Source organism: Sturnus vulgaris, chromosome 20 (genome assembly GCF_052056855.1).
Source record: "Sturnus vulgaris isolate bStuVul1 chromosome 20, bStuVul1.hap1, whole genome shotgun sequence".
NCBI lineage: Eukaryota > Metazoa > Chordata > Aves > Passeriformes > Sturnidae > Sturnus > Sturnus vulgaris.
The window spans coordinates 10,357,531-10,643,161 of NC_142262.1; the positions used below are offsets into that span (position 1 = coordinate 10,357,531).

Sequence of the window (285,631 nt, forward strand, 5' to 3'; positions counted from 1 at the left end):
CTCTGTGTGACATTTGCTGTTCCTCTCCTCACCCACCACAGCCCTGGCTTGTCACCTGTGAGCTGGTGGCAGGTGCCAGGGAGCCTGGCAGGACCAGGGGTGCAGAGGGCTTGGCTCAGTGATATCAGCACCAATGAGCACCCCCAAACCCTCCCACCCTGACCCAGTGCCAGGGTACAATCCCATGGGCAGATTTGGGTCCCTCCTTTGGGGACACTACAAACCCACTCATCTGGAGAGCTCTGGCCCTGAATGGGCTCAGGGGTTCAGCATGAGAGAATCACCAAATCACCAGCCAGTGCTGCCCCAACTGTTCCCATGGTGGCATTGGGACTGACATCTGGCAGACAGAAATCCAGGAAGCAGCAGTGCCAGTGCCCCTGTCCCATGAGCTCTGTCCTGCTCATGCCTTGCAGCATCTGGAAGCACCATTCACCCATGGCTTTGCCTATCAAGCTGCCTTTACCTCAATGCAGGAGTTTTCACATTTTACCCTCTGGGAGGGAGGGAGCTGAGGGTGTGGGGGCTTGGCTGCTCTGGGATTAAAGCAGGAGAGCATTTCTGTGGGCTGTGTTTGGTTTCTCAGAGCCTCATGTCAGACTGAGTGGTTTTATGGGTGCCTTTGGTACATGGTGAACTCCCTGCCAGTCCAGGGGATCAACTTTGCTGCCACTGAAAGTCACCCAGGAGGGTGAAGTGCTCAGGAGATCCTCAGGAACTCTCCTGCCTGAGCAGCACAGCAGATCTCTTCCTGCAGGGATGAGAACATCCACAGTCCTTGTCCTTGCATTCCTGGAGAACAACAAAATTCTGGATGAAGGTAAGGAGGGAAAACTCTCTGGTAAGAACTTTGTTTAATTGCTAGGCACTGTCTCCAAGGCACAGCCCCAAAATATTAATGATGAAGGAGCTAGTTATGGCTTAGCAAAAGACATCTGCAAATATCTAATGGAAGGGAGAGAGCTTTCTTAAGATGGCTTTTTTAAATTGCCTCTAACCCATAAATGAGGTAACAGAGACTGTAGAGTATCCCACATAATGAGCACTTGCTAGAAGAGGTCTGTTAGCTGGGGAAAGCTTTGCTATTAAATTAAATCCCTCCCAATTTAAATTAAAACCTACCAATTAGATATGAAATGTAAACTGGTCACTTCCCACAGCTTTGCAAAGTTGGGCACATTAAATTCTCTGTGTATTTCAGCATGAAGGAGGTTTAGATGCATAAACAGAGCACTGGTAAATTAAACACAAAAGAGAAGGACCAGAAGTAAGTTCCTGTGTTCCAGATAATCCATCATGCTGGATTAGTCCTTCACTGGATATCAGCAAGGCTTCTTTTACCAGAGGGGACCTTGTGGCTCTGCACAAGTCCCTGACAGGAGGGGACAGCCGGGGGGGTCGGGCTGTGCTCCAGGGAACAGGGACAGGAGGAGAGGGAACGGCCTCAGGCTGGGCCAGGGCAGGCTCAGGGGGGACAGCAGCAGGAATTTCCCCATGGAAAGGGAGGTCAGGGATTGGAAATGCCCAGGGAGGTCTGGAGTGCCCATCCCTGGAGGTGCCCAAGGAATTCCTGGATGTGGCACTCAGAGCTCTGGGCTGGGGACAAGGTGGGGATGGGGAGCAGCTTGGACTCGATGGTCTGTGAGATATTTTCCAGCCTCAGTGGTGCTGTTTGTGATTCCATGTGATTCTCAGTGCTCTGGATGTGGGATTTCCTGCCGTTCTGGAGACTTTTCTGTCCTCCATTCTTCTCTTTTAAAACCTTTCCTCCTTTTCCCAGCACACCAGAGCCTCTCCCCTCTCAGTGTTGCCCTCCAAGATGCCCCTGTACAGCCAGGAAAGGAGAAGCTCAGGAAGTCCCCAGGCACTGTCTGCTCTTTGCAGAGCCACAGCCTGAGCTGTTCTCCTGTCAGCTGAAGAAGAATGGTCTGTTGACAACAAAATGGATCCGATTGTTTTATTATATATATCTCCCTGCATAATTCACCAGTTGGGCAGGCAGGGTACTGGGGAGATATTTATAGATACTAGAAATGTCACCAGGGTGCTCATTCTTCATCCTTTGAAAATCATCACAGGAAAGAGTTGGCTGCAAAATGCTACAAGAGGACAGTGAATAATTTGATGCTTTAGGGGGTGGAAAAATATTTGACAGGCATGAGATTTTCCAGTCATATCTGCCCAAACCAGGCAATTAAATCCAGCTGGACAGGCTTTTCATTAGTCAAAGGTCAACATTTTCTGTCCATGAGCTCTTGGAGACAGCTGCCCACTCATCACTGCCATGTTCACCTTCCTCTGCTTTCCTGGGCTGGGGTGGAGGATCCCAGCACAGCAGGGACCTGGAGCTGCTGGAGAGATGCAGAGGAGGCTCCAGGATGAGCAGAGGATGGAGCAGCTCTGCTGGGAGGAAAGGCTGGCACAGCTGGGATTGTTCACCTGGACAGGAGAAGCTTTGGGGTGAGCTCAGTGTGACCTTGCAGGACCTGAAGGAGCTGCAGGAAAGATGGAGAGAGAGACAATTGCCAAGGGATGGAGGGACAGGACACAGGGAATGGCTTCAGACTGACACAGGGCAGGGCTGGATGGGATATTGGGCAGGAATTGTTCCCTGTGAGGGTGGGCAGGGCTGGCACAGGGTGCCCAGAGCAGCTGTGGCTCCCCCTGGATCCCTGGCAGTGCCCAAGGCCAGGTTGGACACTGGGGCTGGGAGCAGCCTGGGACAGTGGGAGGTGTCCCTGCCATGGCAGGGGTGGAATGGGCTTAAAGGTCCCTTCTAACCCAAACCATCCTGGGATTCTGTAATTTTCAGGCAGTTTGACAACAGGGAACCTGTGGCTGCTCACTTTTACATAGAGCTGGAGACCCTGGGAAGGGACTTTGCCATCACTGGGACAATTCTCACCAGGCCATTGTCCAGACCCATCCCTGAAGGTGCTCTGCCCTACAGCCCCCTCCATCCTAACCTCTCTTCTTCACTCAGCTTCACCACTGAGCTCCCCAGGCCTGCTGAACCCCAACCCTTCCCTCAGCACCCCCAGCACTGGCCCAGCTGGGCAAACAAATTTTTAAACAATCAGGTTGGTGTTTCTGGATGCCCAGGGCATCCCAGCCTGGCTCTTTCTCTGCATCCCTGGGGCTGCTTTGGGCCTGACTCCTCAAAAGGTCTGTGGTCAATTGGTTAACTCCAGTTTGGTGACATTTTCCAAAGAGATGAAAGCAAGAGAAAGAAAATTGTGCTATTGAAGACTTAATGTCAGGTAAAATTGACTGAACTCTCCCAGGACAGAAAAATGGTTTTTCCACAGCCTGAGAATGTTAAATTATAATTGGCAGAAGATCACAGTTCAGAGTAGAATCTTCACAAATGCTTTGTAGTGATGTCCCATATTTTGGGGTTAACCAGCTCCATTTCAGTGCAACTGATGCTCACAGAGCAAAGGAAAACGAGGAGCAGGCACATAAAGAGGAGCCTGGTGGCTGGGCAGGAGATTGGCTCCACTGGGGCAAATTAATTGCAGCTATTCCTGGGCACTGGCAATGCCCAGGGATGCAAATTCTGCCCATGTCACTGCTCCAGTGTTTACAGCATCAAAGTAGCTGTAACATATCAGCAAGATGTGTTCCTTTTATAACGTGGCATTTATACATTTAATTAGCAATGGCTTATTAGATTCATGTCTGTTATTATGCATTGTTTTTTAAATGACTGTAATTGCCCAAACAAATCTACAAATGTGTTTACCTTGTTCATGGCTGTGAGCCTCATTTAAAAAGCTTTTAGGCTGCACAAGACGTTCCTGGAGTTTTAAGCAGCCCCTCTAATGGGAGTGCTGGTGTTGCTGGTAGTGGAGAGGGGGATTTGAGGCTGGAAAAACCTTGTCTAAAAGCCTCAAACCCCACTTATGTGTGCAAACTTTTGGGTTCACTTCTAGGAAACTCCTAAAACATTCATTTTGATTAGTGCCAGAAGCCATTCAGTGACACCCTGAATTTGGTATTTTGGTTCAGTGTTCCTGAGAATCCACTGGGATGAGGGAGCTGCCAGCTGTGACAGTGCCTGAACCCCTCTGGTTCCTGGGAAGGGCTGGTTCAGTGCTCCAGCCTCGCTGTGGAAAACGCTCCCTTGGAAAAAACAGAATATTTGAAGGGCTGTGGGAGGTTTGATGAAAGCCACACGAGGAAAAGTGACTCATGTCCATGAGGGAAGTTTTGTCCAGGTCAGCAAGCCTAGAGACCCCAGCACATTCAGGGCATTTTCAGGACAATCACACAGAACCACAGAATTCCAGAATGCCTGAGGTTGGAAAAGATCTCCCAGCCCATCCAGTCCAAGCTGTGCCTGATCCCCACCTTGTCCCCAGCCCAGAGCTCTGAGTGTCCCATCCAGGAATTCCTGAGACACCTCCAGGGATGGGCTCCAAACCTCCCTGGGCATTTCCAAGGCCTGACCTCCCTTTCCATGGGGAAATTCCTGCTGCTGTCCCCCCTGAGCCTGCCCTGGCCCAGCCTGAGGCCACATCCTCAATCTGTCCCAAAGCTTTGCCTGTCCCAGCTGTGCCACCCTCCTGCTCCCCCTGTGACCAGGGCTGCCCTGGGCAGAGTGAGGGGCTGAGCAGGGAGAGAATTCCCTGGCACAGCTCAGCTCTTGGAGGAGCTGGGGACCCCTGAGGCTCGGGGCTGAGGAGGTTTATTTCCTCCAGGCTCGTTTCTGGGGAGGAACTGAGGACATTCCCTCTGTGCCTTCCTTTACCCACTCTGTGACAGTGGGATAAGTAACCTGTGGCTGCTTTGGATCCATTCAAAGCTTCATCTCATAGAATCAGAGAGTTCAAAGGTGGGAAAAGACCTCTGAGATCATCAAATCCAACCTTAGTCTGGTCCATGCTTGGATCACACCAAGAGCTTGAAATCTATCAACTCCTCACCCATAAATGAGCTTCTTGTTCACATTTTTTCCTTCCATTTTTTGCCAAAACTGGGAGGCTCCAGCCCCCCTCCTGCCACTCCTGCCCCCTAATCTCACACTGTGCTCTTCCCTGTGAGCTCCTCCCTTGCAGGGAACATTTCCCACTGCATAAATCCCGGGGAGAGGAGAGGAGCTGGCACAGCACCAGGGCCAGGAGACGTGCTGGAGGCCACGAGCTGGGAGCTGAGAGCCTCATGAGATCAGCCCTCACTTCCCAGCACAAAAAGGCAGCACACAGGGCACGAGGGAACGAGGATGTGGATCTGATTACAGTGGAGAAAGATGTCAGCCCTGGAAATTAATTATCTGCTCTTCAAAAGGAGCAAGTTCTCCAAGTTAATGATAATTAGGAACAGAAAATTGTAGAGGGGGAAACGAAACTGAGCAAAAGTGAAACATTCTCTAAAGAAAGGTATTGGGATATAAAAAAGCCACAAGCAGAGAGGCAGTTCTGACAAAAAGCCTGGAGGGTGGATGGTGTTAACAACTGCAAATAAAATTGAATGGAGAACAACTGCAAAGGGGGAAAAAAAAGAATTCTTCACAAAGAGCAAAAAGCAGAGCTGGAAGATGTGGGAAATTGCTAAAGGAAGCTGAGAGCAGTGGGAGAGAGTCTGTAACAGGCAAAATTACAGTCCTGGGATTCCTTCCCAGTGGGTCAGGTCCCACCATGGCATGTGCTCAGCTCTAACCCCTGCTTTGGACAGATGGGCAACAGAGTCTGGTGGATCTGAGCTAAACTTCACCTGTTGGGAGATGTTCAGCTCTGATCCCTAAAGGAGGGGAATGAATCCTCCCTCTGCAGCCACACCAGGGTGTTGTCACCTCCTGGCCTCAATGCTGGTGTCCCCATGGCTCCCAGAGAGATCCCCTTGAATCCCTGGGAGTTTCCAGTGCCCCCTTGAACACCTGGGAATTTCCAAAGCCCCCAGATGAAAAGGCCACAAGGGCTGATCAAACATGATGAGGAGAACATGAATGAAAGGCCACGTGGAGTCCCTCTAATGCAGGGGAAGGGGATCTGACTGGTGTTACCTGGCAGAGCTGGGGACTGCTCTTTCTATGGATGGGATTCCTGAGAGCCCAGCCCTGCTGCAGCCCCGTGTTCAGTTAATGGCTCAGAGCAGAGCTGAGAGCTCCCCACCCCTGCAGGCACAGGGAGAGCTGAGACATTGTCTTTGCCTCGGCTTCTAAATTTGAAATAAGTCATCATTGTAGGGCAGTTTCCAGAGACAAACCTCATCCAGAGACAGCCCTTGGGGCTGAGAGTGCTTCCCTCAGTGCTCTGCCCCTCTGCTGCAGCCCAGGCATGAATCAGCTCCTCAGGGAAGGTGCTTTGGGGGCTGATGCCTGGAGAGTTTCCTGGAGCAGAGGCTGGGCAGTGCTGAAGGAATAAAGCAGGGATTTATTCCAAGCCCTTCCAAGGATTCACCTTGGGCACTGCAAGAGCCCGGCCGTGGCTCCAGCCAAGATGGAGCCAAGATGGATCCGAGTCACGAGTTCTCACACTTGGATCACTTTGGCTCCATTTCCATCTTGGCCTTCATTGTCCAATTGCAGCTCCAGCTTCTGCAGTGCCATCCTCCCACATTCTCTCCTCCAGTCGCTGCTCTTTGCACTTTTTGGGGCTGAAGCTGCAGCGCTGTCCTTGGTTGTGGGGCTGGCAAAGGATTGTTTTGTGTGCCTGAGCTGGGAGGAGAACTTGCTGACACTTTGGATGGAGTTCAGAGTCACACACCAATGCAGTGCAGAGTCTGGAAATAGGAAAGCTCAAACTTAAAGCATCAGGGCTAATTAGAGGAACCAATTGTGGTTCCACTCAGAGCTCACAGTGGAGCCAGCATGCCCTGGTGCTCAGCAAGCCCAGCTGCCAGCTTTGCCTGCCCACAGGTCCCTGCTCCTGTCCCTGTTTGCATCATCCAGGCCCCTTTTCCTCATCTGTCCCCTCTTGGGAGTCATTTGTCCCCAGCTTGTTTGGTGTAGGAACATCTGGGCTGAGCATCTGCTGCTGAGCCAGGCTGGGCTGGAGGGACAGGACAGACAGGAGGGACAGAAGGGAAAGGAGGGACAGGGACCTGTGGCACGTGCCAGAGCCAAAAGTCAGCCCCACTGCTGGGTGTGAGGGCAGTAAAAGCACCATCTCTGCAAATAAATGAGATATTGGACACTGGACTGCCAGCTGGGATCTCCTCCACTTCAGATGACCTCTGCATCTGGGAGCAGTGCCAGGAGGCAGGAGGATGGAGCAATTGATGCAGATAAACATAAAATACCTCTATTAGCACTGACAAAGGATGAGAGTGAAGAAGTGCTTTGTCAGGAGCCATCTCTTCTCCCTCCAGGAGCACACAGTGCTTTGTCTGGTTTAATGTTAAGCTGTGTCTAAAGAGTAGGCTGAGATTGTGAGTGAGAGCTTCCCCCCAGGCTGGCCATCACCTTTGCTGCTTCATCCATGCCCTTGTGATGAGCTGATCACAGCATGACAAACACGAGGGTTCCTCCAAACATTCCTTGTGGCCCCATCCTCAAATCCACGCTGAGCCCTCCCAGCTCTCCATTGTGTTACACACGGTGCATGCATAAGAAATATTCATAATTATTTTAATAATGTATGATCTCCAAGACATCATGGCAACCAAAAGGGTTGCACTGGGAAATCAAGATGCATCCAGTTCTTCCCTGGAAAAGAGAACAGCCTGAGGCATTCCATTGCCCACATCAATCTTCAAACAAGCCAGCAAGCAAATGCTTTCAGCCTTGCTGGAAAATTGTCCTGTTGGTTAAACATGCAGCAGAAGAACCTGGATTTCAGGGAGGTGGGTCAGCAAGACACCAGAAAAAGGACAGCCCACAGAGAGATCTTCCAAAGGCCCATTTGAACTGGGAAGGAGCAGGATGTGTGCTGGCAGGTCTGGCTCACATGGAGGTGCAGAGCTGCCAGGAAATGGGGACAGAACTCGTGTAAAGCCCCAGAGAGGATTTTGGTGCTTCCTTAGGTTGTTGCAGCACTTGGTTACCCGATATTTTAGATCCCACAGGAAATCTCCCCTTGGGAAGAGTGGCCAGGACAATGTGTGAGGGGACTCCTGGAGCATGTGGGGGTCAGCTGGAGCTGAAGCCAGAACATTTCTCTCTGCAAGAGCTGCTGGGGAACTGAGGATGCTCTGGCAGAGCTCTGGAGCTGCTCCAGGGAGCAGAGTGGTGGATGAACCATGTTGGACCAAGGACACAACTTACACAAAAGAGATACCTTTAAATAATTAAGAGTGGGAGAGTTTATTAGTTCTATGGGTATCTCTATCTTCCTTCCTGGGAAAGATCTGCACATTTTTTCCCCACTCTGAATATGCCTGGCTTTGGCTCCCAGGCCCTGCTCCTATTGCTTTTCCCAGTTTATTGAGGAGCCTTTTAGAACTTGGTGTTTTTCCACATTAAGCTGCTCTGTGTTGTGAGCACATTGTCTTTCAAGTGTCTCCTCAATTAGCTAAACAGGTTGAGGTTTTAAATCCTTCACTTCAAAGTGTTCTCTTCCACCCTCAAATCATTTTTATGGCTCTTTTCTGCACTCACTCCCTTTTTATCATCCCTCTAATGTGTGTGGATGGCCTCAGCCTGCCATCCCCAGGGGCTGGAGTCACCTCCCTGCCCTGGGCCTCTCCTCTCCTGGAACATCTCAGAGCAGAGCTGGCTTCCTCACTGCTGACTCACATTGGGCTCTGACCCCTAAATCCAGGTCAGTGCTGGCACTTTGGGATCAACTGTGCTCAGGGCTGGGTCAGGAACACCAGGGAGCACAAGTGCAACTGGGAAAACCTGTATGAGATGGAATTTGGGTCTTGCCCGTGCTCAGCATCTGGAAGAACAGCTGCTCTGGGTTTGCCCTGTGTGCTGTTACCCCTCTGCTTTGCAGAGCAGGTGTCCCACAGCTCCTGAGGTCACTGCCATCCTCAATGGGGCACTGTCACATGCAGGTAGAGATGTTATAAAAAAAATACTGTATAAAATCAGGACTTGCTTTAATGAATTACCAGCTAGCCTCTAAGTTCCCAGAATAAAGAATCAAAGAATGAAAAGTCAGTTAACACAACAACCTGTTCTTGGAGAGAAAAATAAGTTTGCACCTGCATAAACAATAGGGTTGACCCATGATAGTCCACAAAGGAAAAATATAAACAGCTAAATGAAAGAGAGTCTTAGCACATACACACAAAACACCTTTTAACCAATGAATTAAGTAGCAAAAAACCTACTAGCCAATTAGAGTTGCACACAAAATCTGTGAAAACTATAAAAATGAGCTATGTAAATAAAAAATTAGTTTTTCCTGCATGAAGACACTGAGCCCTGTCTGTTTATTATTGCAACAGGGCAGAGCAGTCACCACCCCCAGAGCACCCTCCAGGCTCCTGCAGGACACAAACCCCCAGACCACCCCAAAGAGCCCCCTACAAACCCCTGCAGTGCCCAGTGATGTGCTGCTCACAGCAGGGATCTCCTCAGCCCAGCTCAGCTCAGCCCAGCCCAGCCCAGCTCAGCCCAGCCCAGCCCAGCTCAGCCCAGCTCAGCTCAGCCCAGCCCAGCCCAGCCCAGCCCAGCCCAGCTCAGCTCAGCCCAGCCCAGCCCAGCCCAGCCCAGCCCAGCCCAGCCCAGCCCAGCTCACCCAGCTCAGCCCAGCCCAGCTGTGCTGCAGGGGCAGGACAGAGGCCAGGGCACAGCCTGTACCATCCTTCCCTGGCTGCTCTTCCCAGGTGGATTTACTGGACCCTCCCTGGGCAGGGATGTGGCTCTGCAAGGAGAGCAGAGGGGGAGGGGAGGACAGAAGGTGCCTTCCCCATGGTTTTGCCCTCCCCACTCAAACATTTCACACGGGATGATGAACTTCCTTCTAAAAGGAGCCTCAGAGCAGCTGGGCTTTGGAGTGCTCCTGGAAATTTGATTCATAGCTTGGGATAATTACCCAGAAGAAAAACTTGGCTTCATCCACTTCATCTGGGGACAACTTCAGCTGTGCCTGGGCTTGGGATGGTGTCCTGTCTGTGTCAGCACCAGCCTGAGCTTCCAGGGCTGATGTGACCATTGCCACATCGTCACCAGTGCCTGGGGATGCCCTGCCAAAACCCTTCACCAGCTGGTTTAGGGCTGCTCTGCCTCAAACAGCCCCTCTGTGACCCCACAAACCAGCCCATAGTGCAGCTGAGGGGAGGATGCAGCCACTGTGTCCTGGAGGGCAGGGCAGGATGCTCAGACTTGGGGACACATCTGGATGTGGGCACACATCTGGATGTGGTGGCTGCCTGTTTTGGCCATGCAGGTTTTTTTTAATTACAAAGCAAGGAGGTGGCTGCCAGCTGAAACAATGAGAAATGTTCCTGTTTTACATGGAGAGCCTTTGGATTCCAGCACAGAAAACCTTGAAATTCCAATGCACCAGAGCTCAGACAGTGAGTAATAGGCTCTTCAACAGGTGCTAACTTGAATTTACCTTGGGAAAACTACGTGCAGTGGAAGGCAATTAATCAGATAATCCAACATTTGACTAAATCTGTTTCTTGAACTCTTTGATCTCCTCAATTAGCTGCTACCAGGCTGCCTCAGAAAAATACCTTCAAACATAACAGGGGTGGGTGAAAACCATGAATTAGCAGCCCCAGTGCTCAGAGTGGGCCAGGAAGGGGGGCAGCAGGTCAGACACAGCCTGGCCTGGCTGGGGGAGATGAGAGATTGCTGCTGCTGGAGCTCTGGGGAGCAGCCCAGCCTGCAGGGACGGGGAGAGCTGGTGGGTGATTGTTGCATACAGGTAGAGATATTATAAAAGAAAGGCCTTATAAAATCAGGCCTTGCTCTGCTGAATTACCAGCTGGCCTGTAAGTTCCCATAAAGAAGAATTAGAGGAATGAGAAGCAGTGAGCACAACAAACTATTCTTGTAAAGAAAAACAGTCTGCACCTGTAAAAAACAAGAAGTCTGTCCCATGAGAATCAGTGAAGAAGGATGTGTAAACAATCCAGGAATAGAGACATTTGATAGACATGCAAAATGCCATTTACCAGCCAAGGAACTGAGTGTCAGTGCATTGTCAGCCAGTTAGATCTAACACGGTGCCTTCTGATAATCCTATAAAATATGACCAATGCAATAAAAATTTGGCTTTTTCCTTAAAAAGAAACTGAGTCCTGGCTGCTTATTACTGCAACAGGTAATATTGACCTCACTGCAGTGAGCTGACTCCAGCATGTAAACAGCCTGAGGGGGCTGTGGTAGTGCAGGAGATTAACCCAAAACCCAAGCCAGGTTCCCTGGTGGTAAAGCTTGTCCATCATGGTTGGCTGGCTGTATTCAAAGCCAGCTCTGCATGTCCCCAGCCCAACCTCACTCAAACACGGGCAGAACAGGGAGACCACCCCATCACCATCCCCATTCCCAGGCATCCTCATTTACCCACTCCATCCTCGGAGACTCAGCTAAAAGCAGCTCTCCAGCCCCATGGAGGGGATGTTTCTGTGCAAACACAACCTCCAAGCAAGCCTGGGTAAATGCCTCTTTATTCTGCTCACAGCAGGCAGTACAATTTGTCTCTAATGAGCACTAACACGCTCTCTGCTCTCACTTGGAGCAATTATTCTGGACTCACTGGTGGCATGCAGAGCTCGGATATCCAGCCTGTGCCAGGCCCTGCCTCAGTGGCAGCTCCTGCTGGACGCTGTGACCAGGTCACCCTGCAGGAAGAGTCGGCTCAGTGTGACACAGAACCAGGCACAGGGACATTGTCTCTCCTCGGGTGAGCAGCTTCCACCTTCTTGCAGCACCGGGCACTGGTTTGGCTGCTCCAGCCCCAGCTGTGGGTGGGCACAGGCTGCCAGACAGAGGAGAGGCCAGCTGGGACCCTGCACTGGCCAATGGTCCCTGCACGGTGGCTTGCACAGATGGACAGTGGCTTTTGGGGTGTGGCAGGGGACATCAGTGGTCCTGCAGGCTGAGGGACAGGCAGGCTGCCCTGTGGTTACTGCACTGAAAAGAGAGAGAAAAGACAGCAACACACACGGAGCTCTTTGGGAAAAAAGGCCAATTTATTGTACAGACAGCCTGGATTTAAAGTGTGTCAGTGCAGCCAGGACAGGACAGGAGCTCATTGGACAATTGGGAAAAACATCCTTGGGACAGCACCTCAGGATGTGTCCCACGGGAAAGACACCAGGGGTTAATGTTGGTGATGAATTCCACTCTGTTTGTCACCGTGTTCTCACCCTGGGAGACTCCTCCCTAACTGAAGCTGCAGTCAGCTTGTCAGTCTGGGAATGGAGCTGAGAGTCAGGAGAAATCCAGGCCTGGAGAGAATTTCCAAGCTGTAATTCCCCAGCTCTCTAAATGTGTGTGTCCACAGCTGCCCTCCTCACTTAAGAATTCCTCCTCTAAGATTTTCCTCCTCCTCCTTCTTGTGTTTCTCAGCCTATGTAAAGAATTTCTGTGGATCCCCCAGGGCTGCAGAGGAGCAGAATTGGCAAACACGAGCTGGGGGCTCATCTTCAGCAAGGAATATTGAGACCCCTTCCTGCTCAAAAGGCAAAATTTCCTGTGAATTCTCCTTGTGCCTGAAGGTGAGGCAGGACCTGGACCTGGAAAGGAAGATCCTGCTGCCTGTGGCCAGGTGTGTTTCTTCCCCTCCAGTCCATGCTCTGTGAGAGATGAAGAACATCTGTGGTGTCCCCCTGTCACTGTAGAGACAGACAAGACACCTTTTCTTCTTGCACAATAGCCAATCTTTATTCTTCACAGCTCATATTTATATGATTTTCTAAAGGCTTTCTAATTGTGTTTAATTCTAATTGGTTTGTAACTTCTGGCAGTTCAGTTCATTGGTTAATAGTTGCTGGTGTACGTGTCTGTCAAAAGCTCTCCTCTCAAACAATGTTTACATTCTTGTCTCCTGAAGAGCTTTCACATGGGTAGAAGTCTTTATTTTTACAGGTGCAAATTCCTTTCTCAGGGGAACTCTTCAGGCCAGCTGTTAGCTTTACTTAGCTGAAGTAGCAGGCCTGAACCATGATTTTACAAGGGTAACAAGGCTCTTATTTTATAATGATTTACCTGGATGCCACATCCCATGCTGTATATCTGTACAAAGGCACAGAAGTGCCTGGCTGCAGGGGAGAGCTGTCCCTGCTCCAGCTCAAAGGGACAGAGCTGAGAACACATCCCTGAGGGCTTGAACAGCTTCACAGCCTCTGTGCCTGTCCAAAATCACAGGCTTTGGGACAAATCCCTGCAGGAACACTGCCTGGAGGCTCCTGGCGAGCTGCTAATGAATATTTGAGGAACAAATCCAGGACAGCATCCTGTCATTAACCCCACAGGCACAGCCACAGGGTGAGTGTGAGCTCAGCAAGGCTTTCAGCCATTCAAACCATCAGGAAAGGGCTCAGAACCCAGCTCGAGGTGCATTTCAGAGGTGTTTCTGTTGGGTGGTCTAAAGATCAGTTCCATTTGAGTAAAAACAGTATTGGTTGGTCCAAAACCTGCTTAAAACGTAAAAACAAAGGCTTGTAAATAAGAAAACAGTTGGAGTTCTCTCCTGAGCTGCTGTCCTGCCCCATGTCACAAGTATGGCATATAAATCTTCACACATCCTCTTCCACAGACCAGGCAAGGGCTTTCACTGGCAACCCCTCTGTTCTAGGCAGCCCACTGGTTCTTCTGCCTCCCTCTACACTCCCCAGAGGGCACATCTAAAACTTGGTGAGAACTTCATTTCCTGCAGCTCTTGGTTGTATTGTAGAGAGGAATGAATACAGGAAGGAAGTTGCCTCCTGCCCTGACCTGAGCAAAGCACAACAGGTTGACACCAGCCTTCCTACCTGAGGTTTTTCCTGTCAGAGAACTGCAGACAGGGATCCAAAGAATCCTAAATTAATCTTAATATTTATAATGGGCCTCAAAGGAGATGGAGCAGAGCAGCCCCATATCAAAGGAGGCTGCTTTAACAAGAAGGTTCCTTGTAGAAGATCCCAGAATTGAGTGCACAGTAATTAGAACAGAGTGATGGCTCCTGGACAGCAGTGCCTGGGTGAGTAGTCTGGGGGTTTTGTCACTAATGAGGTGCTGGTTTATAGCAGGGATATCCCAGGATTTAAAGTTCCTTCCATTTCTTTCTGTGCTGCTTTGCCTGCATTGAGCTCAGGTGGTGCCAGGGCAGGCAGGGCTGGGGCAGGTGTGGGATCCTGGCATTCCTAATGCAGATTCTCTGCCATATGTTTCCCAAACTTCACTCAGAGCAGTTCTCAGGAAAGATTCTGCATCAAACTGAAAAATTGGGAGCTGATGTAAGAAAAATAGGGGATGATTGGGAGATGAAGCTGGGATTGCACTTAAGGAGTATTTATTAAAAAGAATGAAACTGTCACTACACACAGCTCCAAAACATTTAGGGAACACCAGCACAGGAGCAGTGGTGCAGCCAGAGGATCCATCTCTGACTGCAGCTCACATTTGTTTGTTCCCATCTCATTCCCTGCACAACCAGGCTCCTCCAGGGCAGCCCTGGGCTGGGTGCTGAAGGGATTCTGCTGCCTGTAGAGCCCCACCCCAAGTTCAGGAGCAGTTTTGGGCATGGAGAAGGGAAGAGCTGCTGGCTGATGTGTTTTGGGGTTGTCTTAAGTTACAATGTAAAGATGTGCCCAAAAGTATGGATCCTGTCACCAGCTGTTAACCCATGTTGGGCAGTGATCCTGATCTCTGGGGGAGATATCCTCTGTTAATGGGCCATGTGTTAACCCAGCTGTTGCAGTGTTCTTTATCTTCCCCACAGCCCATCCTCCCTCCAGGAGATCTCTCCTGTTCATGGCCATGCAGTCCCAGGGCAGGGCTGATAAAATTCCATCATCCCATGGGAGATGCTCCAGCCAGGGGAGGAGCCAAGCATTTCCTACCCAGATAAAATCTGAGATCTGGAACACCAAGGCAGCCCTTACCCACTGGTTTCCAGGGGACAAGAGCTACCAGACCTTTCTACAGGATCACTGCTTCAACAAGATCACTTCATCACCACCCTAACCAGCGGGGTGTCAGTTGTATTCTGACACTGGCAGTGCTTTTCTTTTGTACCATTGCCTGTATTTTATTTTTCTCCCTTTTTTTCCCTATTAAATTGTATTTTTAACTTCGAGCCTCTCACTGGTTTTGCTTTCAAACCATTACAGGGGTGGTGGGCAGCAGCTGCCTGGGAGCTCAGCTGAGTCTCCATGCCATGACTGGATATTCACACACAAATGATGGTGTTGATTCAGCCCCATTCTCTGCTGAAGGTCATTTCCAGCAATACTCCTAATTCAGAGCTGCAGATGAGGCTTTTCCTGTAAGCCCAAAGGTGCTGTGTGATGGTAAATCTTCTAAAATTCTGTTCCTTTCATAAACCCAGCCCTCAGAAAGCACCAACACTTTTCCTCCTGCCTCGCCAAGCCTCAGATCTTTGTACAATGAGGATAACAGGGGCCCTTCATCTGGGTGTCTGGAGATAAACCTGCCTTTGCACAGCCCCATCCCTGCCCCTGATGAATGGCACAGAAAAGGCCTCTGCAAATGAGTCATCATGAAATGTGGACAGCTGAAAAAGCATCCTCCCTCGGGACCAGGGCTGGGAATGTGTGTCTCATCTGCTGTGAATACCGAGGGAGAACAACAATGGCTGGGATGTGCTCCCCCAGAGAGCCCTCAGTCCCTGACAGACAGACAGACAGTGACAGACAGTGACAGAGAGTGGTTCTGGGCCTGGCCATGGAGCTGAGCTGCAGGGAGGGGCATCCAAGGTTCTCCTTGCCAGGGCTGCAGATGCAGAAGGAGCATCTGCCCAGGGACCTGGACCCAGAAAAGATAAGCCCCAGCCTTTGAGAGAAAAGGGGTTCCCAGCAGCATTTCTGGGTGCCAGGATGTGCCTCTGCCCCACGGACACAGCAGAGCACTCAGAGGGGCACAGGAACAGCTCAGGCACCAGGGATTGTACCCAACAGGTGACAGAGGCTGGACACTAGCCAGGTGTGTCCAGGTGGGCAAGAGGCCAGTGGCACCTGGGCTGTGGCAGCAGGGCCAGGGCAGTGCCCATCCCCTGTGCTGGCACTGCTGGGGCACCTCCAGTGCTGGGGACAGCTCTGGGACACTCGGGACAGGAGGGACATGGAGGGGCTGGAGCGTGTCCAGGGCAGGGAATGGAGCTGGGAAGGGTCTGGAGCAGCTGAGGGAGCTGGGAAGGGGCTCAGCCTGGAGAAAAGGAGGCTCAGGGGGAACTTGTGGCTCTGCACAAGTCCCTGACAGGAGGGGACAGCCGGGGGGATCGGGCTGTGCTCCAGGGAACAGGGACAGGAGGAGAGGGAACGGCCTCAGGCTGCATTAGATTTAGGTTGGGTATTGGGAAGAAATTATTCAGGGAATGAGTGGTCAGCTCCTGAGCACTGCCATAAAACCCTGCACAGCCCCTGAGCAGACCCAGCTCCTGAGGAGCTCTGAGGCAGCAGAGTGACCCTAAATCCTCTGCAATGCCCTGAGTCAGCCCTGAGCTGATTTCTGACCTGATGTTGTCTTGTGCCAAGCAAGGAGAGGCAGCCAGAAACAGCAGAGAAGCCTTGCCGGCCATGTTGGGGTGACAGGGACACACACTGCAGCTCACCTGTGTGACAGGGACACACACTGCAGCTCACCTGTGAGCTTTGTCCCCTGTCCCCCCGTGGTCACTGTGGAGCCGAAGCTCTTTTGGCAGCGGCTGAGCTTTGTCGGCAACCCTGAAGCTCAAATTAAAATAAATAAAAAAGCACTTCCCAAAGCTGGAGACAGAACAGAAGAGCTGCTGCCTGGCATTTGGACAAGGAAAGAGGATGGGAACTGCATCGAATTCCCAGTGTGCTCCTGACTCACTCTGTGCCTGGCGTGAGTCACTTCCTCAGGTCTCTCCTTCCAAAGTCCTCTCTGCTCTGCGGGGAATGGAAGTGCTCCTGAAAGCTCTTCCAAGCCCCATTCATTATTAAATGCCTTTAAGTGTGTGACTGCGGGGGAGAAACACCTTGTGGGCACAAATTTCTCCTCCTTGTGGGCACAAATCTCTCCTCCGTGGGCAGAAAACACTCCCAGGTGTGGAGGGAGCTTCAGGTCACAGAAGGACTGGCTGAGCTGTGGGCTCTGGCTGGGAAAAGAGCTGAGAGAAACGTGGGTTCCTGCTCAGAGCATTCCTGTGGCAATAAGGCAGTGCTTAAATTACCCAGCATTTATTGAGGGGGACGAATCCCCCATTCTGTGTCTCCTTGGCATTTTTTATTTCCATGGCAGTGCATCTGGCCCCAGCTTTCAGCAGCTGCTCCTTCTGAGCCTAGATTAAAGAGCTGTTTAATATCCTACACTTTTCACCCCCTAAAAGTGCTTATATGCAGTGACCCTGTCACCTCAGCATCTCACTTTGAATTAAAATGCTGAGCTTTGTAAAAACCTCACTGAAAAGCATTTCCCCAACTCTGTTTTGAGCTGGAATACTTTTCCACTCGGGCATCCACATCTACCCCAGCAGCCCTGCTCTGGTTCCTGCAGGTCTGAGAGAATTGGTGGCATTAGGACACCTCTTCATCAAAGTACTCAGCCCAGCCCTGACTCAGAATTTCTCTTTTTTGTTCCTCTTTGCATCCCAAACTCTTTGCGTCTGCAGAAACTTACAGCAGTGACAATTTCATTCTATATCTGGATTGCTGAGCTCAGTGTTGTAAAGTGTGTGTGGCCTCGCCCTGAGCTCTGCCAAGCACCACTTGAGGTGGCCCTTCAGAGGTGAAACCCCTCTGTGAGCTCCTCCAGCCCTTTGACAGCAGCTCCCTCGAGGATGTGCAGTGATAAAATTCTCCCTCAGATGATCCAGCAGCACAGGATCCAGTGCTGTGGGAAAGGTGAAACTCATTGCACCTCCCCACCATCCTGCCAGCCCCAGTTGTAACAACGGCAGAGAATTGATTGGAGTTTGTTTGACAAGAGCTGCTTTTTTTAAACCCACGCTGGCAGGTGTTAATTATCCCATAGCCCTTAATTTCCTCATCATTTTCCAGCATCTTTCCAAGGCAATTGGAAGCAGAGCTAATCCTGGTTTGGGAAACATTCCCGTGTGTTTTGCTGGGGCCCAGGAAGAGTGGGAGAGCTGCTGGGATGTTGGACTGATGGAGTGGCCACTCTCACTTCAACAGCACCTTTGGGGCCTCCCAGCAGTTTTCCTGGATTCTGTCTTTCAAGGAATGGGCACAGTCCTCTCTTTTTTCACGTGTGAGCATCCCAAGCCTTCCCAGGCAGAGGAATTTCTGCTTTGCTAAGGGAATGGCTCTGTGACCAGGTGACACCTGGGCCCTGCTGTAGGAGTGACCTGTGACTGAGGAAAATGGATAAAAATCCAGTTTTATTGTTCCTCAGGTGACTCCACACCCATCCCATCATTCCCATCCTTCCAGGTACATTTCCATCAGCTGCTCCTGCTCTCTGCTGCCTCTGGGCCCCAGGGAGGTTCCTGCTGGGTCACAGGGACCTGCTCAGCCTGTCCCTCTGCCCTGTGCCCCATTCCCAGGGAGGGGACGTGAGATCTCCCCCCTGGGAGCAGCAGGGATCACAGAACCACCGAATGAACCAGGCTGGAAAAGACCTTGGAGATCCTCGAGTTCCACCTCTGTGCAAGCCCCTCCTGAGCTAAAGCACAGCCCTGGGGAGATCCCAGCACACCTCCAGGGCTCTGGTGCTGGCAGAGCTGCCTGGTGCTGCCCAGGGGCTTCTCCTGTCCTAGGACAGCCACCAAAGTGTCCCTCTGGTCACACTCAGGACATCTCCTATCCTCATCAGGGGTGGGGCCAGGCTGCCCAGGCCACCGGGGCCACTTTGGGCCACCAGCAGAGAAGCTGAGAAGGTGACCCAGTGAGGCCAGCGAGGGAGGGTGGAGTGAAGGCTGCTCAGCAAACACTGAGCCCTCACCTGAGTGCTGCCATCAGTTAACATGGGGCTGGGAGCAGTGGGATTTACTGGCTTTGGAGAGAAGAATTAATCCCAGCTTCATCTCTGTCACCACTGGCTCTCAACACCACAAATCCTGACGTTCTCCTCAATAAGTTTTATGGGAAGTGGAGAAATTAGCTAATTCCCCATTGCTCCATCCCCACTTATTAGTGCTACATAGAATTGGGTCATTATGAGTAGAACTGCCAGGCAAAATGAAACTTCTCCCTTAAAAATGCATTTTAATTAACTCTGCTGGGTTCACGTGCTCCTTAGGAAGTGCTGATTGTGCCTCACTGACTGAGCTCTGCTCACACAGGAGACCACAAGCTTGGCCAAAGGGCTACCAAAGGGCCTTGTCTTCCCTTGGACCCACCCTGGACGATGATGGTGGGGTGCTGCTCCTCAAAGCTTGTTTGATCTATTAAACTTTGATCTACTAAAGCTGAGCAACAAAGTAACAGAAGGATACAGAATCACTGAATTACAGACTGGGTTGGGTTAGAGGGGACATGAAAGCTCACCCAGTGCCACCCCTGCCATGGCAGGGACACTTCCCACTGTCCCAGGCTGCTCCAAGCCCCAGTGTCCAACCTGGCCTTGGGCACTGCCAGGGATCCAGGGGCAGCCACAGCTGCTCTGGGCACCCTGTGCCAGCCCTGCCCACCCTCCCAGGGAAGGATTTCCTTCCAATATCCAATCCAAACCTGCTCTGTCTGTGTGAAGCCATTCCCTGTGTCCTGTCACTCCATCCCTTGTCTCTCTTCACCTTTCTCATTGGCTCCACTCAGGCACTGAAAGGCCCCAGTCAGGTCATCCTGGACCCTTTTTATTTTCCAGGCTGAACAATCCCAAAGTGACAGAACAAAGACTGAAAGCAGAGCTTGGGCTTGGTGAGTGAGTGCTGGAGAGGTGACAACCTCTGTCCCATACAGGGCAGCACTGGGAAGGATCCCTGCAGCACCAGCAATGTGAAAGATGAAATTTTGCATTTCCTTCACAAAAGGCAAGGAAAAAAATCCCTGCCACATTTCCCAGCTGGACAGAGGGTAAGGAAGGCCGGGTTCAGAGCTGGCAGAAATGAAAATGCAGTTTGAGCCCTCTGGGGTGGCAGTGGGGGCTGCTCAGTCACTCACCCTGTCCTTGTTGGCACTTTCACATCCAGGAAGGTGATGGATTAAATCCTGTGTGTGCTCCACTGCCAAGGGCAAAAGCAAAGCCCCTGTGGAAGCCTCACCACCGTGGGACATTCCACAAGTTCCAACTTTGCAACTCAAGGCTTTCTAGATGGAGACACTATCATGGATTATGGAGGCAAACTTAAGGAAGGGCGGCTTTAAAATAAAATCTTCTGGGCTCGTGAGACAAAATTTTACAGCAAATGCTAATGTCTCTCTGCTCCCCCTGCTTTTTCCTGGCAAGATGATGAAATGCAGTAAATAAATACATAAAAATAATGAGTCTTCCAGACCTTGCAGCATTCATTTTAATAGATGCTATTTAACTACACACAGAATCACAGATATCTACCTTTCAAACGCTGGTTACAAAGATTGGGAAGGCTGCCAAGAAAATGGCTTTTATTTCCCCCCAATAGATATCAAAAAGAAACAATTTATATGTTGAAATTGCCTTTATTTTTTAATCCATAAATAGTTGTTACTGACAAAAGTGGAAAAATCCTTAAGACTCTAAATTTTACTAAACTGATAATATTTTTGTTTACAGTACATACAGAATGTGCTTTTACAGGTAAGTATAACAACAAGAATAATACAGAGAAAAACAGTCAAATACTGCTCATCTTGAAGCTTGTTTAATGGTTAACCAAGAGTCTGTGCAAAGTTACAGATACAAATGTACTTCCTCTTCAGTACTACTGTATAATAAACATGGAATCCATAAACTGGGCTAAAGCACAAAAATATCCACTTAACCCCTCTTAGGAAATATTGTCCCCCAAACTAAAAATATTACAGTAAGAAGTGTCTTTCTCAGAGCCAAGAAATTCTTGCTACAAAATTGTCTCAGGGGTTTGCAGGCGGGCAGGAACGGCGGCAGAGCAGAGGGTCAGGGGGAGCAGCTCCTCCTGACAGAGGGGTGGGATGGAGAGAGAGATTCTGGGATGGGGAGAGAGATTCTGGGATGGAGAGAGAGATTCTGGGATGGGGAGAGAGATTCTGGGATGGAGAGAGATCTCCTGGGATGGAGAGAGAGCTCCTCGGATGGGGAGAGAGCTCCTGGGATGGAGAGAGAGCTCCCGGGATGGGGAGAGAGCTCCCGGGATGGAGAGAGAGCTCCTGGCATGGAGACCTCTTGGAATGGGGAGAGAGCTCCCGGGATCGAGAGGTATCTCATGGGATGGAAAGGGACCTCCTGAGGAGGAGAGGGATCTCCAAAGATGGAGCTCTCCTGGCATGGAGGTCTCCTGGGATGGTGTGGCCGCGGTGGAGGCCCGGGGTGCTGGAGCAGAGATCTCTTTCCTTCACACTGACACGCTCAGACAGCCCTGTCCAACTCTCCCCTGGCCCTTGGGTGAAGCACGGTTGGCTTTTCCCAGCTGGGATTTGGGCTCGGGGAGGGCACCTCGGAGCACTGAGAGGGCTGGGAATGATCCCTTCTCCCACCTGCCTGTGGACTCACAGCACACAAGTGGCTGTTCCCCAGGGAGCAGCCCCAACAAAGGCTTATTGCTAACAACACTCACTAGGAAAATATTGAAGCCCCTTTCTCACACATTTCCCTTCTTTCACTCCGCTGAAATACACCTGAACACAAAATCTGCTCGTGCTAAAGGTATTTCAGCAGAGTCCCTCCTTCCAGATGAAACACTAAATCTGAAACTAAACTAAGATGAGCTATTTCTGCATGAGCTGAAGATGGCAAATAGATCCCAAACAGAATTCATATTTCAAACACAACTAAAGTTACCCTGCTTCATGGCGATTTTGTTTGTGTGGTGGAAGAAGATGAGGATGTCTTCCCAGCTACCAGGAACTAAACATCTCTTACAAAAAGCTGATGCCAAGCTCCTGCAGATTCCTGGTGGGAATGCTTCTGATGGAACAGAAATGTGCATGTGGGAAGCTCAGGTTCCTGGGAGCAGCTTTGCAGCCAGCCAGGCTCAGCAGACAGAAATTAATTCCAGGCCAGGGAAGGAGGGCTTACTCCTAGACAACTGTCTGTGTCTCTTCCCACCCATCCCCATCCCCAAGTAACAGATCATCATTTATAAAAGGAACATTAAAACATTGAAAAATATTTCTTCTTTTTTTTTTTTTTTTTTTCCTTAAAACACGATTCACTGGCATTAGAAGGCTTTTTATGACAAAGTTCCTGTTCTGTGTGGTGCTGTGTGTGGTTCATTAAAAATAGTTTTCCACGTTTCAAAGAATGATTCAACACAGTTTGGAAGCTTCTGTTGGTACAGGGTCAGTCAGAACGTGTTGATTGCATTTTGCAATATGTATGTGTATGTATATATATATATATATATATATTTGTATCTATATACACATACACAGAGAATTGTAAAAAACCCAGTGCAGCCATCCAGGATGTGTTGCTGCTCAGGGAATGCAAATAATTATCAGCTTGTAGGAAATAATATAAACTTTTCTACATCCCCCTCCCCCAGTCCCTGCACATGCACTCTGGGAACTGGACACTCCCCAGGTGTTTGTTCGCACCTGTGGGTGGAGAAAATACAGATCAATTCTTCAGAGTATATGAGATTAATCAAGGCAGGTTCTATTTTACTGTACAGAGGAATGTGGCTGCTTCCCTCTTTTCTCCTGAGTGCAGGGTGTTGTGGTGACTCAGACATGAGGAGAGGGAAGCAGGAAGGTCCCAGTGCAGGGAACAGCATCCCTTGGAGCTGCTGCCTGCCAGGACCCCGGCCAGGAGGAGAGCAGTGGGAATCTGGGCAATCCCAGCCCGGCTCTCTCCCGGGCAGACACCAGACTGTGACACATCACACACCATGTGTCGGGACAATGACAAACAATTAACAAAAACACTTTGCTGCTCTACAGTTTCTGTTGTGAGAGGGTCCCAGAGCCCTTCACAGATGTTATGGTCTGATCCCTCCACAGAGCAGGAAATTCCCATTTTCATCACATGAGGACCATGGGGAACTGAAGTGCTGGAGACCAGGCTGTGGGTCATGGCACTCGGTCCCAGACCAAGTGTTCTTCCAGTGACAAATTCTCATGAGGAGGAATAAGGGGAAAAAATGACCTAAGGACACCAGTGTGTGCTGAAATGCCACTGCCCCACCCACCAAGGCATTCCAGCACAGAGAGAGCTGTGGGAACACATGGTGCCCAGGTGCTATCCAGGGCACGCTTCCTTCCCAAGGAAATTTGCTGAAAATTTTCTGTAGTGGTGGCAGAGTCCCTGAAGAGATTTGGCCTAAAAAAGCTCCTTGTGGGACACATCTGCTTGAAACAGTTGAGTAGGTGGAAAAAAAAGAAGGAAATGAGGTTAAGATTTCTCTGGAGGATTCTTGCCCAGGTAGGACACGTCAGCACAGGGCCTGTGAAATTTGTTGGACAGAACAGGAGAAGACACAGAGGTCAAATGGCCCAGACACAGCTCAGCATCAGCATGGGCTACTCAAAACAAAAAATTTCCAAATTTTCATGTGGTCCAGCAACTTCTTAGTTCACAAATGGAACACTGAGATGAGGACTAGAGCTTGAGGCACACAGCTATGGACATGGAAAGAGAGGAGTGTTCACCTACCCACAGCCTCCCACCGTCACCTCTTGTCCAGCTCTGCCACCACAGCTCCTGGAGACTCTAGAGTGGACTCTGCTCTCCCCAGTGTTCACATCTCCCTGGCTGTGCTTGGGCCAAGAGAGAATGGAAGAGCCCCAGAAGCTCAGGCTGCCTCCCCATCAGCTGTCAGAGTTCCTCTTCTCTTCACACGAGTCCCACACTTTGGCCTGTGGAAAGGTCAGCAAGGGCAATGTTCTCACAGGGATTGTCTTCTGGGAGGAAAAATCCAGGGGCTGAGCCGAGGAGCGTGGAGGTAGTCAGGGGAGAGTAGTGTCCATCAAGGGAGGGGCAGGAGATGAGGTGTGAGCCTGTTCTCTCTCATCCCTCCCGTGCCATGAACTGCCACTCTGATCCACAGACAGTTCTGGTTGTTGCCCAGAGTGATTTTGCCCAAAGCTGCAGGATCTGACCCTGGAGACTGTTATTTGTTTATTCCCTCCCAGCTCAGTTTCCGTCAAACAAAGCCCCAGTAACCTCTCACTGATGGAGTCCTTCCCAACACAGCCTCCATCAGATGGGGCAGCATAAAGCTCTGGAAATAGGACCAGCTCCAGGACAGCCTGGGAAAGAGAAAGGCCACCTGGACACCCCACTGAGCCCACCTGTAAGTCCCACTGGGGCAAGGACACGAGCTCCTCCTGCCTACCCTGCACCAAAGCCTCCGCAGGAGACTCACGCTCACGCCCTGCCAGCAGTGTTTGCTACAGGACTTGACAGAGCTGGGCTGGGAATGTCATTAAGGCCAGGAGGTATCTGAGGGCAGGGACGAGGGCAGAGCAGAGTTCAGTGAAGCCTAGTGAAGAGCCATGCACGAAAAGTCAGCGTGGGAATGTGGGACATGAAGAGAAGGGATGTGCTCACAGCCTGAAGTCAGTCGTCATCTCACCGGGGGTGTGTGTGTGTGCTGGGGCCTCGAGGGCACACCAGGGACAGTGTCCAGCACCCACAGCTCCAGCACCGGGTCTGCCTTGCCTTCAAACCCCCTGAGACCCTTTCCTGGATGCAGAAGTGTGTTCCAGTGGGAGTCAGTTCTACAGAATTTGGTAGGAGCACAAATCAAAGGGGGAAAAAAAAAAAGAAAAGAAAACCCAAATCTAACAAAAAACCAAAGCAAAGCCCAATCTGTCTGGAAAGCCAAAGGTAAAACCCTCACAAATTCTGGACCCACGAGTCTATGTTTTAAAGATTTTACAAATATACAGTATCTAATTAGCATTATATCAGATATACAACATGCCCATTAATTATAATTATGCTGGATATATAATTTATATGCATGAAATGTAACTGTCTTCATGGTTAGGATTGGGACTCAGTGGAATTGGAATTTGGAAGGTTTTCTTGGGAGGCCATTGCAGGAAGAGAAAACCACGGAAAGTTACCGACCTGCTTTTCGGTAAACAGACACCCTCAGCTTTGTGCCTCTGCTGAGGGCTGGAAAAAGATTTGCTACATATGGAGCTCTAGGCTGTGAATGGGAGGAGAAAACGTTCAGAAACAGGGGAACTGGACCATGGAAAATGCTATCAGGAAAAGAAACTTCTGGGGAGAAATCCAGGCTTGCTGGGGTCTCGGTGGGGTCAGGACCTCCCCCAGCACAGGCCAGCAGTGTGGAGCTGAAATGGGTTCTGCTGCTTTAGGTTCAGCAGTGGCAAGAAGCTAGAGGAAGAGAAACCCTCTTCCTCTTTCCTATTTACATGTTGGAGACACCAAGATACTAGAATGAGTGGAGAAAAGGGTCTAACAAGCATTTCAGCATATTTGTGCTTATTGAACACATCAACCCCACTACTTCCTACACTGAGAGAGCAGGCGATTTGTAGGCACTAGTATGTTTTTATCTTATGAGTATATTTAGTATAAACTAAAACTTTATTTCTCAGCCAGGCTATTCTTGTCCCTAGATCTGCCAGTCCCGTAGGAAAGTCTGCCCTTGAATTTGCTCCAAGGGTGACAAAGAACAGATGTGTGGGGGCTGATGGGTGTCAAGCAGCCTGGGGGTGAACCCCCAGAACCTCCCTACTTGCTACAGAAAGGCCAAACATGAGGACCAAGAACGAGGCCCCTTCCTGCCAGGATGGGGGGCTGCATTTCCTCCTCCCTGTCTCAGGCTGCTTCTCCTTGGAGCAACTGAAAGTCCTGAATTCATGGAAACTATGGGATAATGCAGGTGAGCCCTTGGAAGGAGCCATCGATTACTATGGCTTTCTTTGACAGAAACTGATGCACATCAGGAAATTTCCTCTGCTATCCCTCACCAGTGTCTGACTGCTGCTTCAGTTCTTCCTGTGTCGCTGATGAAGGGGTGGCTTTAAAAACAACGTGGGTGGGACTGCCAGAGAAGTCTTTGCAGACACTGAGTTAGTAGAGGTTATCTTGGCCTATAAGGCCACTGCAGAAGGGGGTGCTGTGGCCACCCCAGTCCTTAAGGAGTATCTACAATGCACTGGGTCGTGTCAAACAGTCACCTCGGTTTTGCTGGCGGTGCGGTAGTGGTGGTGGTGCCCGGGGATGTAATGCAGCTGCTCCACCGTGTTGTGCCGGCGCGAGGCGAACGCTTGGCGCTTGGCCGAGGTCGGGTTCATACTCAAGGTATTGTACAAGTTATTTGAGGCACTGGGATGGGAGTGCAGTTTTGACATCCTGTAGCGATCCAAGACCGGTGTTGACACAAAGACATCCGTGTGTGACAATGCCCTGGACATGGACTGCTCGGGGTAGCCCGAGCGCTCCGGGGACAGCAGCGGGTCCTGGGAGTGCAGGCGCTCTGCTGACAGGAGCTGCTCGTCTGACAGAATCCGTTCGTAGGACATGCTGAACTCCTCGGGCATGATCCTCTCAGGGGACAGCACCCTGTCCTGGGACATGGCCCTGATGGGGCGGCGGGGCCTGTCCCGGTGGTTGCCCTGCTGGGACATTTTGATGACGTTGATGGGCAGCGTGCCCCGGGCTGCCAGGTCGGGCAGGTGTCTCCTCCTCATGTAGTACTCGTCAGCCTCTTTGTCAGCTGTGGGAAGGGAAAGGGAGGGGTTAGAAATGTCAGAGTGCTGTCCCAGGGGTGCAAAGGGGCTGTGCTCAGCACACAGCCCCAGAGCTGCCTCCTGGTGACACCCCAGGGACCATCTGCCACAGGCAGGGACAGCCCTGGGTGGGTGGTGTCACCAAGGGCTCGTGGCAGACAGGAGTGTGGAGTGCATGGGGACGGTGCCAGTCCCTGGGCAGTGCATCCCACACCCCTCCACGTGCTGTGGAGGCCAGGCCGTGGTACCACACGATTTACGTGAGAGTTCTGGAGAAATTCCCAAATGTCACCTTCACAGGAAAGAACAGGGCAGGTGACATGAGCAGGCAAGGTCCCCATGTCACCTCTGGCCTCAGACATGGGTATTCCCTGGAGCCCACAGATGACCTCATCACATTTTAATTACCAACATTTAAATATTTGCACATGTGATCACAATACAGGTTTGGTGGTCATGGGATGGTCTCTGAGACATTGAATCACCTGCCTAAGGTTTCATTTCCTGTTTTTATAATCAACCTTGGTTGATATAATAGCATTTATCCCATGGAACATTTCTTGCTCAGTCTGTTCCTGCATATGAAATGATCTCTCTGCTGCTCTGAAATGCAGCACACACTCCCCACACACTCACCCTCCTTTTTTTGGCTTTGAGAGAAATGCTGCAGTCTCAGAGAGGATGTTGGCTACTGCAGCTGTATCGTGATAGATCACTGGAATCCTACAGCAGCTGCAATGACCTGATTCAACCAACTGGTAAGTCGAAGAACAACTCCACAGTTGTTTCAGATTTTTTTTTTTTTAAATGCAGCAACAGAAACACAAAAACTTTCTGGTTAATCCCTCTGATGTTCTTATGCTGTGAACTAGGGAACTGGGATCACTTACCTGGAAGGAGGCTTGGCAGTCCTTGGGCAGCCTGAGGTGCCCCGATGTGTCTGTGGCTGCAAAGCCCAGAATGCCCATCCCTCCCCAAAATTCCACTGTCACAAGTGGGAGAGCACAGCTCTGCCTCTGTGGGTCAGGGGATGGAGTCTGTCTTAGGCTGCAGTACAGGCTGTGCCCAGCAGTGTGTGTTCTATCCCAGCTGTTAACCCAGCTGTTGCAGTGTTCTTTATCTTTCCCACAGCCCATCCTCCCTCCAGGAGATCTCTCCTGTTCATGGCCATGCAGTCCCAGGGCAGGGCTGATCAAATTCCATCATCCCATTGGGAGATGCTCCAGCCAGGGCAGGAGCCAAGCATTTCCTACCCAGATCAAAGGTGAGATTTGGAACAGCAGAGCAGCCTTTTCCCACTGGATCCCAGAGGAAAACCAGAGCCTTGCACATCATCCCTGCAGCTTTGGAGGAAAACTGCACCTTGTGCAGGAGCCCTGCTCCAGCAGAACCACATCTGTCACTGCAGGAGGATGCAGCCACCATGGAATGGGACTGCACCAACCCTGACTGACTGACGGGGTGAGCTTGGATTCTGACTGTCAGTGGTTTTGGGTTTATTCTCTGTAATACTGTATTTCTATTTTAATTTTCCTAGTAAAGAACTGTTATTGCTATTCCCATATCTTTGCCTGAGAGACCCTTAATTTCAAAATCATAATAATTTGGGGGGGACTTGCCTTTCAAACCAAGGCAGAGTCACATTTAATGCTCCACACTGATCATCCCTGTGTGCCTTCTGTCTCATCTCTCTGTCTGAGAGGTTCTCCCTCTCCCTTTCTGGCTCATCAGTGACCTCAGAGCCCCTCAGAGTGAGACTCATCCCAGACACCATGCAGGACCCTCTTCTTGGAGAAGACAGCAGTGGGGTGCAGGAAGGGGATTCCTCATACAAAAGTAAAGGAAATTTCTCCACCTTACAGAAGAAATGAGGTTTGTTGCAAAGTGACCTCATAAGAAGAGCTTGGCACGGGTCCCCAGAGCTGTGCACACACAGGACCCAGCAGGGACTGTCCCTGCCAGGCTTGAGCCAAGTGCTGATGGGCAAACACATCCTGTCCTACCCATCCTCAGCCAGCTCCTGGGACTGACATAAAATTCCTCTGGAAAGTCATTTGCTTCTAAAACAAATATGATGAAGATATGTGATAATAAAGAGGAACCTTGTTTATTTTCTCAGCTCCAGTATTTTTGTCTGTGGCAAGTGATGTAAGATAGAAAAGGATGAGATGGTGGAAGAGGAAAATTTTCCATGTGTGGAGATTCTGAGGATGTTAGAGTGACAAAAAGAGCAAAGCTCTGCTGCAGGATGGTCGGGGTGATCATGGGGCAGGGAAGGTGGTGGTGCCTCTTCCTGTAGAACTTCAACAGGCCTGGCAGTTAAATAATGGTTGAAATTCCCTCTTTCTTCTGACTTAGCCATCAGTGTGTAGGCTTTATGCACCTCACTGTCTGGGAGTTGAAGACTCCTGTGAGTGGGTGCTGACAGCATCCCAGAGCTTTGCTCACAAGGCACCAGCTCAGCCAAACCCTGGTGACAGGGCTGTCACCACCCTGTGCTGGGCCACATCCCTCACTTCTGTCCTCATCCCCTCTCCCACACCTTCCCTTCCCTGCTCCCTGTGCACAGCCCAGATCCGTGGGGAGGTGGGGTTGGTTCCTGTCTCACATCCAGCAGTAGGAGCTGAGAACATCTGTGCCACCAGGGCTGCTGGCAGCCCCTTCCTCCCAGCCCACAGCCCCGGGCACGAGGTCACCCACGGCTTCCTGCTCGTGGGATTTGCTCTCCAGAGCAAATTCTGCAGGAATGACTCTTTATTTTTTGCCATCCAACACTTCTTGGAAGGATGTCTCACTGCAAATGTCAGGCAGCAGCTCTCCTGGCCTGTCTTTAAAATCACCTTCTAGGAAGCCTGAGGGCGGGGGAAATTCCATATGGCCCCAGGAAGTGTAGGCATTTCTATTCTATGTTCTGGCCGTAGTTAGAAATGCCACGCTGGTGTGCACAGGCTCAGGCTGGCTGCAGAGTGGGAATGAAGCAATTAGCACTCTGGCACTTGGCCTCTGCTCTGGATGAGAGGAGTTCCACCGGATTTGCCCATGTGACTCTAAATAGATGTAATTAAAGCACAGAACATCCCAAATGGAGATGTGCTTGGATGCTCACACCTGGCTCTGGTAATTGCCAGCAGGAGCTAAACCAGCTTATGTGAGGTTTACAGCTCTGAGGCTGCTAGAGAGGTGGCACAATCAGCTGATTGGAAATGGTTTGAAGCTGTTCCTTGGATTAAAAATGCAGCATGCTCTACACTTTAAAATGTTTTGTCCATTAGGAGCATAAAAAATACTTTTTCCTTCCCTCTCCCACCCTGTGACCTTGGTACAGGTCTGTGCAGCCTTTTGCTGACCTTTCAGGGCGCTGATTTAATTTCAAAGATGCTTCAAAGCTCTCTCAGGCCGTGTCCCCCGTGATGCTGAAGAGGAGGAACATTTCCAGGTGTGGGAAAACTTCTCATCTCCAGCTCAGAGCAGTCGGAGCAGCCGAGTGTCACACCCAACAAGCTGCTCGAGGCAGCCCCAGCCAGACATTTTCCAGGCTGCTGGCTCTGAGAGGGGTGTCAGCCTGAGCCAGGGATGGGGAACGGAGCCTGACAGGAATGTGCTGCATCAGACACGTGCCTGTGCCAAGGGAGAGCTCAGCACAGCGCTGGAAACACCAATTCCTGCACCAGGGACAGCAGAGAAACAAATCCAGTTCCAGGCTGGTGAGGGAGCAGCTCCAGCAGCTTTGCCCACTGAGTGCAGGTGGGAAATGAGGAGCTCTGCTTGCACACTTGGACAAAACCAAAGTTTCTTGAATCTTGGGATCACAAAATGGTTTGGGTGTGGGACACATATTGAGAAAGTAAGAAAATTACAGCCTGAAAAATATTCCAGGAAATTCTCAGCTCTGTTCCCAGCCCATGAGCTGGTCCAGCTCAAGGCTAGGGAGAATTTCTCCCAGGGTGATAATTTGGTCAAAATAAAAAGGAATTAATAACAAGATAGAAGCCCTGTTGTTGTGTGTGACCAGGCCCTGGGAATGGGGTGTCTTCTCTCTGAACCAATCACCTTTTCTCTACTCTTGGAGTTGCAGTCATGCTATAAAACCAAGTGTGTTTCTGAATAAACTTGGCTCTTTCTTCCTGTCATGAAAGATGACCGTGTGCTGTGCATCTTATTTCTGCCACACTTAAAGGGTTAAAACCCCTTTCCACAGCTACATTTGGATTGGAAGAAATTTTAAAGATGATCCAGTTCCAAGCCCCTGCCATGCACAGGGACACCTCCCAGGCTGGCTCGGGTCACCCTGATGAGAGCAGCCCAGTCCCTGGGACAGCTGGGATAACTCTGCCTCGTGTCTTGTCACTGAGGCTCGCGTGAGAACGGACTCTCACAATTTAACCAAAATAAAACTACAATTCAGTGTGCTTCTCCATCAAGGACGTGCTTAAAAATTTCAAAAAGTGTCCTAAGAGGTTTCCAAAAATGCAGAAATTGTGAACAGACAAAAAAGAATCACTGATGTATTGCTTGACAGGATTTTTTCTATTTTTGAATCAATCCTATACTTCTGAGTCTTTCCTTGTGTTTTTTTAAACATTTGGAACTGGAATTACTGGAAATTATTCTTTCTGCACACTTTCTGGGCTTTTTTTTTCTGGATTTGTTTCGGCTGGGATTTTTCTGCCCTTTCTTTTCTCCTTTGGCAGTTTCTAGAATATCAGTCAGGGCTGGTCTCACCAAACTTCAGGAGTGTTTGAATGCTTCAACTGCCTTGGCTTCAAGCTAAGCTGTTCTGCCCTCAGACAGCTTTTTTTGTTGTTGTTGTTGCTTTTTTTTGGTGTTTTTTTGTGTTTTTTCCCCCTCATTTCGAGGGAGATCCCCAAATAAATGCTCTTACACATTCCACCTCAACCTGAGATGCCATTGCAGAAAGGCAGGGCAGAGCTCCTCTGGCACTGGAATTCCAGAAATTCCAGAAAAAAAAGGGGTTTGTGGTGCTCTGGGAAAGGAATGTGAAGCAGAACAGCCAAGGTCAGTTTTTCTTCCTGTTCTTATACATTACCATAGTGAGAGCAGATGCTCGTGTGTGTGCATGTGAGGCCATCACAAGAATTCCTCTCCTTTTCCTAAAGGTAATTTTTTCCCCAGCTTTCTTCCTCTGCAGCTCCAGCAGGTTTCCTCTCTGGGCTTGTCTCTCCTTGTTTTAATTGGCTTTAACATTTCCAAGCTGCCCAGTCACTTGTGATGATTCTCCAGCCAGCACCAAGTGGTTTAATATGCCTGAAAATAGGAGCTTCCTTCCTGACTGACCTTTCTCACTTCGCTGGGAGAGCAATTCCCTGGAGCACCAGGCAGGATGGAATTAATCCAGCTGCTCTTGCTCAGCCACTTTCTCACTGCTCCTATCACTGCTCTTCCCCCTGCCAGGGCACAGGGGGTGCCCAGCCCCTCAGAGACCCCCCAAAACAACCCAGGTGGGCTCCTCTTGTCTGTGCCCTGGTCTTTCACCATCTGTCTCTGCTAACTGGAGGAAAATAATTCACCTTTCCCTGCCTGGTAAGCCTGAGGAAACCTAGACAAGCACCTGAAACATAGATTTAAAAAAAAATCTGTAATTATTTTTATCGTGCTCAAATACAAGTATTTGTTAATGATTTCTTCATAACTTATTTTATTTTTTCCTAACCATGAAAGGGAGTCCATTGGAAAGAAAGAATTTTAAATAAGAAAAACAAAGGCCCAATAAATAATTTTCGAATTCCAGCTTTTAGATCTCACACTTTTTTTGTGTTGCTTTCAGCTCCTTCATACGGAATAAGAAAATTATTTTTCTGGCATATTGCAAGGGGAGGTTTGGGAGCTGGGAGCCTCTTTTCCTTTGGCTCTGGAGTAGAGCAGCTGCAAGAAAGTGATTCAGTGATTCTGGAGGTGCTGAGTGTATTCAGCCCCAGTGGGAGCAGGGAGGGCTTGGCACTTGCAGGGCTGCTCAGAAATGCAGAGTTGGTTTGGCATTTACCAGTGCTGTGCAAGAGGCTGTGCTGGTGTCCTGCAGAGAGCACTGCAGCCTGTCCACACCTGCCCTGGAGGCCTCACTGGGTGGGCTTTGCCCTGCAGTGAGCTGGCATTCCCTGTGGGGATATTAAAGGTTTTGACTGAACCCCTCTCCAGCCAAGGGCCAAAGACAAGCTCAGGGTCCTTGGTCACTGCCAGGGACGTCCCAGAGGGGCAGGGAAGGCTCCAGGAGCACTGACTGCACTCAGAACATTTAGCCTGGGCACCCTAACACAAACCTATTTTTGTCATTTTAGACAAAGATCTAGGAAATCATGGGATCACAAGGCAGAATCCCAGACTGGTTTGGCTTGGGAGAGACCTTAAAGATCATCCAGTTCCACCCCTGCCATGGCAGGGACACTTTCCACTATCCCAGGGTGCTCCATCCTGGCTTTGGACCTTCCAGGGATCAACCACAGCCTCTGTGGGCAGCTGTGCCAGGGCCTCCAGGGGTGCATTTTGTGTGCAGAGAAATTCTCATTTTGGTCACCTCGAAATAGGGACAATTTAAAGCAGAAATATCACAATGACCTGATTTCAAGGGGTTTCCAATACCAGACATTATCATCCAAGCTACTCATGAACATGAACTGCTCAGCATTGGGATCTTTTGGTTGGGAATGTGAGATCCAAGTGTTCCCAGGGAACAAAGCTCATGGCAGAAGCAGAGCTGGGCACAGGGCACAGGGAGCAGGGAGGAGGGCAGGCTCCAATCCCTAAATACCTCAGCTCTGGTCTCCAACATAGTTCAGTACATTCTTGCTTTTAAGCACATCAAATGAATTTCCTTAATATTAAACAGGTACTTAAGTCCCACATTAAAGAGCCAAGGAGTGGACTGAGATGTTTTCTTTTTTTTTTTTCTTTTTTTTTTTTTTTTTGTGCTGCATTTTCATTTTGTTGTCTCTTGTGAAAAATCTTCTAAAGATATTCTTTATGGATAGTCCAAAGTCTTCCCTGTCACTAAATTTGGTGTGTCTCCCTTAGCTGGGAATGCAGATTTTCCACAGACCAAGTCAGATCTGCTTCTCCTCCTCCCCTGCCCTCAGTGATCCATTGTGGGTGTAAAGATCTAAGCAATTTCTCTAAGTTTGTCACCCAGAAACTGCTCATGGAAACTACAGACCCAGGGTGAATCTGCAGAGAGCATTTCCTGCACAAAAATCACTTGTTTCAGAATCCCACTGAAGCTGAAGGGTTTGAGATCAGCAAAGGGGATGAACTGGAGCACTGCCACTGGCAGAACACTGCAATCCATAAAACTGCAGGAAAGGAGAGATGCTAATGACTGTGACAGAGCAAAGCTGCTGGAACACCCAAAACACCCCGTGGGTCTGAGCATGGAACAGGTCTGGACACACAGCATGGAATAGGAAATGGATCTGAGCATGGAACAGTTCTGGACACACAGCATGGAATAGGAAATGGATCTGAGCATGGAACAGTTCTGGACACACACAGAGCATGGGACAGAGAGTGGATCTGAGCATGGAACAGGTCAGGAGCAGCTCTGACACACCTTGGAGCACGTGGGTTGCAGCACTGCCCAAGGCAGGCAGGGCTTCTCCTGGAAAAGATCTTCCCAACCACCTTAGCATCTTCCTGTTGGCATTCCCAGCTGCCCATGGCTGGTGAAATCCCTGGCCTGGCTGTGCCAAGGGCAGCTCTGAGCACCCAGACATGAACTGAATCTCCACACTGATCCCTGATGGGAAGTGACAGCCACAGGAATCAGAGCTGGAGATGCCAAGCCGGGAGTGGCCCAGCAGAGGGAAGGGTTATTCCTGAACGCCCAGAACAAAGCAGACACAGGGGGAACGAAAGGAACTGACACCTACTGAGTCTCTTCAGAGATGAATATTTACTGGGGTTGGTCTTGACAGCAGACTCGTAGGACGGCGGGAGGTGGGAGAGGTTCTGGAAGGAGCGGGAGAAGGACAGGTCGTAGGGCTCGGTGGCTGAAGTGAGGATGTTGTTCATTCGTGGCTTGTCTGCAAAAAACCAGCAGAGAAAGGCAGGTTTAGAGCATGCACTGAGGTGATGAGAGAGGCAGGGAGCCCCACAGGCTCCAGCAGGGAGCAGAGCTGGACCCCGGCCAGCCTCAGTGATGGGCTCTTGGACATGATTCAGGCTGGCACCAGCAGATCGTGAGAAATGGATCCTGTGGTGCTGTTTCCTTGTCCCCAGCGATCACAGGGAGAGCAAAGTGCTGCCTCAGTGCCTGGGGCTGTCCCACAGGGATGGGGCTGGGCTGGCTCTCACCCCTGGGCTGTGCCAGGTGCTCAGGCTGCATCACTCACCTTCACCCCCACACTGCTCTCGCCACCCTCAGGGACACAAACCAGTCTGGGGGGGTTCTTTTAACTGGGGCTGATGGTCCAGCTGCCCTCTCCGTGTGCCAGATTTCTCATTAATGCTCTGAATGAACCTGGAGGCTCTGGGGCAATGCTGGTCCATGGCATTGGGGCTCTGGGGCTCTGGAAACCTCCCTGCACTCAGGAGAGGGAAGTGGAGCTCTGGGGGCACATCTGGGGGCACTCAGAGGGCAAGGCAAGGTGTTGGAGAGGTTCCTGAGGTAGGAGATCCCTGTCCCTGGAGGGTGGAGGATGCCCCTCTAGTGATGTTCATTTTGTTGGTCACTGAGGGGGTCCCCAGGCAGGGTCTCAGTCCCCTCTGTCACAATTCTAATGCTGAGGGCACTGCCAGTAAAGATTTGCACTGAGCCCAGATGTAAAATTGAAGTCCAGACAATCTACAGGGTTTTGAAACCTCGTTCCTTTGCTGAAAGCTGGAAATTGTTTTTTCATCAGCCCAGCCAAGGGACAGGGACCTGTTGGACTTGTTGGACTGCAGTTATAACTCCCAGGTGTTCAGATATTAAAATGAGCAGATATGAAAGTATTTAACAAAGCCAGAACTTCAATTATTGGAAGCAAAGCCAGAACAGACACGAATTGTCTGTCAGACCCCACAGCAGTGATGGGGCTCTGTAGCTGAGGCAAAAGACCAAGGAGATGGTCACTTCAGGTATGGTCTGAAAATGAAATCAGGTGAGTAAATTCTCTGGTAGAGCAGCAGAATATCCAAGTCTTGCCTTCACACATTCCTGCTGCACATCCCTGAAGTGTCCCATGAAAAGCAATGCATGATCAGTGTGTACTCACCTGCCCCAAGCCCTCTTGCCTCCTCTGCACCATGGGCTGGTTGAGATAAAAGCAGAGATTGTGCCCAGAAGTAACAGAGCAGCAAGGGAATTTCACTTTGGCTTTGTGCAGTGTCCATACACTTGCTAACTTCTCCCATTTCCCAGAAAAAAAAATTCATAACAAAATCCACCCAAGTAGAGTGCAGACATTTCACAGACATTTTTCTACACCTGAGTCATAAGTGAATCTGTTTTCTCCAAAAAACATCCATAAGAGTGAGGCCATCTCCTCCCCTGCTGCCTTTAGGCCGTGTGGAGCCCTGGTTGTTGGGCAGCAGAATGTTTTCCTCTGAATTTTTCATTTCATGGTGTCCCCGGTGCCCCTGCTGCCTGGAAATGAACCCAGCAGTTCTGGGTGTCTGTGCACAGGGATCCAGAGCTGCTTCCACAGCTTTTCTCCCACTGTGACTTCCCCTGGATATTTTAAACCTCCTGTTACCCACCCTCAGCACTGCAGTGTCAAAGACAGGCTGAAGCAGTCCTGACATTCTTACAGAATTCAGCACTGGTGAAAAACTCCTCCTAACAATGCAATAACCACTCGGCTCATAAATCTCCTCTCCTGTTTCTTCTGCTCCTCTCTGCTCCTCTGGAGCAGGGCTCTGGTGTGGCAGAAAGGGCCCAGACCCGAGGGAGCTGGAGTGCCACCTCCCAGAGAGCATCATTTCCTTGCTGATGGCTTCAATCCATGTCTAACAGACTGGCTGCAGGATCGGGGAGTGCACCCTGCTCATCAGGGGGCTGGAAACAATTGATTCCATGGTACCCACTAAACAGAGACTGCATCAGCATTGAAACCATGTCCCCACTCCTCCTCGTGCTTGTGTGGCAAGGACCCTGGGGTGACATCTCTTTGCAAATTCCTCAGCCAGAACCTGTAGCTAATCTCCATTTTCATGGGGGTTTGGACATGCTGCAATGAGCCCAGCCATAGGCACGGAGCCTGTGCTCGGTGCCAGAGCAGGAGCATTAATTGACTGTTTGCAGGAGGTGTGTGAAATTAAATGCCACACGTTCATCTGATGGGCTGCTGCAGGATCACTTCATCTTCTCCCATCCAGGCAGTCAGGAATGATTCTGGCAAACGAGAAGTCACCTTGAAATCCACTGCCCGTCACTCAGCAAAATAAGGGATAAACTGAAATGACCAAAGCTAATTTCAGATGTCTTTTGCATAATGTAGTCTGAGGGGGAGATCAGAGAACTGAGGCCCTCTAGTAAAGAGAAATATCTCGTGCAATTTATATTCTGAGGCCAGTTCAGCACGAGTTTCTCAGCAGTTTTTCACTCTGTAATATATTTGAGTCATGATTGTCATTGGTCTCTCTCTTTGTTTGTGGTGTTTGTGGGCTCCTATGGAAGCTGCAGGTCATAATCAATAATCAGGATGCAAATGAAAAGGTCTCCCAGTTCCCTGCAAGGCAGCTGAGGTTGTACACTGTGCTCCCCAGCATTCCCACTCATCCCAGTCCAGCTCTGCACTCTGGGCACTGGAAAACGAGCTCTGTCCCATGGCTACTGGGATTAACTATGGAAGTCAGGTTTAGTCCCCATTTTCCTCAGCACCCACCTGCATCTCTGTGCCATTTTGTGCCCATTTTCTGACACCCCATCCATCCTGGCACAGGAATTGGCAGAGGAGCAGGCAGGAGATGAACTCACCCAGCACAGAGGACACACAGCAGCCACAGGAACCTCACCAGCCATTTCTCTTGGGTTCTAAACTCTCTTTGCTACAAACCTCAGAACAGCCCCACCTTGGTACAGTCAATGCAAGGCTTTAAAATTCTGCTGATGTCTCTGATTAATTCAGCAGGAATTGAGCTCTGCAGCATTCCTCACCCTCCAGGCAGCAGTGGTTGCACAGTGCCCTGAGCAGGGATGCTCCAGGCCTGGTACTGGGCACAGCCCAGCCCAGAACTCAGCAGGCTGGCACAAGGAGCTCAGGAGGGGAGCAGGGAGCTCTCTGGAGCTCTCATCTCTCCTCCTGGAGCCCTGCCAAGCAAGGTGGGTGCGTTTCTTCTGCTTCACGAGCCAGAATTGCCAGGCCAGTCTGAACCCTGCTGTATTTTATAGGAACCAGAGCATCCCTGGGCCAGGCTCTGAGAGGCTCCTGCTCTGCTCACAGGGCTGGGGAAGGGGCTGCCCATGCTCCTGCTACATCCTGATGATGCCTTAGGATTTTAGCTTTTATATTTTTCAAATTCTACACTGCTTTTCTGCATAGCCCTGAACTCCATATAAAGTGTAGTTAACTGTCTTCACATTTTGGTCAGACAAAACAATTCCTCTGGGCTGGGATCCAAGGACACACCACAGCCTCAGGCCCCAAAAAGTATAAACAAAAATGAATTGGGAGGGAGAAAAATGGGGGAATATAACTTCATTACCTGAAGCTGTAATTGGTGGATTAATCCCTGATATGCAAATAGACCAAACTTCTAATTGTCTGAAAAACCCATGACCATTGTCCATTCTGGGTGTAGCCTCTGGGAGGCTTTGGCTGCCCAAGGTGTATCTATTGAAAGCCTTTAACAAATCCCCATTTTATTCCCTTAATCTTGTCCAGCCTCTGTTCTAGGTGGGCACTCCAAGGCATCACTGATCCAAACAGGAAAAGGGGCTGGGGCTGGCAGGGGTGTGGGTCCTGCAGCCCTGCTGTGCCTGGGGATTGCACTGAAGGGGGACACACAAATTCACTGCTCTGCTGGACTCATGCACTCGGCTGCTGTGGCATCTAAGAGGGACACAAAGCCCCTCTGAGCTGAGGCACAGCCTCATTTCTCTGCCAGTGCTTAGCAAGCTTGGGGCTCAGAGAAGTTTATGATTTCCAGAGCTGTGCAGATTGGACCTGAAGTCTTCTTGTCACATCTTGCTCTGCCCCTCTTGTTGAAGACACTTTCAAAGTTGTTTACACGAGGCACAAAACCTTTCATGTTCAAGGACGGGAGCAGATGATACCCAAAACAAAAAAGTGAATTGATGGCAAAGTTTTAAACAAAGCTCAAGTGGCAAAAGGGATGTGCTGCAGATTTGCATTTGAGTCTGCACATATGTTGTGCGAATTCTGCAAGACATTTCAACAGATGCCTTTTAAAACATTCACCCAGAGAAAGCAAACAATGTCACCTAGGAGAAGCTGCTACAACCCAGCCTTCTGCTGCTCAGCTCCAGCTCAGCAGAGCTCCAGCCCCCTGTCAAAGCTCCCCCTGCTCCCCCAGCTCTGCCTTCTGCTCAGCCCTTTGAAGGCTCAGACGCAAAGTCTCGGATTCTGACGCAAGTTCTTACAAAGGGCCCCATTCCTGAGGAAAATCTGCTGGCACTGATGACGTTCTGGAGCCTTCTGTGCCAGGCCTCAGAGCTCCCAGGCCATGCTGAAGTGACACGCTGTCAGAGCAGGCAAATAAACTGATGTTCACAGGCTCAAATTAAATTTATAACATATATCTTCAGTGTTTGTGTTTTCACACGTCTGCTTTCTCGTGTTACAAACACTGTTATTAATAGTGCTTTGCATTTCTCATGACTAATCTCCAGGAAGTTTCTACATTTCCAGGTCAGATCCTCTGTGGTGTAAATCAGAGCTCTCCTGTGAGTAGCTGCCCTCATTTATAAGAGCTGGAGAGGGAGGATTTGAAATCCAGCCCAGTGCTAAAACCCCAGTGTCTATCAGGATGGCTCTAGGATTGGGTCTTGCAGGGCTCCTGGCTGAGAACTGAGCAGCAGCCTGGAGGAGGAAGGTGCAGAGGGAAGGGATGCAGCACACGCTGCAGGGTGACACCTTGGGATGTGACAATGACATCCCTGAGTGCTGTCAGCCTGGGGGACCAGCACAGAAAGGGCCCTGAGCACACAGAGTGCTTCACCAAATACTGTACCCCACAACTGGGCTGAGAGGAGCAATGCTGCCAATTAAAATGGAAGGGAGAGCTGCAGAAATTAAAACTGCACAGAGCAACCAGAGCAGAGGAGCTGCCCTTGCTGAAGGTTGCTGCCCTTGCAGGGGGTGCAGAACAAAACTCCTGGCCCTGGTACCTGGTGCCAGCACCCAGGGCTGTGCAGAGCTGGGCTGGGCTTGAGACCATTGCAAAGCAGTACCTGCCCCCAGCTCTGCCAGGGCCTCGTGCCCAGAGCTCCTCAGAGCAGGGAGAGGAGCTGATTCCAAAGGGAAAGTCACACAGGCATGGAATGGTTTGGTTTGGTTTGCTTTGGATCACTTGATTCCACCCCTGCCACGGCAGGGACACCTCCCACTGTCCCAGGCTGCTCCAAGCCCCAGTGTCCAACCTGGCCTTGGGCACTGCCAGGGATCCAGGGGCAGCCACACCCTGTGCTCTGCCTGGGGCTGGGTGACCCCTGCACCATCGGGGTTTCTGTGGCTGTGACTGGGGGAGGGACAGCACACACCTCAGCACGGTGAGTCCAGCCCCCCTCAGTCCAAGCACATCCCCAAAAACCAGCCCAGCCCAGCCCAGCCCAGAGGGTGGCTGTGCACGGGGGACAGGGCCAGCAGCTCTCAGGGCACACAGGGGGATGTGGCTCTGGCTCTCCAGTGAGCTCTGATCCCAGAAGTGAGGCTGGAGTCCAGCACAGCCATCTGGGTGCTCTGTGAGCAGAGCAGGAGGCAGTTCCTGCACCCCAAAGGCAGCGTGGATGCAGCAGGAGCTGGGGCTGAGCTCCTGCCCTGCCACAGCTGGATCACAGCTGGATCCTCCCTCCCACTGCCATTCCTGCCCTGCACAAGGTCAGGACATCAGGGCCTGTCTGTTCTGTGGGTTATTGCTGCACATCTGATTAGCTTCTCATTTCCCCCCCTATATTTCTGCTGGGGATAAAGCTAATTTAAACAGTCCCTAATTGTTGTGATTTTGTAAACAGTGTCTTAAACACAATAGACACAAAACTCTCAACAAATTGCTGGAGGAGATGTGACAGAATAGGGAATCATTTTCATGTCTTCTGGGATTGCCCCAAATTGAAGCTTCTGGTCTGATGTTAGAAAATTGATGCAAGGATTTTTTCAGCAATATATCCCCCAAAGCCCTATTAGTGTGTAGGAAGGAAAATGCCCTGGATTTTTGAAATGAAGAAAAGAGAAAGAAGGAGGAAAAGAAGGAAAGAAAAGAAAGAAAAGAGAGAAGAGGAAAAAAAGAGGGAATAAAGAGAAGGAAGGAAGGAAGGAAGGAAGGAAGGAAGGAAGGAAGGAAGGAAGGAAGGAAGGAAGGAAGGAAGGAAGGAAGGAAGGAAGGAAGGAAGGAAGGAAGGAAGGAAGGAAGGAAGGAAGGAAGGAAGGAAGGAAGGAAGGAAGGAAGGAAGGAAGGAAGGAAGAAAGAAAGAAAGAAAGAAAGAAAGAAAGAAAGAAAGAAAGAAAGAAAGAAAGAAAGAAAGAAAGAAAGAAAGAAAGAAAGAAAGAAAGAACCATACTCATACATGAGTACATATAGAGGAAACTGATAAAAGCTCACACAAGTACAGCTATAAAATGAAAAAATGAAATTTGCCTCCATCAGAGCAATCCCAGGCATCATCCATGGAAAAACACTTGGCCAAATTAAAACCTTGAAGTAATTGGCTGCTCATGGTGATTTACCAAGTACTTTTGGAGATGATTGTCAAATGCAATTAACTGACATAAAAGTCGTGATATGAACTTCCTTCTAACCATATTATTTGGAAATGCGCTTGGTATTTATAAAGATGTGAAAAAAAAATGTTTATTAGGTGCTCTTTAGGTTAGGATAATTATATATGCACTAAATATAATGAGATGAAACTTCAGTAGCAGTAAAAAATAAAGCAATAAGCTGTACAGAAACTGAGCCCAGGCAGTCAATGTGTATTTCTGTTATAGCTGATACTCAGTTCTCTTTTGTGCCCCCAGCTCGGTTTTTTCCTTCATATTTTAATGTTTTTATGGGGAAAATCATTTTATGTGCTTATTTTGTGTGAAGGCTGAATATCTAAGCAAGATAAATTAATGTATCAAAAGATTTAGCTGCATTTCATATGTAAAACTTGGTTGTGCTTAGAGCCTAATACTTGCTCCCTCCCACTCACATTTTACATACAAATCACTACATTTCCTAAAACTGCTGTAGAGTTCTTCATTTGCAGCTCAAATCTGCAGCTAAGGTAGAAATAAAGTCTAGAGTTAAGGAAATCCACATGAAAATTCAGATATTTCAGTGGAATTGGGGTCTAAAATCTGTCACTGAAAGCAGAATTTCAGCTGAGGTTTCCAAAGGGCTGTAGGTACCTCTGGAATGGGACATTTGGTGTCCTGGGAGGGAATTTGGGGCAGGAATAATCCAGCAGCAGAAAAAATCCTAAGAGATTTCTGGGAGATGTGGGATGCTCAGAGTCACTGTGGTTAACTCAGAGCCCTCAACAAGAGAGAATTGAAATCCTGGGGTTGCAGCCCCTGGGCTGGGAGAGCCATGGGAGTGCCAGGATGGGCTGGGCTGGGCTGGACCTTAAAGCTGATCCAGTGCCAGCCCTGCCATGGGCAGGGACCTTCCAGGGGCTCCAAGCCCTGTCCAGCCTGGCCTTGGACATTTCCTGTGACTCACCTGCCTGTGGCCACTTCTGATCCCGCTGGGAATTGTCTTCCCCAGCTATCCCATTTTCCAGCCCACATTCCATTCTGTGCCAGCCAGGAGGGAGGGAAGGGAGATTTCCCCTCTCAGCTCTGTGCTAACGAGATGGGAGCAGCCTGGCAGAAGAGATTCACTGGGACCCCACCATTAATTAGTGATTATTCCTTCTGGTAAGGAAGAGCTCAGGGGAGTCCCAACTCTGTGGTGGCAGCCCCTTTGCACTGAGAAGTTGTGCCCCAAAAGTGGCACCCCCTGCCAGGTTAAACCAGAGCCCTCAGGGGTTTAACCCTGGGAACCTGCAGCTGGAGCAGAACAGCTCCAAGACCTAAGGTCAAACCTGCTTTTTCTTTGTTCTCCTCGTTCCTTGTGAGCATGGTTTGCTCTCATCCCCCGGGATTTGTTTTTTTGTGGCAGCTGAAGGTAGCAGGGCATGAGGAGCTGGAGAGTATCTGCTGTGGAAACAGATGTTGGCCTTCCTCAGCTGGACATTGGCCCTGTCAGGGATGCAGAGAGGTGTTCCCAGAACACTGCTTGGTGGGGCAGCGGCCCCACTGCACATCTGGATCACTCCTGCACACCAAAATCCAGTTATGATTCCCCAAAGAGCAGAACAGCTGCCCCACTGCACATCTGGATCACTCCTAGATGCTGAGATCCTGCTGTGATTCCCAAGACCTTTGGGAGAACACCTGGCTGGGTGCATTTGGCTGCACTTTTCTGCAGGCCCAGCCAGTGCAGGAGGGGGAGAGGAGCCTTGGCTTTCCTCCCTTGCCCACAAGGAATCTCCTGCAGAGCCCCGGGCTCAGGGTCTGCACAGCTGGCTGTGGCATCCTCTGCTGCCCAGGCCCAGGATGGAGGGAGATTCAGGGAATTACAGGTGAAGGCAAAGACCTGTGAAGAGACCAGCCCAGAGCAGCTGAGCTCCCATCCTGACAGGAATTCCAGGATTCAGCTCACCCTGCACACGCAGGGGTGTGACCTTAGGGAGCTGCTCCAGGCACAGCAGAGATTTTTGGCTTCTTGTCACCTCCAGCCACTGCCCTGCTGGCTCAGGCTGGCACCCTGAGGACCTTCAGCTGCACCAAGGAGGACTCCAGGCCACCTGCAAGCCCCTCCCTCTGCTCCCTGCAGAGTTGTCACTGCACAGAGGGTGCCAGGGACCAGCTGCTGAACACAGGACAGCTCCTGTCCATCTCCACATCTGCATGACCCCACAGCAGAGGTGCCCCATGCCAGGGAGGGAATGACATTCAGCCTTGATCACAATCTCAGCAGTAATTCTGAATCCTGCAAGCTCTTCTGATATCTTACTTGAAAAGCCCAAATGTAGTTTCAGACTCGCCAAGCAATGGCTCAGCAGCTTCAGCACACATGAACATGAGGAACAAAAGCACCCATGGCCATCTGGAAAACTCAGGGGAAGATGCACCTCTGAATCACACACTGATTTGTAGTCAGCTCATCCGAGTCACTCACCACCACCAAATTATTAAGGCACAGGAAGCACAAGGAATCCAAGACCACGAGTGTGTTCTTTGTCTCTTAAGTGCATAAAAAAGCAAAGCATCTGTTAGGAGCAGAGGGAAGCTGAATTGTTTTAGCACATTCCCTGGAGTTCTTGGCTGCAGTGGGACCCTGATGCTGGAGTTGCATTCAAGCTCCTGGGCAGACACAGAACCCAGCAAGGCTGGATTTTAAATCAACTACCAAGACCAAAGAGAAGACAACACAGTTTCAACCCTATTTCCCCAATTTCTTCTTTCTTTTTTTCCCTCAGGAAGGTAAAAAAGTAAACAGAGTGAGTAGTTAGGAACATTGGAGGCTGTCAGTTCAGGCTCAATAAATACTGCTGTGGCACTGATGAGTTTAAAGCTGACACTCTTCCTCCTGGAGTGTTTGGAAGACACAAAATGAAGCCCTAATAAACACAGTCTTACCATGGCAGCAATTTGCAGGCTGAAGAGATGCTGCCTCCTCTGGCAAGAAGAAACCCCCAAGGTTTTAGGTGATCTTTCCAAGGGACATTGTTCTCCCACCCTCCTTAGCAGCAGGGAGATTTTCTATATGTGAACATAACTTGCAATAAATCAGCTCTAGAATAGTCAGGACGAGGTTTCAGAATTCAAAACAAATGTCAGGACAAAAAGAGTGACAAATACAGAGATTCAGCACTGCCAGAGGTGACTGAGGTGAGATTTACCGAGTGCTTACAGCAGGAGGATCACATCCCAAAGGCAAAGGGGGCAGGGAGGAACACGGACAGGACCAAGACAAGGCAGCAGCAGAAGAGGGAAGAAAGCAGAGGGGACCTGAGGGATCCACCAGAAATGGGTGTGATTGCACAGAGACTGGGGAACAGGGATTTGGGGGGCAGGGACTGGCCTGGGGGTGGATGGAGCCAGGAGCTGCCAGGGTTTGGCTGGTCCGTGGTGGCTCCCAGGGAGGGGGGACACAGCCCAGGCTCCACTGCTGCTCAGGAAACCCAGAGGAGGGCACAGAAGGGCTGGGGGACAGGGCTGAGCAGAGAGAGGCAGGTTCTGGCCATGGAGGAAGCAAAGAAACATCTCCAGGCTGGGACGAGGGGGAGGAAACCAAGTGAGAAACAAAGGAGTATCTTGGAATTAGACACAAGGCTGATCAGCACAGTTAGAAAAGACTGGGCCATATTTCCCTGTGCACACTCTTGAAAATATGGTCCTGTGTTTAATATTAATGGGAACCATCGGCCATGCAGCATTGCCAGAGGAATATTTCCATTAACATTAAACACACTTTGATGCCAGTAAATGTTACTGGCTGGCAGAGGAAAGTTACAACGTGTGTAATTTTGCTCTTTGCTTTCTCTTACCATGTGTAGGTGTCTGGGTGGCACTGTCTAGTATCAGGTGATTATAATTTTGTTCTTGGTCATCTGAAATTCACAGAAAAAAAAAATCCCTTTAAGAACCAGCTTAGCATCACCACTGATCTGCAGATGATAATTACAGCTCACAGTATCACAGGAAATCTCAGCATGATTAAAGAAAGGAGAAGGAAATGCTTAAGAAAGCAGAAGATTCTGTTATGCAGTTCACTTAAAATTCCAGATGCAAGGAGAACACGATAATGGGAATCTGCTCCCCTTCTGCTGAGCCTGCAAATGAAGGTTCTGTGCAAAGGTGAGAAACACACCCAGCTGTATCCACAGGGTGAGGAGTTTCTGGGGCCCCATTCCACTGCTCCAGCTCCATCCAGCACAGGCCTTTGGAACTTTGGAGGTTTTCAGGATGTGAACCCCAACCACCCAAACACAGAGTCCCACTGTGAGCACAGAGAGGAGTCAAAGGTGTGGCCTCGTGGAGTTAAACTGAGGCCTTGAGTTTGAGCTTTCCTATTTCCAGACTCTGCACTGCATTGGTGTGTGACTCTGAACTCCATCCAAAGTGTCAGCAAGTTCTCCTCCCAGCTCAGGCACACAAAACAATCCTTTGCCAGCCCCACAACCAAGGACAGCGCTGCAGCTTCAGCCCCAAAAAGTGCAAAGAGCAGCGACTGGAGGAGAGAATGTGGGAGGATGGCACTGCAGAAGCTGGAGCTGCAATTGGACAATGAAGGCCAAGATGGAAATGGAGCCAAAGTGATCCAAGTGTGAGAACTCGTGACTCGGATCCATCTTGGCTCCATCTTGGCTGGAGCCACGGCCGGGCTCTTGCAGTGCCCAAGGTGAATCCTTGGAAGGGCTTGGAATAAATCCCTGCTTTATTCCTTCAGCACTGCCCAGCCTCTGCTCCAGGAAACTCTCCAGGTATCAAAACAGCTGCACATGAACTCTGGATCCCTCCCCAGGAAATGGGAATCCTATGAGACTGAGGCACCCAGGGAGGGGGAAACAATCCATGGCAGAGGCACTGCTGGAACTGGGGCTGGCAACTGTCCCTTGGGGTGGAAAACAGCTCTGCCTCTTCCATGTAATAAAATAATCAGATTAGGGACTCCTGATAAATCCACGAGCTTTAGTTTTGCAACAAGGAATGAGTTCTTTGCCCAGACCTTTCCAGCATGGATGGAGCTGTAGCAGTGCAGGATGAGAGGAGATCTTTTGGGATCCCTCATGTCCTGCTCTGCTGGTGCAGGGGGTTACTCCAGTGGCTACTCTGCTTTTCCCAAATCTATCATAGATATTTTACTTTCTCTCCAGAAGATCTGTGTCACTGATTCTTCCTTTCTGCTTTTCAGACCAATTCCTTCTTTTCTGTCTGCAGGGACGTGGAAAGAATCCCCCTTAATTCTGTCACAGCTCTTTGTGACCACAGTTACTGTGTGCTCCTTTATCCTCCATGCTGACACCATTCCTTTCCTGTTTCCCTGTAAAACCTGCTCTGCCTTGGGTCTCTGTCACTCCAGCACCCTCTGCTCCCACGGACCCACTTGAGATCCTCCTCAGTCTGGGATGTGTTTGTGAGAGAGCCCTAACCAGGACAGAGAGGAATGCCTGGATTGTGCCCAGTCAGCTTCTCTTGTTCACACAAATGTGATATTTTTCTTTTCCTGGTTTGTGTAAAGTCTGTGATCCTTTATTGTTCCTTACTGCTTTCCCAAGGAACTCTCAAATTGTTCTCTAACACAGAAAAGGCTTTTTAGCATTCTTGCTTCAGCCTGAAGCATCTCATTTTTCTCCATTTAATCAATTTATTTTCAGGCTATTTATCCAATTTGTCAAGAACATTTTAAATTCTAATCCTGTTCTCTAATAGACTTACGGTCATCCAAGCTTCATACCACCTGCAAATTTAATAAGCAAATTCCTTTTCCACCAGAAACAAAGAGAACAAATCCAGAACCACATCAGGCCATCCTTCCCCTGATGTTTAGTCCCTGCATGGTCACTCAGCCATGATGGTCTCTACCCCAGGCAGGTTCATTAACAACCTGCTTCTCTAATTAATCTGGAATCTGCTGGAAATCTTGCTAAGGTCATGATCCTTGATATGAATTATTTCTCTCTGGCCATAAAACACAGAAAAAAATAATAAAAATAAGGTTAAGTTGCCATGATTTGTTTCTTAGTGTTGACTGCTTGTTTATTTCTCTCCCTCACTATGGCGAGTGTCTGGGTGCAACCAGGATTAAAATCAGAGTTTGTTTATTCAGGTGACAACAGATTGGGCATCTTCACCTGCTTCCTGCTGCTCCAGAATCCAGGCACTCCTTGTATCCCAGACAGATGGAAAAATGGAAGGGTTTTAGCCTGGCTGTGAGCATGAGATGAGCAAATCCTGGGAGGAGCCCAGGTCCACAGGGCACCTCAAGTGCCCTTAGATAAATGCCTTGCAGGTTTCCCTCGTTTGAATTTTCCTTTGAATCCTCTGCTGTTCATTGCTTTCAGCAAGGAAAAATTCTGCAGAAACTCATTTTGTGACTTTGTTTCAGTTTCTGTTCCTCCAGTAGTCAAATTTCAATTGAATGTGAAAACCAGACCAGAGGAAGGGGGACAAATAAGAAACTGGATATTTCTGGAATCCTGTAACTGTCTGGAGGGATTTTCAGAGCCATGGGATCAGATGGGTTAAATTTTACCTGGTTCCCAGCATGCATGGTATGGATTCCTGCTCATTCCTGGAAGTGGTCAAAAACACATGGATGTGGCACTGGGGGACATGATTTAGTGACCACAGAGGTGCTGCTGGGTTGGTGGCAGGGCTGGATGACCTTAAAGGTCTTTTCCAAGCTGAGCAATCCCAGCTGTGACCCCGTGGACTGAGGATGGACACTGTGTCCTCTCTCACGGTGTCCAGCCACCCTCACAGTGAGGGAGGTTTTCCCGACGTTTGGGTGGAATTTTGTGTGTTAGGGTTTGTTCCCTTTGCCCTGGCACTGGGCACCGCTGGGAAGGGACCGGCTCCACCTTCTTAGTTCACCCCTCAGTTCATCTCAGATCCCCCTGAGCCTTCTCCTCTCCGGGCTGGGGATCCCCAGCTCAGCCCCTTCAGCATCCTCGGGCCTTTGCTGGACCCGCCCCAGTCCAGCCGTGGCTCTGCAGTGCTGGGAGCCTGTCACTGGTGCCAGCACTGCTGCTCCTCCCCACTGTCCCCTGCATCCCGGGATGCTGCTGCCTCCTCTGCCACAAGGGCGCATCGCTCCCTCATCCTCCTCTTGCGCCCAGTGCCGATTCCAGCGCTCATTTCCCCCCGATATTGTCATATTTATGTGTTACTCGATCCATTTCTGAGCATGCGAAGCAGGGAGTGAGGAATGAGCCCGGTGTATTTCTCCATGACCTCTCCCTGACATTTACAGCTGATAAGTTCATCGAGCATGACTGGATCGCTCCACTGACACTTCTGTCCTGTGAGCCTTGGAAGATGAATTTCCCCAGATGAATTTCTCCATCCTTCCAGAAGCTTTCAGAGGAGCCGGGGGCTCCTGTGCCCGTCCCTTGGGCCCCAGCCAGACGTGGGCTGCAGTCATGCCAAGGAGGGCAAGGACTTCCAGCCTGGCTCCAGCAAAGCTTATTTACAAATCAAGCAGCAGCAAACACCAAACCCCAAATTCTGTGTGTGCTGGTCCCTACTGGTGCTGCCGGGTGAGAGGGGACACAGAGACGGGGACACTCGAGGTGTGAAATGCTGGTTTTGAGAACAGGAACAGACACAACCTGAACACACCAATTGTTCCAGAAAGGAACCAGCAGAGGTTTCACTCTCCTCTCACAGGTCACTTATTCCCACAAGCTGGGAGAAATTGGCCCTTCACTGAAGACAGCTGCACCTGAATAGGAACCATCATCTTCTGAGTATGAGCAACTTTTCATTTCACTCCAATTCCTTTTTCCTTCCTTTCCTTTCCTTTCCTTTCCTTTCCTTTCCTTTCCTTTCCTTTCCTTTCCTTTCCTTTCCTTTCCTTTCCTTTCCTTTCCTTTCCTTTCCTTTCCTTTCCTTTCCTTTCCTTTCCTTTCCTTTCCTTTCCTTTCCTTTCCTTTCCTTTCCTTTCCTTTCCTTTCCTTTCCTTTCCTTTCCTTTCCTCTCTCTAAAAACCTCAGGTGTTTTGAGGCTGCTGCTTCAGCAATATCATCCAGCCCTGTCAGAACCTGAATTATTGGCATTTTGATGTGGCTGAGCTAATCAAGCATCTGAATGCAGCACTGGGCTTCATTTACCACTTCTGTAGCCCTTTGTAAACACTTTCTAAGCAATAAAATACTTTAAAATGATGGCTGAGCCTTCCCACACCTCTTCAGGTTTAACAAGATAATGCTGTTAATTGTGAAGTGCCAGTTAGGCAGAAGCTTATCTATTGTTGAGACAAGGATCTGAGTTCAAAGCTATTTACCAGGAAACTCCATTAGGGGAAGAAAGGAGCCACAGGGCTCTGAATTGCCAGGCCACAAAAGGAAATTTCTGAGCGCAGCTGGAGGAGCGATCAGATAAAATAACCAACAGAAAGAGTGAGATGTTTCACTGGAAAAAAGGAAACCAGCGCTCCCACTCCTTTGCAAACTGGGAAAGACACGTGCACAGAAGTCACGTTCATTTTCATTTACAATTTATTATTTTATTTCTTTTGTTAAACTGCCTCTCTACACAAATATTCTCACTTTTAGCTTCCAATTCTTCCCTGCATCCTGTTGGCTGCGTGGGGCTGTTCCCAGCTGGGGTTAAAGCACAATAACCACCTGAATTATCTGCACTAAGGTGCAAAATTCTGGGTAACTTAAAGAACACTCTAAATAGCTCCCAGAGTTCCTGCCTAGGAAATCCTCCTTTTTCTGCAGTTTTAACCTTCCCTTTGGTACCTGGTTTTAGTCTTCTCCAGAGCCTATTTTTTTTTTTTTCAGTCTCAGGGATTTCATATGGGAATATTACTAATAAAAACTTGATTTATTGTGTTCTATAATGGAAAAAAAATCAAGTGTCAGAATATGAAAAGAAAATGCTGCATTTTCCAGTCTTTCGTTCCTAATAAAATTCCTTATGAAAACTGCAAAGCAAGGATATTTTTAATATATGCCAAGTGTATTAAAGATATATCTGTAACTGTAATACAGATATATGATCACTCTGACAGTCATGCTATACTTTGCATTCGTTTTAGAGAATTTATTAAAGTACTGGGAGCTGCTCTGAAACCTGTAGTTAACAGGACAAAAGAAATGGTCTAAAGAGGAACCAGCAGCTTTTGAAGGGACCCAGGGCAGGGGTGGAATCCTCATTCCCGAAAGGGATTTAAAACATGAGGGGATGTGGCATTTGGGGCTGTGAGTTAGGGATTGGACACCTAGAAGCCTTTTCCAACCTAAATGATTCCATGAAAACCAATTCTTTGCCTTCTGCCCCTCCGATCTTGTCACCAAAACTGCGGAGATTTCCAGAGCGGGATGGAACCAGCAGTTGTGCTGATGATAAGATCCCTCCTTGATATCCACACTAATGAAGAGAAAATCCCTCTCCAGAGCTGCTGAGGGGGATGCAGAGGAAGGCAGGGAGGAAAAGCAGCCCAAAAGCTGCTGAGGAGAATGGAAATAGTCCCAGCACAAAGCTCCTCGTTCATCACCCACCGGCCCCGCCGGCGTTTTCTGCTCACAATTTGTATTCCAGAGGGGGAACCTGGAGCAAACGTCCTTCAGCTGCTCGGTGGCCAAGCAGAGCTGGGAAGGGGAGTAGGCACCAACCCTTTTCCAGGGATTTTGGGCAGGGAGAGTGGCAAAGTGCAGCCCAGGAACGGGGGAGCAAAGCCCCAAGCCCCTCCTGAGCCAGGTGTGCCCAGGCAGGGCTCAGAGGGGATGAGCACAGGAATATTTAACCCCACAGAGGGTTAAACCCCAGCTGCCTTTGGCGTACACGAGCCACAGCCGATCCCTTTGTACTCCTGTGCTGTGAATGTTCTGCTTGCTGAGTGTTTGTGCACCTGCCTGGCACTCCCCAAGCACGCTGACCCCTACGAGTGGCCAAAGCCAGGAGTTCAGCTGGTTCAGTCAGCATGTCAGTCATTAGAGGGGCTGGAAATGCCAAGTGAAAGGTTGTCCCCAAACCTTCCGTTTGATATTCATTATGTCAGGTTTTTGTTCTACCACTCCAACCTATTTTTCAACAGTAATCCTGTGACTCATTCATTGAACAGGATGCTCAGGGAATAAGGCAGCTATTCAGGAGTTATTTTAATCCTCATTAAGCGGTGAATAGCCCTGTTCTTTAGTATCCCACGCCATCCAAATCCTGCACTGATTATGGAACTGTTATTTTCCATGTCGGCTTTTCCTCTCCACCCTCCCAAGCAGCTCCCAGACTCCCGTGGCAGGGTAGGGGCTGCCAGCCCAGGTTGTACCTGAGCCCAGAACAGGTGTGCTCACACCTGCCAGGCTTTATTCCTTTTGAGGAGCAGCCCTGGAAAACTCGGGGCAGATTTTTTGTGTTACACAGGGGATTTTTAATAGGATTTTGCAAGCACAAATCAGCTGCTAATTAATCACACCCCTTTTGTGGGGGGGAGAAAGGCAGATGGAAGAGCTCCTGGTTTACCTGGGGGGAAGACAATGAAGGCCCTGCCACACAACAGGAGGAGGAGGAGGCTGGAAATGCTCCCCCAGCCCAGTTCAAGCCCAGGTTTGTCACTGCCCATCCCAGCCAAGGGCCCTCCTGGTGAGGGGCACCTGAAAGAGCTGAGGGAGCTGGGAAGGGGCTCAGGCTGGAGAAAAGGAGGCTCAGGGGGACCTTGTGGCTCTGCACAAGTCCCTGACAGGAGGGGACAGCCGGGGGGGTCGGGCTGTGCTCCAGGGAACAGGGACAGGAGGAGAGGGAACGGCCTCAGGCTGGGCCAGGAGAGGTTTGGGTTGGATATTTGGGAATATTCCTTCACAAAAAGGGTGGTCAAGCACTGGAGTGAGCTGCCCAGGGAGAAGGTAGATCACCATCTCTGGAAGGGTTCAAAAAACCTGTGGATGTGGCACATGAGGATGAGGTTGGTGGTGAATGAGGTGTGGGGCTGGCGTGGTGGTTGGACTTGGGGATCTCAAAAGTGTTTTCCAGCCAGAATGGCTCCATGGTGCTGTGGCTGTGGCTGCCCACTGGAGCCCAGCACATTGGAAAACCACGCTGAAGGTGCTGGAGACTTTGGGGAACGAAAAAGCAAAGGGATTTTGAAAGGCTCTGATCAATCATCTTCCCCCAGGCCTGTCCCTGGGCAGACCCTGCTGCTCCAGCCCCATTAGCAGACCCTCCCAGGGGTGCCCAGCACCCTGCCAGGGCTGTGGGTGCTCTGGGAGGTGCTGGCACAGCAGGCTCCTGGCCGGTGTGTCTCACACCTGGAGCTGCTGCAGGCTCCTCAGCAGGATTTGCACCGTGGGTTTGGCTCAGGAACTCCCTGGCAGTGCCAGGGGAGGTGTCAAGGTCACCTGGGCACCACACCAATGCTTCCCCTGCCACCTCCTGGAGCTGCCACTTGGTGCCTGAAGTTCTCACAACCCCCTGAGCCTCCCCTGCTCTGTCCCAGCAGTGCTCAGGCAGGGATTTCACCTGCAGAATATCCACCTGCAGGCTGTGTGAGTGACATGGCCCTGGAGACTTCAGCTCAGTCTTCTGCTGCTTGGTGCCCCCTTGTTTTTCCAGCTTGGGTTGTGTTTATTCCTTATTTTAAGGAATGTTATCTTTTTATCTCATGTGAGATGAAGGCTTAAATGAAATCTAAGAAACCAAATAGGAGGTGAATCAGAATCACAGAATTAGCTGAGCTGGAAGGGAACCCCAGGATCACCCAGTGCAGCTCCTGGCCCTGCACAGTCACCCCAACATCCCACCCTGGGCATCCCTTGGAGCTCTGGCAGCCTCAGGGCTGTGCCCATTCCCTGGGGAGCCTGGGCAGTGCCCAGCACCCTCTAGGGGAAGAACTTTTCCCAAAATCCATCCCAAACCTCCCCTGGCACAGCTCCACAATGTGCAGCTGCAGGTGGAAAACACTTGGCTGCAATGGGCACTGAAGTTCTGGAGGTTGTGGCTGAGAAAAACAAAGAAAAAAACTGAAAAATCAGCAAGGCCCACTGAGCTGTGAGGTGGAAAATAATCCTTGTCCCTGAAATATCTGAGTAAAAACAGGAGTGTGAGGAGGATGTTCTCGTACAACAGGGCTCGGGGTTCACTCACAGAAATGTGTCTGCTGTGTTGAAAGGCTGCACGAATCACACACTCATTCACGGTGGATTCTCCTCCTCCCACTCTGCCTCGTATCCACGCTGGGACATGGAAACCAGGCCCACTCACGAGCTCCCTACACACCAGCACACGCCTCCCTCCCAGCACATCCCTGCAGCTCCTCCCGAGTGCCAAGCTGCCAGAGCAAGCTGCAGGGGACAGCTTGGCACCAGCAAAATGCAACTCCTGTTTTCTAGCAGCTCCAGCTAAAAAGGGCATTTGCAGAAAAACAAAGCCACGAGGAAAAAATATTTCCCGATCTTGGCTTTAAAGTGATATTTTTAAAAACAGCAGCACCTCAGTGAGGGTAAAGGTCACAGAGAGTTCAGAATCTCTCTCTCTCCAAGGTACCTGATTCCTTCTGGAATATCTTTGGACAAGCTGTTGGCTTGAAAAAGGCTTTTCCTCCTCCTGGCAGTGAGTGTGAGGTCTGTCCAAAGAGCAACTTTTCCTGCTCTTCCCAGAGCCTGGAAAAGAGACATTTCCTTCCTGGGGATCCCCCCAGCAATGTCTCTGCACCAGAGAGCAGCAGCCAGGTGGGAACGTCTGAACTCACCTGGAGCTGGAGTTCAGCATCCCTCCATAGCATTTCCTGCTTTGTTGGCTCTGATTTTCATTGTTTTCACTTAACCCTTTGCTGCCCTTTCTCACATGTTCCAGAATAAATCAGGAGAAAAAAGTGGAGAAAGGACTAGAAGAAATCCAGATGAAGAGAAAGAACAAGAACTTTCTGTCTGGGAGGGAAAGTTCTGCAGAGCCCAGGGCACAAACCTGGCTGGTGTTGATGAGTGCCTGGGATCCCCTCTGTGCCTGAGAGCTTCACACTGTCTTGGAAACACAAATGGGATAAAAATGGCCTGGTTTCCTCAAAAATCCAGCAGCTGAGCAGGCTGCATGACTGACATCAGGCAGCAGTGCACAGCAGCAGCTGGAGGAGCAGCCCTGCATGGCAACCTTTGGAAACACGTCCAGAAATGTGCTGCTCACGGGAAAACATATGGTCAGGAGAGAAAAAAATGTGTCCTTTAAAGGGCATTGCTGGAGATGGAGCCGATTCCAGAAGGTAAAAATAGTCTGGGTGTCTAAAGCAGGATTAGTTAAATGCAATCTTTGGTGGAACACAGCCAGCTCTTGCACGTTCTGAGTGCTGAGATAATTATGCAAATACCTCTGGAAGTAACACACGGTCCCTTTGAGCCCCGTGGTATTGGCAGCAAGGAGAAGGGAACACAAAGTCCTGCTCTGGCTTTTCCCTCTTCCACAAAGTACAAAAAGTTGAGGATGAAATCCCTGTGAGAAGGGCTCTCCAGTGAGTCCAGGAGTGCTGGACCTCAAAATCCACTTGGAGAGCAGAATCCAGCCCCGGTCACTGCATTCCCTTAGGAAACACCAGGGCCTGGCTGTGCCATCCCACTCGGGGGCTGAAGAGAGGCAGGAATCAGCAGAGAGCTGAACCCTTTGTCTGCTGCCCTCAAACACAATCACAGAAAAACAATCTGATCTGTTTTCCGAAGGCTTTGGCTCAGTCCCTGTCCTGTCCCCTGAGGATCCCTGCAGGGGGATGCAGGGACTGGAGGGGTGGGTGGCTCCCGGCTTGCCCAGAGCCCAGCAGGGCTTGCCCAGCCCCAGGACTGATAACTGTGGGGTGTTAGAAGCAACAGGAGGATGCAGATAAATAAACGGAGGTCTTTAACTGGCTTTAAATCACTCTGAAGCCATAGAAATGCACTTGCTCCTCATCTGTCACCAAGGCATGGCCAGCCTGGAGGTGTCTGGGCACAGAAGCAAAGACTTTCTCTTGATGTGACACAGCAAGGAATGCCTGTGAGGGGCCAGGAACGAGGATGTGATGGTTTGAAATCAATTCCACCCTTTTGCTGATTCCTGGTGCTTTGTTTTCCCTGGATGGAGGCTCGTTTGCATGCCTGTCAACTGCTAAACGTGGCTTTGGGCCAGTGTTTTCAGGACAATTAAGATCCAGATGCAATCTAACACAGATCAGAGTCTTATCTTTGAGCAGATAAAGAAGTCACCAGCACTAATCAAGCCTTTAAAATGAACCATGGCCAAAAGTGCTTTATTAAGGCACAAAGAAAGTGGCTCCGTGTTAGAGAAGAACGGAGAGCTCTATTTAAATCCTAATCCTATCAGCAATTAAGCAGATGGTTAACTTTAAGCATCTGCTTAAGTCTAACTGAAGTCACGTTAAAGTGTGGCTTTCAAAATAGCGATTCTATAGAAAGATCTGGGTGTGACAGTGTCAAAATCTTGATTTTTCCTGAGAATTCCCTGCTCTGTTCTGGCAGTGCTTCAATTCCAGCAAAGGGAGAAGGTGGCACAGACTCCCAGAAGGGGCTGAGGGCAGATCAGGGAATCCTGGACTGGTTTGGGTTGGGGGGACCTTAAAGCTCAGCCCATCCCACCCCTGTCCCAGGCTGCTCCCAGCCCCAGTGTCCAACCTGGCCTTGGGCACTGCCAGGGATCCAGGGGCAGCCACAGCTGCTCTGGGCACCCTGTGCCAGGGCCTGCCCACCCTCCCAGGGAACAATTCCTGCCCAATATCCCATCCAGCCCTGCCCTGTGTCAGTCTGAAGCCATTCCCTGTGTCCTGTCCCTCCATCCGCTGTCCAAAGTCTCTCCCCATCTTTTTTGGAGCCTTTTCAAGTCCTGGAAGGTCCCACCAAAGCCATCCCAGAGCCTCCTCATCTCCAAGCTACACAATCTCAATTTTCTCAGCCTTCCCAAGACATCCGAACTCTGACCACCAGCATGTTCCTGCTGTGAAGCACAGATTCTTGAAGATTTAATGCATTCATTATAATTTTAAAATAAATACTTAATTAAAAAAACCCTTTTCCATATGTTGTGATTAGAAATTTTCTGTTTGGCCAACTCAAAAACAGCTGAAATTACAAACAACTCTTTAAAAAAAAATTAATTATTTTATGTTTGTAAAACTCAGAGCAACTTAGATATTGGGAATATTGGATTACTGCTAAAGGGAAAAAATGCAGTTTAAAGTCCAAGTATTCCAGGAAAGCTGCCTCAATTCCAGTGTCCCAAATTGCTTGGCACAATCAACATCTCTGAATAACAAGTCTGTCTCCAGTGACAATAAGTTACAGTATTTATCATTATTTAGGTCTGCTCAAACAGGTCTCATTTGGGAAAAGTCTGTAAAAACTATTGAAGGAACACCTTTAAAAGAGCAGTAGTGGTTGTGGGATCCTGGTGTCCCTTTCCATGGAAAATGAGCATCCCCTGGATGTGCATTTGTCCCAGTTTAGGAGGTGAAGCAGTTCATCATAAATCTCTCAAGCCCCAATTTCTGGAATCCTTTGATTAGGTGGGATTCTCATTGATCTTTAATTAAAGGAGATCACTGCCTCTCTTCTGTACAGACACAGCTCTTGGCAGCTCCAAGGTTCTCAAGGCAAAAAGCAAACAAAGGACAACAACATTTATTTATTTTGAACCTGTGGGTTTGGGTTCAACCTCAGATTTTTTTCCCCCAGTCTCAGTTGTGGTTTCTTTACCACTTGTGGTTGAAACCTCCCTGATAACTCTGGAATATTTATTGCTTTCCTGTATGGAAAGGGGGATCTGGCAGAGGATTTACAGCAGAGTGAGCTCTCTCCTGTAGGCAAAGCAATTCTCATTTATTTACTCACTCCCTGCCTTCCATGGGAATAGTTACTTTGGCAGATTTGATCCTCAGCTCTGCTTACTGGAACACAGCTTTTATTGGGTTTTATCGGGGTTTATTTCATTTTATTTCTGCACCAAACTCACCAAGGCCAAGCAAAGCAGTTCAGTGGTTGGATTAACTGGGTGCCAGGGGTGATGGCTCTGGAGGAGAGGATCCTGCTCCCTCCTCAGCCCTCAGGGAAATGATTCTCATCCCTCCCTTGTGCCTGCTTTTATTGGATCTTGCAGGAAATTCTCTCTGCTTTTTCATTTGTCTGTTTTTGTCATCGAGTTTTAGCCTGATCAGGTTCGGGATGGGAATATGGGATGGGATGGGGACACACTGGACCCTCAGTCTGGATGCAAAGCCTGTCCCCTGAGGAAGGTTCCCAAAATCAGGCTGAGGAAATTCTACCAAATGCAAGGTCTCCTTTCACGTGGCCATTCCCCAGTTCCATACCCGGGCTCCCCTCCCTGGGACAATATTTCTGTTTAGCACCATATGAATTTGTTCTGGTTTCTTTACCCAGATCATGTCCAGATGAACCTTTAAATATAAGAGAGAAAATTCCACTGGAGAAATGCAGCTTCTTGGAGAAACAAAGTGCATGAACAGCTGGTAAGTTATGTCTGTCATTTATGGTGTAAATGTGGTAAATGCTGTGACAAATGCTGTGACAAATGCTGTGTGCCATTTATCCTGTGGATCCCAGTGACACCCAGCAGCAGGGGTGGTGGGGCAGTGTGGATTCTCCCTGGGAGGGACTGGACTGGATTTTGGGAGGCACTGCTGGCTCCTCTTCTCTCTCCAGACCCATCTCCTGCTCCTCCATCCTGATCCAGGCTGTGGGGAACTGAACTGAACTGGGGCCCTGTCCAGCCAGAGCTTTTCCCACATGCTGGCAGGCAGAGCACAGCTCCAGCGTGGTGCCAAGGGGGTGGAAGGCACTGCTGAGGCTGCACGTGCTGCTGAAGCACTGAAAGCCCCCAGGCTTAGAAAAATGAGGCTGCACAGATGGCTGGGAGCTGAAATCAGCTCACCAAGAGCTCAGCACATACACCTGGTGTCATTTGCTGTCAAAAAACCCCACATATTTCAGCTGTGCTCGTGTTTGGTGGCTCCTGGGCCGGGCTCTCCACACAGCAGGTGGTTGGTTTGTGGTGCAAAACCATCCCAACCCAGCTGCAGAGCAAAGCACTGTCCCTGCCAGACTGCTCAGTACCAGGTGTGGATGGACAGAAAAACCCTCCCAAAGATTCCAGAGAAATAAACACTTGGGTAGAAGTGTAAAATCAGCATCCTTGAAGGGAAGGGGCTGCCCCAGATCTGAGCCAACATCTGTGTCAGGGAGAGGATCTGGGCTCTAAGAGCTGCTCCCCATCTGCTCAGTGGTTCCTGTGCTCAGATTTGGGGCAGGTTTCAGCTGAGAGCAGCTCCTGTGCAACCCACGGGTCCCATAGCTTCCTGCCACTTCTCAGAAATACCACATTGCTTCCCAGAAACACTAAAATGATTCCCAGGAACACTCCACTGCTTCCCAGAAACACCACAGTAATTCCCAGGAGCTCTTCATGCTTCCCAGAGCTTCCCATTACTTCCCAGAAATACCACACTGCTTCCCAGGAATACCACAGTGATTCCCAGAGCTCCACACTGCTTCCCAGAGCTTCTCACTGCTTCTCAGAGCTCCACACTGCTTTCCAGAAATACCACACTGCTTCCCAGGAACACCACACTGCTTCCCAGAGCTTCCCAATACTTCTCAGGAACACCACTATGCTTCTCAGAGCTTCCCATTACTTCCCAGAAATATCACACTGCTTCCCAGGAACACCACGGGGATTCCCAGGAACATCCCACACTGCTTCCCAGAGCTCCACACTGCTTCCCAGAGCTTTCCAGTACTTCCCAGAAATACCACACTGCTTCCCAGGAACACCCCACTGCTTCCCAGAGCCCTGCCCAGCACATTCCAGGGAGCTGTTCCCCCAGTGATCCCAGAGATGGAAAATGCCCAGCTGGTTCCTGAGGCTGTGCCAGGGGGTGCAGTGTCCCTGGGGCTGTGGCTGAAGGGGGCTCTCACTGCCAGGACCCAGCAGTGCCCCTGGGCTGGGTGGTCTCTGTTCCCCCTGTGCTGCTGCTGCTTTCAGAGCAGATCCTTGGTGATCTCTGCACTTCTGAGTCCCGTGGCAATTCCCATCTGCCAGGCACAGCTTTTCCTGCCCCTGCCTGTCTCTCACCGGTCATTCCAAGCCCCTCCTGCACTTTGCACTCTGCAGAGCCGCATTTCGTGACCCTCAGTGCTGTGGGCAGGTTGTGCCCACCCCTCCCTGTCCCTGTCCCTGTCCCTGTCCCTGTCCCTGTCCCTGTCCCTGTCCCTGTCCCTGTCCCTGTCCCTGTCCCTGTCCCTGCTCTAGGGGAGGAGGGACAGTGTGTGCAGGGCACAGACACATCAATATTGCAGAGCTCCCGATGCCAGCTCTCCCTGAGCTGTCTCTCTGAGCATCCCTGGATGAGTGCCTGGCAGGGGAAGGAGAGGAGCCTGCAGGTTCGGGTGACAGCAGGGACACGGCTCTGGTCCCTCAGGAGCCAGCATTATTGGGAAGGGCTGTTCTCCAGCAAACCCTGCCCCGCTGTGGCCCTGCAGAGCTCTGTCGTTGCTGTTCCCTTGGAGTGCACTTCCAAGGAGGAGATCCATGAGTCCCTGCTGAACTGAGGAATGCAGGGATGATCCAGGAGGGCAATCCCAGCACTGCCCCCAGCCCAGCCCGGCTGCAATCAGCACCAGCAAGCCAGACCTCCTTCCCTGAGGGCAACAAACCTCAGAGACATCGTTTCATGCTCCTGCTGTCAGCTGCCCTGCACAATTTATCTTCTCATTACCTCTTTAACAGCACTGCTATTCACTGGCTGAGCGAGGGAAATAACTCCTGTGATGGAGACTTGGCTTTGGATATAAAGCAGTGATATTATTATGCAGCAATAGAAATGCTAAGTTCCTGCAGCCAGGGCCCAGAAGAGCTTGGGAAGGTGGAGAACACCTGGAATCCAAAGGTGTTTCACTCTGGCTTGGATAAAGTCACCTTAGGGCAGGTGGGGTTGTCATGGGAATAAAAACTGGTGGGGGAGAGAGGAGAGAAGAGGAGAGGAGAGGAGAGAGGAGAGAAGAGAAGAGAGAGAAGAGAAGAGAAGAGAAGAGAAGAGAAGAGAAGAGAAGAGAAGAGAAGAGAAGAGAAGAGAAGAGAAGAGAAGAGAAGAGAAGAGAAGAGAAGAGAAGAGAAGAAGAGAAGAGAAGAGAGCTCATCTGAAATCACTCAGCCCTCACGTGTTTCAGACTGATGTGTTATAGCAGATAATTTTTAGGGGATTCTTGCCCTTTGGGTGCTCCCTGTGTTCCCTGCTCTCCTCTAAGTGGAGCTGGAGGCCCCAGTGTGGTGTCCAAGGAAGAAGTGAGAAGAAATGACCCCAAAGATGAACACTGGATAGGGGTGGCTTGGCAAAAGAAGCCATCAAAGGTAACTTGTGCTGTGTGCAACATTTCCCCACATCCACAGAGAGCCATGGAATTCACCTGCAAACCTGCAGGGATGGGCAGAGCTCCCTGTGCTGCTCTCTCAGGTGATTTTTCCACTCTCAGAGTCCCTCCTCAGCCTCAGTTTCTCGCCTGCACAAAGCCCCAGCTGTCCTGGCACTGTGGAGCTCAGCTCAGCTCAGCTCTGGGCTTGTGTGAGGATTTTCTCCTCGCTGCTTTCCCTCTCCCTCTCGCTGAACAGGAGTTCCTATCACAGGAGTCCGTGTGCTTTGGCAAGGCACCAGGAATTGTTGATTCCAGAGGCACTGTGTTTCCAGCAGGAGCCTCAGCACTTTCCCTGGGCAGCGTCACAGTTTTTCATGGTAAATTTCCTTTTGCTGGGAATTCAGCTTCCAAGGAAAACAGTGCTCAGAATACTTTAACCAGCTTAGTGCACATCCAAGGCACAGGGACTGCAAAGTGACACCTGTTTCCAGGTGTGGGGGTAGGCCAGCACCTCTTGGAGCTGCTGATCTCCCTCCAAGGGCACAACATCTCAGCACAGCTAAACCCAGCTGCTGGTAGGCAACAAAAAACCCCAGCCTAGATCCTATTCATGTTTCCAGTTCAGTCACCATTGCTTTATGTAGGATATTTAAGGCTGAAATTCAAGTTTTCCATATTCTCTGTTGATTGTCCTGGAGGACTTGTCAGAAGTCAGACGTGGTGATGTGATCCTGAGCTGTCAGCTCCTGATCAGAGGGCAGTCTGTGCTGCAGCCACAGAGAAAGGTCAGGAACAGCAACAGCCCTGCCAGGTCCCCACAGCCCAGGGGCAGCTGTGGGTTGGTCTCTGACCCTACTCAGTGGTCACCTGTGGCACCAGAGCTGGGCCTTTTTGCCAACAGCACTTTCCATCAGCATCACTGGCACTGAGAAGAGCCGTGTCCAGGAGAGTGGAGCTGTGTGGGATGTGCCCCTCCTTGCTCTGTGCAGGGAACAGGGATTAGTCACAACCTTAGCCCAAAAAGCCACCAGCCACTGCCAGAACTGTGCAACACCAGATTCCAGCCTGAATGGTGTGACAGATGATGGGGAGCTGAGCACTGAGCCCAGGAAAGCTCTCGGGGTGCTGAGCCCAGCTGCTGCTTTGCTGGGTCACCATGCAGGGACCTGCAGCCCTGCCCTGCCAGGAGGGATGAGCCCAGACATTTTATTGCCACGTCTCTGAAAAGGGCATTGTCTCAGTCCCTCCAGCTTTCTACTTTCAGGAGGAAAGAACATATTGAATAAAATGTAGACACGTCAGCAGAGATGCTGTGGGCACAGGAGTTCCCTGAGCTCTGCTGGCTCCCAGCTCTCCCAGCCCCGTTTCTGGATTTGCTTCCACGCTGCAGCGTGTCACTCCCTGGGGACAGACAGGAGCTGTCACAAGCCATTACAGCAGCTGCTTCCACACAGCTGGCCCCATCCCTGGCAGGGCTCTGGGCTCTGCTGGTCACTGGGCAGGAGCCTGTCCCTGTCCCTTTGGGTTTCCCTGCCCAGCTCTGCTCTGCTGGGGCCATGGCGTGGGCTGGGGGTGTTTGCTGGAGCTGTGAGAAGCACCCCTCCCTCCCCACATCCTGTCACAACCCTCATTCCACACTGCTTTTGCTCTCATCTCTATGAAGAAGGCTGCAGGAAAAGAGGGCTCTGCCAAAAAGAGGACTTTGGCACCTTGGTACAGTGCCTGCCTCTGGAGGGGCTGGAAGCAGCCTGGACAAAGGCCTCCTCCCTCCATTCTGTCAGCATTTATCTCAAACTCAATCCCCCTCAGCTTTCACCCCACCTGAGGGGTGGAATTCCCCCAGCAAGGAGGGCAGGAGTGCCCCATGGCCACCCCAGAGCACAGACAAAGCCGAGTCTGGCTCAGGACAGGAGAGGCCATGCAGGGCTGGACCATCCCCACTCTGCTCTTTGCCTCAGTGACCTGGAAAAACCCCTAAAGGGCTCATCTGGAGGCTGTCCTGGAGGGCCTGGATGCCCTCCCAAGCCTGGTGACCCAGTCCAGTGTGGTGCCAAAGCACTGGTGCAGGCACCAGCTCCAAATCCTTGGCCAGCACCCCCAGCGTGATCTTGCCCATTAACTCTGCATAAACAAACAATCACTTATAACGTCAGGGAAAATAACCTCACCCCTAATCACTGATTAGAAATGTTTGCTTATGGCTGGGTATTTATAGCCTACAAGAGGTAAATGTCACCCTCATTGCCTGCCTTCATGGCAGATATTGTTTAATTAGAGATTGCAGCCTCTGGGCTGCTGCTCTTTGGAATGGGAGATGAGTTCTGCCGTGCTTTATTATTTACCCTTCCCTCTGCTTTCCCTGCTGCTGTGCAGGAGTGGGATCTTGTTGAGGAGCTGGATTTAACTGCAGTCATCCCCAGATCTTGCAGGGTGCTGCTCTGGGCTGCCCTGCCCCAGGATGTCTCTCACAGAGCAGCCACGGCCATCCCTCCCTCTCTGCTGTGATTTTCACTTCATCTCATGAGCCCTGAGCTGAAACCCTCAGGCTGCTCAGCCACAACACTCCCACAGTGTTGTCCTTCCAAAGGCAGGCAAGAGGGTGGAGGAGATGAAAAGAACAGTAGGTTCATTCTGATAGAAATGTCTCAAGCTTCCCAATCTGTGGTTAGACTTAAAGGGAGGTCATTCCTTAAGAAAGTCCAGCCTAAGACATCTGAGATTAGTGGTTAGAGCAGAGCACAGAGGGGAATGAGCTGGATGGAGCAAGCCCTGCTCACAGGAGGCCATCTATGAGCTGTGCTCTGCCACCCCAGGTCAGCCAGTAGAGGGATTCAGGGGACTGAGGGAGCCTGGCTTAAAGCCAGAGACAAAAAATCACAGGTACTGAGCTCCTCACACAGCCAGAGTGTGACAGGACCTACAAGAGTGGGATGAAGGACCACTGAAGTCTCAGGGTAATCTCGGTTTGATGGGGGTCAGGCAGGGCCTGCCCTTTGCCCTCCACCCTCGAGTGGGACCAGCAGTGAACAGGATATGCTGATGAGCCTTTTATCCAGCATCCCGGATTTGCTGTCCTTGATGTTTGTTGAACATACTCAGAGCTACTCCAATCCCCCAGCAGCCTGTGATTATCTCATCTCTGCAGACAGGGAGTTTGTACATGCTCTGACAAAGCAAACACGGGAGCAGCAATCTGTCAGGAGGAGTCTGCTCCACTCTGCCTGCACCGTGCAGGCTCTGCTGCTGCTGCTGGCGTGTGTTGTACAAAAGCACAAAGACACCCAGGAGCTGCTAAACCCCCTGTGCTTGTCTGGAGCAGCCAAAACCACGGTTCCCACACTGCTCCTGCCAAGCTGTGTCCCCACTGCACCCTTGTCCCTGGGGCAGGTACCTGACCCTGAAAGGCCCCAGGGTGGGACAGTGACTGATGGGGGGCTCGTGGCTCTGTCAGGCACCAGGACAGCAGTGACCCGAGCTGGCACTGGGGACACCCTCCCTGCTGCTCTGCTGCTCTGGGCTGGATTGCACAGGGCCACAAGGACCTGCTGCTGGCACAGAGGTTGGCAAGGCTGGAGTGATGCATTAAGATTTTAGCTTTTATATTTTTCAGATCCTGTAAGTGCATTAGTGCATCACTCTGAACTCCAGATAGAATGTTAGTTACTGTCTTCACATTTTGGTCAGACAAAACAATCCTTCTGAGCCTGAGATCCAAGGCCACCCTCTGCCTCAGGCCCCAAAAAGTATAAACAAAGTAAATTGGGGGGGCAACAAACTGGGGGAATATGACTTCATTACCTCGAGTTGTAATTGGACAATTAACTCCTGATTGCAAATAGACCAAACTTATATCTGTCTGAAAAACTCGTGACCCCTGTCCATTTTGGGTGTAGCCCCTTGGGGAAGGTTTTGTCTGCCCTAACTGTACCTGAAGGGCCTTCATTAAATAGACCTGCTTGTATCTTTGTAACTTTGTCTGGGTCTAAGCAAGGCCAGTTCCAGTTCCAGGGCACACCTGTGCAGCAGGTGTGGTTTGGTGGCTGCAGGGTGGGGAGCAGCACAGGCTGTGCAGTCGGAGGCAAAGCAGCACACAGGGCACAGCTGGAAACCACAGCCCTGGCCCTGAGCACCAGGATGCCTCTGCTTGTTGCATGTAGGTAATAACTTCTAAAAGAAAGATCTTACAAAATCTGCCTTGCTCTGCTGAATTACCAGCCAAGCCTGTAAGTTCCCAGAAGAAAGAATCAGAAGAATAAGAAGGAATGAGCACAACAAACTGTTCTGGTAAGAGAACTATTTGCACCTGTAATAAACAAGAAATAAGAGAGAATCAGTGAATAAAATATGTAAATTATGCACAAATAGAGGGGTTTGATGGATAGGCACAAAGGCCATTTACCAACCAATAAAATGAATTTCAGTAAATCGTTAACCAATTAGGTTTAACATGGTGCTTTCTAATATTTCCTATAAATATGAGCTATGTGAATAAAGAATTGGCTTTTTCTGCAGGAAGAAACCGAGTCCTGTCTGCTTACTATTGCAACAACTGCTCTCTCTTTCGAGTGCATTTGGGTGTCTCCTGGTACACAACAGTTGCCTTGTGTCTTTTAAACATGCTCTATTAACTGCCATCACATTTTATCACTCCTCTGGCAATATCCAGCAACACCTCTATAATTTATTGTCATTAGTTTTATTCTCAGCTGTCACAGAGGTCGCAGCATGGGGGGAGAAGAGAACTTCATCCATTTCAGCACTGAACGTGCTGCAATAATAGCTTTTCAAACAGCTGATGGTGGAGGGATATGAAAAGATAATGAATAATGAGGAATAAAGGAGCTGACCTTTCTCCAACAAGAGGCTCTTTCAGCATCGTGGCACTTGGAATTTGGGTGAAACGAACCCTGACTCCCAAGGCTGTGCTTTGTGACACCTCTGCTGCAGACCTGTCCCTCAGAGCTGGGCTGCTCACACTCCCTTTGCAGGCAGGGGAGTTTTGTGGCAGTGCTGCACTGAGCCTTGAAAATGCCTGTTTCATTCTGGTGGCACTGAGGAGAGCCTCAGGGATTGTCGTGGATGGAGATATCTGCATGTGGCTCCGTGCTCACTGTCCTGGTCACTGCTCCTGGAGGCTCCTGAGCTCAGAGATGCAGTCCTGCCCCTGGGGAATGGGTATTTATTGTTGCCTTCCCTGCACGTGCCCAGCCCTGAGGTGGATCTCCTCAGACAAACAGCTTTCCAAGCAATAAATTTGGTTTCATTTGAGCAGGAATAGGGACAGGGAGGTGCACTCAGCCAGCCCTGTTCAGCCCAGATGCCTGAGAGAAGTGGCAGCTTCAGAGTCCCTTAAGGGATCCTAAAACTCGTGTTATGATGCCACAGCTGAGGTGACTGTGAGCCTGTTTCCAGCAGTCACAGCTGCCCATAAAATCCCCCTGGAGGGGTTTTTACCCTCCAGGAGGTTGGATCTCCCCTCCTGACTCCAAGCCCCACAGCCCAGAGGGGAGCACAGCCCCCTGCCCCCTTCCCTTGCTCCAAGGGCCCTGCTGTGGGAGGGCAAACAGAGGGGTTTGGAGGCTGAAAGAGGAGCTCAGCTTGGTGCAAGCTTTGAAATAGATTTGGAAGGCAGAAGTAATTAAAGCCGTGGCTCTAAGTGGGAAATCGGCTGGGATGAAGCAAGGCTTTATCCAAGGGAGATTGTGGCAGGCTAATCTGATATCTCTCTCTGATAAGGTAATGGAGTTTTTAGACAAAGGGAACATGCTCGATACCATCTCTGGGGGCTGGCAGGGAGCATTCGATACGGTGCCACATCAGAAACTCATTAGTGCTGCCGAGGAAAACGAGGATTACAGCAGAATTAAAAGGGGAGGGAGGAACTGAATAAAGACAGGATCGAAAAGATCTTGTGGTAAAGGGAAAAGCAGAGCTGGGAGGAGCTACCAGAGCTCCTAAAGGGCTACTCCTAAGGCCAATATTGCTCAGTGTTTCTGTGGAAAATCTTAATAAAAGCACATAACGTGCTAGTAACTCATGGCTGGGGAGCACTCTAAGGAAATACATGAAACTGATTTCCACTCTTCATGTGGAAATCAAGGAAATACAGCCCAAACCTGGCTCTGGGGGCAAATAACAGACAACCTTGAGGACTAGAGAAATTCAATGTGGAAGAAACATTCTCCCAAAGCAAACCAGAGCAGAACCTGGTTGCAGAGGTGCCCTGGTGACCCAGGAGTCTCTCTGTGTCCAGCTCCCTCCTGGACTGTAAGTACTTGTGGCTGCTTTGGAGTTTTCCTAAGTGATATTTAGTTTGGCTCATTGTTTCTCACCTCGGGGTTAAGCTTTGTGAACTCCACCATTCATGAGATTTTTTTTCCCCCTCTTAATGAGTTCCCTGTAGATACTTTCAAATTTATCAGCAAGTTAATTAGTTTTGTAAATCAGGATACCCTACAGTTTTCATTTCCATGCAGCAAACACCGTAGAACTCCTGGACTTTTATTCAGGATTGACAAGCACCAAAGCACTGATTCCAGTTTTAGCACAAACAGCTCCAGATCCAAAGTGTGGAGGGGAGAATTTTGTGGCTGTGTTTGCCCATGGCCCCTGGGGCTGGGTGCCTCTGATACAACCTTTTCCTGAAGCACCATCAGTTTTGGGAAGGAGGAAGTTTCATGGAGCTGCACAAACCTCAGGAATATCAATTGCATGATCAGGAGTGTTAGAAACACTTTATTCACTTTTTCTTATGTTCTGTAAAAAAAATTTCTTCATGTTGGTCTAAATTTCTGAAATTCTGGGGATGGGTAAAACCAAACCACTTGAGTTTGTTCATTCTGCCCCTCCCATTTCTGCCTCTCAATTTCAGGCACAGACAAACAGATTTCCAAGAAGGAAAAACTTCTGAAGATGCATCAGAACAATCAGATTTTTCATTTACCAGACTGCCAGGTTTTGTGCCAGACTCTGCTTTTGCCCTGGTGCATGGGAGTGCTGGATTTGGGGTGGCAGCCACTACAGGAATGACCTGAGGTGCTTCTTTCCCCTGGGAATACAAAGGTGGGATTGCTCCCTGCAGCAACAGCTTGTTTTCCTCCTTCCTCCCTCCCTCCTTCCTGTTGTTCACATGGAAACAAACACAGAAGTGTTTAAAGCATTTAATCTTAAGTATCTCTCGAAATCTGTGTGATTGGGTGCCCTGAATCTCCCTCTCTTATACAGGCTTTATGCAAAACAAACAAAAAAAAAGTAATTATCTGGAATTCTGCATGTGGTGGAAATCCTAATTTTTTCTCCCATGGGGTAGGTTGAGGATTTTCAGTGTCACCTGGGCCACATGGGAATCATTTCAGCACGGGGTCCTGGACAATTCTGATTGCACTCAGAGCCCCTGGAGCCTGAAGTGCTGCTGCTGGTCCCAGACCTGGGGGGTTGTGCATCAGCTCCTGGAGTGTTCCCGGGAGTGTTGCTCTGTCCCTGATAGCCTGGTCATCATCCACATCATTAAAAATGGGAGACAAGTCCTGCTTTTGTTTTGGAGTCCTGCTGAGGATGGCTGTACTTTCACATCCCCCTCATTGTGCAGCAGTCTCATTTGCTCTTTTCTCCTCCTCATTTCATTTACATAACCAAAGATTTTTTTCTCTCTGCTTTAACATGTAACTCGCTGTGACACTTGACAGTTCTCCCTTCATCACTGCACTTCTTGACCTCTAAGTTGTACTCCTTTGCTGATCAATCTCCTTCAGCTTGGTTTCCCAAGGGAAAAAAACAAAACACCAACCACTTTTTCATTCCTTCCCTTCTTCTCCTGCAATAACTTTAAAACCCAATGGCCAATTCCAACCCCACCTGAAAGAATGGCAGAAGCACCTGTGATAATTAAGATTCTGCAAGGATTTTTTTCAAAAATTGGCAGCTGAGTAGATGAGAGAGATTCAAATTAGTGGCTGCACTGAGGGAAAAGGAAGCATCTCCAAACCATTATAGATTCCTCTTGGCAGCTGCCTCCTTGTCAGTCAGCACCAGCCTGCAGCCAGCTCTGCCTGCAGGAGCTGCCAGTGCCTCGGGCTCCCCCAGCTCCCCTGGGACCAGGGAAATGCTGGGTGAGACTTCAGGCTGTGAGGTTGGGGTCTCTGCCGCTGTTCTGGGGGGGTTTGGGGGTAAGTGGAGTGCAGGAAACACAACCCATCCCCAGGCAAGCCCACATTCCTGGTTGCACAGCCTGAGGAATAATTTGCTCTCTTTCCTTCCAGGTTCTGCTCATTCCTAAGAGGCCTTTTCTAAATCCAGTCAACTGTGGTGCTCCCTCCCTTGAAAATCCTGAAAATCCGGATCCAAATAGTTTTACACCTGGAATTTGAGATGCTGCTGCTGCACCAAAGTCCTCGAGCTTGTCAGGCTTTGTTAAACACTTCCCTGAGTTTGTAAGAGCTTTCCTTTGGGAGCTGTAGAGGTCAACCCAGATCCATCTTTTGTCCTGGTATTCCATTTCACCTGAAGCCTTCTGTGCTCGTCCCACCCAAGGTCACCGTGTCCCAGGAGCATTTTGTGAAGCCTCACAGCTCCTCAGTGTAAGTGGTGCCTTTTGTTTATCGAGTGGCTGCTGGGGAAAGAAACTCATGAGGAGTCCAAGGCACCAGAGGGAGCTGGGAGTAGTTCTGTAAACTGCTGTTTTCCAGGGTATTAAAATCCTTCCAATGACAAAATTCCTCCACTAACACTAATTTTGGAGAGTTTACCCATTTCCAGCTCCTTGTAAACATTCCTGCAGCAGGACCTCTTTTACCACTCTGTCCCAGACTGGGAACAGCCATGGCACACTTTCATTGCCACCATTTCCTTGGTTTTCTCCTCTTTCCATCACTTCCCACCTCACCTGCACAGCCCTCGAAGGCTGCACACCCCAGGGCCACCCTCAAGCACTCCCTGTCCCTTAACTCTCTCAGCTCCTTCACATCTCAAACAAAAATTCACATCTCAAACAATAAAATTCTTTTGTTGCTGCTGTTCAGACACTGATGCCCAACCCTTCCACACGGACCCATTTCGGTGCCCTGGTGTGTTTTTACTCCTCTTCACACTCCTGCTGGCTCACATTTGTCCTGCCTTTCTTCACTGCACCTCCTTTCCCTGACAGGAAATTCTTAACCAAGACTCCCTGATCACAAGGACCTTTCTGCTGTTCTTTTTTCCAGTTTTCCCCCTTGTATCCTGCCTGAGAACAGTCTCCTTTCTTCTCCCCTGTTTCATTTTCCTTGTACTCTGCCCTGTTCTGCTTGGACACCAACTCCTCTTACTTCTACTGTCCCCCTTTATTTTGAAGGATGAGGTTCCCCTCCCTGCACCACCTCATCTCCATCTGTGCTAATTTATTTTGCATATTCATTGCTGCAGCAATTGAGTTCCTTAGATCTCTTTACCAGCATCTGGCCTCCTCCTCTTCAATGTGGCCTCCAAATTCTCTGATCACCTCATTTCTGCAAGTTTGGGCTGTCTTGGACAATCATTTCTAACCTGTCATTTCCATTTAAAATGTATTCATTTTTAATTTCCCTGTCTGTTTTTTTTTTTTTCATGCCTTGTCTTTCACCAGCTCAGTGTGTGTTTGACCTTGGAGAGATGTCCCTTTGAGAGCAAGATGTGTCCAGTGTCTCCTTTCTGGGGCTACAATCATCTGGCCACTAATATGGCTTTAATCCATCACCACTGCCTTCCTTTTTTGCTTTAATCCATGGAATACAGACTTCCTAATTTACACCCAGGGTTTTCAGCCTGGGATCTCATGGACAGAGTCATTGGCCTTTGCAGGATGTGAAGAGGATTGGAAGGCCTGTGGGGATCCTTTCAGAATAAGCTTTCTTTGTAAGAGTAAAATATTATTGCCATCCATGATGATTATTAGAATAATAAAGATCTCATTACAGAAGCAGCAGGACTGTTCCCAGGTACTGAGCCCTCCCTGGGAAAGGCAGCAGTGTGAGATGTGCTGATGTTGCCTTCTAGCAGACACATTTGAACAACTTGTGCTAATTGCCATTAATAAATATCTGCTAAAAGCATGACTGGGAACCAGGCACACACACGACTTCGGCTGCTGACTGAAAATTGTACCACCAGGTTGGATTTTCTGCTCACGTTCATTATCAATCTCCAAGGGACTTTTATTGTTTGTGTCTGAAATCAACAAAACCTTTGGGTTCTGCCTGGGCCGTGTCCCCCACCCCACTGGTGCATCCCCAGGTGTGTGTTTAACACCCACCACACCCCCAGGCTGCTTTTCTGATGGCCACAAAGCCCTAAATTCACCGGGATGTTTGGTGTCCCTTCCTCACTGGTCACGGCTGTGGTCCCTGCCCATGCCCTGCTGACCTGGGCTGTTCCCTGGTTCCTGTCTCTGCTCTCCCATGCCACAGGACACAGCAGAATTGCCTTGAGCCAGAGCCACCAGAGCTGTGGGAGCACTCAGCACCTCCCTCAGGACAATTCTCCAGGCTGGGGCTCCTGCCTGGCTCCAAGCCTGGGCTGGGCTCATTTCCCAGCAGATACAGATACACCGTGGGTGGGACCCTCACCCCCCTTCTCATCCCTTCCCCTCTGCCCCCCCAGCCTGCTGAGGTCTGTGAGGGTCTCCTGTGCCAGCAGGACACCTGTCCTGGGCTGTGGGTGCTGCCAAGCCAAACTGGGACCCCTCAGACCCTCCCACACCAGGGATGGAGCTGCTCTTTGCCAGTTCTTCACCAACCCTGCACAGAAGGCAATGATGGGAGAAGGCAAGGACCAAATGAGGAGAAGGAAATTGCACCAGTGACACAGTAAATCCAAGATAAGAGTTGATTTCCATGGCAGGAAAGGCACTGGATCTCTCCACAGTGAGTTATTCTCAGACAGTTGTGTGAAAAGCCATTTTTGGTGGGGTTGTCCAGCAGTGATGAATGACCCTGCCAGGAAGCACTGAGCCCTCAGCACTCCCAGTTCTGGGGCTGTTTGCAGAAGGATTTCCTTGCTCTCCTGGCAGTGCCAATTTCTGTTCCCTGACTGAAGACTGCACCTCACACACACATTGAAACACTCCAAACAAAAGCTGGAAATGCATGGAGAGCCCTTGGTGCCCCTCTGTGCCCAACCCAGAGGCAGGAGGTGGAACAGGGAGAGCCATTCCAGGGGCAGGGAAGGAGCAGGGCTGAGAGGTGAGCACCAGCTCTGCAGAACACCCAGCCAGGGCAGGGTTTGACCTAGAGCCTCTGCTGTAATATAATTAGATGAGACTTTAGCTTTTCTATATAGAAAAGTTAATTTTTTATTTCTATTGTTGATAGGAAATATTAGAAGGTACTGTGTAAAATTTAATTAGTTAACAATTTAGTGGAATTTAGTTTATTGGTTGGTAAGGGCTATTGTATATGTTTGTTAAACTTTTTAGATATGTTTATATATTTTTTAACAGATTTTTATGGGATAGATTTCTTGTTTTTATAGGTGTGAATGTTTTTCTTATTAGAATAGATTGTTGTTCTAATTGATTTTTATTCTTTCAATTTTTTCTTTTGGGAAATTATTAGGCTACCTCTTAACTGTACTTAGCTGAAGTAGTAGGCTCAAGTTATGATTTGATAAGGCTTTTCTTCTGTAAGATATTTATTAATTTACATGCAACAAGCCTCCAGCACAGGCTCATGGAAAGGTCACCCAGCAGTGCCAGGGCTCCCTCCTGCCTGCCCAGGTGTGCAGACACAGGTGGGACATGGGGGATGTTCAGGTTGTCACCACCCTGCTGCTGAGCAAGGCAAACGTGCCAGGGAGAGCTCAGAATTCTCCTAATTCATAATTCACACACCAAATTTATAACCCCTGTTAGAATAAAACACATCTCTGGCATTAATAATTGCTGGTATTGCTGTTAAATGATAAACGTGCCCCATAACGAACACAAAGCTTTTCCCTGGAAGTATCCTGGTTGATTTGTTTGCTTAAGAACAGAAAGGCAGCGTGTCTGGGGCCAGCACCCCCTCCCTGGTACCATCTCTCACCAGGAAATCTGCTTTGGGACACTTTGGGACCAAACACAGACGAAGGGAAATGGAAATTTCACTATGAAAACTAATGATGAACCAATTTACCCAAGTTAAAGCAAAAGCTTGGAAACAATTCTAAGCAGTTTAATGACAAAATACTCTAATCCAAGGCTGGTGTAAGAGTTTCATTTGTGGCATCTCTTATTAGAGAAACTGAACCCACGGGAGCATGGATGTGAATAAAACATTTCATTTTATGGGCCCAGAAAGAGAAAAAAAAGAAGCCTTTGAGAGGTTTAGAAACCTTTCCTCATTATGCAATTGTTCTGCAGAGTTTGGGAAATCCTCTAGATTTAGAGTAACTTTGGGATCCTGTGTCATGTGTGTGAAGGTCACTGGGAATGCCAGGGAGGTGCAGACACTCACACAGGTCCTGCTCCCAATGCTTTGGGAATCACCCTGTGGAGTGCAGGCACACTCAGGGTCCTGCAGAATCAACATCAGGAATTGATTCTCCAATTAGTTAATGAAATAATTGTGCTGAGATACCTCAGAGACCCCTGCAGAGTCACAGAGCACCTCAGCAAGCTCAGCTCCTACAGCCAAAGGCCTGGCACAGCACAGGGGCAGGGCAGGAGCAGGAACACTGAATCCCCAAATCCCTGAGGCTGGAAAAGCTCTGCAGGATCATCCAGGCCAGGCTGTGCCTGATCCCCTCCTTGTCCCCAGAGCTCTGGGTGCCACCTCCAGCAATTCCTTGGGCACCTCCAGGGATGGGCACTCCAAACCTCCCTGGGCATTTCCAATCCCTGACCTCCCTTTCCATGGGGAAATTCCTGCTGCTGTCCCCCCTGAGCCTGCCCTGGCCCAGCCTGAGGCCGTTCCCTCTCCTCCTGTCCCTGTTCCCTGGAGCACAGCCCGACCCCCCCGGCTGTCCCCTCCTGTCAGGGACTTGTGCAGAGCCACAAGGTCCCCCTGAGCCTCCTTTTCTCCAGGCTGAGCCCCTTCCCAGCTCCCTCAGCTGCTCCAGACCTTTCCCCAGCTCCATTCCCTGCCCTGGACACGCTCCAGCTCTTCAGCTCAAGCTCTGGGGAATGTCCCCTGTGCCACCTCAGGGAAAAACAAAACCCCCTTGGGATATTTGTGATGTGGACCTGGCCCAGGGCTCTGAATCCAGAGGATTTCACCAGGCAGGCAGATATGGCTGCAAACCAATTGTCTTCCTGGGGGAAAAGAGGTGAACAGAAAGGAAGAGTCAACATTGCTGGAAACCTTTTAAACAGCAAAGGCCACTCATCCCAAAGATGCTTCAGCCACAGCCTCAGACAGAGAATTCACCACTGCTGGAGCCGGGGAGGGGAGAGGCAGCTCTTCCCATCCTCTTTGAAACTTCATTTGCATTCGTCAGCAGCAATAAACCCATGAATATGCCTGGGCAGGGCAGAGCTCAGCTTTAGAGCTGGCCTTGCCTCCTACAACCCTGCTCTGATGCAGGAACCCACAGAGACAGGAGCTCTGAGTGCTGGGGGGGCTCAAAGACTGCAATTTTTTAAAAATTACTTTCCTCTTTTACAACTGTACTCCCAATTTTGTAACCAGGAACTGAATCTTCCTTGTAATTCAGATAAACTCCTGCAAGATTTCACTTGTTATTTTGAGCAAGTACAGATGGAGGGATGATGTTTGCCTGAAAGCAATTAACCCCCCTGTACAGGTGAATTCCTGGGCTGCTCCAGGGTGAACTGGGAAATCTCAGGATGGGGACGTGTTTTGTGCCGAGCTGCAGGGAACATCTGGCAGGTTGCTTATCAGCAGCTGCAGGTTGTAGGGTGGCTTCTGGGAGGTGTCTGCTGACAAGCACAGGGGACAATCTGAATTCTGGATGGACACCCTGGGTGTTGGAGGGACACCCTGGGTGCTGAAGGGACACCCTGTGTCACTCAGGGCCCCTGGATGCTCAGCTGCTCCCATGGCTGCAGTGGGGAGGCACAGGGGGAAAGCACAGGGGCTGTGTTCTCTGCAAATCCCCCTGAGGACACTCAGAGCCCGAATTTGGGGACTCCTCAGGGGAGCAGGGCTGGGCCCTGGGGTGCAGCTGAGCCAGGATTCCTTTGGAGCCTGTTTCCTCTGGAGATGTTCCACAGGATGTCCCCTGCCATGAGGTGACCACAACAGCTTGGACAGGGCAGGTGGGATTCACTGTTTAGTGGAATTGCCCCTTGGATTCCCTGCTCAGCATCCTCAGGTAAATCCGGGCTCCTGGAGCCTCTTGGGCAGCACTTCAGCCCCTGTGTGGCTGATTAATCCTGGAACAGAGGCTGGAAATACAGAGCTGGGGGAGTCACTGCTGTGGGGCTTGGGACACACAATAATAAATGAATAAATGGAATAAATGAAACCTTCCAGCACTGGGCTGGGTTCCTTGTGAGTCGCCCCCCCAGACCTTGAGCATCTGGGGTTGCTGCTGAGAGGAGAAAGATTGTCTGAGTTCTTGCCACAAAATCCTCCCCTCCTTCTTTTTCTCTGCAGCCCAGGAGCTGCAGATCTCCCTGTGCTGGGCAGTCAGGGCTCCTGGAGCCCCTGGGTTCCTGCCAAAGCTTGTTCTGCTCCAAAGTGTCAGATGAATCGCTGGGGGATCAGTTAATTATCTGATTTCTTCTGCAAGGCTTTATTTTCCCGGGACATTTACAACAGGGACTGAGGTATCCAGTTCCAATTCAAATTAGCTCTCTGGGCTGCTCCGTGTGTTCCCTGAAATGCTTTGATGACTCATAGGAGCAGTTGCTATCATTACCTTCTTATTTCACTTTTTTATGCTTGAGAGTGGAGATCAGAGTAAGCACCACGAGCTCACCAATATTCTGCTGTTCCTGCACTCACATCTGTCCCCAGTGCTGCCTTTGCTCCCTCTGTGAGTTCTGTCAATGGCAGAGGTTACACCCAGCTCAACCCAACACAGCTACAATCTTCTGACTTCTGGTCAGGGGGAATCATCAGTCACAGAATCATTAAGGTCAGAAAATGCAGTAGCTAAACAGCAAGCCCATAGAAGCCTCACAAACGAAATTCTAACTTCATCTGTGAAAAATCTGCCAGTCCTTCCTGAGAACAGAATCCTGTAACAGTGACAAACAGCTTCTTTCCCTGAGAAAGAATTCTGAGACCGCTGGTTTCCACCAGTGTAAACTATTCCAAACCATTGAGAAGAAGAAGGCAAACAGTATCTAAAAACAAACTCTGGATGTAGACACCTCTAGTGAACTAACCAATCATTACAGGATAACAACTTGTTCCAGATCAATTAAATAGAAATACAATATGCTTATAAAACTCTATCTAAAGAGATGTGTGAATAAACCCAAACCCCCTTTTTCACTTCATAACAAGAGTGTGTCTCATCTCTCTAACACAAAGTCACAGAAACAGGAAAATACACCCAAGGTCATCAAGTCCAGCTCTCAAGCCCAAAGAATTCTGTATAATCCAGTGGGAATCTGTTACTTCCCATTACCCTTAACATCTGGTACAGCAGGAGCCCAGGCTGATGGCTCTGGAGCTGAGCCTCCAGGCTCTCACTTTCTCACAGGTTTATGGATATTTTCTTGTTTTTCTTTAAAATCCTTCTTTGCACTAATCTGAAAGAATGGTCCCTTCTAGAACAGAACAGGAATGTGTTGGCCTGACAGAGAGGGATCTCCCCTTTGCCTGGGAAATCAAGAATTCCCCAGAATCACAAAGGATGGTTCAGAGAGCCCCAAGGTAACCCAGCCCTGAGTCACTGACTGCAAAATCCATGCCAGCCCCGGAGGATTCCCCTCCTTAGGGGGGAATATCTGTGATATCCCTCCTTAGGGATAACGTGGGCATTCAGGGTCAGTTCCTGAGGAGCAGGAGCCCCCCAGGCTGCACACAGAGGGATGGGGCAGGTTCTGCAGCCCCTCCCCTGCATGAGGACCCTGCTTGGTCCTCACTCCATGGTCTGAGAGGGTTTTTCCAACCTCAGTGTTTCTGTGCTTCTGAGATTTCAAAACTGTGGGAGATCAAACCCTGAGCAGACCTAAACCCCTCGAGGCACACCAGAGATGTTCCCCAGGCAGGTGAGTCAGAGGTGTGGGCAGGGCACCAGGGGACAGATTTTAGGCAGATTTTATATGGAGGGCACTCAGAACCTCCAGCAGCAGCTGATGTTCCTCCCCTTCTCCTCCCTTTTGTTTCTCTTTCCCTCAGTGCTTGGAAGCTGCTGCTGTGGCTGAAGGGAACAACCAGCCCTCCTGAGCTTTTGTTTTCCTCTCCAGAAATGTTAGAAATCGTTCAGAAATTGTTCAGGAATTGTTTTTTCTGGCGTCAGGTTGTCTGCTAACCTTTATTCAGAGGGTGGCTGAAGGGAGGTGTTGTCTGGGGCAGTTCCCTGATTGCAGTTGAATTAATGCTCAGTGCTGAACCCTCCCTAATATCATTTATCCTGGCTGCTGTCAGGACATGTCACAGGTGACACCACAATTCCAGTGTGATAAATCAGGTGAAGGAGAGAGAGGGGACATGCTGGAACAATCAATATCATTAATCCTGGTTTTGTGCCCAAAACTGTGCCCAAAAGCAGGAGCAGGGAGGGACCTGACAGCTCACCCAGCACCTGAGTCAGGTATTTCCACTACTGGGGGCTACCCAGAGAACTGATGGCAGGATTCCAATTAATTAATTAACCTGAATTAATCTGATCATTCTACAGGCTGATGGCTCCTAGGAGGGTCTGTTTTTATGCAATATCTCCACAGTTACTCTCCCCACAGCAGCTGTGGGGCTTTGTGGCTGTTGTGAGGGTGGTGATCACTGAAGGAAGCAGGGCTGGGTGGCACAGGCAGCACCAGGAACACTGACAGCTTTTAGGAACATTCCCTGTGTTTCCAGGATGTTTCCCACAGGAAATGGAAAAGGAAGCTGCCACTTCCTTCTGAAGTTTGATTCTGTCCACTTGAGCCATCTCAATTTGCCCTACACATTGCCATATTTTTGCAGCCAATTTCCAGATGTTCTTTCTACTCCCAGTCCACAGAAATAATCACACATCTATTTATTCCCTCATGGCAGCCTTTTTGGTGAAATTGCCTCCTTGTGACATTGTCATTCTCCCCAGTCTAAAATTCTGTATATTTTTCAGCAGCTCTATTTATTCCAAGATAGTTTGCTGTCAATCTCTATTTACACTTCCTTAGTGTTTTTCTAAACATCTGATTAAGTTTGCAATAAAGTTTGGACTGTGAAAGAGAATCCAAAGAGGCCAATATAATTTTCAGCAGCACATGCAGAGCCCTCAGCTGTCTTTGGTGCTCTTCACAAGGCTGTGTTTCTCACAAGAAGCCACCAAAATACTGCATTTATTTTGACATGAGCTTACAGTAGGAAGAGTAAATGAAACAAGAATAAATTTGATAGGCTTGGTGATGGGAGCTGGAGGGACTGATGAGAAGCAGCCCCACACCCCAAACCAGCCTGCAGAGGATTTAATCAGCCCTTCAGCAAAGGGCAGGCACGAGTGGCTGACACAAAGGTCACCTTTGCTCATGGTAAGTTGATATAAAAATATTCCAGTTAAGAAAATTAGAAAACAACATGAATGTATATATCCAGATATAGACAAATATCTGGATCCATGCAGGTTTGTGTGAACACAGCAGTGAATTAGTGCCTGGTGTGGCAGTGAACATGCTGCTCCACAAGCTGCACACTGCCCTGTCCAGCTCCCCAAAAATCCTGATTTTACAAAGATTTAGGCACTGGAGGTAGAACAACAGGTCTCTGGTGGAATTTGCCCTGCTGGAAGTCCCCATTCTGGATCCCCCATAACTCTCATGACCCCACAGTACAGCGTTTGTGGTTTCCAGGCTCTTTGCAGAGCTGTCCCCTCCTCTGTGTCCCAGACAAGCCTCAGCTTTGTGTCCAGAATTGCACTGAATGAGAGCTGGACCGAACCTGAGCCCTGTGAGTCACTTCCTGCACCAGGAATTTCAGAGCAAACGATTCCTTCCCACTTTTCCCTCTTCCCTCTTGGTGCTCTGGGGCAGCCAAACCCCTCAGATAACAGAGAGCAGCTGCAGCCCCCAACCCTCTTGCTGTGTAAAACAGAAAAGCCACCTTGGGAATTTCCATTTTCGCCCTTCCTGGTTTCTTTCTTCACCAGCAAAGCCAACATCCAAAACCTCCCAAGGAGTCCGTGTTTAACAAGAAGTGCAGCTGGAAAAAGCCTTGCAGCTCCTTGCAGTCACCCAGGGAAAGAAGAAAATCCCTTGTCTGTTGTGGGAGGACCTGGCTCCAGGCTGAGGTCTGGTCCTGGCAGGACAGCTCTCCATTCCCAGACCTGGACAGACTTTTGGGCCACCCAGTAAACCTCCCAAAGTTGATTTCACAGCTCTGTGATTCCTCCAACAGTAATTACTAATAGAGTTTAATTATCAGAACAGTGTGATAGCAGGCGTGGAGTTTTATCCTGAGTGGTTCCAATCCCAGTCTCACCAGCAGGAGCTGCTTTGCCAAGAGGAAATCCCAGAGTGGGGGTTCTCAGCCCGGGTGTCCCTGAGTAAAAAACACAGTTTGGTCCCTATCCCTCCAGGAAATCAAATTTCCTCCAGGGTTACACTGTGGAGGGAGGAGTTAGGGATGGACAATGCCAACAGAGCCAGTGCTGAGGGATGTGGGGCACTTGTGGGGTTCTAGACAGGCCAAATGGTTTGGAATGGGGAGCCTCAGAAAGACCATGAGAGGTGCTGGCATTGCTGAGGTAAATTAGCCTCGGGCACATCTGTCCTGAGCACATCTGTCCTGAGCACATCTGTCCTGTGCACATCTGTCTGTGCACATCTGTCCTGAGCTGCTGCACAGTGACCAGGAGCTGTGGGGGCCCTTATGGGGAAAACATCTGGAGTGAAGTTGGATTTACACCAAACTTGGGGGATCCAAGGAGGAGTGAAACAGCTCCAGGAACTCTCCTTGTGGAGCTGGGGTGTGGCTAAAAAAGGCTTTGTCTTCCTTCCTCACTGGAGTCTCCATGTCAAGATCAACATCAATGGGAAGGCACAGGGAAGAAGGAGCTCATGGCTGAGGGGTCCAGAAGGATTTGTCTGTGAGGGTGGGCCAAGAGCTCAGGCCAATTGCAGAGAAATGGGAGAGCACAAAGTGTCTCAAGACAAGAGCTCAGCTGGAACTGAAGAGCAGCCAGGAATTCAGCATGGATGATGGACACAGCATTGCCTGCACTGGATGTGACCTGGGGGGGCTCTGAGATGGATTCTCCAAATTGAGAGATTGCTGAGCCTGCTGGACAGTGAGAGGGGGCTGCAGGTGCTTGTCAGAGAATCATGGAATGGTTTAGGTTGGGAGGGACCTAAAGGTCATCCCATCCCACCCCTGCCATGGCAGGGACACCTCCCACTGTCCCAGGCTGTTCCCAGCCCCAGTGTCCAACCTGGCCTTGGGCACTGCCAGGGATCCAGGGGCAGCCACAGCTGCTCTGGGCACCCTGTGCCAGCCCTGCCCACCCTCACAGGGAGGAATTCCTTCCCAATATCTGACCTAAATCTGCTCTCCTTCAGCTCAAAGCCATTCCCCTTGTCCATGCCCTTTGGAAAAGTCCCTCTCCAGCTCTGTTGGAACCCTTCAGGCACAGGAAGGTGCTGTGAGGTGTCCCCAGAGTCTTCTATTCCCCAGGCTGGATCATCACTGAGCTGGGTCTGGGGGTGGCCCAAGGCAGCTCCTGCTGCTGGACCAGGCACACACAGAGCTGTGATGGACACACCCAGACCTCCACTGTCCCAGAGCACAGCAATCCATGGAAAACAGGCTTTGGAGTGTTCCTGTGCTCACAGGCTGTGCAGGTTTGCACCATCCAGACCTGACTATTGACACATTTCCTCTGTTCACTGCTGATGGCATCTCCTGCACCGTGGTGTCACACACTGGGACCACTGGAAGGCCACGTGTCCTACAGCACCCTCCTCAACCCTAGCCACACAAACAACCCTCTCCTCACCTCAGCTCACAAACTGAGAATACATTTTACCTCAATAATAATAATAATAATAATAATAATAATAATAATAATAATAATAATAATAATAATAATAATAATAATAATAATAATAATAATAATAATAATAATAAATTAATCCACTTTGATTAACAATAAAGGCATTTTCCTTATTTCATAGTAACTGCTAAATAATTTCCAATAATTTTTGCCTTGATTTCTATTAATGGTGTATTAAAAAAAAATCAATTCCAGCTTAAGGCTTATTAAAGTATTATTCTATCTGCAGATGTGATTAGAATGAAATGCACAAGTGTGGGTTTTATGGTCTTGCTCTCATAACATCAGTGGTTAATTGGAATGCCTTGGGATCATGGCTGTGCTGGCCTTCACTCCCACCAGGAAACACCTCCCCAGTGCCTCACTCCTCAAACTGCCACCTGACTCTACTCCTTCTTGGACATTGTCCCCAAAATATTGATTTCTTCCAAAAGATGCATTTCAGGCTTAACAGAGCGACAGTTGCCACTGAAATCTGAGTTTTCAGAGTGATGCCCCTTGTTCTTCATGGGACATGAACGCTGGGGCAGGATGAGGTGTTGTCAACGGGGAAAACGCACTCTGGAAACCCCGAGCTGTTTGTGAGGCAAGCAGGAGGCAGGGTGGGAGCCCTGGGTGTGATCAGAAGGCAGAGCCTGAGCAGCTCCATCCCTCAGGTGGAGAAGGGCCAGGCAGAGCTCCCCAGCTCCCTGCCCAGGGATTTCTGCTCTCCTGGAAGGATGCTGTGGGTTCTGAGTGGATCTGTGTCCCCAGAGGCTGTGAGCACAAACACCCTGATGGTTCCTCACATCCCTCCTGGGAAGAGGAGCAACTCTGTCCTGCCCTTCCTGCTGGAACATGGGGAAGGGAGTGACAAGATCAGGTTTGGGGAGTATCTAAATGTACCCTGTGGGTTTGACAGGGTCTTTAAAAGCCCCCTGGGGTAACTCAGAGTTCCCTGAGCTGTTTCAGACAGCTCAGGTGCAATCAGGATCCTTGGCTGGCAGGAGAACCAGGGACAGAACGCTCAGGACCTCGGACAGAGCCAGAGACAGCACAGGTGAGACCTCCCCCAGCAGGAAACGCTGCACGGGTGCCTTGAACCATCCTTCTCCTGGGGAGGCAAAGGCTGAGGACACTCTTTTAGAGAGAAAACAGCAGCGTGTGAGCTGAAAATGAGCTTGGAAATGGGGTTGTTTGTGGTGTTCAGCCACTGCTCTCCAAATATCAGCTCTTAAATAAAGGTCTCTGCTCTTGGTGGGATTACACATCGCTGTCAAAGGCACCAAGGTGAGAATGAATTGTAGCATTTGGGACCAAAAGAAGGTTTTACTCACGTTGTCCTCCTGCTGCCAACCACAGGAGTCAAGTTCACCTCAACTTCCTCTGAGTTCCATGTAGGAAATGTTAAGCTGGTTTAGCTGATAAAATCTACATCTAAATAAGAGTCCCCTGTGAAGGAAGAAGACTTATGCTGATGTGTGGAGCTGAAATAAGATTGACATTTGGAGGACGTGAAATCTTTTGGGAAGCCCTAAAATATCCCCTAAGTAGGTCAGCTGGGTGACCTGGATCTGTACTTTTAATACAAGAGTAGCCTACATTTGCTCTGTTTGCTGAGGAATGAAGGTTTTTGGGCTGAGGGTTTATTTTTAGCAGTAAAATGTGACCTTTGTAGGAGATGCTATAATAAGAACAACGACAGAGCTGGCCAGGGGTGAGTCACACCACATGCTTTGATTTAGGGATGATGAACACATCATTTATCCCCTGGTCATTTCTGGGAGGAACTCCCATACAGGCAATTTTTTGGAGGAACCAAGTCAATACTCCCAAATAGGAGGGATTTCTTGATGGCAAAAAAGTACTCCTTGTCTTACAGGGTAATTAATCACCTTTCCATCAATGGAGAATAGATTCTTTAGGATCTAAAATGAAAGAAGAAACCCTGAGGTTCCCCACTGCCTCGCCAAGCCTAGCTCAGATTTCAGCAGCCACCATCCAGGAGTTTTGCCAATCAATCCCATATTAAGCTCTCTCATTTTTCAATTCTCCCCATTCTTAAACAGTCTAAACAAAGGAGTACAGAAAGGGTTGAGCTTCCTTCCTCCTTTGAGGTGTTCCTCACCCTGAGCAAAGCTGCCTGGATCAGCAGTCCAAATCCCACAACCCAGCCATGGGAGAAACTGCAGCCTGGGCTGGGAGAAGAAAGCTTTTATTCCTGTCTAACCACATCAATATTTCCCAACCTTCCCTGGGAATAAATGTGAGTTACCATATGCATCACCCTGCTGATCCAAATCCATGTGGGGTTCATGGAAAATCAATATTTGTGAGAATATTCTTCAGGCGAGGGATGAAATTAGTCACAAGATATTAAGTAAAAGAGATGTGAAACGATAAATGGAGTGGCTTCCCAAAGGACATTTCCCCTCCAGGCCCTCTCTGAAGATCTCATTGGCTCAGATTAAACATTCCAGCTCAGCCAGGGAGGCAGGAAAGCTGCAGGGACCATGGAGCTCTGGATCGGGGGGGCTGCCCTGGCCTGGATCTCCACACTCCTCCAGCCCTCAAAATTCCTGCAGCACAGGGCTGCAAGGAGCACATTGCACCCCCAGCCATGGAACCATGGAAGGGTTTGGGTTGGGAGGGCCCCAAAGCTCATCCACTCCCTGCCCAGGGCCACATCCAAGCTCCAGGTGCTTCCTGGAGAGTTTCCTGGAGCAGAGGCTGGGCAGTGCTGAAGGAATAAAGCAGGGATTTATTCCAAGCCCTTCCAAGGATTCACCTTGGGCACTGCAAGAGCCCGGCCGTGGCTCCAGCCAAGATGGAGCCAAGATGGATCCGAGTCACGAGTTCTCACACTTGGATCACTTTGGCTCCATTTCCATCTTGGCCTTCATTGTCCAATTGCAGCTCCAGCTTCTGCAGTGCCATCCTCCCACATTCTCTCCTCCAGTCGCTGCTCTTTGCACTTTTTGGGGCTGAAGCTGCAGCGCTGTCCTTGGTTGTGGGGCTGGCAAAGGATTGTTTTGTGTGCCTGAGCTGGGAGGAGAACTTGCTGACACTTTGGATGGGGTTCAGAGTCACACACCAATGCAGTGCAGAGTCTGGAAATAGGAAAGCTCGAACTTAAGGCATCACTTCCCCCTTTCACTGAAGCATCCAACATTCACTGCACCTATCGTGGGAGCTCCCACCTGCTGCACTCTGGAGAAGTCATCTGGCAGTGGTTGTCCCTTTGCTAGGACACAATTAAACACCTTGAAATGAGATTAGATCCATCAGAATTGCTTATTTCTTTGGATGATGCTGCCACTGGGTCTGGCATGTTTGTGACAGATCACACTGCCTGTCATCTCCGTGCTGTTTTCAGTGCAATCCAAGGAATTTGCCATTTTTCCCTGCTTTTTAATTTTTTTCTGCTGATTCCAAGAATCAACCCTTCTTTTCCTGTCTTTTCTTTGAGAGCTAGCTGGTGGCTGCCATGCTGTGTTTTAGGTAAGGAGCCCACAGAAATAATCCCTCCTTCGATGTGTTCCCACAGCACAGACTTGGAACGTGCTGGAAACATCTCCCTGTGACAGGGACAGGAGCCAGGGAACAGCTGGAGCTGTGCCGGGGGGTTTTGGGATGGATCTCAGGGAAAAGTTCTTCCCCCAGAGGGTGCTGGGCACTGCCCAGGCTCCCCAGGGAATGGACACAGCCCGGAGGCTGCCCCTGGATCCCTGGCAGTGTCCCAGGCCAGGTTGGACAGGATTTGGAACAGCCTGGGACAGTGGGAGGTGTCCCTGCCATGGCAGGGGTGGCACTGGGTGAGTTTTAGGTCCCTCACAACCCAGACCAGTCTGGAATTCTGTGGTTATGACATCAGAGAGGGGATGTGTTCCCCCTGCAGCCAGGGAAGGATGGGATTTGTCTCCACAGGATGTTGCATTTTTTGGGGGTGCAATGAGTCCCACCCAAGTGACAGGAGACAAGGGTTTGGGAAGGAAACCTCACCCAGGGTCAAGTCCTCTGGTGACACTGGCTACATCACCAGAAAGGGTCCAGAACACCCTTAGTCTTGCTCTGTTCCAGCATGACTCCACTTTGTCCTCCTCTTCATACCAGCTTTTAGAGGGTCCATCAATTATCTGGAAAATCCAACCTTTCCAAGCTTTGACTTGGAGGAAAAATGCTGATGTGTTGGTGTTTGTTAATAGAACACATTAGATGAGTAAATCAGTCCGTTAAAGGGATGTTAAATGGGAGAATGGTTTCACTCATACTTTAAATGAATAGAAAAGTCTTTAAATGTCAATAACATTATGCAATCATCTTGGGAGTTGACTTAAAACTGGATTTATTTGTGTCTTTGATAGAAATCCATCCTAAGATAATGCATCCAAGAGACGTGCTGACATCTGGCTTCACTTTTTGATTTATCTATGCTCAGACTGACAAAACAGGACCCAAAAAGGTTGATAAGGTGTTTCTTCTTCCCCTCCCTGCCAGGCTTTTTTAGGTTTGCCCTCAGACTGCTTTTATCTTCCAAATGTCCCAGAAATGCAGAGCAGTGTCAGAGCCCAGGTAAATAAAAGCAGCCAGGACTCAGTGCTGGCTGTGATGTGCAGGGTCTGTGCTGCTGGTGGCAGGTCCGAGTGGAACAGCTCCACTGGCACTGAGGGAACCTCAGGGTGAGCTGTGCAATCCAAACTCTCATCCCAGCCTGGGAGCAGGGGCTGTCCGTGCTCTGCTGTGGCACAGGAGCCTGTGCTGCCTTTGGGCATTATGGCAGTAAAGGCCAGAGGGGGAAATCATCTGCTCCAACAAACACCTTTCCTCAGGTGAGACACATCTGGGCTGATCCTGCCCCTGTGCCCAGCCCTGGGGCACATCTGGGCTGATCCTGCCCCTGTGCCCAGCCCTGGGGCACATCTGGGGTGCTGTGTCCAGCTCTGGATCCTCAGCACAGCAGGGACAGGAGCTCCTGGGTATGATGCAGAGGAGGGATGTGAAGATGAGGAAGGGCTGGAGCAAAACAGTGCCCAGGGAAGGCTGAGGGAGCTGGGGCTGCTCAGCCTGGAGAGGAGCCTCAGAAGAGAGGGGCCTCAGCCCTGGGTGTCCCTGGGTGTCCCTGTCTGTCCCTGTGTGCAGGGAGGGCCCAGGCTCTGCCCCAGGGTCCAGCAGTGGCACCAGAGGAATGGGCAGGGATGGAGCCCAGCAATTCCAGAGGGGTGGAGTGTCCTCCCTGGGGATGTTCCTGTGCCCTGTGCTCTGGGATGGCCCTGCTGGAGCAGGGAGGTGGCTCAGATGGGACTCACTGAGGTCCCTTCCAGCCTGACCCATTCTGGGGTCTGTAGCACCCATTATAATCTCAGAATAGAATTTATTTCAGCTCCTTCCTTAGTGAGCAAATTTCATGCTGAGGTATGCTTCCATGTTGTTGTGTTTGAGAAACCATGGGATATCACTGTGGCTTTGAGCTGAGCCCAAGGTGAGGCACAACCACCTCACCAGGAACTGCCCCTGCCATGCTCTGCTCCTGTCCTTGGGTTCTCCTGGACCCAACCTGGACAACCTGGGCTTCATCCCTGTCTCTTGTCATCTAAAGGCGAGGTGTCCCAAGGTGGTTTTTTGGCTTCCTCCCACCATGCCAGGAAAAGCAGAGACATCTCCAGAGTCCAGCATGGGAACTTTGGGATGTGGTGCTTCAGCTCCTGGAGGGATCCAGCTCCTGGTCACAGCTCAGGTGGCTGAAATCCTGAATCCTGCCATTGCAATGACAGCTCAGGCCTGGAGTTAAGCCAGCATTTCTTCACATATGTGGGGAATTATTCATTTCTTATCTCATTTCTTAATGAAATCTGCGACCTCTGGGCAGGTGACACGAAGTCAGCACAGACTTTGATTTCATGCAGTGCAGAGGCCACAAAGGAGGAGTGACAGTGTCTGAGGAGCTAAATGTGCTTGATTGCTGCATTTCTGGGACTCAGCACAAAGCTCTGTGTGGAAATTAGGAGACAAATTATATCTCTGCTGCATCTCCATGACAAACAGAATTTGTGTACTGATTGCACCTTGATTTTGTTTGATTTCCAGAGTTTTAGGTAAATGAGATCTGTTTATTTAAGTAACTCATAAATTTTGGGGAATGAGCTCAGTTTAAAGAGGTATCTAAATTTAGTCTAGTGGTAAATACTTCTAATAATGCCCCAATAGCAACAATTTTCTTCTATATTCCCCAAACTCCAAGTTAACTGCTTCAGAAGCTCTTTGGATGGCCAATTTCTCCTGGAGTTAAGGTTGTGACAGTCTCATAACTGTGTTGATAGCTATCACAATTACTGATTAGTCTTAAAAGTGGTGAGCAATTCCAGCAGTAAACAGCAAATCTCTCCGAATAATCTGCTGACTGTTACCCCTGGTTGGGGAACCTAAAGCTGGATTTCAAAGGCACACCATTCACTGAGGCAAATGTGACTTTCAGCTGGTTGGACTCAATCTCTGGAGCTGCTGATAGGAAGGAAACCTAATTAATGGGGTGTTAAAGAGGGTGATAACAGCTGAAGTTGGATTAGTGGTGTAGGCTTTCACCCTTCGCTCTCTGTGGCCATCCCGGAGAAATAATCCATGATTGGAGCAAAAGACAGGATGCAGGCATTCCATTTCTTTGGAATGACACAGTTTGGATCCTGCCATAAAGAAACATCTGAAGGAAAACTGCCAAAACCCCTGGGAAAACAAAAGTCCAAGGATATTGAGCATCCCAGGAGCTTGAAGTACCCGGGGCATTCTCAGCTTCCAAATGACAAAAGTGTTTTCTCCCAGAGAGGTGGCCGGGAATCTTTTAATTGCAACGAGGAGGAATAAAAATGTTATGGAGTCATAAAGCTTACAGCTACAGATGGAGCAGCTGGCACAGCAGGGACAGGGACATCAGCACAGCTTGACACTCCCCAGTGTCCTGAGTGTCCAGAGCTGGGACGTGGGGCACCAGCCCTGCAGCTACAGCCCTTGAAGGACCTGCAGTGCCTGAGCTCATTCCAGCTCCCCTCACACCCCGGATGGACACACTGGGCTACAGACTAGAGAATTCCAGGCTTTTTTTTAGTGGTTGCAGCTTTACAGAAGGATTTTATAAACCCATCAACCCTTCAAAGCAATGTCCTGCAGTGGGCACTGCCCAGAAAAGCCCTTCCTGTGCCCATGTGGTCACAGGAGGGAAATGACCCCAAAAATGCTGCCTCACACCTTTCTGAAAGCCCAGTGCCTGTGCTCACTCTGGGAAGGAGGGGCAGGAGGGAAAGAATTAAACCCATTTCGGTGTTTCTTGTCCAAGCTCTGCTGGGAGAAGCTCCATGGCACGGAGGGAGCAGAGGGATGGTGATCTGCCTGGCTTCAGACACCTTCACATGTCCTTGAGTACACAGAGGAGCACTCCTGATTATTCTGGATAAATCTAAATAAATCAATAGCAAGCAGCACACGATGACCCCGGGCTGTGTCAGGAGGAGGATTAGCAGGAGTCAGTGGGAACAGTCTCATTTTTGCTCTTTACTCTTGACAAATCTCTGGCAGCAGGCACCAGGTCCTGCCTGTGCCTGGAGGGGACTGAGGGGAGGATCTGCCTGTTGCTAAACCTTCTGCAGAGGCAATGAGAGGAAGGATCAGCTCATTTTCCTCAGCAGTGCCCCTGTCTGGGAGCTGAACATTTGTTTTGCTTGTAGGCAGCACCATGAGATGGCTGCCAGGCCTCACTGCCACTGCTGGGCTTTATGAGCTCTACCCACCCACTGACACTGCGACATCCTTCTCTCCATTTATCCCAAATTTTGAAAGAGCCAAGCTCTGGGGGGTGTTTGGGCTCCTCTCTGAGGCTGCAGCCTGGGGACAGTCCGTGTGACACTGCCACCACAGCTCCTGTCACTGCAGAGCTTCCCTTTCCCTTCTGAGAGCAGTTTTGGTTCCATGGCACACCACTGCCAGGAGACCCTCCCATCCTGCCCAGCCAGGCTGTTCTGGGTAACAAATCCTTCATTTCTCTCTCCCTGCTGTCTCTTTTCCCAGCTCAGAACCCAGCCCCACACAGCCACCAGGATGCAGGAGAGAACTGGAAGGGTAAAAGTGAAAAAAACTTGTGGATAGAGACAGTCAGTGAAAGAAATAAGATAAGAAATTGTAATGCAGAGGAAAATAATGAAGAGAGGGAAGTAAAACCCAGAAGAAAACAGCTGCTCATCACCACCCAACAGATGCCCAGCCAGCCTTGAGCAGGGCCTCCCTTGCAACTCCTCCCTGGTTTTGTTCCTGAACATGACCTCAATTGCATTGGAAGGGCTGCCCAGGGCAGTGCTGGAGTCCCCATCCCTGGGAGTGCTCAAAAACTGTGTGGATGTGTCCCCTGGGGACACGGTTCAGTGGTGAACAGGGTGGTGGGGCTGGGTTGGACTCGATGATCCTGAAGGTCTTTCCCACCCTCAACATTTGTGTGATTCCATGGGATCAGCTGGGACATCCCTGGGACAGCTCCTTGTCCCCCCAGCCTGGTCCTTGGCTGTGTCCACCCTGCCCAGCAGGGACTGACCCCTCCAGTGACCAGCACTGCTCAAACCCAGCCTGGGGCAGCTCCTGGGGACAACAACAGCAGCTCCAGCCCAACCCACAGCCATCTGCTCCTGAGACACTCTGCCCTTTCCCAGGAGCTGTCCCCAGTGCCCTTTGGGAACAAATGCAGGGTTTGAGCACACTCAGATCCTCCAGCTGCAGCATCACCCAGGGAGCTGCAGGATAAATAAACTGCCAGGAGCCAGGGCCTTCCCAGGGCTGGGTCCTCCTAATCTGTCAGATTTTGTGTATCAGGAGCTCACACCTCTCACCCATTCAGTGTGAACCTAATGTTTGTGGGAGAATCTCTTTTCTTCCTGACACAACCTCTCCCATCCAGGAGAAGTGGTGGGACAGATTTTCCTTTTGAACTAGTCCAAGTGTCATAAAAATTCCATGGAAAAAGAATGAAATTACCATAGAATGATATCAAATTTCTAGGAATCAACTCCTTGTCCAAGAGGACAGAGCCAGTGCACAGTGTCTGACTATGTGTCATAAACTCACAGCACTACATAAAAATAATAATAAAAATAATACCAACATCCTCTGCCTGCATTATTCTGTCTCAGCTATTATATACACTAATGAGGACTTCCACTTGTATAAATGCAGCATGTTCTCTATGAAGTGTATTATTTGTAGGTTCTCTAATAAATCAATGTTTTATGCAAGCAAAACCCTTAAAGTTAATATGAGCAAAAAGTGCGCTCTCATCCCCAAACCCCTGCAATGCAGCCTCTTATTATTTCTGTAAAAGAAAAAAAAGGAAATCAATAGAGATTCCTCGTGCATAATCCTCACCAAGATTAGCACTTTGTCAACCTCTGGTATAATCTCCTGGAAAGCAAAAAGGAGAAGGGTGAGAAGGTGAGGGGGAGGGGAAAAAAGGAAAGAAGTCAGAGGGAAGCCTGGAATTGGGGATTTGTTGGGGGTATTCACTGTGCTTCTTAAAAAGAATATCTCAAAGGTGACTCTGGCCTGCTCCCCTCAGCACCAGAAGTCCTGGAGATGCCTCACTCAGCTGTTGGAATATTTAGATTGGAGGAGAAACCTCCAGTCTAACATCCAATCTCCAATATTTAAACTGGAGATTTATATTTGGAGGAGAAACCCTCAATCTAATATCTAATATCTAATATCTAATATCTAATATCTAATATCTAATATCTAATATCTAATATCTAATATCTAATATCTAATATCTAATATCTAATATCTAATATCTAATATCTAATATCTAATCTCCAATATTTAAACTGGAGATTTATAGTTGGAAGAGAAACTCCCAATCTAATATCTGATATTTAATCTCCAATATTTAAATTGGATATTTATAGTTGGAGGAGAAACGTCCCAGTTTGGCAGTGAAGCAGCAGAGTTGCCCATTTTAAAAGGGGATTTAGGACCTAAATGCCAAAGCCAGCCCAGGCTGGGCATGGTTGCCTCACTCCCTGGTGGAGGGTGGCCAGCCCTGGGTGGGAGCCTGGAGATCTCCCTGGGGACCTTCCTGGAGCACAGGAATGGCATTGCAGGTGACATCTCAACATTGCAGGGGAAACCCACCAGCAGTGTGCAAGTGTGAGAAACAGATCAAGGGAAGGCCAGGGAGGGGCAGGAATGCACCAAACTCTGTGTGAGGGAAGAACCTGTGGGGTCACATTGAGCTGCTGCTCCCCACCCCAGTGCAATGACTCCGGGGTTAAATTCATCCAGGAGATGCACAGAGAGGCAACCCCAGTGTGAGGAAGAGGGAGAAATAACACAGAATGAGCAGAGAAGGTTGTAATCACAACAAGCAATTCATTGGGAATAATCACCTTGTCCTGGGTTACAATGCAAAGATGTGCCCAAAAGGATGGATCCTGTCACCAGCTGTTAACCCATGCTGGGCAGTGATCCTGATCTCTGTGGAGATATCCTCTGTTAATGGGCCATGTGTTAACCCAGCTGTTGCAGTGTTCTTTATCTTCCCCACAGCCCATCCTCCCTCCAGGAGATCTCTCCTGTTCATGGCCATGCAGTCCCAGGGCAGGGCTGATCAAATTCCATCATCCCATGGGAGATGCTCCAGCCAGGGCAGGAGCCAAGCATTTCCTACCCAGATAAAATCTGAGATCTGGAACACCAAGGCAGCCCTTACCCACTGGTTTCCAGGGGACAAGAGCTACCAGACCTTTCTACAGGATCACTGCTTCAACAAGATCACTTCATCTGGACTGCTGCCACCACCCTGACTAGCAGAGTGTCAGGTTGTATTCTGACTCTGGCAGAGCTTTACTTTTGTACTATTGAATGTATTTTATTTTTTATTTTTCCTATTAAATTATATTTCTGACTTGGAGTGTCTCACTAGTTTTTCTTTCAAACCAGCACACGCCTATTCCGATTCAGGCCAGAATTAAAGACTGCTGTAAAATGAGGGCAGGACAGGAGGGTGGGGACAATGCAGCATGGAAAGAGCTGGCATCACTGCCAGGCACCTCTGGCATCTCACACAGCTCAGCAGCAGCAGCAGCTCCTCGTGTGCAGGTGCCCAGGGCAGGGCTCTGCTGCCGAGGAAGTTCCCTCTCCCAGAGTGCAGTTCCTGGAAAGCACAGCAAGAGCAGGAGCAGAGCTCCAAGCTGCAGTTTGAACAAACAGCCCAGCAGCTGCTGCTGCTCAGCAGCTGAGATCCTCGAGAGGACCCTCTGCCTTTTAGCCCTGTCTTCCTGCTCAAAGCATCCCTGGCTCGTGCTCAGCTCCACCTGACAGCACAGAGCCAGGAGCTTGAACACAATTCCCGCTTTTCATGCATAATTTATTGAGAAAAATGGAAATGAACCTTCAGTTTTTCCTCGCAGTCCCTCTCACACGAGCTTCCTTTCACTTGCTGCTGTGGAAATGGCCTCCCAACAAACCCAAGTGATCTCTTCTGTGACTAAATAGGTATTGCCAGTAACTCCCGAATCTCTGGAGCTGCTTTTCATGCAGTTCCCATTTCACCTGACAAATGTAAGGCTTGATGTAAAACAGGCAGAGAAAACTGAGGCTGCTTCATGAAGAATTTGCATTCTGGAGACCTTCCCAAGTTACCCCTGAGGAGTTTGAGTGAGCAGATAATGAATACTGCCAGGTAATCATCCATCCAAGCCTGAAACTTCATTCCAAAAGTTACCACAGCTGATTAATAACATTTAATAAGCATGACTTTTATTGTTGCATGGAAGTCATTAGTTCCACGTGGTAATGGAAAAATGGATGTATTGGTTTTGCTCTCAATGCTTCTGTGCTGAAATTGGAGCTGAAGGTTGAACACACCCCAAGAAGTGCTGATGCCACAGAAATGAGGCTCCATTTCAGACCTGAATTGCTAAAGAGAGGAGCTCCTTTCTCTTCAGTGACTGTGCAGAAGAATAAGCTCCTGACTATTAGACAGCCTAGTGGAGGAGTAAATTCTCTTGTAATTTTTTCTCCAGATCTGTGGAATTCCCCAGACCAACAAACTTTATTTATTAAGCTCCTGACACTGGGATTCTGGACTCCTTACATAAAAGTAGCAATAAAGTCTTGAAAAATCTCATTAAAAGATTAGCCTGCTATCACCAGCAGCTGGGACATTGCAGAGGAGTGTGCTGAGCTCCCAGGATGAGGAGGTAGAGGAAAACCTGGGCAGAATTCAGCTCTCAGCACATTCCATCAATAAATACTGCACAGCTGGGACGAGCTCTGAAGGGAAGCACATCACCAAATATTGGCTATCTAAAAACCAGGGGCTGATATTCTCCTTACAGCCTCCTCCAGCTGCCAGCTCTGATGAGATAAATGTCTCGTTTCTATCTCCTCACTGAAGTAGGCACCTTGGCTCCTGATTCAGGCTAGGCTGCGACTTGGGCACATTGGGCAAATTCCTAAAGTTCAGTGGTGATCAGCCAGATCCTGATCCCTGATTCCTGCACAGCTCTGGCTACAGCAGCTGAGCTTTGTGTTAGTTCTAGCCTTGTCTTGGAAGCCTCCAGGGATAGAAGAACTAATTGGTCATGTAAGGTTTATTGTATTTATTTAGTTAATTAATTATTTATTTATTGTAGTTTTGGGTTTTTTTAATATAATGGCCATTCCAGTACCTAAAGGGGCTGGAGGAGGATTTTCACAAGGGCCTGAAGAGACAGGACAAGGGGGAATTGCCTTAACCTGGAGGAGGGCAGGGCTGGATGGGATATTGGGCAGGAATTGTTCCCTGTGAGGGTGGGCAGGGCTGGCACAGGGTGCCCAGAGCAGCTGTGGCTGCCCCTGGATCCCTGGCAGTGCCCAAGGCCAGGTTGGACATTGGGGCTGGGAGCAGCCTGGAACAGTGGGAGGTGTCCCTGCCATGGCAGGAGTGGCACTGGATGGGCTTTAAGATCCTTCCCATTCTGGGATTCTGTGTTGCTTTCCTGAGCTGAACTGATTTTTCTCTGTCTGTCTGGGCTCAGCTATTAAAGAAACTCTTTATTAGATCTGTCACCTCATCTCAGCTCACCTGATATGTGTGTGCTCTCTTTATATTCAGTATATCCTGTGCTGTCTGTATCCCTGATTTCTTTGTGGAATAAAAGCAAATTTTCTCAAATCAAGAAATTATGCAACTCTTATATTCAAAATTTTCTCTTCCTTCATGGCTGGTTGGTTTAAATTCAGAGCAGAGCTGTGCTATCTCACTGGGGTTGTTTGCACATATCTCCTGATGCACCACTTCAAACCTGCAAATGAAACAAGTTTTTGTCAGCATTGGGGTACCTCGAGCTCAGCAATGAATTTTGATGTCTGTTCAAACACTCTTCCTTGTTTAGTTTCCTGTCCAATACTCAAAAACAAATTCTTAAAACTACTTTCCTGTAACTTCAGCTGATAAAAGGCAGGTAACAAGAACACCTGGAAAACGAAGAAGTGTTGTCATGAATACAGCTGAAGAATTTTAATCCAGCAGTTCAAACAAATACCTGCAGGCACTTTGCTGTTGTCTGTCATTGCTCCCTGAGCTCAGTGCCAGCCTGTCTTTCATCCTCCTGCTCTGAAAAGGACTGGATTTTCTCCTGGGAGGTGTGGTCACACTTTCCAAACGTGCAAACTTTTCCATGAAGCTCAAGTTAGCTTGGCCAACTTTTGAAGCTTATGTAAGGGAAAAACTTTGGTGTCTTTTTCTTGTTTTTAGCTCCTGCAGGACATAAATCATGTCAACAACAGGATTCCAGCAGCATCCATGCTATTGTCTTGTTGGCAGGATAAAACATTGTTTTGGAAAGAAATCTCAAACCCTTCAGATAATCCCCAAACCTTTCTGCTCCAAGATTCACACAGAAATGAGAACTGGGCATTGCAGCATGGCTTGGTTCTTTTATGGGATCACAACAAAGTCACTGTGAGTCCCCTCAGTGACCACAGGGACACAGTGAGGCTGCAGCAGGTGGGGGGATAATCAGAGGATTTTATTAAAAGAGACATGAAAGGACATGGTGATGTGCCAGGTGTTTTTTTCCAGTGGAGAGGGTACCAAAAGCCTAAAGATTAAATGTCACAAGATAACCTTGCCTTGAGATAACCCGGATGGGATCTCCTCAAGCCCCTTCTCCTTGGATCAGTGGCGAGTTCCCCAATTTCAGCTCTCATTGTAGCTGCTCCTGGGGCATTTTCTGCCATGCAAAAAAAAAACCCAGCAGAAGGAAAACACAAAATGAATGTCAGTCTCAGCAGGTTTAGCTAAAATCTTCCTTAATTCTCCTGCTTGGCCTGAGGCTCCAGTGGAGAAAACTCCAGAGGTTCTTAAAACACTTGGTGGGAAGGAGGTTAAGGTTTTAAGGTGCTTATAAATGTGGGATCACTCCTGGCAAAATTGCCTTGTTTCTCCACTCTATTCCAGTTGATACTGACACTTCAAACCAAGAAATTGATGGATTACAGTCAGGAAATGCTTTTTTATTTTTTTCATCCTGAGCATCATAACTTGCCTGTGACTCAAACATTTCATTTTCAAGGTCTCTGCCCTCAGACAAAACTGAGCCCAGCTCACCACAGAGCCACGTTCATGCACAGACACTTGAGCCATTCTGGGCCACGTCCTCAATTTGATCTGCATTCAGGTGAGGGCTGGACCTTGAAAGGTTGAAGCAAACAGCTGCTGATGTGACTGAACATCTGGCTCACGTTTGAGGAATGTCCCCAGAGCTGTGCTGGCACCCATCTCTGTGGCATCCCCACCACAGCACCCAGAGCTGTGAGACCACGGGCAGGATTTTCCCCTGCTGAAGGTGGCTGTGGCTCCAGCACAGTGACTCATGTCTGCAAATCCCACATCACAGCCCTTAGGTCACCGTGTGTCCCTTCACAGTGATGTCACCTGCAGGCTGAGGGTGACATCCACAGCCAGCTCGACATCCCCCAAAGGACAGGGCTGCTCTTCTGCCCTGCCACACCCCTGTCCCTTCAAATGGACCACTTACTGTGTGGGGTGAGTGCTGGGCTTTGCACCACTTATTAGTGGTTTGGCTTCAGTTTCATTCGGTTTTTATCAGAGCTAGGATTAATAGAAATGTGATTGAGGCAATTCTTGTGTTTGGGTTTGGATGTTTGTTATATTTTATCAGAAATTACAGAAAGTACAGCAGCACTTCTAGCTCAGTGCTAGAAGTAGGAAAAATGGCCACAGCTGAGCCTGCTTCAAGGCCTTTTAAAGCTAAACAAACCAATAAAAGTTTAACACCTACATTATTTATCTTTTTGACCTAATAAAAGATTCTCACAATTCTTAGAGTGATATTTGGCTGATTAACTAAAGACTACTACTTGAGTTTTGTGAAGAAGATGGAAGAAGAAGATGAAGAAAGAAAAAGACACTACTTAAATTTTTTATCTTGTCTCATATCCACCACTATACTAAAAAAAACCTTTCACATTTAAAACCCATTACCCAGTGAAAACACACACATCAAACCCACTACACATTTGTGGTTTCTAATTCATTATTCATATTTACAAGCCTTCTCTAAGGTTTCAGGTCTAGAGCAGTGTTTTTCCGGGGGTCTGTGCTTGGAAGCACAGAAAGCTCAAAAACTTCAGATTTCTGAGATCCAACAACAGCCAGAAAATCTCTCTGTATTCCTGTGTGCCCAGCAAGGCTAATCCTGACCTGAGATTCCCGTGGTTCTGCAGCCTGGCTGATGGAAAATATCTCGGGAGATAAAGGACCTGCCAGTCTGTGGGAAGTGACACATCCTGGGCTGTTCCCTGGGTTAGAGGGGGAAGATGAGAGAGCAAAAATGCAGCTCTGCATTCAACTAGGCAGGGAAAGAGAGAATTGGAAGGGTTTTCTTGTCTTCAGTGTTGCTTTGCAGTCCCAAGAACATCACCCTCCATTTTATCCCCTCTTGATAAACATTCCCACTCTCCATCTCTCGTGTTCCTTTGTATCCCTAAATCACAGACCTACAGAATCACACCAGGGTTGGGTTGGGAGGGACCTCAAAGCCCTTCCAGTGCTACCCCTGCCATGGGCAGGGACACCTCCCACTGTCCCAGGCTGCTCCAAGCCACGTCCAACCTGACCCTCTAAAATGGTTGAGCACTTTAGTAAGAGCTATTTTCCACTGCAAAAAATTGCTTTCATTGAAATTTTCATTAAAAAAAAAAAAAAAAAAAAAAAAGAAAGAAAAAATTGACTAAGGCTATGTATTCCTAATGTGGATTAAAGGGGTATTTTGGTATGTCACATTTGTGGGAACAGGAAAAAGAACCTTTGGGCAGCTCAAAAATCCACATTAAACAGCCTGGAGTCAAAGAAGGGGGAAGCTATTGCGGATGAGAAGGGGGAATGACCTCCTAAACTTGGAAATGACCCCCTAAACATGGAAATTATTCCCTAAAATGGAAAGGAAAAGCTGAATCCTGGACTCTCTGGCATCAGCTCAGGTGAGAACCAACTAGGAAAGAGAAAGACAAAACTTTGGGAAATAACAGACCACTGCATTTAACTTTGGGGCTTGCTAATTGGTGCGAGATATAAGATCAAGTCTATCATTAATATCTGGAGAAAATAACTTGATGGACAGCACTGTGGGTGGAATCCTGTCAAAGTTTTGATCAATGTCTATCAAAACCAATTTCTTGAGCAGAAGCAGCCAATGGTGCTGCCTGTGTGGGTTTAGGAGGAAGAACACAAGAGCCATCAGTTGAAATGTTGCAAGAAAAATGAAAAAAACATCTTTGATAGATGCCAAGGGCCAGTCAGCCCAGCACTGAGAGCCCTCCCCCCGTGGCTGCCAGGACTGGCTTGTGCCACTCCCTGCTGTGCCACCCTGGGCTGGGATAAAGGTTCCTACTGGAAATGGGAGCTGGATCCCAAGGGAATTCCAAGGAAACCACGAACCCAGCCCAGCCTCACCCCCTTTTCTGTCCAAACTGAGAGCAGCCCTTGCCAGCCTGTTCAGAGGCCCATGAGCTCAAGATGGGATCCATGGGGGAAATTTCTGCACGCTGTGAATTTACATTTCCCTCCATCTGCAATGCCAGCTTCCTTTCATTCCAGTTTAGCATTCCAGTTTAGTATTCCAGATTTATGCAACCAGATTCCTTTGATCTTAACCAGCTCACAAAAGCTTTCAGGATGTCTTTGCGGTTGGAGCTGTTGAGTGGGAGTCGTGGCAGACGAGTTTGGGGGATGGAGGAGCATCTGTGAGTGGCTGTGACAGCAGGGTCCCTCCTGCAGTGCCCGCTGGGCCACTCTGCTCCTCTGATCGACACCTCTGTCGCTGGACTCTGCTCCCTGGGGCCACCACAGGCTGCTCAAACAAAGCTGCAACGCCTGAGGACTGCTCACCTCGGGAAGAGCCGTTTTTCCAAGGAGGAGCCGTGTGTGTTTAATGAAAACCCCTGAAGAGATCTGGGGTCATTCCACAGAATGAGCAAGTTCAAACCCAGGAATAAAAGGATTAATTCAGCGAGGAGGAAGTCAGAAACCTTTCACAGCGAGAGAGGGACCCTGCATCACCCCTGGAATGCTAATTATACTGCTGTAGCTAACTTGTCAAAACACTGGGGGTAGACAGATTTTCAAAGCCAGGAGTTGGCCAAGGTCAAACATCTCGAGCCAGGTTCCCTGCCCAGAAGTTAAAGAGAAGAGGCAGATCTATAAATGCAGTTAGAGGAGTGTGTTTGCACACAGGTGACACAGCAGTGGGGATTGTCCCTGTGCTGATGGTGCCTCAGGTGCCCTGTGGCTGCCCTGGAATTAACTCTGACTGTCCTGATGGATGTGGATGGGAATTCAGCACCAGGTCCTTACACTGGTCTGCTGGTGTGGGAGAAAAAGGGAAATATGCAAAATATGACCAATTAATTCTTTTATTCTGAGTCACACTGCACTGTGACCTGTCCAGTGGGGTCAGCCAGCACAGGCTGGGATCACAGACCAACAGGCCAAGGCTAAGGTGGTGTAGGGAGGAGTGTGAGACCTCACATCCCTTCCCTTCAAGGAGTGTCCAGCTCAAGAGCAGCTTTAATGCTCAGCCTGGCTCTCACCTGTGCTGTTTGACACAGCCCAGGGGACTGGGAGTGCTCTGGTCAGTGTTTCACCCTCCCACATTCATAGCACAGGTACCCTTTGAACCATCTAAAAGGGTTTTGCTTAAATCCTCTCAGTCCAAGGACATTTCCTATCGGGTCCTTGGAGGGAATTTAAAGCCATGGGTCATGGTAGCTGCAGGGCAAATGTGAGCATCCAATAAAAACCACAGCAACATCAAGGAAATTCTGAATATTTCATGACTTTCTAAGAGCTGAACAACTGAAAATGTCAAACTGGACCTCACACCTACACCCCAGTGTAGTTAGGGAAGGCACGACCTGCTGTGACACAGAATTCCTATCTTCTAAATATTTATTAATATGGGCTGAAGGAGAAATTGGAACAGAAGAGATGTGAACCTGTCCTCACTACAGGACCTGTTCCAGACATTGCATAATTGAATTTCATAACACATTCAATAACAGGTGTTGGGAGGAATAATCACAATTCATGTGGGGAAGGTGCAAAAATGTAAAAAACTAAATAAAATATCCATTTTGATGGTAATAGCAATGCTGATGCACACAGAAGACACCAAGCTGAGGGTACCTGTGAGTCTCAGGTGTGCTCATGGTGGCTTCAAACCCTGGGCTCAAATCCCTTGGCTTTATTTTCATGAGGATTTTATGATTTCTGCTGCTTTGGGGTCCTTTTGCAGCCTGGCACTGAAGCAGATGCTTCAACCCAATCCAATGTGTTCTTGAGTGAATCCTACCATTAACAGAGAGCCTTTATTTTGCCAGACACCTCCCTAGATCATGACCAATTAATTTGGTGAAAAGCTTGTTACTTTCCAAAATCAAGGAAGGCGCCTCAACAGAAAAATAAGAACGTGGGCAAGGAACTAAACGAAATGCAGAACATTCTGCAAACCAATAGCCAAGTGATTCTGGAGCCTGTTTTGCTGCAACAAAGCATTTTATGGGCCAGGATATGTTTTATCAATAATGACACTTGATGAAGTTCATAATATATTTCCAGTTCACACCACCCTGGCCAGCAGAGAGCCAGAATATTCCACAGCTCAGTGAGATCAGACTCCCAGGAAAAGGAGGTGCTGAACATTCATTCAGCTCCATCTCCCACTCCTGACTGCAATCTCTGCTCAGATTCTTGAAGCCTACTTGTAATTAATAAGAATTGTTGCTTAATATTGAGCCTGAAATTTCATTGTTCTTCCCGCTTTCCTTTTTGAAGGCAGCTGAATATTCCCTGCCCTTCCTGAATTTGCATCAATACAGAAGTTTTCCTCATGAAATGAGGCTGGATGTGGGCTGGGAGTGGCAGTGAGTGGAGCTGTGACAGGAATTTGAATGTCCTTTATTTTCTTGGAGTTCTTAGACCCTCCTGAATCTCTGTCCCATGGCAAACAGATTGTGACAATCCCTACCAGAAGGTGAAGGAAGGAGGCTGGAAGGGTTTCTGTAGTGACCAGAAGTGAAATCCCTGAGTTTCCACCACTATGGATCTCCTGGGGTTATTCATGGTCAGGTAGCTCCAGTGTTGGGTGACAGGGGAGAAACTGATGTGCAAAATCAAAGATCCTCACCCTTGAGTTCACTTCCACCTCGTCAGAAAGGAAAGAGCCCCAGTAAAACAAGAACCTCTCAGAGGTTTGGTATTTTGGTGTGCAGGAAAGGAGGGATGAGGTGTTGGGACAGGATCTAAGCCAAGTTTCCCTCTGAGAGGAGGAAAAATCTGAGTCAGGACTGCCTGCAAAGGGTCACGGTGGCAAACAGGAACATCTTTTTTCTTCAGGAAAGGTAATCATGTAGGACCTCCATTATCTGAAATCACAGGAGCTGATTCCAACAGGACTCCCTCCAGCTTGGCTTCCTGTCCAAAGCAGGGCCAGGAACAGCTGAGGAACCCCGTGGTGGATAATTATCAAATAAAGTGCCGCAGGAAAATGTTCTCTTGGAGCTGCATCAATTACTGGGAGTTGGCTTGAGCTCTGAGAGATAACAGAGCATGACCCAGAAACGCCTCCCATGTGTGTCAGGTGGAGCTTACATAAGGTCCCCAAAGTAGTTTATAATTTAAAAAACAGATAATGGACACACAAGGTGCATGGGAAGCACAGGTATCCCGTGGAATGGGAACTGCTGGACAGTGGGAGTCCCTGGGATTCCCCTAATTGCCAGTCTGATCCCAGTGGGCACTGGCAGGAGTTGGGAGGTGAATGAGAATTTCCTTCCTCAGTCCTGAGCCTTTCTGCTCCCTGTTACCCCACGTGAGGTGCTTTGCATGGGAATTGTTCATAGAATCATTTCCTGAAGCTTTTCTCTTGTGTCTGCTGATAAAAACGCACCATCTGTGAGTGCTGTGATGAGTCAGTGAGGGAGAGCAGGCTCAGATGGGGCCAGCACTGCTCCACCTGGGATGTGCTGTGCTGGGAGTGGGAAGGGCCCTGGCTGTGTGCAACGCTGGCATTTGCAGCAGGAAGTGATAACAGGCTGTATTGACAGGCTGGCTCATGAAACATGATTTGCTATTCCTTCTGCTCCTGTAAACCTGGCTCACTGCTCAATAAAGCTGCGTGTTTACCTCAGTGCCTGTCAATATTTGTGCCGTTCTAGCACGGCTCAGGGGTCAATAACTGCAAACTCCTGGGTGATACCTTAAGTTTGAGCTTTCCTGTTTCCAGACTCTGCACTGCATTGGTGTGTGACTCTGAACCCCATCCAAAGTGTCAGCAAGTTCTCCTCCCAGCTCAGGCACACAAAACAATCCTTTGCCAGCCCCACAACCAAGGACAGCGCTGCAGCTTCAGCCCCAAAAAGTGCAAAGAGCAGCGACTGGAGGAGAGAATGTGGGAGGATGGCACTGCAGAAGCTGGAGCTGCAATTGGACAATGAAGGCCAAGATGGAAATGGAGCCAAAGTGATCCAAGTGTGAGAACTCGTGACTCGGATCCATCTTGGCTCCATCTTGGCTGGAGCCACGGCCGGGCTCTTGCAGTGCCCAAGGTGAATCCTTGGAAGGGCTTGGAATAAATCCCTGCTTTATTCCTTCAGCACTGCCCAGCCTCTGCTCCAGGAAACTCTCCAGGCATCAAGGGTGTGGGACACATATTGAGAAAGTAAGAAAATGACAGCCTGAAAAATATTCCAGGCTGGAGCTTCTCAGCTCTGTTCCCAGCCCATGAGCTGGTCCAGCTCAAGGCTAGGGAGAATTTCTCCCAGGGTGATCATTTGGTCAAAATAAAAAGGAATTAATAACAAGATAGAAGACCTGTTGTGGTGTGTGCCCAGGCCCTGGCAATGGGGTGTCTTCTCTCTGAACCAATCTCCTTTTCTCTACTCTTGGAGTTGCAGTCATGCTATAAAACCAAGTGTGTTTCTGAATAAACTTGGCTCTTTCTTCCTGTCATGACAGACGACCATGTGCTGTGCATCTTATTTCTGCCACACTTAAAGGGTTAAAACCCCTTTCCACGGCTACACCGTGGGTGCTGAGGGAGCTGTGCAGGATGGATTTGTGCAGCAGCAACCCTGCAGGAGGCTGAGCAGGGTAATGCAGGTAACAGAGAGCTCTGCTCAGCAAATCCTCCTGCTCACAGCAGCACCCAGGCAGCAGGGTTGGAAAAGATCTCTGAGAGCATCGAATCCAATCTTGGATCAATGACCCAGTGCTCACTGAAAGTATCACCACGTCTACCTGGGATTTGAACACTTCCAAGGATGCTGGCTCCACCCCAGGCAGTTGTTCCAATATTCACCCATTCTTTTGAGAAAGAAGATTTTCCTGATATCCAACCTGAACCTCTCCTGGTGCAGCCTGAGGCCGTTTCCCACTTGTCACCTGGGGGAAGACCCCAAATCCCCACTGGCTACACCCCCCTGTTGTAGCAGACAGCAAGAATGGCCCTCCTGAGTCTTTCCTCCTTTTTCTGTATTGGTCGGACAAGTTTAATGATTATTTTCCTTAATTGCCTTTAATTCTAAGTTCACATCCTGTCTGAGGTCAGAGTTTGAATTCAGGCAGACACAAGCACAGCCTTTCCAAGCATTCCCTCAGAAGCAAGGGGTGAGCTGCCACCCTTGCAAAAGCCTCCAGGAATGTTTGGAGGGCCAGAGATGGAGCAGCAGGAGCCTGGAGTGCCCCAAATCCTGCATTTTCCACCAGGATTCCCTTGCACTGCCCCTGATCCCTGCGACAAGAGGGAAGCGGGCAGAGCAGGGAGTGCCCAGGGATGGGGCTCAATGTGAAAATGGACAAATCATCAGCCATGGATTGGAGACAATGCACCCCAAATGTGATCCCAGCACCCTGCAGAGGCCACAGCACCCTGGACTCTCCTTTGGCCCTTCTGAAATGGGGTGAAAACAAGAAGTAAGGAAGGATTGTGAACAGGGATGATAGATTTTCCTCTTTAAAATCTTTCCTGCTTTCCATTTTCAATCCTCTGACCAAAAAAAAAAAAAAAAAAAAAAAAAAAATTTTGTTTTTTGCCTAGGAAAATGGCTCTGAAGAAAATCTGTAATTTTAGCTTTTCAACTGGAACTCCTATTCTATTCTATTCTATTCTATTCTATTCTATTCTATTCTATTCTATTCTATTCTATTCTATTCTATATTATATTATATTATATTATATTATATTATATTACATTTATATTACATTATATTTTATTATTATGTTATATCATATTGCATCATATATTATATATTATTATAGCATATATTATTATATTATACTATACAATATTATGTCATATCTTATCATATTTATATTTTATATTACATTATATTGATTCCCTTGTATTACATTATGGTATGTTCTATTCTATTCTATATAAAGATATTACAATATAAAATACTATATTCCATAATAAAACAATTATCTGGCTCTGATTGGCCAAGATATCCAAGGCAGAGTCGTGTTGTAAAGGGAAAGCAGGTTGGAAGAGACTGATTTTTCCTTGCAAGAGCCGAGTTTTGCTCCAGGAAAATCAGAGAGGGGGGGGAAAAATAATAAAAAAAAAGCAAATGGGAGTCCAAAGAATTTGCAGTAATACTTTTTTTTTTTTTTTCAATTTCTGAATTTTTTTGCTGGTTGAAAATTCAATTTCCTCTCCACATAAAGCTGCTTGGATAAATGTCTGAGCATCTGCCTGTGTGAACCTTTACTTGTCACCATCTATCATTTACATTCCAGCTTTGCAATCTGGAAATTCCATCAGAGACTGAGCACAGCATCCCATCCCCCTCACTCCAAGCAGGCTTGGGGGATCCACACTCGAAGCAGGAATGAGTCAGAGTTCTATCAGATGGTTCTGAGTACTGTAGGGGAACAGAAATGCAATTATTGGTAAAAAAGAAGCTATTCTAGACTACAAAAAAAAAAGTTCCAGTCATTGGAAAATAAGCAGTATGAACAGTTAAAAAAAAAATTAATCTCTAAATTGTCAAGAAGCCTCATTTTGGCATCTCCAGCTGGGTAAATTGGTTTTTGTTTTTATTTTTGTTTTTTTTATTTCCTAATTCAGTGTTTTGAGAAGTCAAGAAGATTTTAGATCTCTTAGTTAAAATTATGTATTCTGAAAATTAAAAAATTATCTATTCTTAGTTGAATTATGTATTAAAAAAAAAAAAAAGGCAATCAAATCCCAGAATTCTTTCAGTTGGAAGAGACCTTAAAACTCATTTTATTGCAGGACACCTTTCACTCTCCAGCCTCTCACCCCAGCAGGGCCTGCAGGAATTGTCCAGCCCAGCAGAAGAACACATCTGTTGTTTTTGGAGGGGAAATGTCTCCTGTCCAGGGCAGTTTTCCCCTGCTATCCCCACTAATCCTGTTAATAGAAATGGCATCAATAAACCCGGCTCCTTTTGATGTCTTCCTCCCTAATCTTCATGGTGGATTACTGCAGCAGGTCACCTTGTATCCTCCCTTCTCCCCATTAGAGCATCCTCCTTTGAAATCTGTAATTATCTCTCCCAGATAATTGCCAAAATCATTTGCAGTCCTGGAGAGATCTTCAAAACCTACTTGTTTATGAAAGCAAATAATTCAGGTTAATCAAATATTGTGAGATTTCCACTCTGCCTGCCTAGGTATTTGTGCATTTAAACATTGAAATCTGCACCTTGGCTGTTCCACAACCTGGAAATCCAGCCTGGCTGCAGGAGAGGCACAGGCAGCGGAGCAGCTCTGCAGGGCTCATCTCCAGGGAAAAGCTCTTAGGGATGGATCCCAGGAATGCAGGGGCTTGTTGGTGATGGCATTTTGGTTTTTTACCTTTCCTTTCCTTTCCTTTCCTTTCCTTTCCTTTCCTTTCCTTTCCTTTCCTTTCCTTTCCTTTCCTTTCCTTTCCTTTCCTTTCCTTTCCTTTCCTTTCCTTTCCTTTCCTTTCCTTTCCTTTCCTTTCCTTTCCTTTCCTTTCCTTTCCTTTCCTTTCCTTTCCTTTCCTTTCCTTTCCTTTCCTTTCCTTTCCTTTCCTTTCCTTTCCTTTCCTTTCCTTTCCTTTCCTTTCCTTCCCTTCCCTTCCCTTCCCTTCCCTTCCCTTCCCTTCCCTTCCCTTCCCTTCCCTTCCCTTCCCTTCCCTTTTTTCCCTTCCCTTTTTTCCCTTTTCTATATTCTCTGAATTCTTTGCATTTGTAGCTTTCTAAGTTCTTGTTGTGGCTTGGCTTTGATATTTTCCCAGGTAGGAAGACAAAACAAATCCCAGGATCCCTCTTGGTTCTCCTTAGGAACCAAGAAAACCAAATTGGCAGAGGATCCTTTGCTGAGGTGTCCCATTGGAATCTCAGACCATATAATTGCTTTCTTTCTCCCAACACTGCAGGAAAGAATGGCTGTGACATTGCACAACGATGTGTTTGTTTTTGTTGAAGGGTTTTATCAAATTCATTAAGGGTTTTTGAACTTTAGGTGTGAGGGTTTTTGGAGATTTGATGTTGTAGTTTCTTGTTAGTAAGGTGAAAAGTGGCACAAGTTCATCACTGGTGATTCTTAACATTGGTTTGAACTAATTGATTTCTTTTAAAAGCTGTTGTAGATTTTGCAAATTGTGTACACTGGTTTTTAGTTGTATTTTCTGTGGTTTGATTGTTTGTTTTGAGATTTCTCATCTTAAATATTTCTATGGGGAGATTTCTTGGATTTTTGATCAAAACTAAACCTGCAACCAGCTTTTTGAGACAGCTTTTAATAAACAGGGCATGGATCTCTTATGAATGGGGGAGAATCTGGGGGGGGATTACTTCACCAAGAGGGGAAGTTCTAGTCAGACATGCTAATTTACAGAATCTATAAAAATTGTACATCTTCGGTGATTCCCACCTGATGAATTTGTGCACCTGAGGATCCTCACAGAAAGGCTCCCCTTTTATCACCCTGACCATGTCTGTTAGCACCAGAGTAAAATTATCCCTGGAAAAGGGAGTGGAGAGGTTTGGGGAAGGAGAGCTGAGCATCCCCAGTGGCACAGAGGCCATTGGGGGCTGCAGGAGGGGTCAGGGGGTGTTTGCAGCATCCCCTGGGGACAGAGGGAGCAGCTGGCACAAGGAATGAGCAGGTCCAGGCTGCTCCTGCAGGGAAGAGCTCTCAGCAGGAGGAAATCCCTGCCCCAGCCCCAGAGCAGCTCAGCCTCAGGTGATGCCTGGAGAGTTTCCTGGAGCAGAGGCTGGGCAGTGCTGAAGGAATAAAGCAGGGATTTATTCCAAGCCCTTCCAAGGATTCACCTTGGGCACTGCAAGAGCCCGGCCGTGGCTCCAGCCAAGATGGAGCCAAGATGGATCCGAGTCACGAGTTCTCACACTTGGATCACTTTGGCTCCATTTCCATCTTGGCCTTCATTGTCCAATTGCAGCTCCAGCTTCTGCAGTGCCATCCTCCCACATTCTCTCCTCCAGTCGCTGCTCTTTGCACTTTTTGGGGCTGAAGCTGCAGCGCTGTCCTTGGTTGTGGGGCTGGCAAAGGATTGTTTTGTGTGCCTGAGCTGGGAGGAGAACTTGCTGACACTTTGGATGGAGTTCAGACTCACACACCAATGCAGTGCAGAGTCTGGAAATAGGAAAGCTAAAACTTGAGGCATCACAGCTGTTCCAAAGTGACTCCCAAGGGGGATGGATGCTCTATGAGATTCCTGCCAGAGCACAGCTACAGCCAGCAGAGAGATTTTGGGTGTCTGGAGCAGTGTGTGGTCCCAGTGACACCATCAGAGCTCCCAGCCTGCCCAAGCCCTGGATTTGGGCTGGATTATCTCATTCTTTGTCCCTACTCCCAGCTTCAGTTTCCTGTCTCATCTTCTCTGAAAGCAGCCAAAATTGCAAGAAATGAGCTCTGAGAGGGGTTTGTGGCTGTAGCAGTCAGCCTCAGGAAGAGCAGCAATTCCAGCCTGGCTAGCCCATGGACAGGAATTTATAGAAATCCTCAGCAGCACTGGAAGCTCTTCTCTAATTAAGATGCCATCATATAAACTCTGTTTTTATAAGGCCTATAAAATTCATCCTGGGAGTGGACTTGGCATCCCCATGGGACCAATCTGCCGCTGTTTGTTTATTTTTTATTGATTTATCAAAAAAGTAATAGACATCGTGTTCCTGCTCTGCCATGCTGCTGCTTTATAATTGAAGGAGGCCCTTCTCCTCCAAGCCCCTATTTGCAAGCAATTAGATGTTGCTTTAAAAAAAAATTCGTCTGGTGAAATTGATTTTTCACGTCTCTTGTGAGCAATGAAAGATAAGTTTCAATAAAAGGCCAGTTCTGAGACTTCCCAGCTCCAATGTTTTCTCTGCCTTTAAGTAATAGCAGTTTGGGGTTGTCAGGCACAGGGAGTGGGACGCTGCCCATTGCAAACAGCTCAGGAGTTCAACAAATAACAGTGATGCTATTGAGCCCATTGATTCTTCCCAGTGAAATGCAGCATTATTTCCTGCTGCTTTCCAATACTCCATTTTCCAGGCTCCCTGAGCCACTCAGTTTTATTAACAAATAAAAGTTTTCAGTCCTGATGGTTGGAGAGAGAAGGCAATATGCACAAATTCAGCAGATTTACACAGCAAACTCCAAATATTTTAAGATTTCATGGGTTTTGGATAGCAGCTTTTGATGTTCTAATGCTGGGCTAAGCAATAACAGAAATATGCAATAATTTCATGTTGTTCCTTCATTTCTCCTGCTCCAGCCCCATAGACTGGGCTGTTTAACCCACCATACAAAGTGCAGGATGGCGTTTGCCAATGAATTTCGAAGGCATGGAGGGACAGGGGTGATTTGACTTCTCCTGTGCCACTCTTTGGGAACAGGGCAGTCACAGACCATGGAATGGTTTGGGTTGGGAGGGACCTTAAATCCAATCCAATCCCACCCCTCCATGGCAGGGACACCTCCCACTGTCCCAGGCTGCTCCAAGCCCCAATGTCCAACCTGGCCTTGGGCACTGCCAGGGATCCAGGGGCAGCCACAGCTGCTCTGGAAATTCTATTCCAGAGCCTCTCCACCATCCCAGACAGAAATTCTTTCCCAGTCCAATGTCCAGCCCATCCAATGCTCCTTGCCATCAGGAGAGGTCATTCCACTGTGCCCACGTGGGAATCATCCCAACCACAGGCTGGGCTCAAAGGGTTCTGCAGCCCCAAGTGACCAAAAGCAGCTGAGATGTGAACCAGAGGCTGGACACAGCCAGAACACGGGGTGGAAAATGTCCTTTTCCACCCCTGAGCCCTGGGTCTGTGGGTTCAGCCTCCTCTCAGCCCCCCAAAGGCTGAATCAGGACCTGTGCAGTGGCCATGGCTTGTACCTGTGGCACATTAAATAACCCAAAGGTTTTGCTCTGAATCCTTTAGTGCTGGGCAGAGAAACTGCCCCAGGAACGTCCCTTTGCTCCTGCACAGCCTTGAGGGAGTTGTCCCTTCAGTTTGAGCTTTCCTGTTTCCAGACTCTGCACTGCATTGGTGTGTGACTCTGAACCCCATCCAAAGTGTCAGCAAGTTCTCCTCCCAGCTCAGGCACACAAAACAATCCTTTGCCAGCCCCACAACCAAGGACAGCGCTGCAGCTTCAGCCCCAAAAAGTGCAAAGAGCAGCGACTGGAGGAGAGAATGTGGGAGGATGGCACTGCAGAAGCTGGAGCTGCAATTGGACAATGAAGGCCAAGATGGAAATGGAGCCAAAGTGATCCAAGTGTGAGAACTCGTGACTCGGATCCATCTTGGCTCCATCTTGGCTGGAGCCACGGCCGGGCTCTTGCAGTGCCCAAGGTGAATCCTTGGAAGGGCTTGGAATAAATCCCTGCTTTATTCCTTCAGCACTGCCCAGCCTCTGCTCCAGGGAGCCTCTCCTGTCTCAGGTGCACCTGCAGCACCTTGTGCCATAAGGGCACTGAATAAATGGCACTTTGCCTCCCTGGCACTCAGTGGGACTCCCCAGCTCCAGGATTCTCCATGTGGGACACGTGGCCACAGCAGGATGTGACCCATGGCCCTGGGCTTGGTGTGACTGGCATGTGCCACCCTGGGAGGGCATTGAGGCCAAAGGGCTCCCAGCACAGACCTGTGGTGTTTTCTGGACAGAAATCCCTGCTCTGCCATCCCCTGGCTCTGGGAACTGCTCCTTTCTCCTGAAGCTTTGCTTTGTCCCTGCACACCCAGAGCTTCCCTGGCTCCAGGAGGGCTCTGTTTGTGCCAGGCACAGAGCTCCAGCAGCAGGGGCTCCTCTGGGGCTGTGCAGCCCTTTGGGAGGAGCTCAGGGCCCTGGACTTGCTCTCTCCCAGCCCAGTTTGCTCCCTTGGCAAAGGTCACTCCCAATATTCCTCCAGTGCTTCAATAGGGAAAGCCCAGGGTAAAGCATGGGGTTCTCCATGCACTGCCCTCCCTGCACAGACTCTGTCCCCTCTGTCACCACTCCCCAGCTGGCCCCTCTCTGTAGCTGGCCCATGAAGGACATTTTTGTGCCATTTTTGCCAAACTGGAATTTTGGAATCTCAACCAATGCCTGCCTCCAGAGGCCCAGAGGCAAACACCCATCTCAACCCTCAGATGGAAGTTTCTTCCAGCTTTCAGCTAATTTTCTGCACTTTCAGTGAAACCTCCACAGTTTTACCTGACACTGGAGCCTCTCTTCCTTCAGATCAAGTCCCAGGTTTATTTTCAATGCCAATTAACAGTTTTTCTCCTCCCCTCACTAGGATGCCCTTTACCTTGTAGTTTTCCTGCCCTGTCCCAGTGCTCTCAGCACCACAGATGTTTCCTGCTGCCAGGGGAGAGCAAATTAGAGCTTGTCCTGTCTCATATGTCAGTGATAAGTGTCAGGGGAGCCCTTGTTCCCAGCACACACAGGGCCATATGTTTGTCTCCCAAGCCAGAGCAGCAGCAAAATGCTGCTGAGTGAAGCAAAGTTAGATCGTGTTTAATTCCTTCAGCTCTGTGCCTTGGCAGCCCTGGATCATCCTTTGTGCTGTGTGCTCAGAGTCACTCCTGTCTTAAAGAGCTGCCAGCCCAGGAGGGCAGAGCCAGAGTGAGGGGAGGCTGCAGATGAGCACCAAAGCTGGGGTGGGTTAAACACAGCTGCACCCAGGGCTTGGCTGAGCAAGGGCAGGGGCTCTTCAGAGAATCAGAGAATGGAATCACAGAATCCTCGGGGCTGGAAAAGACTCCAGGATCATCCAGTCCAACCTGTGACTGATCCCCAGCCCAGAGCTCTGAGTGCCACCTCCAGCAATTCCCTGGGCACCTCCAGGGATGGGCACTCCAAACCTCCCTGGGCATTTCCAATCCCTGACCTCCCTTTCCATGGGGAAATTCCTGCTGCTGTCCCCCCTGAGCCTGCCCTGGCCCAGCCTGAGGCCGTTCCCTCTCCTCCTGTCCCTGTTCCCTGGAGCACAGCCCGACCCCCCCGGCTGTCCCCTCCTGTCAGGGACTTGTGCAGAGCCACAAGTTCCCCCCTGAGCCTGTTTTCTGCAGAAAAGAAGAAACTATTTGAGAACAAATGTGAGCCCTACTCGTGCCCAGGCAGCTCAGTTTCCTCTGCACTGCATTTTCCCACTCCTGCCTCCAATTCCCCACAGCAGCTCTGCTCAGCTTGGGGTGCATCACACCCTGCACCTTTCCCAGCTTTATTTCTTTTATCTTTCCCTAGTTCCCCATCACCAACCCACACATGGAACCCAACACCACTCCCTGCTCTTCCTGGCTTTATCCCCAACGGGCTCTCTCACAGGCATGCAGGAAGATTTTCCACAAGGAAAAACTTTTGGATTTATGGATTCTCTGTGTGGTTACAGTCGTGTGACAAACTGCACATCTGTGTGAAAATCTCTTAAAACCTTTTCATGCTGCTTTAAGGAATGGAATGGAATTCCCAGAGCAGTTGTGGCTGCCCCTGGATCCCCAGAAGTGTCCCAGGCCAGGTTGGACGGGGTTTGGAGCAGCCTAGGACAACAGAAGGTCCCATGGCAGGGGTGGCACTGGATGGGCTTTGAGGTCCCTCCCAACCCAAACCATCTCACGATTCTGTGACTAACAGCAGAAATTTCTCTTCCTGCAGTCTCAGTTGAGAATCCTGAAAATTTACTGACATTTCTGAAAATCTCTTTTCGGAATCCTGAAAATAAACTGATTTTCAGACATTGAATCCTGGTTTCCAGAAGATAATTAGCTGAGAACTCGAAAAAGACCCCACAGTAATCCCACACCATCCCTTTTCCAGGGTCACCTGGAAATCCTCCGAGTTCCACAGGGTGTCTTCCCAAGGCTGAACTTTGCCTTAATCTGCATTAAACAGAGCTGGAAAGCTTTGGAGCACCTGCTGCTGCCCTGGGGCCGTGGTCACCTCATTCACAAGCACATCCATGAATTGACAGGATGCTCTCCCGGGTCCAGCAGCTCTGGACCAGCCTCTCACGGAACAAATGAAATAAATGCTCCTCCAAAACACACTCGGAGAAATGACAGCCTTCCCTGCGTGGAATTGTGATGCTCAGGCCATTGGTTCTGGCTGGGATTCGGGCTCTGTACAATCACACTTCATTGTTTTCTAATGAAATGCATGATCGAGTTAAATGAACATGAATGGAAGCAACAGGGCTGCAGACAAGAAAGCAGGAGGGATCTATAATTAATGTGATCATCGGAAAAAAGCTGTGTGATACCATTCCATCAATTATCAGCCTCTAATAATTCTGTCACCGAGTAAATGAAAGCATTTTATCAATTAGTGCCAATCGTTTCCCCATAAAGAAAACTGAATGCTGCTGAAAACCAAATCATAACTGCAGCAATGGAAAATGCAAAGGGAATAAACACAGGATGAGTCTGGAGACAGCAATGACCCTGCCTGGCACTGGAGTCACTGAACCAGCTCCATCACAGGAACAGCATTCCCAGAAGGTCTGGGCTGATCCTGCCCCTGTGCCCAGCCCTGGGGCACATCTGGGCTGATCCTGCCCCTGTGTCCAGCCCTGGGGCACATCTGGGGTGCTGTGTCCAGCTCTGACCTCTGCAGTGAGCAGGGATGGGACCCAGGGAATGGCTCGAGCTGTGCCAGGGGAGGTTTAGGATGGATTTCAGGGAAAGGTTCTCACAGAGAGTTCTGGGCACTGCCCAGGCTCCCCAGGGAATGGGCACAGCCCCGAGGCTGCCAGAGCTCCAGGAGAGTTTGGACAGCGCTGCCAGGGATGCCCAGGGTGAGATTTTGGGGTGTCTGTGCAGGGACAGGGGCTGAATCAATGATCCTGTGGGTCCCTCGCAGCTCAGGATGTTCTGTGACTCTGAGATTCTGTGACTCTGTGGAGTTCTGTGACTCCTGCAGCAGCTGCAGCCATGCAGGGCTGTCTGGAGCTGCTGCTGCCCCTGCAGAGGCTCGGAGCCCTCGGTGGAGATGGCTGTGAGCACTCAGCAGGAAGCTGCATCTTCAGAGGGATTTTCTTTGCTCCTCTCAGGATGGGAGGCTGGTATTTGACTACATTATCTCCTAACTTAAAGTTCAGGCCATCTGGCATCCCAGTGTGCAAACAATCTTGTAAATTAAGGGGAAAAATATGGGCCTGATTCCCTTATGGCTACAGGCTATTAAATAGCTGGAGATGTGCAGGGTGTACTTGCAAAGAAACAAAGTTGGTTCTCAGCATCCCACGGCCAGCAGGTAAGGCAGCATTTTAGAAACAAAGCAACTGGGAATATGACTGACCTTGTTCCTTCCTGGCACGTTTTCCAGCACTGACTTTCCCATGGAATACTGATCCTCCTCCAGCTGATGCAGCAATGGGGCTCAGCCATGATTTATAGACCTTAGGGTTTTATGCCATCCCTTTGTTAGAATTCCCAGCAGGTTCACATTTTGCCTTAGCCCAGGAGCTGATTTTGCTTTGTGCTGAACCCACAAAACTTTTCTCACTTCTCTTTCTTTAACTAATCTGGAAAACTTTCTTCACAAACGCTTTTAAATTATCACGCTCTCACTCCTTTCTTCGAAAGCCTCCCTGGTATATTTGGTACATTTTTCACAAGGCTCCTATTTTATTTAAGGCCATTAGCAGTTTCAAAAGTTATATAAAGATGAAAGATCCTCCCATGTTTTAATGAACCTCAAAATGAGCTTTAGAACAATTTGATTAGAAAGCTCTCAAAACGTCAAGCGCTCCCTCGGGACTGAGCTGTAATGAAGGTAATAATTAGCAAGAACAAATTTTAAAATTACTTATTCCATAAATATATGTTTTACTCCTGGTGCTTGGAGCCAGAGCCAAGTAGGTAAAGGTCTGGAGAAGTGGAGCAAGGCTAAGAACATACAAAGACATGAAAGTACAGATGTCTGGCCTCCACAGGAGAAATCAAACGAGGTGGGAAGAGAGACAAGGAGAGCTCTGTGCCTGCCAAGGAAAGCAAGGTGGGACTGGGACGAGAGGGGAATCCAACCTGGGCAGGTGCTGGGGATGCAAACAGAGGTGGTGACCTGGCATCCCCACGATAAACACGAGGGCAGGGGCTGCACGTGGATTTTGTGGGGTTTTGTCCTGGGCTCAGCAACCACGTGCTTCTGACACAGGAATTTCTGGGCATTTTGAGTCCCCAGCAATGGGAAGCTGCACAGGAATCACCCTCAGGCCTGCAGGGTGGAGAGAGAACTCGTGCAGGGTTGGTTCTGCTGGCAATTAAATCCCAAAGATTTAATGCCCTGGATGTACAGGATGCTGCTGCTGTGAGCTGCCCTTGCTGCAGAAGTGGATGGGAGCTTTTCCTCCCGGCAGAGCTGGGGGGCTGAGCAGGTGGGATAAACCTCAGGAAAGTCTCTGATTACCAAAGGAGGGATTCCTGGGTCTCGTGTTCCCATAGCAGGGCAGATCACTGCTCTGCTTTCCAGCCTGGCTCAGAATTAAGCCAGGCTTTGCCCACAGCCAGGACCAGCCCAGGCTCACACAAAGCTCCTCCAACCTTCCCACAGACTGCTGGCACTCCTGTTCTCCCCACACTTCCCAGGACTGTACCTGCCAGGGCAGAGTGCTCTGGGCTCCAGGTGTGGAGGAGCACGGCAGAACCTCGTGGGTTTATTGGAAACATTCTCCATTCACCCTTCTGCCATAATTGACCCCACACCCTGCAAGGTCCCTTTCTCCAAGCCACCGATGTTGGGTTGTTTTTCTTTAAGTTTGGCCTGGCTCTGAGGGCAGGTCTGTCCCCAGAGGGAGCTCAGCTCTGAGATATTCCCAGAGCTTCTCCTCCCTGGAGCTCTTGTGGCAATTCCCAGCCGTGAGGATCTGATCTGATCTGATCTGATCACTGTGGATGGGTCCTGAGCTCAGCTTTCAGAGGAAGGGCTTGCCTTTGGAGGCAAGCACAGAATTTTCACCCCTCATTCTTATCTTGTTCCTGATTTTGAACATTTCTCTGCCTGTTTTCATTGTTTCCTCGGCACTTCCCACCCTGCAGGAGCTGCTGGAGCCCTCTGTGTGCTGCTACGAATGCACAGAAATCTGCCCATCAATAATTCCCTTCTGCTGCACACAAAACCGGGAGGAATGGTCCTTAAAAAGATTTTTCCCTCTCTGTGAGCAAGTGGAGAGAAGGACAGGAGAAACAACATCAGGAGGGGTCTGGGAGAGCCACAGGGGCCAGACTGCAGGGCTGAGCCTCAGGCACCAATAGAAATGGAATCTCCAGGAATTAAAGTGAAGTTTGTGCTGCTCTGGAACTGGCTGGAAGGTCAGCCTGGCTATTGCTGCTCTGACCTTCTCAGAGCCTCCCAGGCTGTGCCCCTGCCTGATTCCAGCAAAGGGAGAATTTGGGGAATTTCCTCTTGGTGGCTCTGCCTTGAATTCTCAGTCCCTGTCCCTGTGGAGAGCCTGGCACCTGCACACACAACAAATGTGTGAGGGAATGGAAAAGGGAACAGCTCAGCTCCAGTGCTCCCTCACAGGGACAGCTTCGTGGAGACCAAAACCAAGCATTGTTTCAAAAATAGGATGATCCATTTTTGACATAAAAAAGTCTCCCTGCTCCATCTTGGGTTGTGCATAAAATTATCTTGGTTTTTTTTTTTTTTTTTCGCTATGTCTCCTCCTCATCAGAAAAAAATCTCACCCCAGGCTATTTTGAAGCTCCAGCGTGTTCCTTTTCATTCATATTTTTCAGTGTACTACAGGAACATTTGCACTTCTGAAATCTCCTCGCTGAAATGTGTGAACTGCTCTCCCCTGAAAGGGAAGCCTGAATTTCCGAGCATCATTTCCATTTGTCCTGTTTTGAGGTGAAGTGGTAAAAGGAGAATGCCCGAGGCATTCCCAACACGAGGAAATATCTCAGAAACAAGCGGTGGGTGTGAAAATCACAGCATCATTAAGGCTGCAAAAGACCTCCAGGAGCAGCCAGGACTGCTATGGGGGGATTTGCAGATGAAGAGAAATATGGCAAAGCTCTTGAGCCAGCCCCAGGAGCAGCCCGGGAGAGCACCGAGGGCTGGAGTGGGAGACAAAACTGAGGAGGGGAATTTGGGAGAGCTTTGGTGAGGTGACAGAAATGAGCAGTGAGATGCCAAGATCAAAGGTCCCAGTGACCAAAGTTTTCTGCCTGCCACTGGAGAGCTTGGCCAGCTCCCAGCAGCTCTCTGTTTTCTCCACCTAGTGCACTAAAAATCCTTTTCTTTTTAGTGATATAAAATACAGGACTATTTCTGTTCCAGTAACCACAGCCTAGAATGAGTAGTGCTGCAAGAGATTGCACAGATTTTAATCCATGTAATCATCCTTAACCTTTCCTGCCTGGTAAATTGGTTCATTTCCTTTCATTCATGTATCTCAATTGATTCGATGTAAATATATACTTTTCTTGGCTTCTTTGCATGCTTTTTTTTTTTTTTTTTTTTTTTTTTTTTTTTTTTTTTTGGTTTTATTTTGTTTAGAAACAGAAGCAGCAATTAAAGAATGATAAAGCCGTTACTAAGCAGACCACGTGGTGGTTTTCCTTTAGAAAGGAAAGTGTTCCCACTTTGTGATTCAGGAGACTTCAGCCACAATAACCCTGAGAGTGAATTTAATGTTTGGTAAGCTGCTTGTATTAAATTTCCTGAATCCCCTGCTAAATCCCAGGCACTCCAGCTTCAGGGAAGGGAGGAGGGTGAAAAGAAGGGAAAACAAGCCCAGGGTTGTGCTGGGAGCAGGGACAGAGCATTGGGAGCAGCAGGACTTTCAGTAAGAAAGAAAGAATTTGGGGACCTTCCCGATTCCCAGTAGCAGCCCCCATGGGATGGAGTGATTTAAAAACTGCTTTGCTTGGGAAGGGAAAAGCCAGAGAAGAAAAGGATGGGGAGAGCAGTGCCTGGGTTTGGGAAATGGGCGAGGGGAGGCTGCTGCAAACCCATGGGATCAGCACTGGAGGGGTCTGGTGTCCACATCCACACCTGGCAAAGGTGTCAGGATCCCTCCTTGGGATCCATCCTTGGGGGATGAGGATCTGGGGTCCCTCATGCCCTGCCCCGGGGCCTCACCATGCCTGGGTTGCTGCCAGCAGTTCCAGTGTGATGCTGCAGTCTGGTACAAGCTCCCAGACTGATTTCCTCATCCTTCCCCTCCAAAAGGGCTCCAGGAGCTCCCCCAGCCCCACAGGCAGCAGGACACGAGGTTTGGCCATCCCCACTGGGCTGGACACTGCAGCCAGGGCTGTGCCACATCCCCTGGAGTCCCCTGTCCCAGCACTGCTGACCTGCAGAGGACCAAGGCTCCCCCAGATACTCCTGCCCCTGATCCTGCTGCTCCTGGCAGTTCCCAGTGTGTGACTGAGGTTCCCTTTCAGCTGTGAGCACTCAGGACTGGGTAAGTCAATCCAGACACCTCCTTTGCCTTTCCCTCTGTCCATCATCAGAATTCTGGGCAGCTGCTGCCCCGTGGGTGAGGCCTGGGATGTCTCACAGGGAGGGACATCCCTGGCAGTGTCACCTTTGTGACACTCTTTGTGTCCATCCATGGCCCCAGGCTGGGCTGCTGTCCGACCTCCCAGCCTGTTGGGAAGGATGAATTAGGGAAACTTTATAAATACGAGTGCCTAGCAAAAGACTTTGAGAATATGGAAAATATAAGTGAAATAGAAATGATAGTAATTTTCGACTGTGTGGCTGAAAGCAACTGAATGCCTGAAGGCCCCTTGGTTTAGATAATGTTAAATGCTGCCAATACCAAGAAGCAAACAGACATCCTCCCTAGGCATGGCAGGAAGGGTCTCAGATAAAATTTAGAAAGAAGAAAAGCAGTAAAACATGGTAATAGAGTGATTCCTATAGGTTGCATGCAAATGTTAGAAAATTTGTATCTTGTATTAGATTAGTTAGTGAAAATTAGAATATTCAACATGGAAGAAGATTTATTGTATTGTAAACAGGAAAATCTCTCTCTTACACTCTTTCTCTCTTCATTCTTACTTTCTTAAGCTCTCTTACTCTGTTACACTCCTCTTCTCTCTTTGCTCTTCGTTCTAACTTTCTTAGGCTCTCTTCTCTCTTCACTTTTTACTCTTCTCTCTTACACTTTTACTGTCTTACTCTCTTACTCTCACTCTATCCCTCTCCGTCCTGCTCTGAGCTGTGGCTGCAGTTCCCAGCAGGGCCTTATATAAACCCACACCCTACGAAATAAATTACAAACTTCAAGACCAGAATACAGAGAACACCTGAGTTTGTCCCGACCGTCCCAAGGCATCGATTCCTACATCAGCCCTGCCCCAGCCCCACTTCATCTCACAGCTCAGCTCCTGCTCTGTCTGCTCCCCACAGCCCCCTGGCACTGGCAGGTGACAGGTGATGCTCTCCAGCTCCAAAGCTGTGATTTGTGGAGTTGATTGGGACGAGAAGTTCTGTGCACAGCCCGCCCTGGGGAGATGGAGCAGGGCTCTGGGATGGGAAGTGGCACAGGAGGCACTGAACACAGATTATTCACACTTTGGCACAGGCAGGCGTCAGAGGCCACCCCAGGCAGGGATGGCTCCCAGCACAAAAGGAAGCGTTTTCTCAAGCAATGCCTGATTAAACTGTGAAACTCACTGCCATGGAAAGGGGAAAAAAAATAAAGAAAGGCAAAAGAAGTGCAGGGAATTGCAAAGCGGATCAGACAGGCAAGTAATGAGAGTCCAGGTGCAATGGCAGGTGTGGGAATCTCTCAGTGCAGAGGGGAAGGAGGAGTGAGGAGAGGGAAAAGAGAATTCTGTGCTTTCCTGAGTCTCTCCTGTCCCAGAGGAGCTGCGGGGTGGGATGGGACAGGATGGGTCCATGGGAGTTTCCTGACCAAGGCAAAGCAGGGCCAGTAGGAAGTGGGGCACCCAGAGAGCTCCCAACAAGGGAAATGCTGTCTGCAATACCTCCGGAAAACCAGGTCTCTGGGTGGGTGGTTTGTGCTGACAGCAACAGATCTAAATTTGATGATAATCTCTAGAAAGAAATCACAGACCTAAAATTACCTTCTGCTCACATTCTGGCATATTTTTGATCCACACTGCAGTTGGGAGAGTCACTTACAGGGAGCTTGTAGAAATAGTAATGTGATGATTGTGCCTTGACACCCATTTGTGGGTTGACTGGAGACTTTTAGAGCTGAAAGTCACTGCTGAGGGACAGGAGAATCCCCTCCCCACAGCCCTCACCCCCCCTGCTCCCAGCTGGGACAGTGAGTGGCACAGGCAGGGACAAAGTGACATTTAGACAATGTTATCTGTCCCAAGCTTTGGTTTGGTCACTAAATCATCTCATCCAGGCATTGCTGGAGCAATAAAATCCTTCTGAGTGCTCTGGCCTCCTAACCAGACTGGAATTTGGAAGGACAAAATCCACTCAATCACAGCGTGGGGAAGCTGGATGTTATTCCAGAAGTGAGATTGTGGGAAGGTTGGTGGGGGCACTGGAGGGTGCTGGTCCCTGGGGACACCAGAACTTCCTCCAGTGGGGCTTGCAGGGTGTCCCACATCCCTGTCCTTTGTCAAACAGCCCTCCAGCCCCACAGGGTCCCTGTGTCCCCTCCAGCCCCACAGGGTCCCTGTGCCCCCTCCAGCCCCACAGGGTCCCTGTGTCTGCACAGCTCAAACTCCCCACATCCCCTCCAGCCCTACAAAATCCCCAGATCTCCTCCAGCCTGAGCTCCCCACATGCCTGCACTTGGTTTCCAGGCACAGGGCAGAGGGGTACCAGGGATAACTCTGCTGTCCCAAGCAGGCACAGCTGGATGATGTATGATCAGATATTTGCAACAAACAAATTTTGCTCTTCAATAGCTAAGCCAGAGCCACCTAATCAATACCTTAAAGAGCTGAAAGAGCTCGTCAGGCCTGGATTGTTGTTGTTGTTGCTGTTGCTGTTGTTCAGGCCGATGTGGCCGGTGTGGTTTTGGTAACAACAATCACAGAATGTGGATGAATTCCATGAGACACTCCACTAATGAACATCTGCAGGCTGCAAAGGAAATCACAGAGCAGAGAGACAGACAAGTGGATCTTTAAAAGAGTCCCCAAAGTCATTAGCAGGCTCTGAGCACCAAAAGAGCCCTTGGATGGATGGGGATGAGGAAAAGCAGCAGGTAATTTGGGGCTGGTGTGGGGAGACACAAGCAGGATCCAGTCCCTGGCCTGTCCCACTTTGGAATCATGGATTTTCATTGATTTTGCAGAGATTGGTGCAGATCAGGTTGACAGCTGGGGCTGAGAGCCCAGTCACACTTTGGGGCTGGACATCAGTGACCCAACCCAGAGTCCTGCCACAGTGACACCGTGAAGGAGCTGATTTCTGTTCCATGGGCTGGGTTTCCCAGGGGATTGGGAGCACAGGGAATGGCTGAGAGCCAAACACTCTCAATAACAGAACTGAAATCCATTTCCATTCCCACCTCCATCGGAGGGAACTGGGAGAGCTTTGCCCTGGCTGAAGAAAGGGAGGGAGAAAATCCCTGTGGCTGTAGAGACTCAGCAGGGATGGAGGTGGAACCAGGCTCTTCTCATCAGTGCTCAGTGAAAGGACACCAAACACTGACTACAAAACTGAAATGCAATTTAAATTCCATTTAGACACAGAAAAGCTTTTCTCTTGTCATATCCTAACCCCAGCTGGCCTCAGGCCTGGTCAGTCAGGGTAAGATCAGCCTGCCCTGAGCTGGTGGGACTGGGTGGTCTCCAGAGGGGTCTCTGTTCCCTGTGATGCTGAGCCTCTAGAACAGAATCCCAGAATAATTCAGGTTGGAAAAGACCTCCAAGATCATCAAGTCCAACCTTGTCAACCAAACCTGAGCACATCCAGTGGTGAAAATTCAAGTTCTGCCAGAAAAGCCACGTTCTGCTGTCCCATCACAGGAGCAGAGGGAAACTGCATTGTTACTGGGCTGGACTGGGATCAATCCCTCCCTTCCCTCTCATCTCCCAGTTCCCCCCTTTATCACCTGACAGCTGAGATCAGGGTATCTCACAGCAGTGATGCCACACAACAGAGCTGTGGAATTTTCCAAGCCCTACTTGGCAGCCCCTGGGGAGGGAATCCAGACAAACTGGATCACTCTGGGTTACTCCATACCCAGTTCTGCAATGGCTGTATGGAAAAAAAAATAGGAAAAAAAGGAAGAAAAGGGGGGAAAAGCCCCAGAGGAGGTGGAGGTGGGGTTATGGAAAGCTTCCCATGCTCACCGAGCTCAGCCCTTGCAGAGACTCTAACCTAAATTAATAGATCCTCTGGGGTGTGCAAAACTGGGCTAATATTTTGCAAGAATAGCTCTCCCCTGCCTCTTGCCCTCCAGTATGATGAAGACAAAATGCCTTCATTATTGCAGCATTTAACAGTGTGCAGTGTTTATGAAGAGGCTGGAAGATGTGAAGGAATCCAAACCAATTACATTAATCTCCCAGCAAATAAAGCTGCAAATATTTACCTTCACTACACTGCTTTATCTTATTGGACAAGCTCTGGAATTAATCTAAATCCAGTCCTTTAACCTTGCTGGATGGATTGTTCTCCCTGACACCAGGAGGTCACCCAGCCTGTACAGCTGGGCTCCACTGGCACACCCCAGCCCATCCATCCACTGCATTTTGGGCTTAGCAGCCCTGTTTAACTTCCTCCATCCCTTGCAGTGCTCCAAGAGAAGCTTTCCCTGCCTCCACGGAGTTGGTGGTGCTTCAGGAAGATGCTGCAGAGCAAGAGAAGTGCAGCACAACCCATGGCATGGTTAACAAACATTGCAGCAGTGTCAGATTTTATGCAAGACTGTTCCTGGAGTGATGGCAGCTCATCACCATGAAACCTTTCTTCCCAGGAATCCATTGATCCAGCTCCAGCTCTCCCTTTGCCTCAGGCAAGTCCCCATGTCTGCTACAAATTCTCTACCATTTCAACACTTTGGAAAACTAAACTTTTAAATTCCTGCACTGAACTCTGAGTCCTGTGTATATGAAATACAGCAAGGCCCTTTTACCCATCACAGTCTCTGAGTTGCCCTGTCTGTGATTTCAAACTCCCCAGATGTGTCCAGCTGTGTGCAGCAGTTCCTGGGATGGTCTTTCAGAGTCACAGAATGATTTGGGTGGGAAGGGACCTTAAAGACATCAAATTCCAGCCCCTACATGGGCAGGGACACCTCCCACTGTCCCAGTGATGCCTTGAGTTTTAGCTTTTATATTGTTCAGATTCTCTGCTGCTCAGTGTGTAACTCTGACACTTCACATTAGGTGTTAGTGAGTTCTCTTCACAGGACAGTGACAAAACAATCCTTTCCCAGCTGGAGAATCAAGGACAACTGGTACCCAAAAATCAGAAACAACAGTGAGGGGAAGGGTGAAGCCAGGGGGGTGAGACTTCATAGCCTGGGGCTGTGGTTAGATAATTGACCCCAATGTGTAAATGAACCAAAATTTATAAAAGTGTAAAAACTCGTGACCAGGATCCATCTTGGAATTGATTTGGGTGTAGCCCTGGCCAGGCTCTTGCACTGCTCAAGGTGAATCCTTTCAATAAATTCCTGTTTTATTCCTTTTGATCTATCTAGTCTCTGTTCCAGGTCAGCCTTTCCAGGTAACACCAGGGTGCTCCAAGCTCCATCCAGCCTGGCCTTTGGTGCCAAATCCTTGGGTACATTCTCAGGACAGCCTTTAAACACTCTTGTCTAAAGCCCATCAGCACAAGTTGTCCTGAAAAATGTTACCTGGGTGTTCTGGAATATCAGAGTTCCCTTAGCTCAGCTCTGCCAGGCTGTGCAAGTCAGCCCCTGGAGAGTTTTTGAGTTATTTTATGTAAACACTTTCAATCTCCAGATCTTGGCAATTGGTGCTTTATTTATTTAATGTCTCCTCCTTACACCTTGGAACAGCATTTTGCTTACACAAGTCCCAAAGTAGAAGAGGGGGAAATCATTCCAAAGGTGCTGTGTAACAACTCCTTCCTGTCCATTTAGGCAATTTATAGTGAGACCAGATAGCTTTGAGTAGACAAATCCATTCCTTCAGTAGTTTATATCCCATAATAGTTTCTTCCTCTCATAAATTTAACTTACATATGAGAAATCACACCAATTCTCCAAAACCCCTGTGAATTTCATTGATGGTAGAAGAGTGATTCGAGCACAATTCGGGAAGCTTCTTGAAATGAGAAAGAAGAGAAGAGAAGAGAAGAGAAGAGAAGAGAAGAGAAGAGAAGAGAAGAGAAGAGAAGAGAAGAGAAGAGAAGAGAAGAGAAGAGAAGAGAAGAGAAGAGAAGAGAAGAGAAGAGAAGCAGCAATGTTCTGCTCCATGCCTGTCCCTCCCTTGGCTGCAGCACAGCCCAACACATTCTGTTGGTGTGGAGGGGCACAGCCTGGTCTGAGAGCACCCCGTGGCCAGGAGGACACAATTCTGGTGAGAAATGGGAGCTGAATCACTGAATTTATCACAGCAGAAGGTTTTCTGTGAGATAAATGCAATCTGCACACTCCTACCCTCAGAGGAGAGCTTGGGAATTGGGATGTGGCTTTGTCAGCTTTTTCCTAAAGGCTGCCCAGAAAGAGGAGATGAACCTGGAGCAGACCTGTCCCTCCAGGGGTGGTGCAGATATGGGACCACAGAGCTCACCTTCATTTAAAAACTGTTCCTGCACTGAATTTCCTCTTCCCTGCAGATGATCAAACAATCCAAAACCCCCAAAAAAGAGCTTTTCAAAAATCTCTCTCTGGATTTTTTTCCATTCTTACTGGCTGGAAGTGTGAAATCATCATTGCTAAGGAGAAAATCCTGATTCATACTGGTGTGAGGATGATTCCCTCCCCTCTGCCACAGAAATGCTTGTTCAGCCCCACATCTGCCCCAGCTCATAATTCTCTGCTGATTTATGGGTGGGTGCAGCTCAAAACATGTCCTGCATGGCAAAGCCACTTCTCTTCCCATGGCACACAGGGAAACCTCATCCCTGAGACTCTTCCAAGTCACCAAGAAGGAGCTCTGAGAGATGGAAAAGGCACTGGATTTATGGAGTTGAGGAGCAGGAAGGAGGAAATGCATCTGGAATTGAAAAATCCCTAGGAATTGTCTTTGTTAAATGCAGTGGATCTGGGGTATTTGCAGCATTTTGCAAGTGCCTGTATTTTTTATTTAAAAAAATGGCAGAATCAAAACCATTTTATTAACTCATCTTCATTTTGCTGATCTGTTTAAGGCAAAGAAAAGCAAATAAGCGATTCCCTGCACTCCAGATGAAATGTTTCATATCAAGGTCCTTCAGGGGAAGTCATTTGTATTTTCATTCAGAGCTAGCTCATTATGAAACATCTTTCAATTGTCAGTTAAAGAAAAAACATGGAATTTGCAATGGAACACATTGTTAAATACACACCAAAAGTCTCCCAGCTGGAAGGGAGGAGTTGATTCCAGGCTGGAAGCCCAGCTCAGCCCTCAGCTCCTGCTCTGCACCCACATCCTGGGAAATGCAGTCCAGGGACAGCTCCTGAGTGCTGCAGCCCAGCAAGAACCACAGAGCTCACCTTGGGCCAGCATCCAGGCTGGAAGGAGGATCCAAGGAGGGGTTAAATCCCTCAGGGAATTGCACAGGGGATGAGCCAGGCCAGGGTTGTTCATTCCTCCTTGTCTGATTTCATTCGAAGGCTCTGCACAGACATTCTGCTGCTTTTTATTTTACTGGACCCCAAATTTCCCTGAGGTTCCCATTGCTGTTCACTCTAAAAAAGGCATTTTGGTGCCACATCCCCAGTGAGCTCCTCATTTCCCAAGGAGTGACAGGACCCAGGGAATGGCTTCAAACTGCCAGAGGGCAGGGTTAGGTGGGATTTTGGGGAGAAATTCTTCCCTAGGAGGGTGGGGAGGGGCTGGGATGGAATTCCCAGAGCAGCTGTGGCTGCCCCTGGATCCCTGGCAGTGCCCAAGGCCAGGTTGGACACTGGGGCTTGGAGCAGCCTGGGACAGTGGGGGAGGTGTCCCTGCCATGGCAGGGGTGGCACTGGGTGGGATTTGAGGTCCCTCTAAGCCAGACCAGTCTGGGATTCTGGGATTCTGAGGTTCCTCTCTGCCCCTTTTCAGCGTTTGGCCACATCCCCTTTGCTGTTCCCAGTGAGCCCCCCCAGGTGAACTCAGGCCAGGTAACCCCGAGCTCCCCAGGGAGCACAGACTCACTCAGGGACCAGGGGGAGAAATTCAATTCAAATTCAATCCCAATCCAATCCCAATCCAATCTCAAATTCCAAACAATTCTGCCACCAGTGCTCAAGATGAGCCCATGAGGAACTGATCACACCCAGCACCAGAGGCACAGGAGTATCTTTAATTGCAGTGTAAAAATGACTGAAATGCCACATTCTTCCCTCCAGCCCCCACTGCCATTCCCAACTGTGCCATTTGCTGCACTGAGCTTGACCAGCTCCAGAAACTCCAAGTTCACACACTTCAAAAAAAATAAACCAAAAAAAACCCCCATTCCTTTCAGAATGACCTTTACTTTTCAAATTGCCCAATATTTGCATTTTATGTACGAAAATGCAATTCATCCAGCCATAATAAATATCCAGGATTGTCCTGAGAGACCCCATACATTTGGATCCAGGCAGATCCAGGCAGTGAATCTCAGTTTAATATTGCAGGCCTATTTGTTTTGCTATTAATTCCAGCAAGGACAATTGATCAATTGTTTTAATTTGAAATCAGAGAGCTAATATCTGCCTTTGGCTTCCCCTGTGGTCATTCAGCTGCTGTCTCTGATTTGCAAAGATCCCTTTTGATTATTTTATTCGGTGGGTAATTCAGCCACCCCGTGTGAGGAGCATCAGCTGCCCTTTCCCCATCAGGATGGAGATGATGCAGCATTTCAGACCAGCTGAAGGATGCTGTGGATTTCCCAGGGGTGAGGTTTTGGAAGTTGTGAGACCTTTCCAGCAGCCCTGCCCTGCTCTCCCAGGCTCTCTGCAGGCCATGGCCAGCACTCAACCCTTTGCAGTAAAGATTTCCTGATCCCATGGCTCTGTTTTGTGGGATCATCTCCTGCTTTCTCTCCCCTCACCATTTTATGATCTTTCTCAAGATTCTCTTGCTGTCTGCCTTGCAGCTTTGCCCTTCCCCACCTCAGGGTTGGTGGAGCTCTGGAGCTCCCTCCATCTCCTTTCTCTTCTTCTCTTGCTCTTTTTTTCCACCTCAGTCTCTCAGAAACCAGACCCCACATTCAGCCCCTCAAGTCAAAGAATCCCAGACTGGTTTGGGTTGGAAGGGACCTTAAAACTCCTCTCACTCCACCCCTGCCATGGCAGGGACACCTCCCACTGTCCCAGGCTGCTCCAAGCCCCAATGTCCAACCTGGCCTTGGGCACTGCCAGGGATCCAGGGCAGCCACAGCTGCTCTGGGCACCCTGTGCCAGCCCTGCCCACCCTCACTGGGAAGAACCTCATGGACCTTTTGCCAGCTCCTCTACAAAGTCAAGGTCTTAGCTGAGGTCACACCATCACATTCTCCCCTCCCCATTTTTTTATGAAATGGAGTTTCCAAATGGTGATTTTTGAAAGCAAGAATGTTCTGCAGAAAGGAATTTGTTGGGCTTTGTTTGCTGAATTCCTCCTTTGGAATCAATTATTTTTGCAATTCTCGTTTGTTAGCAGATTCATGGCTTTGATTCCTCCCTGCATACTGATATCCCAATCCTGCTTCTCCAGGTACCTGGAACGGTGGCAAAATGCCTTTGGAATTCCTGGGGTTGAGGCTGCAGCTCTGGAATGCTGTGATTCCTTTTTAAGTTCTGCACATTTTAAGCTCAGCCTGCCCCTTCCCTGGACACTTTTGGCCTGGTGTAATTGCAGTCCCTGCAGCTTTGCTCAGTTCCATTGAAAAGCTCGTTTTCTGAGCTTCATTAACTGGATTCATTCTCTGTAGCTCATTCTGCAGCCAGAGCAAAGGGGGCTCTGCTGACCCTCCCCAGGCCAGGCTGGGATGGGCATCTCCACTCCAGGCTGGGACACTGGAGGTGACCACAGACAAATGGACAGGCTCCCAGGGGTCATTTCTGACCCCAGGGAATGGCTGGGGTTGGATTTTAGGGCAAGGTTCTTCCCCCAAAGGGTGCTGGGCACTGCCCAGGCTCCCCAGGGAATGGGCACAACCCCGAGGCTGCCAGAGCTCCAGGAGCTCCCAGGGATGGACAGGGATGGATTTTGGGATGTCTGTGCAGAGCCAGGAGCTGCACTGGGTGATCCTGGGGGTCCCTTCCAGCTCAGGACATTCTATAAATAACAAAATTATTCAGATTGGAAAAGCCCTTCAAGGTCATGGAGTCCCAGCTGTGCCTGATCCCCACCCTGTCCCCAGCCCAGTGCACTGGGTGCCATGTCCAGGTGAGGGATGGCCACACGTGTGGCCTTGCAAATACTGGAATGAAGGCTCTAATTAATCAGGAAAACGCCTCTGCCACCCTGCTGTCACCTCTGTCCCATCACCACTCCAACCACTGTCACTGCAGAAAGCTGGGTTAGATCTGAAGTATTAAAGTGACATAAACCCCAGTTCTAGAATGGTTTGCAGGATACACCCAAGGCAGTCACATCCATCCTGCTCCTGAAAATGCACTGGATACCTGGAGCAGGTGCCAGGCTCTCAGGACAAGGCACAGCAGCCTCCTGCCGTGGTACCAGCTCTGAGCAGGGCAGAGATGCTGCTGGGGGTGGCACTTTCTGTGCCCTGACCTCAGCTCTGACAGCTTCTTACAGAAATCTGAGTTTATTGAGACACAGGAAATGGGAAAGGAGCCCCAGGCAGGAGCTGGAGCGTTTGCTTTGCTCTCACTGCACTGTCCTGCAGGCTGGAGGGTGGGAGAGATGAGATCCCAGAGATGGATTGTTTCCTGAGCTCACTCCCTCTCTGTCATCAATCAGCTTCTCTCCTCAGATAATTCTTATAAAACTATAACTTAAAGCAAAACAAAGCCCGTGGAATGGTTTCTGCCCTCATGAATTTTTAATCCAAGCAGGACAGCAGATAATGTCTCTCAAAATGTTGCTGCTGGGCTTTACAGCAGTGGCCAATTAATTTCTGCAGGCTGGGGCGTTGGGGTCACTCATCTGTGCAATAAATCTGCTGTGTCCAGTGACAGAGAGCTCCCATTGCTCAGGGATAACACAGAGGGACAGCTGTGCCCTGGGAGGATGGCAGGGCCCAGCAGGGATGTCCTGTGCCAGGGGAACTCGGCCAGGCTCACAGGACAACAATTTCTGGGAGAAATTGAAGTTGTGTGACACTGGAGCTGTGTGTGACACTGGAGCTGTGTGTGACACTGGAGCTGTGTGTGTGACACTGGAGCTGTGTGTGTGACACTGGAGCTGTGTGTGTGACACTGGAGCTGTGTGTGTGTGACACTGGAGCTGTGTGTGTGTGACACTGGAGCTGTGTGTGACACTGGAGCCGTGTGTGTGACACTGGAGCTGTGTGTGTGTGACACTGGAGCTGTGTGTGTGTGACACTGGAGCTGTGTGTGTGACACTGGAGCTGTGTGTGTGTGACACTGGAGCTGTGTGTGTGTGACACTGGAGCTGTGTGTGACACTGGAGCCGTGTGTGTGACACTGGAGCTGTGTGTGTGTGACACTGGAGCTGTGTGTGTGTGACACTGGAGCTGTGTGTGACACTGGAGCTGTGTGTGACACTGGAGCTGTGTGTGTGACACTGGAGCTGTGTGTGTGTGACACTGGAGCTGTGTGTGTGTGACACTGGAGCTGTGTGTGACACTGGAGCTGTGTGTGACACAGGAGCTGTGTGTGACACTGGAGCTGTGTGTGTGTGACACTGGAGCTGTGTGTGTGTGACACTGGAGCTGTGTGTGTGACACTGGAGCTGTGTGTGACACTGGAGCTGTGTGTGTGTGGCACTGGAGCCGTGTGTGTGTGACACTGGAGCTGTGTGTGACACTGGAGCTGTGTGTGTGACACTGGAGCTGTGTGTGTGTGACACTGGAGCTGTGTGTGACACTGGAGCTGTGTGTGACACTGGAGCTGTGTGTGTGTGACACTGGAGCTGTGTGTGTGTGACACTGGAGCTGTGTGTGACACTGGAGCTGTGTGTGGCACTGCTGGCCCTGTCCAGCCTCCTGTGCTCAGAGACTCTGGAATTTGGTCCTTGGCACCCCTGGGACATTCCCTGCCCTGTCCCCAGAGGTGTCCCCTGTGCTGGATGAAAGCAGGGCCTGAGCTCAGTGTCAGGACAGGTTCCCTGTGCCCCAGACAAGGCACATTGGCTATGAGGCTTTAAAATTGACTTCCACCAGAGCCCTCAAAATATTGAGCCCATTCCTCAGTGTCCTGCACTAGGGCTGGCCACAGCTATTGATGTGCAACACCAACTCCATCACCAGCAGCCCTGGGTCAATAAACCTTCGACATTATCTCAACAGAAATTTAAATCTCGGGGTAGTTTCCCATCTGTTTATTTAATACCAATGCATTAAGAATGTTCTGCCCTTGGCAATCAATGAGACCAAGTCTGCCCTGGGGTTTGAGCTGAGTTCTGCCTTTTGAAGTAAAGTCAGGTACAGAAATCTGTTCTGCAGTTCCCTCTGTAACAGTTTGTTCTAGGAGGAAAAAAAAGAAAATAAAGTGTGAATGTTATGCTCTGATTCTGATACAGAATTCTCTCTAAACCTATTGTAGTCCAAAAAAAAAAAAAAGGCCCTTACAGCTGAGAGCAGTGCTCAGCTTGGGGATTTGGCAGGTTTTTGCTGCTGATACAAATGGGGATTAATGAACAACCTCCCCCTGCCCCCAGAGCCTCCTGGGTACCAGCCTGGTGTGGTGCCTCTGAAAATGTTCCAGAGCACTGCAGGCACTGGGAGCTGGGGCTCAGGGCTGGAGCTGCCCCAGGGAAGATGCCCATGGATAACAATCTGTACCAGCTGCACAATGCCCAGCCCTTTGGATGGATTCCATAAACCTGGAGCAGCTCTGGAGTGCTCAGAGCTCTGCACCCACTGTGCAAGGCAGAAAATTGCCAAGCACAGAGGTCAGGCCCATCAGTCTGCTCCAGATCTCTGTGAGGCACAGGCAAAGTGCCTGGGGGTCCTGACTCACTTCCAGCTGAGGAGAAGGGAATAATGAATGGGGAGAAACGAGATAATGATAATAAATCTTGTTCTGAAGTCTTTAATAACGAGGCTTTATTGTAAATCCATCACAAAGGAACATTAATATGGAGCTACCAAATAGGTCAGGTTAATTACATCATCTGGAGATGCTGTGGTACCTCCAGCCTGCATAAAAAAAAGGAATCAAATCCCCTGAGAGTGGGAGAGATGGCTTTTTTTTTAATTAGTTGAGTATTAAAACCTCTCTGCTAACATCTCCCAGTGTTCCTCTGGCTTAAGTGAGATGTTGCATTTTACCTCCCATTTGACAAAACCTGATATTTAGGGGTAAATAGGAATTAGGGCTGATGATCTGTGTGTATCCTGCACTGCTGGCCCATCCTGGAGTCATAGAAAAAGCTCCCAGGCCAGCCAGGCTTTGTGCCAGGAGACATTCCAGGGCCCTGGAGACAGAACCTTCCCTCCTTCTGCTCGGTGTGCAGCCTGTGCCCCATTCCTGTCCCGGGTGGGTTCACTGGAATGTGCCCCCAGCTCTTCCTTGGAGTTCCTGGCTGAGCACAGGGAAGGCTCTGAACTCTCCCTGCCCACGGTGTTGCCATTTCCCAGCTCCTCAAGGGCATTTTGACTCCCAAATTCACCCCAGTCCTGCATTTCTAGGAAAAATCCCCAGAGTTGCATGACCCCTGAGCTCCCCAGCTGCAGGAGAACGTGGTCCCTGTCCCAGGAGTGCCAAGCTGAGAGCACAGAACCAGGGATGCTGCAGAGGTGCAGCACCCAGCAGTTTCAGCATAAAAATGGGAATATTCCCACAACCAGCAGGGAACAGGAACTCTCCCAGCCCAGCTCCCCTTCCTGGGCACCTTTGCTTTTCCTTTCAGCCACAACCAGCTGGACAGGGCTGCCCAAAACCAGCGTTGGAGGGAAATAATCTTTTCAAAGGGAATAAATATTTCCCTTGAACAACTAAATTCCTTTTGAAACATCTTCCTGTTGGGTTCTGTGTTTTGAAAACTTGAAACATTTTTCAATTCTCAAAACACTTTTTTTTCCCTTCTCACTTTTCATCCAAAAATACACTTTCCCCAGGAACTGTTATTATATTATCACAATATATTATCCCTCCTGGTCTGTAAAATATCAGTGATGTATTACTGAGTTATATTAAAATCTCTATTTATACTTTTCTCACTTGAAGCCATGGCACTTATACCAAGCAGCAGTGACTCCAGCAGACCTGCACTCATTGGCAAGATGTCACTGAGGTTCCTGCACCCAAAAAAAGATTTGTTTAAAGCTTCAGGAATTGTTTTGAGCTAATAATTGCCAGGTGGGAGAGCTGTGAGTCACCAAAGCCCTGGAATCCCGTGACCTGCAGAGGAGGAGGCAAAGGTTATTGAAGAAAGCAATGTTTTCTCTCGCTGGTTAAATGCAATTTCTTTGTGTTGCCGTGCCAGTCACGGTGTAGCTGATGGAGGAGTGCAGAGTGTGACATGGGAAAGTGGTAGGTGTTGTTACTAAGCACATTACACTGACAAGAAAAACACCCAGGGCTCAGAGACAGCTGAAAGGCTCTGCTGAGGCTCCTCAAGAGAAACAAGTCCTGCCTGCCCCGAGGAACCTCCAGAGCTCAGGAGCACAGATCTAAAGGGTGGCTGCAGAGCAAGGCTGGACACCTGCCCAAAAGCCAGGCTTTGCCATGGTCAGGAAGGGCTTAAAGGGCTCTGTGGAGGAAAAAAAATCAAGAAAAGAAAAAAGAAAGAAAGAAAGTAAAAAAAAAAAAAAAAAAAGGCAAAGATTGCTTTCTATAAATAAATGTGGGCAGGCAAAGTGCTGGGGAGAGAGAAGATCTAACAGACAAACTTGGCACAAGAACAAAAAGTAGGCACTAGCCATGAATAAATTCCGAGTGGAAAACTGAAGGAAGTTTCCATCCAAGAAAGGAACAAAAGCCTGGAACGGGCTGGCCCAGGGAGAGGAGCTGAAGGGCAGGAGAAAGGCGTGGGGAGAGGAAGGAGCTGCTCAGTCAGCCTGGGACTCCTGCAGGGCACCCAGAGCTCTGGGGATGCTGCAGCAGCACCCTGCCCCAGGGGAGAGGGGTTTTGGGGCCCTGGATTTTGGGGTGCCCACAAGGAGCCATTGGGAATCTCCTCCCTGGACACTGCTGGGACATCTCCTCCCTCCTGCAGCTCCTGGCTCAGGAGCATCTGCCCAGGTCAGGCCATGCTGGGCTGTCCCTGTAAGCTCATTTTACTGCCCTGGGTGGGAAAGGCTTAGAGGTTTTATCAAAAAGAGGTTTCTCTGAGAAATCCCCATCCCTGGTTTCCAACAGGAGCCTTACCCAAAAGCTCTTTTTGTTCTCATTTATCCCATGGCCTGGGGCTCCTCTCTTCATAAGATAGTGGGGCAAGGGAAGAAGGATTTTTGAACTTTTTTTATCGTTGGGAAAAGCTCAGGACAAAATTAACTATAATAAAGTTATTTTGCAAGGATCTGAAACTTTTTTTGTAATATAAAACCAAAATAAAACTGTCTGGGATCAACTGAAACATTGATGGATTTTTCTGCTTCAAAAATTGAAATTAATTACCTGCCTTGCCCTGCCCTCAGCATTTAGATCATTAATGGAATGGTGATTACTGCTATTGCTGATTTTAATTTTTTTTTTAATGCAGCTGATTTATCTGATACTTGCAGCAACAACAAACGTGGAAACCTGGGAGACAAAAGATGTGGAAGGAGGGAGCAAATTATTTATTTTTCCTGTGGCTGTTCAGGATTCATCAGAAGAACACAGATAAAACCAAAATCAGCCATTCAGAGCTTAGATGGACATGGAACAGCACAGGTTCAGTCCTCTGCACTAAAGATTCATTTTCCATGGACTTGCAGCTGGGGATGCTGTGGAATGGCCTCTTAGATATAGAAACAACAGAACAAACCAAGCCTGGGCCTGAAAATGTTCCCAGATCAGAGAGGAAAAGAAGTTCCCCACCAAAAGAGTCTGGAGGTGTCTGATCTGTTCTGTTTGAGGTGAGAAGGATTTCACACCTGGCACCTGAAGACTCTTTGTTGTATCGAGCAGGTTTGGCTTTAAGACTGAAAACGAAATTGAAAATAAAAGATTTGGAACAAGAAGTGCAGAGAGCACTTCAGAAAAAGACAGAGGGAAATGTTTGTGGAACACTCAGCATGAAATGCCCTGAGCTTTTTCTCAGCCCCTCTGCTCTGCCTTGTGCAGAGCTCAGGGCTAGAGCCCCCCAAAATAACACCCCTCGTTCAGTGTGAGCCTGGAAAAATGTTCTGCTCTTCTGCAGGAGAAAAGCCTCGCCTTGAAATGCACAGGGAGTCTTCAGCTCCATTTCCTGATATAAATAGGGCAGCTCAGAGTCACAGTGAATACAGAAAATGTTTTCTTATATGCAAATGAGAGCTCACATTATTTCATAGAAGGAACTATAATAGTTGGAAATTAGCAAATGTTTCCAGATCCTTGTTAAAGGCAAAGGAAAAAAAAAAAAGCAGCTCATCTAATGTTCCCGGATAAAAATGACATTAATTGAAAGTTTGATTCTATTCCCTAATGAATTTTCCTGTTGCATTGTAATTAATAACTACTTACATCCAAAAGAACTCGATATCCCTTCAAATTAGGGCATTACTTATAAATATGGTAATGTTTTAAGAGCAGTTCGGAGAATGCCAGGCACTGCTCTTAGAATGGCTGTGAGGAACAGAACAAACCCTTAACAAACCCTTAACAAACCCTTCATGGGCTGCAGGACTGTTGGCAATCATTGCAGAGCCCAAATCCTTCCTTTCCCAGGGACCTGAATCCATCCTTTCCCAGAACCCCAAATCCATCCTCTCCTAGAACCCAAGTCCATTTTCTACCAGGGAACCCAAATTCATTCTCTCCCAGAACACGAATCCATCCTCTCCCAGAACCCCAAATCCATCCTCTACCAGAACTCGAATCCATCCTCCCCAGGACCCCAAATCCATCCTCTCCAAGAACCCAAATCCATCCTCTCCCAGAACCCAAATCCATCCCCTCCCAGAACCCAAATCCATCCTCTCCCAGTTCTCCACCCCAAGCCCTTGCAGTGCCTCAAACACACCGGCTCCTACAGCAAACCCCACAGGGGGGTTTCTACCCCGAGATTTGGGATTTGTCCAACACCTGCCATGGTTCATCATTCCAAGGCCAGGCAGGATGGACCATGGCAGCTGTACCTGTCCCTCTGGGATTCCCCTCTGGGCCACCTCTGAGACATCCCAGAGATAAGAGAATCACAGAATCATAAAATCATCACAGGCCTGGGCTGGAAGGGTCCTTAAACCCCATCTCATTCCAAGCTTCCACCCCTGCCATGGCAGGGACACCTCCCACTGTCCCAGGCTGCTCCAAGCCCCAATGTCCAACCTGGCCTTGGGCACTGCCAGGGATCCAGGGGCAGCCACAGCTGCTCTGGGCACCCTGTGCCAGGGCCTGCCCACCCTCACAGGGAACAATTCCTGCCCAATATCCCATCCAGCCCTGCCCTGTGTCAGTCTGAAGCCATTCCCTGTGTCCTGTCCCTCCATCCCTTGGCAATTGTCTCTCTCCATCTTTCCTGCAGCTCCTTCAGGTCCTGCAAGGTCACACTGAGCTCACCCCAAAGCTTCTCCTGTGCAGGTGAACAATGCCAGCTGTGCCAGCCTTTCCTCCCAGCAGAGCTGCTCCATCCTCTGCTCATCCTGGAGCCTCCTCTGCATCTCTCCAGCAGCTCCAGGTCCCTGCTGTGCTGGGTCCCTGGAAATGCTTTGGCCATACTTGACCCATAGACCTGCCCTTGAGGCTGCTGTTCAAGCATCACTGGGATGCTCGAGACACTTTCAAAGGGGCCTCAAGGATATTTTTTCCTTGTTCCTGGTAAAGAAGGAAAGGAGGGAAATGCAAGCACAGTGAGGAATGAGCTGACACGTGCAGGCTGTGCAGTGTCTGTGCCACTGTTCCTGCTAACACCACACACACCCACGGCCAGGATGGCTCTGCAGCTTCAGCCTCGTGTGCTGCAAGATCCAGGCCATTCCCATCCCAGGCAACATGATTATTTGGATTAACCCTATTTCCTTCCAGCTCCCAATTCTTTACTCCCTTTATTTCAGTAATTTATCTGAATGTGAATCAATGACCTCGACCATACCCCAACCTAAAGCTCCACCATGAAACACCAGGGGTTGGCCACCTTGACTTGAAATAATTCCTGTGTGAGGGGTGGAAAGAGAATTCCCACTCATCCTGCCTTGCTGGGGACCCTGGAACCACTCACATGCTGGGATTGTCACCTAACGAGGGTGACATTGTCCCTTGTTGCACTCAGCACAAGCAGTGGAGCTTTGTGGGAGTCAATCCTCGGTGAAACTGGTTTTAAGTTAATGAATGTTTTATTTTTTCTTTTTTTCTTTTTTATGATCACTTATTTTGGAACTACCTTCTAGCTGAAAACAGCATTATGATCACATTTTCCCTACTGTCAGGTACAGAAGGGTCACAGAATTGTATTTTTGTTTTTTTTTCTTTTTAACTGGCTGCTCCCCTGACCCAGGGAATTAAGATCTTTGCCAAAACACCTCCTTTTGTGAGCCTTGGTTTGCACCTAAAACTCGTCCTGTGTATCAGTACGTCTGGATTAGCCTTTCTCTCCCTCCACTGTCCAGAAACCTCCACAAATTTCCCTGCTCAGAAACGACGTCAGCTTTGCCTCCCATGGCAGCTCAGAAATGCAGGGAAGAGCTTTTTTGCAGAGCAGCTTGGGCTGAAATCCCTTATCCTGCCCCGGCACACGCACAGCCACACTCCTGTATTTCCAGATGAGGAATTCCCTGTAGGGCAGCAGCTCCACACTCAGCTCTCAGGGAGCCGGGATGGTCCCCCCAGAGCTCCTCCTGCTCACCAGGGCTGCAGAGCTGGCAGTGGGATATAAAAAGCTGGGCATGGATGTGTGCCAAGAGGTAGTAAACAAACTGGGAACTCTGTTTTTCCTCTGGCTTTCACTGCCGAGCCTTGTCTGTCTGTGCAGGAGAGTGCCCGGCTGCGCGGGGCGGGATTTTTGGGTTCTAAGCCCAGCTCTTTTTTGGGGGACCGACGAGGAGGGGCTGTCAGTAACCCCGCTCTGCAGAGGCCCAGGTGAGCAGCAGGAGGCTACCTGGGCTCTGCATTCAGGCCACAGACAGTGAATGACACGAGAGCAGGGTTCAGACGTGCCCTCCGCTCTCACTGCCACCCCGCACGCACGGAGCAGATGCACAGGATGGATGAAAAGCCAAACATCGATCACACCCAGCTGTTCTGGCAGCAGGCAGGGCTGTGCTGCACTCAGGCACGAGGGGACGAGCAGGGAGCGCAGGAGCTGCGACTGCCTTTGATTGCCGGGCAGCTCCGTGCGTGTCCCAAGCAGCAATGCTGCTCCCGGGGCCCGAGCTCCCCACGGTGCAGCTGTGGCTGCAACCTGCTGCACCTCTGCCTGCTGCACCTCTGCCTGCTGCACCTCTGCTGATGCGTTCTGCCGCCTGTGCAGTGTCCGTGCTGCAGCTCTGGCAGCCTGTGCAGTGTCCCTGCCGCCGGAACGCCGTGACAGCGCAGCGCCCCTGGCCCAGGGCCCCAAGGAGCCCGTGCCGGCAAGGTAAGGCACTGCTCCCTTAATTTGTGGCTGGGCAATGAGGCAGGAGGAGGAGGAGGAGGAGGAGGAGGAGGAGGAGGAGGAGGAGGCAGAGGCCTCTGCAGGCGCAGGCAGCTGCAGGAGGGAGGATGTGATGCTGCCGTGGGAGGGATGCAGGGATGCTGGAAGGAGAGGGGGGGATGCCGGGCAATCCATCCTCCTGCCGGCCTCCTGCCGCTGCTCCCGTCCCAGCGCCGGCTCCTCGGGCTCTGCTCGCTGCCTGCTCCCCTCCCTCCAGCTCTGACACCCTCGGGGATGCTTTCAAACCTCTGCCCCAGCTGTCTGCCTGCAGCAGGAGCCAGTTTCCCTGGCAGGGGAGATCGCGCCCCAAATCGGGCTCTCCATGTCCTGGGAACCCACCCAGGATCCCAGAGGGGACAGCAGGACACGGCCACTCCACTGCTCACCAGGACAGGGACCCTTTGTCACCCACAGCACCCAACCTCCCTCTCCCGTGTGCTGCAGCCCCACAGAGAAAGGGAACACAGGGACAGAGCTCCTGGAGGCTGCTTTTCCCATGGGACCCCCTTCCCAAAGCCCTGTTTTGCTTGTTCATTGGGAAATTGTACAGACTAAAGAAGGCAAAAGCAGCTCTTGGCTCCTCTGACAGTAGGGGTGTTCAGCTTTCCTTCAGAGGCACCAAAGTAGAGATAAAAATAGCCCAGGACAATGCAGAGGAGCTGTTTGTCCCTGTCTGAGGCTGGGGCCAAGCCCCTGCCCCTGCCTGTCCTCAGAGCTGCTTTTTTAGGGTTTCACATTCTCCTCCAGCTGCTCCCTTGACCTTCCATCTGCACATGCAGAGCTGTCCTCCAGGCTGCTCCTTGTCCTTTGGTCTGGTTCCCTCCTCACAGGGATGTTTTAGAGCTCTTATCCACATCCAGAGCCTGGCTGGAGCCTCCCCCATCCCCACGGCCGAGGAAGGGTTAAACCTCTGGCTCAGCCTCCTCCTGTTCTCTCTTGGTTTCAGATCTGGGGGAAATGTGTGTGCAGGCCCTGAGGCTCCTGTGCAGCTGCTGGAGAAGGCAGGTTTGACTTCCATGGGCACACAAAGCTCCAGGAAACAGGAGCCCTCATGTCCTCCTGCTGCTCTGGGCTCACTGTGCCTGGCAGATGTCTTTTCCAGCCGTGGTGCAAAGTTTGAAGGAGGATAACAACAGAGGCAGGGGCTGCAGGGACACAGTGATGGGGTCATGTCTGAGGAGCTGCTCTCAGAGCTGGAGCCTGTCTCCAGGCCAGATTCCTACGTGATGTGGGATGTATCCTCACCCTGTCACCACACAGTCACTTGTTTTCCCTTTTTTTCAGCTTTGGGCACCTGCAGAACCATTTGCAGAGCCTTTAGTCCTCCCAGCTCTGTTGTGTGAGGTTTTGTTCTCTCCCAAACTATTCCAGACCCAGGATGGGATGGATATTTTCCTTGGAGCTGCTGATTGTCCCCCTGAACCGTTCAGGCTGCTCCCCAGTCCAACAATTCCCTCCCTGCCAGCCAAGGCTGAGAGATGGATTGTCCCTGCTCTGCCACTTTGGGGATGGGGATTTTTCACTCACTCTGCTCTGCAACCTTATTGTCCTTTGCTGTCACTAAACGATTATCCCTTCAGTGCCAGGGATCTCCATCTCACAGAGAACAGTTCATTGAACGTCACAGAGCTCAAAAACCCTCCAGTCCAAGTCTACAAATAATGACATCAGCAAAAAAATCACCCCTGAACAGCCAAGAGCAAAACCAGCCAAGGAAACCCCAACCCTGAATGAAAACTGTGTTCAGCTCTGTGTCCAGAGCTGGGAGATTGTAAAAGCAACAAAACTGCAGAGAATTCTTGTGAGAGAATCTGGAATCATCATAGAATTGTGGAATGGGTTGGGTTGGAAGGGACCTTTCATCTCATCCCATTCCACCCCTCATGGGCAGGGACACCTTCCACAATCCCAGGGTGCTCCAACCTGGCCTTGGACATTCCAGGGATCCAGGGGCAGCCACAGCTGCTCTGGGCACCTTTGCCAGGACCTCATCACCCTCCCAGGGAACAATTCCTTCCCAAAATCCCATCCAGCCCTGCCCTCTGGCAGCTTGAAACCATTCCCTCTTGTTCTGTCCTTCCATCTCTTGAAATCTCCATCCTTCTTGTAGCTCCCTTCAGGCACTGGAATTAAGTAGAATCCCTTAAATTTAATCTCCTTTGTTCTATGTGTTTCGTCTACAGAATCCATCAATAATTATCAGTATTAATTAATTTCCCACAACATTTCACCATTCTAAATTTGCCCAGAAATGCTTCTCATCTATAGATGTGCAGGAAGGGACAGAAAGGAAAGAGCTAGAATGAATCCAAAGAGAAACAACACAAGAAGTTTAGCAAATGATGCTTTTAAAAATAAGACAGGGAATTAAGATTGAGGCTGTGCCTCAGCTCTATCCCCTGGTGCCTTAAGGGATGGTGGCTCATTATTTTGATCCATTTGTGATTTAATGTGCTGTGTAACACAGCTCCTACCATAAATCCCAGTTAATGTGTGGGGAATTACAGCATCCTACCTTGGATTTGCTTGGGATTCCACTGCTAAAAAAGCCCAAGAGGACAGGTCAGGCTGGAAAAAATCAATTCTTAGAGACTTTCAGAAGCCTCTAATGAGAGGGACAGTTTATCAAGGGCTATTTTTACTGAAGAGAAGCCCCATCTGGTACCTTTTGTAGGTTCAGTTCTCTGCAGAAGCATGGATAGATGTTGGATCTCTCCAAGACCTCAAGAGTAAAGGCTCCCAGAGCCTGATTTCATCCTCAGGATTCAGGACTGTGCAATAATCAGAAAATACCACGTGCAGTAACATCCCTATTGCACCAGAAAGAAGATTTCCATCATTAAAGGCAAACTGTGTCTCCAGTTCGCTGGCAGGGCTGGAAATGTCCAGCTAGGAAACTTTGAATCCTTCCTTCTCAGTAACCTGGGCTTCTTGGAGAGCTCTGAGGTGATGGGAGGACTTTGAACACCTGCTAGAGCTCCAGCAGGAAAAGCAGCTCTGGCACACGACTGTGGCTGTGCCAGATAAAAGCAGGAGGCAGGAGAGAGGATCAGAGGCTTGGGGTGAAGCCTCCCAGGGCTCTTCCTTCAATCTCACAAGTGTGGGGCTCCTCATGGACCTCAGGGGCTGAAAGGATTTTGGTGTGAGCTGCAAAGAAGGGATGGGAGGATCCCAAAGGTGTGGGATGTGCTTTATCCATGATTATGCTCCTTATCCCTGTGATTTGTGCAGACATGGAACACTGGAGGAGGCAACAGAATAAGCCATAAACTTCATTCTCTTTCATGCCTGTCCCCAGTAGGAACTGCTCAGTAAACAGGAACTGGGTCATTCCCTCTCTCCAGAGGAGTTGGTGTGAGAGAAACAGTTAAAAAATAATTATGCCACATGAGCCACTAGAAAATGCCTTTTCCCAGCAGCTTCTGAGGACACATGGGAACCTCTTTGGCTTTTCAAACTCAAAGGGACTTTGCTTAAGTTCCCTTCCAAAGGAAACTGCTTCAGCTCATTATTTGCAGACAGCATCTGTCACTTTTCTATGCCAGTGGCTGCTGATCGTCCTCAAAGAACATTGTACAAATGTGCAGACTGCTGTGTGCTGAGAAAGGACTGCTATTATATCAATTTTCCACTTGAAAGCAGCAATAACAGCAAATAAAGCTGGAGCCACATGACTCTGCTGGATCTGGGGCACTCACGGAGCCATTCACCCTCCCTGAGAGATGAGAGCCTCCCAGGGCCAGTCCCAGCACTGCTGGGGGCCAGGCACAGACTGGTTCTACTGGTGGGCACGGCAGAGCTGGGGGGCTCAGCCCTGTCCCCCTGGGGACCTGCCCAAGGAGCCTCTGCCAGCAGCAGGAGCACAGCCCCAGGGGACACCTGGCTTGCCTGCCCTGTCCTGGAGCCCAAAACCAAACCCAAAATGCAGCTCCTGGGGGATGTGGGTGTGATGGACACAGCCAAACCTTGCCCAGCCACCATGGGAGGTGTCCTGTCCTGTGGGATCAGCAGGAGCTGAACCCACAGCTCCTTTTCCAGGGCTGCATCCAAAGGAAGGACAAAATTGAATAATCTGCTTCTCTGGAAAAGTCAGCAACGGGGAAAGTCAAAGAAATTCTGGGTGAATTCTGCCCCTGTGACGCTCAGCACTGCCTGGCAGGTTTGTCAAATCCCCACATTCCCCAGAGTAAGATACAGATCCCTCAGAGTGATCTCTGCAATTCAGATCTCTGCTTTCCCCATGGAAGAAAAATTGGAGGAGACACTTCAATTTTCATCAGTTAAAAATCAGATTGTTGAAATAGTGGTGCTGCAGGAAGAGAAATGAACCTTTTCCCTGGGACTGCTGAGTGCAAACAAGGGACATCATCTCCTGCCTTCTGGTCAGGATCCCCAAACTGATTTTTCCTTGGATATGGGAAAATGATGGGACTGCATGAAATGCCCCCTTTGCAAGGAGCAGCTAAGAATGAGCAAAGTGTCAGAAACCCAAAACACGCAGCTGAAGGACATTTCTTGTTAGCCCAGCAACTGCTGAGCAGGGAAAGGACCTGCCATGGCACAGGGAGAGGGGTGAGCTCCTAAGGGGACACCCCCACACCTGCCCCAGGAGCAGCTCATCCCATCCTGCCCAGAAGGAGGGGAAGGGAGGAAGCTCAGGCCAATAAGATTTGCCAAGTTTTGATTTTGCAGGAGCGTGTTTCAGACACAGTGCACTGACTCTTTTAAAATGTTTGTGGAATGTTGTTTAAAAGGTTGGTTTACTTGGAATTTAAAAAGTGCATTTCAGTGTTTCCATACCAAATGGATTTCACACAACATCTCAAGTTCATTTAAAAGGCCTTAAATATCTGGATGTTTTTCAAAAGTTGAAAATTCCTGTTTCAATTCTGTCACAGCTCATCTTTTCCATTCATTATGTTTTGCTTAACCTTTTGGATAAAAACACCATCATTCTCCCAGGGCTTCTGCAGCATTTTAATAGAAAGTGGCAGATTTGGAGAATATGTATGGATTTCAGGGAACAGTAATTCCATCTGCATTGTGTTAAACTGCAAACGGCCACTCCACGTGCTGGACCTGCTCCAGAGGGATCCAGATTGAAAATGAGATGGTCCCTTCAGAAAATTCAGCCTCATTCTGCTCTTACTAAAACAGTTTCAGCTACACTGCTGGATTCAGCAGGGCAAAGATGGGATTGGTGGTCCCAGGATCTCCCACTGGAAGGATGTGCTGGAATATCCAGGAGTGTGGGCAGCAGGGCCAGGAGGGGATTCTGTCTCTGGGGAGACCCCACCTGGAACAGGGCCCAGTTCTGGTGTCCCCAACATAAAAGGGACAAGGAACTGTTGGAACAATTGCAGAGGAGAGCTGGAAGTTGATAAAGGGACTGGAGCAGCTCCCCCATGGAGCCAGGCTGGGAGAGCTGGGATTGTCCAGCCTGGAGAGGAGAAGGTTGTGTGGAGACCCCAGAGCCCCTTCCAGGGTCTGCAGGGGCTGCAGGGACCTGATCAGGAACTGAAGTGACAGGACAAGGGGGAATGGGTTCAGACTGACAGAGGGGAAATTCAGGTTGGGAATTTGGGAAGGAATTCCTCCCTTGGAGGGAGGGGGTGTCCAGGGAAGCTGTGGCTGCCCACACCACCAAGGTCACCACTAATCCATGTCCCCAAGTGCCACATCCACACGTTTTTTGAACGCTTCCAGGGATGGTGACTTCACCACCTCTCTGGGCAGCCCCTTCCATTGCTGACCACCCTTCCTGTGGAGAAATTTTCCCAACATCCAATCCAAGCCTGCCCTGGCCCAGCCTGAGGCCGTTCCCTCTCCTCCTGTCCCTGTTCCCTGGAGCACAGCCCGACCCCCCCGGCTGTCCCCTCCTGTCAGGGACTTGTGCAGAGCCACAAGGTCCCCCTGAGCCTCCTTTTCTCCAGCCTGAGCCCCTTCCCAGCTCCCTCAGCTGCTCCAGACCCTTCCCAGCTCCATTCCCTGCCCTGGACACGCTCCAGCCCCTCAATGTCTCTTATTCTCAACATCTTTCTTCTTCAGTCATTTATTTATAGCCTGAGATTTAAAAAAATTGCATTCAAGTGAAAGGACACCTGTCAGGGATAAATATAAGCAGGGTAAACACCTGCCTGGCTGTGTGTGTGCTTCAGGAGGCATGAGGGAAACAACACAGGGATCACAGGCACTGGCAATGTTGGGAGCCCTCCCAAATCTTTGAGAAATCTGGCAAAGTGACCTTGGATATCCTGAAGAGTGGGGGTTTGCTCCTGAAGCTGCTGGTAGATGAAGATGATGCTGGTCTGTCTGCTCTAATTAGGTTTTGAAGTGCTTGGGGGTGAGGACTGCCTTTTCACAGGGGATGTGGCAGCAAGCAGCACCAGGGAGCTCTGGAGCAAGGCAGAGCATCTGGCTTCGTTATCTGAATAATGGCCACAACAGAAACAGCATAATAAGGAGACAAAAACGCTGTGTTGGAACAAGAATAATGCCAGTAATGTGATAATAGCACTAATTACAGCCGTGGTGTTAATTGTGGTGATGTGGGGGTGCTCAGCAGGGCTGGGATCAGGAGGGGAGCACAGCCCAGCAGAACAGGTCCCACCTGCCCTCTGGGGCAGGAGGTGGTGGCTCTGGAGGCTGCAGTGTCCCCAGATGTGCCAGCAGCTGGATTGTTTGTGGGTGGGACAGGAGCCTCAGTGGGGTCACAGCTGGAGGGGCTGCCTGACCCTGCCCACCCCTCTGAGCACGAGCAGCCCCATCTAAACTGATAATTCCAGGGTTTTCTGTTGTAATGGAGGAAAAGGGGCCAGCTGCAATCCATGCCACCCTGAGCAGAGCCTGAACTCAGACTCCATGCCTGACTCTGGGGCCATTGCAGCTCCCACATGTTTAAATTGGATGTAAAAACACTTTTTGTGTCATCACCACTGACATGCTCAGCACTCTGGGGAGTGCACAACTCCCTGTCCTGAAGCCACACAGTGCAAATCAAAGCTCTGAGCTTACTGAGGTCCTACTGAAATTCCATTAGTCAATAATAATAATAATTACAAATGAATCAGAAAATCACAGAAAATCACAAATAACATGATTTGGGTTGGAAGGGACCTTAAAGATCACCCAGTGCCACCTCTGCCAAGGCAGGGACACCTCCCACTGTCCCAGGCTGCTCCAAACCCCAGTGTCCAACCTGGCCTTGGGCACTGCCAGGGATGGGAAAATCTTCTTTAGACAAGTCCTGAGCAATCCCAGTCTCTGGTTTCTGCAGCCAATCTGAGAGCCCTCAGCTGCACTTTATATCCACGTAATACATCAGAGGGCAGCTGCCACTGCATCCCACTCTGGATACAGCACTGACCCTGCAGAGAGGCAGGATCAGCCCAGATGTGCCCCAGAGCTGGGCACAGGGACAGGATCGGCCCAGATGTGCCCCCAGAGCTGGGCACAGGGACAGGATCGGCCCAGATGTGCCCCCAGGGCTGAGAGGATGGGATCTGCCATGGGGTCGGTGTGAGGGGTCCCTGAGCAGGGACTGGCACATCAATCCAGGGGACTGTAGCCCTTGCTGCCACTTCTGTCCCCCCAGAGCAGGCAGGGGCTCCTTTGGGGCTGGCTCCATCTCCTGACCCCAGGCAGAGCCCTGAGGGTGCAGAGCTCAGCCTCAGCCTGGCTCCCTCAGCTGCTTTTGCCTCAGGTGAACCCCACTGAGCTCAGACTGAGGCATCAAAACTCCCAGGGCTTTTTTGGAGACCATCAACAGAAGCTGTGCCGGTTATTCCTCCTTGGAATCAGGAGCTTGTGCTGTGGCTCTGGAACGTGGGCAGCTTTGGCAGCCTGGGAAATCAACTTTCTGATACAGGGAATAAAGTAGAAAGGCAATTTTTCCTCTGAACGAAAATGAAGACTTAGATAAAAGCCACACATTTTTTATGCAAATGATATTTTCAAGGAAAAAAAGTGGAAATTTTTTATTCTGAACTTGTTGCTATTTCCATGGTTTTATCCCACATGTCTTCTGGCTTGGTGTTTTTATTCAGAAAAGTGATTTGTGTGTGAGTGCACATGTGCATGCATGAATAATAGATGTTTTCTTAGTGGGATTGCTCATTACCCTCAACCTCCTTGGTAATCCTCTGATTTTGGCATTAATGTGTTTTCCCTCAATGCTTGATTGGTCTGACCCCAAATTAATACGGAGCAAGGGTAACTTGGGGACTGAACTGAGTGATGTCTGTGGAAATGGAGAATGTATTCGTTATGTGAGCAGGCACATTCCCTGACAGCAGCTTAAACCGAGCACTTAAGAAGCCTCTTCAGGGTTTTATTGTCTCTGATGAGATCATGATTCAGACTACTCGAGCAGTATCTCAGGAACAAAAGCCCTCGGGGAGTGGAGCTGGATCTGAGGGCAGGGTTTGATGCATGGGTTCGAAAGGAATCCGGGTTTAATTCACTCCAGCAGAAGGAAAAGTGTCAAATGAGCCCCCAGATGGGGATGGAGCCAGAGACAGCCTGGTCAGGGAGGAGCCTGGGGGACCTGGAGCATCCCTAGGACAGGCACAGCCCTAGGGAATCCAGTGTTACCTTCTAAAGAGTTTTATTGAGCAAGATTTGGATGTTTAGAGATTTTCTACTTGGTCTAAGACTAAAAGGTGGAGGAAAATAAGTTTTGGATGCTCAGAGCTTTTGCTCTTTGGTCTAAGACTAAAAAGTGGAAGAAAATATAGATACCCTGAGTGCCCCACCAAACCCTGCCTGGAAGCAATTAAATGGTTAATAAAATACAGGCAAATCCTTTCCTTGCTATTCCTTGCTGGGAAAAGGATGAATTTTTTTTTCCCCTGACTATTAAGAAAGTAAAAAGAGAGATTCAGCTTGAGAGATTCAGCAAGCATGGAAGGGTTCGGCCTAATTAATTCTGTTTTTCAAGTCATTATCACCTAGCAGCAGGTGAAGAGGAGCTGCCAGACAGACTGGTACTGAGGCTTTGGTGTTTAAACTGACCCTAAAGATGACTGAAATCTCCTCTGCAAGAGGAGAGCACACGGAGAAGGGATGCCAGAAGCAGGGGCAGGAGGAAATGATTTTGTGCCCTGGGTTGAATTCTGCACCGCAGCATTGCTGAGTCCATGGCACTGCAAATGTCACTGGAACTCCCCTTTCCAGATCTGCCTCATACAGGTGAAACACTTCCCTTGTTGCATGGATTTTTTTTTTTTTTTCCTTCCAGTACCTGAAGGAGCTGCAGGTAGACTGAGTGAGATTATTTACAAGGGATGGAGGGACAGGACAAGGGGGAAGGGCTTTACAGTGAAGGGAAGTAGATTGAGATGGGATATTGGGCAGGAATTGTTCCCTGGGAGGGTGGGCAGGCCCTGGCACAGGGTGCCCAGAGCAGCTGTGGCTGCCCCTGGATCCCTGGCAGTGCCCAAGGCCGGGCTGGACATTGGGGCTTGGAGCAGCCTGGGACAGTGGGAGGTGTCCCTGCCATGGCAGGGGTGGCACTGGGTGGGCTTTGAGGTCTCTTCCAACCCGAACCATTCTGGGATCCTGGGATTCTTTGGCTGCTGTGTCCCCAATGGACCCTGCTCTGTGCACCTTCCCTTCCCTGCCACAAGGTCCTGCTGCCTCCTGCACCCCCAACCTCACAGAAGCTCCGAGTTTGCTCAGAAACTCACTAAGCTCAGCTCTTGCAGCTCCTAATTTGTGGCATTGCACAGCTCAGGTTTGATTTCCATCCCCACAGCTCTGTGCATCCTCTGCAGCTCCCTGACTTTGAGCTGGGACCCCTCTAAAGGGCAATGGCTCCGTTATCCCTTGATGCCTGGAGAGTTTCCTGGAGCAGAGGCTGGGCAGTGCTGAAGGAATAAAGCAGGGATTTATTCCAAGCCCTTCCAAGGATTCACCTTGGGCACTGCAAGAGCCCGGCCGTGGCTCCAGCCAAGATGGAGCCAAGATGGATCCGAGTCACGAGTTCTCACACTTGGATCACTTTGGCTCCATTTCCATCTTGGCCTTCATTGTCCAATTGCAGCTCCAGCTTCTGCAGTGCCATCCTCCCACATTCTCTCCTCCAGTCGCTGCTCTTTGCACTTTTTGGGGCTGAAGCTGCAGCGCTGTCCTTGGTTGTGGGGCTGGCAAAGGATTGTTTTGTGTGCCTGAGCTGGGAGGAGAACTTGCTGACACTTTGGATGGAGTTCAGAGTCACACACCAATGCAGTGCAGAGTCTGGAAATAGGAAAGCTCAAACTGAAGGCATCACCTCTCCTGGCAGTGCCATCTCCAGCCAAGCCCCAAGCCCTGGATGTGCAATTCCAGCTGGAGCTGCTGTGTCCTGTGTGGCTGCAGGTTCTGGGCTTGGACTCATCACTCCCTCACAGAGCTGCTCTGGAATCCCATCAGGATGGGGCTTGTTCAGTCTCTCTGCTCTGCTGGGATAAATCCAGCCTAGAGTGAGCAGAGGCTGCTGCTGGGACACACCATAACCCCATCCCCATTCCAACAGGCTTTGTTAGCCTGAAGAGCTGCTCAGTCACTGGGACTTGTGTTGGGATCCTTTCTAAGTTGTTCATTTATTAGATGAGCTCCTGTGATTCCTGTGTGCAGCAGGTTTGCTATCTGAGACAATGCTGATAAGAGCACTGGGATACCAGGGATGGCAGCCCCCAGAGTGGGTGATCTCTGCTCTCCTGAGACAAGGGATTTGGCACTCCTACAATATTTATTCTTGAAAGCAAATCCCAAAGTTACAACATCAGTACTGCCCAATTCCTTTCCCTGCAGCAAAACAGGGCAGCCCTAAGAGTCCAGCTGGTCTCAGCTTAGCTGCAATTTGATAATTCCAGGGGGGTCTGGGGAACTCAAACCCCCTGAATGCATGGGGAGTACACAAAGATCTCCTGGAGTGGCATCCAGTGCCTCTGACACAACTTTCTGCAACCCAGAGTGATCAGCTGCAAAAAATAACCACATGGACCTGGAGTCAACATCCAGAAAAGATCGATTAAGGAAGAAGCCAAATACAAAGAGCACGGGGAGGGAGAAGGAAGGCGAGCCAGGAATTTGCATTCCCATGATTGAGGGGATTTATCTGCATTTCTAGTTAATAGAAGACATTAATTGATTCATGTTTTTTATGGCTGCACACTGAGCTATTTCTGTCTGGAAGGAGACACTCTTAAATGGAATGAGTCAGACCAGACCTGTTATGTCACCCTGGGACCCTGAAAGACTTGTTAATAGCTCTGAAGAAATCCAGTTGCTTCACAGGGCTATTTTCTCTTCAGACATCAAAAGCAGAGAGAAAGGAGAGGAGTTCTGAAGGCTGAAAACGATTTTTTACACGCTCCTTTGCATTTGACAAATAGCAACAGGATAATCAAAGAGCTTTGCTCTTCACAAGACACTTGCACAGACATCCCAGCAGGATTTATCCTTCCAGCAAACAGGAGCTCCTGGAACGTGGCTAAGGGAAGTCCTAGCAGGTCTCAGCTCCTCAATTCACTTCCTTCCAGATAAACTTTGCAAATCAAAAGAGAAGGAAAATGTGGTTCTCATTTTTAACATATTTAGAAAAACATAGGAAGGAATTCTTCCCTGTGAGGAATTCCCAGAATGGAATGGAATGAAATTCCATTCATGGAATTCTGGAATGGAATTCCCAGAGCAGCTGTGGCTGCCCCTGGATCCCTGGCAGTGTCCAAGGCCAGGCTGGGCAGGGCTTGGAGCAGCCTGGGATGGTGGAAATGTCCCTGCCCATGGCAAGGAGTGGAACTGGGTGATTTTTAGCTTCCCTTCCAATCCCAACCATCCTGGAATTCTGTGACATTCCTCCAACCACTTTTCCCTACAAAGGCATCTGTCCTCTAGATAGGAAGAAATAAGGCTCTTGATTATAAAGTAAAACTCTAGTGGCCTTCCAGATGCCACAAGTGCTGCTGTGACACGTCCTGGTGGCTCTGCCCAAGGAGAGGTGACAATTCCTGGGATGGAGTCAGTCCAGGAGCTGAGAGAAGACAGGTCCAAAGTGACAAAAATCCAACTATGCAAAGCCCCACCTGTGCCTTCAGCCCTCTGCCAGCATTCCCACCTTCACTTTGGGAAGGCAGTGAGGTAGTGTGGAACTCAAATCCACAAATGCTTTGTTTGTCACCATTAGGCCAAAAATATCAGTGGGAAATGTCAACAAATCAAAAGCATTTGTCATTTCTGCTTCTGTTTCCCTGGTGACAAAAATAATAAAAAAAATAATTTAAAAAAACCCCACACACCAAGAAACTACAACTCTCCTGGTTTTTCCAACCCTGCAGCTCATGGGCTTGTCCATCTTCTGCTGATGTTTGCCTTGCTCTCCTTGGTTCAAAGCAGCACAAGGGTGGCAGGAACCTGTGGAATGGGCTTGAACTCTTCTGGAAACCAAAGCCTCTTCACCAAAAAGAGCTGGAATCTCTTTGCCTCCCTCCAGGAAGGAAAGTGCTACCTGGCCCAGGTGTTCATGACACAATAAATGCCTGTTTGGCCTCATCCTATTTAGGCAGGGAGAGTTGTGCTTCATTTCCCCTGTGCCAGGCAGGAACCATCCCTCCCAGTGCTGACCATGGGACATCTGTTGTTTTCCCCAGCCTCTATTTTGGTGTTGCTGCCTTGAGCATTTTTGCAGCTTGTGGACATCAGAGGAGCCCATCACAGGCTCAGTTCTGCCTTGCAGGTATGCAAAGTGCAAAGCAGGATCCTGGGCTTCTCCTGAGCTCTGCTGGCACTGGGTGCTTGTCACCATCCTGTGTTTGTGATGCCCTGAGCAGCCCAAGCAGGATTTTGGGAGCTGGCCCAGAGTGGGGGGTGTAAAAGTGCAGGCACATAAAAATCCTTACAGTTCAGACAAATCTGCCTCCAGCCACATCCACGCTCTCACCTTTGCCAAGGAAAAAGCCTGAGAGAGGAAATTGTGCTGACTGAGCACCCCTGGAGCCTGGGGGGAGCACGGCCTGGGAGCCCTGATGGGCTGGGGGGGTTTAGTCAGACAATCCCAGAATCCCAGGATGGGTTGGGAAGGATGCTAAAGGTCAGCCAGTTCCACCCCCTGCCATGGGCAGGGACATTTTCCACTCCAAGCCTCAATGTCCAACCCAGCCTTGGGTACTGCCAGGGATCGAGGGGCAGGGACCTGCCCACCCTCACAGGGAAGGATTTTTTCCTGATAGCCAAAATCTAAATCCACCCTCCTTCAGCTTAAAGCCATTCCCTGTGTCCTGTCCCTCCATCCCTTGTCCCCAGTCCCTCTCCAGCTCTCCTGGAGCCCCTTCAGGCCCTGCCAGGGGCTCTGAGCTCTCCCTGGAGCCTTCTCCTCTCCAGCTGAGCACCCCCAGCTCTCCCAGCCTGGCTCCAGAGCAGAGGGTGAATACCAGGAAGGCTCAGGGGGTATTTTGGGGGTGTCTTCCCTCTGTGAGAGTCCCCTGTTGATCAATGCAGGCACAGAAACCTCACCCTGAGCACTCTGTCCCCAGCACCCTCCCAAACTCCATCTCTGGGGGCTGCAGCCTCCTGGCTCCCCAACACCAGCCCTGCAGCTGGCCCAGAGCACACGGAGCTCCTGCTGCCTGCTCCTCTGTGCCACTGCAGCCCTCCCAGGAACGGCTGCGGCAGAGCAGGGGTCAGCACAGGCAGGATAAGGGCAGGATAAAGGCAGGACAAAGGCAGGCTGTGCCAGCTGGGGCTCTGCAGCTCTGTGCCACAAACCTTGGGATGTGACACCATTACAGATCTGGGGATCCTCCTGTGCTGTGACTGCAGAGTGGGTGACCTTCAGCTCATGCTGGAGTTCACTCTCAGTTTGAGGAGCAGCGCTGCTGAAACAGCCACACCCCTCCTCCTCTTCCTCCTCTTCCTTCTCTTCCTCCTCTTCCTCCTCTTCTTCCTCCTCCTCCTCCTCCCTTGCCCTGTGCTGCTCCTCAGCACCTGTCCCCAGGCCAGCACAGAACCCCAGAATCCCAGGATCACTGAGGTCGGAAAAGACCTCCAGGATCATTCAATCCACCCTGTGCCCCATCCCCACCTTGTCCCCAGAGCTCTGAGTGCCACCTCCAGCAATTCCTTGGTCACCTCCAGGGATGGGCACTCCAAACCTCCCTGGGCATTTCCAATCCCTGACCTCCCTTTCCATGGGGAAATTCCTGCTGCTGTCCCCCCTGAGCCTGCCCTGGCCCAGCCTGAGGCCGTTCCCTCTCCTCCTGTCCCTGTTCCCTGGAGCACAGCCCGACCCCCCCGGCTGTCCCCTCCTGTCAGGGACTTGTGCAGAGCCACAAGTTCCCCCTGAGCCTCCTTTTCTCCAGGCTGAGCCCCTTCCCAGCTCCCTCAGCTGCTCCAGACCCTTCCCAGCTCCATTCCCTGCCCTGGACACGCTCCAGCCCCTCCATGTCCCTCCTGTCCTGAGTGTCCCAGAGCTGTCCCCAGCACTGGAGGTGTCCCAGCAGTGCCAGCACAGGGGATGGGCACTGCCCTGGGGCTGTGGCAAGCCCATGGCTGGGACAAGTCTTGTCCTTCTTGGCCACCAGAGCATCCATGAGGAGACTTGGGACTGATGTGGGTCCAGAGCAGCCTGGCCCTGGTTGCAGCCCTGGCTCGGGGTGTGGGCACAGCAGTGGCTCAGCAGGGACGATGCCCTGAGAGGTGCAGTGAGGGCACAGGGCTCATTCCCTCTCGTGCCTGCAGCTTTGGGGAGGTCATTTCAAACTGCACCCAAGCCCCCTGGTTTTAGCTGCAAACCTTGTACACAAATTCCAGTGTGTCCCCCGAGTTCTCATGCACAGCCAGGAACTCCCTTGTCTCAGGGTGAGCTGAACCACGGCAAAAACACCCACTGACCCTTTCCTGGAGAGCCAGGGTGACTAAAAGCCAAATGACTCAGATTAAGAGCCCCATTGTTAGATGCTAATTAACAAGAATCTCATCTATATGGGATTTATATGGCCAATGTCTGAGTTGTGAGCCTTGCAAGGGTCGGGATCACCTGGAGAAGGAGGAGGAGGATGCAGGGCAGGGAGCAGTCCCAGGTATGGGCTGCCCTCCTGTTTTCCCTGCCACGATTTTCTCCCCTCTCTGGAGAGCTCTGGAGTTTTGACGTTTGAGGCACAGGACCTACCTTGCAAGAAAAGCAGAGGGTTTAGAGGAGAGAAAAGCAATGGCCTGATCTGTTTATCTCTGAGTCAATCAATTCCTGCAGAACGAGGATGTGAACAGACACAGCTCAGGGAAGGGCTGAGCAGCTGGAAGCTGATGGACTCCGTGCTACTTCTTGAGGGATATTATTTGTGCTTTCAGAATAGAACTACAAAGGCACAAATAAATCCACCTTTTCTGGGAAATTGTGCTTTATTCTGCTCCCTGTCAGGCACTCGGGGTTGCTGGAGCAGTTTATTACAGCAACATTGTCCCTGCTGGGCTCCAGAGCTCCTCAGGGAGTGCCAGGGGAGGGAAAGGGACATGTCCTGCAAGCCTTGTGGCAGAGCTGCTGGGACAGTGTCCCTGTGGGGAATGACAGTGCCTGCTGCAGAACCTGCACTGAGGGGACACTGCTGGGGACATTCCCAGCTCACACCTGCACACCTCCCTCCCCAAAGCCATCCCTGGCCAAACTGCACAGCCCTGCCTTTGTGCTGGGGTTGTCCTTCCCTTTGTCTGTGACTTGGCCCCACACACCGATGCAGGATGATCCCACATCTCCCAGTCCCCTTCTCTGGGCCAAACAAGCTAAACTTTAGTTCCATCTTGTCCAGCAGGACAAGCCCTCCTCAGCAAATCCTCTTTGAAGCACAGTTCTGTGCCTGCTGCAGGATGAATTAATCTTCCTTGAATGGAGCAGAAGAAGAGAAACCTCTCAGTGGCTCCTGCCCCTCTTGTGAGTGATTCTTTATCCAGAGAGCACTAAAGATTTTTGTGCCTTCTCTCTGTTCCTGGTGGTTCATACCCATTCTCTGTCCCAGGGGATCTGATAAATGCATTTGTCTGGAGCTGGGGATCCTCCCTTGAGAGATCTCCCTTTGGGTCCCTCACCCTGGGAGCTGGTGGAGGAGTCAGCCGTGCTTGGGATGAGTCTCCTCTGGACTTCTCTGGGATGTGGGATGTCACAGCAGAGCCTCTGGCTCCTGAGGACACTGTGGAGCAAAGTCTCTGAGGTGTCACACTGTCCCTGCTTGGTCACTGCTGCTGTCTCACAGGGAAGGGAAGGGGGAACCACAAGACACTGGAGGGGGTTGGGAGCTGCTAAGCCCCTGCCAGGACCTGTCTTGCTCTGCTTTGCTTTCAGTGAGCAGACTGGGTTGGGTTGGAAGGGACCCCAAAGCCCACCCAGTGCCACCCCTGCCATGGCAGGGACACCTCCCACTGTCCCAGGCTGCTCCAAGCACCAATGTCCAACCTGGCCTTGGGCACTGCCAGGGATCCAGGGGCAGCCACAGCTGCTCTGGGCACCCTGTGCCAGGGCCTGCCCACCCTCAAGGGAACAATTCCTGCCCAATATCCCACCTCAATCTACTCCCTGTCAGTCTGAAGCCATTCCCTGTGTCCTGTCCCTCCATCCCTTGTCCAGAGGCAGGGATGGGAGGGGAGCAGCCCGTGAGGAATCTCCTTTGCAGTGGGCAGGGGTCAGAGCCTACACAGGATGTCACTGTGACAGAGGGAGCAGCAGTGTGGGTGCTGCACACACGGCTCTGGGGCTTTGTGTGCTCAGGTGTCCGTGTTCCTTCGGGCCCTGTGTGGCACTGCAGGGGGGTCACACTTTTATCTTTTCCCTCCTGCCCTGCTCAGACTCATTTCCTTGTGCAGCTGCTGGAGCCAATTCTCCATCACCTGGGGCCTGCAGGAAGCAAAACACTTCCCTGCCAAGCCACTGTGGCTACCAGGGACCACCACGGGCTCAGACAGGGCCACCTCAACGAGCTCTGAGCAGCCTGGCTCACTGTGCTCCGTGTCTGGGCTGGGAGCTCTCAGCAGCCAAAGCTCTGGGTTGTGTGGGGCACAGGACAAAGCTGGAGCTGCACCTCTGCTGCCTGGAGAGGCTCCCTGGAGCAGAGGCTGGGCAGTGCTGAAGGAATAAAGCAGGGATTTATTCCAAGCCCTTCCAAGGATTCACCTTGGGCACTGCAAGAGCCCGGCCGTGGCTCCAGCCAAGATGGAGCCAAGATGGATCCGAGTCACGAGTTCTCACACTTGGATCACTTTGGCTCCATTTCCATCTTGGCCTTCATTGTCCAATTGCAGCTCCAGCTTCTGCAGTGCCATCCTCCCACATTCTCTCCTCCAGTCGCTGCTCTTTGCACTTTTTGGGGCTGAAGCTGCAGCGCTGTCCTTGGTTGTGGGGCTGGCAAAGGATTGTTTTGTGTGCCTGAGCTGGGAGGAGAACTTGCTGACACTTTGGATGGAGTTCAGAGTCACACACCAATGCAGTGCAGAGTCTGGAAATAGGAAAGCTCAAACTCAAGGCATCACCTGAAGCCCAAGCCCCCTGAGCTGCAGAAATGTCCTGCAGGAAGCCCTGAGCAGGAAAAGGTGAGGGGTCACCAAGCTCGGCATCAAAGCTGTGTCCCCTCGGTGAGGGTGTCAGCTGTGTCCCCACCCTTGCACTGGGAGCTGGTTCAGGGTGACCCAACCCCTCCAGAGCAGCTCCTGCTCCCCTCAGGGTGTCCCAGTTTCCCCCAGCTCACAGCAAACTGGGGCGAGCTCAGGGTATTTCTGGCAGCCTGTGGGTGCAGAGCCCGAGCTGCTCCCTGGGAGCTGAGGGACAGCAGGAGCTCAGGGAGGTCCCTGCAGTCCCAGGAGCCTGCAGCACTTCACCCTCAGGGACATTGCCACGGCTTCCCTCCCTCCCTTCTCTGCTGGCTCTGGCCATGGCTCTGCCTGTCTCCTTCTCCACAAAGGCTCAGGACCTGTGTTCTGTGTCCTGCACCCTCCTGACCCCTCAGTGGGTGGCAGTGACACCCATGGGTGACACCCTGGGACAAAAGCACTGCCTGCTCTCCCTTCTGAACCCAGCATTTTTCCATCCATGCCTTCCACATCGAGAGAGGAGGAGCAGAACTCACCAAACCTCCTCTGGCCCAGACCTACGTCATGAACTCTTATCCACAGCTCCCTCCAACACAGACACTTCACCAGGCTCTTCTCAAGTCTTAATCCCCATTCTACCACCTAATCCAAACCCCAGGTTCTTCTCATCACCTATATTTGAACCGGTTCTATTTTTAGTTTCCTGCTTTAAAATGAAGATGAGGAGATGCCTTTTATAGACTGTGCACTCCTGCTATCTGAGCAGATCTGAAATTCATACCAGTTACTGGTACCTTGGAATAGAACCTGCTGTTACATCTGAAACAACAGAGGCAGTGTGATGACAGGACAAGAAAAGATAAGAGTAGAGCACCTGAAGGAAATGTTGAGGGGCTGAGTTTCCAAAGAACAATCCAGGAATTGTCAGCACAGGTCTGGTCACACACAGAGCTCAGCCCTGCCCAGAAATGGGCTTTGAAGGACTGTTGGACTGGGCAGATCTGCAGCTCCCTGGATGCACAAACACTTTCCTTATCACAGCTGGAAGGTGATCCCTGAGCTCACTCTGTTCCTGCACTGATCCCAGGGTGTGAACAAACTCCAGCAGCAAAATCCTGGGCTCAGGGAACAGTCACCACCCTGCATTTCTTCTGGGTACAGAAAGTAGGGGTGGAAGAAGGAGGAAGAGGGAAAGGGAAAGGAAAAGTGAAGAGAGAGAAGAGAAAAAAGAAAAAAGAAAAAAGAAAAAAGAAAAAAGAAAAAAGAAAAAAGAAAAAAGAAAAAAGAAAAAAGAAAAAAGAAAAAAAAGAAAAAAGAAAAAAGAAAAAAAAGAGAAGAGAAGAGAAGAGAAGAGAAGAGAAGAGAAGAGAAGAGAAGAGAAGAGAAGAGAAGAGAAGAGAAGAGAAGAGAAGAGAAGAGGACTTTAACATATCTTTAATCCATTGCTGGTTCAGAGGGGAACTGCAAACCCCCTTTTCAGCAGGGGCAGGTGTGCAGCAGCACTGTGGGCTGCTCTGCATTGCACACACGAGTTGATTTTCTGCAGCAGATCCAAGGCAGTGCCATTGAAATCCATCACAAACTCCAGCTCTTGGCAGGAAATGGGCTTGGACTCAGCTCTGTGGCTGAGGAGCTGGGCTGTGCTCCAGGGCTGTGTGGCACCACAGGAGTCCCTGGCAGCCTCCAGCTCTCTGCTCATTCCCTGGCTGGCAGGACTCTCCAAGAGGCACAAGTGCCATGAGAAGATCTGTGCCTGGCCAAACCCTGCTCCATGGATCCCTTTCCATGGCTGGAGTTGTGCTCTCATGGAGGAGAAGGAAAGAGCTGCCAGAGGGAATTTTCACTGCCAGACAGAAAATCTCAGGTTGAACCCAAGCCCCAAACTGCCACAGGTCGGGGTTGTGGCAGCTCTGCCCCATGGGAACACCTTGGCAGGCTCAAGGCACTGCCTGGCAGTGATGCTGGAAAGGCTTTGGAGAGCTGACCCTGACTGCCTTTATCTGAAATGAGACAAGACACCAGGGATGCATTTCCCAGGATGTGACAGCCACTTCTTGAGGGATTTCAAACTCCTGGGGAGTTTTAAAACCACTGCCTGAAGAGTGGGGATGATGGAATGGGCTTAGTCCTGTTCTGGGAAGAATGAAAGTGCTGGAGGAAGGAAGGAGCTGTCCCAGCTCCACCAGGAGCTGAGCAGGGGAAAGGCTCAGCCCTCTCCCATGCAGTGCCTTGGGCTGAGTGGAAATCCCACGACAGGACCCAACAGCCTCCTGAGAACCCCCAGGACCTCTCCATCAGCAGGGAAGTGACAGGTGAGGGCTGCACACTCCTCCTCTTCCTCAGTGCTGAGGGGTTTTGACTCAATGCCCACCCTCTGTGAGGGCAGCAGGAGCAATTCCTGCCCCAGGGCATGGATCCACTGCAGCCCCCAAGCCCTCACAAAGGATTTCATCCTGCTCCTGCCCTCCTCTCCTGCCTGCTCCTTGGGAATCCTGCACTTTGGTTCATGGAGGAGCAAATACTGCCCTGCACAGCTTCCCTCACCTCTGGCACAGACCTGCTCCAAGCTGGCTTCAGGCCCTGAACTCACTCCTGAGCTCTGGCACAGGGAATTGCCGAGCTCTGCCTCTCCCTGAGCACACAAAGAGCAGCTCAACAGCTGGGGAGAGATTCTGGGTAAAGCCAGTCCTTTCTGGATAATCCAGTCCTTCCCGTGCCAGAGAGAAGCTGCTCCTTCTTGGAGCAAAACCCACGGCTCTGCTTCCCGAGGCCCGGGCAAACTTCTGCTCCAGCATCTGCTGTGCCCACCGAGGACAGCAGAGCCTTGGCTCCTGAGGGCACAGAGCAGTGCAGGGATATCCTGACATTTCCTGGGCAGCGTGGTGACCCTGTGACATCAGGGGGGATCAAACAGAACCATGGAATCCCAGGATGGGTTGGGGCAGAAAGGACCTTAAAGCCCACCCAGTGCCACCCCTGCCATGGCAGGGACACCTTCCACTGTCCCAGGCTGCTCCAAGCCCCAGTGTCCAACCTGGCCTTGGGCACTGCCAGGGATCCAGGGGCAGCCACAGCTGCTCTGGGCACCCTGTGCCAGCCCTGCCCACCCTCCCAGGGAACAATTCCTGCCCAATATCCCATCCATCCCTGCCCTCTGGCAGTGGAAGCCATTCCCTGTGTCCTGTCCCTCCATCCCTTGTCCCCAGTCCCTCTCCAGCTCTCCTGCAGCCCCTTCAGGCCCTGGAAGGGGCTCTGAGCTCTCCCTGGATCCTGGAACCCAAACCATTCCACGATTCCATGATCCCACAGAAATCATGGTTCCCATCTTCAACCTCTGGCCTTCAGACACTGCTAAAATACAAACTGGTCACAGCAGGGCCCCACGTGCTGCCAGAGGTGAAGATAAATCTGTGCCAAAAATTAAAACCAATCAGGAATTTCACGTCTGGCTCTCCTGGACTGTCTGCAGTCACTGCTGTGGCATTTGCTGGGCACACCCCTGCAATGCCCAGTCTTATCCTGCCATGAAGGATGAACAGAAGCTCCTAAGACCAAATAATCCCCCTGGGAGTGAGCACCATCCATAGAAAGTCAGTCTGGAAGGCAAACCTGAGCCCTGTGTCTCCAAAAACCTCTTCTCTGATGATGAGTTCATCCCAAGGAGTTCCTCCCAAGGAGCTTGGGCAGATAAACTGTGCACAGCACACTGGCTTTGCTGTAGCAGTAGATTTTTGGGAGTGCTCAAGCTCTCCATCTGCCCAGCTCTGATCATGTTGTTGTGGAAGATCACAGATGCTTCAGAATTACAGATCCCTCTGCAAAGTCCCCTCTCTGCTGCCAGGAGTCTCCAGTTCTTTTCATAATATTTGAATTTCTTATTTACAACTGGCAAGCAGGATGAAGAGTGAAAGCAGCCCTGCCAAAGGCACATCAATCCAGCTCCAGGGTGAGCCTGCATTGAGGCTAAATTCCCTGTTTGGGGAGAGAACCAGCCTGAGATCCTCAGTGACACCATGGCAAGAAATCATAAAGGCTTTTTATATAAGAGTTCTTGATCATAAATAGAGAAAAACCCGTTCTTCAAAGAGGAGCTTGTGGCGAGCAGCTGCAGCTCCAGTTTCACAGACAGCTGGGCTGTACCTGCCAGCTCTTCCCCACTTCCAGCTCAGCTTTCAAAGGTATCTGCCAAAACATCTCTGGGAGCTGACAGCCTCCTGTGAAAGGGCAGCCAGGAACAGGCAGGGCTTCCTTCTTCTCCTCCCTGCCACTGTCATTTCTGTTGTTATCCTGTTATGGCACAGCAGAAAGAAAAGAGATCATCCTGGATTCCAGGTGATTGAAACCCCTCCACGGATCTCAGCAGAGGGCTGGATGCAGCTTGTGGGGCTGGGCAGCAGACGGGGAATCAGGGGAGTGAAGACTTGTGGGATTTACCTGGGCATGGGAACAGGAGGCCCTCAGCAGTGGGGAAGGCGAGCCCCAGACTCTGGGTCAGTCACAGACAAAGCCAGGGGTGCCCTGTGAGCTCCCAGATACCAAAACTGCCAGCTAATCCTGGGTGTGCACACCCAGAAAGACCCTGATGGCCTTTCCCTGCCTCAAACACAAGATTCTGATTTTTACTGTCTCGAAGAGAGAAAGAAGAGAGAAAGAAGAGAGAAAGAAGAGAGAAAGAAGAGAGAAAGAAGAGTCCTGTCCTTGTCCCCCAGGATGCCCCTTTGACCAGGCCAAGTTAAAAATGCCAAAAGCAATGGACAGGGCAGCAATGGGATCTCCAAGAGACAAGAAGTGGCGAGGCTGGGAGGGAAAGGCTCCCTTCCCATTTCCCAGCTGGCTCTGGAGCAGCCACAGGAATCTCCTGGGTCTCCAGCAGGGCTCCATGTGCCCTGTGCCCACTCGTGCCCATTTCCCTGCAGCTCCAAGGGACAGCCAGCTCGAGGGAGAGCTCAGAGCAGCTCCAGTCCTGGTGCTCATTGCTGACAGTGTGGGACACCCCAAAATCCTCTGTCCAGGTTTCTGCCCGGTCTGGGACAGAAGGACACGAGCCCCTCACCTCTGTTAGCTCCGTGCTCATTGCAGAAGGTGACACCAGGGACTGAGGGGGTTCTGCTGGTGTCCCCCCAGTCCTTCCCACAGCAGCTGCAGCCACTGGAATGTTTTCCATGGCCTCCTCCTCTCCTCCCACCTGGCTCTTCAAGGGCTATAAAAACCAGAGCTGTCCAAACCCTGCTGAGAAATGGAAGGGCCATGTCTGAGGGCGATTAAATAATTCAGAGTGGCTGGAAATGTCCTCTTGCGTCATGGAATCTTCCTGCACGGCTCCCAGCCCCTCCCCACATCCCAGCGATCCCATTCCCCAGCCAATACAATTAGGTGTCAGAATATGCAAGGCTTGGAATTAATCTGGAATCAGGATGAGGGTGATCTGCAGAGCACCCACTGCAAGACTCCACCAGAATTAGCCAGGATAAACACAAAGTGATTCATTGGGATGCAGCGGGCTCCAGCTCCAGCTCTCCATTGATGGGATGTCTAAGAAGTGTTTAATGAGCAAAAAGGACTCAGCACACCTAACCCTCAATTTTTGCAAATCTATTCATGGCAAGTTACAGGTGCAGGTGTGAAAAAATGATCTTCAAAGTTCTGCCTTTGCCTGTAATAATGAGTCTGCTGCAAGTGTGGATTACTAATGATGGGGGCAGGCAGTAAATTCCAGCTTGGAGCTGATTCACTGCGTGTTTTGTAGCTGTGCTGGGCCGAGGAAGTTGTGACAGATGTAATATAAGACCCCAAAATAACAAATTAAGGGTACAAACCAGCACTTTGGGAAAGAAACTGGAACACAGAGCTGCAAGCCAAGCAACAGGGAACCAGCCATGACAGCAGGGAACCAAGGCAGTGTTGGAAGGAGGAATCACAACTCTCAAACTGCTAATGAGGAGCAAATTAATAAATCTCTTCTCTCTCATTCATCTCTGAATCATATTTACATGCCAATGGAGCAGCAACACTGCTGGTCCCGAGTGGAGGGCTGTAAAGGGGCTGAGTTTGGGGTGTCCCAGGGGTGTAAAGGGGCTGAGTTTGGGGTGTCCCAGGGCAGTAGGGTGTCCCAGAGGGGCAGGGTGTGTGCAGGGGTGCAGGGGTGGCAGCCCCAGTGTCCCATCCTGCAGCAGTTCCATGCACACAGATGTGTCCGTGCTGATCACAGAGCCTGCCAGAGACTCAGCCTGCAGGAAAAGCAGCCCGGGATGTGCAGGTGAGGGAGCACAAAGGCTGGGGACATCAGAACATCTCAGGGAGGAAATCACCAGCTCCTGCTGCTGGCACAGGATGTCCCCAGCCCTGCTGAGCTGTTCTGAGAGCCACACAGACACAGCCTGAGCCCTGAGGCACTGACTCTGTGCTCCTGACTCCCCACCCAGAGGGAGCAGCAGGGCTGGGAAAACTCTGGAGCTTGCAGAGGAGGAAGGGGTGACACAGTGGAGCTGTCCCCCAGCCCAGCTGGAAACACCAAAGCAGAGCAGGAAGTTCTGATTGCCGAGTGTGGCCCAGAGCTGCCTTTGCCTTTGGAGCTTTCCTTGTGTCCAAGCCCAGGCTGAGCTGGCACACGGGGCTGGTGCTTCACCCCTGGCTTTACCTGCATGGCCCTGCTGACACCAGGGCCCCTCTGCCAGTCTGACATGAGGGATCTGTCTCACCTGGGGGATTTGTCTGTCTCACCTGGGGATCTGTCTGTCTCACCTGGGGATCTGTCTCACCTGGAGGATCTGTCTGTCTCACCCGGGGGACCTGTCTGTCTCACCTGGGGGATCTGTCTGTCTCACCTGGGGGACCTGTCTGTCTCACCTGGGGATCTGGCTGTCTCACCTGGGGGACCTGTCTGTCTCACCTGGGGGACCTGTCTGTCTCACCTGGAGGATCTGTCTGTCTCACCTGGGGGATCTGGCTGTCGAGGAGGCTGTAGGAGGGAGGGAGGGAGGTTGCCCGAGGTACCAGCTCAGATCTGGAGTGTTTCCCTCACAGCCCCTGGCACACAGGCAAGGGGAGAAGCCACAAGACTCAGCTGCCACCCTCGTGCCTTCCCACAAATTCCTGCAGCTCCAAAACCCTGAACCCACAAGGCAGCACCTTCCAGTGCTCTGGCTCCAGGAATACACGGTCTCTCTGCCCACACACCCAGGGAAAATTATCATTTTCTAAGGTAGATCGAGAACAATTTTCTCCTTCTGAATACAGACACACCAGGGAGGGGGATGCTCAGCAGGAGATGTCAGTGGTGGTTCTGGACCTGAGGACAGTATCTACCTGGGGGTAAGGTCCTGCTAAAGCACAAATACCCTGTTCCCACCCACCAAGCACAACTTTGTGCCCCCAAAGCTGTGCCTTGAGCCCTGTGCCCATGCCTGAGGTACAAGATGGGTGAGGGCAGAGGCCCAGCAGGCAGATCCCACATTTGGGCTGCAAATCTGCTGGATCTGCACAGCAAATCCAAGATCAAACGTGCTGGGGGCAGCTCCTGCTGCTCAGCCACCAGGCTGGCTCTGCCCTCAGGTTTGCACCTCGCCATGCTGAGGGTGATGGCAGCACCCTGCCCTGGCAGGTGGCTCAGCCCTTCCTCTCCTTCCTGCCTGCAGAACAGCCTCACAGCAAGTCTGAGCAAGGAAGGAGCCTCCTGCAGATGCCCCGACTCCGAGCACACCTGCCAGGCACTCCAGGCACGGCCCTGAACCAAGAGGTTCCATTTCTGGAAGTGTTCTTGGGCAGGCTCTGGGGATATTTGACTCCTCCTGAGTTTTCCACACAGCCCTGTCTCTGCAGCTCCTCCAGGATCTGGCACAAGCTTCCAGGGAACGAGCAGGTTGTAGGAACAGCTCTGTTTTCCCCTATGAAATGACCCTGCAGAAGAGTCAAACCTCCCTGTTCCTCCTGCCTCACTCCCCTGAGCCCTTGCACTCAGCTCAACCAGGAAGTTCTGCTTTTTCCAGAAAATAACTTCACTATTTTTCACACTCTTGCAGAGTTACCGGGAAAACAAAGAAGCTCTTGAGTGCTGAACAGAGATTTTGTCTGCTCTAAAGAATTCCTGCTGCTGTCCCAGACTGCTGAAACTCAAGGAGCTCAATTCCATTGGGAAACTATTTTCAAGGTCTGAGACTGAGAGTGGAAAAAAAAAAACAAACCACAAAAAAAACCCCAAAAACCTAAAATAAAAATCACATTTTTACTGGAAAACTCAGCAATATGATGTGGGGCAGGCAGTGTGGAGTGAATGTGTTCCCTCCCTGAGGTGTTTATCTTAAATCCCCTCCAGCCTGGGGCAGTGCCAGAGCTCTGGGGAGCACTGAGGGCACAGCCCAGGCCAGGGTGGGGCACAGACAGTGCCAGGGTGCTCGGAATAGGCTGGAGAAGCTGGGATTTAAATCAGGTTGGTGCACAGAGGGGTGAGCTGGCTCCTGTCTCCCAGGGTGTCCCCAGAGCACTGAACCCTCCCCACACCTCCAGGGCGCCAGGAGCTGCTCCCACCCAGGAATGTGGATCCATGCTCCCTCTCTGGGGGCTCACAGACCCCCCTGGGCTGCCCTGTGCCCACCCAGTGAGCTCCTCAGAGGTGCTGCTGTCCCCCAGCTGCCCCCACACAGAATTAAAAGCTGCTACCTCAGAACCAACCATCCAACTCCCTCCTACCTAGTGCTGGATGAGCTCAGCCCTGCCTGGTGCCTCACCATGGGGACCTGCATGGCCTGAAGAGGCAGGATTCAGCCCGGGATCATCCTGACACACTGCCAGCACAGTGAGTGCCCATGGTTTGAGGAACACACCTTGTGATGGCCCCAGAGCCTTTGGGTGGCAGGCAGTGCTGCATTGCCTGGTGGAATTCATGGAAAAGCCACAAATCCCCATCCTGCAGGAGCTGGGGATGTCAGACATGTGAATGATTTGGTATCCATGGTACTTTGGCATGTCTCACGTCTTTGTCTTCTGCCCAAAATAGATGAGCTCTTAAATATTACTCAGCACTTGGAGTTCTGCCACAGTACAGAAGACAGTTGAGAAAACACCAAAAATGTGTCTCCCAGTGCAGAGAAATATTGAGAGAAACTTCACTGGCTTTGTTCAGCCCAGGGGCAGAACCCTGTCCACAAGGCAGGGTGAGGTTATTTGGCTGAAGTGGAGGTTGTAGCACAAGGACTGGAAATGAAAAAGGACAGAACCTGCTCATCTCAACAGGAATAGGACAGAATAACAGAGAACCTGCTCATCTAAATAGGAATGGGATAAAACAGGGCAGAACCTGCTCATCTAAATAGGAATGGGACAAAAGAGCACAGAACCCTCCCATCTAAAGCCCTGGCTGAAGCTCTCACCTCTCTTTACAGGGTGGTCACTTCAAGCTGAACTCAAGAAATCTGTCACACAATATTTCCCCAAATCCAAGCATTTCAGGCACAGTCCCAAGGATAGAACCCCTCAGTCCTTTGTGACACCTCAAGTCCCCCTGTCACAGCACAAACAGACAATCAGGTCGTGTCACAGACAAAGACAAAGCCACACATGAGCACAAGCAGGTCCTGCAGCAGGTGTGAGGTGTTCATCACTCTCACCACTCAGCAGTGGGGGAATTTGCCATTAAGAAACTGGAAATGATCTTTGTAGCACTGTTCAAAAACCAGGTGAATTTACAGGCAGCTGAAAGGTAAATTCTAAGGCCAGTCCATTGTGATGTCTGCAAACAGCCACGATATTCATTTCTGCAGAGAACAGGAGCCTTTTATTCAGTTTGGAAAGCACCCCCTGTCTGATAAACAGGCTGCATTCCCACTGCCCACTGTCCCACCTTCCCAGGGACAGGAACGTGCTCTGGAAAAGGTGTGGAAACCCCTGGCCCACCTGCAGGAGAGCAGAGCCCCCGAGCCTTTGCAGCTAGAGAAGGAGAGGAGGTTTTGTTCTCACCTGGGAGCAGCCTTTGGTCCAGCAGACTGCTGGGAGGTGCCCAGGGGTGTCAGGTGAGGATAACTCACCTGTCTGGGACAAAGGGCTGCATTTACAGCCCTGCTCAGGGATCTCCATGGGCTAAGTGGAGGCTGTTGGGACACCCCACTCCATGGACCATCACTCCTGGGGTACCTTTGCTGCCTGACCCTAAATACACTCCTGATGTGGCAGGGCATCCTTTGGGATGGGGACACCTTGTGTGGAATGTCACCCATGGTCCTTCCTTGAACCATTGCAGCTCCCAGCCCACCTGAGGTTCCTCTGCTTCCCTTCCCTCGGTGCAGATCTGGGATTGCAGGGTATTGGTTTGTAGGGTATTGGATTACAGATCTGGGATTGCAGGGTGTTGGAATACAAATCTGGGATTGCAGGGTGTTGGAATACAAATCTGGGACTGCAGGGTGTTGGATGACAAATCTGGGATTATAAAGTATTGGATTACAGATCTGGGATTTCAGGGTATTGGATGACAAATCTGGGATTGCAGGGTTTTGGATTACAGATCAGGGATTGCAGGGTATTGGTTTGCAGGGTGTTGGAATCCAGCACTGGGTATTGGATGACAAGACTGGGATTTCAGAGTATTGGATTACAGGGCTGGAACTGAGGGTATTGCATTACAAAACTGGAATGTCAGGGTATTGGATTACAAATTTGGGATTGTAGGATATTGGATTACATATCTGAAATTTCAGGGTATTGTACTACAAGGCTGGAATTCCAGGGTATTGGATCACAAATCTGGAATTGCAGGGGATTGGATTACAAATGTGGACTTCAGGGCATTGGATTACAGAATACTGGATTACAGGACTGGGATTTCAGGGTATTGGATCACAAAAATGGAGTTTCAGGGTATTGGATTACAGGATACTGGATTACAGGACTGGGATTTCAGGGTATTGGATCACAAAAATGGAGTTTCAGGGTATTGGATTACAGGATACTGGATTACAGGACTGGGATTTCAGGGTATTGGATCACAAAACTGGAATTCAGGGTATTGGATTACAAGTCCCACGGGTGCTGCCTCAGCCTCAATAAACTTTATTTAAGCACACACAGACATACACAGACAATATACATATATTTGTTTCTTCTCTGACAGTTCTACAAGACCGACACTACTTTGGATGACACTCGTGGAGAACTGGAAAAAAGTGCAGGAAATGTAGAAAAATAAAATAAAATAAAATATCAAGGTCTTTTAATAATTTGTGAGTGACGGTCATCCACAGAAACAACACAGGAGCGTTCAACCAGGCGAGCACGAGGACACAGCTCCACGTACAGTACATTGGTCTAGAGAGGAATCTCCACATACATCGTGTCTACAGGGAGTACAGCAGTCTTGGGGACACACGAGGGGACAGCAATGGCACATGCACCCCCAGTGTCACAGCCAGGGCACTGGTGGCACTCGGGCAGGGCGGGGGGGACAGGAGGACACTCGGAACACGTCTCACTGTACACCAGAAAAACTCACCAAAAAAAAGGCAACAGCGTCATCAATGAGCATTGCCCGGGGCTGTGGTGTCACCAGCACACAGCTGTGGTGTCACCAGAACGCCCTGGAGATTTGGTTATTCGAGATAAAGCTGTCTCTCCACAGATATTTATATACAGTACATGTACACAGAACATACACAGAGCAGCATATGTATATTTTTTGTGTTTTCCTGTTTGTACATTATATCACAGATTATAGGAACACAGAAAATATAGGCTTCAGGAGCTAAAAAGAAATAATTTTATAAAATATTCATCATAACCCTTCACCCCCCCCAGTCAAAATAAATAAAGAAAGAAAGAAAATAAAAGCCCAGAAGTCAAAGAAAAGAATTCCAGACCCACAGTCTGGAAGTGGTCACTGCCTGCCCTGGGCCAGCTGGACATTCCTGCCCCCCTTTGGGAGCACCCATGCACCCAGGAAAACACAAAGCTGGAGGAACAGTCCCACTGCACAGGCAGATGGATCCCCCTGCCAGGACCCCCAGGTCCTGCACTGACCCTGCAGCCACATTTCCTGGGCTGACCCCGCTGCCAGCTCAGGGCACCCAGAGCCCAGCAGCCAGCTCCGAGCTTTGGATTTAAAACAATATTTTTATTTAGCAAAAAATGGTTTCCACTGTACCCTTCGTGTGTCCTCTTCCTAACGTGACAAACCCGGAGGAGATGAAATTATGGAGATCTGGCCCTCCACTGCGATAAATATCCTTTCCATAGTGACCTGCCAGGGAAAAGGAAACAAAACACCTTTGGTCAGTCTGTCTGTGTGGATGAACATGTATTTCTATATTTATATTTGTGCCATACAGCCATCCTCACACACATTGCACCATGAATGGCACCACGAGGGTGGCACAGAAAACCACGCCTGTAGCAACATCAAAGCCTGCATGCTCTGTTGGCAAAGATTTATGAAGAAGAACAACTGCACATTTTGGAAATTGCCCAGGAATGAACAGAACCTGAGAGGGGAAGCACCAAAGTGCCAAATCAAAGAGCCCAATCTTCAGGAAATTGGCTCATCCCTGGCTCAGAGCCACCTCTGCTCTCCCAAGGGCCTGGTCTCACTCAGACCTTCCAGATGAAAGAGAAAAGGAAATCAGAAGAGATTCCAGCCCTGAGAGCATGCTGGTGGCAGGGATTTTATCCCAAGGTGCCCAGGTCACCTCTGTCCCCATGAACAGCAGGACAGCAAACTTGGATTTTAGCTTTGATTTGCTCTGCTCCATGCATGGCATCCCTGGACAGTTCCTCAAGTGCAACAGCCTCCACAAAAGACTTCCTCAGAGCTTTCTCAGTCCCTGACAACAGAGCAGGTTCAAGAGACACCCAGCTTTTTAATATTTTAATACATTAATAAAGGGAAAAAAAAAAAAAAAGAAAGCATCCTGCTCCCTGTTACCATGCAAAGCTCTGAAATGAGGACACAGATGATTTTTCAGATACTTTTTATCCTCTCCTCCCTTTTTCATGTTATTAATTTTTCTGTTCCTATTATTTCAGGAAGAGGCAGAGATAAGATAGGTGCAGGGGGAGGGAACTGGGGGCTTGGAATGCAGCTCAATCCCTGGGAAATTCCACTTTTCCCAGATTTCCTGCACGAGCTGTGGCAGCAGAAGGTTCTGGGCTGGAGCAGAGCTGGGTCAGGCAGCTGTGGGCAGGACCAGGAGGGTCCAGCTGGGAACAGCCCTGTCCTGCCTGGCCCAAAGGGGTCCCACAGCCCTTCTCTGTTTTGTAAAGACTGACACCAAAAGCTGTTTGTTCCCACCCAATTTCAGGCTCTCTGGCAGCCCCGAGTGAATTAAGAGAGGCTTTGGACCCTTCCCTCTTTCCCTTGCAGCCAGCCACTGTCCCCCAGTGCCCCAGCAGTGCCAGCCCACACCTGCCCCTCAAGGTCCCCAAATGTCACAGAATCACTGAATGCTTTGGGCTGGAAGGGACCTTAAATCTCACCCAGTGCCACCCCTGCCATTGCAGGGACACCTCCCACTATCCCAGGCTGCTCCAAGCCCCAGTGTCCAACCTGGCCTTGGGCACTGCCAGGGATCCAGGGGCAGCCACAGCTGCTCTGGGCACCCTGTGCCAGAGCCTGCCCACCCTCCCAGGGAACAATTCCTGCCCAATATCCCATCCAGCCCTGCCCTGTGTCAGTCTGAAGCCATTCCCTGTGTCCTGTCCCTCCATCCCTTGGCAATTGTCTCTCTCCATCTTTCCTGCAGCTCCTTCAGGTCCTGCAAGGTCACACTGAGCTCACCCCAAAGCTTCTCCTGTCCAGGTGAACAATCCCAGCTGTGCCAGCCTTTCCTCCCAGCAGAGCTGCTCCATCCTCTGCTCATCCTGGAGCCTCCTCTGCATCTCTCCAGCAGCTCCAGGTCCCTGCTGTGCTGGGGCAGCTCTGCAGGTGGGGTCTCACCTGAGCCCCTCTGTTCTCCCCCATGGGTCAGAGCAGGCTCCAGCCCCGTCCCCAGCAGGTGCCAGGCCAGGAGAGGCTGGCACAGCTCTGCCAGCCCTGGGATGGAGCTGGGGAGCCCCAGAGGAGCCCACAGGGCAGGCAGGAGATGCTGACACTTCTGACAAATGTTTATTCCCATTTAATAGAGAAACCATCCCACTCCCTCCCCACATGGGTTTGTTCTGGTCAGGGTCAGCCAAGTGCTCCCTGCAAATGTCACCAAACACAGCCAGAGTGTTTCCACAGCTTTGGGAGAGCTGGCAGCTCCCAGTTTTCTTCTCCCAGCTGTGGCATTGGGAGGTGGTGGAAAAACCTCCAAGTGTGGAGACATCCCCTGGAAACTCCCTGAGAAGAGCGTCCAGAAAGAAGAAAGAAGGATTTTCTGCTTCCATGGCAAACATCATGGGTTCTCTCCCTTTTTTTTCTCCCTCCCTCCTGTAAGCTCTGGCTTCTGGATTCCTGGGAAAGGAGGCAGAGCTCTGGGTGCCTGGAATTGATGCCTTATTTCAATTATTTGTGCTGGTCCTGAGGAACCTCCAGAGATGCTCTGGGGCTGCAATGCCCAGCTGGATTTCCTTTTCTCTCTCACTCTTCTAAACCATTCTGCATCTTTGCTTTCCAATGAGCCAGTTTTTCCTCCTGTCCCAGGAATTTCTGTGCTCTCAGGGCCAGCCACTCTGGTAGATGCCACTCGAGCAGTGCCATAAATTCCCTGGTTTAACCCAGGATAACAGAGCCACACAAATATTGCTGCCACCTCCAGCTGAAATCAGCTGCCTTTTACAGGTCCCTTCAGAGAATCTGCTTAAGACAGATCAAGAAGGGGAAGTTTCTAAAAAAACAAACATTTGCTGGCAGATTGAGGATTGTTCATCAGCCATTTGCTCTCTGAACCTTGCTCTGCCCCTGCTTATGGAACATTGTAGTTCAATTAAAACATCCCTGTGATAACGAGCCATTAGCATTTGAACAGGAGTTACATTTTCCCAGGAGAAACTCAAATGTGCAGACTTCAAGCAGCATGACTTTTCCCTTTCCACAGATATATTATAGGATGCCACATTTGCCTCTTGGTTGTTTTTCTTTTTTATAATCCCTGCTCACTTGTGATCATTTCTTTAGGCCTTGGAAAATTCTGGGAGAATCCTGGAAATGTTTTTTTCCTTTCAGAGAGGCCTGGGGGCTGCTGGGGGGGGAAATCCAGATGTTGTTATTCAATTTATTTGGCACAATCCCATCTAGAGCAGGATGTTTCCCATGGAAGTGAAGGGTGCCTAGGAGCAATCCCAAATGCAGGTGCCCAGCAGAGCAGTGGGAGCACAGACAGGGCCATGCCAGACCAGGAAATTCCCCATTCCCTTCTCCACTGGGGCCCTTTTCCTCCTTTCTGTCCCCAGCTGTGCTCTCCCCGAGGTGCTGGGAGCCTTTCCAGAGCTGCCAGAGGGGGCTCAGCCATGAGCTGATGGAGCAGCCTATGCCAGGAAGGAGCTCCTGGAACTCATCCCAGATGTTCACCCTGACCAGGCTGAACCTTGGTGTTGCCCTCTGTCCTACAGTGAGAGAGCTAAAAAATGCCAAATTCCTTGAAAATCCAGTGTAGATGGTGTGATTTTCATTTTATTTCAGAATTCAGGGATTTTTCATAGAATCATGGAATGGTTTAGATTGGAATGGGACCCCAAAGCCCACCCAGTGCCACCCCTGCCATGGCAGGGACACCTCCCACTGTCCCAGGCTGCTCCAAGCCCCAATGTCCAACCTGGCCTTGGGCACTGCCAGGGATCCAGGGGCAGCCACAGCTGCTCTGGGCACCCTGTGCCAGGGCCTGCCCACCCTCCCAGAGAACAATTCCTGCCCAATATCCCATCCAGCCCTGGCCTGTTGCAGTCTGAAGCCATTCCCTGTGTCCTGTCCCTCCATCCCTTGGCAAATGTCTCTCTCCATCTTTCCTGCAGCTCCTTCAGGTCCTGCAAGGTCACACTGAGCTCACCCCAAAGTTTCTCCTGTCCAGGTGAACAATCCCAGCTGTGCCAGCCTTTCCTCCCAGCAGAGCTGCTCCATCCTCTGCTCATCCTGGAGCCTCCTCTGCATCTCTCCAGCAGCTCCAGGTCCCTCCTGTGCTGGGGCAGCTCTGCAGGTGGGGTCTCACCTGAGCACAGGGCACAGGGGCAGAATCCCCCTCCCCTCTCCTTCCTGCTGCCCAGCCAGGGCAGGGGGAGTTTCTGGTCCCAGGTCTCACCCAGAGCACCCCCAAATCCTTCTCCCAGGGCTGCTCCCTCTGCTCATCCCCAGCCCTGTCCCCTCCTGCCACCCCAGCTGGGCAGTGCAGCCGTGGCCCCTCCACGTGTCCTCGTTTGCCCAGGGCTCCCTGCCCGCACATTTGGAGGGTCTGGGAATGAACCCCCAGCCCCAGAGCTGCTCCTGAGGGCTCCCACAACACAAAGGGCTCCCAAAGCAAAGCAGCCCCTGCCTGACCCCACAGTGCTCCCTGTCCACACAGATTTTGCATCTCTGTTTCTCCTGGCTAGGATCAGATTTAAAGTGCTGCTTCAGAGCCCTGCGTTTGACCTTCTGGAAGAGACTTTTCCTGCTCTTCTGCTCTGGCTCAGGCTCAGCTCCATGTGCTCTAATGCCTGTGAGCCCCTGGACTCCACTCACTCCCCAGCTCTGGGGCTGGGGCAGAGCTGTGGCACAGGAAGATCAGCACTTACACAACTCCAAATCCCCAGCAGACACTGAAACAAGGTGGAATTTCACTTCTTCCCCCATTCTCCTCTGGTTACAAGAGAGCAGAGTGCTCTGCCTGCCACACAATAAAGGCAAATTCTTCAGGGCACGGCTGGGAGGGAACATTTCATTACAAAGGCATCCTACAGAACACACATATGGAACAACCTCGGCCACAAACTGCAATTACAACCCCGGCTCTGCTTTAACAGAATTATTAGAGCTGAACTAAAATGCTGTTATCCACCTCTTGGAAATGTTATTACTGAGCACAGATTACATCACCCTGAGAAGGGCAGACAGGGACTGGCATGGACAGACTTTTGCAAGAGGCACAGAGATCTGACCTCAGCCTCATCACAAACTGCCCTGAGGAAAAGAACCCTGCACCAGGGAGGAGCCCTCACATCCAACTCCTCAGCACAGACCTATTGTCAGACAAATCTCTGCAGGAAAGGAAGAAATCCTTTCATTTTTGGGGGGTGGCTGGAGGATCCACAGCCTGCCTGCTTCTGGTGCTGCTCATTTCTGCTGGAGTGATTCTTTTGGGGCAGTTTCCCACAAACCAGAGCTGCTGTGATCCCCTGGGAGCTGTTTGACACAGGAAACAGCCCCAGACCCAGGCCAGGAGCTGCCAAAAGGGCTGGGAGGTGTTTGCAGAGTGCTCTGCACCATCCCCTGTCCTGCCTCTCACGTTGGGGCATCTTGGAATGCAAGGGAGGCTCAACTCCAGACCCAAACCCATGAATTCCTGCCCCCACAGGTGCCCAGGGCAGCCAGAGACTCCCCACCCATCCCAGTTTGGGGAATTTTTGGGTGTCAGGCATGGCTGAAGTTTGAAGGAAGTGTTTGCAGCCACGTCAGGCATCTGGGGAGCTTCTCTTGGGGTGCAAATTAACAGAGGTGACAGAGAAAAGGGACATCCCAGGGATGCCACTGGGACTACAAATATCCCCATTTTCCTTCTCCAAACCATCCAAAAAGCAGGGGCCTGCTGGCACCTCTCACATTTGTCACAAACAGCTCAGTGAGGGCTCCACCACTGAGTTTTGCCTGTTTAACATCACCCTTCTGGCACTGCTGCCTGTCCAGGACACAAAAATGTGCCCAAAAAAGCAACTGGAAGGAGTTCAGTGCTACTTGGGGTGAGCTGTCAACCAGACATGGACGGGATATATTCCAAAGCAGGGCAGGGAATATCAGATTTTCCATGTCCTACAGATATTCTGTAGCTTAAATCACACTGGGTGGGCTAAGGAGAGCCAAGTTCCCTGTCCCAGGAATCAGAGAATCACAGGAATATCAGGGTTGGAAAAGACCTCTGAGATCACTGAGTCCAACCAGGCAAACCTCAAGTTCCACATCTGCATTTTTGAACCCCTGGGCAGCCAGTTCTGGGCTTTATAACCTTTCCATGGAGAAATTGTCCCTTTTATCCAGTCTTTACTTCCCCTGGCACAGCCTGATGTCTTCCTGCTGTCCTGCTGCTCCCTGGGAGCAGAGCCCCCCTGGCTGCACCGTCCTCTCAGGGGGTTTGGACAGCAGCAAATGTGACAACCCACCCATCATTTCACCATCTTCCAAAAGTATTTCTTCCTTTCTGCCCCTTTTCCTCCTGCCAGGCCTTTGGAGCATTCCTGCTCCATCCCAGGGTTTGGGATGCTCCTGCAGGAGCACAGGGGCAGAGCTGTGCCCCAGGGCTGGGTGGGCACCCCAAACACACAGAAAACAGGGAACAACTCAGGCCAGGATCAGGGAATTTGGGTTCAAAACAAAACAAGAGGACCATTCCAGCTTGGAATGATCCAATTTAATCCAATTTGATCCAAATTTCCAACTGGAAAATCGAGAGATCTTTACTCTTCCTTTTGATTCATTCCAGTGGGACTCCTGCATTATCAGCCTCAGGGAGGATTTACATCACTTCTTCCACCCTTCCCTGCAGCCAGGCCAGGTAAAAGCTCCCTGTTCACAAATCCTGGAACTTTCAAGTCAAATCATTGGTCAAGAGCTGGGCTCTGTGGAAAATTGTGCATCCTGGAAGAGTTCCTGAGACAAGAACAGGGAGCAGTTCCCTGGCACGGGGTTTGGAGCAGTCTAGAGGGGCAGCCCGGCCAAAACCCTGTCCCCTTCGAGCCCAGCAGAGCCAGCCAAAGCCAGAGCACTGAGCTGCACGGGCCCAGCTCGGGCTCCTGGATCTGCCTGGTGCTGGAAAAGCTGCAGAAAGTGAAGCTCAAAGCTGTGCTGGCTCCAGTGACCCAGGGAACATCTCCTTTGTTAATTGTTTACTCCATTAACTACAGCAGCTGTCCTTGACTTTGAAACCCCCTGTGAGCTGGAACAGGCTGGAAGAGGCTTCAGGAAACAGCACTTTTAGGTTCTGTTAACTTTAAAAAATGGCTCTGTGAAAGCAAAACCCAGGAGTGCAGCGCTCGAGGGTCTCAGCAGCAACGTGGGATGACAGAAATACAGTGATGAGCTCATGCTCTGCTCAGATAAAAGCACTTTCAAAAGGAGGGGATTAAATGGATAAGAAAATAAATCACAGCCCCTCTCCAGCTCTCCACAAGTACGTTCTGGGCAGCACAAAACCCACTGAAGGACTGGAACAGCCCTGCTCCTATGGGCTGCTTCTCCTCTCAGGGACACACACGTGGCTTGGAGCTCTGATGGTCCCCAAAGAGCAAACCTTAAAGTCCCTAAAGCCACCAAAGCCACCCCCCTGCTCTGCAGCACAGCACAGGAAGGGGCCCCATGGATGTTGCCCTTTACAGAATCATGGAATGGTTTGGGTTGGGAGGGACTTAAAGCTCACCCAGTGCCACCCCTGCCATGGCAGGGACACCTCCCACTGTCCCAGGCTGCTCCAAGCCCCAATGTCCAGCCTGGCCTTGGGCACTGCCAGGGATCCAGGGGCAGCCACAGCTGCTCTGGGCACCCTGTGCCAGGGCCTGCCCACCCTCACAGGGAGGAATCTTTTCCTTACACCTGCTCCAATCCTGCTCCCTGCCAGACCCTTTAGAGTTGCCAGGGTCATCCAAAAGCTCCCAGGGATGCCCAGGGTGGGATTCTTGGGGTGTCTGTGCAGGGTCAGGGGTTGGACTCTGATCCTTGTGGGTCTCTTCCAGCTTAGGAAATTCTGTGGGTCTGTAGAGATCTTTTATAGCCTTGATTTATTTGTGCTTTCACTTGTTTTATGTGATGGCCCTGGCACAGGGTGCCCAGAGCAGCTGTGGCTGCCCCTGGATCCCTGGCAGTGCCCAAGGCCAGGTTGGACACTGGGGCTTGGAGCAGCCTGGGACAGTGGGAGGTGTCCCTGCCATGGCAGGGGTGGAGTGAGAGAAGTTTTAAGATCCCTTCCAACCCAAACCAGTCTGGGATTCTGAGACTCAGGAGAAGGAGAAAAATTCTCCTTCTGGTTTCTTTCCCAGGCCCTGAGTTTGTTCTCTCAGCCCCAGCACTCCACACGTTGCTGAGCAGGCTCCCAGGCAGAGGCTGAGGATGCTCTGTCACCCTGCTGGGGGCAGGGGCAGCAGCAGTCACTGCAGGCTGCTCTCAGGAGCTGTGCACAGGGAACATCAGCGAGCACCGAGCGCTGCAGCTTTACAGCCCCGTGCACACGGCTTCCCCAGCTCGGTGCCATCACAGCCCGCAGGAAAATCTGCTTTAACTCCTTTCTGCCAGCTCAGGGCCACTGTCCCTCCTGGCACCAGGAGCACCAGGCTGGGGCTGCTCTGATCGCATTTGTCACCACAAAGGGAGTGTGACATATGTGGGGTGCCCTTGTCCCATATCCCCCAGTGCTGGCAGCTCTGAGGACCAGAGGGGTTTGGAATTCCAGAATTCCTTTATAATTCTCCCCATCCCTCCTGGGGAGGGACTGCACAGCTCTCAATCTCTGCTGAGCTGCTGGGAGCTTGGCCACCCTCCCTGCTCACTGAACAGCAGGGAAGGGAAAGGGACAGGAAAAAGGGGAAAAAAGAAAAGAAACACAGAGGAAAAAGAAAAGGAAAGGGGGGAAAAAAGGGCAGAGGCAGCAGTTCCCTGGCAGAAATCTCCAGGGAGCAGCTGCAGGGCTGTGACAGAGACACGGTGGGAGAGGAATCAGAGCAGCCACGGCCCCGGGGTGTCCCCACAGGGACAGGGCTGCTCTGGGTGCTGGGACAGCCTTGGCTGGCTCTGTCACTGCCCTGGGTGGCTCTGTCACTGCCCTGGGTGGCTCTGTCACTGCCCTGGGTGGCTCTGTCACTGCTCTGGGACTGCCCTGAGTGTCTCTGTCACTGCCCTGGGTGCTGGGACAGCGCTGGGTGTAGTCACTGCCCTGGGTGGCTCTGGGACAGCGCTGGGTGGCTCTGTGGCTCTGTCACTGCTCTGGGTGGCTCTGTCACTGCTCTGGGTGGCTCTGAGGCTCTGTCACTGCCCTGGGTGGCTCTGTCACTGCTCTGGGTGGCTCTGTCACTGCCCTGGGTGGCTCTGTCACTGCTCTGGGTGGCTCTGTCACTGCCCTGGGTGGCTCTGTCACTGCTCTGGGTGGCTCTGTGGCTCTGTCACTGCCCTGGGTGCTGTCACTGGCTCTGTGTCCCACCCCAGGCTGGCTCTGCTTGGGCACAGCTGGTGGCACCAGCCTGACAATGCCAGGCTGTCCCTGGTGCCACCGTGATGACCCAAAAAGGAAGAATGAGCCCAACTGCAGAGCCCTAGGGCGAGTAAATAAACTTTACAGCTCCATGTTAAGGGTGGAATAAATGAATCTTCCTGTACTCGTGTGAGCCATGAGCTCTGTGAACTGTTTCATTAAACATTAAAACAGGAAATAACCACAAACCCTCAGCTCCAGGGCTGAGGTGAGCCCTGCAGGAGCTGTGTCCATGAAGCCTGGCCAGAAATCTGCTTCCCTTCTCCCAGCCCTAATTCCCAGATCAGGAAGGAAGGAATTCAAAACTTTGCAGCCAGAGAAAACTCCAGCCTAGACACCCCTACAGCCTTCTGCCTGACACATTTAGAGAAATTAATTCATTAATTATCTCATGGCACTCCTGGCTGCCTTTCCCGTTGGATTCCTGGCTCCTGAGTCCAGGGGCTCCTTGCCCAAGGCAGCAGCAGGGGCTGATGCTTTCCCACACCTGAGCTTCCCACGGGAAATGGGGTCTGGGGAGTCCTGGCCCAGGGACACGGCCCCTGCTCTGCTCTGGGGTCACCAACGGGGGGGACACGGAGCCCCAGGGGACCTCGGGGGGCTCCAGGGGACCTTGGGGGGATCCAGGGGACCTCGGGGGGCTCCAGGCACCCCAGGGAACCTGGGAGCAGCCACGGCTCTGACATTTCGTTGTGGGAAGGGAAAGCTCCTCTCCAGACCTGCACCATTCTTATTTTGTCTTTTTTTTTCCTTTTTTTCAGGGTCCTGCTCTGAGCTGGGGCCATGCTCTTGAATTACAACAACAACAACAACAACAACAACAACAACAACAACAACAACAACAACAACAACAACAATTATAATAGGTATTATTATTATTATTTTAGCATCTCATCTGACCTGCAGTAGTATTATTATTACTAATATTAATATTAATATTAATATAAATCTTATAATATTGTTCCAGGGCCCTGTTCTGAGCTGAAGCCACTGCTCCTGCATCATTACTATTATTATTATCATTATTATTAATATTATTATTATTGTTGTTGTTGCTGTTATTTCTTCAGAGTTCTATTCTGACCTGCAGTATCATTACTATTACTATTACTATTACTATTACTATTACTATTACTATTACTATTACTATTACTATTACTATTACTGTTATTTATTGGTAATGATGATGGTGGTGATGATGATGTCGTGATTTAACCTGGATCCAGGGCTCCTCCATTACTATTATTATTGTTATTATTGTTTATTATTATTATTGTTGCTGTTGTTGTTGTTGTCTCTTCATTCCTACAATTTGATTTTCACTTTTCTTCTCTGGATTTTGGCTCTCTTCCAGTGGCCAGGGGACAACCAGGACAGAGCTGGATGCCCACTCACCACCGTGGGGTTTTTTCTTCATTTTAACTGGAGATTATTCCTCATTTTTCTCATTTTAACTGGAGATTATTCCTCATTTTAACTGGGAGATTCCAGTGGCACCTCCAGCCCCAGCTCTGCAGCCAAGGCCTCCCCAGCCTTCAGTGGGAACAGAATTTCCATGGAATTCTGTCCATAGAAAAGGCACTGAGGGAAGTTTTCTTTCCCCTGCTGTTGGGATTTTGTGAAAGTCCAGCCCTTAATTCCCAACCAGTGACATCTCCTGAGATAACTCAGGGAAGCTGCTTTATCCTGGCATCCTTAACTGCCTTTAAAGCAGCACTTGTAATTCCAGATGAAGATATTCATCCCAGAAGTGCTGAAAATTTCTAAATTCACATTCATCTTCTTGAAGAAAGAAGCTCCAAAGCCTCAGCTATGTTCCCCAAACACATCTGCCTCACAAAATGATGTCTCAACAAACAGAATTTTTAGGGATACCAGGTCCATGTCCATGAACTGCAGCCTGCAAGTTGTGGGATGACTTCCAATGGAAAGGGATGATGATGATTGAATTTTCCTTCTGGATAAGTGAGGAAAAGGGGATGGACCTGCTGCTGCCTCAGTGCACTGTGAAAGCACAGGAGCTCTCTGGAAAAGCAGGGATAAAAGGAGAGGAAATAACTGTGTGTGTGTCTGAGTCACCTTCTGAAGGGACTGATCCCACCACGAGGAGCAGGAAGGGCAGGGGATGGAAAAACAGCTTTGTCAATAAAAAATGAGATTTGGGTATTAATATTTGCACTCATTTTTTTCTGGTTCAGATGGGGGAAAACCTTCTTTTGGAAGGTACAACAGAATAGAACTTACTGAGGAAATGGAAACAGGAATTGGCGAGGGAGACAAAGTGGCTGAGCAGGTGATGGGAGGGATGCAGGAGGGGAGGGATGAAGGATGGGAGGGATGAAGGATGGGAGGGATGCAGGGTGGGAGGGATGCAGGATGGGAGGGATGCAGGATGGGAGGGATGCAGGGTGGGAGGGATGCAGGATGGGAGGGATGCAGGATGGGAGGGATGCAGGATGGGAGGAATGAAGGATGGGAGGAATGAAGGATGGGAGGGATGAAGGATGGGAGGGATGCAGGATGGGAGGGATGCAGGATGGGAGGGATGCAGGATGGGAGGAATGAAGGATGGGAGGAATGAAGGATGGGAGGGATGAAGGATGGGAGGGATGCAGGATGGGAGGGATGCAGGATGGGAGGGATGCAGGATGGGAGGGATGAAGAACTCCCCTCTTCCCAGGTGGATGAGGAAAGGGAAGGGCTCCAGGTGCTCTCTGCTCCTGTGCTGAGCCTGCTCTGCCAGGGCCAGGAACTGCCCCTCACAGGGTTTCTGCTCTCCAAACCCCACCCTGCTCTCCTTTTCAGAGCTGATTTTCTCAAATCGTCCTCACTGAGGTCAGAATGAGCCTCAGTCTGCTCCTGTCCTGTAGGGCCACACAGAGATCAACCCTTGACCTGTGCTGGATCTAAACCCAGCCTCTCCTCAGTGGAGCTCAGAAAAGCAGCCTGGGGAGAAGGAGATTACAAAGGAAATTACACACACAGACACCAGCCAGTTCCTGGGGGTTCCCAGCCTGGAATGGCTCTGAACTGGTCATGAAACTTCTGGCACTGTTGTTTTCCTTTCTGACAGAAGGTGAGGGAGGCACAGGATTCAAAACAGCGACCAGGAGCAGCTGCCTGTCTGTTCTCTGGATGTGTCAGGTGTCCTCCCAGCCAGAGGGGACACCTGGACATGTCTCCAGCCCAGGTTTCCCAGAGCAGGCAGGTGTGGCAGCTCCCCAGGGAGCAGTGAGGGGGTGGCAGAGCTGCAGGGGCAGCAGCACACAGACACTCCTGCCATGAGCCCCCAAAAGGGCTGCCAGGAGGGGTGCAGAGGTGTTGGGAAGGATAAGGATTGACAGGAAGGTGTCACAGATGTGTGTGTAACAGAAAGGTCTTAGAATGTAGAATCTGAAGAAGGAATAGAAATGATAGCAAGTTTTGATATAGAAGAAAAGAATTGATGAACCAGTTTTACTGGCTAACTAGAAGGCAAAGAGCAAGTGAGTTGGAAGGGGCTTTTATGGCTTAGAGCAAAGGAGAAATCCACCTCAAAGAAAAGATGTTTCTACCAAACAAAAGGATTTTCACAGACTAACAAGAAAGTCAATGTTGCAAGTAGAGAAAAGATCTCAGAATTTTCCACTGCAAGAAAACTGAAAAACAACTTCTAGCTTAAACTATAACATACTGACCTTTTGTGACTGGAAATAGTGACATGAATATGGTGCTGTTAGTAGTTAGGATAGGCTATAGGTAATAGTAAAGGCATGGATTGGTTGTCATGTATTAGGATGTTCTGTAAAGAAAAGTCTATAATGCATTGGAACCAGAACTAGAGAAGCTTCAGACAAACCCCCAGCTGTGGCTGACAGCTGTGGGCTGGGCTCTGGTCACCCACTACCCGTGAATTGCTGGATCATTTGGATGTAATAAACAGCATTTTAAAGAGCTGCCCTGCATCCCTCGTTTTTGGCTCTTACAGAGAGGGATTTTACAGGGGCTGTGACAGGATAAGGGGAATGGCCTTAAGCTGAAGGAGAACAGGGTTGGATTGGATATTGGGAAGGAATTCCTGGCTGTGAGGGTGGGCAGGGCTGGCACAGAGTGCCCAGAGAAGCTGTGGCTGCCCCTGGATCCTTGGAATGCTCAACATTCAAGCAACACTCACTTGTATTGGGGTGAGATTTGCAGGGCCAGGACAGGAGCCATTCCCAGAGCACACTGAAGGAATCTGCTGAAGGAATGTGACACAACAGCAGCAGTTCCCTGTGCCCTGCTCTGCATGAATCCCAGGAGTGGCTTCAGCAGGGGCTGCTCCAAGCCCTGTCCCCCCCGTGCTGTCCCTGAACACTCTGTACCCCTGGAACTGAGCTCAGGGGCTGAGCAGCACCTGAGCCAGTCAAGCTGTGCTGCTTCTGCTGGAATCTCATTTCGAGAGGGCCTAATATTCCCCTCCTAATTAATTTGTTCTGTTCGCCTGCGACCAAACTGGCTTTTGTTCTTCAGGAGCTCCTCAAAAATTAGCTGCAATCCCTGATGGAATTTAATTATATAGGCTAAGGAAAGTGATTAAGGGCAAAGGGAGAGCTGATCACACCTCCCAAGCTTCAAGGGTATCAGGAGAAGGGAGGCAGAACCTGCTCTTCTCAGGTGCAGGGAGAATATTGAGGAGTGACTGTCCCAGCAGGGATTTAAGACTGGAGACAAACATTCCCTGATATGAGAACACCTCTGGAGGGTCAGCTGTGCATGACTACAACTGCCCAGATGTGCCTCAGATACCATTGCAGGGAAATGAGGTCTGCACATCACCCCTGGCAGCTCTGGGTGCTCTGGTGCTCCTCAATCCCCTCGGGAGCTGAGTGCTGCAAGGACAGAACTCAGGGGATTGCTCCTGATCCCTGCCACGATGAGCTTGATCCAGAGTGGGACCACACATCCCAGCTCTCAGGGGGACAGCTGAGCTACCCAGGCTGCTGAACATGAGGGGATTCAGGAACTGGTGGTTCTTGGGCCTGATTTCAACAGGAATTCTTTAAAACCACACAGTTCCCACCTAAACATGAAGGAGATTCAGGAATTGGGGGTTTTTGGGTCAGACTTTGACAGGAATTCTGTAAAACTGCACAGTTCCCTGCTAAACACGAGGAGGATTCAGGAACTGGGGGCTCTTGTGCCTGACTTCAACAGGAAATCTGTTTACTGCATGTTTGCAGTAAAACTGCACAATTCCCATCTAAACATCGGGGAGATTCAGGAATTGGGGGTTCTTGGGTCAGACTTTGACAGGATTTCTGTACAACTGCACAATTCCAGCAGTGTCTCTGCCTGTGCTTCACTTTGAGAACTGGGAAATGGTGATAACACTGATTTTCTCAGCTGGGCCTTGGGAGCTTCCTTATAAATATTTATGAAATGCTCTGTTTGTAATTGTGAGTAAATAAATGGGTGTATGGAATTCACAGTCCAAGGATGCAAGTTGTTGTTTCACACCCTCAAACAGAGTCATTCATGGTTTCTGCTTTCCTCTGGAAGCAAAGGATTTGAGAAGAACAACTTCAAAAACTCCCATCTCAAAAGGGAGCTGCAATTAGGAAAGAAAAGCCAGGACTTGAGGGGCAAATCCTGCTGATGTTAGGAAAGACAGGGAAAAGCTCTTGTACTTCCTGTGCCTGAAGATGGAGGTGGTGCCTGTTGAAGTTTATAAAGTGCTGAAGTGTCCAGATCCTTTCTAAAATCGTTTTGAGAGGGGATATCACGCTCAGAGACTCAGAATCTTTTGGGATCTTACCCACTCGTTCTCCTGTGACACCTGTAGGGGGTTTTGGGGACCTTGTGGGAATCCTCCTGCTTGTTTTTCTGCATCTTCCTGCCCTCTTTGTCCTGAGCAGCAGCTGTCCATGGCCTTGTCCTTGACTTTGTCCCTGCCCTCATTCCCAACTCAGCAGCCAGATAAAAGTGCCCATTCCCAGTGAACCCACAGGGTGATGGCAGGGGAGCTGAAACTGGACAATCATTAAGTTCCCTTCCAAGCCAACCATTCTAGGATTCCATGAGCCTTTCCTGGACACCTGTCCCAGCAGTCAGGCCATGGTGGCCAGAGCTGGCCCTGCCCTGCAGCTCCTGCTGGCACACCCAGCCAGCCCAGCAGGGACTGCTCCAGGTACCCCCTGTCCCCCACATGGTGCCACCACCCTTTCCTTCACCTGAACGTGCAGCTGGGAAAAAAACAAAAAAGAAAAAAGTGTGACATTACCATGGGAATGCTTCCCTGCCTGTGCTGTCAGGAGGTGGCAAGGAGCTAAATTGCACCAGCCAGCCACTGATGGATGATGGCACCCAAAATTAACCAGAGGGATATTTATATTTTCCCTGCTGAGGCCTTGGAATGAGTCCCTGTGTGTTTGGCAGCACTCCCCCAGAGCTGCTGAGGGCTGAGGCAGATGCCTGCAGAAAGGGAGGGCTGGCTTTGTTTACGAGGGACTTACTCTCACAGGGAGGAACTCAGCCAGTTGCTTTCATCTTAAAGGTGACACCATTATTTTTGTGCCTCTCTTGAGGGGAAGCAAGCTCAGCCTTGGCCCCTTCTGCAGACAATTGCATTTGTCTGAGTCACAGAATCATGGAATCATGGAATTGTAGAATTGTGGAATTATGGAATCACAGAATCACAGTCACAGAATCATGGGATTGCAGAATTGTAAAAACATGGAATCATGAAATCAGAATCATAGAAACATAGAATCATAGAGTCACAGAATCATGGAATCATAGACTCAGTTAAATCATAGAATCATGAAATCATGGAATCATAGAATCATGAAATCATGGAATAATGGAATCACAGAGTCGCAGAATAATGGAATTGTAGAATCATAGAAACATAGAATCATAGAGTCACAGAATCATAGAATCATGGAATCACAGACTCATTTAAATCATAGAATCATGGAATCGTGGAATCAGAGTGATGGAATCATGGAATCCTGGAATCAAAGAATCATGAAATAATGGAATCATGGAATTGTAGAATCATAGAAACATAGAATCATAGAATCATAGAATCATGGAATCATGGAATCATAGACTCAGTTAAATCATAGAATCATGGAATCATGGAATCATAGAATCATGGAATCATAGAAACATGGAATCAAAATCATGGAATTGTAGAATCATAGAAACATGGAATCATAGAATCATGGAATCATGGAATCACAGACTTATGGAATTGTGGAATGATAGAATTATAGAATCATGGAATCACAGTTGTAGAATCATAGAATTGTAGAGTCATAGAAATATGGAATCACAGAATCATGGAATCATGGAAATATGGAGTCATAGAATCATAAAATCACAGATTCACAGAATCATGGAATGGTTTGGGTTGGAAGGGACCTTAAAGCCCACTCAGTGCCACCCCTGCCATGGCAGGGACACCTCCCACTGTCCCAGGCTGCTCCAAGCCCCAATGTCCAACCTGGCCTTGGGCACTGCCAGGGATCCAGGGGCAGCCACAGCTGCTCTGGGCACCCTGTGCCAGCCCTGCCCACCCTCACTGGGAGGAAGTCCTTCCTAACTGGGTGTCCTGGCAGGGATGTGACAGCCATGAGCCCAGCCCTTGTCAGCCAGGCTGGGAGGTGCCACTGCCACCCCTGAGCAGCTCCTTGCTCTCAGCCTGTTCCCTGGGAGTGAGGGCTGGAATTGCTTCTCTCCTGCTGCTCCAAACAAGAGCTCAGCAGATTTTCATTTGAACACCCACTGGAAGTGAGAGGGGTTTAACCCCTGAGTCTGCAGCTCTGTGACAAACTCACCAGCTGTGATGAACAGCACAAACCCCACACAGAGCTGGGACATGACCTGCAGGACCTGTGCCCCCATGGGCAGGGCAGTCATGTCCAGCTGTCCTCAGACCATCCCTCACTGCCCAAAGCTGTGTCCAGCTGTCCTCAGACCATCCCTCACTGCCCAAAGCTGTGTCCAGCTGCCCTCCAGGGCTGGTTTTTCTCCCCCCTCAGCAGCCAGCAAAGAGCCTTCAGGGCAGCCATCAGGCCACCTTGCTGTTTGGACTATTTTCTGTTTGGCTGGATTGCTAATGCCAAAGTAATTACTTAGGAAAATTCCTTAATCAAAATCACATTTGTGGAAGTAATGAGCAAATAGGTCAAGGAGAGCAAGGTGCCTTAGAAGCAGGAGCTGCTTCCCTGAGCATCTGCAGAGCTGTGGCCTGCAGGGGCCAGGGCTGTGCTCCAGGACCTGCTTGCAGTGCAGAGGTGCCTTGTCCTGGGGGGGATTCACATCCACAGCATTCACATCCTCTAGAGACAACATCCGGGCTTTGTCCTGTGTCTCTGCCCAGCCTGAGCTGAGCCAGCACCCCCCAAGTGGTGCCAAGGTGAAAGGAGTCATGCTCTGAATGCTGCTGCTGTCCCCAAACTGGATGCAGAGTCCCCAGCACCACACAGCCCGTGGCCACAGCACCACTGCAGGGCCACCGTGCCCTGAGCCTGTCCCTGGGGGGGTCAGTGCTGTGCCACCTCCTGCTCTGTGGCCAGGGGTGCCCTCAGGAGTTATTGCTAATTGCAAGTGCCCCAGCAAAGCCCTGATTGAAGGGGGCAGTGCAATTAAACCTCATAAACAATTCAGGAGCGTGCTGGCAGCAGCCAGTGAAACATTAATGGCCTGACAGCTGCTCCAAGGTAAATATTTCATCAGCTCCACCAAGTATCACTCTGACAATTATGTTAGAGGGATGTTCACAGGTGTCACCTGCCACTGAACACAGGGCTGGGAGCACATCTGTGCCAGCAGAGCAAATCCCAGGGAGTGACCAGGGCCTGGCAGCTCCTGAAGGGTGAGCCTGGACACTCGAGGAGGTGTGAGAGCAGCACCACAGCCCACAGGTGAGAGCAGGAGCTCAAGGAGCAGAATTTGTACTTGTGGGAAGAGTTCAGCACTCCCCAGACTGCCAGAGCATGTCTGAGCACCACAGGCAGCAAAGCAGCTCCTCAGGGGAGGTGGGACTGATGACCTTGGAGGTCTTTTCCAACCTTAATGATTCTGTGATTCACACTGAACTCAAGGCTGGGCATGGCAGGACCGAATGTCTCAAGATCTTTGGGCTCTCCTGCAGAGAAGGAACCAGAACCTTTGTCCTTCTGGCTGAACTGCACAGCTTGAAAGGAGGAGGGTTCTGATGTTTCCTTCAGTTCTCACTCCCCCAGATCACCACACTGGTCCCTGGCACTGCTGCCCATGCCTTGTCCTGCCTGCCCTCCCCAGCCATGGGCACACAGAGCTCCTGTGCTTTTGTTCCAGTCCAGATCTTACAGCCTGGACCTGGGAATGATCCAGATCCAGATCCAGCCCCTGCCAGCTCCCCTGGGCAAAGTCCACGAGTTGTGTGCCAGGACAGGCGTGCTGGGGCTGCTCCTGAGGGCTGCTGGCACTGTCCTGGGTCACTGACAGCCTCCTGAGGGACAGGGTGACCTCACCTGTCACCCTGCTGTGATCCAGAATGTTCCACAGCAACCCAACTTGTCCAAGCCTCACTGCAGCTCTCCATTCCCTTCCACCAGCACTGGTTAGATCCCACTGATCCCCTCCTGAATCCTTTGATGGATAAACCCACTCAGAATCCTGTCAGGGACGTGGAGAGCTGAGTGGAGTCACCCATGCACCTCCGAGTGCTGCCCTGCCCCAGCACAGGGGACACAGAGCTAAGGACAGCACTGGAGCTGTGACAGGAAAGCTCCTCCAGCTGTGCCACACCTGGAGCCCTCCAGGTACCTGTCAGATGGTCACCAAGGAGGAGAAGCACACAGAGGGCAGCCTCAGAGAGAGAGGACAGCCCTGACTGTGCTGTTGGGGTGGGATGCAGAGAGGGCAGAGCTCCCCAGGGGCTGCAGCTCCTCCTGAGGACAGCTCCAATCTCTGCTCTGGGACAGGAGCCAGGGAACCGCTGGGGCTGGGCCAGGGGAGTTTCGGGATGGATTTCAGGGGAAGGTTCTTCCCCCAGAGGGTGCTGGGCACTGCCCAGGCTCCCCAGGGAATGGGCACAGCCCCGAGGCTGCCAGAGCTCCAGGAGCTGCCAGGGATGCTCAGGGTGGGATTTTGGAGTGACAGGGGCTGGACTGATGGACTGATGGACTGTGGATCAGGACATTCTCTGGTTCTGTGCATTCCTGCGGCTGGCAGACACTGGGTAGAAAACCACGTCCTGGAGATTTAATATTTACCTCAGTGCTTTTGGGAGGAGCCTCTCTGAGCCCTGGGGCAGTGCTTGGGACTGGCAGTGATGGAACATCTGTGGGGGTTCTTTTAGAGAGCAGCTCTTATCCACAGAAGTGATTTAACACCAGAGATAGAGGTGCTGGCACAGCTGACAAACCAGGGACAGATCTGGGGAGAGAGCTGCAAAAGGCCAGCCACATATTTTAGAATTATTTTCCTGAGGAGGATTTGATGAGATGTGAACTTCATTATTTGCTAATGTTGCAGCACAGAGCCTTGTCCAAAGCCCAGGAGAGTCAGAAGGAATCTTTCCATTAACTTTGCTGATTGTAAGTGAGATTGTGACAGATGTACTCCCTTTCCCTTCCTCCTCAAATATTTTAAATCAAACAGCACGAGCGGTTGGATGTGTCCTTTTCTGGAGGAGGGCATCATTCCTTCCTAGGGCTGCTCATATAAATAACCCTGGGGGAGCCTTTCAGGTGCCCATAACCATAGGTCTGAGGCTATTAAAGCTTCAGAGAAGGGGAAGTGAGGCAAGAACCATTCAATTCCCAACGTGGCTGAAGGGCCAGAAGGAAACAGAGCCAAGGATAAAAGTTGTTTGCAGACAACAATAAAATTGTCTTCAGCACGAGCCAAACCTTCCTGCTGTGTGTCAGCTTAGAGAAAACCTCCTCTGAAAGCCTCTAGAAAATATCCTTAGCATGTTCCAGAAGGAGGGAATGCCCTGGAGATATGGGCTGTGGAGAAGCTGCTTTGGATAGAGAAATTTGCTGCAGGAAAGGGGAAAGCAAAGTGTTGGCCTCAGCTCTTTGCTGTGGCTGAGCAGAGCCCGAGCCAAGGCAGGGAGAGGCACTGGCTGGGCCCTGTGGGATGTGGATGCTAAACCAGAAACTCATCAATCAGGATTTCAGAGGCCTCTGCAGTGTCTTGTGCTGGCAAACGTTCCCACTTCCCCTGGGCAAGGTCTGTGAGAGCTCCACACCTGAGGTCAGGTGAGGGACTTGTCACACACCCAGGGGCTGCCTCAGTGGAATTTAAGCAGGTCACTTCTCCAGCTCCACCTGCACTGTCACCCCTCTGGAAGCTGAGCTGGTTTTCCATGGCAAGGGTCACTCAGAGCCTTACAGAGCCCGTGGCCACTGCTCTCGTGAGGGTGCTCTGAACACCTCTGCACTTCACTGCTCCAGGTCACCATGCCAAGGATAAAGCAGAGAACCTTCCAGTTCATTTTTGTGTAGCTTAAAGTAAAAAAACAACAAACAGCTGGGAACTAAAGGAAGCTGATAGTGATGGAAGCAGAGAATAGATTGAGTTGCAATATCTGGGCAGGGGTCCAGCAAGAGGGGAGGGGAAGTTTACTGATTCTGGCACACTCTTAATGGAGCTTTGCTTCCAGCTCCTCACCTCTGTTTACACTTCCATGGAGTGTGATAGGATCAGCAATCAGGAACCAGGAGAACACAGAATGTGCTTATAAAGATTTCATTCTTCACTGTGTCAAAAAGCAACTTTCTGGAGGCCAATTTAATTGTTGTCAATACCAGTTGCAAATTGGCCTTAACATTTTAAATTGATGTTTTCTGTAAACTGCTTTGATTAATGGAAGAAAAAGATTGTGCTTCTGCCTTTCTCCTGAAGATCTAATGGAGGTAACAAACAATAATTGATCTGCTAAGACACGGAGAGGCAAACAGGGAGACTCAAACCTGCTACAGAAATGATTTTACAGAATGGCACAGCTGGTTATTTGCTTGGGTTTGCTCCCGGAGGAAACTCTGAGCAGCTTTAACTAAAGTACTTTAACTGCAGGTAGAAGAGTTTGGACTGTAAATTGCCACCATGGTGTCAAATGTGTGTCCTGGAAAATCCCAAACCTGCTGGCCTGAGCCACAGCCCACATCTCACAGTGCCTGGAGCCTTGAAGATGCTGAGAGACAATCCCAGTTGGACACCACGTTCCCAGAGCATCTAAACAAGGGTTCTCCCGTGGACTTTCTCACAAGAAACCTCTAAAACATCAACTCAAGTCTGAAGGACTCAGCTCTGTGGTACCAAACTGAACAGGGGATCCCTCTCAGCCCTGCTCCTGCCTGAACTCTGGCATTTCATCACTGCAGCTCCTGGTGAATGAGCTAAACCAGATGATGGAGGAATGTGAGAGCTTGGAGTCAGGAGAGAGGAGTGGACATGGCAGAGGTGTGAGGAGGACGAGATGGAGCTCTCAGTTCCACCAGCAGAAGGGACATTGGTCTGACTCTGGGAAACTGGAGCTTGAGAAGCATGGCAGGACAAGGGCATGGTCTGACCTTCCCCCTTTTTAGGTGTCATGGCCCAAATCTGCCTCTGTGTGCTTTGACATCAGCCCCTCTGTGCCATTGCCAATCCCACTGCACAGATCCAGGAACTGAAAAATCAGCCAGATGTACCAGGCTGGACCTTGTACACACACAGAGCCTCCATTGGCCTGAATTCCATCCCACTGCTCCTTGTCTGTGCTCTGCAACTCCTGCATCCCTCCATCCATCCATCATCCATCCATCATCCATCATCCATCCATCCATCATCCATCATCCATCCATCATCCATCATCCATCATCCATCCATCATCCATCATCCATCCATCATCCATCTATCATCCATCATCCATCATCCATCCATCATCCATCTATCATCCATCCATCCATCATCCATCCATCATCCATCATCCATCATCCATCCATCATCCATCCATCCATCATCCATCATCCATCCATCCATCATCCATCATCCATCCATCATCCATCCATCATCCATCCATCATCCATCATCCATCCATCATCCATCCATCCATCATCCATCATCCATCATCCATCATCCATCATCCATCCATCATCCATCCATCATCCATCCATCCCTCCATCCATCATCCATCCATCCATCATCCATCATCCATCCATCATCCATCCATCCATCATCCATCCATCCATCATCCATCCATCATCCATCCATCCATCATCCATCCATCATCCATCCATCCATCCATCCATCCATCATCCATCATCATCCATCCATCATCCATCCATCATCCATCCATCCATCATCCATCCATCATCCATCCATCCATCCATCCATCCATCATCCATCATCCATCATCCATCATCCATCCATCATCCATCCATCATCCATCCATCATCCATCCATCCATCATCCATCATCCATCATCATCCATCCATCATCCATCATCCATCATCATCCATCCATCATCCATCCATCCATCCATCCATCCATCCATCCATCCATCCATCCATCATCCATCATCCATCATCCATCATCCATCATCCATCCATCCCTCCCATTTCCCAGGATCCCACTATCCCATTAGCCCCAGGATTTGCTTCTAATCCCAGCAGGTATCACAAATCCCAGGCCGACAGTGGTAGGATGAGGGGAAATGATTTTAAACAAAAAGAGGAGAGATTGAGATTGAATGTCAGGATGAAATTCCTCCCTGTGAGGGTGGGCAGGCCCTGGCACAGGGTGCCCAGAGCAGCTGTGGCTGCCCCTGGATCCCTGGCAGTGCCCAAGGCCAGGTTGGACATTGGGGCTTGGAGCAGCCTGGGACAGTGGGAGGTGTCCCTGCCATGGCAGGGGTGGCACTGGGTGGGCTTTGGGGTCCCTTCCCACCCAGGCCATTCTGGGATGCTGTGATGCCAGGACCTGGCTCTGGGAATCAGGCCTGGTGCTCCCAGGGGAGTGCAGGGGGTGGGCTGGGAGCTGCTCTGGAGCAATTTCAGCATCACTCAGAGCATCCCTAGAGCCCCTCAGTCCCTCTAACGTGTTGGGTACAGCCTGCAGAGGATTCCCTGACTTTTCCACATCAATGCCTCTTCTCCACTGGAGCACTGTGCCAGGAAACCTTGCTTCAGTGCACTGCCACATTGTCCCTGTGTTTTGGTGTGGAGTTCTCAGCAGGCTGAGTTGCACAGGGAGGTTTTGTGTCAGAGTAAATCTATGGGTTTAGCCTTCTCTCCTGCTCACAACTTCCATTAGTCTGGATTAAAAAAATAATTTTAAATAAAGCAGTTGCCATAGTAACCCCCAGTTTGCAGATACCACCTGGCTGATAAGCACCGTGCTGGCCTTGTGGCTCTGGGCCTGCTCTCTGCCCAAGGAATGCTAAATTCCACCAAAACTCTTGGAGCAGGCACCTGGGGTTGGTCCCGTGGCTCTGGAAGCTGCTGCTGCTGCACTGTGGCTGTGTGGATGCTGCCAGTGTCATTATCCTCACTGTGTGCACACACTCACCCCCTCCACCTCCTCCTTTCTTTCCCCACAACAGCCAGACTTCCTGATTTCTTTTGTCAATCTTTTTTGGTTTTTTTCAGATTTGTCACTTGTTAGCTGCTTTAACACACAAACCCCTGGCATCAGTCACGGGGGATATTTGGGAATGAGACACATGAAATTACTGCAAATGGTGCTGCTTTTCAAACCCCACCAAGTTCACTGGCAAATAAATTTGTGCTGGGGATATTTTATTGTCTCCTGTGCCTTGTTAGTGGGGCAGAATTTCCCCAGAGCTTCTTTTACACAGATTACCCTAAAACTTTCCAGCTCAGTAAAAGGCTCAGGAGAGCAGAACAAACCAATATCCAGAGGCAGCAGGCAGTGGTGCCCTGGTGTGGCTGAGGGAAGGAGGAGGCTCTGGGACCACGGGCTGTGCTCCTGGGCAGCCAAACCTCTCACAGCTGAACATCCCCCAGCCTCTGGCAGCCGTGCAAGGGGGAGGTTGGATGTCCAGAGCAGCAAGGTTAAGAAAAAAATAAGCAAAGAAATATTTTTAGCAGTTAAACAGATCCATTTGGAACCAGGCAATTAAGCAATTTGCATTCCAGCTCCTTCTCCTGGCTTCCCAATCCCTTCTCCTGTGTTTCTGGGTTCCAGAGCTGGCTGGGACAACAGTCCCAACTTTCCAGTGAGCACTGGAAGCTGTTTTCCAAACTCAGGCTGGCTGAGGACACAGGATTGAAGGAGGCCATGGGGAGATGCAGGAGGAACATCCCTGTGCAGCCATGGTGGAAGTGAGGATCCTAAATCCTCCACCCCACAGAACAGAACAGCTGGTGTCCAAGGTGAGGATCCTAAATCCTCCACCCCACAGAACAGAACAGCTGGTGTCCAAGGTGAGGATCCTAAATCCTCCACCCCACAGAACAGAACAGCTGGTGTACTCTCAGCTCCCCCATCCAGCTCTCCCCACCCTGCTGGACTCATCCTCCCCTTGGCAATGATATTTCAAGTGCCAGGACACTGAGTAACTCTTCCCCTTGAAATGTTCTGAGAAAGAAACTCTGACATTTTCGGGTGGCTCAGAAAGTGCTTTGGGATCCGTTTGGGCTTTTCCTGGGAGGGAAGGCACTGGGGCTTTCTATAACATGGGATGTGCTGGCAGGAAAAGCAGATGGAGTGGCTCTGACTTGCCTCAGCTCCTACAAATCCTCAAAGTTCCAAAGCTGGTCCTGTTCCTTTCTTTTCAAATGTCAGGGAATGGCGAGAGGAGCATGGAGAAAAGAAAAGCTCCGTTCCTGGAACACTCTGGGTGTTTTCCAGGTGGTTTCCTTAATTCTTCACCCACCTGCACCTTAAGTAGTTTCTTACAACAAAGCGCAGGGGCTGGAAAACGACCGGGGGATCGTTTTACACCTGCTTTGTATTCCCCTGAACAGCTGTAAATGACAACACAAACTGCGAACAGCAGGGACTGGAACGCCTTCCACACACATCCCTGCACTGATCCTCGGCAAATTAATTCAAAGAGTTGCTGGGGATTTGGGGGAGAAGCTCGCTAATTCCGTGAATGGAGAAAGGAAGCAGTTTGAAGCAGAGCCCAGCTGATTTCGGGGAAGGGAGAGAGGAGAACGGGGGAAGGATGGATGAGAGAAAAGCATTGACAACCTGGAGGGAACCTGGATCCCCTGGGCTTCAGGGAAAGCATTGATAACCTGGGGGGAACCTGGATGCCCTGGGGCTTTAGGAAAGGGCCAGAGCCCTGCTGGGCCAGGGGCAGAGAGCCCCTTCCTCATGTGGTGCTCAGGGTGGAAGTGCTCCCCACGCTGCTCTGGGTTTGGCTGGAGATGTTTGCCACAATTTCCATGAAGATTAAAGGGCTCTCCTGCATTTGTTCACATTCAGAACGAGCTCAGAATGTGCCTCTGGGTGCGAGGCACTGCTGAAAGCAGCACTTTGAATGCATCCATCTCTGGAACACCCTGACTCCAAAGGCTTATTAAAAGCCTTCCCCAGATAGATCAGGCTAATCAGAGCACCAGCCTGTGTTGTTTGCTGCATTCCAAGTGGTGATCCTGGCAAGGAGCTCTTCTCCACACCTGCAGGTCCTGCTGTCCCCAGCACAGGTGAAGAGCAGATTTTAACTCTGGGAAAAGTCTCCCTGTGGTCAGCCCTTCCCTGGCACCTCTGGAGCTGGATCCAGACCAGTGCATCCCCTTGGAGAGGCAAGTGGATATTCTGAGAATGAAGAGGCCAACAGAATGTAAATCTAGGCCAGAGTCTTTCCTCCTACAAAAAAGTCTTGTCATTGCTCTGCCAGCCTCCTGCTCCTGGAGGAGGTCAGAGGTACCAGAATTCCAGGCACAGATTTTCCTCCCTGCCTCATGCTGGAGTAGGGGACACCTGGGGACCCTTCACTGCTGAAAGCATTTCATGGGGGTGACAGGGACATCCCTGTCCTGAATGGATTTGGCTTCCCACACCAGTCTGATGCTCCTGAATATCCCTTTTCTCCCAGGCTGGGATTGATACCAGGAAAGCTGTATTGGAAAAAAAGAGTCATTGTGGAAGAGCCAGGAGGAGACTGAGGATAAAGGAACACTTGAGACACATCCTGTGCTGGAGGATCAGAGATTTGTACCAGCTGTGGGGCAGGATTTGAGTCCCCTTGAGCCATAAGGAATTAGTAAACCCAGAACAGTGATTTACATCAGCCAGATGTTTCAAAGCCTTCCTTGGGGTAATCTGTGGTTTGTCCTTGGCTTGGAGAATGACCATGAGAGGACCCTGTCACCCCTCTGCTCCCAGGGCACTCAGAGAACTCCCATGGGTCCAGCTCTGTGCATCCTTCAGAGCTCTGCTTTGCCACATTTTGAGAAAAGCAAACCAACCCTTTGTATTTGAGTTCTAAAAGGCCCTCAGATATCCTTTGAAGGCCAGAAATATTTCAAGTATTTTGAAAGGCCTTCCAAAGCATTTTCAGGCTGGGAGAGCTGAGGGTGCTCAGCATGGAGAGGAGAAGCTTTGGGGTGACCTGACTGTGACCTTGAAGGGAGCTGCAGGAAAGATGGAGAGAGACTCTTTACAAGGGATGGGGGGACAGGACAAGAGGCAACGGTCTTGAGCTGAACGAGGGTAGATTTAGATCAGATACTTAAGGAAGGAATTCCTCCCTGGGAGGGTGGTGAGGCCACCAGAGTGCCCAGAGCAGCTGTGGCTGCCCCTGGATCCCTGGCAGTGCCCAAGGCCAGGTTGGATGGGGCTGGGAGCAGCCTGGGACAGTGGGAGGTGTCCCTGCCATGGCAGGGGTGGGACAGGAGGTTTGTATGATCCCTCTCAACCCAAACCAGTCTGGAATTCTGTCGCAGCAGCAGCTGGCAGTGGGAGATGGGCTCCTCCTCACCCTGCCCTGAGCAGAACCTGCCCAGGCTGCTCTGCTGGGGCTCTGCAGCCTCAGGCACAGCCCACCTCCATTTGTCACTGTCACCCACAATCATCCTGCTCACTGACACCCAGCCAGCCTGATGGAAAAATGAAGCCAAGGTTTATTTAGCAAGACTTAGGGGCACCCTTCCAATTATAAGTTTGGAAACAAAAGTTCCAAGTCAAACAAACACAAAACTCAATCAGCCAGTGTGCAACGAGGACAATCCTTTCTGGCTGCTTAACCTCTCCTCCTCTGGGCTCCTCAGACAAGCCACAACCACCAGACCTACTGCTTTCCAAAAAAACCCTACAGCTGTGGGCTCCTTGAGCCAATTTGCAGCACCAGTGAGCAGTGCCTTGCCTGATCCTGCTATTCCATATTACTGCCTCTTTTTCCTCCAGCTGTCCCTATTTCTTCTTTTCATTTTCTTTCCTTTTCTTCCCCTTCTCCCCAAAAAACAAGCATTGGTGATTTTCTGCTCCACACCAGGGCAGACCAGCTTTATTCTATTTAAGTTACAACACATACTTGCTCCTCAAGTTTTACTTCTTCCCAACTGAAAGATTTCAGCACCCACTTGTACAGTTTCCTAATCTCAACAATAATCTGAAGTTTAGCTCAGTAACTGAGCACAGACACCACAGAGCATTGCCTTGCTCTCACCATAAAACATTACAAGGAAACATTACAAGCAAACATTGCTGTAAAGCTGTTTTATGATCTCTGTAAGTGATCAGCTTTCTGTCTGCTGTGATCTATGAGGTGATGGTGGCCACAGCTGAGCCAGGAACAAGTTCTTTTGGGCCAGTTCTCCCTTCCAGCTCTGGCAGGGGCTGCTGAGGGCTCAGTCCAGCTGGCTGCCCCGAGGGAGCAGGGTCCAGTGCCCTGCAGCTGCCAGGGAGGGAGACTGTGCTGGGAGTGCTCTGCTTTGTGCCTTTGGGGATATTTTCTTTTACTGGACTCCTGCCTGTTCCAGCAGGACTGTGATGGCTTTTACCCCTCACACAGCCTGGGCAAACATCACCCAAGGCATCAGGAAAATCATACCTTGGGTTTAGCTTTTGTACTTTTCAGATTCTCTGCTGCTCAGTGTGTAACTCTGACACTTCACATTAGGTGTTAGTGAGTTCTCTTCACAGGGCAGTGACAAAACCATCCCTTCCCAGCTGGAGAATCAAGGACAACTGGTACCCAAAAATCAGAAACAACAGTGAGGGGAACGGGGCAAACCAGGGGGGTGAGACTTCATAGCCTGGGGCTGTGGGTGGATAATTGACCCCAATATGGAAACCGACCAAAATTTATAAAAGTGTAAAAACTCATGACCAGGATCCATCTTGGAATTGATTTGGGTGTAGCCCTCGCCAGGCTCTTGCACTGCCCAAGGTGAATCCTTTCAATAAATTCCTGTTTTATTCCTTTTGATCTATCTAGTCTCTGTTCCAGGTCAGCCTTTCCAGACATAAACCCAAGCAGAGGCTGGGCCTATTCACATCCTGCCTCTCCCTTCTGAGCATCTTTGCCTTGATCTCTTGTCCCAGTGCTCAGCAAGGACCAGCAGCTCCTGGCTGGATGCTGTCACTCTGCAATGTGGTGATTGGGTCACACTCTGTGCTCTGCTCCTGGCACCCTTCTGTGCCTCACTTCTGCACTAGGAAGTCTTAAAAACCTCTTGGAATCCTCAGCTCCCCACAGACAACAGGCAGGGGTTCTGCAGTCAGCAATTCCCCTCCAAAAATTCCCATTTCTCTCCTCTCAGATTTCCCAGTGCCTGAACACAACACCTAAGGCAGACTTCCAGACCCAGCTGGTCCCTTCAGCTGCTAGTAAAGAATTCCTTCTGCACCTTCTGCACCTTCCTCCTGGACCTGTGTGCCCTGAGTGAGCAATGGGAGCCAGTGGGAAGAGACAGAATGTCTCCAGAAGGTGTTAATGCCATAGGTTATTATTATCCTCAATTATCCCAGGATTATTGAGGCTGGAAAAAGCATCCAAGATGACCATTGAGTCCAATCTGTGCCTAATCCCCACCTTGTCCCCAGCCCAGAGCTCTGAGTGCCACCTCCAGCAATTCCTTGGGCACCTCCAGGGATGGGCACTCCAAACCTCCCTGGGCATTTCCAATCCCTGACCTCCCTTTCCATGGGGAAATTCCTGCTGCTGTCCCCCCTGAGCCTGCCCTGGCCCAGCCTGAGGCCGTTCCCTCTCCTCCTGTCCCTGTTCCCTGGAGCACAGCCCGACCCCCCCGGCTGTCCCCTCCTGTCAGGGACTTGTGCAGAGCCACAAGGTCCCCCTGAGCCTCCTTTTCTCCAGGCTGAGCCCCTTCCCAGCTCCCTCAGCCCTCAGGAGTTGTTCTCTGGACTCTTGTCACCCTAAGGGTGATGTCACAGCTGTCCCCTGATGGTCCCTGGTCACTGGCCATAATCCCTCATTCCTTGTGTTCCTACCCTGGGGCACAACCACAAATCCTCTCCAGAGCCAGTTCCAAGCCTCAGATATGCAGAGGCACCTCCGTGTTCCACACAGTTCACCTCAAGGCTGTTCTCCAGACCAAGGTTTTATCTCACAGATCCAAATTTACACACAGGATCACAGGGCTCCCTGGCTTCGGGCTGAAAAGGGGAAAGCAAAGGAATCCTTCTCAGTTCTCAGGGAGTGTTCTGTTCCCAACAGCAGGGGAGGCTTCAGAGGACGCTGTCACCTGTGTCCACAGGCTGAGGACATTGCACCAAAACCCTTCAAACAATCACAGACCAGCCCTGCCTGAGCCCACAGCTCCCACTGGATTCCTCCAGAACCTTCCCCAGCAGGAACCATGAGCACAGCTGGGTGACACAGGGCAGGAAATGCCACCAGAACCTTCCCTGTGCAGCTGAACAGCTCGTGAGGGGAGGAGAGTCCCACACATCCAGCCCAACAGTGATGGAGAACCTGCCACACCCCACTGAACAAAGACAATTACCCATCCATGGAGCATGAAATAAATCAGAGCAATGCCTGTAGCCAAGAGGCTGCAATCCCTGGGTCACTGGGGAAATCAAGGCAAAAAGAATTCAATTTTTTTTATGAAAAGAAGATGAAAACAACCCAACAGGTGCCTTAATTCCCAGTCCAGTGCTCTTGGAGCACCTCTTTGAGCTGCTGGGATCCCTCTGGGTCACCTTCTGCATCCCAGTGCATCCCTGCAGTTCACCTGCCTGAACAAGGCAGCCCCAGCCCTTTGGGATCCTCTCTCCTCAGCTGCTGGTGCAGGGAGCCCGGTAATGCCTTACAGCAGATGTGTTTTGTAGGAAACACACAGCTCAACACCATCTCCAGCTACAACCTGCATTCCAGCCTCAGCAGTCGTGAATTTTTAAAATGCCTGGAGAGAAGAACCACTCTGCTCAGCAGAAACCTGCAAGAATCATCACCACCCATCCCTGCCCTGCCTGCTGCCTTCCCGAGCCATTTGCCATCCTAATTTGAATTTTACAAAGCCTGCTGTCACACGGGGTGTTCTGCTGGCTCCTCACCCAGCTCTGAGGGCACAGAGAGAGCAGCACTTACCTGGGTTGCTCTTGGAGGTGCGCACTGGGGTGTAATGGTTTTTGGAAGAGGTCCTGACTGGGGTGTTTTCTTTGGGGGAGGTATCTATGGCCGAGATAGTCTCTCTTTCACAGTGTCCGATTGGGATTGGTCCCTGCTGCCTTAGGATGTCGGCCAGAGCCCTGGGGAGACAAGAAAAAAAGGGAAAAGATGTATTTCCACACAGCTAGAATTCAATATTTGTACTTGCACAGTCTGTGAATCCAGAAGTAGCTGGGTTTCTATCATAAACAGAGAAAAAAGGCAATGATAGCAATAATAATAAAATTTAAATATATGGCTTAAAAGGTCTGTTTCTTTCTGTGTATCTGCTGCAAGTATTTCCAGGCTTGCCTGGCTGTTGTTGGGTATCTCATCTGCTTTCTCTAATCCACTCCAGCCCAGGGTTATGGTCCCTCTCCATCATTTCCCAGAGCAGACAAACTGCTCCTGGCACTGCCTCCATCAGGAGCCACTGCTGCCCCCGGCCCTGGCACCTCCAAAAGGTGACTCCAAAACTGCCCTGCCCAAGCCAAACTCCTTTAAAACTGACTCAGATCAGGAGTGTGATCCCCACATCCTGAAATCTCTGGTTTTTCTGCACAAAGCTCAAACCCGAGCAGTGTTGGGAGGGTTTTTTAAAGGAGAGGCAGAAAAATGGATTAACCAGCTCCTAGGGGCTGATGTCAACACAGCTCTGAGCCTACCTTGAGCTCTGTGCCCATCAGGGCTTGCTTTAATGGCTGAGCTCTCCCTGCTATTCCCAGGAAAAAGCAATGTCACCCAGTCCAGCTGCAGCCAATGTTTTCCCTGTGGATGCTCCAAGATTTATTTCCCCCCTCTGTGAATATCATGCACACAGTGAAATAATTACTGTGTGAAGTGCCCTGATTTTCCTAGGGCAGCCCCAGGTACTCTCCTGAGCCTCAGGAAAAGCAGGAAAGGGGTGGCTTGTGTGGGCTGTAAAGGACAGGGGCACTTGAAAGGTGATGGAGTTTGAAAAGCTCTTTTCTCCCAGCACAAGGAACATGTGAGGAGTCACACATGTGACTCAGGTCCCAGGGAAGGTGTCAGGAGGAGATTTCCCCTCATTGCACATTAACAAGAGGGATGCTGGTGTTGCTCATATCCACTGGCATCCCTTAAATGCCACATTTCTGGCCTTTCATATGAGAAATAGTTTGGGACCTGGGTCTGTTCCATTTTCCAAATCATTTCCTCTCCAGACTCCTGTCCCTGTGCATAATGGATTGCAATACTAATGTGCTCCACAGAAGGAACTCTTGGAGGATCTCAGAGGCTCCTGAGGAGGATCACATTAGTTCAGCACCAGCCTGTACAGAATTAGGATATTTTTACCTTTTTTGATTATTTATTGGTTGTAGAGAGAGCAGACCTGCAGGCTATAACCAACCACTGCAGGGATATTTGTGTGTGCACACAGGCTGATCCTCATGGGGTGAAGGGATTGCTGTTTGCAAGGACAGGAGAGCACAGGCTGTGCTGAGCCAGGCCTAGATAGAGGAGAAGGTGGCAGCCATGAGAGGGGTGCTGAGCCTTGTGCCAGGCCAGGACTGCTCGTGTTTGCTCCTGAGGAAAGGAGGAGCTGGTGTTGGGTGAGGAACTGGTACTGAGGAACTGGTGCTGGGTGAGGAACTGGTGTTTGGTGTTGCCCCAAAGCTGCTGGATTCCTTCCCTCTGACTGACACAGAGCTGTGGGTGCTCCCCATCACACCCAGCCATGCCTGAGGTGTCCCTAACTGGTCCCCAACCTACAGGACACCTTTGACATTTGGGCTCCTTGCCCAAGGTCATGGAGAACAAGAGTGGCAGAATGAGGCTCCTGCCCTGTGTGACAGCACAGGAGGAGAGGATTCATTCCTCCCAGCAATCCTGGTGGCTTTTCCAGGCCAGGACCTCCCCACTGCACCCGAGCCTGCTGCCTGGGCAGGCTGGGGGAGCTCTGCCTGTTTGCACCACCCCAGCACACCCAGCTGGAGCCATCCCATTGCTCACAGGCAGCAGGTTGGCAGGTGGAGCCCTTGGTAGGAATCTCCAAGGTGTATTAAGCATCAGGTGACCATTTAATGGCATCTGCAGTACAGAAACCCTGAGAGTTTCAATCACACTCTGCATTAGCACCATTATTTACTGGCCCACAGTGACTTGGGCTCCTTTTGAACACTCGTCCAAGACACTCTGAGTGTGGACACTCAGAGAACTCAGAGAACACTAAAGCAGGGTGGATAACTCCCAAACACCTCATTCCAGTTGTTTTAATGGAAGCAGCCAAGGCAGGGACTCGGAGAGGGCAGGGTGGGATGGAGCACACACTGGGAGCTGGAGGAACTGGGGGTATGGAAATGGGAAAGAACAAACCAATTTTGCCCAAAATTGAGTGTGTTTAGCCTGAGCAGAAGAGGTTAAAGGAGACCCTGCACCCCAGTAGTGGGGACACAGCAGGGCTGTTCATGGACATGTCTGGCAAACGAGACAAAAGGCTCATGGACAGGAAAAATCACAGTGGGACAGCAAAATACTGGAACAGGGATCCAGGGAGGCTGAGGGGTCTCCATCCTTGGAGATGGAATTCAGCTGGAAAAGGCCCTGGACAATCCCCTCTCTTGAGGTTGGCCTTGTTTAAGCAGCAGGAGGGACCCCCACATGTCCCTCCCAACCTGATTTCTGCTCAGATTGAGTCTTGGACCACCTTGCACTGCAGGTCAGGCTGCTTCTCCTCATTCTGCTCCCTTCTCCTGGGATTGATTCTCTCTGAATGGGGTTTGATGCAGAACACCTTCTCTGCCTCAAGCATGGAGAGTTTATATCCCTTCACTAAAAATAACTGAGATCATCCAAGTGAACATTCCCTGGAACAACTGAAGCTGGTGAGAAGTGAGAGTCTGAGTCCTCGCAGACATTCCCTACTTAGAGCTGAACCCAAAGCCTGCTGCCCTCCACGAGGACAAAACCCTGAGTCCAGGACAACATTTCAGTCTTTGATCCTTGCCACAAAGAACTGCACAGCTGAGGTACCTGACAGAATGAATTTAAACCCGTTTTGGTTTTCTTCCTGAAGGGATGCTGCTCTTTGGGTTGGTTGATGGTCACAACAAGGAAATTATTTTGGGTGCCAGACACCTGCAAGGGAGGAGACCTTTACTCCCAGACATAGTGAAGAAATCCCAGAAAAGTGATGCCTGCCCTGTCAGACCACGCATGAGATAAACTGGACAGAAGAGTCCAAAGCAGCCCTGCCTGGTCTGTGTGACCAAAGCAATGTGAGCTCAGCAGTGCTGGAGGTGTCACCTCCTCATCCCCTAAACACCCCAGTGTGACTGTCCTGAGTGCTCACTCCTCACCCTCCTCACGTCCAACAGAGGGGAAAAAACTGTTCAAAAGCAGCAGAACAAAACATTAGAGGTGCAGAGGAGGAGAAAGCCCAACTTGGATGGAGCTGGTTCGTTCTGTGCCAATTCAATCACGGTGCTGTGTGGGATCCAGTTTATTTCCATAAAGCCCCGAGGTGCTGGGAGGTCAGTCCCACTTAAAAGAGGAAGGATTTGGTTGGTGACAGTCCCTTAGGTCCAGCTGGCTCACTGCCCACTGCAAAGCTCCAGAACAGACTCACTGGAATATCTGGGTCTCGTGCGTGTGCAGCCATTCGGGTACAATTAGTGCCACTGATGTCACCAGCATCCTAATCACCTGCACAAGGATATGAGACACTCCAGAACCCTTCCTGTGACGACACATCTCTTATCTGAGGAACACAAACCTCCCTGGCTGCAGCATGGCACCATCCCAGCAGAGATAAGGATTTGTGACACCTTTCCCTCATGTCACCCCCATGCCAACACTGAGGCTTCATTCCCCTGAACCCAGGGCAGCCACAGTGCAGCCAGAATGGACAGGGTGATGGACTGGGTGATGGACTGGGTGATGGGATGGGTGATGGGCTCAGTGATGGGCAGGGTGATGGGCTGGGTGATGGGCAGGATGATGGGTGATGGGCAGGGTGATGGGCTGGGTGATGGGATGGGTGCTGGGCTGGGTGATGGGATGGGTGATGGGCTGGGTGATGGGATGGGTGATGGGCTGGGTGATGGGATGGGTGGTGGGCTGGGTGATGGGCTGGGTGATGGGATGGGTGATGGGCAGGGTGATGGGATGGGTGATGGGATGGGTGATGGGCTGGGTGATGGGATGGGTGATGGGATGGGTGATGGGCTGGGTGATGGGATGGGTGATGGGCTGGGTGATGGGCTGGGTGATGGGATGGGTGATGGGCTGGGTGATGGGATGGGTGATGGGATGGGTGATGGGATGGGTGATGGGCTGGGTGATGGGATGGGTGATGGGCTGGGTGCTGGGCTGGGTGATGGGATGGGTGATGGGCTGGGTGATGGGATGGGTGATGGGATGGGTGATGGGATGGGTGATGGGATGGGTGCTGGGCTGGGTGATGGGCAGGGGGATCTACAGATGTGTCCTGTGCTGGACAGCCCAGGCCAGGTCCTGCTCCCAAGGATGGCTCTTGTGGCACTCTGGACAAACGAGGGACTTTGGGAAGAAACCCAGCAGGATGAACGCCAGGGCCACGATGCAAGGAAGGAGCTTTGGCCATTTTCAGAAGGAAAAATCAAAAGGATTTGGTGTAAATCCAAAGGAATCAAGGGGGTGGATGGAAGCAGTGGGGCAGCAAGGCTGGGCATCAGCTGGGCCTGGTGCTGGAAGGGGAAATGACAGATATTTATCCCAAAATGTGGCTTTGTAGCCAGGGAGAAGGTGAAACTGCAGGGTTGGGAGGGACCAGCTCACTGCAGCTCACCCTGCCCCTCTAACCCAGCCCAGAATCTGAATCTGCTCCCTAAATTTCCCACAGAGGAACAGCAGCTGGAGCATTGCTGTGCTCCCCACAGCCTTTTGGGGAAAGTATTGTCCCATCTCCCCCATACCCACAGACTCCCAACACTAATCAATAGTCTGAGTGTGCACACAGGTGTCCCTTCTGCTAAAGCCAAGGGGAGCTTTGGTGACATCTCCACCAGGCTGGGATGTGGCCTGAGGGAATTGAGATTGGACTGAGGGGTCTGTGGCTGCTGGGTGGGAAAGGCACTGCAAGAGCTGCCTATTTCCAGCAGTTCAGGGGGTACACACTCAAAACTTCACTGATTTGCCTTCTGAAAATCCCCTCTCGTGAAGACCTTAAAAATGGAGTGCTAGAAAACAGAATTTCCTGTTCTAATCCCTATGAATTTGGGGAAGAATGGAAGGACAATGACCAAATGGGTCTGGCAGAGCACAGTGAAAAGAGCAGTGCCTGGCTGAGCTGGAGCTGCTAAAAGCAGAACAGGGATGGAGCTGGTGGCAGAACTCCAATCACTTCAGCACAGCCAGGATTTCACTACAAGTTCTTCAAAAAAAAGCCAGGTTAAAGACTCCCCTATGCTCTGTTACTAACTCGGAAAGAAAGAGGCAGTTATTCCGGGAAATGGATTTATCCAGCCTGGAGCCAGCTCACCTGGAAGGGACAGCTCTCTCCCAGGGACAGCATTTCGGCCACCAGCCACTCTCACAGAGGGTGACCATGAATTATTCATGGCTTGGCTCCTGGCCCCACACCTGCTGTGAGCCTTGGGAAGCTCCAAACCCTGACCACACCTGAGGCTGGCCAATCCTGGGAGATTCCCACATTCCAGGTGCTGCCAGCAGGTCCTGTGTGCCCAGCCTGGCCAATCCTGGGAGATTCCCACATTCCAGGTGCTGCCAGCAGGTCCTGTGTGCCCAGCCTGGCCAGCCCTGGGAGGTTCCCACATTCCAGGTGCTGCCAGCCAGGTGCCCGTGGCATCCCCCTGTGTCACACAGCAGTTGGCAGGGCAGAGGTGGCATCAGTAATCCCCCCACTGCTGCCTGCTGGGCATCACCCTGACCATGCCCAGGTTTTATCTCCACATTAATTGATTAATTGGTCACAGGGACTGATCCATCAGGGAATTGCTGCTCCCCTCAGAGGCTGTGCTGAAGCAGAGATTTGTGGAAGTGCAGGGGGCTCAGCAGAGCCAGAGCTGGACCAGCCCCAGGTCAGCAAAAGGGAAATTTGGGCTCTGCATTGCCAGGAACAGCAGCAGCCATTCCTCAGAGCAGGAATTCTGGCAAGGAACACCGGGAATGGTTTTTCACCATGCCTGGATAGGAGTGTGGGGGGTGCCTGGCAGAGCTCAAAGAGCTCTCAGGGATGCACAGGGTGGCATTGTTGGGGTGTCTGTGCAGGGCCAGGAGCTGGACTGCATGATCCATGTAGATTCCTTCACCAAGAGATATTCCATCATTCTGTGATTCCATGCCTCTGTGTGTGTGTCCAAGGACAGGTGAATTCACACATGGAGTTAAGAAGGGAAAATACTAAACATTGGGATGTTTAGTAATAACAAATACACTAAATAATACTAAACGTTGGGATACCTTTCCATGACTGAAGCATTTGCACCTAGCCTAAGTGAATATTCATTCTTAAAAATACACATTGCAAGGAAAAATCAGGTATCTCCTGAGAAATCTTCATGCCAAATACCATTTGGGAAGCTCCTGGAATTTAATCCAGCTCTAAAGACAACCACACACCTCACACCAGTGTCCAAACTGACTAATCTCTGTGATGTGGGCAAGGAATTCAAGGAATTTCCAGCAGTGACTGAGCTCAAAATGGGTGACAGCAGTTCCTCTGAACACAGCAGGCCCAAAGAGAACAAAACTGTTACGTAAAGATTTGGTAATTAAAAGCTTAAAACTAACCTTTCCAAGGGATGTTTCTCTGCAGAGAGATGTCACCCTGAGCAGAAAGTGTCCTCAGCGAGGGCAGGACCTGCACCTGAGCCATGGGCAGTGGGGACAGTGAGTGGCAGCAGAAGATTGGTAGCCCCAGGTGGCACCGAGGCTGGGGTTGGCTGCAGGAGGGAGCAGCCCCTGTGACTCCCCTGCCCCAGCTCCCACCTGCACCCACCCAGCTCCAGCCCCTGCTCTTCCCAGAGCAACTGGGAGCCTCCCTGGAAAAGAGATGAACCCAGGAAAGGCATCAGGGGTGCTGGGGAGAGCAGGAAGCTGTGCAGGACAGAACAGAGCAGCAGCCCTGATCATGCAAAGGAGAGGAAATAAAACCAGCAGGTCCTGATGGGTGTGAAAGGCTGTGGGAATGATGCTGTGCTGGCCCAGCTCCTTCTCCTGCTCCTGTTCGTGCTGTGCATCCTCAGGCACACACACAGCCACAGAACCCCCTGCTCACGGGCTTTGGGAGCACAGGCTGCACGTGGGGAAGGCTCAAGCACAAGGACTCTGGTTTTACTCCAAATCCTCTGCTGTGAGCACAGTTAAGGGGCTTTGAACTCACTGAAGAAAGCTGCACTCTCTCTGAAGAGCCCTTGCAACAAAGGAGGTGGTGGTGAGAGCTGAAGCACAGCACAGCATTTACTGCAGAAGAATTCCGTGTTTATCCACCTGGGGAAGGAGATATCTGAGCCCTCCAAGCCATGCAGAGCACACAGATCTAAGGAAACCCAGCCAGCCCATGTGAGTGGGGGCAAAGGCAAGCAACAAATGCCCTGATCTCATCTTCCCAAGCAAGTTCAGATCTTATGTGAAACAGGAATTTTAAAAGGCATCTGATCTCCAAAGGCACAGAGATCAACTGCTAGTACTTAAGGATATAAGGGATTACAAAACTAAAAGAAGCAGAAGTTCAGAGCTACACTGGATTCCCTTGACACCGTATGATGGAGTTGGACTAACAGAAAAAGTTAATTAGCAAGCAGAAAAATATCAAATAAATGGGAATTAGAGACACTGAGATGATTTGGTGGAGGCAGAGTGGTTTCTGAGCCTGGCCTGTTGTAATGGGAGAAGTTCAAAAGGAAAGGAGAAGCCCAGAAGCATCCAGAGGAAGTCAGTGGCCAGGCAGCCTCTGTGCTCCCACAGAGCCAATCTCTTCATAAAATAGACTCAGAGAGGAAAACTCGTCAAAAAAACCCCAATTACCAAACTGCAAACCACAACCAGAGTGGAGCTTTCCCAGCGCATGGAAGTGAAACAAAAGGAAAAATGTTTTGTAGGGTACATGCACACAGATACACACCTGGCTTGGATTTGGGTCTGCATCTGGACAATTCACCCTGCAAACAGGACAAGATCCAGGAGTTCTCTCTGCTTAGGAGTTACCCCAAATGCAGCCAGGTGCAGGTTTGGTTTGAAACATAACTCGTTCTGAGTAAATTCTCTGAGGTCACAAGTGCAAGGTGACAATGGCAGGGGGTGGAATGAGATGATCTCTAAGGTTCCTTCCAACCCCATCCATTCTGGGATTCTGTGGTTTCTGGGATTCTGTCATTTTATGGCTGCACTTTTTTGGTTTTTCTTTGTTTTGTCTGACCTATGCTTGTGGCCCTGTATTCTGTGCCTGTGAGAGGGACAGGGCACTTCAGAGGAGACTCAGAAACCATCAGGATTAAACAACTCAAAGCAGGGCAAAGAGCAGCTGAAAGGCACCCGAGTGAGTCCGAGTGGAGTGAAAAAAGGCAGAGCACAAAAACACATCAGTGGAAAGAGACTGAAAGCAGGAACAGCATCCAAGGAAGAAAACCTTCTGTAGAGTCCCTGTGGCCAGGTGTGTTCACAGCACTGCCTCCCTGCCCTGGGGACGGATGGAGTTTGATTGTTTGGCTCCAGCAGCCCTCGGCAGAGAGAGCAGAGCTGAAGGAGCTGCCTGTGATCCCAGTCTCAAACACCAGGGCTGGAGCGAGGCACTGCTCATAACCTTCACACCTGAAAGCAGCTCCCTGCAGCAACCCCTCAGCAAGCACAGGGCCCCCGAGCTGCAGGGAGATGCAGCCTGCAGGAACACAAAGCCTGCTCTATTTCAAGTTAGGCTCACACAGACCAGCAGCCTCCTTGGAGCTGGGGGCAAACAGATCCATTGCCTCTGCTTCCTGCTGGAATTCAGAGCCACGGAGCAGAAAGGACCAGGAATGGATCAATGGAACTGTGGTCTCTACATGGGGAAAGGATGTTCATTTATAAAAGCTGTCAGTTATCACTCCCAGAGCAGGAGATGAAAAGAGGCTAAAGAGAAGAGGAGCACAGATATCTTCCCTCTTTGCAGCAGCACAGATGCTGTGGGAGGAGGGTGAAGTGAAGCACAACACAGAGCCTGTTTCCCTTCTCCCTTTCCCACCCCTCAGACACGCTCCATGCAAGGCCAGAAAAGGCCTTTTAGCAGCACATAGAGCTGGTTTGCTGGGAAAAATCCCTGTGCTACTTCCCCAGAGAGCAGCTGGGCTCCCACCAGTGCCCCAGGGCCAGCACTGCCACTGAGTCCCTCTGGCTCAGCTGACCAGTGGGATGCACTTGGGATATTTCAATCCCAAGCTGCTGACTCTATCCAGGTTCCAATCTGTGCATTCCCAGGTCAGCAGAGTGCAGTGGCTGATGCTGAGGCTAAGCAGGGGTCGTGGAGCAGTGCTACATCTGTGAATTATTTATATTCTGTAGCATGGGGATGCAGGGTCATGGCCATGGAATGAGAACATTCTGTGTCACCCCTTCTTCCTACAGGAAAACTCACTCAGCTTTGGAGAGAGCCAGCTGATATTCCCTGTTCAAACATTCCCTAACTCATTGCCATTCTGAAAGTAAAGCAAATACTTCTTAAATAGTGCTTAAGAAATGCTTGAGAAAAGAAAACAAGCCTGGCAATGAGACAAAAACAAACCGTCCTCAGCAATGCATGAGAGAGCATCAGCACACACAGCATTGTTGGGTGTAATTCTCAGAAACCAGCCCCAGCTTCTACCTGGAGCCCAGCAATAGCTCTGGCTGTGTAACCCCCAAAACAAGAGGCAGCTTTATATGGCCAGGCTGAAAGATCCTATAATTACAGAAAACCCCTTAGTTCCACTGAAAGCATTACAAGCATTTCTGTAAAATAGGAATATTTCAGCTCCTGGTTTTCAAAGCACTTCCATTTAACTGCTGTTAGAAAAGACTGTCTCAGTGAGTGCCACTGCTGAGCCCAGAATCACAGCAGTGCCTGTGCTTTAAAGGGACGTGGCAGTGCCTGGAAACAGGAGCTGGTTCCAGCTCAGAGCTGCACATGCACAGCCTGCCCTTCCTTCAGGGCACAGTGACAGCTCTCCTGTGAATCTGTAAACCCTCCTTCCATCAAAAGACATTATATGAGCCCTGCCTCCCTCAAAATGTTCTTTCTTAGTGAGTTCATAAGGATTTTCTGTAAAAGCTGGATGAGAAATGAGCAGAGGGATAACATCCACACATGGCACTGCTCGGTGAGCATTTACGAGGAAGTAAAATTTACAGTGTGTGATCCTGCCCGTGGTGAAGTGCAGGGAAGTTCTGATTGATCTTCCCTGCCTGTGGGATACCAGCCCAAGAGGCTTTTTCCAGCCCCCTGTAACAAGTTCTGTTCATGCTGCTGCTCTCCTCCTCCCAGAGGATGCACACTGAGGTTTAATGCACTCACCATCACTACAGAGAATTATTCTGGATGTTACACTTCACTCCAACTGACACGACCTCAAACAGACAGAAATATCTGAGCCCATCCTGTTTTCCTCCTTCCCTGTTACTCCCCAGCAGCTGTCAGAGACAAAGACAAACCATTCTCTCCTCGTATTTACATTCTGCTTAGAGCACTGAGAGCATTCAGCCCAGTGCAGGAGATGCACTTCACAGTATTTAAACCCTCGTGTGATGCTGATCAAGTTTAGGTAACACAGCTCTGAAAGGTATAATCTTTTACCAGCTACCATATTATAGAAGTCAATCACCTCCTTAAAATGCTCTGGAAGTCAAGCTTCCCGAGCACTCAATCTGCCATTCATACTTCTACACACAGGTGAATCATTTCACCAGAACTTATCTAAATAAAGCAAAGCAAGCATCAAAGAAATGAAAACATCAGGAAGAATCCAGACAAGTCTGGCAACACTGGCTCTGATTTCCAAGGGCGAAGGATCCAACCCTGCAGCAGGCTGGAGCTGGAGCAGAAGTAACATATGGACATCCAACCCAGATTTCCAAATTTAGTGTGAAGATAAGGCCCAGGCAAAGTTGCCTTGAAGCCAGAAGAGCTGGGCAGCTGGGGAACGGTCCCTTAGTTAACAAAAGACTTAAAAGAGCCGATTTTCTGGCTAAGCCACTTGCAGGACCCTTGCCTCTGCACAGCTGTGTGTAGTTTTTGACACTGTGAAGTTATATTCTTGCAGGGACCAGGGGCAGGTGGGATTTGGAATGGACTACGTGGGCCAGACCCTCAGCAAATGTAAACCAGCCTCACTGTTTGTCCTCGCTGCAGGGAGGAGTCTAAACAAAACACATCTTCCCAAATAAATAAAAACTGCGTCACTCATCTCTTTTTCCCTCACAAAAAAATAGTATTTCTCCCCCCCAGTCTCTGTTGATTGCAGCTGAAGTTCAGCCTTAAAAACACGGTCAATGATTTCAGGAGTTCTGATTTTAAAATCTTCATTAAAATAATTTTTAGGAGGCATTATCTGCTAGAGTTAAAGTATTTCCCCCTGATGCTCACCACTGTTCTTCTAAAGAAGCTTCTCACCAATATTTATGTTCAGACACAGGGAGCTCTCGGATTCGCGGCACGCAAGCAGCACTCATCATTTGGAGGGACTTTTTCATCATAAAATAAATATGAACTGAGAGAGAACACGCATTTATCCAAAAGGAGGATTGCTACGGACGCCCGAGCTTTTGCTTTGAAGCAGGATTTTCTGTGCCACGCCGAGCGCTCGCTGTCATTACAGCGCTGTGTGACACCGCTGCCGAGGGGACACCGAGCCGCCTCTCCGGCCGGCAAGGACAGGGTTTGGAGAGGGACTCGAATAAAAACGGGAATGTGCAGAGCTCTGTCTGCCACCAGCGCTTCCCCGCACAGCCCCACACGGTGAAGGCACCACCCAGGGTGCAGATCCATCCCCGCCACACTTCCAAAACTTCTCCCGGGCAGGGCAGGACCCGCAGGGTCCGAGCGGCTTGCTGTCCCCGGGGGAATGCAGGGGGAGGCTTGGAGAGGTTTGGGGGTTGCTGAGGATCCCGGGTGCAGGGAGGGAGTGCCAGGGGCAGGAGGGGGATACCAGGGGGCAGAAGGGGAGTACAGGGGTCCAAGGGGCAGGAGGGGAGTTCAGGGTGCAGGAGGGGGGTGACTGGGGGCAGGAAGGATGTGGCAGGGTCCCAGGGAAAGGAGGAGGGGTGCAGAGTGCAGGGGGGCAAGCCGGGATACTTGGGGAGACTCTGGGGGGCAGGAGGAGGGTGTCGGGGTGCCGGAGAACAAGAGGGAGCTCCGAAGGGTAAAAGGGGGTGCTGGGGTGCAGAGGGAGGCTTTGGGGGCCAGGAGAGGGGAGGCGGGATGCCAAGGGGCAAGGGCGACGTTCTGGGATGTAGAGGAGGGTGCCGATGGGGACAGAGGTGGGTGCCGGGGAACAGAGATGGGTGCCGGGTTGCAGACGGGGTGCCAGAGGCGGCTGCGCGTGGAGCTCCGGGACGGACTCGTGGCAGAGCGGGACAGCGGGGAGCTGTCCGGGAACAGTCCGGGAATTATCCGGGAATTACCCGGGAGCTGTCCCGGAGCTGTCCCGGAGCTGTCCGCGGAGCCGGTGCTGAAGGAACGGGGAGGCGACCACAAACGCGGCCGCGGGAGAAGAGGAACTGGGCACCAGGACAGGCCCCGAGGTGGGCACTGGGGTGGCCGGAGAGGTGCGGGTGCCCCTGGTTGGACCGTGAGAAGGAGGAACTCCTGGGCAGAGGACGGAAAGGGAAAATCCTTTGGTGGATGGTGCAAAGAGGGAACCCTTAGACAGCCATCGAAAGGGGGAAACTCTTGGATAAATGACTCAAGGGAGGACACCTGGAAGCAGCAGCACAATGGGAAATCGTTTGGACGGGTGGCACAGAATGGGAGCCATCAGAGAGTCATGGCACTGGGGAAACCCTTGGAAGGGTGGAGCTGGGGAAACTCATGGTGAGCCAGAGCAAAGCTTAGAGACTCGAGTGGGTGGTTCACAGGGAGACTCCTTGGGCAGAGAGTGCGGCGGGAGAACCCCTGGGCAGCGGTGTGAAAACTGAGCCCTGGGACAGCAAAGCTCCAAGGATTCCTTGGAGGAGCCATGCAAAGGGGAAACTCTCGGACAGGCTGCACAACTGGGAAACCCTCGGCCGGGCGCTTGAAAGGAGGACCCTTGGCTGGGCAGTGCGGTGACAAAACCCTCGAGCAGACTGTGCCGAGGGGGAACGCTCGATGAGGAGCCATCCCTGGGGACGAGGGGCTCTGGGAGCAGGGGAAGGAGCGCACCTGTGAATGTTCATCTCCCGGGGCGGGCGCCGCGCCTTGTCGTAGGCCACCTTGGCGAAGACGCCGGCGATGAGCACGAAGGCGATGGCCCCGCACGAGATGTAGACGGTGGCGTTGGTGCTGTCCTTGTCCGGGTCGTACTTGTTGGCGTCCCCATCGCCGCCGTCGCCGCCGTCGGCGGGCAGGGCGCCGCTGGCCGTGGTGGGGTGGGCCCACTCGGGGCTCTTGTAGTTGCGGCACAGGCTCTGGTTGAGCTTCTCGGCGCGCTTGTTGCAGCAGAAGCGGTAGAAGCAGGTGCCGCAGCAGTAGCGGAAGCCCGTGAGGCTGTTGTTGCACTCGAACTCCTTGTCCCACTGCCCGCTCACGTCGTAGTACCCCCAGCACGTCTCGTGGGCCGGGGCCGAGCTCCCGCCGCCGCCGCCCCCGCCTCCGGGGGCTGCCTTGCCGCCCCCCGCGCCCTTGCCGCGCCCGGGCAGCGCCGTGGGGGCGGCGGCCCCCGGGCCCGCCAGCGTCTGGTTCAGGAGCTCCTTGCCCGGCTTGGGGGTCCGCCGCGCCGCCGCCGCCCCCTGGGTCCGGTTGCCCTTGGCGCGGGGGGGCCCGGCCGCCTGCGCGGGCAGCGGCAGCAGCAGCAGGGCCAGGAGCTGCAGGGAGAGCAGGAGCAGCGGCAGCAGCAGGTGCCGCGGCCCCATGGCGAGGGGCGAGGCGCGGGGCGCAGCGCGGGGGGCGCGGCGCGGGGGGCGCGGCGGGCGGGGTGGGGGCTCAGCGGCCGCGGCGCTGCCCCATGGAGCGGGGCGGGGGCGGGGGGTGCGGCCGGGGGGTCCCGCTGCTGCTGCCGCCGCGCTGGCTCCTCAGCGGCGGCCGCCCCGCTTCATGCCGGCGCGCAGCGAGCGGCGGAGCCCGGCGGAGCGCGGCTGGAGGCGGCGGGGTCCCGGCGCTGCTCCGGCGAGGGGCTGCGAGAGACGGGGAGAGGGTGAGAGCGCGCCGCGCCCCGGGCAGCCCGGCCCGCCCCCGCCCGCCCGCCCCATGCCCACGGCCTTACCATGCCGGAGCGGGACTGCAGCGGGGCCGCGGGGCTGCCCGCGCTCCTCGCCGAGCCGGGGGCGGAGCGGAGCGCCGCCGAGCCGGGCGCGGAGCAGGGGCGGGCGCCGAGCCGAGCCGGGAGCCGGGGAAGGACCGCCCACCGCTGCCGGTCCGCTCCTGACATCACCGGGACCGCGCCGCGCCGCCGAGCCGGCACCCGGCACCGTCGCCGGCCCGCCCGGGCAGCGCGACCCGCGGCGCGCCCGCAGCCCGAACCGGCCGGCCGGGGCGGCGCCGGCGCTCCGGGGGCTCCGGAGGGGCGCGGGGAAGGGTCCCGGGGCGGAGGGTACGTGTAGGTGTGTGCGGGGTGCGGACCTTGTGCGTGTCCGCCGGGATGTGGTCCTGGCAGGGACGTAGTGATGTACCTGTCCCTGGTGGTCTGAGGTGCTCCTGGTAGGCACGGACAGGGATGTGGTCCCTAAAGGTGTGTGGGGGGTGTGGACCCGTCCCTGGGGTGCGGTCCCTGCGGGGATCGGCAGGAATGTGGTCCCTGTACCTGTCCCAGGGCAGTGCCCGGTGCTGGGCACACGTTGTCCCCAGGGCTGTCCGGCCATGCTGTCCCCAGGCCGTGCTGCCCCCCCTGCGCTGCCAGCCCTGCACCCGGACAAGCCTCGCAGGCTTCCCAGGGATTGCTGCTCCCGCCCGGGGCTGTTGGCACCTCCCCGGGAAGCTGCACGGGGTGCGGCTGAGTCCCAGTTCCTGCTCCCTGATGTGCTCGGGGTGGAGAGAGAGCAGCACCCGCACTTCAGTCTGATACACTCTCCACTTCTTCCAACTGTCCCCCGTCCAGGAATGCTGCAGGGATGGACTGGCACTGCCCTGGGCTGCCCACTGACCCGGGCACAGCCACCACAGGTTTGTTCTGAGCAAGATCCCTTCAGGCAGAGAAGCTTTCGCTGCTCTGAGCCACAGCCACAGAGGGAAAATTTCCTCAAAGTCCTGGTGCTTCCCCCGTGTCCCACTGCAAACCCAACTAAAGCCTCTACAAACATTTCCTGAAGCCAGCCAAGGTGCTGCCAGCTGTAAGGACACACAGGACAGCAAGGAATTCCAGCAAGGAGGAGCACACGGAGATGGGAACTGAAGGGATTTCTGCAGCTGCAGGCAGGCAGTTTTCAGGAGAGCAGGAAATGCGGTGTAGGAGAAAGAGAGCAATGGAAAGAGAGAACAACCTGTAAAAACCCCCTGTCTTGCACCCTGTGAGAATCATTTCCTCAAGGAAAGGTCTGAGTGCCCTTTGAGCTCATTTGGTAATTCCCTTAGGACATCCCACGAACTGTGAGGTTGGCAAATAAAGCTTTAGCTCTGCTGTCTAAAGCTGCTCTGGTGCTGGGGAACACCTGGGGAAATCTAAAATCCCTTCATTCCTCACAGGAGGACAGGTATCCTTCCACGGCCACAGAGCTCTGGAGTTTGGGGACGTGCCCAGGTAAATCCACACCATGGGGTCCCCAGCCCTCAGCAGTACCTGACCCCAGGCTCAAACCTGAGGCAGGAGGAGGCAGCCTAAAGCCAGCGTGGCCACCCAGGGGCAGTCTGAGCTGGTTTAATGCACACCCACTTCTGAACCCCAATACCCTGAGCCAGCTCCTCTGGCCCCTCCTTGGGGATAATTCTGCTGAGTGACCACCAAACCCCGACACCGAAAGTTGTGAAGCAGATTTGACTGATGTAGGGAGGCCATCTCCAAACACTGGGGGCCTTCCTCATGTCCTCATCAAAGTCACCACAGAAAGCATCTGCAGCCCTGGGTTGCCTTGAAACTCCATCTCTGCTTCTCCAAGGCTTTGCAAAGTGTGGGAGGCACCCAGATGGAACAATGTGTGTCCTTCCCTCACCTGGCTGATTCCTGCCAGGAACTGAGGTCTCTGCAGTGCCTCTGCTCAGGGGAGAGGAGCTCAAAAACCACTCAAAAACCCAGTGACCTCTCCCAGATGAGCAAGGCTTCCTGCTGAAGGCAATCCTCGGGGAAAAGATCCAAGGTTTTTGAGACAGAAGCAATTGGCAATCTGTCCTTACACCAAACATTACAAAGGCACAGAGAATGCCTGGTGAAACACTGAGTGCCACGTTTTCTGTCCCACAGGATGTCTGGGGGCTGAGATTGTCTTTCCCTCCGTGTCTGCCCAGCCTCCAGAACTGACTGAACCTTGGACTCCATGTGCTCCTCTGATGCCACCACGGCTTTATCACACCAAGGTGATGATGAAACCCCACCAGATCCTCTGCCTCCTCCTGCTCAATTTATCAGGACAGAGCTTCCCTGGATCCCCGGTATAATCCCATTGCTTTGCCTGGAGCCAAAATACGGGAGAGAAAAAGCTGAAGCAAATGTGAGAAGAAGGAAAGAGTCCCTAAGGAGCAATGTTGGATTTCTGGGACTTTCCTGGGATTTGGAACCGTGTTGCTGGCTGTGGAAGGGAAGGACAGAGGCTGAGAGGGAGAAAATGCCTGAGCTGCACTCTCCCCGTGGCCGCGGAGCTGTGACAGTGACTGTGGCAGTGACTGTGACAGTGACTCTGTGACAGCTCCGCTCCCCAGCTCCATCCCCACCTGGAAGTCACTCCAAAACCTCCGGCACTTTCTCTTTTATCTCCCGTCCCATCCTCCCCAGGTTGTTTTTGGCAGCGTGACTGTTCCAGAGCTGTTTTCTTGTTTATCTTCTTTGCCGGGTGCTTTCATCTCCGTGCCGGAGCTGCCGCGGCTGCAGGCAGGGAAGGGAAGTGCAGGTTCAGAAACTCCCGAAATCCAATTTCTGCCCAGCATCTCTCCCCTTTTCCTGCCACCCCTCATCGGCCTCTGATGACTTTGTGAGGAGTTTCTAATGAGTCTGATGTGCTCAAAAGCTGATTCCTCCTCGTCAGGGGATTCAGTTGTGACCGTGAATCTTCATTAAAACGAGCACAGCACTCTGGACCTAATTTTTCTTCTAAAATTAATGTAGCTACAAAAAGCTCCTAATAGGAGTTTGGGTGATTATTTCTGTGGAGCTGGATTTCTTCTTGCTTGAGTAGGAATGGGTGGATCCCGGGTTTGTTCCAGGCAGGAAGCTGCTTGTTCCAGGTACCAAACAGGCTGAATAGAAAGCAGGGAAATGTGAGGGGAACGAGCAGGCACAGGGGTGGCAGGGCCTCACACAGGCAGGGCCAGATGTGCTCAGCTTCTCCTGCAGCTTCTGAGCAGCTGCCTCAAAGGACAGGAGCAGAAACCAGAGCAAAAGAGAAATATTTCACCAGCTTTTCATGGCTGGTTTGTTCTGTGCTGCCTGAGAGGGTTCTGTGGTTTGTATGGGTTTGTACAATTTGAGGAGCTGGGATTCTGTTCCCCATGGGAGCCTCTTGTTTCTCTCTCCCTGTTCCCATCCCCCAGCCCAGTGGCAGTGACTGTCACAGCTCTGTCCTGCAGCAGACAGGACAGGACAGGACAGGACAGGACTCTGTCCCTGTCTCCTGTTCTGTGTCAGGAGGCTGCCAGGCCAGAACAGAGGTGAGCTGTGCCCAGCTTTGCAGACAAGGTGCCCACCTGTGCAGAAAAGGTGCCACCAGCACTCCTGGGAGAGGTGCAGGGACTTCGCTGAGGTGTCCCCAGCACTGGCCAGGCACTTCAACAACACACTCCCTTCAAATGGGGCCATCTGCAAGTGGAACACAAAGAAACTTCTACAGCAAATGAGAAATTCCTCAGTATTTATCCAGCTCTGCTCATGGAGAAGTCTTTAGAAAGTGTTTTTACCACTGCAATTCTGCAAAACCCTAAATTTTCCTAATAGCCAATCTAAATTTTCCCTTTTTTTGTTTGGAGCCATTCCCCCTTGTCCTGTCGTTCCATCCTTTAAATCATCTCTCTCCATTTCTCTGGCAGGCTTCTTCCTGATATTAACAGAAAATCCAGCAGAAGGGAAACGCTCCAAGTATTCTGTGCAAACTGTGACATCCCCTGGGGATCCAGGCAGAAAGAAGGGAATGCAGAGACCTCAGTATGGGTTTCTCTTTCACTGCTCTCTCCTGTGTGATGGTTCCTCCAGGTCTGCCAGTCTGGGAAAGATAATTTGATCTGCTTTGGCTTCCTACCTTTGTCACTGCAAGTTTGGGGCTTCTCCAGGGTTCCTCAGCCCGTGGAGGGCAGCACACACCTGAGGGTGACACCTGGCTGTGCACAGCCCTGCCCACACTGCCTGGCAGGGCTTCATTCCCTTTATCCTGCTGCATGTGCACAGAAGGGAGAGCAGTGTGAGGCTTTTTTTCCGTGTCATTACAGTCCCTGTTGTCACTCCCATCAGCAGCATGGCACAGGCTGTCACTGCCACGAGGGCAGGCTTCTCTCCCAGCTCCATCAGTGTGCCACAGATCTGTTTTTTCGTGGGATCTGGCACACCCAGCAGACACTCTCCATCCAGATTGCCCTGCAGCTCCAGGCACTCAGCAGCAGCCAGCCTGAGGCAGGAGGAGCCATCCCAGCCAGCTGGAAGGAGCCAGGTTGAACATGCACACCTTGCACGGTCATTACCCAGCCAGGGCTGGGTGCAGGGATAACACCAGAGAGATGAGAGCAATTAGCACTGCTTTGATGCTGCCTCCAAATACAACAATGTGACACTCAGAGACTCCCAGGCTCTGCTCTCCCTGTGTCCATCCCACCTCAGCCAGGACACCACGGACAGCTCAGGCACAGGGGATGTGCACAGGCAGTTTCCTTTCCTCCAAACATCTCCTCCATTGTCTCTGTCTCCTTTATCTGGCTGTATGAATTTAGCAGCAGAGACTAGGCACTCAAAGCAGCACAGGAGTGCATTTGCAGCCTGCCAGAGCTTCGAAGATGTGTGATCCCAGATTTCATCTCCTCACAGCTCACCCAGGGCTGTCCCTCACTTCTGACTGGGCAGCCTAAGGGACATTGATGCCATCACTGCCTTGTGCTCCCTGGGGACAGCTCCTCCCTGGGACAGGGACAGGAGCCAGGGAACAGCTGGAGCTGGGCCAGGGGAGTTTTGGGATGGATTTCAGGGAAAGGTTCTTCCCCCAGAGGGTGCTGGGCACTGCCCAGGCTCCCCAGGGAATGGGCACAGCCCCGAGGCTGCCAGAGCTCCAGGAGAGCTTGGATAGCGCTGCCAGGGATGCCCAGGGTCGGATTTTGGGGTGTCTGTGCAGGGACAAGGGTTGGACTCATGATCCTTCTGGGTTCCTCCCAGCTCAGGAGATTCCTGGATTCCAAGTGCAGGGCTCACACCATGGTCTGATAAAGACACAGGAGTTTTCCAGGAGAGCTCCTGCCTGGTGCCAGCCCCTCCCTCTGCCCCCGTGCCAGGCAGGCAGATTTGTCCAGAAAGCAAATGAGTTCCTCAGGCACGACAGGGATTTCAGAGACAGTGACACATCTGCTCCCAGGCTCCCTGAATCCCTCTGTTTCTCTTTACAGGTGAATTTTATACCTTTCCTAAAATCCCCAGGGATGAGCCAGTTCTTCCCAGTCATTCATGGGCCAGGTGAGTGACTGGAAAATGGGAGGATCCAAAAGTCCTTTGAATAGAGCAGAGAGCTCTCTGAAATTAGGATATTTTTCAAGGCTGAGAGGGAGACCAAAGAAAGCTGAACCCCAGGCTTGCACAATTGAGGAAAGAGTGTGGGATGGGAGCACGGTGTGCACAGCAGGCCAGGGCAATCCTTGCCATGGGCACGAACAATCACAGATCCCGAGCAGGGGGCAGTGGGAGGAACAGCTCTGGTGCTGGAGGCAGGCACTGCTCAGGCAGGGTGTCCCTGCCTTAATGGGAATTATTTTCCTTAGATCTTTGTGCTGCTGCCAATTCACTCCTCTGAGCAGACAAAAGAGCACTTCAGGAGTTCAATTGCTGCTGCCTGCAGCCAGCACAGTGGCCCTGGAGCAGCCCAGGAGAGGAGGAAGGAACATCCCAACTGGGCAAGGAGCTGGTTCTGTCAGGACTTCTAGCCCTGTGGGCTTCAAAATTCTTCAGAAAACTGGGCAATTACAGGAGAAATTATCATACAATCATGGAATGGTTTAGGTGGGAAGGGACATTAAAGCCCATCCAGTGCCACTCCCTGCCATGGCAGGGACACCTCCCACTGTCCCAGGCTGCTCCCAGCCCCAATGTCCAACCTGGCCTTGGGCACTGCCAGGGATCCAGGGGCAGCCACAGCTGCTCTGGGCACCCTGTGCCAGGGCCTGCCCACCCTCCCAGGGAACAATTCCTGCCCAATATCCCATCCAGCCCTGCCCTCTGGCAGTCTGGAGCCATTCCCTGTGTCCTGTTCCTCCATCCCTTGCCCCAGTTTCCTCTCCAGCCTTCTTGTATGACCCCTCCAGGCACTGGAATCATATCTGAGAAGAAGCAGGAATGAAGGGAAAGCTGCGTTTGGAGTTTGGTCTGTGGGGAAGCTGCAGTTCAGGCTTAGCAGCTGGACTCAAAGTTCTTCTTTTTGCACTCAAAGTTCTCCTTCACTCCTTGCACCATCTGCAGGATGTGTGCCTGGAGAAGGGAGGACAAATGGCAGCCAAGGAGATGTGATGGTGTCTGCAGGGGATGTTCACATGGTCCAGGGGCATCTTGTGTCACTCAAAAGTGGCTCTGCAGCTGTGACCACTCACCCTGTTGGTGAAAAAATCTCGTGGGCACCATTCAGGGCTGCACCATGGCTGACACAATAAATTTGGGCTACATCTGAACCCACCTGGGCAGCTCCTAGAAGAGAGGGTTGAAGGAAAGAAACCTGATGGTGAGAAACCAGACCCTGTAATAACAGAAAACCTGGAAAGGTGAAGGATTCCTGAAAACATGGCCAACAACAAAGGATCCAGCACAGTGGTGAGGTTGTCTGGGATCTCCTGGAAACAGAACGAGTCCCAGCTTTGGTAGCAGGCAGAACTGGTTAAACTGTCTGGGACAGCACCCAGTGTTGGGTAAATCTCTGCCCTGCTGTGCTCTGCAGTCACCATGCACACAGGGGTGTGTTAAAAGCACAGTCACTGCTCCTGCCCTGCCCAGGGAGCTCCCTGGCCCCTCACTCACCATTTTTTCAACATTTGTAACTGAGGTTTGTGCTGGAGATCCTCCCCTGCCTGAATCCCCTGCTGCAGCTGCCCCTGAGGTGGAATAACCTGCACTGATTGATCCTGACTTGCTTTACAGAGCCAGGACAGCCCAGGAACCCTTCAGCACGGGGACATCTCTGTGGTGCCAGGCAAAGTTTGGCCCTCACTGGAGCAATTCCTGCTCTGGAGCCCTGGGCAGTCCATGGGCACATCCCACAAACAGCCCAGTGTGTACAGTGGGGGACACCAAGTGACATCCACAAATCCAGAGCTGGAGGGCCAGGACCTCACTGTGTAAAGGGGTTTTTTTGCAGAGCTGTGTGTAGATGGAATCACCACCGAATTCCAAGCACTCCTCACTCCAGCAGCTCCCTCATTCCCACTGCAAGGCCTTCCACAGCATTTCTGCTGTTTCTCCATGGAAGCAGGGAAGGAGGTGCTGGGACCACAGGCTGCTCTCCCTATGCCTGAGAAACGATTAGCAAATATGCCTGGATCTGAAACTTTCCCATTCGCTTTTTATTAATTCTCCCTTTGCAATAATCCTCAATATGCTTCGTTTACATTCAACGAGCAAGAGGGGAGCACTGCCTTAGTTAATTTAACTCCCACAAATTCCCATCTCTGCTGGGGAGAGATTGTGCTTCCTCGCAGATAAAGCAGCTTCTTCATATTTCAAAAGGTTAGAGATTAGATCTGCTTACTGCTATACTTTTATTAAAATTCCTATTTACATTTTTTTTCCACGTTGATACAATTACAGAAAAGGCAGAAAGAAAACGTTTGAGCCAGAGCAATCCCTGAATGCTGGAATATCCCTCAGCCTGTGCATCCATGGATATGGCAGGGCAGAGCCCTGTGTGCTGTCCCTGCAGATGAGCAGGAGGAGCTGCCTCCCTCCTCCTCCTCCTCCTTCTCCTCCTCCTCCTCCTCCTCCTCCTCCTCCTCCTCCTCCTCCTCCTCCTCCAGCTCCACGTGCTGAGTGCTCAGAAGTAGCACAAAACCTGATTGAATTCTTCAGACCTGGAGTAAGAGGGAAGTTGAACAAGAAGGCTCCAGAGTGACCTTATTGTGGCCTTCCAGGGCCTGAAGGGGCTCCAGGAGAACTGGAGAGGGACTGGGGACAAGGGATGGAGGGACAGGACACAGGGAATGGTTCCCACTGCCAGAGGGCAGGGCTGGATGGGATATTGGGCAGGAATTGTTCCCTGTGAGGGTGGGCAGGGCTGGCACAGGGTGCCCAGAGCAGCTGTGGCTGCCCCTGGATCCCTGGCAGTGCCCAAGGCCAGGTTGGACATTGGGGCTTGGAGCAGCCTGGGATAGTGGGAGGTGTCCCTGCCATGGCAGGGGGTGGCACTGGGTGGTTTTTAAGCTCCTTTCCAACCCAAACCAGTCAGAGATTCTGTGATTCAATGACTGAGAAGGAGCAGCAGTTTCAATCCCTGCTCCAGGGGCTCCATCCTCGGTCACCCCAAGGGCCCTGGGCAGATCCCTCAGCCCAGAGCACTCTGGCCAGGCAGAGGGAAAGCAGGGCTGGCTCCAGAGCTGCCCATGGCTGGGAATTCACTCCCTGGCCTGGAGGAGGAAGCCTTTAAAAATGCAGGAGCAGCTGGCCCAGGGGGCTGCAGAGCCCAGAGGCTGCAGGGTCCCCGGTGCTCCCCATGGCTTCACTCGAGGTGACACCCCCAGAGCTCAGGGTCAGCTGCTTGGTTGTGTCTTGGGGATGTGGAGATGCTGCTTTTGGGCTCTTGGGTGCCAGTGGCTTCCCTGGCTCCTCGTGGCTGTTCCTTTCAGCTGGGTGTCACCAGCCTCAGGATGACAGAGACTCTGGGACTGCAGGGACATCGCTGGGGACAAGGGGCTTCTCCTCCCCACTGGCCTCCCTTGGGGTCTTGCACAGAGCTCTGCCTCTCCCTGTGGCCTTTTGGCAGCACCCAAAGTGGCAAAGAGGGAATTTGGTGTTGTTTGTCCACTCCCTGTCTCCTCAGAACAAACAGCTGGAATGTTTTGAACGGCATGAAAACCATGAAATGTCCTGAGTTGGATGGATCCCACCAGCATCAAGGGAGGTGCGGCAGGGCTGGATTTTATCTTGGTGAACATGAGGATGGGCTACAGCTCCACAGTCTCCATCCTGTAATTCCCTTTTCACCTCCACAGCAGCTTTCTGTGGGAAAGCTTCCATGGGGGGACGAGTGCAGATCATTTTGTGCCTCATCAAATTTGTTCTGGGAAGGACAGAAATATCTGAGGACTCTGCTTGGGACACTGCACCGAGGACAGGAGAGAAGAACAACACCTTTAATTGACTCAAGGGGAGAGATTTAGGTCGGCAGATCTGTAATTACCTGTGCTGGAGGCTGGCCAGGACTTCGGGTTTAACACCCCTGCTTGGATGAATCTTGTGGAACTCGAGCAGGAAATCACAAAATAAGCCCCTGTTCTCCTTTGTAGGGTTTCAGAGACAATTTGGCTTCTGAGAAAAGGGGTCAAGATATCTTCCCAGTGCTCCTGGTTTCTATCAACAACAAAGAAACTCTTTGCTGTCTGCGAAGGAAAGATCTGAGCTCTCAGGAGCAGCACAAGCCTTCCAAGGCATTTTGATGTTTCCTAAACAAAGTGGGAGGAGGTGGATCTGTGGGAACTTTGCCTCTCACCAGTGTCACCCCACCTGGTATCACACATTTCTCCCAGAGAAATTCCTCTGGGAGTGGAGAGAGGAGAAATGAGGTTGGAACTGCAGCTGTGTGGAAGCTTCTGTAAACCAGGAACGCTGGGTGGAAGTCAGAGTAGTTTTGTTGAGGCTTTAGGACTGCAAATCAGGGGGTGATGACAGCCAAAAATCGAGGGAAATATTCAGATCAGGAATAGAGAAGGTTTAGAGTGGATGTTAGCAAGAAATTGTTCCCTGTGAGAGTGGGGAGGCCCTGGCACAGAGAAGCTGTGGCTGTCCCATCTATAGAAGTGTCCAACACCAGGCTGGAGCAGCCTGGGATGGTGGAAGGTGTCCTTGCCCATGGTAAGGGGTGGGATGAGATAAAATGAGATTGAGATTGAGATTGAGATTGAGATTGAGATTGAGATTGAGATTGAGGCTGAGATTGAGGCTGAGGCTGAGGCTGAGATTGAGATGGATGATGGATGATGTTCTGGAAGGGTGCTGCTGTCAGTGAGCAGTGAGATACCACCCCTGACTGTCCAACAGCAGCTCAGGTTTCTCCCCCCCACCCCTTAACCCCCAGGACCAAGGGAATCCATCAGGAGAAAAGTGAGTGCCTGGCACAGACATTTCCCGAGGTGTCCTGAGGTTTGCTCTGCCAGCAGGAAAACAAAACCCCCTGAGCATGGCAGGCTCCAAACGGGAGAATTTATTGAGCATTTATTGGGGAACCCATTGCCACTAGAAATATAGACAGGTTTAACAGGCTGTCAGACAAATCCAGCCCGAATAACAGCCCCAGGGCTCTCAGACACGAGTGCAGCTCCTGTCTGAGGAGGTCTCTGAAGCTCAGCCTGCCTGGAGCCTGCAGGCATGTGAGGAGCTGCAGATCCCTGCTTTCCTCCTTCTCCTTCCCTGAGAACTGCAGCTGGATTATGGAGAAATCTCCCAGGATTTTGTTGGGCCCAGGGCTCTCCAGGCCTCCCCAGTGCCAGGGAGAGGCACACCCAGGGGTTTGCAGGGCATCCTTTCCTCCCGTGACACAAAGGGACGTCGAGGCTTTGGAAGGGGCAGGAACCACCTGAAAGCTGAGTTGGGAGCCCTTTCCCAGGGAGATGGAGGTCTCACCCCTGCAGATCCTCACCCAGGGGTGCCCAGGCCTTTCTGCCCCGCTCTGGGCTCAGCTCAGTGGCTCTGGGCTCAGTCCCTGTGCCCTCCCTCTCTGAGCAGTGTTACCCCTCAGCCAGGCTCACAGGTTGCCAACACCTCATTTTCCTTGAGTTCTTTGGGGCAGGATTTCCTTGGGCTGGGAGTGCTCCTCAGTGAGAGCAGACAGGGGCTGGGGACAAGAGCCCCTCAGACAAAGCCTGGCCCAGGTAAGCTCAGCTTTGCACCTCAGGTGTCAGTGCCAGACAATTCCAGGCCTGACAAACCCCATGCCCCAGGACAGAGCAGCTAAAAAGCTTCTTCACCCCCAGGCCTGGCCATTTGTTTCCACTCTGTCGCCTGCAGGAATAAAAGCTTTGACCTGTGCTGACAAATCCTTTTTTCAGGGAGAACAGCAGAACTCCTGAGCTGTGCTGAGGGACGCTGCCCACTCCTCGAGTTACCAGCAAGCAGAACAAGACTGTTGGTAAATGTTATAAAACATAAAAGCTATTGGAGTAAATCTTTGCTGTGATGGAGTGATCAACTGTGGGATGAGTTCCAGGGACAAAATGCCATCAGCACAGGCAATGTGTTTCTGCTCTTCTCGCAAGAGCAAGCACGAAGCTCCCTTCCCACCCCCAAAAATAACCAGCTGGATTTTTCAGGATGCACAGGCAGTAGGTCTTTTCTAGCTTTACTAACCCCAGATAATGATGGTCTCTAGATCTTCATTTTTCTCCAGCAAAACAACCAAAATCATAGATGTTTAAAGTCCTCCCTTAAACTGCCAGGATGCTCTTTCTCCTCCACCCCTTCCCTACCAACCCCAGCCTCATTCCCTGCCCTCCTGCATTTATTTTCCTATTTATGTTTTAAGGAGACGCCTTAAATTGCCAGGGATTCTCTGGGGCACAGCAGAGGTAGTAATTTGATTTCTGAGATGCATTTGGAGGCAGTTGCGTGCCAGCAGCTCGTCCCCAGCGCTGTGTCCCAGCTGCTGCCCCTCTGGGCTGCAGGGACACATGGAGAGGGGCAGGACACGTGTGGGAGCACATCCACACTGCTGCTGCTGCTGCTGCTGCTGCTGCTGCCCAGCTGCCAGCAAAGATCCTGCTCCCAGCTCTGCTGCTGCATCCCACACAGGGTTGGGTGGGGCAAAGAGCACAGGGGAGACAATGCTGGGGAACAGAGCCCTCTTTTTACACTCTGCTCTGCTTTCAGCTCACGATCCTGCTGAGAAAGCCTCTCCAGGAATGTTGTCCACACGTGGCTGCTGCAGCTGCTGGACAAGGCTGAGGTCACAGTGAGCCACCTCTGCTGGAGTTTCACCAGGGCAAAATTTAGCTGAGGGAAAACCAAATGTGGCACTGTGTGCCCAGAGACAGCCCTGGGTCTCCTGGAAGTGGCTCCAAATCCTGCCACCAGCAGCTGCTCCCTTCTCCCAGAAGAAAGGAATGTCCAGGGACAGCTGAGAAGCAGCAACACTCCCCAGTAACACCAGAATGGTACTGGAACAACCTGAGCACTGCAAGCTGAGAGCTGGGAAACACCCGGAACAGCTAAATAAACAGATAAATCCAGCTCTGGCTGAGCACAGCACAGAACATCTTCATCTTGCAAGAACTGCATCCAGCCTGTGCACCCTGAGAGGCTGGGAGAGCTGGGAATGTCCAGCTTGGAGAGGAGAAGGTTGTGTGGAGACCCCAAAGCCCCTTCCAGGAGCAGGGTCTGGGGGGGCTGCAGGGAAATGGGAGAGGGACCCTTCGTGAAGAACTGTAGTGACAGGACAAGGGGGGGTATTTAGGGGACATTTAGGTTGGATATTGGGCAGGAATTGTTCCCTGTGAGGGTGGGCAGGGCTGGCACAGGGTGCCCAGAGCAGCTGTGGCTGCCCCTGGATCCCTGGCAGTGCCCAAGGCCAGGTTGGACACTGGGACTTGGAGCAGCCTGGGACAGTGGAAGTTGTCCCTGCCATGGCAGGGGTGGAACTAAATTAGTTTTAAGATCTCTTCCAGCCCAAACCACTCTGGAATTCTGAGATCCCCATGCACCCAGGGGAGGGTCATATGTGAGCACGAGCCCCTGCACAGCTCTGAGCAAGGGACAGCCAGGGCTGGGGGGGGACAGGTGACTTGTGCCCCTCTCTTCTGGTCTGTTCAGATGCAGAGCCAAAGCCTGGGTGGTAACTCAGGAGTCTGTGCCCTGTGGGATTTCCCCCTCACTGAGCTCTCTGGGTTAGGGATGCCCTGCAGAGCTCGCAGCCAGGTGGGTTTGACCCTCTCAGTGCCACCAGGCAGTCACAGCCCCCCCCTCTTGGCCCGGAGTGTCCCAGTCAGTGCCACCCATCAGGTGGGTGATTTGTAGGACGGTCACTGGGCTCTGTTAAAGCACAGCAGATTGTCACAGGGAAGGTGCCCCCGTGCCCAGGGACAGTGGGGACAAGGCAAGGTCCCCACATCCCCTGCTCTCATTGTCAGCGCTGGATATTCAGCCATTAATTAATCCTTTCCGTTATTATTTACTTATCAGCTCTTTATTAGTCACACACAGCCTCGTCCCCTCGACACTCGCTTTGTTCTTTTGTGAGATTAGATCAGCCTGTTTGTTCCCTTGTTTACAGACGAGTTGTAATCCCAACCGCCTCCCTTCAGTGTTTAATGAAGGTATTTACTCGGAATTGTTTGCCGGGATTTTCTTCTACAGTTGAGGGATAAGAAGGGTTTGGAGCACGGTTATTTCATTCCAATCGTTTGTATTAATTGCTATTTTAGATCAAATGGAAGAGACTTAACTGGCCTAAGTGGTTGTTACCTCTGAGTCAGTGGCTTCTCTTGGAGGAATGAAACGGATGAATTTTGTTACAGGCACTGACAGGGATGCTTTGAGCTCAAAAAACAAATCCTCAGTGCAGCCACAACAACGAGCACCAGGGAGATGGGAAGGAGCCCTTACACCCCTGCCATGGCCTGGAGATGGGAATGAGCTATTACAGCTTGGGAAAACCCACCCAGGGTGTCATTTCCAGCATTGAGAAACATGAAGAAAAGTTGCTGCCATCATGAAGCTCGGCTGCCAACAGCCAGTGCTGCTTCTTCAGCACGATCTGGGGACAGCAGGGCCCCACTCGTGGGGACACCCCAGCCCCTGGCAGGAGGGGCTGCCCCTGCTCAGGTGCCCCAGCTACCCCCCAGCCCTGCCTGAGGGCTCTGGCCCTGGGGACACTCCTGGGAGCAGCCCCAGCCCTGTGGGGGACACCAGCTCTCCCCTGGCTCTCAGCCGCTGTGCCATGGTGGCTGTCCCCAGGTGATGAGGTTGTGTCACAGTCCAGGAGCCCTCAGTAGCTCCTGGGAAATGGACCAGAAGCTGAACCACACTCAGTAAAAGAAGGATCAACCCCTGCTTCTCTGGGCTCCAAAGCAAAGCCAAACCACTCCCTAGGGCACAGCATCCCAAGGGGACTGTCCCCTCCCCTGAGCCAGGAGAGCTGCACCCTCCTCCCTGCACCCTGCAGCTCGTGGCTTCCCCAGCTCCAGAGAGAGCTGGACACCGCTGGACAGGTGTAACCACAGCTCCAGACACAGCTGGACACCTCTGGATAACGTCACCACAGGCTCCAGACAGGTGCCACCATAGGTTCCAGACACTTATGGACAGGTGCCACCACAGGCTCTGGACAGGTGTCACCACAGCTCAGAATAACGAGTGGATCCAGCCAAGTGACAAAACCCTTGCCAGGCCAGCCCCGAGCCAAGAGCAGGATTCCATGTGCTGCTGAGTAAATGCCTGTGCTAAGAATAGCTCCTTCCAGCCTTGCTGCTCACCCACCTTATCCTGCTCCAATTACCTGCCTTAATTTACTCCAGCTGTTCCTCCAGCGCTCCATGATCTATTTTCTACCCCCTCCTGGTTCCTGCTTGATTTCCCTGTATATTTTAACATTCGCCATTCGTTTCTGTCTGGAAGTGCCTCTCCTGACAGGAAGGCTGCTTCCAGCATCACTGTGTTCCCGGTCCTTCCCTTTCCCATCCGCTCTCAGCAGGCTCTGCAGCACATCCAGCTGCTGGCAGCACGCTGGATCCCTGCAGAATGCATTCATCCCAGGAAGCACTTGTTCCTGAATGAAACTTATTGTCCTGACCCATTCCCGTCTCTCTCTCTCTCTCGGCAGACAGGTTTGAGGAGGAAAATCGCAGTCTGAATTCCTGATGCTCCGCTGGAAACCTGCCTCAGCTGCTATTTCCCAAATAAGGGAAATTTCTCCTCTCCCAGTCCTGTCAGGGTGGGAATCCTTGTTCCCAGAGCAGGGCCATGGCACTGTGGCTGTCACTTGGAGGGGCAGGGACAACCAATGGTGCTGTTCCCTAATTTCCTCTTTGGAGAGGGAAAAAATGGTGATAGGGACAGATTTTGGTACAGCCAGAGCTGCGAAGCTGTTCTGCTCCGTGGATAAATCCCAGCATGGATCTGATCTTCCTTCCCTCTCCACAAACCTTTCACTGTCAGACCCGGGAACGGGAGGAAGTAAAACAATGCAGATTCCAGATGGGAGAGGCTGAGAGCAGGGTGGGATGGGATGGTAATATGGAATGGGATGGGATGGGATGGGATGGGATGGGATGGGATGGGATGGGATGGGATGGGATGGGAAGATGGGATGGGATGGGAATATGGGATGGGATTGGGTGGGAGCAGAGTGGAACATGTGAGAGCGGGATGGGATCAGGAGAAATTGTGCAGGAGTGGGAGGGATCGGGAAGCAGCAGCTGGCAGCAGGATGGGAGTGGGTGTGATTGGGTGAGATGGGAATGGGATTGGTTGGGATCAGAGTGGGATGGGACCGGGTGGAGTTAGTAGGGATGGGGCATGGGACTGGAGTGAGATAGGGTGGGATCAGGGATGATGGGTTGAGATCAGAGGTGATGGGCTGGGATCAGGAATAATGGGCTGGGATCGAGGGTGATGGGTTGGGATCAGGGATGGGATTGGTGGGATCAGGGATGATGGATCGAGATCGGGGATGGGATTAGTAGGATCAGGGATGATAGGTTGGGATCGGATGGGATCAGGGGTGGGATCGATGGGATCAGGGATGATGGGTTGGGATCGGGGATGGGATCAGGGGTGGGATCGATGGGATCAGGGATGATGGGTTGGGATCAGGGATGATGGGTTGGGATCGGGGATGGGATCAGGGGTGGGATCGATGGGATCAGGGATGATGGGTTGGGATCAGGGATGATGGGTTGGGATCAGGGGTGGGATCGGTGGGATCAGGGATGATGGGTTGGGATCAGGGATGGGATCCGCGGTCCTGGAGCAGCGCCCGGAGGCGGCGGCCAGCGGCCAGAACCGCTAGGGGGCAGTAACGCACCGCCCGCAGCACCGAACGGAACCGACCGGGACCGAACGGAACCGACCGGGACCGAACGGAACCGACCGGGACCGAACGGAACCGAACGGGGCCGAACGGAACCAAGCGGGACCGACCCGCAGTGACCGGCACCGGCAGCCACCGGCTCAGACCGACCGGAGCCGCCCTGCACGGCCCGGAAACTCCTGGCACCGGCCCGGCCCGGCTCACCACAGTCCCCGCCCCGTTTGGAGCATCCCGCTCCGCAGGGACCGGCCCGGGCATCCCGGGCTCAGCGTCCCGGGCCGGGCACGGAGCGGCCGGGGGTGACCCCGAGCAGCCGGCACCGACGGCGGCTCCGACCGCAGCGCTCCCGCCGCCCTCGGGGCACGGCGGGGACAGGGACACGCTCAACTCTGCCCTGCACACTCCCAGCGCACCCCGAATGCGGCACCGGGGATGCTCCTGGGGGCGGGGATGCTCCTGGGGACCGGGGATGTGACATAGGCAGCCCCTGCCACCCTTTTCCCACAGTGCTGTCGCTTCTTTGGTGTGACAACTCCCGCTGCTCTCCTCTGAGCCGCTCCCGAGGTGCCCCCGAGCAGGAAATGCTGTCCCTGGTGCCAGGAGATGTGTCAAGGACTTTATTTCCCTGCTCTGTAGTGGTTTTGCTAACAAGTCCCACCAGTATCCAAAGCTGGTAGAGACAGCAGGGTCTGCTCCTCTAAATGGGATTTTTTGTAGCCAGTTTGAGGGTGCTCAACCCCAATTCCCCCATCTTCCTGCACTCTAGAGCGTGCTCCATCCCAGGGTACCTGGGTAAGGCTCCACAGCCCTCACTGCAGATCCAGAAATATTTATTCATTTAAAGGAAGTTCCACCCCACAGCTCAACTCCCTGGGCAATGCAACAACTCTTCATCTACAAGGAGTGTCTGGGCTCCTGTTCTTCCAAAGGGCAGAGAAATGGGGATTTTCTGACAGAAACATGCTTATTTGGGACAATCCTATCCAACTCTGCAGGCTGGAGACATCACTTGCTGCAAAATTGGCAGCTCCCTGTCAAGCAGCCAAGGGATTACTGCTCCTCTTCCTGCTAAAACTCCCTGGTGTTTGTTCCCTCTCCATCCCTCCTATCTGGAGCTTCACACACTCTGTGCCTTTCATCTCCTGGTGCCAGGGTGATCCAGGTGTCCTGGAGTCTCTCCAGGCTCAGCAGGACAGCAGGATGGTGTTGGGCATGGGTCCCACCTCGGCAGGGGTTTCCTTGTCAGCTTTGGTCAGCCTGTCCTGCTGCACCCGCACAGGGAAACACATCCCTGGCCTGGTGGGGGACTGTTCCCCTTAGGAATCCCATTTTCCCCAGTGAGCAGCTGGATATCGTGTGCTCCCATCCTGTTCTGTGCCTGATGCTGTGGGAGATGCCCAGGAAGGCTCAGGAGGGAGCTTTGGGTTCCAAGCTGCAGGAAAGTCCTTCCAAACCCTCGCTCTCAGGGTGCTGCAAATGGAGCAAATCACCTTGGGTGGACGAGGACTCTGAACCAAAAGGGTCAAAAGTTCTCCTGGAGGCCCTGCCTGCAGCTTCCTGTTCAGGGACATCCTCACTGAGCCATCTGAGCAGGAGGCCAAGGATTAAAGCTCTTCAGAAGTCCTGAGCCAGAAGTTCAGTCCTGAGCCATGGCAGCAAAGCCAGCAGTGGTTTCCAGAACAGCCAGCCCTGCACTGACCTTCTCCCATGACCCTCATCCCTCCCATCTGCTCCCAGAACCCGCTTCCCACATAGAAAAGCAGAGGTGATGCTTTGTCACAACTCTTCCACAACTGGGAGAAGATGACGAGGGCCTGGTGACCCCTCAGCACCTGGATCTGCTTCTCATTGAAATCACAGCATGGAAGCAGAAACAGAGATTTTAACAAGCAAGAATTTCAATCTGAGGGAAAAGCGTAGGCAGCGGGGAGGGGAGGGGAGGGGGATTCTGCCCCTGTGCCCTGTGCTCAGGTGAGACCCCACCTGCAGAGCTGCCCCAGCACAGCAGGGACCTGGAGCTGCTGGAGAGATGCAGAGGAGGCTCCAGGATGAGCAGAGGATGGAGCAGCTCTGCTGGGAGGAAAGGCTGGCACAGCTGGGATTGTTCACCTGGACAGGAGAAGCTTTGGGGTGAGCTCAGTGTGACCTTGCAGGACCTGAAGGAGCTGCAGGAAAGATGGAGAGAGACAATTGCCAAAGGATGGAGGGACAGGACACAGGGAATGGCTTCAGACTGACACAGGGCAGGGCTGGATGGGATATTGGGCAGGAATTGTTCCCTGGGAGGGTGGGCAGGGCTGGCACAGGGTGCCCAGAGCAGCTGTGGCTGCCCCTGGATCCCTGGCAGTGCCCAAGGCCAGGCTGGACATTGGGGCTTGGAGCAGCCTGGGACAGTGGGAGGTGTCCCTGCCATAGCTTTAAGGACAACCTTTAATGTCCCTTCCCACCCAACCCATTCTGGGATTTCTGTTCTATGAAAAGCCCCACAGCAGCAGCTCAGAGTGGCCTCGTGTCCTTAGGGGAGGACCAGGGACCTGAGGGCTCCCTCCTGGTGCCCCTTGTTTGGGACATGCTCTGGCTGTGCATCACAAGGAGCTGCAGCCTGCACAGCCTTGGGAGCAAGCAAAGGAATCCCAGCCTGAGCTAATCCAGCCTCTGGTCAATATTGGAGTTTTGCTCACCAGGTATTTTACAACCCCACACTCCAAATATTCGCTTCCCAAACCTTAAAGACTCTAAAACGACATGAAAATGCACTTACTTGGGAAAAAGAACCATGAGAAAGGTCACTTGTGTTTAAAAGGCACCAGTGACTGTTTTGTTTAACTCTTAAAGGATCGTTTAAGAATACACAGGAGGAACCTGGATTTGCCAGAGCTTGTTTGCTAACACAAAGGATTTACTCTGAAATTCCACCAGCTGCACAGACTTTAACCTGTTCCTGGCTGGGTTGTGTTTGCCCAGGCTTCACCAAAGGCTCCACCCAGAGATTGACCCATTTTTCCTGGCTTTTCCAAGCACTGAGCACGATGATGGGTAGGAATTCTCAGTCCTGGAGAACAGATATTGTTTCTGGAAGGACACCAGAATCATGCTTGTGTCTCACTGGGATTAAAATGTGTGAATTTAACAATAATCCATGAAGAAAACACCCTTTTCAGACTTCTAGCTTTCCTGAATTTTCTAGATTTCCTGGATTTTTCTTTCTTTGCTCCTTTGGGTGCAGTGCCACTTTCCTGAAGCTCCTGTCATGTCCCAAGCAAAGAGGGTGGCTCCTGTCACTCCAAACCCTGAGGGTGCTCAGTGACAGCAGAGCTCCTGCAGGCACCACTCAGAGGTGCTGGCCACATCTGCCAGCCCCGTGCCTATGTGCCAGCCTGCCCTGGGCACTGTCACTCGTGGGTGACTGAATCCCTCCCCAGGCAGCAGGCAGAGCGTTTCCACATCAGCTCCTGCACTCCCAGCACATGGAGACCGAGTTCATGCCTTGTCTCGGCCCTTGAGGGACATTTCCTTCTCTTTGTGTGAGGACATTTCCTTTTTTTTCATGTGAGGACATTTCCAGTTCTTCGTGTGAGGGACATTTCCTTTTTTTGTGTGTAAGGAAATTTCCAGTTCTTCATGTGAGGGACATTTCCTGCTCTTTGTGTGAGGACATTTCCAGCTCTTCATGGAGAGCATATGAAGGCAATGCCTGGAGCAAGGGACACTTTCTTTCCCAACTTCCCAGCCCTCATTTCCAGGCTGTGTTTGCATCCCAAAGGGCTCGGGATAAAGGCTCAGCACATCGGGCAGCGCCCCACCTGGGACTGGTGTTTTGTGCCAGCTTTTAGCTCCTTTGTCATCCTTAGAAAAGTCTGGGAGGAACAGCAATCAGCTGCCCAGGAGAATTAGCAATGGGCTGGGCAGGACGAGGCAATTTCTGTTGGGATTCTGGGTTATAAATGGGAGCTCTCTCCAACGATTAAAGCACAATGGATGAAGAAATATCATTTCTCTTCCACTTTTCATTTGAGAGGCAGTATTTCCTCTCTATCAGCCCGGCCCCTGGGCAGGGCTGGGTGACAAATGCTCGGTGCAGAGGTGCTGGCAGCATGGCCAGCCCTCCTCCCAGCCCCCCTGGCATGTGGGATGCTGCAGGCTGAGTGCTCGGGGGCACTGCCCAGCTCCCTCCCTGGCACAGCACAGACTCCAGGCTGAGGATGCTGGTCCCTTGGGGATCCTGGTGACACTGGGAAGGGACACCCAGGGAATGATGGCTCATGGCCAGCCCTGTGCCAGGCTCAGTGGGGACTATAAAACCTGTGCTCTGTGTCCCTGGCTGCCGTGGAGTCGTGTAGAAGGGACATAGACAGTTTAGAGTTTAAGCAGTGTTAGCCTAATTTTTATTCAGATAGTTCATATTTCTAGCATGATTAGAAGGCACCGTGTATAATCTAATTGGTTGGTAATTTACTGAAATACACTTTATTGGTTAGTAGGTGTTCGTGTGCATACTTGCTAATGGCTTTTTTGTTTATATTTTTTCCACAGATTCTTACAGATACAGACTTCTTATTTTCACAGGTGCAAACTGTTTTTTCTCACAAGAAGAGATTTTTATGCGAACTGATTCTCATTTTTAAAGTTCTTTTTTTATGGGAACTTAACAGTCTAGCTATTAGCCTTGCCAAGTAACAAGATCTGATTTTACAAGGCCTTTCTTTTATAAGATTTTATTTATATGCAATACCTGTGTGTGTCAGGACAGGCTGCCTGTGAGGAGAAATGTGGCTGTTGCTGCTCAGGAGGGGAAACATCAGCAGGGAGGGATCACAGCTTCTGCCAGCGTGCCCTCAGCCTGGCCCTGCCCAGCTCTGTCCCAGCACTGGCTGGGAGGGCACCATTATCTAGGCTGTGCCCAGCAGTGTGTGCTCTATCCCAGCTGTTCACCCAGCTGTTGCAGTGTTCTTTATCTTTCCCACAGCCCTTCCTCCCTCCAGGAGATCTCTCCTGTTCATGGCCATGCAGTCCCAGGGCAGGGCTGATCAAATTCCATCATCCCATTGGGAGATGCTCCAGCCAGGGCAGGAGCCGAGCATTTCCTACCCAGATCAAAGGGGAGATTTGGAACAGCAGAGCAGCCTTTTCCCACTGGATCCCAGAGGAAAACCAGAGCCTTGCACATCATCCCTGCAGCTTTGGAGGAAAACTGCACCTTGTGCAGGAGCCCTGCTCCAGCAGAACCACATCTGTCACTGCAGGAGGATGCAGCCACCATGGAATGGGACTGCACCAACCCTGACTGACTGACGGGGGCACCTTGGATTCTCACTCTGTGTTTGGGTTGGGTTTTTTTTCTATTACTGTATTTTCCTTTTTAATTTTTTTTCCTAGTAAAGAACTGTTATTCCTATTCCCATATCTTTGCCTGAGAGCTCCTTAATTTCAAAATTATAGTAATTTGGAGGGAGGGGGTTTACACGGCCCATTTCAAGAGAGGCTCCTGCCTTTCTTAAACAAACACCTGTCTTTCAAACCAAGACAACTATCCAGGGAGCAGCAGAATCCTGTCCAAGGCACAGACGCCCTGGAGGTGACAGCCCTGCTGGGGAGGCTCATAGGGGACCAAAATCAGCCACGGGCAGGCCCAGGATCCATGGCACACGGGGACACGTGGGAATCTTCCTTTCCCTAAAATTCGGAGCTCTCCCATCCCTGGGTGCTGGCCAGCCCTGCCCCACCTGTGGCTTTCTGTCCTTTGCCACCAGACTGGCCTGGCTCCCCAAAAAAGGGGCTTTGTCTCCATGCGATCAGCACAAGGTGAGGGACAGTGCGGTGACATCCAGGGCTCAGAGTCTGGAAAATCTCCTGTGGAGCTGGGATTTGTCCTCCATCCTTGGCAAAGCATCACCCAGGGCTGGCCCCCACCCAGCAGAGGCCTCGAGCATGCACTGAACTGGAAATGTCAGTATTCCAAGGGACACCAGGAAGACTGGAAATTTCAGAGTTGCCATTGAGCAACTCTGCCCTCAGCTCCCTCCCCCTCTGCCAGACTTGGATCTTTGGGCTGAAATTTTCCACGTCAGGGTTCTGGCAGAGGCTGAAGCGTTCTGCTGTGCTTCATCCACACAACTCTGCTATTTCTGAGCCTGAGCTGGAGACAAAAGGCCTCATTTTGATAAGACAAGGAACACTGGAGACTCATTCTTTGAATAATTCCAGCTCTTCTGTGCTTTGGAGCAGGGGCTGGAAATTTCACAGAAAGCTGAAATCTCTTTCTTTCATTTTGTTTTCTGTGAGAGAAAGCGTTGACTTGAGTGTTCTCCGAGGAGCTGGACCTTCTCTGCCTGGAGGCAAACAGACACACCTCTGACAGTGCCCAGAATATTCCCTTCCCACTCCTCCCTGCATTCGTGCAGCACAACATTCCTGCCGTGGATGCAGGGCCTGGAGTTGGAGTGGATGATCCCTGTGGGTTTCTTCCATCTCCAACAGGAGATCATGTGGCTCTTTTCCCTGAATTTCTGTTGCCTGCTGCTCAGGGGTGCAGGAGCCCAAAAGGAAGGAGCAAATCCTAACCCTGGTAGGGAAGAGAGCAGATTTGGGGTTTTTAACCAAAACATAACCCAGGGAGTGAGGGCAGCAGGAGACAGGGAAGTTCTGACTCCAGCTCCTTTGCTGAGGGAGATGAGGGGCAGGATGAGGTGACAGAGTCAGGAGGAGCCCATGGTTTGTACTGACAGCTTGGGAGAGGCTTTGGGACCAGACTGAGGCGGGGGATGGAGCAGGAGCGAGGTGGGAAATCCAGTGGATTTACAGTGCTTGGCTCCAGGCTCCAGCTTTGCCCCTTCCCCAGGAGCTGGGGGGCTGCTCTGGGCTCAGGGCGACTCCAGAGCTTTTCAGGACATCTCTGAGGGGGACAGAATCGAGGCAGCAGCTCCTTCACAGCTCTGGGGAGGTGCAGATTCCCCAGAGTGTGGGGAACACGGCTGGATCTGCAGGGACTGAGGGTGTCCAGTGCCTGGGAAATGCACCGGAGCAAGGGGAGATTTCCTCAGGGATATCTGGTAGGAAATGCTCTCACATCCCTGGATTCCACACCCCTGATCCGTGCCCTGGGGCATCCTGGCTCTCTGCAGGCAGCAGAGGAGATCCCACCAGATCCCACCCCTCAGACTCTGATTCCTTGGGAAACTGTCCCTGATCCCAGCAGAGCTCCATGCTGCAAACAGCATTTCCCTGTCCCCATGCTGTCCTGGAACTGTCACCCTCCCTGTCCTGTCACTGTCCCTCAGTGCTGGCCTGGCTAATGATGGAGCAGCCTTTTCCCTCCCCATTCTGTCTCCCTGCAGGACAGGTCTTTAGCTGAAGGTTGCTGGAAATGCCTGTTTATTTTCATTAGTGGTGCCAGCCCCACTGCCCTTAATCCCCAGAGAGTGGCTTTTATTGCTTCATGATAAGGCCTGTCAAAATTTTGCCAACAAGAAAAGAAAAATTGGATTTTCAGCTGCATTTTTTTAGCAGATGCTGTCAGGTTTCTAAGAGGAAAAAAAATCAAACAATCTAGGGAAAACTCAAAGAAGCTTTTCTTTTTCTGAACATAACAAAAATACATTGAGCTATATAAAAATACGTGGCTGGATCCAGCTGAACTGTCAGATCCTAAAGGTCCATGATTTCCACTGGGGTGGGGATTAAAACTGGAGCCCACTCATCCCACACCTCTGTGATGAGCAAACACCACCTGGAGGAGGAATTTTGGGAGAAATCCTAAAGGCTGGTCATAGCAAAAGTGTGTGTGAGTGTTTGTGGAGGGGACAAAGGAGGAGGGAGCAGCGTGAGGAGGAGGGAGAGTGTGTGGGGGAGGAAATTGGGGTGGGAATGGTCATCCCAAAGCTGAGAGGGCAGCCAGGAGCCCTCACCCTGCCCATGTGCAGGAGGTGGCCGCAGTGAGAGCTCTGTGGCAGGCAGGGAGGGCACTGTCCCCAAGCCCCAGCACTGGCAGGGCTGTGGGCAGTGCTGCTCCTGCCTCTCCCTTTCCTCCTTTCCTGCGGAGGCAGGGCTGGAAGGAACAGGCTGCCAGCCCGGCTGGATGTCCTCAGGAAAGGGAGCACACACCAGCCACGACACAGGACAGGCCACCCTCGAGTGCCACAGGTGCTGGCACCCCCAGAGGGTTCTGCCCAGCTGTGCTCGAGGGGACCCCTGAAGCAGGGGATGCCCCATTCCACAGGAATGTGCCACATCCCACTGCTGGGCCAGCCCCAAAGGGCAGCAAACAGCCCAGGGTGGGGCTGGGGCTCTCTGCCTCCATCCCACAAACTCTGGAACTTCTGGAGAACCCAGACTCCAGTGGGGTCCCAAACCCTCACAGCCTGCATGGATCAGCCTTGTGCCTTGTGTGGGAGCAGAGCAGGAGGGAGGTGACCTCAGGGACCTGTGCAGAGCTGCTTGTGCCTGGAGAACAGTTTGTCTCCTGGCAAAGCCAAGGCCAGCAAGGCTTCTCCAGCTGCCTTCAGGAGGGGTTGTCCCTGAGTGCAGCAGGGAACACGTTATCATTCACCTGCTGGCAGAGCTGGGGGCTTTGTTTATTGAAAATAAAAACACACTCGCTGCTTAAAATGCTGTGCAAAGGTGAGGCTGGGGACGGGCAGAGCACTTTGCCTCTCCTTGATAAATTACCTTTCAGTAACACCTCTCTCCTGCAACAAGCACTTAATACCAGAGGTGCTGCAGCACTCTCGTTACTGGGGAAAAGGAGGAGAGACTTTTCAGAGCATCCAGCTCTCAGAGCTTCACTTTCTGGGCTCCTCTGACACAAATTATTAAAAGCATTTTTCATCCAAGCCGTGGCTCCGGCGACCTTCAGAGCCCTGGCTGCAAACAAAACCTGAGACACACTTGGCACAAGAAGCAAAAAGGAGAAGGGGGGTGGAAGGGAAATTAGAAACGTGGAAATGTAATAACTTTCCATTATGCAAATTTGATTTAATCAGAGATGAAGTTGAAGTGCAATAAAAACATACTTTCATTAAGTTTATGACTTTCAGACTCTATAATCCCCCAGAAATGTCAATTATAATGTTACCATAGTGATCCATGGCTCCAACATCCAAGGGATCAGCTTTCCCACCAGGAAGGCACAATGAAGATGGGCCAGGACCCGGTTTCTCAGCTCCTTAAACTACTGAGGGCCAGTTACAAATGTTTTTTTCAGCTTGGATAAGTCTTAAAAGTTAAGCCCAGCACAAATCATCTAAGGGAGTGATGGGTTCACCCTTCTGGCCATGGTGGATGTACGAGGCATGGATTTCAGTTCCTGCTGCTCGAGATCTGGTGTAGTTGTGCATTCCCTGAAAGGAGCAACCCAGGAGGGGCCTTTCTATGGGCAGAGCAGGGCGTGTCCGAGCTGCATCCTTGGCCACCAGGACCTGAAAGGGGCCACAAGGAAGATGGAGAAGGACTTTTCATCAGGAACTGGAGGGACAGGACAGCAGGAATGGCTTCAGACTGAAAGAAGGGAAATTCAGGTTGAATAGTAGGGAGAAATCCTTCCCTGTGAGGCTCTGGTGCCCAGAGCAGCTGTGGCTGCCCCTGGATCCCTGGCAGTGCCCAAGGCCAGGTTGGACATTGGGGCTTGGAGCAGCCTGGGACAGTGGGAGGTGTCTCTGCCATGACAGGGGTGGCACTGGATGGGCTTTAAGGTCCCTGCCCACCAAAGCTGTTCTGGGATTCTGGGATTCTCCAAACCCTGCCCCTGTGACAGGAACTTTCTGGTCCATCCCTGCAGGGTCCCTGGGGTTCAGTGAACACTGCATTTCCCCAGGCTCTGCAAAGGCTGTGATTTTGTACCGACAGAGGGAGCAGGGCATTGTCTGCTGGATTAAGGCCTTGATATTCCTAATCACACCCTGCCTCATCCTTTTGGAGTGCTCAGAGCCCTATTCAGTGTTATTCAGTGGCTTCTCTGGGTGCTATTTCAGATGCAGAATAATTAGCAACACGCAGGAAAAGCAACAAAGCCATGAATGGTATTTAGAGACAATTATCCCACCGAACCATTCCTTACTATTATAAATGGAGCTTATTAGCACTAAATTGTTTCCATAGGAAGCAGCATCAGCAATAAAAAGAATGGCTGCAGGCTGGCTCTGCAGCACGGGAGGCAGCACAAAGGAGCTGCCCATCTCCTCCTGCCTGCAGGGCACGTGCAGGGACAAACCCACGGGCCTGGCAAGGCTTGGGGAGCATCAGCTGGGCACTGGCACCCCCTGCCCCACCCCTGGCACGGCACAGAAATGCTGCTCCCTGTGCTGGAGAGGGCTGGCAGCACTGGAGTGAGCTGGTCTGCAGTGGGGATGGAGAGCTGGGTGTGTTCACTGGGAGAAGGGAAGGCTCAGGGAAAATTTAGAGTCTTCTTCAGGACTTAAAGGGGCTCCAAGAGATCTGGAGAGGGACTTCACTTGAGGACCTGGAGTGGCAGGACAACAGGAACGGGTCCAGACAGAAAGAGGAGAAATTTAGGTTGGATATTGGGCGGGAATTGTTCCCTGTGAGGGTGGGCAGGGCTGGCACAGGGTGCCCAGAGCAGCTGTGGCTGCCCCTGGATCCCTGGCAGTGCCCAAGGCCAGGTTGGACATTGGGGCTTGGAGCAGCCTGGGACAGTGGGAGGTGTCCCTGCCATGGCAGGGGTGGCACTGGATGGGCTTTGGGGTCCCTCCCAATCCAAACCATTCTGAGATTCTGTGATTCTGTATTCAAGCTCAGAAAATCGTTTGCCTCACTACATTTAATTCACAGGGAACCCCAAATGTTAAGTAGGGCATCTGGGGCATTTCTCTGCTTTGATGTGATCTTCAGGCCTGGATGACTAAATCCTTCCTATACCATAACTACTCATTTGTGCACTGGATTTCCCCTAAATCCTGAAAGATGAGATGGTCTCTCAGAGCTGCTGGGGGTCTGTGGGCGTGGGGTTGCCCGGATTAGCCCATCCAGGGCTCCTCCAGCCCCTGATCCTGTTCCATGAGTGCTCCCTCCATGGCACAAGGAGTCTGAGATCTGTGACGTGGCCCAGGTTAACATATGAGCAGGTCAGCAAACCATACTAAATATAATCCCAAACCTAACACTGACATTAATCCTAACCCTAACACAAACCATAATCCTAAACCTAACCCGCCTCTGAATGTAATTCTGGGCCTAAAATTCCACCAATACCAAACCCAACCATAACCCCAGCTTTAAAACTAACTATAATCCTAACTCCAAAACTAGACCTAATCCTAACCCAAATTCTAACCCTAAAACTCAACCTAACCAACCCTCTCACCCTAGCCCTAACCCAAATTCTAACCTTAGCACTCAACCTGATCAACCCTAACACTAACCTGAACCTTAACCCTACCTTAATCTCAATCCTAACCTTAATCCAAACGCTGCTCAGCAGTTGAGAGGCCAGCACGGCTCCTCCAGCTGAGCTTTGCGTGAGGTTCTGGCCCCTCCCTGGCTGGCCAGGCTCTGCAGGGTCCTGGAGCTGGAATCCCGCAGTTTCTCAGGGAGATTTAAAGCCCCAGCCCCAGCAATGGCCTCACAAGTCACTCAGGCACAGCCCCCCATGTAGGGGAGTGTGACAGCCCCTTGGATTTGTGACAGCCTTGGCTCCACACACCCCTCCTCCTCCTCCTCCCCCCCCACTGATTTACTGAGTGCTTCTTCATCCACCGCTCACAGTTTGTGGGGAATTCCCTCCCCCTGCCCATAAAACAGCACAGATGCCATTTATGAACACACACTTGTGAGAGGCCACAGGCACAGCAGTAAAATCAGCGCTGCTGGCACTGCTGGGGAGCTCAGGTGTCTGTACAGGAGAACATTCATTTCCCTTCATTGGAAATTTGATTTCCCTGCTCTTTATCAGGACGTGATAATGGCACTGAGCACTGCAGAGAGCTCGAAAGGCTCGGGATGAAGTTCCCCCTTTGGCTTCCCAGGTTTGGGATTCTCTGCGGGGCTGCCCTGTGCCATGAGGGATTTCCCTGTCAGCCCCACTGGGGTGTGCAAAGTGCTCGGGACTGCTCTGCTCTGATGTGTTCAGCAATCAGGGACATTCATGAGTGACAATTTTTGGCCATTTCTGTGGCAGATCAGGGGGTGTGACCCCGTGTCCCTCGCTGGTGGCCGCTGCCTGACCGAGCTCATGGATCAGCAACTTCCTGGAGGAAATTCTCTGCTCCATCAATTGCACATTAACATTTGCTATCCCTTCAAGCTCTGCAGATGAAGAAACATCTTGGGGAAGGGGCAGAGGGAGCCAGGCCAATTACTGGAGCCTCGGTGAGTGAAGGAGGAGCAGCTCCACGGGTGGCCAAGGCTCCCCCAGCGATGGAGCAGAGCCCGCCTGAGCAGCAAAGAACTAATTAGCGCTAAAGAGCAGCAGCCAGAGAAACTCCAGGAGTAAATGTCATCCCCAAAGTAGGGCACGGAGGTAACTGTGGACTAATTACCCATCTTCACTGCAGGAAAAGGACACGACTGCCAGTGCAGCCTCCTGTGGGCACCTCAGGCAAGGCCACCAAAGGTTAACGTGGGCTGAGACGAGCAGGAATCGCTGCTGTCTCGCAGGAACAGCTCCTCATCATTGCAGAGGAGCCGTGCTGGTGACAAAGCACAGCACAGAGCCCTGCACATCTGTCACACGTGCTGTCTCCTCGTGGCTGTGCAGGGCTGCTGTAAATAATGCTCATAAGCACCGTAGCCAAGTGAATGTTTCCGTCGGCCTCCTGCTATCTGTTACTGTGCCCAGGTGAAGCTGTGCTGAGGAGTCGGAGCTGTTTGTGCCCTGGCACAGGACAGGCAGCCCCAGAGCTGTGCCAGGCTGGGGGTGCAGCCTGGCAGGGGCTCTGTGGCATTTGGGATCTGTTTGTCCCCAGGACCCTCCTGGCTCAGCACGTGGGAGGTTTTCCCACGAGAAATCTGTGCAGAGGATTCCTTCCAAATGGAGCTGGCAGGAAGGGCCCACGGGCAGAGAACACTCACTGGCATGGCCACAGGGCTCCTCCAGGCAGGAATGTCCCATATCCCTGCCCAGTGTCCCTTCAGCTGCCTGGGCTGGGCTCAGGGACAATCTGGGAAAGCAGCAGTGTCCCCTCATCCTGCCAGAGCTCCTCTTCTCCCTGCTGCCACCTCTGAGCGCTGGGGGCTCACAGGGACACGGAGGCAGCTGCTCCTCAGGGCAGGGCACCGGGGGACAGCCAGGCAGGGCCGTGTCCTCACCATGGAGGGGACAGTGCCATGGTGCCCTCACAGGCAGGGGACAGGGACAGGAGCCAGCCAAGAGCCCAGAGAAGTCCATAGGCATAGAGCAGGGCAAGTGTGAGTCCAGGTGAGCAGGATGGGCATTGCTGGATGCCCAGGAACAACGAGGCCTCAGCTGGGCCCCACTGCAATGGGGAGCACCCCTGGGGCTGCTCTCAGGGAGCTCCCAGGACTCCTTTCCCAAAGCCTGGATCCACTTTGTGCACCATAAAACAGAGCTGGCTGTGAGGAGGGTGGGCAGAGCCCTGAGAGGGAGCACCAGAGTTTATCCAGACACCTGAGTGGCCCCCCGTAGATAAACCACAGATAACCCATAAATAAACCATAGATAAACCATAAATAACCTATAGAGAAACCAGAGATAAACCAGATGAACCATAGAAAAAGCATAAATAAACCACAAGTAAGCCATAGATAAACCATAGATTACCCATAAATAAACCAGAGACAAACCAGATAAACCATAGGAAAACCAGAAATAAACCAGAGATAAACCAGAGATAAACCATAAATAACCTATAGATAAACTGGATAAACTGTAGAAACACCATAGACAAACCATAGATGAACCACAGGTAATCCATCATTTTCTGCAGTGCCAGTCTCCTGCTCTGCACAGTCCTGGAATATTCTGGGTTGAAGAGACCCACAAAGATCATCGAGACCAGCCCTGGAAGGGAATGGCCCCCATAGGCACAACCCCCCAGCCCTGGCATTATTGACACCACGCTCTGAGCTCTCCTCAGTGGCTGCTCTGGGCATTTCTGTCCCACCCAGTGGTGCCCACAGAGATGACCCCAGTGGTGCCCAGGGACGCTCTGTCTTTGTGGAGCTCCTGTGCCAACATCCCTTGGCTTCTCAGCTCACCCCTCTCTCCCTCTTCTCCCTGTCTGTCAGCTTTATTTTATTTTAAGATTTCAACCTTGCTTTGTTTGACCTGAATCCCCAACATCATTTCCCCCTCTGCTCCTCCTTCAATGACCCCTGGCTGCTTCTGCTGTGCCTGCTGGGGATCAGGGAACTGAAACGTGGGAGCACAGTGACAAATCAGTGTTTTCTACTTCTCCTCCTCCTTTCTGGATCATTTATCACATTCTGGGGATTTTTGGCCCATTGCAGAGCCCTGAGCTGCCTGTCCTTGGGGTAAGAGATAATTCCAAGGACTCTGGGAAGTGAGTCCTGCTTTTCCCCCAGCATCTCTTTGAATTCCAAACACTACTTCCCTGCACAGTCATTCCCTACAATTAGATCCTTGTCCAGTAAATTCTCTTTGCTATTCCCATGAATAATAAAGTGTCTGCAGACCACAGCCCTTCATGGCACAGTCCCTTCTCCAGATCCCTCATGAATATTCTGAACAGTCCAAGTCCCTGGGACCTCCATTCATTTATTCCAGCCCATTGCTTCCTCTTCTAATGAGTTTTTAGTCCATGCAAGGGATTTCCCTCTTATCCCACTGCTTCACTGGAGCTGCTTGTTAAAAATTCCTTCAAAATTCCAGTCGTGGTTCGATTATTCATTGATTCCTGCAAAATCCCCCAGTGGATTTCTCTGCACCACTGGATCACGTTTATCAGTTCTTCTAATTCTGTTCCTCGTTATCACCTCTCTGCCTGCCTGCAGCCCATGTGCCCTCAGCAGCATTTTCTCATGCCTGGGCCTTATAATTTTTAAAGGAATTATAGAGTGCTTATTCCTGATTTTTTCCTCAGTTTTTCTCTGCTGTCAGGATGGGTGAGCACAGCCCTGAGTGCCTTCACTGCTGAGCCTTCCCTTTCCAGATGCCTCAGTGGGACATTATCTGAGATGTTCTGTTCTGTATGAATTAAAAGGGATTTATCAGCAGTTTAGGGTGCCTTTGGAAAGTTATTCTTCCAGGTGGGTTTTTTGGCTCTTACACTTCCTGGTCTTTGAACACCTCTCTCCAAAGGGAGCTGGAGAAGGATTCTGTATCACATCTGAGCTTGGCTGAGGGGCACAGAAACCACGGACAGCCAGAGATGGACCATAGGTAAACCAGCATAAAACCATAATAAAACCACAGGTAACAATAGACAGCCATAATAAACCACAGATAAATCATAAACTATAGATGATCCATAAATAAACGATAAACCATAGATAAACCACAGATAATCCATAAATAAACCACAGAGAATCTATAAATAAACCACAGATGAACCATAGCTAAACCATAGATAAAGTATAGATATACCATAGATAAACCACAGCTAAACCATAGATAAACCATAAATGAACTAAAGATAAACCATAGATAAACCATAAATAAACCACAGAAAGCCATAAATAATCCATAATTTTCTGCTGAGGGATTTCCTGTCAGACATTTTTCCAGGGAGTGATGTGATTCCAAAACCTGTTTTCACTTTTCTGAAAAGACACTCCGTTTTCCCTTGGGCTCATGGGGGAATATTTGACCTATATCAGATGATTTCATTTCTTTATTCAGACTGAAGTGCTTTGGATCAAATTAATTCAGAATCCTGTCAAACAGAATTTCTCTGCTGCTCAATGTCTGACAGGAGCTGCTCTGTGCCGAGTCCCAGCTCCTCCTCTGAGGATACTGATGGGGTTTTCAGGAGAAAGGGAAAAGGTTTGCAGCCCCCATGAAATAGGAATTTACTTGAAGCTAATGAAATTATCTTTTCCATGGGCAAGGGTGACATTTTCCAACTTTAGGAGTGACCCAATTCTCATCTGGCAAAGGATGCTCTGGCATTGTCAGGGTCTGGATAGGTGATAATTAATAGACAGAAAAATAGCAGGAGGTTGTCCTGAGCATGGATATCAGTGAGAACCAACACAGGAATCTCAGGCTGCCTTAGGAAGGGAATTGGAGCTGTAATCTTTCCCAGTGTGGAGTCTGAAATCTTTTCTCCTGGCAGGTTTGTGAAGGTCTTTGGGCAAATCTCCCAGGCATCAGTGAAAATGCAGCTTTTCCTTCTGTTTGAGAGGCTAAAAAGCAGCTGGGACCCAGGAAGCCAAACGTGGGGCTGCTGTGGGCAGTGGTTTGTGCTGTACCCTGAGCAGCCCAGGCTGGGCTGTCCTGGATCCCTCACTCTGATCCTTCCCTGAGGGTGACACGGATGCAGCAGAGCACTCAGAGCCAGCAGGGCAAAGCTCAGCCTCCTGCAGGTGCCCTCTGGGATGTTCTCCCTTTATTTGAGATGGTGAAATGGGACCCAGCTCTCCTCCCAGGCACAAAACCATTTCTGTGGTGCACGTCCCACATACCTGGGCAAGAGCCCAGCACACCCAGCAGCTCATCAGGTGTTGGGATTTTGTGTTGGAGTCAGGTTTAACCCTGGACTTGCACTGCCAAATCAAACTTTGGTGCTGTGCTCACCTCATGCATTACACACAGCTGGAACTTACTGCAATAAAAGACCTGAAACTCTTGGGGTCCTGCACCCTCCTTTGCAAACTGGTCCTTGAAGCTCCAGATGAAATTTCATGATGTCAGAGCCCCCCATGATGATTCCCAGGATTGATTTCCTGGCTTTGATTTTCAGAGATGGATGGAGCAGCATCCAGGTGGGTTTTTTTCTGTTTGATTTAATGTCACTGTGTCAGGAACTGATCCCAGCTGAATTATAATCAAACAGAAAGGAGGGTGTCTAGACAGGGGTTTGCATAATTGAACAACACAACTTCACCTAATTGGATGCTGGTTTGAGCACAGACCCCCAAGGAAGGACAGGCACAAGCAGCCCCTTCCTGCAGGAGTGACACAGAGCAAAAACCCTGGAGAGGGAGCAGAACCTCAGGAAAGGTGAGGGAGGGACAGCAGGGAGCTGGAAAAGTGACACGAGCTGTGACACTGCAGGGTGTCACATGAAACACGGGGACTTTGTGTCCTGGCCTCTGGCATGGCCCCCTGCCCATCCCTGCTCCAAGGAGGACACAGCTCCTTGCTTTCCTCCTCCCTCACATGGGGAGGGAGGGGACAGGGCCTAGACAGGCAGAGAAATAAACCCCACACACATTTAACAGTGTAAAACCAACCTCAGCTGCCAGAGGAGCCTGCTAATTAGCTTAACGAGATTTCTTGGAATGAGAAAATATTACTTATTTCATTAGCTGCATGATAATTGTGCTTCGGAATGAATCAAGAGATGAATCTGAGAATTAAGATGCAAAAAAAATTAAAAATAAAAAATAACCACTGCCAGAAAAATGTTTTAACCCAGCAGCCAGGTTAGGTTTAATACCCAGGAGTATTGTAGGGAAGGAATGGCATGGAGCACCTGGAATGGGATTTTTTGCTTCCATGGCAAATGTGGAGATCTTGTCCCCCATGTCCCTGGGAGTCACAGGAGCAAGGATTTCTCCTGTCAGAACTGGACCCTGAGCTGGGCAACCCAAAATGTGGGAGCACGTGGAGCAGAATTCCCGGGATTTTCAGCAGCACTGGTGAGCACAGAGCTGAGCACACACCTTTGGCAGGGCTGTCCCAACACAGCCCTCGGGACCTGAGATCCCAGAGGGGTGTCCAGAGGGTCACACCCTTCCATGGGGGGATTTGTGGGATCATTTTTTGGACACTGTAGAGCAGCAGGAGCTGCCAGGTTTGGGATGCAGCTGGTGGACTGGCAGAATGTGGTGAATAATGGGAGAATTACTCCATGAATAATGGGCATGTTGGATGAATAATCCCTTGGCAAATAATCTGGGATCTGCTGGAGCTGTCAGCAAGGGCCTGGTGCTGCCTGCATGTGCTGGGGAAGGGCTGAGGAGTCTGCAGCTCCAGATCCAAGCTTTGCTCAACAAAGCCTAACAAAGCCCAGATGGTTTGTGACTAGAAAAGGTTTTCATCCTGTGGAAGAAATGCAAACGTGGAATCGATGGTTCTGCTGAGCTGGGGGTGGGAAAGGGAGTGAAAATAAACCCAAAAATCTGAGTTCACTCTGCAGCAGGGCCAAAAGGAAAAATGAAAATGAACAAGGTCAGGAGCAGCTCTGGGATCAAGCAGAAGGTGCAGAACATCAGCAGAGCTCCCTGCACCTCCAAAATCAGGGGAACAGTGATGATCTGTCCCTCTGTGCCACACCTGTCCTGCTGGGTTTTTAACCCTTTCCCAGGTTCCTCTGAGTTGCCCCAAGCCAGGCTGAGGAAAATTTTATTCTGCCTGGGACCAAAGGAAGCAGGATCTGTGCTGGAAAGGCATCTCCACCGTGGTGCTGCCCTCCTGAAGTGGCTCTGTGTTTGAGGGGTGGTCAAACTGGTTTCCATGCCAAAATAAAAGCCAAATTCTGGTGGTTGTTTTTTGTTGTTGTTTGGTTGGTTAGTTTCTTGTTGGTTTTTTTTGTTTGGTTTTTTTTGTTTTTCTTTTTTGGGGGGGGGGGGGTTGTGTTGGTTTTTGTTGTTTGTTTGTTTGGTTTGGTTTTGGTTTTTTTTCCCAGGCAACACCTCAGTCTGGGGGTGACATCAGGGGACATGAGCTGATTTCTGTCCCCATCTCCTCCCTCAATCTCCTTCTGCTAAGTTTATTTCCATTCTGAATCTTCCTTTCTGGATGTGTCTCCAGCACAACCCCTGTGCAAGCTCTGAGCTCCTCAGCCAGGGCTTTGCAGGATCCCACAGGATCCACAGCTGGAACACAGGAGCCAGGAGACAATTCCAGCTATCCTGGGCTCCAGTGCCCCAGCTCTGCTGAGCCTGTGTGCATCCATGGTTCCATTTCTGTGCTCCTGAGCAGACAGGGATGAGCTCCCCGCTCTGCACCTCCAGTGAGCTGCTCTGGGTAATGTAAGCTTGGAAATTGAGAGCCAGCAGCTGCAGGGTTTCTTTGGTCCCCTGAGCTCCCAGCTTGTTTAATAAACTTGTATTTTTGTGAGCAGCACAGCCAATTGTGAAGGTGAGCTTAAAGGGAAAACTGCCTGTGAGCAGAGCTGATTAAACATCAGGAAATACAAAGCACCCTGAGACCCAAATGACAGAGCCACCCGATGAAAAATCCACAAAGAGATTTTAATTAGAATTTATTACAACGGGCAAAAATAAACATCTAAAAAGTCAAGATTAAATCCTTCAATCAATACAGAACTACACAGACAGAGAGGACTCTTCCTCCTTTCCAGCATCAGCCCAATCCCTTCTCTGAAGGCCCCTGGAAACAGAAAGAACAGAAAGAACAGAAATGAAAATGGGGTTGATGCAGCAGATTTAACATCCAGGTGTAACCAAATATTCTCACCCCACCAGGGTGTCCTGGTGGCCACGAGCTCCCAGTTCCACCACAGCAAAGCATTTTCAGTGTGACTGGCCCCAGTTTACAGCACACCCAATTCCTGCATCCTATCCACATCCTGGATCACATCCCCCTCCTGCATCCCATCCATGCCCTGCATCCCATCCCCATCCTGCATCCCATCCATGCCCTGCATCCCATCCCCATCCTGCATCCCATCCTGCATCCCATCCACATCCTGCATCCCATCCCCATCCTGCATCCCATCCATGTCCTCCATCCCATCCATGCCCTGCATCCCTGTTTTCTGATCTCCACCTGCCACTTTGTCACAGGAAAGATTTGCTCCCCCTGCACCCAAAGCCTTCTCTGAGGGCATCACTTCTGCTGAATGAGGTGAAATCAATTCTCTCCTCTCCATGTGAGAAGTGTTTCCTTTGCTCCCAGCACCATCCTGAGGGCAGCAGTGTGATCCCAGACCCTCCTGCAGATGGGCAGGAATCCTTCCAGGAGTCCCAGTGATGTCAGCTCCACTCCAGAACAGACTCAGTCTGCTGAGCAGCCTGGTCCTGCCCTGGGAATGCTCCCGGTCTGCTGCTTGCCAGGGGAGGTGAACAAGCTGTTAACAAGGGCAACGAGCCCCGAGGGGAGAGGCAGCAAGAGCAAGGCAGTTTCCAGAGACAGGAGCTGGTTAAGACCAGAGTTTTAAGTGTTCCCAGCCCAGCCCAGGCAGCTCTCCTGGGCTCTCAGGATCAGCTCAGCCTGCTGGAAGGGCAGCTCACCTGGATTTCAGGTGCCAGCCAGGAGAAGCTGAGCGTGGTTTGAGTATTGCTGTGCTGTGGTGCCCTGGATGGCTCTGAGAATTTATTGATACGAGTCCACCATGAGGAAATGTGCAGATGACACCAAGCTGGGTGTGAGTGTGGATCTGCTGCAGGGCAGGAGGGCTCTGCAGAGAGACCTGGATCCCAGGCTACAGACTCACCCAAGGACATTTTGTGCCTTTGACCTGCCCACAGTAGGATTTTAAACCATGCCAAATCTTTGCTCTGGTCCAGGCTGGATCAGCACATGGGGTCAGGGATGTGCTGCTCATCCCCACTCCACTGGTGGCTTCCCCAGGTCACTCCCAGCCTTGCCTTGCTGCAGTGCCACCTCTCCCCCTGGGCCATGGCAGCAGGGACTCTGCTGCTGGAGCTCGGTGGCATCTGGTGGCTTCCAGAAGAATTGGGTCGGGTTTGAGTCAGCTCACAAAGGTCAGGGGCAGGCAGGGTTCTCTTCTGGTGAGAAACTCTCCGTGCCATTGGAGAGGCTGATTCCAATCTGGGCACCACAGAAGAGTTGTCTGCAATATTTTCCACGTCCTTCATTTTGCTGGGAAGCAGTGAAATGGATTTTCAAGTGATCCTTGCTTTCACCCGCTGTTTCTTTGCTGTAACATGTATTTAATTCCAGAGCAGCGTGTTCCCGGAGTGTCTGGAAGGTAAATGAGAAACTTTTGTTATTCAGAAGGAAAAATAAAATGTCTTTCACAGCTGCTGCCTATTCTTACGATTGTTGCTACTCCAAACAAGTTTTCCTGCAATGTGAAATAAATGTCCTCATTTATAATCTTTGGAAATCACAAAAGAAGCAGGTGAAGGCTTCCTAGGAAAGAGAGTGCAGGAATGAGAGGAACAGCAATTACAGAGAGCAGGGACTGAGCTGCTTTGGGATCATTTTGTACTGGGAAAGTGGAAATGGCTGTGACAGGAGCATCCAAGGAAGGGCATGACCCTGGAGATTCCCCCCTAACCCCATCCAAAGGATGCCAGCAGGGATGGAGGAAGGGCAGGGCTCTGAAAGATCATTTTTGGACCTATTGTTTCAAAGGGGAAGCATCAGTATTAAAAACAGCAGCATTAAAAACTGGGATGAAAAGTCACACTTAACTTTCAGGTCCCTCCCAGTCCAGCCCATTCCATGATTGTGACACTGCTGAGCAGGGGCAGTTTGGGATGATCCCAGTGTTGTGCCAGCCTTTCCCAGGAATGCTCCAAAGGGTTGGCAGTGCCCACAGGGACACCCTGAGTCTGCATCTGGTGCTGTAATTGCAGCAGAGCTGTGGCAATTCCTGCTCAAACCTTCCCCGTTCTCCTGTGAATGGAGCATTTTTAATTAACACACAATTTCAAAGGCTGAAAGATTTCCTAAATCAATGCAAATTCTGTGTTTGCACAGGAGGAAGAGGAGGATTTCAGAGCCCACTCTGTGAGGAATGAATTTCATCTCACGGCTGGTTCAGTGCACAGATGTCTGCTCAGGAATGGATTTCTGGCCATCAAACATTGTCTTTGATGCTGTCAGACAGCTTTGCCGTGTTTGATCCTGATTACCCTGAGCATCCCACCGTGGGCTGGGGTGGAATTAGATGGGAAAGGATCCTAGCAATTTATTCCACATAGCAATTGTCCTGTGAAGCATTGCTGTGGATTTCAGTCCACAAACACTGGTGATTCCGGTGAGTTCTGGGTCTTCTCCCTTGAATCCCTAATCCTGGGACTGCTCCATGTGCCCCTGCCTGTCAGGGTGGGGCAATTAGATCTCCAGAAGTCTCTAAAATGAGCAGAGGAAGAGCAGTTTCTCTGCTAAAATGCAATGAGAGATCCAGTACAGAACCGGGTGAGCATTCACTGCACTGTCCACACACAGAGGGAAAATCATTTGGATTGCTCTTCTTCCTTTTCCTTCTCCTTCTCCTTTCTCCTTCTCCTTCTTCTCTAAAGGAAGTTAAGAAAGAACAGCTCAGACCTAAACCACCAAAGCCTGAGCTCCATGAGGTGATGGCACTGGGATCCCCCAGTAATTCCACAGGAACATCCTGCACCCAGCTCTGGGCTCTGGGCACTGCAGGCTCCTCCACTCATTCCAGGGGCAGAATTCGAGCCCCAGCTCTGCAGGCCTGAGCCAGGCTGGCTGTGGGACATGGAACAAACCTTGCTGAGGTCACAGAGTCATGGAACTGTTGAAGCTGGAATGGAACTTTGGGGTTGTCAAGCCTAACCATCCACTCACCACCACATTCACCTCTAACCCACGTGCTCAAGTTGTTTTTTGAACACTTCCAGGGATGATAGTGACTCCACCTGGGCCCTTGGCAGCCCCTGGCAATGCCTGACATCCCTCACCATGCAGAAAAGTTCCCTCATATCCAACCTAAACCTTCCCTGACTCAGCCTGAGGCCATTTCCTCTCGTCCTGTCACTGGGAGAGGAGACTGGCACTCCTCCCTGCAGCTCCTGCCGGGGATTTGTGGAGCCCCAGCCAAGGCAGGAGGGCAGGGAGGGATGAGTGTAGGAGCAGGGGGTCGGGATGGTCGGGACTGATGGAGAGATCTCTAAAGCCAGGGGTTGGAACTTGTGCTTTATTGCAAAGGGCGTGGGTAGAAGGCCCTGCTTGGAGCTGCCAGCTCAGAGCAGGTGTGAGAGCAGGAGGGCAAGAGGAAAAGGAGTAAAGAGAGAGCAAGGGGTCAGAGGTGAGAGGGGTAAGAGGTGAGAGGGGTAAGAGGGTGGTAAGAGGGCAAGGTTGCCATTACTATACAATCAGTCTTCCGTGTTGAATATTCTAATTTTCACTAACCAATCTAATACAAGATACAAATCCTATAGCATTTACATACAGCCATAAGAATTATTACATTACCCTACTGTGTTACACTTTAAACTCTAAAAACTACTCTTTGGACCCCTTCTACCATGCTAGCAGGGTCTTCTCTGCCCTATGGACCTGTCTGCAAGCAGAAGGGATTGTTCAATCCAGAGGGGATTACTTTCAGCTGGCCATGCTATTGTTTTCTAGTTGTTCAGTAACTAAGGTTTGGTATCTCAAAGATGGCTTTCATTTCAATCTCGTTTATAGTTTCCATATTCTCAACATCTGTTCCCAGGCAATCATATTTATAAGGTTTTCCATTTTCCTCTTCCCCAACAGATGAGGAAAGAGATGCAGTCACCTCAGGTGTGCCCCAGCACCAGAGGAAGCCACAGCACCTTGGGGAGGAAGCTGGAGAGCTGGGGGGCTCCAGGCAGTAAATGATGGACTGATAGCTCCATCCATCTGATCTCCTGCTCCAGAAAAGCCCAGAGGGAAATGGAAAGGTGGTGTCTGAGGGTTTCTTGGTCCTGGAAAGCTCCTGGAAAAGGCCCAGGGAGGGATTGTTGGGGTGTCCTGACTGGGAGTTGGACTCAATGACCTTTGTGGGTCCCTTCTGACTGGGGATATTCCACCATTCCATGGAAAGGATCTCTGGGTGTCTCTAGGCCATTCTTCCTCTCAGAGCAGGACAATCTTCAACAGCACAGCAGGTCCTCTGTGGACCCCAGAAACTTCCAAGGACTGGCACACACCTTCCCTGGGTGTCTTGCTCCAGGGAAGATTTTCCTCATTAAAAACAGGGAAGACAGAGAAATCTTGGTGTGAAGAGGCTTCCCAAACACTGGTTAAAGCATTGGATGAAACCCACTCCAGCCAGATCCAGCTGTTCCTCCCAGCTGGGACCAAAAATTCTCACTTGCTGCTTTTCCAGCATGTCCCAGTCAGACCTTGCCCAAAATTTAGGAATATGCCATCCCCTAAGCAGTTCTGGGTGTTTGGAACTGCACAAAAGCAGCATTGAAGGTGTTTCATTTTTCTCATCCCCAGTTCTCCATGAGAGAGAAAGTACAGAAAGCAAAGTTCTCCTCATCAGTCTCAGATGAAGGAATGTATTATCCATTAAAAGTCTCAGATTTAATGATCCTGCTTTGTCTGCACCTCTTTGGCTCATCACAATACTGTCATTTATATTTATGAGATTAGAGAGAGATTTAACATGTTATGAACTTCCCAAAGCCTCAGATTAAAAAAAAAAAAATGAAAAAAAAAAAAGTAAGAGGTTTTTATTTTGAGTTTCTGAACAGAACAAACCAAACCAAATATCGAAGGGAGGGGCAAGAAGAGGAAAAGCACAAGAATTCCATTCTGGCATTATTTTGGAATGTCTTTCAGGAGTTTATCAGTGCCAGGCAAACTGCTGGGATTAAATGCAGTGATCTCCTGGGACAAACACCTGGACAGCCCCAGCTGGTGGCCCCTGAGTTGAACAGGGCATGGATGAACATTTCTCTGAATTGGATGATTCCCCCACATCCCTGGTGTGCCACCAGGAACTCCTGGCCTGCTCCTTTACCAGAGATCTCTGCCAAGGAAACTTCCCAGGCCTGTCACACCCTGCTTTGCTTCTTCCCACTAATCCTTTGGCTTTTTCCAGGTTTTTTGGTCAATAATAGCAGGAAAGCCTAACAGCTGATGGCATGGATAGCTCTGAGCCAGGCTTGTACCAAGGACAGGAGCACTGAAGGTCCCAGCCTTGATTTCCTCACTCATTCATCCTCTACATTCCACCGAACCTCCCTCTGTGGCTTTGACCAAAAGCACCTCCTGAAATCCCAGATCTTGGAGATCCAAAGTCCTGAGTGAAATCCCCAAGGTCTGCCCAGCAGCCATTCCTGGGGAACTGAGGCTGATGGAGGTCCCCCTGCCTCTGACAAGTCTTCCACACCTGGGACAGGGACACTGGAAGGGTTCTGAAGGGCTGGTGGCCACAGGACTGAAGGATAAGGCAAATTCTGGGTTCTGGAGCTGGTTGAAATCCCAGCACTGACAGAAGTGTCCTGGAGGCCTGGAGCTCGTCCATCCTTTGATTCTGCAGGTGCAGCACCAGGATTCCCCTCCAGGCCTACAGTTCCTCCTCCTGGGCACAGCCAGTGCCTTCCAGGCCATGGCAGTGCCAAGGGCATCTCCAGCCATGCTGCCTCAGGCTCTCCTGCAGTACCTGCTCACTCTGGGTCAGGCTGGAAAAGCACTGGCTCCGTTTCTGGGTCAGAACCTGTGGAAATCAGCATCTTCCACAGCCATGGCTTTGAAAACTCAGCTCCAGCTGGGAGGGCAGTGACCTTTCTAGAGCAGGAGGATCCTTTCTGAAGCTGCCAGGAGATCATTTTGTTCTTGCACTGCTGAGCCCTCTCACAGAGGGCTCTGGGCTGACTTTCCTCCTTCCCCTACTTTCATTATTTTCCTTACCTTGAAATGACAGCCAGACTTGGAAGAGAAAAGCAAAGAAAAGAACTTTTTTAGTCAAAGTATGAAAGAGGATGCAGTGAAGTGGTGCAGAGCAGGCCTTGCCTGTGTCACCAGACCCTCCTGAGGTTCTCCAGCCCTTCCTGGAGGGCCATGGAAGGGAACAAGGAGCCTCTGTGTGACTGAAGGAATTTTCCTTCTCTCCATCTCCATGGGCACATGGACAGTGCTGTCCTCACCAGCAGTGGCTCCACAGGACACGTGACCCTGCCACATTGACAGCTCTATTTCTCTATTTTGCTCCCACTCCAAGATGACTTGCAGCCAAAAAAAAAAATTTAGAAAAAAAAAGTTAAGATGCAAAACAAGAAAATTGTGTCAATGGTGTTTGGCTGTGGCCCAAGCCCAGGAACACAGCAGGCGTGGGAGCTCCCTTGGATGTTTTTGCCTGATGAACGCCCACTTGAAACGGCTGAGGAATTTCAATATTTGGACAGATGGCTGGATTCCCAAAGCTGAGTTTAAAATACATATGGAAGCTCTTCAGAAATCACAGTCTCTTCCTTTGCTGGGAGTTATTTCTTGGAAGAAAATATTTCTCCTTTTTTGTTGTTTGATTGACCACGGTTGGGAAACACTTCCCACCATGGGCTACACTGGACCTGGGGTCATTTCCTTAATTGTGTCCCCTCCAGAATATTGGGAAGGGCTGTCCTTGGGATCATTGCCTTCCAAACAGACTGGATTTTGTCTGCAATCAAGGCGAGCTCTGGTATCAGAGTAACAAACTCTGGTAGGCCCATTTCCACATATATCATATCCAAACTCTCCATTTTCCCATAAATTATATGCAAAATCTCCATTTTCCCATAAATCCTATCCAAACTCTCCACCTGGCTGCACTTGCAAAGCAATGAAGAAAATGATATCATCACTAAGGGGTTGAAACGATAAAAAGGGAGGTAAAAAACAAAATTCTGGTATGAAAAGAAAATCATGAACATTTAATCCTCCTCCTAGTCAGTGCCATTCTTCTGAAAACAGGAAAGAACAACACAACTAAGAGGAAAATAAACTTTTTAGGTTGAATTTGTTATTTCATGAATAAGAGGCTGAGCAAAGCCCCTGACCTGTGCAAATCAGATCAGGCCCTGGGAGTTTCTCACCCTGCATGGCTCAGTCTCATTGATAGAATTGCTATTCTTTGTTTAGTTTGTTTGGGGGTTTTTTGTTTGGTTGGTTGGTTTTTGTTTAAAGTCGTCTCAGATATTTGGATTGCCAAAATAAAACAGGGAGATGTCCTATAAACCAGAGAGCAAAATGAGCTTCAACAGAATGCACTTAATCAGAGAATCACAGCATTGTTCGAATTGGAAAGAACTTAAACCCCGCCCAGTGCCACCCCTGCCATGGCAGGGACACCTTCCACTGTCCCAGGCTGCTCCAAGCCCCAATGTCCAACCTGGCCTTGGGCACTGCCAGGGATCCAGGGGCAGCCACAGCTGCTCTGGGCACCCTGTGCCAGCCCTGCCCACCCTCACAGGGAACAATTCCTGCCCAATATCCCATCCAGCCCTGCCCTGTGTCAGTCTGAAGCCATTCCCTGTGTCCTGTCCCTCCATCCCTTGGCAATTGTCTCTCTCCATCTTTCCTGCAGCTCCTTCAGGTCCTGCAAGGTCACACTGAGCTCACCCCAAAGCTTCTCCTGTCCAGGTGAACAATCCCAGCTGTGCCAGCCTTTCCTCCCAGCAGAGCTGCTCCATCCTCTGCTCATCCTGGAGCCTCCTCTGCATCTTTCCAGCAGCTCCAGGTCCCTGCTGTGCTGGGGCAGCTCTGCAGGTGGAGTCTCACCTGAGCACAGGGCACAGGGGCAGAATCCCCCTCCCCTCCCCTCCCTGCTGCCCACCCTGGGGCTCAGCCCAGCCCAGGGTAGGGGGGTCTGGCCTGGGGCAGGTCCAGCTCTCACCCACAAGGTTCTTCTCTACCTGCTCATCCCAGCCTGGATGATCCTGGGCATTGTCCCCAACCCTGGTGTGGCTCTTTCATGTGGCTGTTGGCAGGGTCAAACCTCAAGCAGGTGCCTACAGATCCTCCAGATCCTCCAGACCCTCCAGATCCTCCAGACCCTATAGATTCCATGGATCCTATGGAGGAGACAGAGCCCTGGAGCCAGCCCTCCCTCCCTCCCAAATCACCCACTGCAGACAGAATCTCACTGAGGATGAAGATATTTGCTCTGTTAGCATGGAAAACATGCACTCCAAGTCTTGTTGGAGTGTAAACTGCCTGGAAGCTCTTTTTTCCCAAGGAATGTATTTATTCAATCCCTCTTTGATCATCCAGGGATAGAAGCTTCAGCTATGTCTGTGCACATAAAACAACTTTTTTTTTTTTTTGTTGCAGCGACCCAAGCAGGTTGGTTTAGTGACAGTGATTTATGGAGAGCTCCCTTTTTGGAGGCTATAATGTTAATTAATTGCTTCTGGAGGACTTGGATAAAAAGCATATTTACTCCTGCCACAGTCAAACGCTCAATATTTTGTGCATTCCCCAAATCTTTCCTATGGATGTCCACAGAACAATGGCCCAGCAAACGAGGCAGCTGCAGAAGGAGATCAGACACAATTCTGAAACAGTCAATTATTTAGATTAATTAATGAGTAATGCCTCTGCATGCATTTTGCATGTCATTTGAATATTCCAAAGCCAGAGCTTTCAGCTGCTACTGTGCTGCTGGCAGAGCCACATTCCTTGCAGCAAGCACAGGGAATGCTGCTCTACAGAAACTTTGGGATTTCTGAGTGCCAGGAGTCCTTGGGAAACCCAGCAGCATCTCTGAGGAGCAGCAGAGCCTGTGTTTAAACTGGTTCCAGGGCAGACAAAGCTCTGTAGGTATCTCAGCTAGGGAGGCATCCCTTGGGATTGGTTCTGTAAATGCCTAGAACCTGCATTCGGATCTTTATCTGTATTCAGGCACCTCCCTCCCACAAAATTACCAGGGATTATGTGCTTTTAAAAATCCTACCGGGTGCTTATTTGCACTGTTATGTGCCTGGCTGCATTTAAGAAAAAGCCATTCCTGGCAACCAAGTCCAAGGGAATCCAGGGGGAATCCCGTGGTCTCTGCTCACTCCAGGATTGGGGACAGATCCACGTGTTCAGTGACACTCTGCTGCTCGTTTCTGGCCTGTGCAGACTTTAGGGGTCATCCAGAGAGATGCAGAGTCCCAGGATGGTTTGGGTTGGGATGTAAGAATCACCCTGTGCCTCTCCTGCCATGTGCAGGGACACCTCCCACTATCCCAGGCTGCTCCAAGCTCTGTCCAACCTGGCCTTGGGCACTGCCAGGGATCCAAGGGCAGCCACAGCCTCACAGGCTGACACTGAATTCCACAGGAAAAAGCTCCTTGGGAATGGTCTCTGGTCTGTGCTGAGCCCTGAGCACTGTGCAGGAGACTCGAGGTCAGCACAGCTGACACCACGCCATGGGGAGTGAGATGAGCAGTGTAATAATAGTCAGGGTAAGAATGATCAATTCCCACACAATTCCCTGGTTTTACTGAGCTCCTTGGTCTGGGTTCAGGCTGAAATTCCCAATCCACGCTGTTGTTTCTGGGTTTTTCCCCATCCAAGCCTGCAGAGCAGTGCAGAGAGTCAGGAGAGAGAGAGGTTTCTCCAGTCCCCCTGCTTAGAGTCACGGAGTTGTCAAGGTTGGAAAACACTTCTAATTCTTCACCAAGGCCAACTGTCAACCCAGCACTCCCAACCAAGCAATTCCTTCCCTCTGCCTCACCAAGACAGAAGAGGAAAACATGCCAGGAGGTGTGGGAAGACTCCTTATGCCAAGGCAGCCCTCAGCTTTCAGACTTCTCCTTCACAAGAGGACAAAAAAAAAATTAAAATAATTCTGCTTAGGAATGTCTAAGAAATAAAATGGAACCTGCAGGAATCCAGCCCAGAAAGCTCTGCAGAGGCTGAGGGAGCAGAGGAACCAGACCAAGGCTGTTTCTGGAACCACAAATGCTCTGCCTTGACATGGGAATGTGTCAGGAGAACAAAGCTGAACATCGAGGTGTCCCAGCTTCTTCCACAGGAGCTGAGAGAGGGAGGGTGCCAGAACCCCCCAGCCCCTCAGGGACACCTTCCCCTTCCCCTGGCTGCAGCTTTATCAATGGTGGAGGTGATAACACCCAATACTCTCAGAGGAATGAAGGCAATGGAAAAAATCCTGCTGGAAGTGGGGGGTGAAGCCCTCAGAGGCTTGAGCTGGGGATGAGAAGCACAAATATAAGACATGGAGTGCCACAGAAGCCCTGAAAGAAGCCCCTTGTCCCCTCTCCCTCTAAAGACAGCTTGGGGACCGGCTGTGAAGTCTCAGAGGACTCAAAGGTCCTTTGCTGCTCCCGGCCCTGGGCAGGTTCAGCATCCTTGGCCATTCCTGGGTGTCCCCTGGGTGTCCCCTGCTCATCTCAGCTCTCTGCAGCCACTCCAGGGATTCCCCTCACTCTCTCTGTTCCAGAAATTTAATTGGGATCAAAGAATCAGAATCACTGAGTTGGAAGAGACCTCCAAGATCATCGAGTCCAACCCATTCCCCAACACCTCAACTAACCTATGGCACTGAGTGCCACATCCAACTTTAATTAAACACATCTAGGGATGGTGACTCCACCACCTCCCTGGGCAGCCCATTCCAGTACTTGAGCACTCAGTAAAATCTTTTTCCTAATATCCAGCCTATATTTCCCTGATATAGCTTAAGGCTGTGACCTCTCATTCTGTCAGTGCTGCCTGAAGAAAGAACCAACCCCCACCTGACCACAGCCTCCTTTCAGGGAGTTGTAGAGAGTGATAAGGTCACCTCTGAGCTGTAATGGTGGTGGTGTTTTGCACCATTTAATTAGTGGCTTGTCTCAGTCTCTTCTGTCTTCACTCAGAGCCAGGATTAAAAAACACATGAAGGAAAGGGATTTTCTCGTGTTTGGGCTTGGTTGTTTATTAAATCTTATTTAGAGTACAGAACGTTCAGCAACACTTGTAGCTGGTGGCTAGAAGCAAAATGGAGATGGATCCAGCTAACTACAAGGTCTTTTAAAGCTAAACAGTCCAATAGAGAATTACCACCTCTATTATTTATACTTTTGACCCAATAACTAAGCACCTGTGACCCTCAGTGTAGCACTGACTGTCCAACCAAAAACTGCCTGAAATCATGAAGAAGAAGGAAGATGAACACCAAAAGAGACACCACCCAAAATCCTCCATCTTGTCCCATACCTATTGCTATATTATAAAAACCTCAAATTCCAAACCATTCACCATGTAAACCCACACACTTCTATTTAACTACACACCCATGATTTTAACTCCATAACTCAAATTTGGAAGCTTTCTTCAAGGCCTCAGGTCAAAATCAGTGTTCTCCAGGAGGTCAGTGCCAGAAAGCACAGAAAGCTGAAAACTCCCAGGTGTCTTGGGTTGCAATGCAGGCTGTGCCCAGCAGTGTGTGTTCTATCCCAGCTGTTCACCCAGCTGTTGCACTGTTCTTTATCTTTCCCACAGCCCATCCTCCCTCCAGGAGATCTCTCCTGTTCATGGCCATGCAGTCCCAGGGCAGGGCTGATCAAATTCCATCATCCCATTGGGAGATGCTCCAGCCAGGGCAGGAGCCGAGCATTTCCTACCCAGATCAAAGGGGAGATTTGGAACAGCAGAGCAGCCTTTTCCCACTGGATCCCAGAGGAAAACCAGAGCCTTGCACATCATCCCTGCAGCTTTGGAGGAAAACTGCACCTTGTGCAGGAGCCCTGCTCCAGCAGAACCACATCTGTCACTGCAGGAGGATGCAGCCACCATGGAATGGGACTGCACCAAGCCCTGACTGACTGACGGGGGCAGCTTGGATTCTGACTGTCAGTGGTTTGGGTTTATTCTCTGTAATACTGTATTTCTATTGTAATTTTCCTAGTAAAAAACTGTTATTGCTATTCCCACGTCTTTGCTTGAGAGCTCCTTAATTTCAAAATCATAATAATTTGGAGGGAGGGGGTTTACAATCTCCATTTTTAAAAAAGAGGCTTCTGCCTTTCTTAGCAGACACCTCTTTCAAACCAAGACACCAGGTTTCTGGGATCCAGCACTGAGTCTCCTTTTCTCCAGGCTGGACACCCCCAGCTCCCTGAGCCATTCCTCACAAGGCTGGATTTCAGTCAGACCATTCCTTGCCCTGCAGACAGAGAACCTTCAGCAGGGGAGGTGGTGCCAGGGATGCTCCTGTGAGGAGCAGCAGGTCCAGAGCTGTGCCTGCAGGGGAAATTCCAGAGGAGTTGAGCTCCAAGGCTGATCCCCCAGGGATGCAGGGGTGGGTGACAAACCTGGGGGCTCCTTTGGCTTCTCCCTGCGAGCTGTCACGCCTTCAGCTGCCACAAATAGTCACCATGTCCCTTCCCTGTGGATCCTGCTCCATCCCACAGAATCCACAGGGCAGGAGCCACATTTGGCTCTGTGTGAGCCCCACACAGGCAGGGAGGGAGGGAAGAGCTGGCAGCCCCTGAGCTTTTGCATTTTGGAGCACCCTGCACTCTCTCCTGACGGGCTCTTTCCATCCTCTCTGCATTTTCTGTTCTCCCCAAACTATTCCTCAGGCTGTGCCACCACTGAGTGACCCCTGCCACCAGTGGGGAGGCTCTGGCAGGCACTGGCAGAGCAGATTTGGGGTGTTTGAGGTAGATTTGGGATATTTGAGGTAAATTTGGGGTATTTGCAGGAGATTTGGAATATCTGCACTAAGTTTGGGGTATTTGTAGATGATTTGGGCTATTTGCAGTAGATTTGGAATATCTGCATTAAGTTTGGGGTATTTGTAGATGATTTGGGATATTTGCAGTAGGGTTGGGATATTTGAGGTAAATTTGGAATATTTGTAGAAGATTTGGGATATTTACAGCAGATTTGGGATAGGCCAAGGCCCATCTAAGCACTGGGCTGGTCACTGCATCAGTTGGTCCTCAAAGATCTTCTAAGCTCAGGTGTTCTTGGAAGAGCCTACCCATGGAAAAAGCCTAATCTGATGGAGAATAAATAAACGGTTTAATACTCTTGCCCAGATTAGTTTTAGATTTATGTATCTTTGGATTCGCCTGATCCAGAGGCTTAAAACTCCATCCAAAGCCAGTGTGTAAATTTAAGAAACCCCTCCATAAAGTGCAATTAATTGGAACAAAAGAGAAAGATGACCTGACACATAAATCCCTATAAATGAGAACTGATAGAAGCTCAAAAGGCTGAAGAGTTGGAAGAATATTCCTGTATTGAGGCAGCCACAACTGTGTGGAAGTGTCACCTCAAGGAGACACCTTTCAAGCCACAAAAAGGTTCAATTTGAAGCCCAATCCTTTGATAAATAAAATATTCCTGAACTCTGCATGGCTGCAGGAGGAGCTGGGATTAGCACAGCCTGAAATGAAAAGGCAGCCCACGTGTGGGTGGGGAGAGGGGGCTGTGCTTGGCACATCCTGGGGATCCTGGAAAGGCTCGGGCAGAAAAGGCTCAGGGAGAGGCTGAAAGCCTGAGGAAATCTTGAGCTGGACATGCCTGGGGTGCTGGATTCAGGATCTGTCAGATATATGGGAATGCTTTGAAGGCTGAAACCAGAATTAGCCCTGCTCTGTTTAACTAGAGACACTTCAGTGGGCTGGGGTGGGCAGAGCTCCAGGGCCTCCTTCCCACTGGGATGGATCTCCTGAGAGCCACTGCTGGCACTGACACTCCCCGTGGGGACAGAAATTCTCCTTCCATGAGCTGACCCACACTGCCCACACCTTCAACTTGTTTTTTATTTCATTTACAGGATGAGCCAGAGCTCAACACTGCCTGCAACCCTCTTCCTGCTGAGAAGGAGCTCATTAGAGGGGATTATGGCTAATAAAGTTAAAGGAAATGAAGGTAACTCATTAAAACAGGATGATTTTTGCTGGCAGCTCTGCACCCACCAGAGCTCTGCAGAGCTGCATGGAATTCCAGGAGTCCTGGCCTTGGGATATCCCACAGTGGAAAACAGGGAGAGCCCTGCCTCAGGAACTGTCTCAACCACCTGGAAGAAGAAAAAAATCCACCTTTAGTTCATTCTGCATGGAATTCTGCTCAGGGACTCCTGGAGAGGCTTTGGGGGCTTGGGGATTGCTGATTTTCTTCCCTGTGGGAACACAGAGCAGGCTGAGGGAGAACATCTCACTCCAGAGGGAAACAGGGAGAGCCCTGCCTCAGGAGCTGCCTCCTTGACCAACTGGAAGAAGAACAATTCCCCCTTTAGCTCATCCTCCAGTGCCCAGTGGGATCTCCTGCTCGTTTCCCTGGCACAGCAGCTGCCAGCTGGCCTTGCTGGGATGGCTCCAAGCTGGCCCTGCAAGCCAGGAAACTTTCAGCTTTATTTATTTATTTATTTATTTATTTATATCTCCTTGAAGGCTTGGAGCTCTGTGGCAGCCAGAGGAGGCAGGTGCTGCAGCAATTAGGAGTGCAGGACTTCCATGGAGCCACTGAACATCCCAATTATGTGCTCGGACAAAGGCTCAGCTCTCCCCACATCTGTTCTCTCCATTTCCAGGAGCTCGTTTGTAACCTTACCCATGGATTGCTCTTGGCTAACTCCTCTGGGAGATTTGCCTGTGTCACTTCCAGCTTTCTGATTGTCCAGTTACCTCCATGCCTGCCTTTGCCCTGTCCCATCCTATTGATTTATTCCCTGCTGCAGGGGGGGTTTATCCAGCCCCTCTCAGTGCACTGGGGCATCCCTGCCTGCAGCAAAGCCGAGGCTGTGGGAGCAGGAGAGGTCTGAAAGGAGATTTGGAACTTGCATCAATCCCACGGGAAGAGAGGGATTAAATCCCAGCTGGGTGAGCACTTTTTGGGAATGGTCCACGCAACAGAGACAGCCAGGGGTCAGGACAGACAGGACAAAAGGGAATGGCCTCAAACTGACAGAGAACAGGTTTAGGTTGGGATTTGGGCAGGAATTGTTCCCTGGGAGGGTGGGCAGGGCTGGCACAGGGTGCCCAGAGCAGCTGTGGCTGCCCCTGGATCCCTGGCAGTGCCCAAGGCCAGGTTGGACATTGGGGCTTGGAGCACCTGGGACAGTGGGAGGTGTCCCTGCCGTGGCAGGGGTGGCACTGGGTGGGTTTTAATGTCCCTTCCAACACAAACTATTCTGGGATTCAATACTGGCCTCAAAGATGCCTTAGGAAGGAAAGAACTGAGCATTGCTTTCCTTGGGTTTTCATTTTGTTTGTTCATAAACTTCACATTCTCAGAATTTCATTCTCATTACTTGCACCTGCCTCTACACCTGCTGATACCTTCTGGTAACAAAGATGCCTCTGATCTCTCAGTTTATAAAAATGCCAGTTCAATATATTTTTGCAAAATATGATGAGACTGGAATTGAATCTCCTGTTTGTTTGGGTTTCCATTTCATTACCGAGCCACTTGACAAAACTGAGCACATTTATTTTAGATATTTAGTGTCACCACACCTCCATTTACCTTCCTCCTTCCAAATGGGGCCTGAGAGGACTATTTAGTTATTTCCCAGTTGGATTTAGCTGTTTCTGGTGGGTCCTGGGGCAAGAATTCAACATCTTCACCTGCTCTGTGAGGGAAGAGGGGGTGCAGCGTGCAGTGCTGGGGTGGGGCTGGCACAGTAAAGGACAGGAGGTGTCACTGCCACGGCAGGCCAGGGATGGGCTTTGTCTCCAGCACAGTTATCCCTGGAGATGGCAAACATGGCAGCACAGAGAGGAGAAGGAGGGAATGGGAGGAGGTTGAAGTTTTAGGTGATGCCTGGAGCAGGACAGACCAATTCTGGATATTTGGAGCTGATTTGCACAGTTCCTTCCTCACACCTCCTCCCTGTTCCCTTCTGCAGGAGCATGGGAGTGTCCAGTGGACACATCCAGAGGTGGAACTTTGACAGACCTGCCCAAACATCCAGAACTGGGTTGTATTTCTTCACTGACACAATCCCTCCTTGCCATGATTCCAGAGCTGCTCAAACCCTCCAGTTCAGCAGCATTCCCAGGGAGCTGCTCCAGGATTTGCAGAGATAAACTCACCTCTCCCATTGCCTGTCTGTGGGTAAGGCTGTGGTGAGTCACAGAGATTCAGGGAGCTCCTGGGGGCTGGGAATCCATGGGAACAGCTCATTTCCAAGGGACCAAGCTCAGGTGTTTTGCACAAAAAGCAATTCCTTCTCCTCTGCTGCCTCATTTCCCTGGGTGAGTGGCACAGGGCCCAGGAAAGCCCTGCCTGCATTGTTAGGTCAGTCCCTTCCTAAAGAACATTTCTTTTTGCAGCTGACACTTGCTGTGAACACCTGGAGCTGCCAGAGGCTCCTGGAGCTGCCAGGGAGCTCAGGCACTCCCCGGTGCTCCCGTTAGACCCTGCCCAAAAGGAGCAGCTCAGGAATAATCAGCCAGAGCTTCCCACAGGGAGCAAGCACAGACAGCTCCAGTTCCCCTGGATCTGCTCACACTGCAGGAGCTCTGCACACTCTGGATGCTGCTGCTGATTAGCCTTTCATTTGTGGTGCTGTAATTAAGGACAAATGTGGGGAATTCCTAATGATGCCACAGTCCTCGAGACCCAGAGATGGGAAAATCTGGAGAGCATGGAAGGCAAAAACTGTGCCAGTGGCAGGGGAGTTGTAGCCCAGTGAAGGGACAGTCCAGGCTGATTCCTCCTGGGCAGGAAGGGGAGCTGCTGGTGCTGGAGGATGAATTGAGCTTTGGGTGTTTTCCTGCACTGAGCAGAGCAAAGGAACTCACATGAATCCAGCTGTCCTGCCTGGAATGGAACCACAGAATCGTGGAGCAGAGCACAGGGGGGGTGTTATCCTGGTACAGGGGGTCACTGATGGAGCACAGCTCTGAAATGGCTTGGGCTGAACCCCTGTCCCTCAGCCTCACTCAGGGATTCAAATTTCGGGGAGCAGGTTCCTCTCCCCTTCCCACACCATCTGGCCAGGAGGAATCCATCCAAAAACTCACCCACAGCCTTGGATCAGGGATGTGTTTGCCCCAGTGAGCTTTTACAGTTTTCTTTTTAAAGCATTCAGCTCCCTGTAAGTAGTGTCTGTTAATTTCTCATGAATAATGATTAGTCTATAACTCCAATCAGTCCTTAAGATCCTGCACCTCATCAGGAAGTTAATTACACTTAGTTAGCAATTGCAACAAAAGATGTGCTTCTTGTTGACTCTGCTCCAAATCCCCGTTTCTTCTCCTGACAGCCTTGTCTCATCTCCCTGGGAAGCATCTTGGCCTCCATTTATTTACAAGACTGTCTTTATTTCAAAGAAATTCTAAAGTGACCTGACAGGGAGAAATCTGAGGAAATTAAGAGGGAGGCCTGGCTGATGGCAAGAAAACAAGCTGAGATTTCCAGTAATGAGTGTCAGCTCGAGCAAGGAATGTCAGATCAGCTCATTAGAGTGCATGCAAGGCCTTCCCTCCCAGCCTGGCTGCATCCCCCCGTTCCTCCAGGACTGCTTGTGGAACTGCTTTGGGTTTTTGGAATTTTTGGATTTTTGGATTCCCTGATTTGCACGAGTAGGTTCCTGAGCCATCCTGATCACGGATCCCTCCTGGCTCAGGCTCCTCCAGCAGCATCAGCAATCTCTGCATCAGCTGCTCCAGGCCCTTTTCCAGCTCCTTTTTGTGCCCTGAATGTGCCTGCAGGTCTCCAAGCTCTGGGGACAAACCTTGGCCACCACCTCCATCCCTGCCACGTGTCATATACATTTATGATATAGAAATGTGTCATTTTTGTGATATATAAGTATAAATATAAATATAAATATAAATATAAATATAAATATAAATATAAATATAAATATAAATATAAATATAAATATAAATATAAATATATTATTGTATGTATTTTTTATTATATAGAAATGTGTCACATTTATTGCTGAGGAGCTGCTGCCACTGTTCTCTCACTCCAAGCCAGCAGCTTAGAAGGAAAGATTCATTTCAATGCCTTTTATTCCTGTTTGTTCCTGTTTATTCTATGCCCTTTACAGGTTCGATTCACTGATACCCTGTAGAGGTGATTCCCTCTCTTGCCCTTTAGAGGTTTCTCACCAGCATGACTCACATTTCTCCAGCAAATCTGCATTTTTTTTGGCATTCCCAAGGGGCTGCTGATGTACTCCAGGTCTCTGTTTTCCTGTCTGGAATTCTGCTAAAGAGCTCTGAGGGTGATTTATTGCTATCAACACTCTGTAGTGGCTTTTCTCTTGAATTAAGGATTATTCCCCACAGAATCTCCATCCTCAAGTAGTCCTGTGGCTCCTGTAGTTGTGGTTTTAAGCTGTTTGTCCTGCTAATGCTGATCTTCGTTTTATTTGCATCTCATGTGCTACCACAAGAAGTACTTTGTCTTCACCTGCCTAGTGACAAATTAGAGCCAAAGAAAAATCAGATAAAGCCTCCCTTGGTGCTCCTGAGCATTGGAGCTGTCACAGAGATCTTAAGGATGCCCTGTGACAGGGGAAGGGTGTGTTCTGAAATGTGTGGAATGCTCTTTTCATTCAGTATTTTGATTTTCTATCCATATTTTGAGACCTGTTATACTCATTATGGATCCTAAATTATATTTGCTTTAAAGCCATCCAGCCTTCCCTGGGGTTGTCCCTAAACAGGGAGGTTTCACCTGGATTCAAAGACCTGTCTGTGCTTCTGATTTTTAGTGGAAAAGGAGAGGATTCATTTTGCTGAAGGTTTTACAGCCCATCCTCTCCAGGATGGAGATTTATGGCAGTTTTCCATGGAGACTTTTAGTACCTCTTGGTCTGCATGATATCCATGGATAAACTGCTCAGGAAAGCTGGGATGGAGCCAGTGCTCATGGGAGGGAAATCTGCATTGCAGGCCAGGAGCTGGGGATCCCAGAGGATTTGGGGTTTGCTTACATAGGAGTGGTGTTAAATGTGCCTTTAGGGGATTGCAGTGAAAACCTGCAGGGAGTGCCCAGAGTGGGGCTGGAATGGCTGGAGAGGAGCCAGGGCTGGGGACAGCAGAGCCCAGCCCTGGCCTGAGAGGTGGCTTTGGGGACATCTCCCTGTACTATGAGGTGGCTTTGGGGACACCTCTCTGTCCTATCAGGTGGCTTTGGGGACATCTCCCTGTCCTGTGAGGTGGCTTTGGGACACTTCCCTGTCCTGTGAGGTGGCTTTGGGGACACTTCCAGTAGCTTAGGTGTGTGTGTCAGTGCTCAGGCTGTGCCTGGCTGGCTGAGCACAGGGCAGAGCTGCCTGAGGCAATTGCAGCTGTAATTGAACCTTTTTTGTGGTTCGTGACCCTCAGACTCCTTTGTGTGCTTTGGGAAGCTGAGCTGGCTCATGGCCCTGCACTCTGGTTTGCCTCTCCTCCCTCAGCCCTCCCCGCCCTGCTCTGTCCCCTCATAGCACTGATCACATCATCCCAGCAGCTTTTTTTGCCAAGTGCCACCACCAAAGCTGCTCAGGCACCACCCTGGTCCCAGCCCCTCCAGCCTCTGCTATTCCCAAACCCCCTGGCTTTACCTGGAGCCAAACCCAGCTGTTCCTCCCTCCCTGCCTCCTCCTTTGGTTTGTTTATAAAAATTCTCCATGGCTTCCACATTCATTAGCAGTTTGCCATCTGCTGTCTTAATAAAGTAATAAATGAGTGTCATGGTGAGTTTCTTGACGGGCTTGAAAGCTTCATTTGCATAAGTATTTTCATCTATCTCTTCTAATTCTGCTCCCCTTCATCTGCAATGTGTCCTGACTCTTTCTGTTCCTGGATGTCTCTTCCAAAACACTGCTAGTGCTGGGACAGGTGTTTATAAAACATTTTAAAAAGGATTTTTAAATTTTTAAAAGGATCCCAGGTCGGTGTGTCCTCGATGACTTTCAGAGCAGAGCTGCTGCTTTCAGAGTATTGTTCTTGTTAAAGCACCAAGAGGTTTCTTCCAGCACATCTGCCCCTTCCCAGGCCCTGGGGCTCAACCAGAGCAGCCTTTGCTTGGTTTCAAATCAGAGCAGGGTTTGTTCACTGGGTGCTGCTAACTTGAGGTCAGGTATGTGTAGAAAAGCCCATTTTAGCTGCTGGCATTCCTTCCTCCGTGGGGGCTCATGGAGCAGGGAGGGCTGGTGCAGTTAAAGGCATCAGCTGATACAGCAGGACCCACAGCTGGTCCGTGGGCCAGAGAGGGTTAATGGATAAGGGTTATTTCTGAAAAGTATTCTATGAAGGCTGTTGGCCTGGAGACCAAGAGGGAGAAGGAGATAAACAGAAAGAAAACCTTACCTGGGAAAAGTATTTATAGAAAAGTTTTGTGGAAAACAGAGGTGTAGATGGTTTTACACCAATCAATGTTATATTGATCTATTGTAACCAATGTAAACTGTGTAGGGGGTATAAAGGACAGTGTGCTGTTGTAATAAACAGGTATTGGCCTTCTGAAATGTAGTGTGTCTATTTGTGTGTCACACCCGCCCCTACAGTGACAAGCTGAGGGTGCAGCACTGTTCCCTGTTTAGTAATTATTCCTCACTCATGGCAAGAGTGGCCCTGGCTGTGGATGGGCTGCAGGGATTAAACATTCAGCACAAGTGCAGGCAGGTTTAGCCTCAGGTGTGTGAGGGACGGGTGGGAATCACCTGCAGCCAAAGAATCTTCCCAGACTCAGGCTGAAGGAGCTGCCCAGTGCAGGGTTCCTCCCTGCACTGCTGTTTTAAAGGCAGTTTTCATGGGATTTCCTGAGCTGGAAGGACACACAGGGATCACCCAGCCCAGTCCCTGTCCCTGCACAGACTCCCCAACAATCCCACCCTGGGCATCCCTGGCAGCTCCTGGAGCTCTGGCAGCCTCGGGGCTGTGCCCATTCCCTGGGGAGCCTGGGCAGTGCCCAGCACCCTCTGGGGGAAGAACTTTTCCCGAAATCCACCCTAAGCGTCCCCTGACAGCACTTCAGGCCATTCCCCAAGGGCTGTCCCTGTCCCACAGAGCAGAGCTCAGAGCCTGCCCCTGCTCTTTCCCTCAAGAGAAGCTGGAACTGGGATGAGTCTCCCCTCAGCCTCCTCTGCTCCAGTTGAACAGAACAAGAGCCCTCAGCTGCTCCTCGGGTGGATTTAAAGGCTTTATTCCTTCTTTATGGGGAGGCTTTTCCAACAGAAGTGCCACCATGCCCTCTCTCTGATCCTGCCAGCCCTGCCCTGGCTGTCCCCAGGGTTTGTGGCCCCTGCACCCCCTTGTTGGATGAATTTGGGAGGTGTGAGTGGGCAGCATCTTCCTCAGGGCACCATCTGCAGCAGGACCAGAGCATCCTCTGCATGTCCCTCGGAGCTTGCATCCATCAGAGGGGCTCAGTGTCAGGCTCAGAGGGATGGGAACAGCCCAGGATCACCAGGAACTCCTGATCCCACTGTTCAAATGCACCCATCGATGCCAAACAGGGATTAAAAGCCATCCTCATGACCCGAGAATTGATCAGAGAGGGAAATCTGGCCTCCAGATGATTCAGGGACTTGGCCACAGAAGTCATGTGTGCCATTAACCCCCCAAAAAGCTGTGCTATCTCTGGTGGCTGTCCCAGACCTGGCAGTTCCAGGTAGGGCTGAAAGCAGAATGTGCCACCAACAGCTGGGTGGTTTTTGGCACTGGTTTTGTGTCTCACTTCCCCCCCTGTCCCCCCCTCAACAAACAGTGGAGGTGCTTAATAAATGCAGTTTCAGAGCATTTTGTGAGACAGTAAATAGTTTCAGCTGGGAAAAAAAATTAAAAGAAAGTATAAGAGATAGTTAAAAGCCCAAGTTAAAGGAGAGTGGGGAATTAAGGTTCTGTTTAGTTTCTGACACTTTTCTGTTCTGGACAGGCCTTCACAGACAGACCCTGAGAGATTCCCGTTTTCCTCCTGGACATCCAACACCTGGCAGGGAAATGTGGGAACTGCCAGGACAGGCCACACACAGTGCAGGCATTTCCCTGACCCCCAGTTTATTCCCAGATGCTCCAAAGCCAACATTTTCCTCCCCTGAACATCCAGGGGACTGGGTTAGAAATGCCAGCTCTGCTTTCCCATCCATTAAGTGCTGGGCTCTGGGAGAGCTGACAAATCACAGAGTGCACACGGATTTCTGCTGCTTCTGCAAACTCCAGGAGGATAAACAAGGACATTTTTCATCCACTTTAGGAGCACTGAAAGCAACTTTTGATTTTAATTTGAGCTGAGATTTTCCCTGTAACACAACCTTTGACTCCTACAGCTCCGGTTTTGCCTGGAAGGGCTCAGAAAAGCTCCATTCAGAACATTCATCCCAGCATATTTTGAATTCCCAAATGTGCCAGGTTGAAAGGTGATGTGGCCAGGAGATAAATGTGCTTTAAACACTCTCCTTTTTTCAGGGTTTCAGGCAGTTGCAACTTGGAACCCTCTCAGTTCCAAACCACGAGTCAGAGGCATCTCTGCGTTAGCGCCTGGATTGGAACTGGCAGGATTTAATAGAATTGACAAGATTTAATAGAATTGACAAGATTTAATAGAATTGACAGGATTTAATAGAATTCCCTATCACCTCGGGCAAGAACAATTCAGACATCTCAGATATTTGAAAACAATTAATACCCCTGACTGAGGACAGGCTGCTAAAAAGAACAGCTCTCAGCAGGACTGCAATGTTTCAATGCAAGGAGCACCCGTGCAGCCTCTCCCCACTCCAGAGGCACTGGCACAAGGATCCAAATCAACCTGCAATCAACATTTCTTCTCTCTTTTGCTTGATGAAAAGGACACAGGTTTATCTGGCCTGCATAGCTGGCAATTTCCAGCAGTGAGGCAAAAGCGTGGAAGGCAGAAAGAGGCGGTAAAAAGATAAAATGCTGAAGGCACACCAAAAAATAGAATTCAGAGTTGTCTTTAGGGGGAGGAGTGAGATGTCCCTTTATTCCCAGAGTCACGGGATCTCCTGATGCAAAGGACCACAGGGATCAGGAGTCCAGCTCCTGGCCCTGCACAGATACCCCATCCCTGGGCATCCCTGGGAGCTCCTGGAGCTCTGGCAGCCTCGGGGCTGTGCCCATTCCCTGGGGAGCCTGGGCAGTGCCCAGCACCCTCTGGGGGAAGAACCTTTTCCCAAATCCAACATAAATCTCTCCTTGCCCAGCTCCAGCTGTTCTCTGGGTCCTGTCCCTGTCACAGAGAGCAGAGATCGGAATTCCATTGATTCCTGTTCTGCACCTTCTGTGAGGGTGGGCAGGCCCTGGCACAGGGTGCCCAGAGCAGCTGTGGCTGCCCCTGGATCCCTGGCAGTGCCCAAGGTTGGATGAGGTCAGAGCAGCCTGGGACACTGGAATTGGATGATCTTTAAGGTCCTTTCCAACCAAACCTTGTGGGATTCAGCTCCGGCCCCTCATCCAGTTCTGGGTCACTCCCTGGGGGAAGGAGTCAAGGCTAAAAGCAATGGACATTTTGTCCTCAGCTTTCTCCTGGAGCTGTTCTGAGCACACACTCCACCTTTCTCTCCATTCAGTGCAGAGTTTGTTTCCCAGTTTGAGGCAGGCCAAATGCCAGTCAGTGGTGGCACTTTTGTTGGAAAAGCCTCCCCAGAATAAGAGTATAAAGCCCTTTTTTTATAGGGGAAACCACCTGAGGAGCAGCTGAGTTACAACTTCTCGTGAGGGTGATGCCTTCAGTTTGAGCTTTCCTATTTCCAGACTCTGCACTGCATTGGTGTGTGACTCTGAACTCCATCCAAAGTGTCAGCAAGTTCTCCTCCCAGCTCAGGCACACAAAACAATCCTTTGCCAGCCCCACAACCAAGGACAGCGCTGCAGCTTCAGCCCCAAAAAGTGCAAAGAGCAGCGACTGGAGGAGAGAATGTGGGAGGATGGCACTGCAGAAGCTGGAGCTGCAATTGGACAATGAAGGCCAAGATGGAAATGGAGCCAAAGTGATCCAAGTGTGAGAACTCGTGACTCGGATCCATCTTGGCTCCATCTTGGCTGGAGCCACGGCCGGGCTCTTGCAGTGCCCAAGGTGAATCCTTGGAAGGGCTTGGAATAAATCCCTGCTTTATTCCTTCAGCACTGCCCAGCCTCTGCTCCAGGGAGCTCTCCAGGCATCAAGGGAAGAGCAGGGGCAGTGGAAGGATGAGGGGTGACCTTGGCCACGGGCACAGAGCTACAGGAAAAAAAAAAACCTTTTTGCATTTCAAGGCACGGATTTCCATCTCCTGAAGAAAAGCAGACTCACATCCTGCTGCAAATGGCTGACACGCAGCTTCCAAGGGCTAATGAATTTCCCAAGAACTCATTTGTAAATCCAATAATTAGTTTATGAATAACAATTAATTAAAACTTGGATCCCCCCAGAAATGTAACATGTCATCTTGTCCTGGGTTCCGATTGATCTTCCCACAGGAATATTGCCAAGGCCTGAGACACATCTATAGGAAAAATTAACTGGAATCTGGCACAAAAGCTATATTTTAGTAAAAATTGATTGAAGGGAAATGCAATTATTAATGATTGCCATGTGTAATTGCTGTGATTACAGGCTGCAGTCTGGGGGAAGGACACATCATTCAGGCAATTGGCACATCACACAACTCCACTTGTCACCAGCTCCCTCCAGAGCTGGACAGAGGGGGATCCTGCCAGGACACCCTGTCCCAGCCTGTCCCCAATGGGACAGGATGGACCTTTGGGAAGGGAACTGAACTTCCCAGCCTGGAGCTCCTGCTGGGAATGTCTGGTGCTGTCCTGGGCTGGTGTGGGCACAGAGATGGTGTCACTCAGGGACTGGGGTCACCCTGACCCAAAACAATCTTAAAACATGGTCAGACTTCATTGCTCTTGTTTTAACAAGAAGTGAAAGTACAAGAATCCTGAACTTCTCAGGTGCAAAATCCTTTAGAAATTGGCAAGAAATGCTCCAAAATCTTCCTCCCCCCTCACTGAAGGAAAAACACAGAGCAGGAGGCCCAAGGAAAAGGAGGCAACATTTCACTTCGTGTCAATGGCAAATTTTAGTTGACTAAAAATAGTGTTTTTAAAGGGAGTCTTCATCCCACTTACAAAGAAGCAGCACCAGTCTTGTTTCAACGTGACATGTGCCATTTTGCTTCTGAATTTTTTGGTGCAGCAGCTGAAGCAGAATATTCATTATTTCCCCAATCTCTATGCAACCAAGCATTAGTTCAAAAACTTAAATCTAGCTAGACCAATACCTTTTGTCTGCTTTTCAGTAGCTGAGATAAACCTAGACCAGCTCACAGCTGTACTTGCTCTGCTTTTTAGTCTCTCACTGAATCTGCCTTTATTATTTTCGAAATTATTTCAGGCTGATTCTGCATTTCTTCCCATGCTGAAAAAGGAGATAATTTGTGTTCTTGATTAGTTTTTGTGTACAAAATTTTAAATTATTTCGAGTAAGTGAGGCAATTCCCAAAGAAACAAACAGTAGCAAGTGAGAAGTGGCTGTAGCAGCAGTCAGGCTTTATCCCTGCTGTCTCCTGCAGTGTCCTGGGTCCTGGCCAGGCTAAACAAGGCCCTGGGAGGGATGTCTGATGTTGATCCCATCCCTTTGGGGCCCCTCCCACTCAGGATATTCCATAATTCCATTATTCTCTGCCCTAAAGCTCTCCTGTACCCCAGACACTCAGGACATGGCCTGAGTTAACAGGACTATTCACAAGTTCCCTTTTTCCTTACAAACTCTTTGGTGCTCAATGTCCTCAGCCTCCTAAAACCTGAGAATTCTAAAACTTCACAAAAACCTGCGAATTCTCATGAAGCCCCAGTTTACAGGAGTTTGATGTTCAGGGCAGAGCCCAGCACACAGGGCTGTGCTCAGAAATGAGGGCTGTGCTCACCCTGGGCTGGGCATTGCTCCCAGCAGGAATTGCAGGTAAACTGCCCCTAGGGGAGCTTTTCCTTTCCTTCCAAACTATTCTAATCCCAGAAAATTCCCAGTTTCCTGCTCCAGGTAGCAGAAATGCAGTCCAGAAAAATACTTTTAAGCACTAAAGCAGTTTTAATTCTGCCTTTCAGTAATGATGAGGAATAACATGTTATTGTCAGAAGGCTCCTGAGATCACACACAGCCAAGTTTGAAAGTTTATTTGATCTTCTCCTTATTTTTCTCCCAATCCTTAAACTTGGTGCTCCTTCCTCCTTGTGAAGAATTCTTTGAACTGCTTGAATAGGACAGGCCATGCCCTCCTTCTCTGATGCCAGTGGAAAATATCACCCCAAGATTCAGCCCCTCTCTGATTGGCTTCCTGATGACCTGGAAAGCTGTTGCTCCAGGCATCTTCCATTTCTCCCCACTCAGGCTGGAAAACAAGAAAATAAACACTTGTCCATCAAAGGAAGAGAGAGGAAGATGAACACAAATTATCCACAGGGGTTCCTGGGAGAGCCACCTGCAAGCAGACAGGAGGTGAGACCCAGACACCAGAATTCTCTTACCTGGCTGTCCTTTCCTTCAGCTCCACAGCCAGAGGAAGTTTGTCAGCTCCCAAAAAACTTCTGAGCTGTTTGGGCTCAAATCCTGGGGGAAAATGGCCCAGCCCAGAAATGCAGCCATGCCCTGGGTTGTGTCCAAAGCTGTGGGCAGCAGGGCCAGGAGGGGATTCTGTCTCTGGGGAGACCCCACCTGGAACAGGGCCCAGTTCTGGTGTCCCCAGCATAAAAGGGACAAGGAACTGTTGGAACAATTGCAGAGGAGAGCTGGAAGTTGATAAAGGGACTGGAGCAGCTCCCCCATGGAGCCAGGCTGGGAGAGCTGGGATTGTCCAGCCTGGAGAGGAGAAGGTTGTGTGGAGACCCCAGAGCCCCTTCCAGGGTCTGCAGGGGCTGCAGGGACCTGATCAGGAATTGCAGTGACAGGACAAGGGGCGATGGGTTCAGACTGAAAAAGGGAAATTCAGGTCAGATGTATGGAAGAAGAGCTGAGTTCTTCACCTGAAGGGGTGTTCATCCTGTTCCTTGTGAATTTGATGCTTAAATAAATCAACTTACTTCTCTCTGAGAAATCCGGCTTTTCTTTTCCTTTCCCTAAATACCACACATCTTTTCTGAGTGCCAAATTAATTGTATGGGCGTTTAGTATTAAATATGTTAATTGGTTTATGATTTTAAATTAATTAAAGAGTGGTCTTCTGGGAAATTTAGCATCTCCTGTCAAACCACTTCGTTGCTTGTAATGAGTCCAAAATCAAAATATCCCATCCTTCTTCAACTTTCTGTGGAGTTAAAACTCATTAAATTGTATTAATTTCTTTATTTTTAATTTAGCCATAGATTGACTTTTTTCCCCCTCAATAATTGGCTGCAGCTGTTTCATACCTTTGTCAGCAGAACCAGGGATATATTTGTGTTTTTAGTGAGGAATTCTTTGTCCTGCTAAATCTGTCACCTGTTCTTTGTCTGGATGGAGTCTGAGCTGAGGGTTCCCACTTCAATCTGAGTCTTTGCTCCCAACATTCCTTTGGGAGAGAGAAGTGCCCTTCATCCCATCCCATGGCAGATTTCTCAGGGATGTTGTAGAGGCAAAACTGAAATGAGTTTTCTCTGCTGATTAAAAAGGAGATTCAGTGGCCAGAGGGGTGAAATATCAACAGAGCTGATTGAGAAGAGCATCCCTGAGCAGCATTTCCATTAAACCAGGGGCTTGGGATGGATCTGTCAAGACATTTTTCTTAACAACTCACAGACAAAACAAAATGCTCCTTGAGCTCTGAACTCTGTCTCATCTGAATATAAATTAGAAGACAAAAACAAACAGCAAAATGAACTGGAATCCCAGAAGTTCTGCTCAGTGGAAAGGAACAACTCCCTGGAAATGGCCCAACCAACACCCTCAGTTGTGGGAAGGTGGAGAGGGGCCCATTCCCAGCCCTGCTCTCAGGTCAGAGCTCTGCACAGCCCAGGTCACCCTTTTTCCTACCCAGGGTGGGGTCACCATCCCTGGAAGGGTTAAAAAAATGTGTGGATGTGGCACTTGAGGAGAGTTTAGTGGTGAACATGGTGGGGCTGGGGTGGGGTTGGACTTGATGATGCTGAAAGCTTTTTCCAGCCTTCAAGATTCTGGGATTCTGTTCCTGTGCTGCCTCCTGCTCCTCCCAGCTCCTGCTGGTGTTGCCTCATTCCCTCATTCCCTCATTCCCTCTTCTCCTGCCTGTCCTACCCCAGCTCTGGGGCAGGGCTGGCCCAGGGATCTCTGGATGCAGCACAGAGCAGCCAAGCTCCTCTGCACACAAAAAAAAGTGGGAAATGAGCTGCTCTTCAATGAGAAAACAATCTTTCCCAGCAGGTGAATACCTCAGAGCTCTGCCAGCAGAGCACCATCTCCCCACCCAGGAGATCAGCTCTTCTGGCACAGAACAATTCTCCCTCATGGATGAGATAATGGAAAAATAGCAAAAAAAGAAGAGTTCCCAAGTGGCAGCTTCCTTTATTGCCTGGTTTGTTCTCCTCTCCCAAATCTGAGAGTGTGAGAAGCTCACAGACCTGAATTTAAATCAAAGAGTGTGTGGCCCACAGACAACACCAGTGCCCCATTCTTTGTCCAGGATCTCCTCCTCTGGTGTTCCAGAACCAGGCTCAGAGGGGATGGAACAGCCCAGGAAGGGAGGAGAAAGGATTTAGGATTTCCCCTCCTGCTGTGGGGCTCAAGGCTGGCAGTGTTGGGTGGCTTGAGCCCAAGCCTGTCTTGTCACTGCCCTAAGCTGAGCCTTGCCAGGAGCTGGTGTGTCCCTGGAGGTCCCAGCCAGGACCTGGTGCCCATCCCATGAGCTGAGCTCTACAGAGCTGTCAGTGCCCCTGCCATGGGCACAGCTCCTCTCTGGCCCTGTGACCCCAGCACCCCAGCACAGAGGGATGGCTCCCACCTCCTTCCCAGCTCCCACCTCCTTCCCCTCAGCCTTGTGAGGCTCAGAGCAGTGAATTCCAAGGCAGAGTGCACAGTTAATTTCCAGGGAAATTGTCTTTTCCCGTGGTTGGTTTTGTCTCCTGGCAGTGCACAGAGGCAGCTCCATTATCTGTGCCAGCGCTTGTGGTGCTGAGATGTCTCTAATTAAAGGCAGGCCAAGCTGTAGATACAGGAGATCTTAATTACATGTGTGTGAATAAAGCACTGAACAAGATCTGAGGGTCTTTCCCTTCCCCTTGGAGCCAACAGATCAAAGAGCAAACCCACTCCTTGGAAGCACATAAATGTGTGCCTACTCCAGGGCTGTATTGTCACCAGGTTTCACTTGGGTTGGTGCCAAACTTGGAATAAATCAAATAAAGAGGAGTGGAGCTGGTGCTGCAGCAGGGACAGCAGCTCAGGGGCAGCCCAGAGAAGCCTCAGGGGGTCAGGGACATGCCTTAGGATTTTAGCTTTTCTATTTGGCATATATTTGTAATCTTGCAATTCTTTAGTGTGTAACTCTAAACTCCATATCCAGTGTGAGCTGCTGTTCTCCCATTTTGGTCACACACAGTTCCTCTCCAGGCCTGGGAATCAAGGACACCTCACTGCCTCAGACCCCCAGAGATGGAAACAAAAGTGATTGGGGGGAACAAACTTGGGGTAAATGACTTCATTACCTGGAGCTGTAATAGGAATATGCAAATGGACCAAACTTATAAAAGTGTGAAAACTCCATCGTCCATTTTGAGTGTAGCCCCAAGGGGCCTTCATCTTCCTGAAAAGTACCTGAAGGCCCTTCAATACATAGAATTGCTTTTTATTCCCTTAATTTTGTCTGGCTCTGTTTTTAGGTAGTCCCAAAAGGCATCAAGGGGGATGCAGCCTCTCTCTGCACAGGTACAGGCACATCTGGGACCTCCAGCAACACCTGAAGTGCCCAACTTGCAGCAGCACCTGCTCAGGTGGATGAGCTGAATGGTTTCACTCATTGGCTTCTGGTCCCAGCTGGGAAGAGGCAGCTCTGCCCTGGTTCTGTGTTGGGTCCTAGGGACAACCTGAACCTGTCACAGAAGCATCATTCCCTAAAAAGGTCCCAGACTCACAGGAAATGTCCCACTATCAGGTTCCTCCCAGTGCCAGGGAGAAGCTTGTGTCCATCCCAAGGGTTGTGGTCACACTCCATGGCCATGCCTGGAGAGCTCCCTGGAGCAGAGGCTGGGCAGTGCTGAAGGAATAAAGCAGGGATTTATTCCAAGCCCTTCCAAGGATTCACCTTGGGCACTGCAAGAGCCCGGCCGTGGCTCCAGCCAAGATGGAGCCAAGATGGATCCGAGTCACGAGTTCTCACACTTGGATCACTTTGGCTCCATTTCCATCTTGGCCTTCATTGTCCAATCCCAGCTCCAGCTTCTGCAGTGCCATCCTCCCACATTCTCTCCTCCAGTCGCTGCTCTTTGCACTTTTTGGGGCTGAAGCTGCAGCGCTGTCCTTGGTTGTGGGGCTGGCAAAGGATTGTTTTGTGTGCCTGAGCTGGGAGGAGAACTTGCTGACACTTTGGATGGGGTTCAGAGTCACACACCAATGCAGTGCAGAGTCTGGAAAGAGGAAAGCTCAAACTGAAGGCGTCACAGCTGGAATCTGTAGGTTAGGATGAGCAGGAGAAGGGATTCACCAGCAGAGATTTGGCCCTTGGGCTCTCCTTGCACCCCATGCTCAATTCCTGATGAAAATGAAGGGTCAAACAGATGTGCTGGGAAGGTCTGCCCACACCTGTCCCCAAACACATCTGGGAAGATGTTCTCTCCAACAACACCGATCTGTCCTTGTCCCCTCAAGGGATTTCAGTGCAACAGGAAGAGGGGTCTGGTTTCAGGGGAGGCTGCCCTGAGAAGGAGAGGGTGTTCTGGAGGAACAGAATCCTTGGGAGTTTTTTGCACAGCTGGGGAGGGAAGGAGACCCTGGGTGCAAAAGCTGGAGGGTCACTCTGAGATGAGTGAACCAAAACCACCCTCAGCCAGCTCCTCTGTACTGCAGGAACTCGTTACTGCAGTGCTTTTAGGGCAGCTCAAACTCCAGTGCAGCAGCCAAGAGCAGGATGTGACAGGTCTGTGTGACAGCATCTCCAGAGCTTTGTGACTCTGTGCAGCACAGGAACGTGTCCTTCCCTCCAGAGCAGCATGTCCAGACAAAACCAGTTAAATATCCCCAGGCTGCTTCTCCTGCAGAAAGCTCCAAGTGGCCCTGAGAGGGTTTCCAGCAGCTGTCAATCGATTGCTCTCTCCTGCATTTTATTTCCAGCCAAACACAATGGTTTGGGAATATCCCTGGGCTGAGTTTAACCTGGAGAGGTGTCCAGGACACTTTATGGCTTGAAGGGAGTTTCAGTGAAAACAGCACCAAGAATCTGCCTCTCTGTTGATGCAAACACTCCTGTCAGCCCCAAAGAAAGGTGAACCACATTTCTGAAACACTTCAGAGGCTTTTCAGCTTTTAGCTTTTAGAATGTGTTTACACAGGGAAAGGTGCTCAGGCCACACTGGATGTAAAACCTCCCTGGAATTTGAAGGAATACAGGAGGAAGGTGGAATTCAAGCACTTTGGGAAGTCTCAGCTCAGCTCCCTCCATCTCCAGTGAGGGAGAAGATGTTCCAGTGCCAGCCCTGCCCTCCATGAGAGGTAAATCAGCAGCCAAGGTCACTCGTTCTTCAGCTTTGCTGCATCCCTGGCCAGGTGCCACCCCAGTGTCCCCAAATGGTGCTGCTGGATAAGTGTCCTTGGTGAGAGGGGAAGCACACTTGGCTCCCAATGCCTTGGTCTTGCCAGAGGGAATCCACTGGGAATGAGTTACTGGGGAGCTCTGGGACAGGGGAAGGAATGAGGACAAGTTTCGTGTGAGGATTTAACTCCTCCTTGGAGCAGCTCCTTGGATTTTTATGCAGTGGACACAAAAAAAAAAGGAAACCACAACACAATCCAGTACAGCTCTGTCCAGAGATGAGTGGGGAAAATCCCAGAACCCCAGGACAGGTCAGGTTGGAAGGGACCACAGCAGGTCCCATCTGGTGTCACCTCCCTGCTCCAGCAGGGCCACCCAGAGCACAGGGCACAGGATTGTCCCAGGGATCTTTTGTTCCCTGTGCTTTGGGAAGGGTGGGGAAGGTGCTGCTCACTCAGGGGTGCTGCTGGGCATGGTGGGATCTCTCTCCCACCCAGGAGCAGCTCAGACCTCGCCAAGTTTTCATTCAAACACAAAAGCTGGGACATGATGAGGCCTCCTCAGGAAAAGGGATGGGAGGGCACAAACCCACCTGGGCTGCTGGGATTCCCATGCCCACTTCAGGCTGCTTCCTGACAGAGGCACAGACTCACTCCACTCCCCTGTGGCAGCAGCCCCACCAGGATAACCCCAGGGATGGGCAGGGAATCTCCATGGAGCTCAGATGATTCCCAAAATCAAGGCATGGCATTGCCAGTGCCCAGCTCAGCCTGGTCAAGCTCCCAGGAACTCCTTCAGACCCTCCCCAGGCCCAGCACCACATTTTCCATCTCCTGCAGAGCTCCCAGGCCTGGATTTGGAGCTGCAGCACCTTCCTGGGATGCACAGAGTGAGTGGAGCTGCTCAGCCTCTCCCTGCAATGTCTCACCTTCCAGCAGAATAACAAATAACAGCCACCCCTATTCCCCAGAGTTTGGATAAGCTTTCCCTCTTCATGGCATTACTGTTTTCTCATGGAGCAATTTCTCCCCTGTCTTGGCTCCTTTTTGCAGTGGCTGAAGTTGTTTTGATGAAATGAAAATGCTGGATATTACCAGGGAGGCTCAGGGCTCCTGGATCATCCAAACCCCCTGCAGGGAGCTGGGGAGGACACAGAGCTGCTGGGAGGTGCAGGGAGCAGGGTTACACTGAACATTCATCCCTGCACTTCATTAGCTCATGGCCATAAATCCTGTGCCTCAGCTCTCTGTTTTATTGCCATCAAACATTATGGAGTCTTTCCAAGCCCAAGCTGTGATGTTGGGAATAATTTGTCCAGCAAGCAATAAAGCAAGGTGCTTTTAAAAAATTTACTCCATTGCTTCCAACCCGAGAGAAGCAACCTTTCCTGGAATAATTCCGGGGAAGCAGGGGCTGGGAAGTGATGAGTCAGCTCAGGGGGCGTGGGGAGGTCTCAGGGCTCGTTCTCTGTGTTTGTCTCCTCTTGTGAGATGCAAAAAGGCAGAATATCTGTTGCCATAGTTACCTGAACACTTCACAATCATCAATAGGTTTGTCCTCCTGACACAGCACTGTGGTCAGGGATTGATGCCGCCCCTGTTTTATGGAGAGAAGCCTCAGGCAGAGTCCAAGGACACTGAGGAGGCAAAGGCAGGAGCTGGAATGCAGCTGGAGATCTTTGCTGGACTCTGAACACAGCCCTGAGCTCCTGGCTCTGGCCTGGTGCCTCTCATTCCTGACTTTTCCTGCTCCCAGTGCCCAAGGCCAGGCTGGACAGGGCTGTGGGACAGGGAAAGGTGGCCCTGCCCAGGGGACTGGATGGGCCTTGAGGTCCCTCCCCACCAAACCCCTCTGGGATTCTGTGCACATTGAACAATCTCCACTCATCAACCACTCCAGGGTTCAGGTCCCTGCAGGGGGTGGCACTGGACAATCCTTGAGGTCTCTCCCAACCCAAACAATTCCATGTTTTTATCATTCTCTGGCACTTGGCCCTTCTTTGATGCTGAAAAGGGGTTCCCATTTTCCCATTTTCCCATTTTCCCATTTTCCCATTTTCCCATCCCACGTGGGAAATCCTCTTTACTGCCTGTTCCAGCAAAGAGCAAGTCCCTCTCCTGCCCAGGACAGGCACAGGCAGCTGGAGGCCTCCAGTGAGGTATTTTTCTCTCCAAATCCATCTCTGAGCTCCATCTGGGAAAGTCGCACAGAGCACATCATAAATCACATTTTAAATATTCCTGGCTATGCCATCTACAGGGGTCAAGGGAAAGGCTACCAAAGCATTAGCTCTGTCAAGAGCAAATATCACCACCACTAAATCATATTTGTCCTGAGGTTTCTTAAAAAAAAAAAAAAAATAAAAGCAACCCTATTTTTGTTGTTGTCTCACCTGGACTTTTTACAGCAAAACAAGCTCAATTTTGCCATCCAGAAGATAAATTGAGCTCAAAGCCTATTGCAAAGTTCAGCCTGGGAAGGTCTATTTGCCATAAAGTTCTGTTCCTTAGTGGAAGTGGTGAATATCCCTTCTTCCCTCAGATTAATGCATCAAGGTAAAAATCCTCTTTAGCACACACATACACATAATTTTCTTGCAGATAATATTTATTCAGGTTTTCAAATTGCCCCGCAGAGTTGCAAACTGACACTTAGGGCACTGAGAGGTCATTTCTGAGCATCTCTGGCAGTTACAGAGAGTGAAACACTGAAAACCCTCCTAATTTACAGCTGCTCTTCAGACCTCCAGATAACTTAAGAACCCCATTTCCATGTCTGTGCACAGCCAGGGGCTACCTGAGCCCCTAATTACAAAAATAATTGTGTAAGAGGTGTGGAGAAATCATGAATTAACTTTGGACTTCGCTTGCATTCTTTGGGATAGGCAGCATTGATCAGACAAAGGCAGGAAGGGCTATTGGGAAGTCTGATATTGCAAGCTGGTAGCTGGTACAACTTATTTGGAAAACATAACATAATATAACATAATATAACATAACAAGGTGATTTTAAACAGAATGATTTTATCATATAATTTCCTTTATCTAGTGTCCATGCTTCACTTCAGAGCTTAGTATTCTGGTTTATACAAACCCCAACGCTTTTGTGATTAACACGAATCTTTTATCAATTATCACACCCTGATTGGTGGTTTCATCTTCTCTATGTTTCCCCTACCTGGGAGTACCATTTTTAGTCTTGGATGTTATATTGGCCCGTTGTTTTTAGGGGTTTTTATACCAAATTGTTTCCCATGAGCACTTGCTGTTGCCCTGTTTGCCGGGCACCATTTTGGGAGGGGGCAATGGAAATGTGCATCGGTGTGAGAGAGTGCTGGGACAGGGGGAGGGACAGCCAGGAATACGAACAATTAACCAAGACAACATTAACAACAACCAGGAATATCAGCAATTTACAAAGACTTACAACATCAACAACAAATAGTCAACCATCAACAATTATGGTCAACTACTGGGACAGGGTAAGGGACAGGCAACCAGGAGTATCCACAATTTACAAAGACAACATTAACAACAAACAGTTAATACAAACAACAATTATGGTCGGCTAGGTGGACACACATTAACACAAAACAACAACTGTAATTAACTGGGTGGACACGGTGTAGATAAAAACCTGTGCTTGGGAATTCATTCCCCACAACGGGGCTGGAGCACAGGGAAGTTGGGATCACTGTGGGTGTGGGAAATGGAAATGAGACTGAGAGCGCTGTGGATTGAATCAGCACGTGCAGATTGATCACCAGGATGCCTTGGCAAGAGCAAACAGAAGAGCAAAATCCAAGAAGATTGGATCAAGTCTGGCTGACGGGAAAGAAGATTTTACTGAGTAGAAATGTAAAGTTTGTTTAACTAAATGATTGTAGTAAAAATGACTAACCTTCCTGAAATGCTATAGAAGCACATGCAGCTCACAGGAAATTTGGACTCTGATCACCGTTCAGGACTCCTCATCTCTCTCTCAATCGTCAATAATTAAGTTCTTCAAATGCTGCCAGAACATCCAAAGTTCTGCATGGACACAGAAATCTCCTGCCTGGCAGCAGCAGGCTGAGGGAGGAGGTAACCTCGGTTATGCAGAAAGGGTTTTTTCACAGAGAAAGGAAAGGAAAGGAAAGGAAAGGAAAGGAAAGGAAAGGAAAGGAAAGGAAAGGAAAGGAAAGGAAAGGAAAGGAAAGGAAAGGAAAGGAAAGGAAAGGAAAGGAAAGGAAAGGAAAGGAAAGGAAAGGAAAGGAAAGGAAAGGAAAGGAAAGGAAAGGAAAGGAAAGGAAAGGAAAGGAAAGGAAAGGAAAGGAAAGGAAAGGAAAGGAAAGGAAAGGAATACTATAATTAATATAATACTAAATATTACAATATAATACTAATAATATACTAATATACCAATATCCTATATGATAATGTATATTAATAATATACTAATATACTATATAATAGGATATTAGTATATTAAATATAATATAAATTATCATATATTCATATATAGTATTATATATTATTATATAACATAATATCTAATATCATATATCATATATCATATGTCTATATATGTTATATATACAATATACTAATATCCCTATGATTATATATATTGATAAGATACTAATGTACTAAATATAATTGCTAGTATAAATGCAAAATAAATGCAAATAAAATAAATAAATAAATAAAATGAAATAAAATGTAAAATAAACTATAAAATAAAGCATTAAATAAAAATAAAATAATAGTATATTAAATTATATTAAATTATATTAAATTATATTAAATAAAAAATTAAAAATAAATATTAAAATAAAATAAAGTAAAATAAATTTAAATTAAATTAAAACAAAAAAATTAAAATAAATTAAAAATAGAAATAAAATAAATTAAAAATAAAAATAAAAATATATTTATGAATATGAGATATAAAATATAGGATATAAAATATAGAATATAAAGTATAGAATATAAAATATAAAAACATATCGAATGATATATAAAATGAAATGAAATGAAATGAAATGAAATGAAATGAAATGAAATGAAATAAAATAAAATAAAATAAAATAAAATAAAATAAAATAAAATAAAATAAAATAAAATAAAATAAAATAAAATATAGGATAATTGTATTCATGTTTAGTTCAAGCAGCTCTTTTCAGACATGAGAGGCACGTGTGAGAAGCTGCAGGCCGTGCACAGTGCAGATCTGTCCAGCAGCTCCTTGGCCAGGCTGCATTCCCCGGAGTGACCCCATCCCCCCGCGCTCCCTTCCCTCCATTCCCGTGCCCTGGTGAAAGGCGCTGCTGGAAATCCAGCCCAGCACGGAGCAGGGCAGCGAGAGCCAGGGTGAGCTCGTGGCACCCACTGAGGAGCCCATAAAAAAGTCATTAAAGACGCCAGCCCTGGTCCATGAACTGCATGTGGCTGCTCCATTGAACTGGCAGCTGGAAAACACGAACTGAATGGAGAGAAAGCTCGTGCAGCCTGTCTCTCCCTGGGATTCCCTGTCCCTCCCTGGGATTTCCTGTCTCTCCCTGGGATTCCCTGTCCCTCCCTGGGATTTCCTGTCCCTCCCTGGGATTCCCTGTCCCTCCCTGGGATTTCCTGTCCCTCCCTGGGATTCTCTGTCCCTCCCTGGGATTCTCTGTCCCTCCCTGGGATTCCCTGTCCCTCCCTGGGATTTCCCGTCCCTCCCTGGGATTCTCTGTCCCTCCCTGGGATTCCCTGTCCCTCCCTGGGATTCCCCGTCCCTCCCTGGGATTTCCCGTCCCTCCCTGGGATTCCCTGTCCCTCTCTGGGATTCTCTGTCCCTTTCTGGGATTCCCCGTCCCTCTCTGGGATTCTCTGTCCCTCCCTGGGATTCCCTGTCCCTCCCTGGGATTCTCTGTCCCTCCCTGGGATTCCCTGTCCCTCCCTGGGATTCCCCGTCCCTCCCTGGGATTTCCCGTCCCTCCCTGGGATTCCCTGTCCCTCTCTGGGATTCTCTGTCCCTTTCTGGGATTCCCCGTCCCTCTCTGGGATTCTCTGTCCCTCCCTGGGATTCCCTGTCCCTCCCTGGGATTCTCTGTCCCTCCCTGGGATTCTCTGTCCCTCTCTGGGATTCTCTGTCCCTCCCTGGGATTCCCCGTCCCTCCCTGGGATTCCCTGTCCCTCTATGGGATTCCCTGTCCCTCTATGGGATTCCCCGGCCCTGGGCAGGGCAAGCGGGGCTGGAGCTCAGTGCCAGCAGGGCTGAGAGCAGCCAGCGGCCAGCGCCAGCCACAGCAGCCAGGACCTTCTCCCTTTCCCCTTTTTCCTTTTTCCTTTTCCCTTTCCCCTTTCCCCTTTTCCCTTCTCCCTTTTCCCTGTTTCCTTTTCCCTTTACCTTTTTCTCTTTCCCCTTTTACTTTTCCCATTTCCCTTTTCCCCTTTTTCC

At 50.5% G+C, this 285,631-nt stretch overlaps 1 protein-coding gene and 2 long non-coding RNA genes across 4 annotated transcripts; 2 read left to right on the top strand and 1 right to left on the bottom strand.

The window, feature by feature from the left end:
- Positions 1-20,426: 20,426 nt before the first annotated feature.
- Positions 20,427-211,322, bottom strand: SHISA6 (shisa family member 6). Its single transcript, XM_014886833.2, has 6 exons — positions 210,634-211,322; positions 197,244-197,404; positions 166,585-166,680; positions 45,449-45,511; positions 34,638-34,790; positions 20,427-26,747 (listed from the first exon to the last, which is right to left on the bottom strand). Exons 1-6 carry the CDS (start codon positions 211,320-211,322, stop codon positions 26,197-26,199), a joined length of 1,713 nt encoding a protein of 570 aa, XP_014742319.1. The 3' UTR covers positions 20,427-26,196.
- Positions 136,709-165,821, top strand: LOC148221597 (uncharacterized). Of its 2 annotated transcripts, none has more exons than XR_015807864.1 (3): positions 136,709-136,853; positions 162,476-162,603; positions 165,559-165,821. It is a non-coding gene; the product is annotated as an uncharacterized LOC148221597 (long non-coding RNA). The 2 variants fall into 2 exon arrangements; XR_015807863.1 differs by lacking the exon at positions 136,709-136,853 and adding an exon at positions 162,022-162,315.
- A 1,110-nt stretch (positions 211,323-212,432) lies between the features above and the next one.
- On the top strand, positions 212,433-225,703 carry LOC148221598 (uncharacterized). The gene is made up of 4 exons (XR_015807801.1): positions 212,433-213,912; positions 217,129-217,195; positions 222,976-223,055; positions 223,793-225,703. It is a non-coding gene; the product is annotated as an uncharacterized LOC148221598 (long non-coding RNA).
- Positions 225,704-285,631: the final 59,928 nt, after the last annotated feature.

Excerpts from the sequence above, each read along its gene's own strand:
- SHISA6 (XM_014886833.2), bottom strand. The coding sequence starts at position 211,322 with ATGGGGCCGCGGCACCTGCTGCTGCCGCTGCTCCTGCTCTCCCTGCAG. Across the intron at positions 197,405-210,633 it reads CGGGAGATGAACATTCACAG|GGCTCTGGCCGACATCCTAA; the intron begins GTGCGCTCCTTC and ends TTGTCTCCCCAG. Across the intron at positions 45,512-166,584 it reads AGGAAGAGGACACACGAAGG|ATGACCAAGAACAAAATTAT; the intron begins GTACAGTGGAAA and ends TGTGAATTTCAG.